This window comes from Amphiprion ocellaris, chromosome 21, assembly GCF_022539595.1.
Source record: "Amphiprion ocellaris isolate individual 3 ecotype Okinawa chromosome 21, ASM2253959v1, whole genome shotgun sequence".
Classification (NCBI taxonomy): domain Eukaryota; kingdom Metazoa; phylum Chordata; class Actinopteri; family Pomacentridae; genus Amphiprion; species Amphiprion ocellaris.
This window is the reverse complement of record NC_072786.1, coordinates 5,851,499-6,138,082: the sequence shown is the minus strand read 5'-3', so window position 1 is coordinate 6,138,082 and position 286,584 is coordinate 5,851,499. Positions and strand designations below refer to the sequence as shown.

At 40.2% G+C, this 286,584-nt stretch overlaps 15 protein-coding genes, 1 long non-coding RNA gene and 1 other non-coding gene across 27 annotated transcripts; 7 read left to right on the top strand and 10 right to left on the bottom strand.

Moving 5' to 3' along the window:
- The first annotated feature begins 21,972 nt into the window (after positions 1-21,972).
- Positions 21,973-28,654, top strand: LOC111584042 (fibroblast growth factor 6-like). Its single transcript, XM_023293294.3, has 3 exons — positions 21,973-22,754; positions 23,247-23,350; positions 25,172-28,654. Exons 1-3 carry the CDS (start codon positions 22,412-22,414, stop codon positions 25,346-25,348), a joined length of 624 nt encoding a protein of 207 aa, XP_023149062.2. The 5' UTR covers positions 21,973-22,411; the 3' UTR covers positions 25,349-28,654.
- A 1,333-nt stretch (positions 28,655-29,987) lies between these two features.
- Positions 29,988-33,938, top strand: fgf23 (fibroblast growth factor 23). Of its 2 annotated transcripts, XM_023293299.3 has the most exons (4): positions 29,988-31,371; positions 31,466-31,569; positions 32,359-32,836; positions 33,337-33,938. In XM_023293299.3, exons 1-3 carry the CDS (start codon positions 31,137-31,139, stop codon positions 32,803-32,805), a joined length of 786 nt encoding a protein of 261 aa, XP_023149067.2. In that variant the 5' UTR covers positions 29,988-31,136; the 3' UTR covers positions 32,806-32,836; positions 33,337-33,938. The 2 variants fall into 2 exon arrangements, with proteins under 2 accessions (XP_023149067.2, XP_023149066.2); XM_023293298.3 differs by having other exon boundaries at positions 29,991-31,371; positions 32,359-33,938.
- A 1,767-nt stretch (positions 33,939-35,705) lies between these two features.
- tigarb (TP53 induced glycolysis regulatory phosphatase b) lies at positions 35,706-41,793 on the bottom strand. Its single transcript, XM_023293288.2, has 6 exons — positions 41,692-41,793; positions 41,372-41,409; positions 40,436-40,557; positions 38,224-38,301; positions 38,007-38,117; positions 35,706-36,623 (listed from the first exon to the last, which is right to left on the bottom strand). Exons 1-6 carry the CDS (start codon positions 41,721-41,723, stop codon positions 36,213-36,215), a joined length of 792 nt encoding a protein of 263 aa, XP_023149056.1. The 5' UTR covers positions 41,724-41,793; the 3' UTR covers positions 35,706-36,212.
- A 2,205-nt stretch (positions 41,794-43,998) lies between these two features.
- On the bottom strand, positions 43,999-56,898 carry LOC111584035 (G1/S-specific cyclin-D2). Its single transcript, XM_023293287.3, has 5 exons — positions 56,476-56,898; positions 55,389-55,604; positions 51,307-51,466; positions 49,177-49,325; positions 43,999-46,845 (listed from the first exon to the last, which is right to left on the bottom strand). The coding sequence occupies exons 1-5, from the start codon at positions 56,668-56,670 to the stop codon at positions 46,681-46,683; spliced, it is 885 nt and encodes a 294-aa protein (XP_023149055.1). The 5' UTR covers positions 56,671-56,898; the 3' UTR covers positions 43,999-46,680.
- A 27,033-nt stretch (positions 56,899-83,931) lies between these two features.
- On the bottom strand, positions 83,932-95,151 carry usp18 (ubiquitin specific peptidase 18). The gene is made up of 10 exons (XM_023293300.3): positions 95,009-95,151; positions 89,314-89,410; positions 88,945-89,087; positions 88,778-88,857; positions 88,025-88,159; positions 87,534-87,629; positions 87,299-87,460; positions 87,096-87,227; positions 86,741-86,784; positions 83,932-85,029 (listed from the first exon to the last, which is right to left on the bottom strand). Exons 1-10 carry the CDS (start codon positions 95,043-95,045, stop codon positions 84,957-84,959), a joined length of 999 nt encoding a protein of 332 aa, XP_023149068.2. The 5' UTR covers positions 95,046-95,151; the 3' UTR covers positions 83,932-84,956.
- On the bottom strand, positions 94,773-99,792 carry pex26 (peroxisomal biogenesis factor 26). The gene is made up of 5 exons (XM_023293289.3): positions 99,434-99,792; positions 99,209-99,349; positions 97,520-97,836; positions 97,301-97,441; positions 94,773-97,196 (listed from the first exon to the last, which is right to left on the bottom strand). Exons 1-5 carry the CDS (start codon positions 99,619-99,621, stop codon positions 97,084-97,086), a joined length of 900 nt encoding a protein of 299 aa, XP_023149057.2. The 5' UTR covers positions 99,622-99,792; the 3' UTR covers positions 94,773-97,083.
- Positions 99,793-99,847: 55 nt separating this feature from the next.
- Positions 99,848-103,001, top strand: llph (LLP homolog, long-term synaptic facilitation factor). The gene is made up of 3 exons (XM_023293290.3): positions 99,848-99,988; positions 102,109-102,337; positions 102,471-103,001. Exons 2-3 carry the CDS (start codon positions 102,121-102,123, stop codon positions 102,632-102,634), a joined length of 381 nt encoding a protein of 126 aa, XP_023149058.1. The 5' UTR covers positions 99,848-99,988; positions 102,109-102,120; the 3' UTR covers positions 102,635-103,001.
- Positions 103,002-103,649: 648 nt separating this feature from the next.
- On the bottom strand, positions 103,650-115,698 carry hcls1 (hematopoietic cell-specific Lyn substrate 1). 2 transcript variants are annotated; one of them, XM_023293285.3, is made up of 16 exons: positions 115,558-115,698; positions 114,824-114,907; positions 114,657-114,730; positions 112,019-112,142; positions 111,782-111,892; positions 110,866-110,920; positions 110,493-110,603; positions 109,773-109,883; positions 108,419-108,529; positions 108,287-108,342; positions 107,180-107,249; positions 106,883-107,031; positions 106,112-106,249; positions 104,594-104,741; positions 104,443-104,511; positions 103,650-104,173 (listed from the first exon to the last, which is right to left on the bottom strand). In XM_023293285.3, exons 2-16 carry the CDS (start codon positions 114,905-114,907, stop codon positions 104,040-104,042), a joined length of 1,545 nt encoding a protein of 514 aa, XP_023149053.2. In that variant the 5' UTR covers positions 115,558-115,698; the 3' UTR covers positions 103,650-104,039. The 2 variants fall into 2 exon arrangements, with proteins under 2 accessions (XP_023149053.2, XP_035814527.2); XM_035958634.2 differs by lacking the exons at positions 114,657-114,730; positions 114,824-114,907; positions 115,558-115,698 and adding an exon at positions 112,812-112,931.
- A 945-nt stretch (positions 115,699-116,643) lies between these two features.
- Positions 116,644-150,802, bottom strand: golgb1 (golgin B1). 6 transcript variants are annotated; one of them, XM_055006275.1, is made up of 22 exons: positions 150,660-150,802; positions 143,257-143,295; positions 140,171-140,363; positions 137,522-137,600; positions 136,398-136,589; positions 136,162-136,275; positions 135,846-136,007; positions 135,628-135,750; positions 134,830-134,943; positions 133,896-134,601; positions 133,737-133,813; positions 132,179-132,236; positions 126,500-131,567; positions 125,993-126,404; positions 125,002-125,235; positions 124,078-124,920; positions 123,784-123,977; positions 123,513-123,672; positions 122,621-122,724; positions 122,464-122,535; positions 119,499-119,589; positions 116,644-119,399 (listed from the first exon to the last, which is right to left on the bottom strand). In XM_055006275.1, the coding sequence occupies exons 4-22, from the start codon at positions 137,588-137,590 to the stop codon at positions 119,262-119,264; spliced, it is 8,931 nt and encodes a 2,976-aa protein (XP_054862250.1). In that variant the 5' UTR covers positions 137,591-137,600; positions 140,171-140,363; positions 143,257-143,295; positions 150,660-150,802; the 3' UTR covers positions 116,644-119,261. The 6 variants fall into 6 exon arrangements, with proteins under 6 accessions (XP_054862250.1, XP_023149051.2, XP_023149050.2 ...); XM_023293283.3 differs by having other exon boundaries at positions 122,621-122,721; XM_023293282.3 differs by having other exon boundaries at positions 135,846-136,004.
- On the top strand, positions 144,330-144,402 carry trnaf-gaa (transfer RNA phenylalanine (anticodon GAA)). The gene has a single exon. It is a non-coding gene; the product is annotated as a tRNA-Phe (tRNA).
- On the top strand, positions 145,979-151,641 carry guca1a (guanylate cyclase activator 1A). Its single transcript, XM_023293293.3, has 4 exons — positions 145,979-146,345; positions 148,407-148,556; positions 148,643-148,736; positions 150,678-151,641. Exons 1-4 carry the CDS (start codon positions 146,148-146,150, stop codon positions 150,803-150,805), a joined length of 570 nt encoding a protein of 189 aa, XP_023149061.1. The 5' UTR covers positions 145,979-146,147; the 3' UTR covers positions 150,806-151,641.
- Positions 151,642-153,159: 1,518 nt separating this feature from the next.
- orc5 (origin recognition complex, subunit 5) lies at positions 153,160-162,319 on the bottom strand. The gene is made up of 15 exons (XM_023293291.3): positions 162,191-162,319; positions 161,860-162,020; positions 161,016-161,108; positions 160,059-160,244; positions 159,623-159,697; positions 157,359-157,470; positions 156,903-157,033; positions 156,761-156,809; positions 155,678-155,768; positions 155,522-155,577; positions 155,222-155,334; positions 155,076-155,123; positions 154,879-154,989; positions 153,575-153,687; positions 153,160-153,451 (listed from the first exon to the last, which is right to left on the bottom strand). The coding sequence occupies exons 2-15, from the start codon at positions 161,971-161,973 to the stop codon at positions 153,406-153,408; spliced, it is 1,338 nt and encodes a 445-aa protein (XP_023149059.2). The 5' UTR covers positions 161,974-162,020; positions 162,191-162,319; the 3' UTR covers positions 153,160-153,405.
- A 6,746-nt stretch (positions 162,320-169,065) lies between these two features.
- Positions 169,066-217,269, bottom strand: LOC118470341 (uncharacterized). Its single transcript, XR_008600245.1, has 8 exons — positions 217,134-217,269; positions 210,956-211,083; positions 204,489-205,618; positions 201,919-201,999; positions 197,521-197,690; positions 188,656-188,744; positions 170,723-174,696; positions 169,066-169,790 (listed from the first exon to the last, which is right to left on the bottom strand). It is a non-coding gene; the product is annotated as an uncharacterized LOC118470341 (long non-coding RNA).
- On the top strand, positions 174,198-225,648 carry lhfpl3 (LHFPL tetraspan subfamily member 3). Its single transcript, XM_023271017.3, has 4 exons — positions 174,198-174,630; positions 217,159-217,389; positions 220,128-220,183; positions 223,005-225,648. Exons 1-3 carry the CDS (start codon positions 174,198-174,200, stop codon positions 220,148-220,150), a joined length of 687 nt encoding a protein of 228 aa, XP_023126785.1. The 3' UTR covers positions 220,151-220,183; positions 223,005-225,648.
- A 1,929-nt stretch (positions 225,649-227,577) lies between these two features.
- Positions 227,578-256,135, bottom strand: kmt2e (lysine (K)-specific methyltransferase 2E). Of its 4 annotated transcripts, XM_023271012.3 has the most exons (25): positions 255,808-256,135; positions 246,628-246,812; positions 242,844-242,955; positions 241,534-241,763; positions 241,181-241,320; positions 240,465-240,646; positions 240,336-240,374; positions 240,034-240,234; positions 239,727-239,857; positions 239,398-239,515; positions 239,184-239,293; positions 238,809-239,061; positions 237,676-237,774; positions 235,346-235,417; positions 234,591-234,776; positions 234,128-234,454; positions 233,702-234,001; positions 232,955-233,105; positions 232,417-232,643; positions 232,268-232,324; positions 231,304-231,849; positions 230,459-230,745; positions 230,233-230,312; positions 230,064-230,143; positions 227,578-229,788 (listed from the first exon to the last, which is right to left on the bottom strand). In XM_023271012.3, the coding sequence occupies exons 2-25, from the start codon at positions 246,696-246,698 to the stop codon at positions 228,742-228,744; spliced, it is 5,046 nt and encodes a 1,681-aa protein (XP_023126780.2). In that variant the 5' UTR covers positions 246,699-246,812; positions 255,808-256,135; the 3' UTR covers positions 227,578-228,741. The 4 variants fall into 4 exon arrangements, with proteins under 4 accessions (XP_023126780.2, XP_023126781.2, XP_023126782.2 ...); XM_023271013.3 differs by lacking the exon at positions 235,346-235,417; XM_023271014.3 differs by lacking the exon at positions 237,676-237,774.
- Positions 256,136-260,542: 4,407 nt separating this feature from the next.
- Positions 260,543-263,261, top strand: ndufb2 (NADH:ubiquinone oxidoreductase subunit B2). The gene is made up of 4 exons (XM_023271020.3): positions 260,543-260,741; positions 260,920-261,064; positions 261,773-261,848; positions 263,158-263,261. Exons 1-3 carry the CDS (start codon positions 260,656-260,658, stop codon positions 261,845-261,847), a joined length of 306 nt encoding a protein of 101 aa, XP_023126788.1. The 5' UTR covers positions 260,543-260,655; the 3' UTR covers position 261,848; positions 263,158-263,261.
- Positions 263,262-263,397: 136 nt separating this feature from the next.
- Positions 263,398-286,118, bottom strand: kdm7aa (lysine (K)-specific demethylase 7Aa). Its single transcript, XM_023271016.3, has 18 exons — positions 285,964-286,118; positions 278,961-279,046; positions 278,365-278,482; positions 277,271-277,431; positions 274,325-274,466; positions 273,654-273,840; positions 273,083-273,245; positions 271,277-271,364; positions 271,051-271,157; positions 270,775-270,866; positions 270,501-270,587; positions 269,539-269,784; positions 269,225-269,352; positions 268,618-268,772; positions 268,421-268,515; positions 267,700-267,869; positions 267,253-267,602; positions 263,398-266,081 (listed from the first exon to the last, which is right to left on the bottom strand). The coding sequence occupies exons 1-18, from the start codon at positions 286,059-286,061 to the stop codon at positions 265,993-265,995; spliced, it is 2,562 nt and encodes an 853-aa protein (XP_023126784.2). The 5' UTR covers positions 286,062-286,118; the 3' UTR covers positions 263,398-265,992.
- Between the last annotated feature and the right edge of the window lie 466 nt (positions 286,119-286,584).

Here is a 286,584-nt window from a genome sequence, read left to right as displayed (position 1 = left end):
ACCGTCGACACCCACCTCAGGGAGATGCTGCCTAAGATCTCAAGGCTGCTTGGTCGTGGTCTTTCTGGCACGTACTCTTCCAAGATGAGCCGGGAAGTTAAACACTGATGGAATGACACCAGGTGTAAACCGACAAACTTCCACTTCCTCCTCAACCCATAGTCTCTGGGAAACCTACATGGAGTAAGAAAAGTAGACAGAGAAGTATTTAAGTCTGTACACAACATATTAAAAAGGAAATCATGCTAATAAATTAAGTACAAAGAACCGAATTCGCCAATATGCTGGAGACCAGAGCTATTTAATTTGATAAGTATAACCTTGTTTAGTAACATTTCAATTATTTGAGAGTAGTCCTAAAGAACTGCCTGTAATCCCAATCATAAAATGGGTTTGGTGGAAGAACATAGATGGTAATCTGGATATACATGAGTTAGGCTTTATAACTACTATTGGTGGTATTGGTGGTAGTAATAGCAATGTGACTACTACTAGTACTAGTGGTAGGACACTACTGCTGCTGATACTGGGACTGCTATTACAACTTGTAATACTATTACAAATGCTGATACTACTTCTACGACTCTAACAGCTGTTTATACTACTACTGCTGCTTGTACATTTAGTATTACTACTACTGCTTGTACAACTATACTACAGCTACTATTAATCGTCTGGTATTTGGTTGTCAAGCTGCTAGCTCGCCTTAGCGTTTTGCTAGTGGCTAACTAGTTAGCTCTCATAGACTGGAAGCTCTCAACAAGATTTCATCATGAAAAAAGAGCCAAAAACTATTCTTACCTATGAAAAGTCATTCCAAGTTTCCTTGTCTCAATCGTACGACGTAGTGTGTAATTGTATGCAGCACAGTGAGCCGGTGTTCCAGTTTAACTGGTGATCAGGTTAACTGTCGATAATTTCCGTCTCCAGATGTTTCGTCTGCAGATTCGTCACGATCAGACCTGGATTTACGTGAACTAAAGATGCCAGATAAAGAAGACCTCGCCGCAAAACGCCGGCATCACTACTTAATAAAGTCTATATCCATGTAAATATCATCTACAGACAGTAAAAAGAAATGTGCGGGCCGAAATAAAAAACACGTATTTTTCAAGCAGGTGAGAAGATTCGAAACCACGTAATCCAGCGATAAAATTACGAGACCACTGTTTTACTCATTGTGCTACCGATCAGCTCCACAAGCATTCTGCTTCATCTACATAGAGCACTGTCATCCTGTCAGGTGTTTAACACCTGGTGATTGTTCAGGAAACACGTCCATGTCACCTGGGGATAATCACAACTTAACACAGGCTGCCTGGTTAAGAACGAGTCAGAAAACTATTTATTGTCTCACCAAGAAAACCCACAACATGAAAGCAGGTCCACTGCTGTGTTGTGTGTTAGTTTGTGTGTTCAGTGGAACAGATCCAGAGCAGAACTTCAGGTTTAACTCGGGTTTGTTCTCAGAAACACTCAGACCCTCAGCAGCCTCCCATCAGAACAACACGCAGCACAACATTCGCTTTATTTGCTAAAATACATCGGAACAAACTGAGACCACGTTGTCAAAACTAGTCACTCAGAAAACAATAAAAACTCGTTCAGTCATCCACGTCCTAACCGTCATTTCAGAGCACTTTAACCGCTGACAATATTGTTTAAAAAAGGAAGTAAAGGGATTCGATCTGGTCAAACCAAACAATGGTTTATTCGTTCTACACAGTGAGCCATAAGCACCTATTGGAGGTATTGAAGTAGACTACAGTCACATTTGAACGTTACAGCTACAGATATTCCTGTTGGACACTGACGATATTGTGCTGCCATATTTGTATATTTAGCCTACATGTACTCTAAGGTGGATTAGGAACATGTCATTAAATCAAATACTGTCAAACACCACAATTCACTCTCGTCTTCCTCTGCGACATCTTTAAAAGTATCTTCTGCCATTTCTAAACCAGCCAGGGTGTTTGGGAAGACACAAATCACACAAATATATTGTTTGTTTTGACCAGGTCAGATCCCTTCCTTTAAAAATATATATATATTGTCAGCGGTTAACGAGCTTTGAAAGGATGGTTAGGACGTGGATGACTGAACGAGTTTTTATTGTTTTCTGAGTGACTAGTTTTGACAACGTGGTCTCAGTTTGTTCCGATGTATTTTAGCAAATCAAGCTGATGTTTTGCTGCGTGTTGTTCTGATGGGAGGCTGCTGAGGGTCTGAGTGTTTCTGAGAACAAACCCGAGTTAAACCTGAAGTTCTGCTCTGGATCTGTTCCACTGAACTCACAAACTAACTCACAACACAGCAGTGGACGTGCTTCTATGTTGTGGGTTTTCTTGGTGAGACAATAAATAGTTTTGTGACTCGTTGTTAACCAGGCAGCCTGTGTTAAGTTGTGATTATCTCCAGTTGACATGGACGTGTTTCCTGAACGATCACCAGGTGTTAAACACCTGACAGGATGACAGTGATCTGTATGGATGAAGCAGAATCATTGCAGAGCTGATCAGTAGCACAATGAGTAAAACGGTGGTCTCGTAATTTTATCGCTGGATTACGTGGTTTCGAATCCTCTCACCTAATTGAAAAATATGTGTTTTTTTATTTCGGCCCGCACGTTTCTTTTTACTGTCTGTAGATGGTATTTACATGGATATAGACTTTATTAAGTAGTGATGCCGACGTTTTTCGGTGAGGTCTTCTTTATCTGGTATCTTTATTTCACGTAAATCCAGTCTGACCGTGACGAATCTGCGGACGAAGCATCTGGAGACGGAAACTATCACCAGTTAACCTGATCACCAGTTAAACTGGAACACCGGCATACTTCTTGTTTCCGTTTTCACGCCGTCTACATCCACGGAATGCACTGAAACTTTTCCCCCACTAGCTTAGCCTCGCTGTAGCACGCAGCTCAAAGGGGCGTGTCCTATCTACTCATTCATATCTATGAGAACAACGGTGGCTGCACATAAGGACGCCTGACGTTGATTAGCTGCGTAAATACCATTATATACAGTCTATGGTAAATACGTATGTGAATCGCATCATTGGCTGCAGCAGCCAGTCACCGGTCACTCACTGACTCACATTGAAAAATAGCACAGAATGAATTGTTACGTGTTTATTATATTTACAATTTAGGTTGGATTTTTTTTTGTGTGCGCGCAGATTTTCTGTGCGCGGAGACCGTGTCAGCAGTGCGCAATTGCGCACACGCGCAGCTTAGAGGGAACAGTGCTTGTAACATGTAAGGCTGCAACTGAAATCTTTTCAAATTTTTTGTTACTATGATATTCTAAATATTATAGATTTTCTTTGAATGGTTTTTGCTTAATTTTATGCCTGCAATTTGAAAAGCACATTGTAATAGCTGATTTTATTATAATTGCAGTATATAAATAAACTGTTATCTCAGTAATCTACTCAACATTTTGTTGATGAAGTTGTATAATTTAATCAGTAAAATGTAAGAAGTGGTATAAGACAAACTAGAGCATGAAATCTTCATTTTTGAGTGGAACCAGGATATTTGCCGGAATATACATAGTTATATGTTTATCAGTGACTTCTCTGTCGGTTAGGCCTTACTTTGGGGTAAAATTTAAGCAAAGTATGTGTAAATACAGTCATTTCAGTTACTCAGTGGCATATTCTGAGTTTTTACTTGGTTATAAGTTACTCTGTACTAGTCTGACCAGTAAACTCACCAGCTTTCACAAAGATTTATCAGTATGAACAGATATGACACATAAGGTGCCATAGAGAAATGCTAAAGATATGAGTGAGGTCATTTGAAAATAGTGTCTACAATGAGGAAAGAGCCTTGAGAAGATGGTACTGGCCATGTGTTGGACATACTTTTTTTCAGTAACCAAATTTTAGGAGATAAAAATGATAGTGATTTTGCATTTACAGAAAACACACGTAATGTTTGCTGAGAGTTTGGGTCAGTAAAGTCCATCACCGGTTGGGTTTACATACATGATTAGCTTTGATTACACATATTAAAATCACACCATTTGAGTCTACAGCATTTATTTCAGTAAACACTCATGATGAGGAGAACATATGCTACCTGCCACCTGGTGTCTTTGTGCTTCCTCTTCTTCAGAGTAAACCTCAGCTTCCTCTTGCCAATAAAAAAGGGACATTTTGAGACAGTGCATGCCAAAGAGAGTCTAAAGCAGTTATTCATCCTCACACCTACAGTATCGTGCTGCCAAACCCAAGTTTGCATGGGCTCACATGTACAGTAGGTGTGTGTGGGAAGGAACCAGACTGAAAAAATAAACATCACTTAGTTAAAAATACATTTGGAGGTGTCTTTAACAAATGCAAAATACATTTTTATTTTGTTCAACCCGTGTTTTAAGGTCTCAGAAGACTATTATATTCAGGATGTAAGTGTCACTATGACAGGCTGTCCAACTCTCACAGTTTTTGCAGATTAATTATTGGATTGTATATCAAATTTTACCACTTTTCATTAATATGTACTGGCTTTAACCCTTGTGTCGTCCTGCAGGTCAAAATTGACCCGTTTTAAAGTTTGAAAATGTGGGGAAAAAATATATTCTCACAGTGAAACTTCTGATATCCACATTTTCAACATTTTTGGGAAATCTTTGAACATTTTTTGGTGGAAAAAAAGAAATGTTTCTTAAGAACATTCACAAAAAATCCAGAACGCGAATTTCACTGGATTTTGGTTGATTTTTATGTGAATGTTCTTAAAGAAAATATTAGAAGTTTTACTGATATATATGGAATCACTTTAGATATTTTTAGGATTTTCTGGAAGATTTTTACTCATTTTTTGAAAATTTTTACAAGAATTTTCTTGCCAAATTATTGGAATTTTCTTCGTGAAGGTTTTGCAAATTTTCTGAAGTTTGGGGAAACAATATTTTTTGGTGCCCGTAAATGAGGACAACAGGAGGGTTAAGGTTTTATTTTTGCTTCTCCTTCTGCAGGTCATGAGTGAGTTCTACCCACAGCAGCAGTTCAATCAAAGCAATCAATCAAAGTTTATGTCTATAGCCCTTTAGAACAGCCCAAACGGTAACCAAAGTGCTTCACAGTAAAAGAACAAGAAGTACAGTAACTTAAAACAGGACAAACAATCACACCTACAGGCAAATTCAGAATAATCAATTAACCTTAGCATATTTTTGGACTGTGGGAGGAAACCCATGCATGCACAGGAAGAATATGCAAACTTCATGCAGAAGGCCAGGACTTGAACCTGGGATCTTCTAGCTGCAAGGCGAGAAGCGCCACTGTGCAGCCCTTGAAATATACAATGAAGCAATAAAATAAACAGCAATGAAACAGCACTAAAATATAACTAAATCTAAAAGTAATAAAAGTAATAAAATGTCACCACGCCGCTAGGTATGAAAAGCCATTTTAAACAGGAAGGCTTTGAGTTGTGATTTAAAAAGACCCAGGTCAGTGATGGTCCAGCAGATGGCAGCATGATCCTGATGCCTCAGCACTTCAGATCACAGAGGTACAGAGCCTGACCGGCTGATTGACATGAATCTGACATATTCTCTGCCATCCAGTCGCCCACGTTCAGGGCGGAAGCAATCACGGTTCACTCTGAAGTGCACTGAAAGGGAAATCACCCCATTTTTTTTTTTTTTTACTTCACTTCTAAGCGAGCAGCGGCCGGACCCAGGGTTGTCATTTTCCCTTTTGTGAGTGGGAGGCTGTCGGCTGCGGTTTGTCACACAGTGGACCTGGAGGAGAAGTTCAGGGATGGGATGGTCCGTGTCTTCGGACCCAGACATGGAAGGAAGACGTGCAGCCGTGGGGCCAAAAGGTCCTGTGGTCACACATTCCTAAACTCCTCCAGTGCTGCCTACATCCCCGACTAAAATATCAGATCCAGTCATGCAAACACTGCGGTCAAAACATCACGCTTCCATTCACACATATAGATGTTTATATTGTATTTGTGCCAGTGTTGCAACAGCTGCGGTGACGATAGGTGGCTTGTTTACCGCCTGATTAATCATCATTTTTAGGTAATGACGAGATGACAGTGCTGCCTATGTGGCTCTTCTCCATATATACATCACGTCTGTTTTTAACCACAGGAAATCATTTAGATTTTATGTTGCAGAAATGAAAATCGCCACGCCTCCACTCCCACACTATATGTTCCCAAACACAGTCCCGTGAACGCTGGTAGGGAACAGAATGTGATATTTCAATTCTTCACAAAACTAAAAGTAGAAATACCCTCTCAGATTATGACTCAAGTAAATGTTGTGTACTGAAATCTGTCCCGAGTTAAAAATATTTAGCTATGTGACACTGTTAAAAAAAAAGTGATTTCTACAGAGTTTCTCCTTTTGATTTTACAGATATTGTGTATTTTTGAAATGCATAAAAATAGAAATGACATTGCAAACTAGACTGTGATCTTACATGGTTAATGTAAAATAACAGTGATGTGAATACTGTGTAAACAGCCACAAAATTTTCATATTTGTACGTAAAATTTAAATGTTTTGATAAATTTATTTCCCAAATATATCGTTTTTATTCAGTCGGTGAGATTTTTAAATTAAATTTTAATATTGTGAATATATTTCTAAAATTAGATGTAATTAGTGACAAGTAACCAAAAAGAGTATTGGTTTTGTAATTTTACAGAGATTTGTTTGTTTTTATGTTTATTACATATTATGTGTAATTTCATTGTTTTCATTATGCATTTAAAAGCCAAAAAATGCACGTAATGTCATGTAAAATGAAGGCTAGAAACTGTATTTTTATATTTTCTATTTTAAGCAAAGACTGTCAGGTTTGTAGTGAATCTGTGAAATCTCTCCCTAAATCGCCTGACATTAACTGATGTTCTGACTTAAAATTGACTTCATTATCTATTTATTTCTTCTCTTTTGTTACTCGAAATAGTTTTATCCTTTCATTTTGACTCAGTAATGTAGCTAGTTTTTATACATGCATTAGCTACAACAGTGACTGAAATATCCCAACAATAATTACATGGGCTGTCTTTCAGTTCATTACATGCATATATGCCCTGGTCAGGATAAAATGAAGATTTCAATCGAGCTTTTTCTCTCTTTTTTTTCGATCCAACTGCAAAAATAAAGATATTCACACTTTGCTTTTAGTTGCAATAATCAAATGTTAGCAGGCTAAAACAGTAAAGTACAATGACAAACAAGGTAAACATGATATCTTCTAGATATTATCATTGATAGTGGTAGTTTGACAATGTTAGCTGATCATATACTTGCGTATAAATCCTCACAGAGCTGCCAGAATGGCTGTAGACTCTTGTTAATAATCACCTAACCAGAATAGCTTGTTAGAAATTAAGTGTAGCCCTTCAACAAGAAGAAAAAGATACGGAAATGTATTTCCTTCTCATTGGACATCTCTAGAAGCCTTGACCCTTGATTAAACTCTGCTGTAGCTGAAATGTCTTTTCTTACTTTAACCCTCATGTGGTCTTAAGATCCTGAACGCTGACAATGACCCGCCTCCACTGAGCCTCTAAAATAAAGCAGCTTAACTGAATTTTCAACCCAAAATCTATTTTACATGAAGAACCAACCTGTTGTGCATCACAAACTTTGTGAATGTCTGGGATTTTCCCTCTTCAGAAGGCAGAAAGACAGTATTTAATCAGCAGACACCACTTGTTTCTATTATATCTTAGATATTATAATTCTTTTCTTTACTAAAGTAGAGGTTTATTATCACTTTTATTGCTGCTAAAGTTACTGTATAGGTGGAAGCATTGTTTGTTTAGCAAGAGATAGTACTTGTATATCCTAAGAAAGTACCAGAAATGTGCAGAAAGTAGCTTTAAATGCATTTTTTGAAGGGTGATAACAGGGCACATGAAAGTTTTAGTCCACTGGTGATGTACAGCTTGGATGAAAACATAAATAAAAACAATGTTTCACTTCTTCTGATGTTGGGATCACTTTGGGAAAAGAATTTCAAGTTGAAAAGGGGTCATTTAGGGGTTTTTATCTGCTATTAAACATAGTGCCTGGGTCATTTTTGACCCTAACGTAAGGGTTAAAAAATCCCCATTTGAATATATTTTGCAAGCACAAGTCCTCTATCATTCTGTTTTATTTTTGCACTGATAACACATGATTAAAAGTAATAGAGCCTACTAGCAGTTGATGTACATTTGTTAGTATCATTCATGAAAACTGCAAGCAACTTTAACGATTAAAAAGGCTGAGAAAGCAGTGGACCAGGCTATTCTTTCTATAACTTCCTTCTTCTAAATTTTCATTTAGCCTTGTTAGATGTAATCGCTAAATTCTCTTGTAACTTCTAACAGGTTGTGATATTTTACAAACCCGTAACATGTTTGCCCGTCTGGCTCCAGTCTGCAGTATCACCAGCCTATTTTGAAAGGAGACGTGCAGCTGGATTTACTAGCCTAGTTGGCAGTCGTGAGGTCATCAGCGTCTTAATTTGAGCTTGTTAGTTGGAAGTGGTCAGGACGCAGCTTTCCCCCTCAACCACTGATGTGAATGCCATCATTATGTACCGTATAGCATCTCAGACTGGTAGTTTGTGTGGGTCTCTGTCAGTCCAGCCCTGATGTCCCTGTATGGCTGTTCCGCAGGCGGAGACTGTAATGTTGTTATTTACATTCCATGCAGGGCCGAGAAAAATAGACCTCTTCTTCACTATTGAGATATTTCAGTGAAGATGCAAAAGATTGTCATATTTTGCATGAATAGCATTGAAGATGTATAAAAGTGCTCCTTGAGAGGGGATCAGTTCCTACCATCTGCTCATAAACTGTTATTACACTGCAAGCTGGGTGTATTTTTAGTTCTGCATGAAGACAAAGTGCTCTGTCAAAGACGACATTCATTGGAAGGGGGCAGCAGTTATTTACAAGCCTTAAACTAAATATGCCTTGATGAGCTTTTAGTGTTTCGGATATCCGGCGATGCAGTTGTGTCAGCGTGGAGTTGTTATTGTAACCTAGAAATGGCCTTGCGTCAGATGTCTTCAGGCATGGAGCGGCGGCGACCGCAGCACGGCCGCAGCAGCCACGGCTTCGGCCAGCGAACCAGAGTGGGCAGACAGATCTGTCAATCAGCGGCTTCCGGAGTTTGTTGTCTTTTTTGGAGCGCACACGCGGCAGCCACGGAGCTAATTGCAAGGGAGATGAGAGACCGCAAGGGGAACAATCATGAAGAGAGTCGAGGAAGTGTGGGCTTGTGACTGCACAAACTGGAGTCGATTGTGTAGAAGGCATGGCATCACCCACAGCAATGCAACACGGATTCAACTGTTTGTTTTTGCACGATTGATTGTGATAGTTGGAGACAACATTGCTGATCTGGTCATGGGTTTATCCTGCGTTCACGTCACGCAGGATGAATGGCAGAAAAGGAAAACATTCCTGTGTCAGTGACTTAATGTTGAATTCAATGATTTTACAGATGTCTCAACACAGTTTCCAGCAATTTTAGGTTCAGTTGCAATGTGTAGAATTTGCTTTTTAGGCCTTTCTGTGTCCCAATGTGGACTAAAAATGTCTAGTTTTAGTAATAAATTGGATATCGATTGGAATACTGTTCACAGGCTACAAACATGTAATCACAGCAGGTTCAATATGACATGAACGCACATACAGTCACGGAAAAATTATGCTTGTTTTGTTGTTTATTTTGTTCATTTTAATGTCTGGTACAACTAAAGGTGCATTTATTTGGACAAATATAATGACAACAGCAAAAACAGCTCATGAGAGTTTCATTTAAGAGCTGATATCGGGACATTTTCCATGGTTTTCTTGATAATAACCAAAATCACTTAAGTTCTTCTATCAATAGCTATGTCATTGTACTGCCAAAAACAGCTTTTAGGCATTCCATGTTTTCTTTTTTGTCTGTTTTAGTCCCACAATACAAACAGGAGTTACTACTTGATTGCATAATCATTGTTTTTGATGACAAGGGTGGTTTAATCATTTTTGCCATGACTGTAATGTGGCCCTGGTATATTTGTCTGATTTTGACTGAGTTATAGAGTTCTAAAATAGTGAAATAATTCAGTATTTTACAGAAGAAAAAATCTCAGAAAAAATATATAAGTAAAGAAACACTATATTGTTTTCCATTCTATTCCCTCTCAGCTAAAACACCATTAGTTTTACTTACCAAAGTGTGTTTACAAGAGTCAGCATCATTTTTCAACCTTAAGGCACCAGGTTTGACAAGGACAAATAATGTGTTAAATACAAAAGACAATGATAAAATCTAATAGTTGAATGCATAAATGCAACATTGCTGATATTCCCTAGGATGCCATTGGAGTCTCCCTGAGATTTATCTATGGACCCACTTTGGCTCCTAACCCCAGTTTGAAAACCGCTCTGCTAACACAAAACAAGAGCAGCACAGCAGAAGAGCAAAAGCTGAATAAAAGAAAAAGATGTTTCCATGCTGAATCATCATGACAACCCGTTGCTGCTGCCTGTGCTTTTGGGCTGCGTTAGCCCCAATATCAGGTCCTGGATGGGGAATGTCAGCATGATTATACGTGTTGACAGGTCAGTGGGGATATAAACAGCATCAAAGGGCCGGCAATAATTCAACACTGCCAGTTTTACACCGTGACACCGTTCAAAATAGCATCCGTAACGCAGCATTGTCTCCTGCAGGCCAGTGTGGCACATGAAGGGCACTGAGGGAGTCCCATTAGGGCGACCTTTCAACGGGCAGGTCAGGGGCAAAAGGATACAAGCACATGAGATGTTTCTGATTTGTGTCTCGTCATGCCAGGGATGCAGAGCTCTCACTGCCGCCTCATTTGTTGATAGATCAGCTATCTGAGATTCTCCGCTGTGCATTTCCCACAAAGCTCACCGCTCCCTTGTGCCGCACAAAACACACGGCCATCTTTAATAGCCAATAAGTGTCCACATACTTCTGACTGCAGCAGCCTCTCAGTGCACTTAGCATTTAAAGTGATTCTAGTTGCCCCACGAGGAATAATAGTGCTCAGTAAACATGCAACCTTATGTCAAGTAGAGAAAATTATTCACAATTTTTCACTGTTATATTCTTAACCCTCGTGTCGTCCTGCAGGTCAAATTGACCCGTTTTAAAGTTTGAAAATGTGGGAAAAAATATATTTTCACAGTGACAATTCTGATGTCCACATTTTCAACATTTTTGGGAAATTTGTGAAATTTTTTTGTGGAAAAAAAGAAATGTTAAGAAAAAATGTTTCTTAAGAAACCAAAATCCAGCGAATTTCGCTGGATTTTGGTTGATTTTTTTGTGAATGTTCTTAAAGAAAATATAAGCAGTTTTACTGATATATATGGAATCACTTTAGATATTTTTAGGATTTTTTTGGAAGATTTTTACTCATTTTTTGAAAATATTTACAAGAATTTTCTTGCCAAATTATTGGAATTTTAAATAAAATTTTTAAGGGAAATGTTTAAGGAATTATTGGAATTTTCTTCCTGAAGGTTTTGCAAATTTTCAGAAATTTGGGGAATTTTTTTGCTGAATTTTTGGATTTTTTTCAGACAAGGAAATAATATTGTTTGGTGCCCGTAAATGAACACAACAGGAGGGTTAACATGATCAGTCGGTGGCCTAAAGCAAGTGAAGAAACTCACTGTAATCTGTAGCTGATGCACTGAGAATCCACGTTATTTTAATATTCCACTGAGATACACTACCTGCAATGCAGAGGGTGACACAGTTTAGTCTGTTCAGCCGAGCACCTGAACAGCACATTGTGCATCTAATGAGGCCAGTATGTTTCTGTAAACAATCACTGCGTCAAGATTTTTGCATTTATCTGATGCATAGACTCAATATCCCAAGAGTTTCATTCAAAGTAGTGTCATTGATCTTGTTCAAACTACTTGCTGGTGTCCAATGCTGCAATGCAGTGAGGTATCATTTCTGATAGAGACAGACTGTCCTGACTTGTGTTTGACACCAGAGGGCGACGTCCACATGTGAGAGGAACAGGTAGAGGAGCAGCAGGAGCATATTTAAGGAGGTTTCACAACTCACCTCCAGTAAACCACACTTTATGTTTATTTATCTTTGGTTATCTTACCAGCATCATTCTGATGTGTGAAGTTGTTCCTTTTATTACTGACATACAGTGACTAACAGTAGTTGGGAACTTATCTACTGAAATATTTTGATATAGAACTGAAATATAAATAACTACAAAGACACAACATGCAATAGTACAGTCATTTTACATCCAGGGCCTCTTCCATTCTCCTCCATTGCATTTGTTCTCCATTGCTCTTGTTATTCCACACCTGTCCACCAGTCGTCACTACTGCTTACACAGCTGCTCCGTTTTTTTCTCAGTCAGCAAATCGGCCACTTTCTGCCAAGTCATCTGGAGCACAGTGTTGCTTCAGTGTCTCTGCCTCTACCCTGTTCTGTTGTGTTGCTTAGCATTCAGATGTCTTTTTACTGGCTGTAAGCTCTGTAAAGGTGGTAACAGAATTAATCCAGAAAAAATGTGGGCCTCCTGTCAAAGCTGATGACAGACTTCAGTCGGTTCCATCATTTAGCCATTTCTAGTTCATTAGTTGGAAAAAAAAAACAACTGAAACAAAGACGTCACTTCTTGTTTTCTAGTCAAAACGCCCTTTAGTGTAGGAAAACTACAACTTTGCCTTTTATTTGCTAGTAAGCGACTTTATCTAAACCAGCAGTGTGGAACTTTTGTTTGTGTACTCCTTGCTGTCAAGTTTTTTTTTCAGACTGCAATACTTCCGTTGAACACCGGGCTTCTCTTTCAGAAAGACCTTGATTCTACCTAGGTTTCTCCAACAATACGTCTCGTTAGTACAGGAGTCTCTTAAGTTGCTCCATTCTTCAGCTCTGGCAAACCAATCAGTGCTGGCTGAGGTAAAAACACATTGCTACTGGTGGGCCTATTTTTCGAAGAACAGACAGATTAACCTGGTGCTGATAGGGTTAAACAGCATGGTGTGAACTTATTTATATGCAAAAGTCCGGTACTCTAGCTTTAAAAAAGAAAAGTGGTCAGGGCGACCCGATAGCCGAGCGGTTAGGGCACATACCACATGGGCGCTAATGGCCTGAGCAGCCTTCCGTTCAGTCGGGCCATTTGCTGCACGTCACTCCCCCGTTCGTCCTTCTTCTTCTCTCCCTATCAATAAAGACCCAAAACATGTTTGTTTCTTTTAAAGAAAGATGATCTGGATGAAACAGAGTCGCCGCTGATTCTTCTGGATCTTTCTTGAATGTCATTTGTTGGTAGCTGCTCTCCAGGACAGGCAGCAGGCCAGAACCTTTGATCAACTCCTTATGGGTTTAGATTTCATCCAGCGGGGGCCGTGACAAAAATAAATGATCTGATCTTTGTTGTGCTGGCCGAATGACAGCAGCTCCGTCCAGGATGACTCACTCTCTCAGCAGTGTGCCATTCCTGACGCTCTCCTCCACCCATCAGCCAAATTGCCTTGATCCTCCGCTCATTGCCGCCTCTCGCCCACCCTCGCCACCGCTCGCCATGGAGCAAGGTGGTCGCATCCTCGGGGCCGGCGGCGACGTTTTCATCCCACGGGGGTGAGAACGTGCAAAGCAGTGAGCAAATGTGCTGAGAGAATTCCTCGCATTCTCCTGCTCGGTCCTGGTGGCCTGGTTTGGTGTTGGGTTCCTGGGAGAGAGGGAAGAGGAGCCAGGGGAATCGGCAGCCGACTCAGCAGCTGACACCTCCTCTGATCTCTATCTCTTCCTACAGCCATAAACCAAACTGTCTGACTTTTCAGCATGGCGGCCACATAAACAGAGCTTTTCCTCTGTGGCCTCCAGAAAGTCTGCAGCTTTTACCTCGACGGAGAAGATGGTTAAAGATGTGGCAACGTCCGAACTCAATGATCCCATTTTTTTTTAGTATTTGGTAAAGAAAAAAACAAGACACATTGGCGTTTTTAGATAGATTGCCCCCCTAATGAAACTAATAACTAATCACATTAATAAATGTCTCTTTTTGCTCACTTAAATTTACATTACATAATAGGTTTTTTGGCAGGCGTTATTCCATTAATCCTCTTCGCGGACGGTGGAGCGATAAACCGGAAGTCCAGTTCTCAGCATCGAGTGACAGATAAACAGATAGGTGCAATATTAACTGCTCTGTAAAACTTAGAACCTGGCAGTTCTCTGATGCTGGTTCTCGCTATCTCACGCTAAAGGTTTCATGAATCAACTGCCCTGCTGAGCTCACACTCTTCAGCTCCAATGTAAAGGCTGCAAAACGGTTTGATCGCAGCTTGTTGAACAGACTGTTACAAATCTTTCAGCTCTCTTGGGATCAGAGCTGGATCTCTGAGCTTAAAGGAAGATCAATGGTCATGATGTTAGGCTTTGAACTCTATGTTATTCACACTGGACAAGCTTTTTTTTCAGAAATCATAAGTATGCATAGATGTGATCACTTTGTTGTCTATCTAGTCCTTACAACTCATGTTTGACAAAATATTACAATTAAAACTTTACCTGTCCCAAAAGGTTAATGTCAGACAACAGTTCTTTTAACCCTCCTGTTGTCCTCATTTACAGGCACCAAAAAATATTGTTTCCTTGTCTGAAAAAAATCCAAAAGTTAAATTAAAAATTCCCCAAATTTATGAAAATTTGCAAAATCTTCAGGAAGAAAACTCCAATAATTCCTTAAAAGTTTCCCTTAAAAGATTTATTTTTTAAAAAATCCCCCAAATTTGGCAAGAAAATTCTTGTAAATATTTTCAAAAACTGAGTAAAAATCTTCCAAAAAAATCCTAAAAATATCTAGAGTGATTACATATATATCAGTAAAATTTCAAACATTTTTAACATTTCTTTTTTTCCACCAAAAATTTTTCAAAGATTTCCCAAAAATGTGGACATCAGAAGTTTCACTGTAAAAATCTACTTTAAAACGGGTCAATTTTGACCTGCAGGACAACACAAGGGTTAAGAATATATTCACAAATACATAGTTTGTACAATGATGTGATTGTGATTTTTGGCCAAGGTGGTGTTTACAGAAGTGCAGTAACTATTTTGTCTCTCCATCTGCTGCTAAACGCCTTCTAATAAGTCATCCAAACAATCCAATGACAGGTTCTTCTCCTTTTTTGGTTTTGGAATACTGTAAATCAAACTGACATGAGCTTAAAAGATTGCTGTGTCATTGGTTGGGATTTGTAACCAGCTGAAAAGTCACCTCTGCCTCGCTGCTTTTCCCCTTAGTCACTCTACGCCCAATTTAGCAGCACACACATCTTTCACTGCAAGGTGCACAAGCTGTACCCTTGAAAAGATATTTTTACTGGGAACTCTCCCTCTGACGGGCTGCTCTTTGTCTTTCCAGTGCAGCTCGGAGCTCCACAAAATAATCATGAAAGATTTCTCATACAGTTCAGCTATCACTTTACTAGAAGTGAATGTCATGCTAGTGAGGCTCCCCCCAGGATTAGCTGCTCCTCTCTGTGTCACGCTTTTACAAAGCAGCAAAGGAAGAGAGCAGAACTCAGTGCAGTTTTTGGCTGTTGAATTATACATAAGCTGGTTCAGCAAAAATCTGAACCCCAAGCTCCTTTCAGGGTGGTACCATTACGGTTTTACAAGCCTCTGGATCGATCACTAGATTGCTGTTCCGTCTACTTGATAAGTTTTTTTTTTTTACTAGAGCAAAGGAACTCAACTTTATAATGGTTTAAAGTTGTAGATAAATGGAAAATTCCATCTTTTAGCAAAATATAGTGTCAGTGTCGCCACACATGGCCATAGACAGATTGTCATAGTACTATGATATTTTTTAGCAGTGCTGGGAACTGTCACTTGGTTTACCATGAAAGTTGTGATCCTAAAGAGGTACTGCACACTTAAAGGTGCTTTTTGAGCTGTAAACTAAATAATATGATGCTAATGTGATGAAAAAATATCAGTGATGGTGTTCAGATCTCTCTCTGGTATGTGATTAAACCCTAAAAACTCATCTCTTTATCAAAGTCATATAAATATAGTCATATAGTATGCCACATTTGCACTACTATGTTACTAAGTTGTGTTTTTTTCTTTTTTCTTTCTTTTTTCAATTCAATTTTTCAATAAAATTGAATTGAATTTTAATGGCCCCTGGTCACAAATAAAGTTTTCTGAATCTAAATAGAAGCTTTGCACAATGAAAATAATCCCTACCTGCCTGAAGATGGCTTAGATGTAGCTTGAACACTCCAGCTCAAATACTGTAAAACCACTCCACCCTTCACAATAGAACGATGTAATATTGGAGTAATAAAGCCAAACATGTTCAAACCAGAAACCAGTTCTGAAGGAGAAGAAGGATACAGAAAGCTGCAGTGCACAAGGTGACAGGGTGGTTCTTTAGGTTTGCTATGAATCAAACTTTTGAAGTCAAAATCCATGTTTTGGAGATAGTCATTGGTGCACTGCAGTTTCAACACAAAGCCATAGCAATAACTGTGTATTTTGCTAATAACGTGTCTTCCAGTATATATTATACAGTATACATTCTTGCCTTTCAGAACCTCATTCTACGCTCCTTCTAACTAGCGTTATGTTACCACTCAGAGCCTCATCCTCTCTTGAACTTGCAATGCCTTGAATCCGAGAGCTGTGGATTTGGGCCGGAGCCAGGGACTCGAATTGATACCGCTCGGGGCCAACATGATGCACCAGCAGCACACTGATGTCCACTTCAGGGAATTCAGGAGGGAAAAGTCACCTCAAAAGAGCCTCGTGAGAACCAAACACACGAGTCCCTTGCTTATGTTTTTAGCATAATAAGCAAAATAACAACATCTACTGGATGGTTGAGCACAAAATCCTTCACCAACATTGTCCTCGTAGAATGTCCTAATGACTCAGGTGAGCCTTTGACTTTTCCTCGAGCGCCATATTGAGGTTTTCTGCAAAATATCTCCACATTTAATAAATGAATTGCCATGATATTAGATAGATGACCAAATACCTGTAAAGCTAATCACATTAAGTGGCATTAACTGCTGTGACTGTGAGATAATAATCCTGTGTCTTTATGTGCGGCTTCGTCAGTTGCACTGAGTATTATTGCCCGTCTATGCCAGTGATTCTGATGTCATGCCAGAGAAATCCTCTCTCCATCTGTGGGTTTCCCCAGCTGTTGTTTCAATATCATCTTTTAAAGCCCACGTTAATAAAACAGTGATTGAAAGAGCTTTGCATCCTCCTGTATCCGGTTACTTACACCTTGGTAATATGCACAAAAGCTGTTTGTATAGCTATTTCCTTGGTCTGCTTTTCTGATTGATGTGTGTGGCGTGCGTGAGTGTGTGTGTGCACTAAATAGATCCTATAATTGCAAAAAAAGACAGCTGACGTGACAATGGTGAACTGCAGACACTTTTCTCTTGCTTGAGGCTCTAGTTTGTGTGTCGTCTACTTCAGCTCTAATATATTCAGTCAAAGCGAGTCCATAGGAGCAATTAATTTGCTGTGTTATGTGGGCAAGTTTCCATCTACCTCCCTCTGCACTCCAGTTGCACTGTGACTCAGATGCAGTTGTTGAGTTTAGTCGGTTTATTGTTTGGATCTCTGGCTCAGAGATCTAACGGATTAGTTAACGAATCAATCCTTAACTAACATAACAATAATTTATTCTTTTTTCTTGCAAAAATAGTAAAATAATTGTAAAAAAAAAAACAAAAACAAAATAAAACCCAAAAAACTTGATGATGCCATAGTGATATCATCAGGGTTGTTTTTTTTGTCTTGGACTTGAGATTATGGGAAATGTAGTCTTACACATTCTTCATTATTTTCCTTCTTTAATTGAATAAACCATTAATCAACAGTCAAAATAGATGCAATATTTCATCATAGTGTTGTGCAGTTCTGTCAGAAAAGCATTCGCCTCTGATTTATTGAATATTAAAAAGGTGTCATGACTAAAGAGCAGCCTCAGCGTCATGCCTCTATAACACAATTAGCCGAATTAATCTCAGGAGCTCAGCAGCATCTCATTAACAGAGCCCACTCTCGATTGATTTAAGTTCCACTCTGTCAATAACCCGGTACTTTTGTCTATTCAGGCGATTGGTTGCCGTGGTTTGCATAGCCATGTGCTTACGCAGCAAATCAAGATCCTGTCTCATTAAATTGCGATTCAGCGTGGTCTCGTCTGTCTGCCCCGTTGGGACTAAAAAGATCTGGTTTTCTCCTGCACTTCATTCTATTGAGTTAAAGACCTCTGAATTGCTACCCAAATGAAGTGAAACATGACGGCATCATTTCATTTTATCATAAAAGTATGATGCTATTGTTACTTTCTGGCTAATTTATGCTGCCCAATATTGTTATTTCAAAAAAATTTGAATAAAAATGATTAAAATTAGTTATTAAAGGCCAAAAATAAAGGGAGATTTCAGATCTTCTACTTAAAATTAATCCTTTGATGCGCAACATGGGTCAAAAGTGACCCAAATCCAATAGAAAATGAGTATCTCCTGAACCACACTGAGCATCAAAGGGGTACGCAAAATCATAAATAGAGTTTTTCCAGTCAAAGTCTCACTTTAAGGAGTTTCAAAGGTTCTGCCTGTGAGAATCACAACAACTGGATATCAAGAGAGCATCAGCATCTATGACTAAAACAAACAGGCACGCTGGCTGCACATCTTCCCTCCGTTCACATTTCATTTACAACCAGAAAGGTTGTCTACACCATGACAACAAAAATAATCAACACAAAAATTAGCGCATGTTAGCTTTGTATAAAAAAAAAAACATTGAATGGTTGTAATGAGTTAAGTCAGCTAGAATAACATTATCTCCACTACACTTGCATCTACTCCACTCTGTGTGTGTCTGTTTCTACAGACTGTTGGACCAAATCAAGGGCCAGAGTCTAAGACTTGATCGTGTTCACGTGTAAAGTATCTTCAAAAAATCTCCGGCATTCAAGGACAGAAGGATTTATTGTTGACAAAACACCCAGGAGTAGTTCTTAGCGGTAAATAACACCCAAGAAAAACTAGAGATACTGAGCTGTGCATCGTGTTTTATGCTGTGAGAGTTGGTCATTTTTCCACACCTACAGGGTGTATAATAAGAGGGACAATTTTGACACCATCATATTTCACTAAATCTATTGGTCAGATAGATGGATGGATGGATGGAAGGACAGACGGACAGACAGATAGATAACACATTGTGCCTGTGTCCAAGAAATCACTTTCAACTAAGTTCCTCATTACAAAAACACCTCTCAAGGAAGTGTGTTAATTCCAGATCACATGACCTGCTCCACATGATGTCATTTCCTCCTGAAGAAAAGACTGGCAAGACTCCAAGGCTTTCTGAGTTATTTAATATAAAGTAGTGTGTGAGTCAAGTGTGGATTTATGACATGTCAACATGTTAACTACAATATCTTAATAAATAACTTTCAATTTCTGTTTTACTCAGTTGTATGTAAAATATTCAGAAGAATCTTTCTCTGTAAAAATGCCATGTGGTGTTTGGTTATAGGTGGCCATCTTGATTTTAGGCCTGAAAACAGCAAAAATGTCAACTATGATACAAAAAGTCCCGCAATGACCCTACTACTAGTGCATCCACGTCTAAGTACATTTTCTATTTATAACAGGTTAACATTTTAACTTTATTTAGACTATTTGCAAGTATTAATCTATAATCATGTATTAATAGTGAAAAAAATATTCTTCAATATTTGCTATTTTTAGATTATATACATTTTCTATGTAGTAACTTCATATATTTTCATGCAGTTATGCTATTTAAAACAGGTTTTTCATGCCTCTCAACATACACATCAATATACACGACAGGATTCTTCACAATTTAGGATATAAATATGTAAAATTGTTTTGTTTGTTTGTTGTTTTTCCGTCATGGCTTTCCTTGCTGCTGCTGTTTATCAGTAACCGGGCCTCTCCGGTTGCTAAGGTGGGCCTGAGGCTCCCTGGCAGCAGAAAGCACCTCGGGGCCTCAGAGCTCGGTGCTCTGTGACGTCCCAGGAATTCCCCCAAGGATTCATCTCCCACCAGCAGCAGCAGCAGCAGGACGGGATGCAAACAGGGATGTAAAGGGGGTCGGAACCCAGTGCACTCAGCTTATTTTTAATTTCACAGTGTTTTATGCATATTTTAGAGTGACACCAAAACACTTCAACCCTTAAAGAAGTTCAGAACGCTGAACAATATTATATTTTATATCTTAATACTACAAGGAATTGTTCAAAAATTCATTACATCTGGTTACAACTGCAGTATGTTATAAACCATTTGTTGAAAATTCAGACTGTGTTGCTTATGAATGTAGAATAAGAGGTCCTAAAGCCAGTTTATTATAAAATAAGACACAATAATTTGATAATATAGGGTCTTTTTAGGGAGGGTTGAAGCAAAATTTGGTATATGTTCCACAATAAATGCTACTTTTTTCTTAATTATGATCACCAACACCACAGATCTCTGCTCATATATCTTTTAGCACTTTATTTCTGGACCTGCTCTTAGTGGGTTACACAAAACAATGTCACGTATTTGATTCACGCAGGTTATATTTTTATGTTAGTTGCAGGGTGTGTTACTTACAATAATAACGCGCAATCTGACCAGGCAGAATATTTGGTTGTGTAAACTTCCTGGACAAACAGCTAAGGAAGTGTCAGACAGGATTGCCATTTGCTCTCCTGTGACTGGCTGTGACTGTTTTTACACCTTCCTTCTAAATAAGGCAGCAGGCTGCCAGGACATATGACCACCGTCCCGATTTGGGCTCTGGACACTGTATCCATCCATCCATCCCATGATTGCTCAACGCCAATGAAAGGCACACACACACACACACACACACGCACGCACGCACGCACGCACACGCACGCGCACACACGCACACACACCCTATCACAGGTCTCCCATGTGAGGAAGAGCCGGGTCAAGCCGTCCCAGTTAGGAAGAGGAAGACTGAGAAACTAGGTTAGCTTGCCTTCAAAATAATATCACGTACTAGCAGAGCAAGGGTGACTTTGAGGCCTACATTATTTTCTGGCTTTAATACATGGACTAAAATCAACCTTGTACATGCATTTTGTGATATATGAAATGAGGAAAACAGGAACTGTTTGTAGTTATTATCTATCTTTTACTCAATAAAGTGTTTATATTTTGCAGTGATAAACAGTTAAAAAAATATAATATTTTATGACAGCTTCTGTTTTTTTGACTCATGTTTTTTCTTTAAGGTCTTAAGTGTGATTTTTATTTTGTTTTTAAATGTGATGCTGCCTAATTGGTAATCACTAACATATCCCATTGTGTGGAAAATAATTCACTCTTGGTGCTTTTTGTTGTTTTTTATTTATTTATTTTTTTAAATCAACGAAATCAAAATGACTTTCAAAGCATTAAATTCCTGTAGATTAATGCATATTTTGTAGTTATATTTTACTCTGATGCTGCATATAAAATATTAATGCATTAGAATAAGCATTGTTTATTATTTAGTATTTATTATTTACTATTTATTGACATGTCCTGGACAGTGGAAATAAAAAAACATGCAAACAAACTTATATTTAAAAGGTTAAATTCCAATAAAATTAATGAATATTGGTGATCAGGACTGAACAAAAATAATCTAACTCAGTTAAGTGGAAAATAATAATAATATAAAATAGTTTCATGGCGTTTTTGTCCTTAATGTCCTCTGTGTAGCTTTGTAAATTCTAGGCCTCAGGGTTGAGCCCAAATCTGATCGTTCTGGTCGATCAGCTGATTCAGGGGCTCACTGGAGTGTTGGAACTGCAACACCTCCGAGGAGGTTTTTATGCTGAAATGCGCCACAGGACGCGCTTCTCCTCGCCCTGTCTGGCTTGTTTGGCGCTGTTTGAAGGCGCAGCAGCCCCCATCACTCCCACCAGAACTGCTGCTGCTGCTGGGCTCCTGTAACTCTCTTCCTCCTCCTCCTCCTCCCATCTCCCACTTTTGATGGGGGGGTTGCCGCGGTGAAGTCACAGTGATGTCATTTTAGGATGTGAGAGTCGGGGTAGCAAGGTGAGCTGGTTTTTGCGGGTGAGTGGTAGTCCCCCCTCCAAGGCCAGCGTTGCCTGAACAGAGGCTCGGAGCGGCGAAAGATGATCATCGCCACCGACACCAATTCAAGCTCCGACGCGCTCTGTCCCTCTCCTCCTCCTCCTGCTCAGATCTCGGGCTATGGGGCCTTGATCTGCCTTGATCCCAAACTAAGCCTTCACCACCACCATGCCAAAGGACAGAAAACAAGAAGAGTTGCGTTTCTAGGGCAGGTAACTTTGACCACGTGCCCCAAAGGTAACCTGGATGGCCTCTGCGCAAAGGTGCCACTACAGCATGTCCAGCGGGGCCAGGACGCACTGGACGCTGCCAGCAGTGATTGTACTGTGGACTTTTCTGTGGGGAATCGCTTCGTCTTACCCGATTCCGAGCAGGACTAATGCGACTTTGTTGGAAAAGAAGTGGGAGACCCTCTTCTCCCGCTCCTATCTGGGTATAAGTGGGGGGAAATCGGAGCTGAACTGGGAGAGTGACTATTTGCAGGGCATCAAAAGAGTGCGACGGCTGTACTGCAACGTGGGCATTGGGTTTCACCTGCAGGTGCTCCCGGACGGCAGGATAAACGGTGCACACAATGAGAACCAATACAGTGAGTTGCATCCTGGCCAGAAAAAAAAAAAGAGTGTAACCCTATACGCAGGCTGTGTAAAAGTTTAGAGCCGCCTCGCTTGTCTTTGCATGATATTTAATCAGACGTGTCGGCATGGTTGAAAGTTTCCGAAAGCAAAAACAGTGTACTGAGCCTCGCTTGCATCCGTGCAGTGCGAAATATCCTCCCAAGCCAAAAACATGACATGAATGCTTGAGCCGGTTTAGACGCTAACTTATTTTTACCCCCTGCGTCCCCCTCCTTTGCAGCAGGACACGTCCTCAGCGCGCAGTGGAGCTTTAATGTCTGACATGCAAAAGTGTCACGGCGCTAATTGAGCGCACAGAGCATCATCCAGTCGCAGTGCACCTGCAAGGTTACACCCATCACTGCTGCAGAGGCCAGTTTTACTCGACTTTGTCCCCCTCTCAGTCGCAGCGTGACTCCCGTGTTTGCTTCCACCCCCACATCTTAACACTGTGTTTCGTCCAGGTCTGATAGAGATCTCCACCGTGGACCGAGGGGTGATCAGCCTGTTCGGAGTGAGGAGTGAGCTGTTTGTCGCAATGAACAGCAGGGGAAGGTTATACGGAACGGTACGTCTGTGCGCAACTGCTCTCCCTCTCTCTCTGTGTGTGTGTGTGTGTGTGTCACACATCAGTGTAAGACGAGTTCATGTTGCTGCTGCATCCACGAGTTTATGAGCGCTGTTGTGTTATTAATATGCCCCGATGATAGGGGGCTTCACAGCAGGGTCCAAGGAGCCCCATAGGAGAGAGCTGGGTCACAATCTAGTAGTCCGATCCTTTACTCCACTAAAAGAAGCAATATTGCAGTGTCAAAGTACTCCAGTGCAAGCAAAATGGGATTTAATTGCTCATTTTTGCAGCAGCTGCCAATACACATTCTGCAAAGTCACCAAGGTTCTGAAAAAACTAGAAAAAGATGCAATATTTCCACCAGGAGGAAATATAAAGTAGCATCAGTATCTGAGTAAATCTTCCACCACTTAAATCTGCATATTTTTCTTATTTCCCATGAAGCTGCTCATAACAATCACACAGTAAAACTAGTGACACTACAAACAGACTGGGTCTATAAAAGTAGGTCACTTCTGACATGCTGTTTAAAGCCTCAGATGCAAAATCAAAGGCAAGTGTCTCTGTGAAAATCATGTATTTTTAGGGACCAACGGCATCAAATAATGCAGTGGGGGTTTTATACAAAGAAACATGGTTTACAGCATTGTTCTCAGTCATATTTATATTATAGAAAATCTGGAAAAATGGGAACATTATTAAGTCAAATCTGATTCTAGGCAAAGTTTAAATCAATCTCGGGTGTGTGTTTAATATTACATTTAGTATTTAATAAATGTCCTGTTACTTAGTGATAAACCTGTTAGTTGACATTATATAATAAGTAAATTTAGATTTTAATTTTACAATGAAGGATCCAACAGCTTTGTGTTCCGCGTTGAATATCCGACTCTAAGGTTCAGATTCATGCTTGTTTCTTATTCTTTGAAAGGGCAGGTTCTGATTTAAGTCATAACTTGGTTCTCAGGTTTTCAGAAAGAGTTCAACACACCAGAAGCTCTTAAATTAAGAAAAGTTGTTACAAAAGCATATTTAAAAGGTTTAAAGTGAGTAAAATATTGCTACATCTATTACATTTTATAAGCAAATGTACTTGCATCTCCACATTTAGTCACTTCTGGCTTTGTTGATTTAGATTTTCAGTCAAAAATATAACAAATTTATTAGTTTAATATCAGCAGTATACAGCTATGATTAGCCTCACTTTCACCATCTGCAACATTAAATAATGTTTAGAGTGTAATCGAATGATATGCTGAGCCACTCTGCATGATAAATACTTTTACTTCTGGTACTGTGAGTATATTTTATGGTTATAAATATGCAGGACTTTAACTTGTAACAAAGTGTTTCTACACGGTGCTAGAACTTTCTGGTACCTCTCACAAATGATCATTTATTACAAAGCAAACCTGACTCTACATTGTTGTGTAAATGTGGCATTTTATGGATTTTTTTGGAGTACAATGTATACTTTGATTCAACCACAATGTGTTTCTGTTCTGTTTAAAATTTGGTCGTAGCTCTTTCAGTTGCTCTTCTCTTCGGGATTCGTGTTAATGTGGTCACTCAGTCAGTCAGCACACCTGAGATTTATTTTATGAGTTCAGCACTAAAAGCAGGAGGCTGCCGTCTGCGTTTGAAAAGGCTATTTCTTTTGCAACAACATGCCACCTCCTCCTGTTTCCCTCAAAGCATGCTGGCTAGGCAGGCTGCTCGCCAGAGTAAAGGTCACGTGGAAACCATGCATATGTTGTGATGTCCGTCCAGCGTGATTGACTGACTGCTGTCTTTCTCTCTTTCCTTGGCCTTTTCCAGAGAGTCTTCAGGGACGAGTGCAAGTTCAAGGAGACTTTGCTGCCCAACAACTACAACGCCTATGAGTCTTTTGTTTACAAGGGCTTCTACATCGCCCTCAGCAAGCATGGCCGCGTAAAGAGAGGCAACAAGGCCACCACCGCCATGACTGTCACACATTTCCTCCCGCGACTATGAGAGAAACTGGCAATAACTGAGTAATTTGCACATGTGGATGTTCTTCCAGGTAATATAGAAATGCATAGTCATGATATACACACCCATGGACTGCGAAAGAAAACACAAATATTTATTCTGTTATATATATGTATATTTGGATAGCTATCTTTGTATATGTATGCCATACTGTGCTGCTTATTGTTTTTATGGACGGGGGAGTCGAAGCCTTTGCCTGTCTCACTTTACCTTGGTGCTTGCTGTAACCGAACTACGTGTCACTTCCTTTTTTTGAGATGGAGGATGAGCTATATTCTGTGCTTTTAAAGAGTGAAATTAATACTTTTTATTACCTCAAAGAACCACTTTACTAGATTAAGGGATGCATGGACTTCTGCTCAAATATCTGCTAAGTTTATCATTACTTTTGAAGCCTTTGAGCGCTTGATGGTTCCCTGCTCGATTATCGATGTCCGGCAGTGGGGGAAACTTAAATGCACTACCTTTGCTGCACGATTTAAAGGTGCCTTGGTGTTCCCACTTGTGGCCCCCTTAAACTTGCATGTAAGAGACACCCACTGGAGTCAGAAATAGGGCTGACGCTCCGGAGAGGGCCTCAGAAGGGGAGGGGAGGGGAGGGGAAGGGGGGGCTGACTATCTCTGGTTTATTTTCTTTTCTGTAATTAGATCGATTAAGTAATAAACAATCTGTGGTTGAGACCAGAGAGCGGTCAGCCATAGAGCCTGGCACACGGCCATGAGTTTGACTGTGTGGCATCGCCAGCAAATAAACAGGGTGGAAAACTTATCTATCCCAGCATGGAGAACATTTTTGTTTGGACCTGGCTTGCACAAGAATCGACTGAGCGGATAGAGCGCACAGCAGAAATGTTCCTGCACATTGTCTTGGACAGAGCTCCTACAGTAAAGTGGGCTGCTGTTTTTTGCAAAGCTTTAGCTGCTGTTGAAAATGATGTCTACTGTCCATTAAAACCAATGGAAACCAATGTAAATAGCTGCAAATGTACAAGAAGAATTCAGGAGCTTTTTGACGCTGCTTTGTCGCAGTTGCCTGAAGGAGGCAAAAATAGTTCAGGCTGCACAGTGAACCATCGATGATGGTGCCTAAATGTTTTGGTGAGAGCCGTTCTCCATACGTTTGTTTCTTCGGTTCATCTTTGTGTCGGTGTGTTTGGTGGAGGATTATGTGCCCTGTGTGTTCTGCAGCAGCACTGCAGTGGCAGCGAGGTGTTGGGAGCTGAAGTCGAATGGTCTTAAACGCAATTAGGGATGAGTCAGTCAAGTGTTTCGAAGGACTAAAGGACAAAGCAGTTGGTGGATTAGATACACGCTGTAAGATTTCTGTTAGGTTTCAGCTTAATTTCATAATTTGAATGGTAAAACATTGGCACAGAAGGTCAGAAAGTTCGCAAATTCTACCTTCAGTTGAGATATTTATAGCAGCAATTTCTTCGCAAAGCCTGAAAGCGTGCCGCGCTTTGCAGACTCACGGTTAGTCGGCGCAAATATCTCGTTACATATTCCAAAGATGTTTTTCTTGCCTCATTCTGAGAATTCCTGGGAGTCTTACAGAGTGCATCTAGCCATGTAATCTCTGCAGCTGTTAACTTAAAAAAACCTGCAGCTCGCTTCACCGTCAGCCTCCATCCGCTCTTGTGTGAGAGGAAGCAGGACTATTTAAATCCAGGAAAGACGTATGCGAGGGAGCAGGCCCACTGTCTTTGTTGTTCGTCAAACCCCCTGCAGGAATGTGGATCTGCCAGGATGACAGGCAGCTTCCCACATACCTGAGCTCTACGGCCCCCCCGCTACCCACCTCTGCCCGTCCCTTTACCCCCCTTCCACAGCTCACCCAGTAGGCAGGGACCTTGGGATTCCAGCTGTAACCCCGGAGCTTCCTCCTCTCCTTTCAGCCTTTTTTAGTTCAAGGTCAGAGTCACTGACCAGCCTTGGCCCTAACCCCAGTGGCTGCGGTGCTCCGGTGTAATATGGATTTAAAGTGTCTTTCTGATGCAGCAAACATTTTATGTAATGATTACATTTATTCAATTCAGTGAACTGATGACCCTTTAACTGACAGGTACAGAATCGTAGCTCCTATGGCTCCCTGTCTGTGACGTTTTTGATACATCCCTCTCTTTAAAGGAGCTCCACCTCTTTAAAATGCAGCTCCACACCACGCTGTCCACTCCCCTTTCCAAGTACTCGTGTTGGGATATTTCTAGGGAGGGGACATCTGCAGAGTTAATGCAGTGTGTGAGGAGCAGAGTCAAGCAGAGCCACTCCTGCTGCACTCCGGTCCTGCAGTACGTCTCCACAGCCTCCTCAGGACGAACCATCCCGACCCCAAAACCCACCAAATCACCACTCCGACACAGTATCACCTGCTGCTCAACAGATCCACTCACACCAGTATTCTACTCACACCGAAATCTCTTTTTGTTCTGAGGATATATTTTTTTTGTGCGAGTGCCGAGGCTACACCGCAAAGCAGAAGTTTCAAAAGATGATAAAGACTTGTTGCTGTCGTAGATGAGGCTGCATGTAGTACCACTGATGTACATTTATTCTCGGGAGTAAACGGTCATCCTTTTTTAAAAAAAATCTTTTTGGCTGAAACGGCAAACACAATCTACATTTTTAGCAGTTTCATCTGAGGAAGGCTTGGAAGTGAACTTTGTGCATGCACAGCAACGAGCACTTCTCTTACCCACCACGCAATCAAGATGTCCAACGTCTCTAGTAGCACCTTATTAAGGACATCTTGATTATAAACTAGCGTAAAGAAGAGATTTTCAGTCCAGAAATAGAGCTGAATGCCTAAAAGAGGAAAAGTTTGTGTCTAAAAAGGAAATTCTCACCTTTCAGCTTTGACCAAAAAAATTATTCAGATTTATCTGTTGTCTCTTTTTTTCTTTCCACAGCTTATCATAGGTCAAATTTAATTAAGTCAAGGTGAGGAATATCTTTTTTTATAATGTTTAATGGACTATTAGCATGCCTGAGCCCTGAGCTTGATGAAGGGTGTGTGCTTCATGTGTTTTTTTTAACTCCTACTCTGACAGGAGTGAGCCTCCATTCGATTCCTCTCCTCTGTTCTCATATACCTCACCTTCTGCCTTAGTTTTGGTTTTGCTGATGACTGTAAATTAAGAAGAAACAAACTTCAGCTATTCGTTTCTGAAAACAGACAATGCTAAGTAAGGATATTAAAGTTTTTTCCTTTTATTTTTGTACGTATGTGCTGTGCACAGCAGTCTACTGTATTCCTGAGATACCAATAAAAGTTTGTTTTGTTTTTTTTAACTGGTTGATGTTTTTTTTTCTGTACTTTATTCAAGTAAAAGGATCCACTAGGTTACAATGAATGTTCTCTGTACATACGGTATGATTTGGCTGTTTTTAGAGCAGCAACACTGCACCAAAGCGAGGCCACAGATGACTCTGTGATCAGAAGTGTCACCTCAATCCTGACAACAGGAAGAGACTGGACTGCCAAGACCGCAGGCAATATCTGCTCTCCACTGTGGAGACATGGTGGGCCGAGTCCAGCAAGGAAGAGGAGGATAAGGCTCGGTGAAAGACGACCTCATTGGAGCCAGGCATCCTCACTGGAGCGGTGGAAGTTGGTCGAGCCTGAAATCCCCAGCAGGAGGAGTCAATAAGGTTTGCCAAGGCGGTGATGGAAGCCAAACATGGCCCTTGGGTGAAACGGGAGAGTGTGGAAAACCAGAATATCACCCGGAAGGATTTGTGGGAGATGGAGGCAGCAGAGTAAGTCCTTCCTAATCCTCAAAATCACAACCAAGTGGCAAGGCGGAGATCCAGTATGCATCCTGCGTTCATCACCAGTGACAACAAAACCCAACTTTAGTGGGTACAAAGTGAGCCTCTCCCAGAGATGGTACATGTGGAGACTCAACCGAGTGCAGTGGAATATAAGACCAAGAAGCATCAGATGCAGTCATCGCCAACATGAAGCCAGACCTGCTGCTGTTATCCAGCTCTCTGCACATGTGGAGCCCACAGTGTCTGAGGAGGATTCTAAGCATTAAAGCTTGGAAAGGAAGAAGCAGAGACGGACTGACTCGCCGATATTGAGGAACCTGAGGGTTAAGCCATACGCCGGACCACCACAACAATATCAGCTGTGGTAGAGTGACCAGTTAGAGGCTAGAAGGACTCTCAGCTGGTCACCAAAGAGAGGGGCCCAGGCTGTTACACCTGATCAACAAGGGCCTATAGCACACAAAACAAAACAAAACTAACATTCTAGCAGCTGGGCACCAAAAATACTATAAAATAAATTAAAAATACATTTCAAAACAATTTTTAGCCTTAATTTTGCATGAAATCATATGTCATTTTTGGTTTTTAAATGTTTTCTGGAAGTATATTTATATGTAAAAACTAACAAACAATGGCATGCCTATAAACCAGGTTAAATAATGCAATAATACAAATAATGAGGCTTATTACTGCAGTGAACTGAACTGTAATCATACAAAATATCTCACTGAAGAAACAGAAGTAATAAAAACACTTGTTTTTCAGTTTTTTGCATCTAATTTTAGAAATATATTTAGAATATTAAATATCAGATATAAAGCTAAAGCTATTTGTGAAATTACGACAAAAGTTTACACGTTATTTTTATATGAAAAAAGTCTTTTAATGTTATTTTACATTAGATGTGTAAGCTCAGTCTATTTCTATAGTTTTTTGATACTTTCATGTATTTTAGTAGTTTAATTTTCAGACAATTCACTCTGTGTTGGAAATCAAACAACCCATGGACATTACTGTCTTCGTAAAAGGTCACAGAGAAGAAAAGGTTCTGGTTTAATCTTGAACAATGTGTATAATGTTTCCTAAGGTTACCATAAGCTTCTTTGTTATGCAAACTATTCTACAAATTAAAGGTTGTAAAATAAAACATTTAAGAAGCATAAATGGAAATAGTCAACTTAAGTAGGTCCAAATTATACTTTAACACAGCAATATTAGTGATTTAAACAGTAGATTTATATGCACTAATTTTCTGACTTCCTCAAACAGGAAGTCAGTTTTAAGTTTAATTTTCAAGAAAAACATTTTGTTTTAAGGGCAAGCTGCTGAACGGTTTTTACAGACTTACATCCAGTGTAATGCCTCCTTTGCTCAAACTCCAGCATCTTAGAGTAGACTTTTGCCATTCAACTCAAACGTCAGTCTCCCAGTAGAACTGATAAACACGTGGCAGTGTCTCCTTCTGCTGGTGAAACTGTGCAAATGCTGAGTTGTGCAGGTGCGTAAAGACAGCAAACTGATTTATAAGTACATGTCCTGTGTGGCTAAACTTATGTTAGATACATAGGAGGTTGGACTTGCTTTACATTATGCACGTTTTGATCAAAATCAGTTAAAATCTCAGAAAATATATTCCTAATTGGATTTGAAAATACATCCTGCTTATTATTTATATTGCCCAATACGACTTTCTATTTGGAGACACTCCTAGTTTAAAATGGATGAGTCAAGACGTGTACCCAAAAATAAGAGTCCTGTTGTCTGACCCACAGCATGGGGATAAACAGACAGAGGTGGAAGTGGCCCTTCCGCTGCAGCAAACCCGCACATCTGCTTTGGGGGCGAGTTTCTGGTTGTTGTTTTTTTTTTTTTACGCAAAGGATGTGAGCAGGAGTGGCACTCGGGGGGCTTTAAATAGGAACTGTCTCCAAAGTTTGGGACAACAGAGCATCTGAAAACTTCCAGCAGCTCGCAGTGGAAACCGCCAGATTGATCCAGGATGGACGTCAACAGAAGACTGGGGATGAGAGACACCGTGCTGGCGCTTTTGCTCACTGTCCTGCAGGGATTTCCTCTCGGGGAAGCGGCCCCGAACCCGTCACCGCTGGTTGGATCCAACTGGGGCAACCCGAGGAGATACGTTCACCTGCAGACATCCACAGACCTCAACAACTTCTACTTGGAGATCAAATTAGATGGCACCGTGCGCAAAACTACAGCCAGGACTTCATATAGTAAGACACGGTTACCTTTTTTTTTTTTTCCAAATGTGTCGACATAAAGTTCTGTCTTTAACTCTGTGCGCTCTTCGCTCTTTCTAATCTGCAGGTGTGATTTTACTGAAAGCTGAAACAAGGGAGCGCATCGCCATCCTCGGCGTCAAAAGCAGCCGATACCTGTGCATGGATCTGGAGGGAAATCCGTTCAGCTCTGTAAGCAAATAAGTACTTAAAATTCGCCTAATTGTTACTTCGGACTAAATCGATCCCCCGCACAAAACTGAATTTCTATGTGTTGTTCATTTGGCACTCAGTGAGATTTTACGCACCGTTTTTATCATCACTTCTACCCACAAACGCACTGCACTTTGTCTTGAGAATAATTTATTTTCCTTATTTTTTTCTAGACACATTGTCACAGTGACATTGTCACTATTAACTAAATCGACAAAGCTTTTTGATAAAGATATACATTTTTTCCAACAATGCGGGAGTTCCAACCGCTTTCCTTGGTTTTACGCACAAAATTTTCTGAATTTTTTCTCAGTTTCCTTGATATCAAGTCAAGAAACTGAACGTTCTTGTAATTATTCTTTTTAAGAGGTTTTCTACTGTTGATTCAAGACAAAAAAAAAGAGAAATTAATCAAACGAGAATGTAGGTAGAAAGAGAATAAGGAAAATCAAAATCGAGAAAAGCGATTTGCGTTAGAAATTTTGAGAAATATTCGACTCGGATAAGTATTTGTCCACTTTAAAACTGATTATTCTTGTGCATTTAAGCATTTTTGCCAAACTTTTTCTTTTTAAAATTTGTTTTAGTGCATTTCTCTTACAACTGGAAAAATAAGGTTCGTTCCTTACATCTGAAAAAGAACTAACGTCTCTGATGAAATTTCACAAATACAACCGATGTTTGAGGTTTTGGATCTACAAAAAAAACCCAAAAACGGTTATTTGCGTAAAGCTCGTCTAACCGTGTCCTTCTGCTTCTCTTTTTCAGCCCATCTGCCTCAAAGACGACTGTCTGTTCAACCACAGGCTTCTGGAAAACAACCGGGACGTGTACTACTCCATCCGGACCGGCATCCTCTTCAACCTGGAGGGCTCCCGGCAGGTGTTCTCAGCGGGCCAGAACCTGCCGCAGACCGCCCTCTTCCTGCCCAAGAAGAACACGGTGCCGCTGGAGCGCCTCCTGCTGCACCGGGAGAAGAGGAACCGGGTGGTGGATCCCGCGGACCCTCACAACGTCTACCTGGGCCAGACGGAGGAGGGATCGGATTCTCGGGCCGTGCAGGAGGACGACGCCGACCTGGAGGTGGAGGTGGAGACCGGGGACGAAGGGCGCAACGTGTCCCGGGAGACCCCACTAGCTCCGTCCATCCACGACCCCTGGAACGTGCACTCGTCCAACCCGTCCAGCCCCCGGAGCTCCGGGATCATGGGCTGACTTCCAAGTTTTTACCCTTCACTTGCTCTGCGTGAGTCCAGTTTAACATTATAGATTATATAAGAAAAAGACCAGACCTTGTTAGAAAAGACTGAGGAGTTCATTGAAGTTGCTTCTTCTTTTCACACTGACTTCATAATTTATAAGAACACATTTTCAGTCATCAATCAGTCAGAAAAGCAGTGTGTTTCTACACTGAATGTATTAGACTTGACTTGCAACCCCTTTTGCACAAATCACCAATGCCTGTAACTTTCCCGTTTCTGTCAGCTTAGTCAGAAATGTTGTAATTTTAGGAGTTTAAATCAACATATGATGCGTCTTTAAGCCTATATTTAATACTTTATAGGAGAATATTAGTGGCTTAAATAGCAACATGAATGATTCAAATGAATTTCCCCTCCATGGTCGACATCCTCTCACTTTAAGAAATAGTTAAATTATTCATGAATATGGTTTAGTTTCTCAAAGATCAATTATCCCAAATCATTTGTACTTTTTTTGGATCTCTTTTCATTGAGGTTTTTACAGCTGGTCTGGGAAACCCGCATTTCAAAGTGACAGAAGCCTAACTTAGCCTACCTCTGGAGGACTGAAGGCCCTGTCTACTGGTGTGAAACTACGCAGGCATGACGAGAAATGAACATATCTACACAAATATACCAAAGAGTTGCATTTAGTAGAGTTAAGGTTACATTTTATACTTAGTGATTTTAATGTTTGAATTTTGTTACTTGCTAGTTGTTAAACAGAAATTTCACTGCGTCACTTACAGTATCTGATGTGGACATATATATCTGTATTTATGTTTTTCCGCCAGTGATACAGTCTAATTCATGACTTGAAGGAATAGAACTACAGGGTAAACAGAGCAGAAATCTAGATATTGAATCTGAACCCTTGCTATGAGACTTTTACAGGTGCTGGGCACCACCAGCAGACACGAGAAGACTAGTCCCAAAGAGTATTTATTTATTTAAATCCATTCCTTTGTTGTTATTTATGGTATTTATAAGGATGCAGTTAAAGTGTACATAAACAAAAAATAAACATGGTTTGTCTTTGAATGTATGAGCTGGAGTTGTAAACGGAGTGTTGCTTGAATCTGGGACAAAATAAACTAATAAAGTAAAGGCGCTCGGTGTCGGTGTGTTATTTAACCTGAGCTCATGCCGGGCTATTATTTACAAAAGTGTTCTATGTGAAAGGAAGTCGTGGACATGTGAGCAGGTTTAACGGTGACCCAGTTCCTCTCATTAGTGAATCTCCTGCACTTTTCTTCCATCTAATTAGCAAACAGACACACGCTCTACAGCTGAATCACGTCAAACTAAAAACACATCTCAGTTAGCAGCTTTACTTTAACTTGCAGTAAACTGGTCAAAGTCGTACATTAACTTTTGACCTCTTGATGGAGCGTTGGGGGAAATGCGCCGGGATGTTGGGCAACAAGAAAGGATTTCCAGGAATTTAAAGTTGCAAACCACAAAGTAGTGCGACGACAAATAAAACATTATTTTGAGACTTCATTTTCTTACTAAATAAGCACAAAATATGCAATGTGTAGGTTGTAGAGATGCTTTGAGAACAACTTCATTAGCCTTAGATGGAAACATATGAGTGTTGTATCCATATCTAATGCTTTAAGGCTATTGGTTAACATTAACCAATGAGGATAGGGCACAATAACTTATTTAACGTTCATAATAATATAATAACATTCTGAGATACTAGTAGAAAAACACTGAAGTGAGATAACTGTTAAAAGTTTGCACATTTCAGTGGTGATATCAGTGGATAATGTTTTTTAACTGATTGTTGTCAGTAGTGGAAGAACTAATAACACCATATTTTAATACTATTGCAACCAAAAGTTCTATTTTCAAAACCTTTCTGAAGTAATAAAGTTGTTAGAAAAAGTACTGACTATGCAGCACAACATTAAGACTCAAATTATTATTGATGCATTAACATTAAGTTCCAGTTTCCTGTAGAGGGATTAAGTTCTAGTTCTAGAACAAATCACATCAAGACTTACTGAAATGGCTTGCTCAGACATGGATTAAAATATTCTCAGACTTGTCCTAGTCTTGAGTTAAATACTCTCCTTTCTTGAAGCGAGGCTAGACTTAATCCAGGTGTAAATCAAGACTTAACCTCTTGATGCCTGAATTTATTTACAATTAAATTTAAAACAAACTTTTGCGTGTTTTTTTGCTTCTGGACGGCAGACCTACCAACCGAATATTGCAATGAAGTTAAATAACACCTTAGAAAGCAACTGGATTAGTGTGGATTCATTTAAACCAGATTAGTTTAGTCCTGGCTTACATTTAAGCCCTGAACGCGAAACTGGGCCTAAAAGTCTATTTACTGTTAGGGGGTTTAATATTGGATTCTTCTTGTTTTTATATGTAATCACAGGTTGTGTTTGTAAAATCATCATCAGTAAAATAACTTTGAAATTCAGTGGAGCAAAAAGTGCTAAAAGTGGAGTTGAAAGTAGTAGACGGTTAACACACGACAGTGAAATATATCAAAACTGTTACCATGTGGAGTTTTTTTTAGTAAATGTGCTTAGATTGATTAAAAAACTATATTTTATAGCGTCAGCGAGCATAATATGTGCTACATCTGTGCAGTCACTAATCATGAATTGCACAAAAAACTTCCTCTGAAAGTATAAATGACAAAAACGGGCCTTTGTATTTATACTTTAAGTATTAGAATACCTCAGTACAATGGGAGGATGTAAGTTTATAGATTTAATATTGAGGTTATGACGGGCTGCAGGTCTCAGTAATTCCATGAAGAAGAAAAAGCCTTAAAAAGCTCTGACTAAGTAGTGTTATGCAGCAAGCAACTACATCCACAGGTGTCACATATGAAGTTTCACAGCGTTCTGTATGTGAAATGACTTATATTTTATTATTTCTGCGAGTGAGAAAACATTTTTTTTTGCTAAACAGAAACTCAACAACGAGCCAGTGCTTTCATGTTGTATTGCACAAGTCAAATGAGCAGCACCACAACTGCAACACATCATGCTGGAAACGTAAAACCTACTGAAACAAAAAACCTCAGGAATACATTAAATAATTTAGACTTTGGTATAACATGATAAAAAAGGCAATTACATTACCAGTTTAAAAAATGACACGAGTCCTTGCTGGCCTACAGTTGGAAGGTCATGGTTTCATAATACTACAGTACTGCACAATGATTTAGAAGACTGATCCACAGTAAACATGATTATGGAGAAAACATCATTTACCCTGTGCATTGTTGCATTCAGCTACCTGTGGTAACTTTGATGTTTTTTTCCCTTTAGTGTTGATGATAGTCCTACCATCCTTTAGATGCTGTGTACTTATGCACACAAACATAAAACACTTATTCCCTTCACACTACTCTGCAGGTGAGAGATTTTCTAGGTGGTTCTTTCGGTTGGAAAAAACGCAGCGAGCAGCAGTGAGCACCGGCCTGGACTCGGACCGGCTCAGAGTGAGAATGAAGCGGCTGATGCCTGTGTTAGGACAGGGGGAGAACAGATGAGACATCTTCACCCATGTGGGGATAGCACACTCCAAGTCCTCCACAAGGTGCCGTACAGCGATACGAATGAAAGCGCCGTGGCTCACCACCAGAGCGTGGACCGACACCCCCTGGAGACCGTCGTCGGCCGAGCCGTCTGGAGGGACGTCTGAGGCCGCAGCATCTCCAGCCGCCCCTGAAGGCGCCTCTGGTCCCGACAAGCCGTGCTCATCCAGCATTCGCTTGAAAAGGATTTTGAGGAATTTTTTGAATCGCAGCTTCACCTGAAAGCGAGGTGACAGTGAAGCTGAGAGATCGAACTGATTCCTGACTTCCAGCAGGTCTGAAAGTGCCAGCAGGCAACAAAAACTCAGCAGTCTGTTTGCTTCATGTTAGTTGTGTATTCCTGTCTTTGTACAAATTGTATACAAAGAATTAGAAGCTTGTATAATTAGCAACAACTTTTAAAACTCGCTGTTTGGTTTTGTGGTGTTTCTCCTCCTTATTTCACAAAACTATGCCCAGACTGTGGCTTATATCTAAATCATGGTATAGCTTTAGTGAGAAGTCTATATTTATATCTTGATGATTTTAAGTAGAACTAATTTGCAATGATGTGAAACTAAAAGACAACTATGGTCACTCCAGCAGACTTAATCATAACTAATTATTTTACTGAGAAAATTTTGCAAAAACTGTACCAATACAATACAAAAAAAGAAAAGAAAAAAGAACTACAGACAATTAAAAAGAAATAAATTCAAAAAGATGATTGCACATTGCTCATTTCTCCAGAATATTTTTAGTAAATTCATGTCTTCTCCCTTTTTGTCAGCAGGTGTCACTGACTGTCACCATGGAAATACACATCTCACTTGATGGTCAGAGTGTAAAAAACAGTAGAAAATAATGTTTTTATGACATTTTTTCAGAAAAAAAATATTATTAGAGAACATATTTGGCAGTTTAATTAACAATGAAATACATTTAGTTGCAGCTTTGGGGGAAAAGAAGGAACCAATAAATTCTGCAGAAGAAAGCTATTAACCATTAATGTCCAGGAGATTGCCTTCATATTTGGTGACTAAAAACAGAAATCATTGTTTGACAAAATTCTCCTCAAGCTAACAAAATAAAAAAAAACACCGTACACACAGAAAAAATATGAAATGAGGAAGTAAATGTCATCCCCATCTCTTTCCACTCCAAAAATAATGATTTACAAGAAGAGTAAAACGGCATCAGAGTGGAAAGAAGCAAATTTGTGCAACGGCAGATGTGGCTAAAATAATGCCAGATGCAAACCTTTGCTAATAGGACTTTTAGCTGTCAGAATCCATTCACATATTATTCCTCCCTATCTCAATGAACCACTGTTAGAACCGGTAGTAAGTCCTTCCCAGGCTTCAAACTGGCCGTGGGTTGGGGTTCTGGTTTTGCGTTTCCATATGGAAAAGGTATTTTAAAACAATTCATGTGTGGATGGAGCAAAAGAATCACCTTTTTAGTCTCAAAAAGTCTAAGAAATCTCCTCACACATTAGTACACTGCAGTTTCCTTCAATGAACACTAGACGGAGCTGTTGTACAAGCAATACTTTCCTAATCTTGCATTAGAAAGGGTCTGTTTTCCATTTCTTAAAGGTGCAGTGACTCCGTGTGACTCACCTGGTCTGTAGTCTCTCCTCCTGGCGGTGTGTAGTCTCGAGCTGCCTGACCAGCAGCGTTAGCCATGTTCTTCAGATCCTCTTTGGGACGTCCCTCAGCGACACCGAAACTCTGCATCGGCAACAAAACCGCAATTTAGAGCTCAGGCGCCAAAATGCTGTAACGACACATGTAGAGCTTTATTATTTGGCAGCAGAGTAAAACAAACAGGTCTTACTTTTTCTCTGAGTAACGGCTCCAGAACCATCTCGGTGCCAGAACAGTGAGTGTTGTTCCTCAGAATTATTTCAGCTGTCTGATGAACGAAAAACACACTGGAAATTACTGACTCAATACATTAGAAACTGCCAAAAGAGTCTGTCATGGACAAAAAAATTAAAAGCCATTAGTGAGTCAAAGACCACAGACACATGAATGCTCACAGAACTATTTTATAATCTGGAAGTCATTCACATGCATCCTGTTTCCTCCATTTCCTTCATGATCAGGTGACATTTTACCAGTTGAACAGAATTCCTTGTGCATGAGACAGATAAGAGTATCTCAACAGATTTCCATAGATAGGTGTTTATCCACACATAGAGGGCCAAAGACACCAATCACATTGATATTTTGTGTCTTCTGATGAAAACTATCAATTTGCCGAATGCAAGCAGATGTAAATAACAGCTTAATTCTGTTTACTACAAGCACCTTCTAATATATTCAATCCCACTGGCAGCCTGTGGGCTTAAAACACTGTAGAGGAAGTTCATTTAATTGTGTCTAAATCTGCAAATTCTCAGTGGAATTAATGTTAAGATACAAAAAGTTAATAAAAACTGGAATACGAGAAGCCACACCATGGAAAAACTACTCCTTTTAATTGTTTCACTGCTTACTAGTAAGTTTCAACCAACCACTGAACCGCTCTGGGTTGTATAAGTACAAATGCTAGAAAAAAAATAACCTGTACATAATTGTGACATAATTAGTTCCACTTATCCACTTGTTCCACTTTAATTACATTTAGTATTCTATAGATTTTAAAATTAGAAGTGCGTTAAACGGTTCTTAACCTGATTTTAGTAGTTTCAGAAATCTCCTTAGTTGTTTTCTTTGCTTGATGCAGGCCAATAATTTGACCCTTCTGAGACACATTAAGATCCTTTCCATGACCCCAGGATATGTCTTCCAACATGGTTGTATAAGAAATGGGAAGCTCCTCACTGATTCAGCTGGGGTTAAATAAGTTGAAACATATTCGTCACTACAGTAATCATCCAATGGAATTCTCTGACCTATTTGCTTAGTTAAATCCAAGTGGTTTTTTGGCCAGGCAGTGTATGTACAAAAGTCATCTAAATTATACCTGAATGTCTAATCATAGTAATGACTGTTAATTTCCTTGAAACAATGGTATCTTGACACGTGTAAGTAGTTTAAAAATAGCTGTAGATTTCAGATGCTTCTACAGAGAAGGAGTGATTTTGATTCTTCAGAAAAGAGAAATGTGTGAGGTTACATCTGGAATCACTTTACTAGAAAAGGTCACTGTCTGATGTAGGTTGTTGCACAACTGTAGTCTTATTTTGAGGAAATTTCATCAGTCCACAGGAAAAGTTCCCCCAGCAACAACATGCCAAAAATCACTAAAATTCATGGATAAGATCATGGGTTTGTCACTGTGCATAAAAAGCTGATAAATTCACTCAGTAAGCATTAAATTGTTTTATCTGCACAGTTAAGCTCAAAGCAACCGTTAATTTAAATCTGACATGACTTTACAAACATTTTCTCAACTTCAACATGCAACCTTTAAACAGAAGAGATAAAAAACCTCCATAAAAAAAATCTCAAAACAAGTTTTTCAACATAAAGTCTGGCATGATTCTATTTATTTTTTATTGCCAACAAATTAAATGAAAAGATTAAAAGATAAGAATGCGTTAGTCACTGACTTCCATTCACTACCAATAACGATCTTCTAATTCAATTTTAATACTCGACTGCAGTTTTTAACAAAACAGGAGCAAATAGTGTGTTTGCTGGGGGCTATTTTGAGCTGAGGATTAATGCACGCTGGGTGCTTTAGTGAGTGTTTTTGCCAGCACGATGGTGTGTGTGGGATTGACTAAAAGTGAACTGCAGGGCCCACACTCATCATAATGAAAAAAACATGCAATGCTCTGCAACTGATTGGCTCATCAATATGTTTTAATGTATTTACTGAATCGTATCTGGACGTGGGCACAAAGAAGAAAGTTGGAAAAGGGATCATGAATTGTTACTTTTAACTGGATTTGTTAGAACCAAGAACATTATAGAATATCTCCAGGCTTTCTCCAAATATGTTAAGTTAAATATGTGTAATCTGACTGTCTTAAATCAACATTAAACATCTATTTAGGCACAACACAGGTGACAAGAGACCTGCATAGGCCGCTTACCTGCATAGCCCGCTGTAGGTTACTGACAAACACATTGCTGAACGGGATCTCTTTGAGGTATTGTCCAGCGGCTTCACCCTGCCGCACACCCGTCTCTGACAGAGGATTGTCCACGCCTTGACCTGGTAACACAAAGTACCAACAGGGTTTGGCAAGAATTAGTCATTACACTGAGTGACAGAATTACAGCCCAGCGCAACATGTAAGAACATGTACTGAAGAGTATTGAGTACATGCTGTGACAAGAAATATGATTCTATTATATCACTTAACCATTTCATCTATATTATCTTGTCTTATTTGTGAGTATTTCACCTGTTTGTCTTTGTATTTACATAGTGGCCTGATTTCAGTTGACTACTGCTTTCCTTAACCCTCCTGCTGTCCTCATTTACGGGCACCAAAAAATATTGTTTCCTTGTCTGAAAAAAATTCATTTCAGAAAATTTGCAAAACCTTCAGGAAGAAAATTCCAGTAATTCCTTAAAAGTTTCCCTTAAAAGTTGTATAAAAAAAACTAATTTGGCAAGACAATTCTTGTAAATATTTTTTAAAAATGAGTAAGAATCTTCAAAAAAAACCTAAAAATATCTAAAGGGATTACATATATATCAGTAAAACTGCTAATATTTTCTTTAAGAACATTCACAAAAAAATCAACCAGAATCCAGCAAAATTCACTGGATTTTGGTTGGTTTTCTGTGAATGTTCTTAAAGAGACAGTTTTTCAAACATTTTTTTCCACCAAAAAAAAAAAAAAATCCCAAAAATGTTAAAAATGTGGACCTCAGAAGTTTCACCGTGTCAATATATATTTTTCCACATTTTCAAACTTTAAAACGGGTCAATTTGACCCGCAGGACGACACGAGGGTTAAGTAAATACTTTTGTAACTGTGTTCTGAATTGTTTGATAAATCAAGCGTATCACTATTACCTTGCAGCAGCTTGTCCTTGTTGGACTGAGTTTCCCCACTGTGTGAAAACAGAGCAATGTCACTGAATTAGTTGAACTCTAACCAGATATTTAGCAGGCGGTAACTTGGTCTGCTAGTGAACAGTTAGTTAAGAAACAGTAAACCAAAGTGAAGATGTTGGTTAAGCTACTGTTGATAAGTTAGCCGCTCAGCCGACACGTTCAATACAAACTGACAGGACACATAGGCTCTCCAGAAAACACCAACATTATTAAATGAGTTCCCTTCAAGTTGCTTTGTAAATATAAAAGGGAATTTTAATCGTTAAATAATCACTTACTGTCGTACGAGTGTCAAACTGAACGTTAACATTTTCAGCTGCAGCTCCCGTTTTACTTCCTGGATGGTTCATCTGCGTTTGTGTGACGTAGCGACGTCCTGCGTCATGACGCATTGCAGTGCCGCAGCGAAAAAATCTTCTGTCATTAAACAAAATTATTTATCAGCGTCCTTGATTGTGTTATAACCGAAACACATTTTAATGCAAATTATTACATAAGAAACAAATTATTTTCTTTTTTAACTTACTTTTTTATACCCCTTTTATACTGTTTGGGTTAACTTTGACCCGTTTTGACATTTGACAACAGTAAAAAAAATACCCTAAACGTCATTCTTTTAGACTGAAATTTGATTATTTTTCCGAAAGTGACCCAAAATACACAAAAATGAAAACATTTTTAAAAAATTATACTTTTGGACAGATGCTACAAACTGTTGTACTTTCAAGGAGAAAATGAGAGTGATGAAAACTATGAGACTGAGAGCGAGGACGAGAGCAGTGTGGGTGAAAGTGTAACGACAGGTATTACCAGTGTAAAATGCATTGATAGTTAATTCATTCTTGCATTTTTTTTTGTTATTTGCATAGCATGCTTTGGACATTTGTTTGTTTTTAAGTTCTTCAACATGCACCAGAAAGGCCCAAGAGACTAGAGTGGAAAAATTGCAAGCCCATTCCTCCAGTCCCACAATGCAAAGGCAGTCTCCCAAAGTCACAGAAATGAAGTCTCCAAATAAATGCTTCAGGGACTACTTGCTAACAATAACCTGAATTGAGAACATGGTGGACCAGAAAAACCTCTATGCTGTCCACTGTGATCCAGGAAAGCCACTGAATGTGACCTGCTATGAAGTAGAGCAGTTCAGTTGCATTTGTATGTATTGGAGCTCAAACACAAGGGTTGACTGTGTGGCCGATACCATGACGATGCATCGTTGGGTGGCTATAAAACACAACGTCCATTTTGCAGACAACACACAGCTAATTCCTCGTGGACAGCCTGGCCATGACCAGCTTCACAAGGTGCATCCTCTTCTGACATCACTCCTTGAAAGCGTGTAAGAAATTCCAACGGATGAGAGGCTCTGTGTTGATGGGCAAATCATGCCATTTAAGGGGAAAAGTGGCCTGAAGCGGTACAACCCCCAAAAAACAAATATATGTCAGCAATGGGATCGTCTACAAGTTTGAAGTGCACACAGGCCCAGTTGCTCCAATGGGTGGCATGCCAGATATTGGGGCAAGTGGCAACATCGTTCTGCGACTTGCGAGCATCATGCCAGACAACCAACCCCACAAGCTGTCCTTTGATAATCAGTGTGGGTCTCCAGACCATTCTCCAAAAGAGAAAGAGCGGCAGAATCGACTGGCACGGTACAGCTGCACCCATGAAGAAGACATGAAGAGGAAAGAAAGGGGAGCCTTTGAAAAGAAAGTCACAAGCCATGATGGAGTCCAACTCAGGGCAGGGAAATAGCATGACAGTCTCAACCTTTGCCTCAGCCAACCCAATGACCTCCATGCATACAATGAGAGTGTGGGAGGAGTGGATCTTCGAGACTCGCTGATTGCTCTCTACAGGACAAAGGTCAGGTCGAGAAAGTGCTATCCCAAGAGTGTGTTCCACATGAAGGATTACACTCTAGTGAATTAGTGGCTCTTGTACTGGAGGGACTGCAAGGACTTTGGTGTCCCGAAGAAAGATGTATACAACTTACTGAAATTCAAAGCTGAAGCTGCAACGAGAGGGAAGTTTTGAAGAAGAAGGGGAAAACGTCAGAGAATGTTGAGGGATACCTGGCTGAGAAGAAGCGCAGAGGTCCTGCCTCATCAGTGCCATCAACACCTGTGCATCAGGACAACACTGATCATTGTCTTGGGTGGATGGAGAAAAAAGGGGTTGCTACTAGCCTGGCTGTAAGGGTATAGCAAAAGTGCAGTGTTCAAAGTGTACCTATGCTTCACTGCTGAGAACAACTGCTTCATGAATTTACATAAGCAGTGAGTCTGTTTATAGGCATATTAATTCCAATAGGTTGTTCCACAATGGTACAATGTTGCCTTCAATGTATATTTTGAATTTTTTTTTTTTTTGTTTTTAGATTGTGTCTGTCTATTCTTTGACCAGAAAACACTCCAAGCATTTTTTCCCAACTGACATTACAATGTGTACCAGAGGGTGAAGAAATGTCTTATATGGTGCAGTTTCTAGTGATATATTCGCCCTCTGGTGGCAGAAGAGGTGTAAGAGCTCACAAAATTAACGGAGCCTACACAGAAGAAGACAAAAATAAAGCAGCCACGTGATTTTAGCCAATTTATTGAAGACAAATTGTTGAGGTACACTATGTGGTTGCACACGAGGACAGTGGGAGAGGAGTTTGGATTAACAACCACACTTAACAATGATAAAACATTCTCAAGGTTTAAACTTTAAATGGGTACCTCAAAACCCCTTTATTTTAATGAACTAATCAAAATTTATCAATGAACCTCCAAGTAGGAAAAAAACTTTTTTTTTGTCTTTCCGATACATGTATGACATACAGTATATGCTGTTTTTGACTTAGCACCAGATGCATGAAATTTAAAGTAGGTTCTTAGAACTGCTCGGTGGAATCTGGTGTCTGACATTTCTTGTTTTGAAGAGTAGAAGTACCACACTTCTTCTCATCCAGACAGAAACCGTGAAACCCGTCCAAAAAATAATTAAGAGTGAAGTCAATGTGTGTGTGTGATGTCAAGTGTGATGAGGTAATGATGAGATGGGCTCTCGCTCTATCCGTCCAAATTAACCTGAGGTACACAAACATTACAAAGAAGCAGCAAGAATATGAAAGAATATAAAGATACAAATGAAACAATAAAAGAATAAAACATGCTAATCAAAGAGATCGGCAAACACGAGTACTTCCAGTCCCGCACCAAAACTGTGTTACGTTCCCTCCGGTACATATACAACAGAAAAGCCATGTTACATATACAAAATTTCATAATATAGCAGCACACAAGTGAATGACAATAAGGCATCTTTGTGTAAGACTAGAAAAGAAAAGCTTCATAGCAGCAAGAGAATGACGTATATAATCTATCTTACTTTGGAATTATCTCTTTCAAATTATAAACAAAACCTGTAATTGCATAAACATTTTTCTGCTTAAAGCATTTTTTTTTGGAGAAAAAAATATTTGGCTTTTTGCACAGTCGAACATGCATGAATACAGTTTAGAAACTACATTTCAGTTCTAAAGTGTAATGAGGAATTCAAGCACTTCTGCTCAACAAGAAATTGGTTATATACACGTGTAAAACACACAAATGGCAGTTTTAAAACCTCAGAGAGCGGTGTACATAAAAAGAACACAAAATGAACAACAATATGCAGGACACAGTATGTAACTTTTTGAAAGAACTATTGGGATGGGTGGCTATGAATCGAAAAAAAAATTCAAGTTCAAGGTTAAATAATCGCACTGAAGTCTACACGTGACTTGGCTTTTCTTAGTTTATATACTATTATACTACAACACCGATTATCCTATGTCTACTCACCTGTAGGGGCGTAGCTTTCAAGACAACGTGCGTTACCCCCATGGGAATCCAGCCCAGAAAAAAATCAAATAACTTAAAGAAAAACTAAAAAAAAAAAAAAAAAAAAGACCCCCAAAACCTACTGAACTCTCCTCAACCACCATCCCCTTACCAATCTTAAGGAGTGTGTTTTAAAAGTGCATCGATATTGTTCTAAGTCGCCCTCTCTGTAAAAAGCTAAATGGTAAAATTGATAACAGGAGAAACTGCAGCACACATGAACCGGACGTCACCTCGGATCATTTCTCCTCCTGCGTGTCACTCAAGTATCGTGCAACTGCAGAAACATCATAAAGCTAAAAATGAACTTCCCCCACTGTTTCGTTATCATTCATCAATCCAGCCTTCTTACATTTTCCAACCACTTTGCACATTCCTTCTCATTTTTTTCCCAAAATCCTCTCTGGAAGCCCTTCAACCTGCTTACGTTTCCTCTCAAACTTGGTAAAAACTTTCCAAATCTCCATTTTCTCTGGTAACGTGACATCAGCTAGCTGAGGCTGAAATATCCTCCAAACCAACTACTGAACACTCTTAAACTGCTCTCTAACATGTATGAGCTACACCACAAACAGAACAACGTGGCCTCACTGAATTCAAATACATGTACGTACAGTCCTGTTAACACTCGGGTCTGTGGAGTCTGCAGTGGAATCGAGCAGTTTTCAGGCAGAAGTCACTGCTCCAGACCTCTAACCATCTTCATGCCCTTGCTCTGTGAGCAGGCCCAGCCCACTCCTAGCCAGAACTTCTCTGCATAAATAGTAAGCAGTGCTACAGGTGCACAGTATGATAGACAGAGCGGCTAGCAGCAGTAGCGCTCCTCTGGCTGGATATCAGCTTAGTATAATTGACATGTACTGTATTATCAGCATTTCAATCACTGCTATACGGACTTTCAAACGAGGAAAATCCCATTAAAACTGTAAATTGATAACTGTTTGGTAAAGATGGTTAAAGAGTAACATAACTATATGCTCGCTAAATATACATTATTTATCATATTTATTTTTGCTAGGTTGTATCAAAAAAAAGTATATTTCATATAATTATGCTTTTTTTTCAAGTATGAAAAATATATTCAGGTTTCCGCTCTAGGAACCTAAGGCACTATCAAGTTTTCAAGAATTTACCTTTTTTTTTTTTTTTTTTTAAATAGCTTGTTTGATTACATGTGGCCCGTACAAAAGTTGAAAGTACACCCAGCCAGGTGTGAATGGGGCAAAAAGGAAAAAAAACTAGAAATTTCTTAATATCTAAAAGTTCATAGATTGTCACACCATCACTCGAGGGGCGACCTGATGTAGATTCTGGCAGCTCAGGGCGCCTCACTCCCGTCAGTTCATTGGTAGGCGGCAGGCACGAGTGCTGTGTGAGTCAGGTGGCAATGGGAGTTCATAAGTTGACATCACGCACATCTGTGGGTGTGCTGGACTGGTCTTGCTGCTCCCTCGCCTTGTTGCCGGCTCTGATGCCGGTCTCCTGCCGGTACTGCTGCCCCTGCTGCAGGCTGGTGGCCAGCACACGCTCTATTTGCTCCTGGCAAGCCCTCAAACAGTCCTGGAACAAAAAGGATCAGCAGTGGTTAAACATACACACCTCCATCGGGTCTGAGACACATAACCCTCTCAAAGCCAGAATAGTTTTTGCATGCAGTGAGTTGCACCATTCAAGGTATCATGGAGCCACATTTTTCATTTTAACAAAGTAGAAAGCTGCTAGGGAGTCAAAGTAGAAGAATAATCTAACGTGTGTCCATAAAGTTTGACAAATCTTTACAAAGCAGCACACAAAATATCATCACAAAAGTTTTTAAAGGTATTAAAAAATAACATTTTACTATTTCTACACACAAACAAAACACTGAAGAAATAAAACCACAATACAGTCTGACATTTAAGTGACTGTACTGTGCCTTTTACACTGGAATTTAAAGTATGTAATTGTAAATCACTGATAATATTAAACAGTCAGGGATTCAAAGAATTTAAATGGCCTAAAGACATAAATAAAACACTGCATGAACGACACTTTCAAATGATTTCTCAGCAACGTTCAATAGCTAGAAATAAAACTGCGCAATCTTTTCACAGACAAATATACAGACAGCAGAGGCTTGAATCAATACACCTGTATGCAAACACTAGCGTGCAAAATGCTGACATTTCTGGTGCATTCAACATGCAAGTTGTTTAACAGCTTTGGTCACATGCATGGCATACCAGCAGGGACTTATGTGTGTTGAGGTAGGTGGTCCTGTCTGCATCATGACCAGAACAATGGGTACCAGCAGACTCCACTAAACACAAAACCAAGCAGCGAGCTGCACGGTGGGCACAGGAATCCTCTGACACGAGACGTGTGCATGTCTGAGCTATGACCGAATCAGGGAGGGAGGGAGTCCGGGGGGCCCTGGAAGACCTCTGGGGTCTATCGGGGAGTAGATAAGCAGATCTGAAACTCTGGACTCCCTTCCTCCACCTCCCCCCTCGTGGGTTTACAGCACGGTCAATCCCATGTGGAGGTCTAGAGGAAATAGCTTTGACCTACTGCACTCTGACCTCCTGAGTTTGGGTGTAAAACAGAATATAGGACAGTAGGACCGGATGTTTTTGGACAACTTTTCTTATGAAAGGGGATCCTCTTTCTGTCTCCGTCCCCCCTGCAGGTCTGTGTGGAAGATGTGGGAGGTCTGCCTCCCTGAGCCGGCTGCAGGACTCTTAAAGAATGAGCCGCAGCTCGCAAAGAGGCCAACATTCCTTTAAAATGTACGAATAATTGGAACCCGATGGGCTGCAGTCGGAGCGCCTGTTGTGACGGCTGGGTCGCGGGGCCCACATCACCATGGCAACGCAACCACAAGCTAAGAGGCAACAGTGTTGGTTCTGTGGCTTTTCTGGATTTCTGCACTGAACTGTTGCTGTGTATCACAAAATATTCTGACAATGAATGTATACATATGGTATATGTAGTGTTTATTTAATTAGCGTGATGTAATTCTTTGTAGTTATGATGCCTTTTCTGATTGATAACAGTTGAACTTTCAGATGTAAATATTTAAATGCACTTCACAGACATCACTCTATATCTTTCCCAGTGTATGCATAGAGTAAAACGGAACTGATCAACTATACACTCTGAATTTTTAGTTAATGAATTTGTCCAGAGGTCCATTCACTCTCTCTATATTTACAACACACCATGTGCATAAAGTCTCAAATTACTGCTTTCTTGACACTGATGAACTATAAAAATATCATTATAATGGCATGTCCAGTTTATGACAAAGACCCATATGCTCCCATTGTAATCATTTCCATTATGTGTATATACAGTACAAATCTCAAAATGCTATTATTGCATATAGTACATAAGCTTTAAATGAGTTCATTGTGAGTGTGAAGCCGTATTGCTTCATGCTGCAGTATTTTAAAGCTCAGTAGAAGCTGGTTTGTCTGCAGGTACGATGACAGTTTGGATAAGTTAATGCTTCTTTACTGGAAAAGATCTTCTCGTCTTCATCACAAACGTATTCCTCCACCAGGAGGGGCACACAGCTAAAGTGGGAGCCATGCAAAGAAATTGCATGTGTCCTACCACAAGAATGTGGGCTCTGAGTTTTAAGAAGACATTCCCTCTGCCGCTGCTCTTTATAGCAGCAGTCTGGCTCCCCAGCCAAGAGCCAAAAGCTCCCTCTCCCTCTCTCCATGAAAGTAAATAGCTTCAGTCTGCCACTACTGAAGTCATCGCTGTTGTTTACTAAAGAGCCTTTTATGCTGCTGTCGTGAGATGTTGCAATGATTGCTATGAACAATGCATTGCTATGTAGCACTTAAGCTATTGAGTAAATTACTTCTGGCATGTATAAATTTCCTCCGCTATGGTACTCACCACCTCGGTGTTGGTGATCTTGGCCAGCAGGTCTGTCAGGTTGTCTCGACTCAGCCTCTGGTCATTGTGGTCCAGCTGCAGGCCACAGACAGCAGCTCCCATGCTGCCAGTGGCAATCATGGAAGGAGGGTTCATGGCGAGGCGGTCATCTGGTGAAGGAAGAGTATTAATGTGTGATTATGCAAGCAGCAGCTTTAGGCCACAGCGTCAGAAATCACATTTTTACTGTGACATAAAGAGAAACATCACTGAAATCAGCCCAGAGGAAGGATGAGAGATGCATGAGTGGTGAAAACATCTGAATCATCTCCAATACGCATGCTCCACAGCTGAACCCGATTTTCCCACAGTCTGGATTTCAGCAGACGTAGCAGCACGGTGGAACCTGTGTGGTTTCTTTCATAGAAACGTCAGCTCTGATTAGAAAAGCAGAGCAGGAATCCTCCTACTCGCCGGGCAATGAGTTCCAGGCATGACTCCCTTCGGTCCGTTTCCAAGTCCAAAAGACTTAAGCGACAACAGGCCTGGATGGAGGAGGCGGAAGAGGAGGTGGCCGTGGAGAGGATTGCAAGGAAAGCCAGCACCGAGTACTGAGACTGAATTAATCCTTTTTAAGCGATTTCAGTTTCACCTGTGCAGTTATCTAATGTGATCACTAGAAGTCCTCCAAAGTGGTGTTAAAGCTGCTAGTATGCTTTTCAGACATGCTTGTCGGATGGAACACCTCCGCCTAATATTTCTAATGTCGGATTAGAAGGAGATTGTGTCCACTTTGGTAGCTTTCTGAAACCAACAATTTGACATTCATGCCGGCATCATATTGTGATCTGCCAGATCCTAACAAACCTCCTCAGTGTCTCCATACATGTACATGGCAGGGAACTGGCATACGATGGCTAAGAGCTAACCGGGTCCAATCCACTTTGCCAATCCAGCCCAGTTCAGGCCAGTCCTGGTGGCCTGATAGCTCTGATTAAACCCGAGAGAGGAGCCTGCTTCGCTACACCCATCTTCTCCTCCAGGGAGCAGCTGTCCATAGGAGGAGCTCCTCCAATATAAGAATAACATCTCAACTCCATATAAAACTCCAAACATTTACATTACTGCATGACCACAGCAGGCCTCCTTTTTTTTCCACTGTGGCTGCTTTGTGCTTGGATATAAGCAGCTGCTTATGAATAGCAGAAGCAACCACTGAAACACACCCAAATATATATATATATATATATAAAAGAAGTGTGACACTAAAACTGTGCTTAACAGGGCATGAAACTCATTGAAGGAGCCAATGGTTCCAATAACTAGCTCTAGTAAACAAGAGCTTATAGGCCAGATCTGACCACACTGATGTTTGTGAGGAATTTCATTGCACCCAAGTGACCTCCTTTGTTCTATTTCCTTCATTGAATTAGCTAAAAGGAGGAAGGAGATGAAAGGCAGCCTTGTGACACAGCAGTCCTGGAAATTATGTGTATTAGGTGATGCTACAGTAGTATTTCTGTCCAGGATATGAAAATATTAGAGGGATTCCTCGTAGAGGCAAAGGAATGCCATGAAAATTCACCTAGGGAGAGGCCTGAGGGGACATCTGAGTTTGTTCCAGAGTCTCCAGAGTTTATTTTGGACATGAGGCCGGGATGGGAGGAGGAAGGAAGATCACTGGATCAGTGCCCTGACTTTTTAAACCTGGAAGCTTCCTTGTCAACAAACAACGCCGGTGGAGTAGCGCAGGAGTTCAGCTGCACCTGAGTCACTCAGCACAATGCCTGGATGTTGCAGTAAAAGTTCTAGCATGATACAATCGCGATCATTACCAGCGTGTGTGGCTAATCTAAACACAGCGCTGATAGGAGTTTTCCCAGGCTCTCGGCAGAGAAACGTGCATGACCACTTTAAGCAGCTTTTAGCAGCTGTGAAGAGAAAAAACCCACTTACAGGCTGTGGAAAGACTAGAAAGTGGATAAGGCAGCCAGTAGAGAAGAAAGAGGTCACAGATGACTCACGATGGGAGAATGTTTGTGTGTGTGGGAATATTCTGGTGGATGTAGGAATAACAGGGCAGCAAACAGAGCATGTGAGTGAGCAGATGAATCGGAAAAAGGCACATGAAGTGATACGAAGCTGTGTTACCTGTGGCACAAAGGGCGATGAACGTCTGCGTGTGTTTGCGCACCATCACCAGCTTGTCTTTGGGAAGGGGCAGCCTGCGAATGATGTGCTCTATAAAATCATTGGGGATAACCGAGGCCATGTTCCACTTCAACTTCCCCAGTACAACCAGTTCCCAGTCCTAAAGCAGAGAGAAGATGTGTCAGTCACTTCCAGTTCTGTTTCTTAGCTAAATCTAGTCAGTCAGGGGGTTAAATGGCTCGCTGCCATGCCTCCATTGACCGTGACAAAGATCACAGTCCGTCCCTTTCCCCCAGAGGAAATGGCTCTGTAAGAAGAGCAACATTTCTTCACTTTATCTCTCCTCGCTGTATCTTATTATCTGCGTGCCTTTTTCATTGCTCGCATCCTTTGTGTTCATATCGCCGGCATGTGACAAGCTTTGCCCCGCTTAGAGGCCCTGCCAATGAGACAGCTAGCCCCTTCCTTCCTGTCACAAGCCTCAAACAGCCACAGTGAGTTTGCACTGCACAGGCAGCAGCACCGAGATGACTCCTAATACACTGAGTGTTTGCAGCAGCATTTAATTTCCTGTTTGTGTTAATTCTTAGTATTCAGAACCAATCACCTTACTAATGTTTCACTGAGTGTCTCCAAAAAGTGTTCAGAAACACTAACAGCTGATGAAGCTTTTCCAAACTCTCAATCAACCAATCAAAGTGCTGGAAGGTTTCATTAAGTTTTGCTTAGCCAGTTTAATGACAATACTTTCACATGTCAAGACAGAGAATATTAATACGGACCTGTGAGTTAACATTATGATGTGTCACTACATGCTGTACTTTAAATTTGTTTGTGAATGGAAAACAGTGCATTCACAAATGACCATTTGAACATGTCCTGTTATATCTATAAACTGGAGTTTTGATATTTTTTTCATCAACCTGGTAAATAACTGTAAGTCCTACTATCATAAAGCATCAGCATAAACTCTTACACATTTTATGATGGTTCAACTTTAAAACCTAGGTTTCCCCTGATGCATTAAAAACGAGTTAACTGAAGATAAAGAATTCACAAACTTATCTCATGAGCTGTGAAATTGTCAACTTAAATCAACTTTTACTTTACATAAAGTGCTCCTGCGAGACACACTTTACCAGAGTTCATTATTCTATGTTAATTGTATGTTAAAGATGCAGCGAAGTTTCCATATTGTCTGTTTCTGAGCTAAAATCAATTGCAATTTTATTTGAAATTCAAACGTGTCACTTCAAAATCAATATGTATTTAGAAAGAAAAAATCATGGACATATTCTAACATTTTTCTACCATTTTGGAAGTTACAGTCAGCTATATAATCTTCAAGCAGAAGTGCTAACTATCTCCGCAATGTTTGCATGGGCCCATGAATACTAGCAGCATGTATTTAACTATTGGTAACAAATTAGAGTCTTACTTCACTCCAAGTACACCCAAAAGTGCTGCACAAGCAGCATCGCAATGCACAAAAGACAGGTGAGACCAAGACCAAGACTGTTGACGACACTCAACAACTTCGAACACAAAACCTTAAAGCTGCACGATGACACCTCGCAGCACAAACTCCTGCATTGTCTAAAAAACAGATTCCTGTTCACACAAGTTCTGGTCATTAGGAGAGCGCAAGCCTGTTAACCACATTTAACAAGGCAGGTCAAAAGAGGAGATGCCTTTTATTATTTCAAATCATAAATTCTTGTCTGGAAGAAAAACAGGCAACTAAGAAAGCACTATTATGTATTTCAATTTAGCCCTTGTTTCCTCTGTATTCCTGACCATCTGTCTTTGATCAGAGTTTTACACTTTATTCCACATGAAACACCGCCACACTTTATCTTGTGTAAATATCTGTCTCTTAATTTCATTTTACAATAATAATATAATAACAATACTGTGGTCGTATCCGATGGTAAAGGCATTTGAAACATTTCTAGGACAACACACATTCCTTTTTTTGATGTTTGCGGAAGTGGTGCCACCAAATCTGGTTGTGGTGTTACGATGTGACAGACACGGTGGCACTGGTGTAAAACTTCAGTCTGGAGTCTTGTGTTTTCTTCAGATTACCAAAAAAGGGGCTTAAGTCTAAAATACTGCATGCTTGAAAGTCTCCTAATATGTTGGTGTCGGGGAATTTGATGTTCACAAGTTGAGCTGAGCTTAAATCAATAAAATGCAAATACTAAGATTATGTGATTTCACTAAATTCCTGTATCGTGTTTTACACTGTAGGTGAGTAAGGGCTTCAAAGTTGAAGATGAGCCCGGATTCACTCTGTGTAATTTGACTATGCTCATATATGGGGAGGAAAAAGAAGATAGAAGGTTGATTCCAGTGCATGAGGCCCAGAGAGCAGACATGTTGATACAGAAACCTCACGTTAATCAACTACAAAAAAACTAAAGTGAACTAAAACTATTCTGCATAGTGATTAATAAACACACAGATTTCAGCTTTTCACCTCCCACTATGTCGAGGTGTCACCAAAAAGCAAACGTAGTAAACAGCAAAACCCCAACGCTTGTCAGGGACAGTCCCCTCCGTCACGAAACGCTTATCTACCATCTGAAATGTCACCCATCATTCACATTTGCGTGGGTTTCCTGAACATAACCTGCGATATACAGACCTCTCTTCGCCCTATTTTAGCCCGAGTGCAATTGTGAGATTGTGAGACGAATGAGGCGGAGGTTTGCTGTCGTACGCTCACTTCCTGGACAGCTGCCTGACTAAACCTCACCCCTTTAAACTTCTCTCCTCCAGCTGAAGCAGCAGCAGCAGCGAGTTCATTACAAGGAAAAGATGCTACATCTTTCACAAGCTCCTGCTGCCTGCTCTGGTGCATCCTGGGAGGATATCCAGGAATCTGGAGTCGTACGACAATCTGGAGCATCAAACGGGACTCGACAGCTGCAGGCAAAGCAGGAGGATGTATAGAGATCACATGGAGCAGTTTAACCGAAATAAAAAACATGTTTAACCTCAACATGTGCACTGGTCCAGAACTGATATAATGAGCTGATTTATGGTTGACCTACTAACAATTAGTCATTTAAGTTTTTTTTTTTAATTTCTTAGCAGGGAAGATCTATTGTTTTACTTTACGGGCGCAAGTAACAATTATTTTGTCAATAAAATGTCAGAAAACATTGAAAAAAACACTTTTAAATGTTGTTTTTGATGCCTGACGATGGTCATAAACAAAAAGACATTCAATGTACCAAGACAGAAAAGCAGCAAATCGTGACGATGGGGAGATCTTTTGCATCTTTACTTGACTAATTCTGTATTTGCTCTTAAACAGAGAGCTGAATATCTCAGGATCATGAATCATCAACTGCAGTTTGACTTCATAGAAAACCTATTTGGCTGGTGAGGACCATGTGTTATCATCAGAAGGTCAAGAACAAGCTTGTATGTGGACTTAATCTGCGGATGTTTGGTTAATGAATCATCGGTTTTGGGCACACTCGGACAAAAACATTTAAAGACATCATCTTAGGCTCTAGCTGACTGCTTTTTGTTACTTTTTTTTTTTTTTTTGAACAGTTTTCTTACATGAGCAAATAAATGAAGAAGAAAACTAACTAATAAAACTTTCAAAAGCAGCTTTTCCATTTCCTGGTCAACAACTCACATTCTCGTCTTAAAGTTTGGCTAATAAGCCGCATGTTAGGAAGAAAGAATTTAAAGTAGTCTAGTGAATGTCGTTAAGTTCCGTTTGTTTAAGAACCACACAAACACAGGGAGCTTTTGAGCTTTTAACAGCATAATATTTTCTATATGTGACTGAAATACAGAGTGCTGCATGGTGTCCATATTCCTATGCTGCATAACTGGCACTAGATGGCATCACACCCCTCCTCAGCCCACATGGATCCCAAGAAAGATGTGGCTGTATTGTGTAGGGCTCCACTTATAAGGAAAATGGATACTTCCTGTGAAACCAATTCAGCTATTAGCGTTATAAAATCATCCAAAAATGTGACAGCATTTTTTTCTTCCCCCCATGAATGAATGAACGAATGAATGAATGGGACTTTTGAAATCCCATTTCTTACCAGCAGCTCCCGTGGTGTGATGGAGTTGTCTGTGTACATGCAAAGTTTCTCTGCTGATAGTGGCCTGCAGTCCTTTAGCTTGGAGGCCAGAAACATGCACACAGCTCCCAGAAGCTGCAAATAACTCTTTCTCGTGGGCATCACTGCTAAAAATCTGTCCAAATAATTAATGGCTAAAGGAAAGACGTCTTCATTACTCTTCTCCTCTTCACAAACCTGGAAAAAGAGAGAAATTCAACAAGAAAAGTGTTAGATTATGTGTAAAAATAACACAAATAGACAGACAAAACTGCACTGTTTACTTCAAAGCTTAGTTTAACATGAGTGGGATTTTTGCATACAGGTCTGTACTGTTAAATGAATCATTTTTTCACGTTTCTTTAGTGTGTGAAAAGCTGCCAAGTCAGGGCAAAGCAGAAACAAATTAGTTCAATAGGAAGTCTTTCAGCAAAAAACCCCCACCACCCCCCTTCCCCATTCAACTCCTCTTCCTTGTTGGGGCTTGCCTCATTTCAAAAAATATGTTTAAAAAATCAGGATAATCATATAGAAGCTTTACAAAGTGTGCAAAATGTCCACACGTTTTGCTAACACACTTTCCGACGGTTTTAAGCAGGTATAGTTTGCAAACAGTGGGTGATTTTCATGTTTAAAAATGAAAGTGTCTCTGCACTCATGGTGGCTGCCCTGCCTCGAGCATGAGTCACTTTTAAAAATTAATAATAATTATTCTGAGCGGAAAACATCGGGTTTTCGATCATGTAAATTAAGATTAGCTCGTCCTCTATCGCCTGGGCTAGCTCATTAGCAGAAAACACCGAGTTTGCAGCTGTTAACCAATGTAAATATCTAGCTAGGCTGTTTCTTTGAAGCTGAATTTTCTTCGTGGTGGAATTTCCGACTCTCCCACGCCTTTGTGAGTCATTCTCATTCAATTGTCAAACAGGTTAACTCTCCGTGGGCTAAAAACACTCAGTGCAGGAGGCGAAAGTAGCCTTTAAAAAAAAAAAAAAAAAAAGTGGCATTAAAAGTGGCGTTAGCTTAAAGCGATGAGGTTAGCACATCAATGCACAAAATGCCCACCAACCTCGTGCATCCAGCCCGCCACCATTCGTCTCATGTAGGGCTGAATATCCTTCTGGACCCGCTGGAAGTACGAGCACTGCGGTAAAAACCTGTCCTCGATAGTTAATAAACTTTGCAGCACTCTGTCATCATAGAGGATGTTTGGGTCCGGCTGGGCTCTCACGGCTGCGTCCGACTCCAGGCAGTAGAGCTCCATGACTCGGCCCCCCTGCTGCCCGCTTTTGTTCTTATGTTTGTCACTGAATTGTATATGTAAATATATATATATATACTTTTTAAATTTTTTTTTTTTAAAAAGAGAAATAAATAGTGTCACAATGTCTTCGACACCGGGCAGGAGGAGGAGAAGCGCCCAGGACGAAGCATGTGGCTGAAACTGCCGTGTTTGCTGCAGTCCTGCTGCCTCTCGGAGCTTCTTCCTCTGAGCTGCTGTTAATCCGCCGCAGTCACAGCTAAAGTTCCGGTAGTGCCTTTCACAATAAAAGTATCGACATCCGCCTGACTTCCTAGGTATTTTCCACAAAGCGAGTTTAGCAAATAAACCAGGCTTATTTCAATTAGTCTGACCTAATTTCAGGTTGTTTCGATTTCAGAAAGCAAATTCAACATACACTGTAGAAAAGCTACATTTTTAACAGCTTTTAATTTTTGCAAACTGTTTATTAACAGATTTTCCATGTTTCGTTACTTATAGATAACTATCGACATTCCAAAATAAAAAGGTATTCATATACACGTTAACTGTAAATAAGCCGGTCAAAATTGTGCATCATGACACCACTAACTCAAAAATCTGTATTTTTATGAATGGTAATATAACATTCAAACAATGATTTTTACTGTATTTAAATCAGCCAACAAAAAGAAAAAGAATTTATCTACGTTAACGTTTGAAAATGCGTCAAACGGTTCACAATGTCCACATCAAAAATGTATATTTTTATGAATAGTAACATAACAGTCAAACAACTATTCTTATTGTCTTTAAACCAACCAAGAATAGAAAAAAATGATTTATTTATATGTTAACGTTTAAATTGTGCCAAACGGTTCACAATGTCCACATCAAAAATCTGTATTATAATAAATAAAATTTTTTTCTCGTACAATGAGTAAACTAAAATTACACAGTTAGAAAAATATACTTTTAAATCTAAAATCACAGAAAAAAATCTTAATTTACATGCTAGCTGTAAAACCAACAAACAAAAAACTGTACACAATGTCCACATTAGAAATACATATTTTCAAAATATTAATTCACAGTTGTACAATGTGTGAGCGTACAGTTACTTAAATCAGATTAAAGTATCATTATTTTACATCACCTGTACAATTTGAGTTCAGAATCAAATGTGACTGTGTGTGATGTCAACTTATTTCCTCATTAAATGAATTCTTCATAATTACAGATGCATAAGAGTTAGTTTTGGATTATGTCACGTTATATACTTGTTGAAAAGATATTCATCATCAAGTTTTTTTCTTCACAATAAACAGGCCTTGGCTGTATCATGTGACTCTGCTTCTGCACAAAATGGGGCAATCACATGCCGCCTACTTCAGTGAAAACGGAACAGGTTGCTATAATACAGAGCTATGAGGAATATAAACATTTATTATAGTGCAAAGTACAGTTACTGTAAATGATGGAAGAGGAGAGTGCTGGTAGAAAATTGCTAATTGTGTAAATTAATACATTAATTTTGCAACTCAGTGCACTTTTAATGCTGCTGTTTACTTCTAACATGGCGTCTCAAAGTGAAATTACTTTCACTGAATATTCTCTATGATAAATGCATAAACAGACTTATTGATTTTCTATTCTGTGTTCTATGAGCTGCAGTTCCTGCAACGTAAAACAAATCAGGACCAAGCATGAAAACACATTTATGTATTTTCTGCATCACGCATGTGTTTTCTACTTAAACCTTTAACGAATTAGCCTTATTGGATGAACTTCAGCTGACCTTTGTGGAACCGTTTCAGCTCCAACTGAGTTGTTGAGTTCATTCAAGTCAAGTGTTGGACTTTAATCCCTGCTTTTCTTAACATGTTTTATGGAACAGGCCTACAGTGTTGCTACTCAGCCTCTTCACTTCCTTTGAATCATTAGTAATGATAATAATAATAATAATAATGATAATAATAATAATAATAATAATAATAATAATAATAATAATAATAATAATAATAATAATAATAATAATAATAATAATAATAATAATAATAATAATATAACAATAATAACAATAATAACAAAACAAAGATAATCCAAATTAGATTCAGAACATTAAGAACAAAGTGCCGCGGCATTAATAAGAACAAATGGCAAAATAAAGAACACAAAAACAATGGGCAGAAAAGTATTTTCAAACAGTGATGTATATAATTAAATAAATATGGCATGTGAAAGATAATATCTTCAAATACAAATGCTAGAAATATAAACAACACACAAGTAGAAATAATTGTGATATTAGTTATAATTTATGTCAAAATCTTTTAGCATCATTTGTAAACGAGTTGCAAGAAAACAGAACCCGAATCTCACAACTTCAAAATAAAATAGATATTATTTTAAATGGGCCTTATCTAAAATATAGTTAGTCAGGTCTTTAAAAATACACCAAGGACAGGAAATGTAACTGTTTTCATGGAGTTAAATGATTGCATTCATCTGCAACTGAAATGGCAAAACTATGTTATAAGATACAGTTGGGACAAAAAGAACATTCTGAGGGCAGCAATGAAGTGAATAACAAGATTTCTACTGCAGAAGAAAATGGGACAGTGCTGCATGTCTAGAGTACAAATCATAGGCCGTTTACATTAATATATGCAGTTTATGGTATAAATCAGCACTTTAGGCCTGAAGATCTCCACCCAGCTGGTCCAAAATATTTGAGGTCCCTGCAATAAATCAAGGGACTAGCTTTAAAAAACGACCTCTTTATGAAAACTCTCCCTCAAACAAGTCGTGGCTGACAGCACAGTGAGGCATCAAGAGAGAAAATCAGAAAAGTTTAGTGGTTTATATTTCAACATTAGTACACAGATTTAACAATCATTATGTTCTCTGCTGCTACATTACAGGCTACCATCTACATTAATGTAGATCATTTTATGAGGATCTTGTTTCTAAAAGGGAAAAAACTTGCTCATAACACTGACTTTCTTGTAATTTCTTTACAGCTGCAATTTTACAGTAAATCTTACTGTTATTTAGCCGATAACAGCAGGACGATTAACTCACAATACAGACAAAATGAAATAACTGTCAGATTGCAAGACAGTTATCAGTAAACGGATAAAGATACGTGACAATGTGTGAGCTACCTGCGAAGTTCACTGGATAAGTAGCTTCCAGTAGCTGAAATAGTTGAGTAGAAAACCAACTTTTCTGTTCAGGAATGCAAGTAAATAACTGTAATTTGGCTTCTCAATAGAAAAATAATAATGTGCTTTACTTTTTTGTTTTGTTGAAAGAAAAAAACAGAAAACCATGACAGAAGCATAAAAAAGTATTTTGGTAATCAGCAATACTCTAAATTTAGGACAAATGCCTTACACTGGGTGGTGGGCTAATACATTTGCTAACCACTGTAAATAACAGTCAGGTGGTTGGTTGGTCCTTTAATACAGTCCAGACTGAAATATCTGAACAATTACTGGATGGATTAATGTTAAAGGTAACATCTTGTGCTCCTTTTAGTAAATCATGTGCAACACACCCAAATATGCCAAGCTTGAAGAAAGATCAGGTTATGGTGGAGGTTTCTATGGAAGAGAGAACGCAGACTATATTGAAAGGAAGGAATCAGACGGTGAATATGACGAGTTTGGTAGGGGAAAAAAAGTACCGCAGGAAGAGCAACAGCACGTCTTCCTCTAAAGACAGCAAAAAGAAAGAAGTGGTAAAAGATCAGGAGAAGTAAGAGGATGATGAGGAGGATGATGAAGACACCGACCTGTCGAAGTATGACTTGAATGTGCCTTTCAAAATTTCAGCTCAATATGCTACAAAACCGGTTAATTCCACCATCAAACTCCTGCTTTCAGTGCTGTCCTTAACACGCTGTTTCAGTCTCTGTAGCTTTAAATACTGCTGTCCACACCTCCTTCAGGAAGAAGACTCTCTCTGTGCCTGTGATTGACAGTGCCAAAATAAAATAGTTGACTGCAACTGGCACAGACATGAATCACTTTTTATGGCTTTTTATGGCCTCCAACTCTCACTCTGAGCAATCACTGCATTCAGACAATTAATCTTTATGACTTCAATGACATATCTTTCAGTGCAATCCTGAGGTTGATATTTGTGTCTCAACAAATGTTAGATGGATTGTGATGAGAGTAGTAGGCTCCACTTTAATGATCAGGTCAGAATTTTAACTTTCACGCTTTCATCGGTTTCAGCTGAAGCCTGTCCTAAGATAAATAAATTAGCATAAAAGCATTGCAAGCATCGTGAGCACAGATTGGCTGTGGATTCTTAGCCTTGTATCTGTAGCTTGATTTTCCATATTCTAAGTGTGACCATGAGTTTATTATGTAATATTGTATGATAGGCCTCACTTAAAGTCAGAATGTAGCTTCTCTGAAACCAATGGTGCTTTTAATCTGGTCACAGTCCTTCCAGCTGTAGTCCACAGTGTGATGTTGCTGACATCCTTATGGCAAAGGGTGTGGACGGCATGTTGATCGCTTTCCAGGGAAAAGTTTTCCGTAAAGGAAGTCCTTTGGCATGGTGGCATGCCTGAGGATGAAAGTATGAGGATGGACATGCAAATCTTGAGAGAGTACTTGCGGTTTCTCCAGGATGTCTAAAAGTGTTTGTTGTTTTGTCCTTCCAAGAGAGGATCTAATCTGTAAAACAAGAGGACTTTAATAGAAGAGGATGTCATGAGGTTGCCAGCTTCCTATCACTTTTGCTATCTGAAGGCCACTCCAGTTCTAAGTGCTGAAAAACATCAGAACATTAACAAAAACATCTTTTCATGCCTCCAAATGTGCTGCTTCCGGTCATGTGTGAGTTTATTTGCAGTTAAAGCAAATTTGAGTCTTATTAAATGACAGAGGCTGAACTGAGTCACTACTAAACTGGAACGACTTCACAAACTTCCTCCTCTCACAGTCGCCACCAAATAGCTGAATGAGATATGGAGTTTCATTGAGAAAAAAAAACTGGAGCACTGTGGAGCTATTATGAGAGCAGACTGTGAAGTGAGAGTGGGAACTGTCTCTGAGGGAATGTCAAGGTTAGAAAGATTAGTTCTACTTCAAAGGAGGGAGTGTTTGTTTGAGAGGATTCATCTTAGAATTGAGATTTCATGTTCGAGGGTCATCCTTTTTGTCCGTGCACGGAGAAGCTGACAAATCCCCCAGCTGATGTTTTTGTCTAAAGGGGGTCTCTTCTCCGCGAGAGGCCAAAGAAGCCTACCATTCCAGACAGTCAAAGCACTGACACTTGAGAGAAACAGAGGTGTTAGGCAGATAAAGCAGCCTTACCCTGTTGCTGCTGTTTGTGCATGTGTCCTATGATAACACATGTCAGCCGCTATCACACGCTGCGGGCGGCACAGAGGTAACAGAGAGCGCTCAAAGCCCTGGGAAAACGTGGAGGAGCGTGAAATCACCTTGATCCAAAGATTCCTGCTGCATACCAGTCCACTGAACCCACCAGAGCACAGGGGCCCGGAGATGGGCAGGCTGCCACAGATCAAGAGAAAGAGACAAAGAAAGAGAGAAGAGGTGGAGGGCGATAGTCAAGGTCTTTAATCCCGGAGCTCGGTTTGAAGCTTAACATCATCTTATGTGTTTCCTGTGCGAGATCAAGTAAGTCGCTCCATGAGGGAGGCCTCGCTCTCGGATATAAACACAGGATTTACTTTTACATGCCAGTTTCAGGGCCGAGCTTGATTACAGGTTGCCCATGTGCCTCTGAGTCAAGCTGGCTGTTTGGGTTTACTGAGAGTAGAGAAGAGGATGCTATGGCTGGAATGCTGTGGTGTGAACAGTGGTGAACACTCCTCCCAGCGCTGACTGATAGCTGGTGGAGCTCAGCTCAGCGGAGGAGATAAAGTGGCTTCTGTTTGTCACATGGTTGCATACTATATGCTTTCACATCAACTGATTACACCGCGCTGGAAGTGGGTTAAACACCCAAACATGAAACGTATGTGCGGCGTAAATGTTCAGTTGCATGTTCTCGCTCTTTCACATGCTATTCTGGTCATGCTATCGGCAGCGTGGAACATGTCTGTATCGCAAGTGTCACACACGCAAGCCGTCCTGTCACTGCCACTCACTGCAGAGTGGCTTCAAAGAAGGTGCTTTCCAGGAGAACTCCAGCGAAATCAGGCAGGAGAAATAACTGGAGCTGCTCCCAACTATTGCTCTGGTTTTCTCTACACAGCATCTCATAATTATGTTTTTTTTTTTTTTGATGTATAAATCCCACTTCCTTAATGCCAGAGTAACTCCCACCATCAATCCTTCAGATGTGATTGGAAACCCTGTGGTGCAACCAGATAATTTGCACTCAACTACGCAGTGAGATTAGAAAACAAATGGAGTGTCGTCAAATCAGCGCAGGAAAAAGAGGGTGTTTCCCCCGCTGCGTCTTAGGAATGTTTTGGCTAAACTGAAAGCCATCATTCAAACTCGAATGCCAACATTTGAGGAGACAATGACGGGACAGATAGCAACATCCGGGCCTGGTTTGGGTCGTGAACACAAGAGGGTTTCTTTTCTATGGTTTGGGCCTCAGTTGCTGCTGAATCTCCCCCTCTTCCATTATGTCTGTGTACGAGTCTGACGTCCGGCAGCTTGCATCCCTCACTCCTACCAGAGCCTCTGAGAACATTGCCCTATTCTCTACCATGAAGTCAGGAGTAATAGCAGAGAGAGGAGGGGAGAGGAAGAGGGTACACTTTAAACAAAAGAGGTTCTATAAGGTGCCTGAACAAGACATGGAGACTCCAACTGCAAAATGTGCAACTCTGGTGTAAGGAATCCTGTAAAGGGGAAGTTATGATTATTATGCTTATTTTTTAGCTGCAGCAGACTCTAAGATCACTGTTTGATAAGTTGCAAGCTATTTAAAAAGAACTATTCATGGTTTTATGGGCTGCTGCTTGGGAAAAGGCTCCATTAGTTAATTAACCAGCTTTGGAGGTACTTTTAGGCAGATTTTATTAACCTCAGGCTTGGCTAGCTGGCTCTAGTTTTGTAAAACTAAACTCAGAAGACAGACACTGAGTTACCAACTTTAAATTTGATGTGACTTGCTAACAAACAGCTTATTTACATGTCCAATAATCTAACAATATCATTCTTATGGAGTCGTGTTTGATGCCATTGAGTCCAATATTCACACTCTTTAACCCTCCTGTTGTCCTCATTTACAGGCAACAAGAAATATTATTTCCGTGTCTGAAAAAAATCCCAAAAGTCAGCAAAAAAATTCCCCAAATTTCTGAAAATTTGCAAAACCTTCAGGAAGAAAATTCCAATAATTCCTAAAAAGTTTCCCTTAAAAGTTTTATTCAAAAACAATCCCCCAAATGTGGCAAGAAAATTCTTGTAAATATTTTCAAAAAATGAGTAAAAATCTTCCAAAAAAATCCTAAAAATATTTAAAATGATTACATATATATCAGTAAAACTTCTAATATTTTCTTTAAGAACATTCACAAAAAAAATCAACCAAAATCCAGCGAAATTCACTGGGTTTTGGTTGAGTTTTTGTGAATGTTCTTAAGAAATAATTTTAACATTTTTTTTCCACCAAAAAATGTTCGAAAATTTCCCAAAAATGTTGAAAATGTGGACATCAGAAGTTTCACTGTGAAAATATATATATTTTTCCACATTTTCAAAGTTTACGACCCGTAGGACAACACGAGGGTTAAGCTCTGTTTTTGGTTTCCACTAACTCCTGAGGGAAAAACCCGGCTCTTAAACTGCAAAATGCTAAAGGATGCAATGTATGGTAAAGTTTTGCGGTTCAGCGACAAAAGGTAAAGGTGAGGGTCAGGCAGAAAAACAATCGTCTGATGATGATTTTCTGACAAATATGGCAGTGGCACTGAACTTGTCATCAAACTCTCCTGCAAAAAACTTTTGTTTTTTCTATAAGAAGTGCTGAAGTTGTAATATTAGGAAAAAGTCCTCGAAGAACGCTATTTTTTAAAAATAATGTGGGGTGAGGAGGGACACTGAACACGAACGGGAAGCCTGGATTAAGTCATGAGCGGCGAGCGGCATAGGTTGGATTTTAAGTGGGTGAGGTCACATCCTCTATAATTCACAGTGAACAAACTTCATGCTGAGTGGGAATCACTCACATATCTGGACAAGATGATATTTGCATCTGTCTCGTCTCTTCCTGCATGCCAGACTGTAAAACGGCACGTAAAATATCATCCATGTTCACGGCATGCATCTGCAAAAGAGAGAGCGATGTTCTTCCTGTGAGCAAACAGCTCGATTTCTGCTATACAACTCTGCCGTGGGGGTCCCCTTGTTCTGTTCCAGCAGTCGACTCTGAAGTTCCCCCAGCTTTGCTGCTCATTTGCCTCACAACACACAGATGTCTCAGGGCGGTGCAGAAGACCAGGGGGAGGACTGGGCCACGGCCAAGAGGCAGCGGCTGCCTGTCACAAGTGAACAAGTGTGTGTGGTCAGAGATTAGGGAAGGAAGGACACAAACAAAAATTCCAGCAGAGGAGCTCCTGTGGCAGCTGTGGCTTTCCGAGTGCGAAGGATGCCGGACAACTGGAGCGACCCCATTGGCCGGCGAGGGCGAGTGGGCGTGCCCTGGCAGCGACCGGCTTCCTCTGTGTGATCTTGAATGAGAAGAGTGACAATTCATCAGAGACAGGATGTCCAATAGGAAGACAGATCCCAGGGGTAGATAGAGGGCCTTGCAGCTGGCCACTCAATGACCTTGGATCAAACAAAAGTTAGTCTTTCTCTCTCTCCTGCTCTCAAACACTCTCTGTGCCCACAGAAAAATGAGGCATTAATCAGCTGCAGAGCGCTGAGCAGTTTCCAGTAAGTCATTTTGTGTAAGTTTATTTTAAGCCTATGGGCCTCACAGTTCCACAAATAACATTGCTTTCTTCGTTCGTTCACTTCCCTTCGACTCTGCAACATTTCCACTCCTGCACACTTACATTTCCCTCCTGAGAGAGAGGAGGAAATGGGGGGCCTCGCACTGTGAACCAAAGCTCTTTGAAAGTGGCTCTAGTGAGGCGATATGCTCCTTATAAACGGTGAGCAGGGAGGGATTCAGGGGCGGACTGCTGTGGCCTGCACTGTCTGGGAGCTGCCTGCCGTTTTCCTGTGTGTGATGCATGCTAACCCTGGGCCCCCTCGACTTGGGCAGCGGCATAAAGAGGCCTCTGTATGGCTGACTCAGCTCCAGTCTTAATTCACCTCATTGGTCTCATTGCTTGATTAAGTTCAGCAGGGATGTCTCATGCATTCAAACAGAAGGATGGAAATCAACCTGTTATCAGCATGGAAGGTGAAGGTTGCCACAACAATGATCCTGCACACAGAGAAACAGGCCACAAACTGGAGCCAGACTAAACACATCAATGCACACTGATAAGTACTGTCAGTTTAATAGATCGAAGAGGGGGTGGAAAATATTGTTTCTGTGAGGTAACTTTTCTTGTAATGGCTTTGTCTTAAAATTGAAACATTCTGGCAGTCTTGGCCGACCATGGCCCTGCAGAACAAACTGTATTTATTCAATTATGTGCAGAAGACAAAGGAAGAGTGTGTGAAATGCAGGAAGCAGAGCCTGTATAGCATGATATGGTTTTGAAACGACCACTTCACTTCAACCACAAAGCAATTTTTTTGGTCAATCTCAGGCCTGCATTGAGTTTGCCACCACAGTTAGCAATGCAAACACAACAAATAAACACTTTGGGTGATGGAGAAATCCAATATTTCCTCTTGCATATTGTGTAATTTGGCATTCCAGAGAGCCCAAGAATAAAAGAAGCAAGACAAACAGGGGCATACCAGGCCTATCTGCAGGAAATGCCATGATACGAGCTGGAATGGTGATGGTGTGGTCAGGGGTGGATGACAACATCGTAGTCCTCCGGTCCCCTGACACCCAGCGTGGCTTTGATCCTGCATTGGGTGGGGGGTCCAGTGGAGGTCCAGAGGAGCAGAGGAGCCAACCTGCCTGACGGTGCCCAGCCCATTAGCTGGGATCAGCATCCACCAGGGCGTTCCTGTCTCTGATCACGCCAAGAGATTTCACATACTGGGCAGCATTACAGAAATCTCCAACTCAAGTGCAAGAATAGAGACAAAACGCAGTAATTGGACAATCTTCTGATACGAAGATTGAAACTGCATTCATACCAAGCCTCTTCCTACAAATTACACAGTTAAAGGACAGAATCCGACCTTTTGGAAAATATGCTTTTTGCTGCCCTGTACAATATGAAGCAGCGGTGGTTGAAACTAGCTTAGCATAAATCTGGCCCCTGTATAAAGGTAAAATCCTACTAAAACCAACACATTTATAGCTCACTATTTAACTCACTAGTTTCTTGATTACAAAGCCTGGACTGAGCATAGAAAGTTACTGCTTCCATTAACCCTCCTGTCGTCCTCATTTATGGGCACCAAAAAATATTGTTCCCTCGTCTGAAAAAAATCCAAAAATTCTGCAAAAAATTCACCAAATTTATTAAAAAAATTGCAAAATCTTCAGGAAGAAAATTCTAAAAATTCCTTAAAAGTTTCCCTGAACATTTTATTTATTTATTTTTTTTAAAAACTCCCCAAATAAGAGCTGTGGACGTGTTTTTTCTGTTCAGCACGAGAGCAGACAGCTAGCAGAATGGGAGGAGTTCTACACAGAGTGCATGCAATGTGAAAATGTATTGCACTAGAACTGTGATCTTCACCTTTGATTGTCATTTTATGATTGTTGTTTCAGCATTTTCTCATGCCTCCCCCACTCTCACGTACTTCGGGTGCAGACCTTTTCAGGTCACAGAGCTCAAAATCCAGTTGAACAGGCTGAGCGTCAATTTAGACACAGAAAGAGAGCAAAAAGTACTTCCACCCCAGACAAAACCAGTTGAAAGCAAAACCTGGAGATTAGTCTTAATCAAATAACAAGCTTACAGAACCAGATACCGGGCCTTTGTTGCCACACTAAGAGCCCCCCAAGCTATGAGAGGTGGATCAGACTGATCATGATACAACATGCTACACACACAGAATCATTTCACACTGCTGGAAACAGGACATTTGATCCAACTAAACATTCCCAAGGACTGCCTTGTTTACCCGTCTATCAGGCTTGTTAATAATAGTTACCGCCCAAGAGAAAACCTTTTCCTCCTTGCCTCCAGCCAATGAAGAGAAACTCATCAATTCTTCCCACCAAAAGTCTGGGAGACAGAGCTAATCCTAGTGGTTGTTCATATGTCGGCCGACAGCCCACGCTGGGAAAGGAGGAGTTCCCAGTGCTGCTTCGGCCTGAAGCTGCGATGGTCTGCTTGATCCTGGGCCACTGCTTCCCAGGACCGAGGCCTCGTCCCTGGGGAGTGCTGCTTAAGTTCCGGCTTTATCAATCTGTGTCCTCAGTACTGTCCATAAATCCCACTGCGGTGACCTTCAGACTGCATTCAAACAAAAATATGTGCACAAGTCTTCACATTACACAGTAATACCTCAGATACCTGTACCTGTGACTGCTTGTCTGTTGGATGGATTGGAAAAAAAAACTTGGTACATTCATTCAACATGCATTGTTCCGAGGTGATGTGTCCTCAGAGGTGATCCCCTGACTTTTCCTTCAGTGACACTATCAGGTCAACATTTTCAGTTGGTAAAGACGTATTTTACAGCAGATGTTTTGGCAGGAAAAGCACAGGTTTAACGGAAAAAAATGAAAACGCTATGTAGGTGAGCTAGTTTCAGGGTAGTGGTAATGTGTATGCTGGCTCACAAATAGGACGCTGAATGAAATAGAGCTATCAATACACACAAAAAAATCAGTTTCACCTGTGTTTGTCGAGCTTTAACAAGTCAAAATGTCTGTTGCAGACAAGGTCTACAATGAGTGAAATTTTCATGTCTCACTCGAGTGATTTTCTGACTTTCCCTGCCCGTGACACTGTAACAGCAATATTCCCATCAGCCTCTGCTGCATTATATTTTTAGGGCATATCATTGCCTGTGTATAAAGATGGACAAACTGTGTGTAACCTCACCAATTGTTTCCTGAGGGGAGTTTTGAAGCTCAGTGTGGTGACTATGGCCATTGCCATCTTTGCAGGACCTGACTTCTAGTAACTTCCACTTCATCCAAAAACCAAAGAGCAACGAGATGGAGCATGACTGGAGCTAAGAAAGGCCTGGCACTTTCCTATGACAACACTGACATGTCACTCAAAGCTGTCACTTCCTTAATTTTGCTTAACTCTAGGTCCTCATGCAATTTTAGTGGGTAACTTGTAGAAAAATCCACACTTGTACAGTTGCAATGAGCAGGGAAATTATCTACAGAGACTAAAACCATCATTGTTTTTGCACCAGGCTGGAGATGTGTTTAGTTCTGCTGTAACTTTGGACATTTTAACATGGGGGTCTATGAGAACTGACTGGTTGTTGGAGCCAGTCTCAAGTGGACATTAGAGGAACTGCAGTTTTCCAAGTTGGCTTCATTTTTCAGCTCCGAATGTTGCTGTTTGCAGCTAATACGCCAATGTTAGCATGCTTGACAGGCTAGACTAAGATGTGCCACTTTAAATAGCTACCTAACAAGCAAAACTTTACATTAATTAGTCAAATTATTATACACACTGAAAAGCGTTTCATTGGTGGTTCGCCACCAGAGAAGAGCCTCTGTGTCCTGCTCTGTCCCTAACAAATAACTTAATATTAGATTGAAGTTAACATTGCTGTCTTCAGACATTAGCTTAGCAGGTTTAGACCACACGTTATGTCTTGGTAGTTGGCCGAAATGTCTCTAACATTATGCATTTGCTACAGCAGGAAATAGCTTTGTCATAATTGTAAACTGGGAAGACTTTCTTAGAAAAAACACAAGTTGTACTTGCGGTTCTTCTTCGCTAACACCTATGCAGAAGTGTTGCTGTCTACTTGTTTCGAACATGTGTTGCATCGTCGAACACAGTAGGTGAGTTAGACTGGTCTGATTTATACAGAATTTTTTTTGTAATTAGTACAACATCCAATAATTTTTGGCGAACTGCAGATTTTTCTTGTTTTTTTGCAGACTACATGTTACATGTGTGGCTGTTTGGTCAAATCAGTACATACTACTATATAGTCATCAGTTTCTAACACAGCAATAATGAATATTGCGCTCGCTGAACAACAGAATGTTAACGTAGTTGCTTGAAAGCATGTTAGCACACTGACATTAGCATTTAGCTAATAGCACTGCTGAGTAAACTACAGCCACACAGAACTTTTAGCATGGTGAGACTTTGGTCTCGTTTCAAACAAGGATGTATCCTTCAGTAACATCTTTCAATAGAGTCAGATAACTCCACCCATCCGACTATAAAACTCGCATTTATTCCATTCTCATGGAAATCAACGAAGGGTTGGCTGCTTCCCTGACAACCTAGGATGTCTTTGTTTCCGAACCTTATATAATCATTGATAACAGGAAGTAGTGAGGCATATGTTATGATTGGAACCACGGCCAGAGCTCAAGCCCTTGGTCAGGATTCCCACTGTCACTGAGGAAATGAAAGCACAGGGAGGCTATCTTTATGGTTAGCCCATGAAGACATAAATACTCACTGGGAGAAGCAAGACTTTCAATCGGACTGCAGAAAAAACTGATGACTGGGCAAAGAACAAATTGCACAAGATGAAACCGTCTTATAGAACGATCTCCAAAAGCAGCACAAAGCCACTGAGGCACACACAATGCAGCTTTGGATTCATTCTCTTGACCTGGTAAAGAAAAAAAAAAGCAAACATTCTTGAGGAATGTGTGAAATGTGCAGCGTGGGAGGAGAAGTTTGACACATGTGGCTGTTTGCTAGACATGAAAAGTTGCCAGGCCTTTCAAGGTGCGCCTCCCCCTTTCCACGCTTTGCAGTCGTGGCTGTCAAATTGATATGTGTTCTCAGATGTGAAGGGAACTGTATATGTTTGTATTGTGTCGGGTTTCCTGAGTTCAGACTGTGGCTAATACAAATACAATCATGGTGGACATGATTCCCACATCACACCTTACATTCAACACCATGGATCCGCTCTCCAGAGCCAAACGCAGAACCTATTAGATCAAAACTTAGTGACTTTTTTTGGACTTCTTACTTCACTATGTAAACATCATTACCCCACAGAAATGCGCTGTGTCCAAAACTGTCCATAAATCAACCCCTCTATCTAAATGATGTTATGAAAAGTATGCAACAATAATTTCTCAATTTGCACTGTTTCTCTAGCTTTCAACCCCTGCAGCGTATCTGTGCTACTTTGCAGACATTTCTGACATGAACATGTCTTCGGCTGATGATCTGAAATCACCTAGTCAGGTCCGAGGGCAACATAGCTGTGACAAAGAATGAGGTGTGAATTTTTGAGGCAAACAGACAGAATATGAAAGTGAACTAACAGACTGGTGAAGAGGCAGCAGCTGAGGGCCACGACAGCAGACTATTGCGGTTCAGCAGAGAGGAACAACAAAGGTATCAATGGCCAACAACAGCTGGGTCTGCTTCCTCCAGAGAGCAGCGTTTGATGGATGGGGAACACGATATAGACTTTTCCACTGTGCAGCCACACAACAGCCTACATGACATTTGATATCTCGGCGCACATGTCCAGTCAGAACTAATCGTCTTGACATGACACACGGAAGTGTCCATATCAAAAAAAAATAAAAAATGCACAAGACACACAAGCTGAACTCATCCAACTTGTGAAATGTGCTTGTTTCTCATCTTACAGATAAGAAACACAAATATATGACATTCAGCTGGTTGAGGGAGAATACACAAGAAGGAGAAAATGATAACACATTCCCTTATGCTATAATCATTTCCTCCCTCAGGCACAGTTTCTGCCTCGACAGCGAGCTCACCAGCTGAGAGGATGTACTGGGAAATGTGCATCAGTAGCAATGAAACATGAAAACGAGGCTACATGGGGGCTTTTTCCTCTTAAGCTTTGACCAACTCTGAGCAGAGTTCGAGTGGAGTTTAGCCAGACACCTGACCATTTTAAATGAGCTCTCTGTCCTCAGCAGGCTCATGATAGGAAGTAAAAAAGCTCAGTCATTATTATCACGGTAAATGGTTTCAGTAGAGGCCAATAGTCATGCACAGTCTTGCAATACGCACCCATTTTTGAGCAATCCAATCAAATCTGACCAGTTTTATTCAACATATTCCATTTCACTCAGACACACGCCACATTAGAGCTGCACTAATCAATGTTTTTATGTCAACAATGGATCAGATGACTGTAAGTAACGTTGCAGAGAGAGAAAATCTCACATTTCTCCAGTTCGCCTCAGCTTTATGAAGTGCATTAGCATCTTTCGGTGTATTGTTTTGATTTATAGCCTGCAAATTAGTGATTTGCTACAACTACTGCTAGCCACAGGAGCCACATTGACGCTGCATTAATCAACATTTTTAGACGAACAATGGATCCGATGAGGACATTTAACATAAAAGAGGCACTCATAGTGATCACCCCATAGAGAATTATCGTACAATTCTCCAGTTCCTTGGTACTTTACTGAGCCCTTTAGCATCTTTTAGTGCATTGTTTCGGTTTTGCGGCCCACAAATGAGTTACTAGTCACTAGTGCTACCACTACAAGCCACAGGAGCTGGTGGAAACCACACCAGAGCTAAAAGGGAAGTCAAAGCTCGATTTAGATTTACCAGGTGGCAGGGAACAGTGATATAAAGTGATGCTAATGTTGCTGCTGGATGTGTACACAGACACCTGTTTGCTAGTATGTTCACCCCAACAACTGCAGACGATCATAACACATTGATTTTGGGTTTGATTCTTGTTGTGTTGAATGATGCAGCTGAAAAATAATTCAGTGCTGCCTGAAGCTAAAGACGCTCTAACTGCTGTTTCATTGGGACTTCAAGCATGACTTCATTTTTTTCTATCTAAAAATAAATGAGAAGTTGCTTTGAGATTGCAGTAAAATCAGCATGACTTTAGTTGCAAGCATCACCAGTCTGTATCTTATCTGTCTTTCAGGCCACAAGATATTCCACAGCAACCCACAAAGCGTGAAACAGATTTCATCATGGCAACAACACCTATACTGTGCTACTGCAGCGCACAACTTCACAGCTCGGTGCGGGACCTGACAGAGCACTGAGAGCGAAAGCATTCAAAGACTCATTCCAGAGAGAGCAGTGCAGCTCGTCAGACAGATTTCGCTCAGTCAGTTGTTTTTGCCCACAGACGCTGAGTTGCATCTCGGCCCTGACAGGAACTCTGATGTTTTCACCACCTACGAGCTCAATGTGACCTTCTGTTCACGACTGACACCCATTTATCTGTCACTGGTGTGAGGAAACAACAATAGGCAACAGACAGGCGGACGGGCACGTGCCAACATGCTGAGCACTGCACCCTCTTTTGACACTGCAAGAACACATGTTTTCCCACACAGGCTTTAGACGGCAAACATGTCCTCACAACTGTTCTTATAGATGATAACAGGGAGGTTTATGTAATCCTCCATGTAATCAGAAGATCAGCACACCTCTGTTTTTGTGTTCCACCACCACATAGCAGGAGACATATAGGGAGGTATGACTGAGCAACCTCCATAAAAGAGAACCACTCTGCTTTATTAGAACAGAGGTATCCAACAGCTCTGCCCAGCCCATATGCTGAGTGTGAGACTGGCCACAGGGTAGACGCAGGTCTCATTCACACATCCACTGCAACCAATTACGCTTTACTCATGTTGCCACATCAAACAGCTGCTTAAAAACCTAATGGGATTAGTTGTTTTTGCATGTTATCGTCCTGCTGATGGGATTTTCATCTACAAGATGCACATCTGAACCTGCAGAGGTTTAATCTTCTTTCCAGATGTTTCATCCTCTGGCCATTATTCACATGTGCTGGGAATTTCAGAGTAATGCCTTGTGGAACTTTACATCATCTATCTTCAGTAATACATCCGCATTGCGATGCATGCGAGTGTCCACAGAATGGAGAAATAGTGCACTGATTTTAATATTACAAACAGTCGCTGGCTGTGGCTCCTCTGCAGCCCAGAGGTGTAGCCGTTTAGTTTCACTGTAATGGAACATTGTGTGGGCTGGGAGCTCACTGAAGTTGGCTCTTGCAGAGCTTCCACATGAAAATGCTTTTGCAATGTCATATCATGGAGAATAGGCGCAGTTATCCAGACGACTTGAGCGGAGGATTGTTCAGCAGATCAAACAGGCTGGCCTGTGGCGCATTATATCAGATTTCATTTTGAGCTGAGGCCCTTCATTCATTTCTGACATTTACAGTTGGATTGCTGCACCCCTTTTTCGAGGCCTCTTGGCTCTCAGTCTGCGCTGAGGCCCCACCAGCCACTCTGGAAAAACCCAGTGCATCTGACTTGCATTGCCTGGCTCCACTTGTGTGTTCTGTTTGGCCCGTGCCGCTGGAGGAGGAGAGCGAGCCAATTACCAGCCGCCGCTCCGAGACCAATATGATGTCATCCTCCCGCTCCGCCATAACAGGCTGCAGATGAGAGGGGCCGGGCCGCTCGGCAGCCTTATTCACTTAACAAAAAGCAGGAAGGCATTAAAAAAAAATTCAAATGGTATTAAATAACCATGAACATTAACATTTTTCTTCATCTAAACTCACTTACTATCCATTAAAGTGGTCCCTAAAGCAGCACAGGCTGTTTGTAGAGCACCAGACTGGAGATGGCGAAGATAATAGTTCACTGTTTACCTCATGAGCCAGTACCTTGTTTGAATAAGACCGATAACAGCTCATGAGAAAACAGTGTCATTGTGTTTTAAGGCCTGTACGTTTCACAGCTGCAAGGCGGAAGTAAAATTTCCGAGGTAGAACTTCTGCTATCAGCACGCTGCACCCGTCAGAAAAATCACCTGTGTGACACGGTTTGGCCTTTGGTTTGCCGCGACACTCCCTCATTCCTCAGAAAGCTGCAGTCAGCCAACTGCATCCCCACACATTAAAGGAGAGAGTTTAACACTAATGCTGAGAGCCGCAGAAAGAACACAGAGATACACTTAGATACAGGCTCGTGGACTCATTCATACTCCCAACACATGCTCACAAAACTCTGGAGACTACTTAAGTGCTATCCCAGGAGGCCATGCGTTTCCTAGGAAGTCTTGAAGCCACATCAGAGAGTGAAGGGGGCCTGTGGGCTGCAACAGATCTCCTCTCATTTCCCAACAAACTCCGTCTCCAACGCCCCGCGACCGCACGCTGCATATAGACTGGGGATGTATAGGTTGAGCTGATAGCAGGCCGCAGCTCCGAGTATAAGCATGTGGCCGCTTTAATTGTTTAGGTTCGATTTTATCTCCATGTGAAAAAAGAATCCAGTCAAACAAAACCTTTCAGGGGGAAAAAAAAATGTTTATCAACAACCGCCAGTGTTCACTGGTGTGTAGAGATAGGCTTTGTTTACAGGTAAAACACGTTCCAAGTTATGTGTGAAATGTGGAAACTGCAGGATTATTCAATGATGCTTTTCTTGCTAACCCTCACCAGCAAGAAATTAGTTCTTGAGGCAAAGCGCGGTTGAGACTGATAGGAACCCCATCACTTTTGCTGGTATTTGGTCATAAACCCAAAGTATGAAAGAAACCAGTTTGGTTCACCAAAGTCATTACACTTCATCCTCTGGGCTTCATGAATATCTGTGCACAATATCACAACAACCCATCAAATAGCTGTCGAGATATTTCTTTCTGGGCCAAAGTGTCGGACGGATGCTGTCGTCCTTAGAGCCATGCCTGGAGCCAGCGTCAGGCCTTGATCACTCAGCCCAACTAAAACATGAAAGGTGCAGCTCGCAAAAGGCTCAACCGTCATTTCACAGCACCTTAAATTACACTCATCTCACCGCCTTTCCCATAGCTGAAGATGCACTATCAGGAATATCTGTTGGTATTTGCTGTGGGAGAGTGAAAAAGCTTTGACAGTAAATTCCTCTCGAAATCTTCACAAGCCGCGGTTCAGATACAGCTCAGAGGAGGGGGGTGAGAGCGAGATCAGGCACGTAACCTCAGCATGTGGCGGTATAGGAATGAACTTCATACCTTTATAAGTGGAAAAATTATTGGTGTAACAATTTTTGATTAATGATAACAGAAAGTCAGTGCTGATATTAAAAAGTAGATGAAGGGGGATCCTGGTGACTTGTGATAAGAAAATGCATGTACTGGTCATACATGTATAGCTTAGTTTGTCCAGATATTGTCTTTCTTTTTATTGTTGTAAAAGACTACACGCCTCCGTTGGAAACCAAAAAATACATTAAATTTAGTGATTGTTCATATAAAGTGTGTAAACAGCTAGTCTCTGTACGTAAGTAACAATCCTCACTAACCTAATGCACATAAAAAACCCTGTAAAAACTCAGCATTTTATGCAGAATTACGTACTGCACATTTTCTTGCCTGTGATCCATTTATCGTATTTAAACATGGACAAACTCTCCTTGACATCAGCCATAGATTTACTGAAAAGCGACACTGAAACCCAGTATGGTGGCTCCAAACCTGACTGCTCCTAATTCATTGTAAATCCAAAAATGAGCAAAGGGGTGGAGTGGGAGTGGAGGTAGACTGTACCCTCCTTAATGATGTATAACTTTAAGCCTTCATACAATTTAAATGGGTGAGTTATATAAAAATTCACCCCATGTGCAGCGGTCATGAACGGGGAAATTCGCTATAGAAACCAAAAATGTTTTTGTATGATACTTTAAACATGTTGATTTCTGCTGTAAAGTTAAACATTTTAACATGAGGGTTTATGAGGACTGACTCGCTTTTGGTCCAGCCTCAAGTGGACATTTGAGGAACTGCAGTTTTGCCACATTAGCTTCATTTAGAGCTCCAGATGTTCCACCATGCAGGAAGTTAGTGGGGGTTGCAATAAATTACCGTCAACAAATAGTCAGAAACAGAAAGTTGAGTTCCTCTTTCTGCATTGACATATTTATACAAATCAAACAAGATATAGTATGCTTAAGAAGTGAGCTTAAGAGGTTAAAGGCGTTTTAAGTCTTTGCACCAAGAACAGCTAACTGTTGCAGGCTGTAGCTTCATATTCAAAAGGCAGATTTAATATGATGCAGTATCAGTCTTCTATTTGTTGAGGATCTTCAAGCTATAACGGTTGGGAAGAACTGCTTGATTCATGTCATTTCCTCTTCACTAATCCTATTCAATATTATTATTAGCATTTAATAATAGCAAAAAGGTGCAGTTGAAACTGTCCTGTTTGGATAAAAGTTTACACCCAGACATTCAAACGACAGCGCCTCATCGTGTTTGCTGAATGGATGACACAACTCCCATTTGTAAACACGATAGAGGAAGGATACGCTGCAGTCATCCTGAGTCACACCATCCTCTTTCATGTCTACTGACTCCTCCATGTAAGAAGACCTCCACCTTGTCAATGTGTCTTTGGGTCTGTGTCATAGAGACTGTGTGAGCTATGCCCCGCTTCGCATTCCTCTGCCATCCAACCTCTGTCCAGCCTGGACTTTCCCACAGAACCCTAAACCCTGTGAATGAGAGTAGGCCTTTGTTTCAGGCATTTTTCATCCTGATCCCAGCAACTTCCCCATGGTGGAATGCAACAGGAATGCCAGCGCCAGCTACCTGGCATTAGAGAGTCTTTGTGCGGAAATAGGAGAGGCTGAAGGAGAGAGCAGGTCAAAGAGGTTTGACAATGGATAGCTGACTTCTCAAGGTGCCCAGCCCATGCAACAGAGCGAGTCAACAGCAGGACGTGGGTCAAGCCTCTCAAACATGGCAAGGTGCACCAAGGAGAAGTGAAAAAACGGCACTGTTTGCATCGAGGCCGGTTTCGCTATGACTTCTGTCACAGGTTTTTCTCTGACTGTACAAATGATTAACTGGGGCACTGATGTAGCAACTGATTGGCATGCATACACAAGCTGAAATGTGCAGCAGTTAACAGGCTGTTGTGAGCTTATCACTGGCTGGGAGCTGGAATGGTGAGGCAGCAGTTAGCCTCAAGGTGCAATTCCATTCATTCCTGTGCACTGACAGACAGACGAAGGAGGATTTTAATTTGAGGGATGCCAAGTGAAGCTGAGAATTTATTATGGTACCGTCGGATATCGGATGCAACAAGTGACAGCAGGGGGTCGTAGTAGTAGTTTGCTTAGAGGAGGGACACTTACAGACCGACAGACAGACGGTTACCTGGACCCGTCAGTAAAACCATTTCAGCTGTAATCTGAGCAGCCCGGCTTCTCAGACGACGGCTGATCTTCCTTGGATCCTGACTCTGATGATAAGGAGACGAGATAAGGCGCTAGCAGAAGGGTAACGACAGACTCGTGAAGACAAGGGTGGGGCATCAGGTCATATATCCCCACATGTCATGACCACAATTACCAAAGGGGCCTCCGGTCACCTCCTGTGAGAACCAACATCTGCAACCTGCTGCCAGCTCCTCTCAGCTGGACATCCACTTCATAACAAATAGAAATAACCCGAGAAATAACTCAGACTGAATACGTATCATTAACCACTAAATAACAGTGCTACTTTCCATTTTGACTCAAATCAAAGCAAATCAACCTCAAACCCGGTTCTGCTCCAAACCAAATCTGAACCGCACTTCTTCTCTACTGTTCACTTATAGCACTCAGCCTATTTGACAGCCTCTTTCCTAGAAAACTCAGCAGATGTTCTATTTATTACGCTCAGATTGCCAAGAATCTCGGGGAGGACAACTGAACACGGGAAGAGAGAGGAAAACGTTGTGTTGACCAGACTCCCCTTTTCCCCCCTGAGAGGACATTTTATGAACTCGCAGGGGAAAGATAAGATTTTTCTCTTGACGTGACCGTAATACTGAAGAAATCAATGCAATACATTCAGACATGAGCTTGTAGGTTAAAAATAACTCTGGGGTTTACTTTAAGTTAGTTAATTTTAATTATGCAGGATTCTCTTTTCAGTTTGGTCGTCTATCTGCTTTATCTGATTGACAAATTTCTTTTTTTTTATATGTGAGAGGAAAAATCTAAGTCATGCAGCAGACATTTGCCTTCAGTTCTTGTTTGCTATTTACAAAACCAGACTTCACCATGGTCACCAGGCCTGCATGTTGAACACAAAGACAGCGAAAAAGAATCATTTCCTATTTGAAACCTCATTATATAACCAAAAGAATGGCTGTGTGAGCCGGACTGCCACCCCTGAAGCATCCAGAGATTTGCTGTTAGATAGGTTTTATAGAATGGAAGCAGTCAGGACGGGGCTTGTTAGAGGGGTCTCTGTTTTGACATTATGGGGGAAACGTCTTCGTATCAAAGAGGAGCGTTGCTGCAAATTTAACAGGCAAGACCAATCACTATTCACTATCTGATGCAGGCAGAGAAAAGAGAACTGTGAAGAGACAGTGTGCAAATTAGTTCCTTTTTAAAGATGTATAAATATAACTAGAAGATGAAGCATGTAAATTCTGAATGAAACAGGCAGTTCCAACACAGCTACAAGGCCAAATGGAGGAAATGTGTGATGGACACTTTCTAAAACTAACTTTAGTAGCCTCTTAGCTGTTATCTCTAACTGAAAAATACTATTTTGGTGAATTGATATTGTGGTAAAAGTTTCACATAATTAAAGAAAGCAGTTGCAAAATGCTCCAAGGCAGTGGAAAAGAAGTAACTGTGACTGGGTTAGTAAAGCAGCAACAGTCATTGTTTCCTTAGCTGGAATTACAGGCCTAATGTGGTGAAAATCCATTATTTGGAGGTGTAAAATAAAAGCTACATGAAGATGAAAACACATACTATTGGCATTCCTCCTTCCTGTCAAATTACGATCAGAGTTAAACATATGTCAAAAGGTCAGAACTCTGTGGAAACTGCAGAAGTGAAGAATATTTGGAAATCGTAGAAACTTCAAGACTTTTGGGTTTCTGCGTTTTCGTGTCACCTAAACTCAACCACTTTTTACATCTGCATTCACTTACACATAGTATGGCTGAATTCCCACTAAATCTGCTTCTGTTGTCAGACAGCATAACTAACATGAAATGGTGACTGAACGCAGCCCATTAAGACGACACGGGAAGCAACAGCCACATCCGAATAACTTCCAAGCTGCTGCTCTGCACCATTAAAATACTGATTTTATAACCTCAGTGTACTTACCGTACAAATGCATACATAAAGTTAGAAGTGATAGAAAGTCCTGGTCTCTCACATTCATTCACATCTTGGTAAACTGCCGTACAGTTGACTGTTTCACTCCATGCTGTCAATCACAGATGCAGAGAGAGTCTTCTTCCTGAAGGCGGCATAGGCAGCTGCATTTAAAGCAAAAGAAACAAGAAAAACAGCATCAGAACAGAACTGGGCTAAAACATTGGATGACACAGGCACAGTGAAAGGAACCATCGTGATGTTGAGCTGAAACATTGAGAGATACTTTATGGGGACATGTGAGACTCATCTATCTATCTGTCTGTCTGTCTGTCTGTCTGTCTGTCTGTCTGTCTATCTATCTATCACATCCTTCTTTCTTTCTTTCAAATCATAAATCCATTCTGGGTTTTCTTTCTTTTACTGTGTTTCATTTTTCTTTCCATTCACTCAGACTTCCTCTCCATCTATCCATCCATCTAGATTGACTTTCTTTCCATTTTCTTCTCAATTTTTACTGTCACTCTCTCATCCATCTTTGCTTTTTTCAGAGTCTCTCTAATGATTTATATTCTTTCCATCCATCCATTCATCCTTTTTTCTATTTTTTTGTTATACAGACCACTTATCCTTCCTTCCTTCATCTCTACAGTCACTCTAACTTAGTCTTTCCTTCCTTGTTTGCTTCCTTCCTTCCTTCCATTAACATGGTTATCATGGTTAAAAGGTTAAGCTACTGTTAAACCATGTTTACATCACAAATGTTAAACTGTAAAGTAAGTTATTTTATGGATTTGAAAATACAAACAAGCAGGCACCTAAACCATGTAAAACAAACAAACAAACATGTATTTAAAACAGACAGCTAAAAAATGTCAGTTCCTTGAGCTAAATGCTAATGTGAGGATGCTAACATGACAAAGTAGTGACAGACAATGCTCTGTTAGCATTCTAGCATTAGCTAATTAGCTCCAGATTCAAAAGATGCCACAAATCAAACAATTGTATAAAGACTGTATTTTAAGAAAAGCATTCATAAATTCAAAATCCAGACTGCTACATGCAAAAAATGTAGCTGGGTGGGGGTGTACATATTTGACCTGCAAGAATTATGTGGGCAGCACATGTCAAAGTAACGTTCACATGAATGCATAATTGTTTTTGGAATTATTTGTCAGGATTACTTACTACAAAAATCTGGTTGGAAATCAGTACTAGACATACTAAAATTTGGCTTGATAGTGGCACAGAGTGGAAAAAGGAGCGCACAAAAGTTGCAAATCATTGTTGACGATGTGAATTTTTGTACATAATGTTATGGCATCACACTGTTGAAATATTTTAGTCAGGACCAACTTATTTTACAGACAGACACTTCCGTGAATCAACGCTGCTAATGTGGTTAAATAGACATAAAAGAAGGGCAGTGTAACCTTTGTGCCTGTTAGAATTCGCCCACCAGTTCACAGTTCAACATCACTGCTTTCACTTCTCTGCTATTCCACAGCAGAAGAACCTGAGCGCTGATCATCTTTAAACAGACAAAGAGCTGGAATATTTGTTAGCTGGTGCATGTGAGACAGAGGCGTTTATCTAAGCCAGTGAAATCCTCCACACGCAAAAAAGGAAAAATTTAAGAGTGGTTCTCAAACAGCCAAATTCCACGCATCTCAGTGGTGTGCTCACCTAGTAACTGGTAAACACACATCAACAATGACTAAAAAGCATTAATGAACTCCGATATATTGTCCAAAGGAAACAGTTTCTTAGGAATATCATGCCCGCTGCTATAGCCTACGTGCCTACAGAGACTGTGTCCGCGCCATATATCTGCTTCAGTTGAGCTTTTATGGATTTATTGTGTCAATCACTTTCACTGCTGTAGAAACGACACAACAAAACAACACAACATGAGGCGTCCTTGGCCGACTGAATGTTAACACCTGACCAAGATAAAGAGCTACAGCTTAATTGTGGAGATTATGATCTGCTATAAAGTGTCTAAGTAACTTCATCCAGGGGTCGGAGCTCAGCTAAACAATGGAGACAAAGACTTTGTGCGTTTGTGACACGTGGTTGCAAAGAAAGTAAGACGTCCAGACATTCAGTCAGACTTTATATGCGCCGCCTCGGGGCATCCTGCCTGTGTCATACAACTGTTACAGCATCTGTGATGTGGTCAGTGTCAGGGCGCTGCTGGACAGGTGCTCATCCAACACCTTCTCCAGACATGATAGAGCAACATGCATAATTAATTAAAACCTACAAAGGGAAGAATCGCTTCTTTGGAAAGTCAGTATTGTGTTCTTTATCTCATAATTCTTTGTGAAATTTCAGCTGAACTTCTTCATAATTACAACCATCTTTGTGATGGAGATGCATCTGCCAGGTGACTTTTACAAAAGAGGAGCAACATAAAGCATCTGAAAGTAATAAAGTAATTTAACCCTGTAAAATCCACTGTTAAAGAAATACATCAGTTTTAGTTTTTTCTATTATATTATATATATACATGTATATATACATATATGTATATATATAATTTTTGTTCAGTTTTCTCTATATTTGTTATATATAGTTTTTGTTTTTTGCTCATTTTCTTCTGTACTATTAGTATTTATTATTGTTATGTTATTATTATATATTATTATTATTTTAGGCAATTTTATATACAAATATATATATATATAATTTTGCTTACATTATTTTTTCTATATTTGTTTGTATATATATGTTTTTGAATTTTTGTGCATTTTGGGTTTACATATTATTATTATTATCATTATTTATATTTAGTAGTTTTATTTGGGTTTGCATATATATATATAAAAAACATATATATGTATATATAAAACATATATATGTGTATATATATATATATATATATATATATATATATATATATATATATATATATATATATATGTGCTCGTTTATTTGTTTGGGGTTTTTTTTGCTCTTTTTTTCTAGATTTGGGTCTTCCTGGGTTAAGCACAATACAGAGGTACTTTTACTTTATACTTGAACTCCACTACATTTCAGACAGACATATTGTAGTTTTTACTTCACTACGAGTTACTGACAGCTCAAGTCAATAGTTAGTTTGCAAGTTTCGATAGCCAATAAATAGGATGTCAATTCACAAAATACACAGAATAGTATATAAAATTGCTTAATTAGTGCTACCTTGATCAGTAAAAACATTAAAATGCTGGTTTAAATTTTTTAAAAATGACGGTTCTAAACATGCAGACTGGTCTATTGCTAAGTATTATATTATTAAATTGTGCATATTACACATCAATAGAAGTATAATTAGTGATGCATTGAATTCTGATCAGTATTTCATTGTTCTAGCTGGTGGAGGTGAAGCTGTCAGGAATGTGTAGTGAAGTAATAAGTAAGTTTCTCTCTGACGTATGGTGAAGTCAATGAACGTCACGCAGCGTTTCTATGATTATAGTGGCTTTAAATACGTGACCTGGGCACTTACTGCAACACATCAAAATAACGTATGATATTGACTGCAAATCCAAACACTGCATGTTTTCAGCATATGTCAACGCTCTGTGCTTGTCAGAGAACGATGCAACACGGCGGAGCGCATCTGTGACGCAAATCAAAACACACATATCTGTCCCCGGTGCGTCTCTGAATGAGAGCTGCAGATACCTCCTCATACAGAAAGCCATGCTGTGCTACACGGCATCGAGATGACTAAGCATGAGGCCCGCTGCCTCTGGCACTGTGCAGACATGTTCCATTCTGTCAGAGCCGTGCAGCACATAGGCACCATCTCACACCATCTCACACCATCTCACACCATCTCACACCGTTTCACACAGTTTCACACGGTCCCCCAACTCCTGGCCAGGCGAGTGGGAACTTCAGCGGCTCTGCTGAGAGGCAGTTTTCACGCACCGTGGCTGAAACTGCAGAGTTTTAATTGCAACATGGTGCCCTCAGTGTATTCTACAAATACATGAATGAGTGTATACAGTTGGTGGTGTTCATCAAATGCACAAAACGTTAAAGTCATCAGTTTTTTTTATAGTAAAAAAGGCCCACAAGCAGTAGGAAAATATCCTTCACACAATCAAAGTTGATGTTTTTGTCAGTCCACGTGTGAAAAAAATCACCTCATTGTTCTTCATGAGTGAGTGGAAAGTGAACGCTGAGTCCTGCTGCAAGTATTTCCCCCAAACAGCGAGTATCTAAGCTATGCATTCTCTGGAAACCAACCCCCCAGTACCACCGAGTGGGTTCGCAGTGTGTGTGGTCCCAGCTGAAAACACTTCCATGATTTGGATCTTCACCGCCACCTACTGGTCCCCAGCACAAATTACTCAGCTGGTTTGTGTTTATGACGAGCTCTATGAAACAGTATTAACAATAAAACCTTTCACTGTGTGCAAAAAAAATCTGAAATTACAATAATTAATTCAGGAAAATAAATGTTTCCATATTCCTATGTTGCATCGTGTTCCCTGATTAACCCTCGTGTCGTCCTGCGGGTCAAAATTGACCCATTTTAAAGTTTGAAAATGTGGCAAAAAATATATATTTTCACCATGAAACTTCTGCTGTCCACATTTTCAACATTTTTGGGGAATCTTTGAACATTTTTTGGTGGAAAAAAGAAATGTTAAAAATGTTTCTTAACAACTTTCACAAAAAAATCAACCAACATCCAGCAAAAATCGCTGGATTTTGGTTGATTTTTATGTGAAAGTTGTTAAAGAAAATATTAGAAGTTTTACTGATATATATGGAATCACTTTAGATATTTTCAGGATTTTTTTGGAAGATTTTTACTCATTTTTTGAAAATATTTACAAGAATTTTCTTGCCAAATTTGTAATTTTTTTTAAATAAAACTTTTAAGGGAAACTTTTAAGGAATTATTGGAATTTTCTTCCTGAAGCTTTTGCAAATTTTCAGAAATTTGGGGAATTTTTTTTTACTGAATTTTTGGATTTTTTCAGACAAGGAAACAATATTTTTTTGGTGCCTGTAAATGAGGACAACAGGAGGGTTAATTCACATCAGTCCACTCAGCCAGAAAATTCAGGTTGTCGTCCTTCTTCTTTGAAATCTCTTCTGTACATCAACATGTACGCTGTTTCTCTGTAAAAAGCACAAATAAATACTTTACAGAGCCACGTTCAAGATAAAGTTGCACATAAAGAAGATTTAAACACAATCAACAGGAATATAATGTAAAAAGACAAATAGCAGGCGTTAGCCAAAAATCAGTCCAACGTTCAAAGACAAGACAACATGACACACGAGACGGATTTCCTCTATTTAGGAGTTCAAAAGTCTGAGAGCCTCGTGGCAGAAATGCGTTCACCTTCAGTCTTTAATCTCGGCCGTGGAACAGACAATAAGGCTTTGTTTAAAGATCTAAAGCTGTTTCTCCAAGTAGGAACTTAAAAGCTCCATGATGTCAGCCGAGGTCAGGCATTTAGGGCTTTAAATGTTATTAATACAATCTTAAATTTAACTCTAAAAGCAACTGGAAGCCACTTTAAGGAGGATAAAATTGGAGTCACATGTTTTTTGTTACTTCTTCCTGAAGGCACGGTCCTTGTATTCCAAATTTTTTGAAGGTGAGAGATGATTTTATGGATGAGGCTGAGCAAAGAGAATTTGACTTGTTAATTTGAGAACAAATAAAGTTTAGACTGCGCTCCTTATTCAGCTCAGAATTGGTTTCATTTGAGAATGTGTCTTTCTCCACCTTTCTCTAGAGATTAAAGGGACATTTAGACACATCAGAAACAGTGATTTGCTCTTTTGCCAAAAGTCTGACACCACTTTGGTTTCAGGAGGTAGTTAGCTTAGCTTAGCATAACAGCTGGAAACAGCTACTTTGTAACTTTTTTGTCTCTGATTTTGTTTTGTGTCATTTGTCCAATTTTTGTCATTTTGTGTGTCATTTTTGTAATATTTCATCTTGTTTGTGTTGTTTTTTTTGTTTTTTTGATCATAAAGTAAAATATCATTTTATTCAGTTCCAGATACCTGTGACTAGAAGTTTTGTGTCTTTGTAGATAAACTGTGATCTTTAAGTTGTAATGTGTAAATGATAAACTGAGGCATAATGTTGTTGTCAAGTAAAGCAAAACACAAAATGACAAATATAAGACAAAAAACACAAGCGAGACAAAACGGAAACATAAAACGGCAGAAACATGAGACAATCAACAAGTCAGACAAAAAAACAACAAAAACTAGACAAAATATTACAAACATGAGACACAAAAGAACAATGAACAATCTAATATTTTATTTTATGATCAAAACAACTTGTCATGGTCTAGAAATTATTTTAAATTTATAGTTTTACTAATTTACATTTTGCAGTTAATGTCTTCTCTGTCATTTTTACACTTTACAAAGTCGTACTGGGGGCCGGATTGGACCCTCTGGAGGGCCGGTTTTGGCCCGCAGGCCACATGTTTGACACCCCTGATATAAACTGTTAATTTTACTTTAGAGCAAATAACCAACTGTTCAAATTAGAAGTGATGGAATTACTTTAATATGAATCAATTTTGAATCATTTGATATTTAAGTGATACTGCAGCCACTTTTGTTTGATTGTTTCTGTTAATTAGAGGCCTTTAATAAGCAGATTTTCTTGCCTTTGGACAGAACCCAGATCCCAGTATTTATGCTAAGCTGGTAGTAGCTGCATATGTAGTACAGGAATGTAAGAGCAGTATCAATCTTTTTATCTCTCAGCAAGAAAGCAAGCTTACACATATCCTAAAAATGCTGCTTTAGGTTGACCTCAACCTTCTACACCACACAGAACAGAAATTAAATTTACCTGCAATGTCCTCCATATGTTGTCTTCACTTCTTCCCAGGAGGTCTGTGAGTTTTAGGGAAAATCAGACAACTAATGAATCACAAATTTGCATAATAATGCATTATAGTAACACAAAATCCTTCTTGAACAAGTGGAAAGTAAAAGCTGTATTTTCAACATTTCATAAATCAAATTTCACTTCCTGTTTTTGTGACTTATTCATCAAAATATCTTTAAGATTTTAATTCTACCTATGCATTGTGATTACCAATGAAATGTTCAATGCATAAACATGTTTAAAAAAGACTGTTCAGCAAGTAGAAGACCAGAAATATCCTTTATTCAAATGAGAGGTATTGTCACATTGGACGTACCTGCTGTACATGACTGTCATCTGCATAGTACCAGTGCTTGTTCACTCTGTGACGGACGTAGGCGGTGTAGTGTCCACACGCTGCATAACCAGAGTGTACTATCACTGCATACAAAGTGTACTTTGTATCTTTCTGGAAGAACAAATACATTTTCAGATGACGAAAGACACTAGATCCAGACACGAGATAGAAAATAGAGGTACCTGCTCAAAGCCTGTGGAGAACGCATCTTGAAGAATCTCCAAAAAGTCAAAGGTTTCTGGAAAAGTAACTCTGCAGTCAAGTTTTAGTGTTGAACTGTGCATATTTCGGAATCGTTTCAGGTGCACACACAAGATACGAGGCAGGGACAGGAGTTTGACACCCTGAAAAAAGACAAAGACATGTCGATGACTATCTTGCAGAAGACTTCTGGGTAGCTTTTTAACCGAGTGTTACCTGTTTGGACGTCCTCTTCATTCCACATTGTGCACAAAAGCAGCGATTTATGCCTCTTAGCTCCTGATGCTCAAAGAAGGAAGTCATGCAGCTCTCCTGAAAAGAATCAGAATTTAGAGTTGCTGTTTTTGAACACGTGAGATTGATTGAATACAAGATTGCGACTACTCTCACTGCTGTATGAGAATGGAGAAGCATATAGCTAGCTTAGCTTAGCATAAAGACTGAAACAGGAAAACATAAAATCACCACCTAGCATCTTTAAACCTCGCTTTTCAAGAGGTTCATGGGTGTAATCAGTACAAAAACAAATGGTAAAAGTTATGTTTTTATGGATTTTTTTTACTCTGTTCATGCTAAGTTGCAGCTTTACATTGAGCATACAGACATTAGAGTGTTGTCTGATCTTATCATATAAATTCTGGCAAGAAAGCAAATGAATGTATTCCCCTAATACTGTTAAATTCATCTGAAAGAACCCATTTCAGCACCAGAGAATTGGTATCTTCCTTTATGTGCAGAGGCAGGCTGAGCATGTAGCTGCTTCGAGTCTGGATGGAGCTGCACTCCAAACACTGCAGGTGAGTCTCCACTGAAATCTTGTACAGATTCTGGATTTCGAGAGCCTAGTAAAGAGAGGAAATGCAAGTAAATGCAGTATAAATAATGCTGAGAGATTATTTTAAAAATGTATTTGTGATTAACCCTCGTGTCGCCCTGCGGATCAAAATAGACCCGTTTTAAAGGTTGAAAATGTGGAGAAAAAAATATATTTTCACAGTGAAACTTCTGATGTCCACATTTTCAACATTTTTAGGGAAATTTTTGAACATTTTTTTGTGGGAAAAAAGAAATGTTAGAAATGTTTCTTAAGAACATTCACAAAAAAATCAACCAAAATCCAGCGAAATTCGCTGGATTTTGGTTGATTTTTTTGTGAATGTTCTTAAAGAAAATATTAGAAGTTTTACTGATATATATGTAATCACTTTAGATATTTTTAGGATTTTTTTGGAAGATTTTTACTCATTTTTTGAAAATATTCACAAGAATTTTCTTGCCAAATTTGGGGGATTTTTTAAAATAAAACTTTTAAGGAATTATTGGAATTTTCTTCCTGAAGCTTTTGCAAATTTTCAGAAATTTAGGGAATTTTTTTTGTTGAATTTTGGGATTTTTTCAGACAAGGAAACAATATTTTTTGGTGCCCGTAAATGAAGACAACAGGAGGGTTAAAGTCCAACCAGAGCTCTGTCATCCATCTGCTGCTGCATCAAGTTCAGAATGGAGAGGAAGACCTCGTCGGCGTCGTGCTGCATACCGACTGCAAAACAACATTCTCATTGTTAGAAGCTGTGCAGCAAAACCGCATCGACACGAGACGTTTGTTGCGCAAGTTTTCGGGTCTTACGTCGGATGCAGTTTCTGTCCAGACAGTGGAGGAAGTCACGATGTGGGGCCGGCTGAGGAAGGTCTCCTCGCATGGCTGAAAGAACTCTCTTCAGCTCCTGGGGGACATTACGACTATCCCGTCTCCCACGAGCTGCTTCCCACCTTGTGATATTCATAAACCCTCATTAATCCTTATTATGTAGCTCCCAGGAAACACAGCCTTGTTGCCAGATGGATATTAGTGCATTTTTCAAATATCTGAAAAGGTTTCATGAGGCCAAAAGGCCACAGAACAGAATAAATGTGAACTACCAAAAGCATTAGTTTCATGATGTTAGGTTTTTACTGCTTTAGAAGTCATGATGAATAGAGTCCGTCATTTGCCTACTTTTCTAGCAGGTCTAGTATTTCCCAGGTGGCGGAGAGGGTCTGCAGCAAAGTGTTCACACAGCAGGATAGATGGTAGTTGGTGAGGCCTCTCATTCCTGTGACACACCATTGAAAGCAAAATAACACAGTTTGTGACACCTTGAATCAAGCATGGCACCCATGAGCAGGTCCACCGTTCCATACCTGGAATGCCAGATGGCAAAACGAAATAAAAAAGGAACTAGTGTGGATTCAAATGTCCATATAGATGTGCAGAACGCCCACCTGATGTGTATGTTCTAAGAAAATAACAAATCGATTGTTTTATAGACGGTTTGGTTTATTGGTTTAAGATCCCAAGCAGAGAAAATATCTAGTAAGTTTATTTCACACACATCCAAAGTCTGTATTTTGATTTCTGTGTCACTGAAACACACCTGAAAGGTTTATTAGTTATGAAGAGGGAAAAAAATGTCATATGCAATAACACTAAAACCCTGTTTATGAATAGGACGAAAAATCTCCGTCTAAACTGTTACAGGTTTTGGTCGGGGCCTGAGGAGATCTTAATTGAGACATAATGCTGTAACAGTTGCATCAGGTGACAAACCTCCAGATGTGTGTGATTCCTCTAGACCAGGGTTGTCAAACATATGGCCCAAGGACCAAAACCTGCCCAACAGAGCATTCAGTACGGCCTGCGTGATGACCTTGCACAGGGTAAAAACTACAGAGAAGATAAAAAAAAAAGTAAAATAATTTCAAGACCTTAACAAGTCATTTTGATCACAAAGTAAAACACTGAAAAAAAAAAAGTTTTGTTCCTTTATAGACACACTGTGATCTGGAAGTTTTAATGTGTAAATGATAAACTGAGGCATAATATTGTTGAAATTGCACTTATTTTTCTTTTAAAAATTCAGGTTGTTCATAATGTCTTGTAAGAACATACCTCATTAAATGGAAACGTTTTCATAACTGTTTTTTTTGCACTAAAACAAAGGGAAAAATCTGGAGCTGTCATCATTTCTAGGTTATTATGCTGTGATTTTACTGGTCACTTGAGATCAAATTGGGCTGAATGTGGCCCCTGAACTAAGATGAGTTTGACATCCTGCTCTAGACTTTTAAGGAGCTGTACTGGGCTCCTGACAGATTCCCCTAAAAACATTAGGCAGTAAAATAAAGAATTGTACTGATATTTGAATCTGCAAAGGTTTATGAAATAATTTTAATCTCTGGAGCTGGAGTCTATCCCAGCTGATTTAGGGTGAAGGCAGGAGACACCTACAGACAATTCAGCGTTACCAATTAACCTCCACTGCTGTCAATCACAGACACAGAGAGTCTTCTTCCTGAAGGGGGCAGCAGCTCGGCTGTATTTGAATCTACAGACACTGAAACAGACTATTTGGAGCAGGAATTATACGGTCACGGTGAAATGAAGTATAATGAGCTAAAAAAAAAAAAACATGTGAGACTTTCATCAAATTGCTGATAGAGTCACAATGTGGGACCTTTAAAGTATATTTTACACATTTAGCAAGATGGCGCCGTGCCAGCGGCAGCTAGTTACAGCAGCTCCGGTTAACTTTAGGTCTGTTTAGTTATTTTGTAGTTTTCTTCTCTTTTTAAGTTTTTCTTTTCAGCAAGTAGGGTGACGCTTTTGTACGGGACAGACATGGATGTGCAAATAGCGTTTTCCCTACTTTGTTTACTACTGTTTTCGGAACTTTTTAAATCCGCATCTGGTGACCCGTTCAGCCATGGCTCCATTGTTTACAGTCGGGAACAGCTGTTGGCGCTGAGCCAGGCCAGGCCGCCGTCGTGGGAGAGACCAGACATCCCAGCTGAGCTCCGCAGAAGGAGGAGAGGATGCCGGGCAGGACTGAAGCGTCGGGAGAAGAGGAGACGCTACAAGCCGTCCGTTCCATCTGTGATTATGGGGAATGTGAGGTCTCTCCCGAATAAGATGGAAGAACTGACGGCGCTGACCAGGCTGCAGTGGGAGTATAGGGAGAGCAGCCTCATGATGTTCACGGAGTCATGGCTGAACAAACTCACTCCGGACTCACTTTTAACTCTGGACGGATTCCATCTGGTCAGAGCGGACCGGAACGTGAGGGAGAGTGGTAAGAGAAAGGGTGGGGGCCTCGCGATGTATGTGAATGAGAGATGGTGTAATGCTGGACACATTAGCGTTAAAGAGCAGCTCTGCACTAAGGATGTAGAATTACTGGCGGTCAGTCTGCGTCCGTTCTATCTGCCCCGGGAGTATTCACATGTAATAGCCATTACTGTGTACATCCATCCCTCGGCTGATGCGGCTGCAGCCTGTGAACTCATCCACAGTGAAGTGTCCCAGCTGCAAACATCTCACCCTCAGTCTCTTATTATCATCTCAGGAGACTTTAATCATGCATCGCTCTCTGCCACTCTCCCCACGTTCACCCAGTACGTGACCTGCCATACCAGAGACAATAAAACCCTGGACCTGCTGTATGCAAACATCAAGGATGCATACAGCTCCTCACCCCTCCCCCCACTGGGCCACTCAGATCACAACCTGGTGAGACTGCAGCCCATTTACATACCTATGGTGAAGAAACAACCCCCCACCACCAGGTATGTGAAGAAGTGGTCTGACGAGGCCACTGAGGCGCTGCAGGACTGCTTTGAGACCACAGACTGGGATGTGCTGTGTGGTCCACACGGGGAGGACATTGATGCACTGACAGACACTGTTACGGACTATATCAACTTCTGTGCAGAGAACATCGTACCGACCAGGAAAGTACGGTGTTTCTCTAACAGCAAACCCTGGGTGTCCCTGGAACTGAAGGCCCTGCTGAAGGAGAAGAGGAGGGTCTTTGGATCTGGGGACAAAGAGGAGCTGAGGAGGGTGCAGAAGGAGATAAAGAAGAAGATCAAGGCGGACAAGGCCAGCTACAGGACCAAGATGGAATCTCACCTGCAGGACAATAACACAAGGGAGGTCTGGAGAGACCTGAGATCCATCTCTGGTTACAGCAGAGGCCATGAGAGGGGAGCTGCAGCAGGAGGCCAGGAGTGGGCCAATGAGCTGAATCTGTTCTTTAACAGATTCGACTCTGCTCCCACTCCTCCCCCCTCTCATCAAAGCACCGACCAGCCAGCTCCTTCTTCACACCTCAGCTCTCTACCACCACCACCACCAACAGCACCCCTCCTCCCATCCCCGTCTTCTACCACCTCCGGACTCCGCATACAGCCCCATCACCCCTCCTCGTCTCACCCCCCACCACCACCATCACCCCTCCTCCTGCCACCCTCCCCCTGCCTCTCCATAACAGCTGATCAGGTGAGAAGTGAACTTAAAAAGATCAAGACCAGGAAAGCTGCAGGTCCTGATGGAATCAGCTCCAGACTCCTTAGAGACTGTGCAGACCAGCTCTGTCAGGTGCTGCTGCACATCTTTAACCTGAGCCTGAGTCTGGAAAGGGTTCCTCTGTTATGGAAGACTTCCTGCCTGGTTCCTGTCTCTAAGACCAGGAACCCCAGGGAGCCTAACCACTTCAGACCTGTGGCCCTCACTTCTCACCTGATGAAGACCATGGAGAGGATCGTCCTCAAGAACCTCCGTCCCCAGGTGAGCCAGTATCTGGATCCACTGCAGTTCGCCTACCAACCGAACATTGGAGTGGATGATGCAGTGGTCTACCTGCTGCACAGATCACTGACTCACCTGGAGAAACCCAGCAGCACTGTGAGGGTCATGTTCTTTGACTTCTCCAGTGCTTTCAACACCATCCAGCCTTCTCTGCTTAGGGTGAAGCTTGAAGGAGCGGGAGTAGACTGTCACCTGGCTGCTTGGACCATCGACTACCTCACCAATAGACCACAGTACGTGAGGCTTCAGGACTGTGTGTCTGATGTGGTAGTCAGCAGCATGGGGGCCCCACAGGGGACAGTGCTCTCCCCCTTTCTCTTCACCCTGTACACATCGGACTTCCACTACAACTCTGGGAGCTGTCACCTCCAGAAGTTCTCCGATGATACAGCCATTGTTGGGTGCGTATCTGAAGGGGACGAGCGGGAGTACAGGATGGTCATCTCTGACTTTGTGGACTGGTGTGAGCGAAACCATCTGCAGCTCAACGCCAGTAAGACGAAGGAGATGATCGTGGACTTCCGCAGGAGGAGGACACCCCGGACTGCACCGGTGAACATCCAGGGTTTGGACATTGACATGGTGGACACATACAAATACCTGGGTGTTCACCTCAACAACAAACTGGACTGGACACACAATACAGAGGTCCTGTACAAGAAGGGCCAAAGTCGTCTCCACCTGCTGAGGAGACTGAGGTCCTTTGGAGTGTGCAGGACTCTGCTCAGGACATTTTATGACTCTGTGGTAGCGTCTGCTATTTTCTATGCAGTGGTCTGCTGGGGAGCAGGGAGCACTGAAAGGGACAGAAAGAGACTAAACAGACTGGTCAGGAGGGCTGGTTCTGTCCTGGACTGTTCCCTGGACTCCATAGAGGAGGTGGGTGAGAGGAGGATGTTGTCAAAGCTCACATCCATCATGGACAATCCCTCTCACCCACTGCATGACACTGTGGGGTCTTTAAGCAGCTCCTTCAGCAGCAGACTGAGACATCCACCCTGCAAGAAAGAGCGCTATCGCAGGTCCTTCATCCCATCTGCTATAAGACTTTACAACATCAGCATCACTGGCTGATGTTAACATAAACTGGACTATATCATTACCACCCCAAACCATAAAATTTGCACAGACATTCTTGCACTGCACATCTTTGCACTTTTAAACTTTATTTTTTCTGTTAAAAATTTTGCCACCCTTGTATATATTGTAAATAAAACTGCTGTAACAATGTAAATTTCCCCTGGAGTGGGGAGAAATAAAGAACTTTATCTTATCTTTATCTTATCTTATCTTTATGGTTGGACAGCAGCAGCATATTGTAATACTGTTCTCTTTACAGCTCTGCAAGCACAATAACATAATGTCACACTGTTTTCAGAGCCACATAATGTAGCACTGCTAGTATGTAGAACTTTTAAGTACACAACGCAGTTATTTATCATGTCCATTTGTTTTTGTTCCATATATTCATACTTAACTTGGCAAAAAGGTTTTTGTTTATTCTGTACCTTTTGCATAGAATATGTTGCAGAAAGACTGGAAATTACCTGAGTTAATCTCAATGAAAGCTTTTAAATCTAAACTGAGTTCTTGAGGCCGATTCCACAACATGCATTTGTTTTTTTACAACTTGCTTGTAAATTTTATTTTTTGTTTATTTGTTCGTATTTTAATTATGTTTTAACTGTGTAATTTTATAACTGTGTTTTGTATTTGCTGCTGCCTATTTTTGCCAGGACTTCCTTGCAAAAGGGGTTCTTAATCTCAACGGGATTTCTCCTGGTTAAATAAAAAATATTTAAAAAAAAAAAAAAAAAAAAAAGTCCATATCTGTACATTACATTGACTTTATTGCATTTTTACCTTTATTGTACTTGTCTTGTTTCTTACTATGCATCATTTTATCTAGCTGCTGTGTGAATCATATCTGAATCTCACAAAAACCTATAGAAGACAGCAGTGCATGTACCTGTATACATGTTACATTCTGGCACTGCTTGTATTATTGCATTACACTGACAGAAGACATGAAAACTTCCCATCAGACTGACTGTGTTCTACTCACCGAAATGGAGATGTCTGGTAGTAAACAGTGAGAACATCCTACAGATCCCAGCAGACTTCTTCTTCTTCTTCTTTACAGTTCACTTTAACTACCTGACTAGTCCCACACAAGATGGACAAGTCTGCTAAACTGTATGATATCCGCCTGTTGCAGTACAATCAGCTGTGAACAGTAAACGCCTCCCTCACAGCCGCAGCTTTACTTTCGTTTTACACTTTTCTGTTCGCTTTGCTGGAATCGAAACTTACCAGCAGCCAGGAGTCTAAAAAACAAACAAGGAAAAGACTATCATTTCCAACCTATTGTGACATTTACATCATTTATCTCCATAGTTTAGAGCTGTAAACGTAAACTGAAACTGCTGTAAGCGAACATAACTTACAGCACTGAGCGACTGATTCTCCGTTTTTTTTTTTTCACATTTTAATGCAGATTTTTTTTTTAAAACCTTTATTCCATTTGTCAGAGTGAAAAAACGTCTTTACTTACATGTAGTCCAGACAAATAAAAAGGGTTTTACAAATCTGAAACAATTTAATGAATATTTGTATTTATTTTAGATTTGGTCGAATCTAAAGTAAATGCAAAAAAACTGTACATTTTTTATTTTTTGCATTTTCCTAAATATAATAAATATTTGACAAATGAGAGACTGTATTTTGATGTTATTTTTTGCTTCTGCCTATGAAAAGTATTCACCCCAACTTGGAAATTTTGAATTTCAATCAGAGAATTTAACAAGAAACAGATTTCTACAACGTAATGTCAAAGAATTAAAAATATAACACGGAAAATAAGTAATTGCATAAATGTTCACCTCCTTTGAAGTGACTCACCTAATTCAACACCAGTGCAGCCAGTTGGTTCTAGAAGTCAAACAATTAGTGAAAAAGCATTCAGTTTTGAAATTCAAAGCTTTCCTCCTTTCTTTTACTCCCTTTTCATTAAACATACAGGGTCAATATATAGTTGGACTTTTGAGGTCCATGGGATATATCTTGCATACATTATTATTATTATTATTATTATTATTATTATTATTATTATTATTATTATTATTATTATTATTATTATTATTATTATTATTATTAAAAGTAAAAAAATAATGTTTTTTTAATGTTCATTCCGATCATGTCTTTACAAATTCCATAATTCTCTATTATGGAAACAATCGTTTATTAATAAAAATGACTGAATATCACTAAAATGTCAACTAAATAACTGTCCAAATTTAATAACAACCACCTTGTAATTAGCTAAGCAATAATAAAATGAGCTCATTCAAAAATAGTTTTGTGTTCTTTTTATTAAGTTGAGACAATTTTTGAAATATATCAGCAGATATTTTAATTGTCTTTCTTTTAGGTCTTTTTGTCCATCCAGCACCTTTTATTTCTTAGTATTTGCAGGTAAAGTATGAAGAATTGAGTTTTTGTGGTTTACAGTTACACATCAGACATGATTTGGTGATACGATAACCAGAATCATGGTCCATACATCAGTCGCTGTTCTAGACAATGGCCAATGTTGATTTTAGGCCTGAAAACAGCAACAGCGTCAACTATAATACCTCTCAACTATGTTACAAAAAGTCCCACAATTATACATTGACCCTACAATTAAGCTGACATGTTCATATATTGTATCTATTTTGTCGCTCATACTTTTAGCTCCTATGTTTGTGGACTAATGCCATCATGATCAGGATGCAGAGATCCTGAATAAATAAAAGTATCATGATGAGGCGCATGACGCTTCAGGCTGAACAATCTGGATCTTTAACCTAAACGATGCATCAATGATGACCTGACAAGAATGTATTTACACTTCACAGGTTCACAGAACCAGGTGATAAAATCAAGCTCTCACAGTCGGTGGGGCATTTTAAAAGCATCAAAACTGTACTTTGACTAACAGCAAATACTCCTGGAATGTCTTTGGGTGTGGAGGAAGTTGCTTTTGTGACTGCGGTTTTACAGATATGATAACAAAAGAATGAGGGACTACGTCATGCTCGTTTACAAAACACAGCTGAGTCAAAATGTTTCAATAAACACAGTGTGATATTCAGTCTTTCACAGTTCTTTGCTCTGAGCGAGAGCCTGATAATATGGTGCAAACATGGTGGTCCACATTTGTCTGAGAAGCTGATAAAGTTTGGAAATCCACATGAATGAAGAGGGGAGAGCTGTCGGGGAAAAAAAACAAGTTAGAAATACACCAGTTTATTCCCCAAATAGATTCTTTTTGAAAAGGAAATTATACAAATACGCCAAAAACTTCAAACCAAACCTGGATCCAGTCGGAAAAAAAGCATGTAGATGAGAAGAGCAGCCAGAAAGAGTCTCCGGAGGGGAAATGAACCAGAGTGGCACATCATGACTTTCCTGTATAAAAACCTGAGCATGGCTGCAAGTTTGTGAATTACACCACCTGGAAAACACAATCAGAAAGACCAGTTATGTATTGCACTTATGGTGACTGAACATACAACACGTCATGAGGACTGACCTTGAGGATGAGCTGTGATCTCTGAGCTCGGACTAACGTTGGGATTACAAGGTGCTTCTTGATCCCGTCGCTCTTTTTCTTCCACGACATCCAGCGCCGTCTGTCTCTGGTCTTCTGTGAACGCAGCGCTACCCACCTCACCTGCGATCAGCTCCCGAGCCTCCTCTCCGTGTCCGAGAGGCACAAGGATGTGCAGCAGGTACAGCTCTGCCACCGTCCTGAACCCGGACACTCCGCTGTTCAACGGCCAGAGCAACCAAACTCTGGCTGCTTCCTGCATCACGGCAGGCTCCCCGACTTTGGAGTAAAGAAGTACGCTGCCGAAATGAAAGAGAAAATCTGCTCAGTTGGTATTTTGTCACAATTTACGAGTTAAAAAAATGCCAAAAATTCACTCATTTAACATAAAATTTGCCTCTTACTTGTAATATACAATCCAAATCTGACTATCAAGGGTTACAGACACAACGATGAATCAAGTTGTTACAAAAATAATGAAGAGACTATTTGATAATGAAAACAATTCACAGTTGCTGCTCTGAAATCTTTTAAAATTGGTTCTCTCTTTTTTTTTTAGTTACTTTATCATTCAGTTTTATTGTAATTCAACATAAAAATGAGACAGGAAATTCACTTTAAATTAAATTTCAGCAGCCACTTCATGACGTGCTCATGCAAATAGTCACAATGCACAAAGCATAATGTGAATGGGGCAAATCAACACATCATATTACATCACTATACATTTTTTTGTTGGCAATGATTTTCAACAAAAAGAAAACTTGTATTACTGTCATTTTTAATGACTAATCTACAACTTTAGTGTGTCTGATTGATGGTTATTGGATAAACTGAGTGTTATCTAATTTTATTTACGGGACACAGTCTATTTACATGCAGCCTTCACGTGTGCACAGCAAAATGACTGAAGAACAGGAAAGAAACAATAAAAAGGAAGAAGGAAATATTTTGGCTACAGAAAGGATGAGGTTAACCAAGAACAGCTCAATAATGTCCAGCAATTGTTGCTACCTTTCGATTGTCAATATTATAGAGCTATTCAAGTCATTAAGTAATAATTCATGTATTTTTATACTACACAAAAACCAAACATCATTATGTCTGTTTTTTTCCAGTATCATGCAGCCTTAATCTAAATAATCCAAATATATTCTGTAAATGTATGTTGTTGGCCTTAGAGCTGCAGCTAACTATTATTTTATAGTTGATTCTTTGTTTTATTGTTATTTAATTCATTAGGTAAATGACAGTGCAAAAGGGCAGTTTTCTGACATTATGCGAGCAACAGCCCACAATCTCTAAATATTCAATTTACATTTAAAAATCGTCATCTTTACAAAACTGGAATGCAGTGACTTGATGTTGGATAACTTACTTGAAATTCAAACGTTTATCAGGCTCTGTGAGCGTGGCAGCCAGTTACAGCAGCTCTAGTAATACTGCATTTATTCATTTTTCATTCTTGTATATATTGTACATATTATTGTTATTACCGTATAATAATTATCATTACTGTACATACGGTTAGTGCTGCTTTGAAAGATGTTTGCTGCTGTAACACTGGAAATTTCCCCAGACGTCGGGAGTAATAAAGGATTATCTTATCTTAAATTATTTTTGATGAAAATAGCTGATAAAAAAAACTCTCACAGTCTGAGATCTTCTCACCACATCTGCATTATTCTAGCTGGGATGTTCTCCTGGTGCTCGTACTGCTGCAGGACCCAGGAGAGGACGTCCTGCCACTGATTCAGCTCAGCCAGAGCCTGGATCCCTAAGATGCAGAAACCCGCCCTGAACTCCTCACATCTGCAAAATAAAACACAGAATCACAGTTAGAGCAACATCCAGGCCGCAGGGAGCACTGATGAGGGTCAAGTTTCAGACTCTCACCTGTTGTCCTCTGGCTCCATGCCGTCCAGACTCTTCAGACCTCTGTCACACGTGTCAAAAGCCGCCTGGAAATCTTTGTTGACCATCATTTGCTCTGCAGCTGTGTCCAACATGCTGGTGATGGGCGCTAATGCAGCAGAAAGCGGAGGGCTGCGAGCAGGAGGCTGACCGGCTGAACAGCAGCTCATGACTCCCGGACAAATTAAACACCGCAAAAGAAGGAAAATCCACCCTTTCTACAATGTTAGGAGTTGCTGCTTCACTGTTAGTCGGTTAGGTTACAGCTGGATGCCGAATAAGGCCGTGAGAAAGCGTAGTTTGCTCATTACCTTCTCCACAACATTTTGTTTACACTTCACGATCCTTTGAACTTCCGGGTTTGAGCTCGCTCGCTGGCCAATCAGACGTCACCTTCTTCAGAGCGTCCAAAGCAGCCAATCAGGTTGCAGCTTCTTCTAATCGCTTTTTTTCTCCACTCGTAAACACGTGTACGGAGCGGTGTGTGTTCCTGTCGCAACACAGAGAATTTAAACAGATAATACTCTTCAGTCTTATGTAAGTAAACGTGTCTTTTATATTGAGGATCAGGACTCACAGCTGTATTTATTTATGTTGCTAATATGCAGCATTTAGCATCTTTAAGGACTCTAAAACACGAGAAAATGTGTAGCTAGCAAGTTAGCAAACAGTTTACTTAGCTGTAGACCTGCTGTACAGGGTTTAACAACGTGTTAGTGACAATATCTAGCTATTATTTCCTGGTGTAAATGTGTTATAGACATGATTTTGAGTAATTTAAATACCGAACAGGCTTAATAAATCCGTAGAAAGATTTTTGGAGGCCCGTTTTGTTGAGCTGTAACAGTTGGTTGAATGTGATGTTTAGTACCATGTAACACTGCTGGTTAAGGCGTAACATTTCCTTGGGGATTCTTACCTAAAACTGACCCTGAAACATAAGCGACTGGGTTTAAATCTGTTACTAAATGTTTTTTCAGGAATCTGCTGATGAAAATGTGCCTTTTTCTGGTATTTTTATGACTTACAGAACAATTTAAAAAACCACCTGTCTACTGTTCTGGTTGGAAAAAGGTTAAAATTGGCCAACTGTGAACAAAGAATTTTAAACTGTTCAGATGGTGACGTTATTGACCATTGAGTTAATCCACAGCCTAGTCAGATTTGGCTTTAAAGGATAGCAAATCAGATAGTTTAACCAGTGACTTTAAAAATCTAACTTAAAATGCAGCAGAGAATGGGCTGTTACCAGGCTGGATGCTGTCATATCAGGGCTGTAAACATTCACTTGAACGTCCACAACTCTACAATTTGTCATCTAATGCCACATGATGGTCTGAATGACCATTTCAGACGTTGTGATCCTGTCTCCCAAAAATGTTCAGCAATTTCAACAGACCCTCCAGGTACAGCAGCTGTATGTGTCACAGATGTGTCCTTAGTTGTTTCAGGACGTTCATTCTGTTGTAAGGATGCTGCATGTTGGAACAACAAATACTTCTTTCCCTATGTTGAAAACAATGGATAGAATTAATGAAAATAATACATGTTGCGTTTATATTTTTGGTCCAGCAGGTTCCTCTTTTCTCCTTTTCTTTCATGTTTCTCCTTGGAGTATTAAGGAGAGTCCTCTTGGTTTTAGCACCTAATGTATCTCATCGGAACTTTACTTATTTGTAATAATTACAAAATATATTACAGTGAGGCACTATATGGGTGCTTTCTGTCTACAGAAAGTATTGAAAAAGAATTCACTTGGTGTTCTTAATGCAAAACCTACTTTGATCAACAACAGTCTCACAAACAAACAGACCAAACATTAACCCTCCTGTTGTCTTCACTTATGGGCACCCAAAAAATATTGTTTCTTTGTCTGAAAAAAATTCAAAAATTCAGCAAAAAATTCCACAAATTTCTGAAAATTTGCAAAACCTTCAGGAAGAAAATTCCAACAATTCCTTAAAAATTTCCCTTAAAAGTTTTATTTAAAAAAAATCCCTCAAATTTGGCAAGAAAATTCTTGTAAATATTTTCAAAAAATTCGTAAAAATCTTCCAAAAAAATTCCTAAAAATATCTAAAGTGATTACATATATATATATCAGTAAATCTTCTAATATGTTCTTAAGAAACATTTTTAACATTTCTTTTTTCCACCAAAAAATGTTCAGAGATTTCCCAAAAATGTTGAAAATGTGGACATCAGAAGTTTCACTGTGAAAATATATATTTTTTCACATATTTAAACTTTCAACCAGGTCAGTTTTGACCCGCAAGACAACACAAGGGTAAATGATCTGTATGAACAAAACAAAGCTAAACAAGGGAGTCATTCTATCCAATGTTAATATACAATGGATCAGATTCACAACAAAACTTCATGCTTTGTGTTCATAACCAATCTTCAGTCTGGTTTGTTTGTTCATCTCCAACCCTGTGCTCCACACATGCGTCTCCACATGTAAAATACATTCCATTTTACATTATTTTATTTTAGTTTGCATGTTTGGTGACACTGTGTCCCTGCCATTAGTCCTCATCTTTGTTGTTTTTGATGCTATGTGGTGAAACAAACAACCAAAAAATCCCCCAACATGGACAGATTCCTTAGAAACATTGAAATCAAATAGTTTCACTGGAATTTGTTTGTCCTTTCAGAACATCCTCAAAATGGCAAAAAGCCTCCGGAGTAAATGGAAGCGAAAAATGCGGGCAGAGAAGAGGAAGAAAAATGCGCCCAAGGAGTTGGCTCGACTGAAACAAGCTCTGAATCTGGATAAGAAAGGAGAAGCTGTCATGACCGACATGCAGGAGATCGCCACAGTGGTGCCGGCTGACAAGATAAAGAAGGAGGGAGATGTTGAAATGGCAGAACTCGAGGGAGACGGTAAGTGAGACAGTAAGCAGACAGTGGGCTTTTATAGTTTTTCATCAGCCTGAATCCTGTAGATTTTAGGTGAATACATAGTAATGTTTTATTTTTTTCTCAGTGAGCGAATCTCTGCTTTTCTGTGTTCTAGATGGGAAGATGGACCTGGACAGGAAGCGCAACAAGAAAACTCTTTTGGATGAAAACGGACAGTATCCCGCATGGATGGGCCAAAGGCAGGCCAAGAAACTGAAAGGCAAACGGATGGCACAGAAAAGCGGCAAAGGCAAGAAGAAGAAGGGCATCGCTTGGTAGAATGGAGGAAACCAGAAGACTGTTGCTTTTGCCTTACAGACTTTGGATGCAGAAACACAGCATCATCATTTCATGTGTTCTTATAAACATGAGAAGTGCTAACTTTCTGCTGTTAAATCTTTCTCTGCTCAGTGAATTCTAAGATTCTCGGCTGCATCACAGAGCCTGAAATTGTAGAAAAGTTCGCTGCAGAAAGTTGCTGTCATGGAACAGCTGCTCCGCTTTGATTTCAGAACAATTCCTAAGAACAGAAGATTTGTGTTGACTTCACAGTGCTTTAGTGTGTTTTAGAAATAGAGATGATACACGTGTATTCTCTGCTACATGTTCAAACTTTCTGTACTCTGATAAAACATAATTTCCTGTACTTTGGCGTATTTTATTTACCGTATTGTAGGTTTTAGTTTTATACCACTTAGGGCTGAATGACAATGTTTTCCTGCACAAATGAAGTGGTACATATCATACATATCACCGACAGAATCATGTAGAAAAATGCCAGAGTTTTGTTCTAATCATTCACTGTGTAGACGTAGATCAGGTAAAGAAGATTAACCCTCCTGTTGTCTTCATTTATGGGCACCAAAAAATATTGTTTCCTTGTCTGAAAAAAAATCCAAAAATTCAGCAAAAAAAATCCCCAAATTTCTGAAAATTTGTAAAACTTTCAGGAAGAAAATTCCAATAATTCCTTAAAAGTTTCCCTTTAAAGTTTTATTTCAAAAAAATCCCCCAAACTTGACAAGAAAATTCTTGTAAATATTTTCAAAAAATAAGCAAAAATCTTCAAAAAAATCCTAAAAATATCCAAAGTGATTACATATGTATCAGTAAAACTTCTAATATTTTCTTTCAGAACATTCACATAAAAATCAACCAAAATCCAGTAAACTTCACTGGATTTTGGTTGATTTTTTTTTTTGTGAATGTTCTTAAACATTTTTAACATTTCTTTTTTTCTACCAAAAAATGTTCAAAGATTTCCCAAAAATGTTGAAAAAGTGGACATCAGAAGTTTCACTGTGAAAATATATATTTTTTTCCACATTTTCAAACTTTAAAACGGGTCAATTTTGACCCGCAGGACGACATGAGGGTTAAAAAGCTTAACTCTATTGTTAATTGACACTGATAAGAAATGATCTCTTTAAAATAAATGGTGTACAAACAGAACTTTTCCTTTAAATATATTTTATTATCTCTAATCTGTTCATCGTAGCTAAAATTCTCATCATTAATACGAGTTTTTTCCTCTCACTACCTTTAGATACTTTATACATCAATCCTGACATCCTAAAATGACTGAAATCAGCTGATCAAAAAACTTGCTAAGATTCATCCTATAAATACAGAAATCAATTCATTTGTTCTGCTGAAACCTGAGTTTAAGTGGAGCTCGTGTTCGCTACATCAGCTCGACGTAAGCGGCCGGAAACAGACCGATGCATCCGTGACACTGTCCCTTCCACCAGCCCTCGTCAATCATCTCTATGTTGGTGATGACGTCGTCCGGATTGAAGGAGATCTCGTCATCCGCCTCTGTGTGAAAAACAGACCAAAGGACGTGTCCTCAGAAATGTAGAGACACGGTTACACTTTAAAACAAGAAGCACCTGGGTGGCATCGTGATGAAACAACACATGCTCACGGTGCTAGAAGTTTGTTAACAGAAGTCAGAAAAATCACCATTATTGTGCAGATTTATGCCACACAAACATGTAATCAGATCACCTATTAAATGTGGAGTACTTATGGGTGGACATTTGATGTTTGGTGCATGAAAATAAAGAGCTGAAGAAGTGTTGTACCTCCCTGGTAGTCATAAATGGCTCTAGCCTTCAGGCCACACGTCAGGTCTTCATAGTCGTTGTCCCCATCTGGAGAAGAAAACAGTGAGATTCGTGCATTTGAAATGTTAAAGGATTCCGTTTTAAGCGATTGTTTTGCTCAGAGACAGACCTGTCGGCACGGGAGGAGGCGGTTCGGCCAGTTCCTCGTAATCTCCGTCGTCCTCCTCCACTTCTGCTGACCTCACAGGAAGAGGCGGAGCGTCAAAATCATCTGAGCGTGGAGGCAACGCTGGGGGCTCGTCGTATTCTGGTTCCTCCTGGAAACACGACATGGGAAATAATTCCTGGAGAAATTTCAAGTGATTGCAGAAAGCTGCTGCGGTTGTTTGCTAGAGGTTGTTCAGTGCAGTAGATGTTCAGGAGGAACTCGGTGTCAAAGCTTTGGTTTCAACACATATACCTTGTTGTTGGAAGGTTTAGGCACTCAGAGACACATGAATTCAACAGAGGGAGTGACACAAAATCAAACCAAGCAAACATGATGTACTGAAAGACAGAAAGCGTATCAGTTTTTGTACCATTGTTGGTATTTAGTAGAAACTCAACTTTTAAAAGTGTTGTTCAAGCAGCACTTTCATCGGTGTCTGGAAATTAAGCCTGAGACACCATGATATTTAATGACAACTTCCCATTTTGTTTAAAGAATAAGTGTGTTTCCTTTAGAATAAAGCTGTGATTTTGGTATTGTTAAAAAGACCTGCAGTTGTTGAGCATGACGATATATCAATTAAGGCCGACATCACAAATACTAAAGCTCATTTGAGTTACATACTAATTTTGTAATAAAGAAAACTAATTTTAATGCCAATTATGTGCTTTTGGAGACAAATCTGTGCATTTCAGAGCAGGTTAGAATTCTTTTCTGGTCTCCATGACATGACACTAATAAAGTTTCCAAAAAGCTGCAAAACCCTCAATTTAGGAGCAAACTTGTCTGAAACTGAACATTCTAAGACAAATGAAAAGACATAAATAAAAAGATTATAGTCTTGGAAGTATCTTAACTCTTGAACAGAGTCTGTAGTTACACATAGATTTTAGTTTTTTAGGCAAAAGGATGGTTCCTCAGTGAACCTAAACAGTTATCCACAGCATTCTGCAGCACCATGCAGAACCCTCTGGTATGTTCCTAGTTGATCAAGGGACCAGTAGTGTATATCAGAGTAGTCAACTTTTAAAGTAGAGTAGGTTCAAGATAAGTTGAGTCTGTTCTCCAGTACGGCTCCAATCATTTTAAAACTCATAGAAACAGTGATATAAAATCAATCATTACTCGTGTCAGCACTAAAAGTCATAGCAAGCATTGCACTAGTATGCTTAACGCTTTAGTTTGTGTTTTTTTTACTAAGTGATTCCCTTCAGCAGTCACACTAATCAATGATTTCAAAACCAGAGATAAGTAGATTTCAGTGTCTCTCGTATTAATATTACAATAAAGTCACAGAGCACCTGGATGGAGACTAAAACAGGTTAATGATAACTGTGTACCACATAGTTATTCACTAAAAATATGTTCACATCTTAACATTTATGTCCTCCGTCAGAAGCTTAGAGTTGAAACAAAAAGTATTGAGAGGCTGTATAAATGAATAATGCTGTTAGTGAAGCTGATGTCTGATGTTCTCACCTCTGGCTCTGGTTCTGGTTCTGGAGTTTCTTGTATCTCTGGCATGTGTTGGTGGATTTCTGGTGGAGGCATGTCGTACTCTGGAGCCACATCTGGAACAGGTGGAGGCCGATTCTCCTCCTCTCTGCTGATCTGCTCCTAAAGGAAACAACCAGCATCACTTCTATGTGCTGAAAAATAACTTCCACCTGTTTACATGTTTATTTAACCCTCCTGTTGTCCTCATTTATGGCCACCAAAAAATATTGTTTCCTTGTCTGAAAAAAATCCAAAAATTCAGCAAAAAAATTCCATAAATTTCTGAAAATTTGAAAAATCTTCAGAAAAATTCCAATAATTCCATAAAAGTTTCCCTTAAATGTTTGATTTTTTTTTTTTTTTAAATCCCCCAAATTTGGCAAGAAAATTATTGTAAATAGTTTCAAAAAATAAGTAAAAATCTTCCAAAAAATCCTAAAAATATCTAAAGTGATTCCATATATATCAGTAAAACTTCTAATATTTTCTTTAAGAACATTCACAAAAAATCTACCAAAATCCAGCAAAATTCACTGGATTTTGGTTGATTTTTTTTGTGAATGTTCTTAAGAAACATTTTTAACATGTCTTTTTTGTCACCAAAAAATGTTCAAAGATTTCCCCAAAATGTTGAAAATGTGGACATCAGAAGTTTCACTGTGAAAATATTTTTTTTCCCACATTTTCAAACTTTAAAACGGGTCAATTTTGACCCGCAGGACGACACGAGGGTTAAACGCGACGGTTTGTTACCTGCTGTCTGCGTCTGGCCTCCTCTCTCTCTCTGCTCTCTCTGGCTTGTCTTCTCGCTCTTTCTTCTTCTGCCTTCTTCCTGTTCTCCTCATCCGAAGCCTTGGCCATGTTCTCAAAACGGGCCTTCAGTTTCCCTGCTCCTGCACTGGCTGCACAACACAAAGAGAAAGAAATACGAATCCGATGCATCAGCAGTGACCTCTGTTGTGTTTCTGCTTGCTCCAACATGGAAACAGTTGAACAGCTATGGATTCACTTATCCTTTTATAAAAAGATGAGGTACATAAATGAACTTACAGGCCTCTATTGGCTGCGTCTTTTCATAAGCAGAGCTGGGAGAGTCAATGTCTGAGAATCCTGCTGCACTCTGGAATAATAGTACAAGATGTATTTTTGTTTTTCTGAAAGGCCACACAAAATGAACTCTTTCACAGAAAATATTACTCAGTTATTTGATTAATTGAATGGCAGAAAATGCATCTAAATTTAAAACTAAAAGCTGGCACAATGGGAATCTTGTGTCTGGTTGCCAGAGTAGGATGATGTATGGACCACGATTCTGGTTATCGTATACTTTGCCTGCAAACACTAGGAAATAAAAGGTGCTGGATGCATAAAAAAGACCTAAAAGAAAGACAATTAAAATATCTGCACACCTCCCCCGACCTTTTCATTGTTAAAAAAAAAAAAGACTAAAACAAAAAGCACTAATGCCAATATCTTATTTTTACTTAATTACCATTATTCCACTACAGTAGGATGGAAAGTTTCTGGGTCAATATATAATTGCAGGACTCTTTTAATCATAGTTGACATTTTTGCTGTTTTCAGGCCTAAAATCAACATGGCTGCCGATAACCAAACACCACAGAAAGGCTTGGAGTCTGGCCAGTCTTTTCTTCAGGAGGAAATGACATCATATGGAGCAGGTCATGTGATCTGGAATTAACACACTTCCTTGAGAGGTGTTTTTGTAATGGGGAACTTAGTGGAAAGTGATTTATCAGACACAGATACAATTTGTTATTTTCCATCTAAAATTTGATATACTGCCAAAAAAGAAATATCTGTCATGATTATCTCAACTTGAATAATCTCATTTTATTATTGTTTAGCTAATTAGAGGGTGGTTGTTATTAAATTTGGACGGTTATTTAGTTGACATTTTAGTGATATCCAGTCATTTTTTATTAATAAGTGATTGTTTCCATAATAAATAATTGTGGAATTTGTAAAGGCATGATTATAGTGAACATATAAACATTATTTTTTAAAATTTTTAATAATAATAATGTATGCAAGATATATCCCATAGACTTCAAAAGTCCCTCAATTATAGACTGACCCTTCTATCATTTCAGTGCAGATTAAACAATTAATCAAAGTTTCTTCCTTGACACTGACCTTGTCCATACGGTCTGCCTGGACTCCATAACGACCACCGAAGCCTGCAGAATAATCTAAACAGGTACATTTGATCAGTCTGATGAAGTCCTTTGATATTTAAAATTACACATATATGACTTTTCTCTTTACCTTTTTGCGACTGATGTTTCTCCGTCTCACTTTTATAATCGTAGCCCAGAGCAGCTTTATCTACCTTCTCCTTCTCAACGCCAAACTTTCCTCCAAAACCCTTTGAGTAATCTGAATGTGAAATATGTAAGAGAACCGAGAATAAAGCGAGAAGATGTCAGGAAAAAAGAAGTGTCACAGCTGGATCATTCAAACCATCACATTTTTAGAACAATTTCTGCTCAAACGTTGGAAGAGGAGGAAATATGGAAACATGTAAAGATATCTGAAGTTACATTTGAACAACAAAATCTCAGGAGCCATTAAAAAAACATCAGAAATGTTCACTGTTTTTGTGGTAAAACTTGTCATAGCTGCTCAATCAGTTATGAAAGTTCAATGAAAATTACTTTTTTCATTTTTGTAAACAAGTGAAACATAAACAAACAACAATAGTCCTCATGAAAAGTCTCATCTTTTGCTCACATTAACAAAATAATTGATAATTCAGACATTAACTGGTGATATTTCGTAAACCATATGTAGCTGTATGTGACAATAATACAAAACCAAACATCGAGAATACTTTTAATTATGAAATCCTTGGTAATAAAAGTGAATGAAAAGTCATTTTTACATTGAATTTTCAAAACAGATTGAGCAGGCATGGCAAGTTGTACACAAAACAAAAATATTAGATAATCTGATCAAAGTAGAACAGAATAGAACAGAATAGAATAGAACAGAACAGAACAGAACAGAACAGAACAGAACAGAACAGAACAGAACAGAACAGAACAGAACAGAATAGAATAGAATGTGCTTTATTATCATTATACAGTATACAACGAGATTGGAGAGCTTCTCCTTTTCAGTGCAAACATAGCAGAAGGTGCAAGATAAAAGTCTTAAAAAATCTTTAAGGTAGTGCAAATAGTCACATTTTACAAATATACAATATAAATGTCACAAACGATAAATATCTTAAAAAATTTATGAGAATTGTGAACAAAAATAACGTATTGCACTATAAAAACGTGTGTTGCACACTTTGGTATGATTGTCTTGCACGGGGTGAGTGGATATGAGGTATTATATATGAAGTATTGTCTTCAAGTACCATATTGCAGATTCTGAATCAATGACATGATGTGAAGTAAGTGAAATTTTCAGACTTTCATCTTTAATAACTCCAGAGATATTGTCGTTCAAACAGAGCCTCGAGTTTCAATGTGCGAAAAACATTCTAAAAGCTAAAATTTCATCGATAGAATTTTAAATATCTATAGTTTACGATAAAAAACAGTTCAGAGATGTTTGACCTTAAGGCCCCTGATGATCTAAGGTGGACTAACCCACTTCATCCTTCACTAACCTCTCTGTGACTGATGCTTCTCTGTTTCTCCTTTATAATCGTAGCCCAGAGCTGCTTTGTCCACCTTCTCCGTCTCCACTCCATACTTCCCTCCAAACCCCTTTGCGTAGTCTGATGAAAATGCAAAAGCAGAATTAATAAAAAAAAAAAAAAAAAACTAGCAATTTAACCCTCCTGTTGGCCTCATTTACGGGCATCAAAAAATATTGTTTCCTTGTCTGAAAAAATCCAAAAAAATCAGCAAAAAAAATTCCCCAAATGTCTGAAAATTTGCAAAACCTTCAGGAAGAAAATTCCATTAATTCCTTAAAAGTTTCCCCTAAGTTTTATTTTTAAAAAATCCCCCAAATTTGGCAAGAAAATTCTTGTAAATATTTTCAAAAAATGAGTAAAAATCTTCAAAAAAATCCAAAAAATATCTAAAGTGATTACATATATATCAGTACAACTTCTAATATTTTCTTTAAGAACATTCACATAAAAATCAACCAAAATACAGCAAAATTCAATTTTGGTTGATTTTTTTGTGAATATTCTTAAGAAACATATTTAACTTTTTTTTTCTACCAAAAAATGTTCACAGATTTCCCAAAAATGTTGAAAATGTGGACATCAGAAGTTTCACGGTAAAAATACACATTTTTTCCCACATTTTCAAACTTTAAAACAGGTCAATTTTGACTCACAGGACGACACAAGGATTAAAGAACTTGAACTCACCTTTTTGGGACTGATGCTTCTCTGTCTCGCCTTTATAATCGTAGCCCAGAGCTGCTTTGTCCACTTTCTCCTTCTCGACGCCGTACTTCCCTCCAAATCCCTTTGAGTAGTCTAAAAATGTAAAGAAAGTCTTGAATGAGATCTTCTGCTAAGTAGCAACTACTTCTTTTTTTTTTTTTTTTACTTTTTAGCTTTATTGGACAGGATAGCAGAGAGGAGTGTGGGAGAAACACTTGCAGCAAATAGCCATGGGCCGGATTCGAACCCACGGCCACTGTGTTGGGGTTTATGTGTCGTCCACTCAACCAGATGACCTACCTGCCAAGTAGCAACTTCTAAAAGCAGAAAATTGTAAATGAGATGAAGAACCTACCTTTCTGGGATCCATGTTGCTCCACTTCCCCTTTGTATTCAAAGCCCATAGCAGACTGTACAGAGAACAGAGACTGTATTCAGTAATAATGATAGATAATACGAAACATTATCCGATGATGACACCTTTAAAAGTGACTTTAAAGTTTAAATTCTTTAAAGTAATTTACAGAAGCTGCACATATTAAGAAAAAGGCTGCCTGTCTATACTTTAGTGTTTTCACTCTACATTTAACCCTCGTTGTCGTCCTGCGGGTCAAATTTGACACGTTTTTAAGTTTGAAAATGTGGAGAAACTTCTGATGTCCACATTTTCAACATTTTTGGGAAATCTTTCAGCATTTTTTTTGTGGAAAAAAAAAAGAAATGTTAAAAATGATTCTTAAGAACATTCACAAAAAAATCAAACAAAATCCAGCAATTTTTTTGTGAACGTTCTTCAAGAAAATATTAGAAGTTTTACTGATATATATGGAATCACTTTAAATATTTTCAGGATTTTTTTGGAAGATTTTTACTCAATTTTAAAAAATATTTACAAGAATTTTCTTGCCAAATTTCGGGGATTTTTTAAAAAAAATAAAACTTTTAAGGGAAACTTAAGGAATTATTGGAATTCTCTTCCTGAAGGTTTTGCAAATTTTCAGGAATTTGGGGAATTTTTTGGTTGAATTTTTGCATTTTTTACAGACAAGGAAACAATATTTTTTGGTGCCCATAAATGAAGACAGCAGGAGGGTTAATTAGGGTTAGTGCTTGAAGACATAAAGCGAAAGTATGAAGGTGGTCAACAATCACAGCGTTATAAGCTAGTAATATTTGTAATCAGATAGAAAACATGTCTAAAAAGATGCTAAAATGGGTGCTCTCTTTGATGCACCCATTTATTCTTGTCAAATCTTTGCGTGTCTCCTCACCTTATCAACTCGGTCTTTCTGAACACCGTACTTCCCTCCGAATCCTTTTGTTGCATCTTTCTGGGAGGAGTGCTGCTCAACCTGAGCCACGTAGTCGTGACCAAGAGCAACCTGGACAGCAGATACATCCATGAACGAGCAGCACGAGGACAAAATACAGAAAGGTGACAATCTGGCAGCATGTAAGACAAAGATTCCACTATGTTTTTTTAACTACTAAAAGAGCCGTCTGTTAACCTTGTCCATCCGGTCCTTCTCCACTCCGAACTTCCCTCCATATCCGTACGACGCTTTGGGAACGTGCTCCTTCTGCTTCACCTGCTCATGTTCCACAGCCACTTTGTTTCTGAGCTCTGCAACGCTGCGGAGATCAAACGGTGAAAAGGCTGCGCTCAATTTGTACAACTCACAATAACATATCCTGTTAGAGATGTGGGCCTTTCATTAGGAATGCCTCATTAAGTCATATTTAAGCTATAAAAGGAGTCAAAAACAAACTTTAAAATGTTGAATTAAAGAAAGTAGCAACAGCAACACAACTTTCAAGGCAAGGACTAACATGAAAAATGAAAATAAAGACACAAAACTAAATAAAAGCGATAATCAACACTGAAAGGCAGCAGAAAATACCAACTGATTCATGTTTTTGGTTTTGGTATTTAAAAATGCCATTAACAAACAGGTTAAAAATCAGACTATGAAATTATTTCAAGTACATGTCAAAGTGAAAACAGATTTCTACAAGATAAAGTCATTTAATAAAACATCTCAAATTTAAAATAAGTGCTTTCTTTTTTGTAATGTTGAAAAGTAATAGAAACCAACACTTTTTATTGGAACTGTATTCAAAATTAAATTCTATGAAACTGAGTAAAGCAGCAAATTGTCACATTGAGAAACTTAAGCAAAGAAATGTTCTATATTTTACCCTCGAAACTTCAGTTACTTGCCAACATTGTCATCTCATAAAATAACAGCACCGTTCTGTCCTTCTTTTTCAGGGTATAATGTAGCATAGCAGGTACACTACCAGTCAAAAGTTTGGACTCATCTTCTCATTTGATGGTTTTTCTTTATTTTCATGACTATTTACATTGTTACGACTGCGGTCGTTATTGTAGTTTCCTGTGCTGCGTGTGTCCTTTTTATGTCCCTATCATGTATGCAAATAGGGCTGCGCCGCACCACGGCCACGGTTGGTCGCCAGGATGACGGCTCAGCACTGGATTGGTTGGCTGTACCAGGAAGACCGCGATATAAAGGCGGAACCGTGACGTCGTCTCCGGGTCAGAGGGTCCGAGGGCGTGGCTACATCCTACCCTGCTTCCAAGCTACACTCAGCACACTTGGGTTCCAGTGATCAGCTGTGATTTAGGGATTTAATATTGAGTGATCGCAGTGAGCAGCCACCTTTTGTTTAACCGTTTTTTTCTCATGTTTGTTAGGATAGGGAGGTTAGACTTTGTTGTTCTTTTTACCTTTTTGTTTTTGGCAGATCAGTTTTGGGTTAATAGCTTAGTGGCGTTTTGTTTGTTGTTTTGGTTTTGCTCACTGTCGCTTTCAGTTACCAGTCCCCCATTGTTTCAGTTCTTAAAATTTGTTGAGAAATAAATACTTAAATTTTATGCGAAAACGTTTGTTGGAAATGCTTGGGACCAGGGGAAGGATGCCTCTTCGTGTTACGCACAGTGACCCCTAGGCTGGGCGTAACACATAGCAGGTACACTACCAGTCAAAAGTTTGGACACATCTTCACATTTAATGGTTTTTCTTTATTTTCATGACTATTTACATTGTAGATTCTCACTGCAGGCATCACAACTATGAATGAACACATATGGAATTACGTAGGAAACAAAAAAATTAGTAAAAATATGTTTTATATTTTACATTTTCTGGATGAGCTTCATGAGGTCGTCACCTGAAATGGTTTTCACTTCACAGGTGTGCCATGTCAAGGTTCATTTATGGAATTTCTTGCCTTCTTAATGGGGTTGGGACCCTCAGATGTGTTGTGCAGAAATCAAGGTGTGTCCAAACATTTGACTGGTAGCACACAGGACTTTTTCAATTTGCACATACCTATTTTTGTGTGTTTTATTTCAGCATGTGTACATGGATGGTACACCATTTGTCCAAACTAAATCTTTGTGTTTGCTTTAATATATATTTATTTTAGAATATTCTGTACGCTGAGAATCTTTGGTGCAAAACTTAGCTGAATAACTGATTCAGGACTATTTTAAAAACGTCATCTTTGTTAGTTGTTTGACATTTTAATTCAAAACACCTGTAAACCTGAATGCACAGTGTCACTTCTAATGGTTCTAATGATTCTTATTTTAATGATTTGCTTATTTTAAGACACCTAAGCTTGACAATCCTGGTAAAATATGGCTTAAAATAAGTTTTCCCAGCTAATTTTAATATTTCAATATTCTAAATATCATATCTCATTTCAAGAAATCTTACCAAGCAATTTTTCACTTGTTCTATTGGCAAATTGTTTCACTTATTTCAAAGTAAAAGTTCCTTGAAATAAGTGTTTTTTTTGTTTTGAGAGGGGCATTTTTTCCAGTGTAAACATTTTATAATTCATACACCCTTTATAAAGAATGACTTATTAAAAAATAGCATCAAAATCTCAGATTAATCCCTAGTCGTATTCTTGCTGACTTTCTGCTGTGACTAGTGGTTTAAATCTCTCTGTCTAAGTGTCATCATTGTGTATTTTCCATATTAGGAGCGACTTGCAGTCTGACAGCCTCCTCTGTTCTCACTTCCTCTTCCCGTTGCCACACTTCGCCCACTGTGACCTGCATTTCCCTGCAGCCTCTAAACACCCTGAAGTTCCTCTCTTCATCTTTCTGTTCACCTGATGTGTTCTTTACGTCCCGAGCCCTCGATGGTTTTGGCCCCCCACCTCTGCTCCTGCTCTGACACGTCATTCTGAAGAACAAAAACCAGACAATCAGTTAATTAAACAACACCTCCCCTGCCCTTTTCTTGGCATTAATGCACAATCCAGGAAGTATACGGTACCTCAAAGTCAGGGTCTGTCTCCCAGTCGTCCCCCTCTGCAGCCACCTTCATGCTCACATTGTGGCCCACGACTGACTTCCACATCTGGGGAAATAAGAACACAGTGAGCAGCTAGAATCAAGACAATCATCAGTCAGTGTGCATTAAAGTGCTGCTATTAAAGTGCATTTGATGACTGAAATAAACTTGTGCACACCCACAAGCTCTGACCATTGTGTGCTGAAGTCTCAAAAAGGAAGTTATTTTTAACATGAAGCTTCATTTCCTCATAGAGAAACACTTCAGGGCCTGTAAAATATGACACTGAAACACCTAAAAAGCATCATTATTGAAGGGAATTAAGCACTAATCACCTTCTAATTGTCTTCAATTAACTAAAATGTTTTTTTCTTGAAGGGAAAATAGAACCTTTAGACAGTTGTTTTATCTTCTCTCATTTAAGCAGATTTCTGTAGTCATTAGTGCTGTAAGTTTGCTACTACAACAGCAGCAGTATTGTAAATACTCCACATGAAGCACAAGTTAGAACTGCTTCAAAACGTTAAATCTCTCACTTTTTAAGTCATCCACATGTAAAATTATGGAGTGACATTTGCAGTAACGGTTCCCTGCTGAGCACCATTTAAAACTGCGTCTGACTGGATCTACTTCCTTAATTAAACAGAAGCAATACTGAAGTAAAAAACACACGCAGTTCTATTAAAAGTTAGTTTGGAAGTAAAAATCAACTTTACCTTTCAGTAGTTGTGCAGTAAATCCGTGTAAATGTGGATTTCACCACAACAAAGTTCTGATGAAGGTGTGAACAAGTTGAGACAGTTTGATGGACGACGAGTGAACGCGCATCCCGCACACGTGAACGCGCGTCAATGTAAATAAAAGCGCAATCGATGATTTCAGCAGCAACTCCGCTAGTGGTCCGATGTTTTTTTATGTAGCATTACATATATTTAGATGCATTTTATTTTTCAACGTAATCTCGAAATGTTGCATTCAAGCACCCTGGGAAAATCCAACGCTGACGACCAGACAAAATGGTGATAAATGTTTAGGACACAGAACAATGTTCCAGATGTGTAAACCGTATATTTATTATTTTCTATCATTTATATATATGTGTGTGTGTGTGTATATATATATATATATATATATATATATATATATATATATATATATATATATATATATATATATATATATATATATATATATACATATATATACACACACAAATAAACCCAAATACAAAACAATATAAAATTAAACCAAAATAATTATATATAGTTTTTTGCTTATTTTTTCTAATAAGCAAAAAAGAAAAAAAAAACTGCCCAACTAGTTAATTACAGTGATCATTATGAATTACTTTTAATGATGTTTATGAGCACAACCAGGATGCACAAAAGGCTGTGATTTAGCCCGTTGTGTTGTGGTTACAACACTTGGGGGCAGACTCACACAGCTGAAACACAACTGGGACCTTTTATAAGCAGTGAGGCTGAGAGGCTGCAACATTTAAACAATTAAATCAGCCTCATAAATGCAGTTTTTTGTACATTTTGATCTGTTTTGCAGGTGGTTTTCTGCAAATAACATGGTTCAAACATGTCAATTTAAGATACATATGAGACTTTATACTATCAAGGCACATTTCTAAATCTAAAATTCAAACATCCTGCATGAATGTTTTTCTTTACTTTTAATCCAATGATTCATGTCCTATTTAACCCATTGATAACTTTCTTGTATCACCAACATGACTTTAGTTTTTAACTGTCTTAAAATAATAAAGTCCCAAGACAAACAGTTTTCACTCAGACTTTAGTTACACTTGAAAATATCATTTATTAAAGGCTAGAATATGTAGTGATCTGTGTCAGCAGTAAGTGCGTTTGTGTAATTCCTTCTCCCACAAATCCTTTCAGACCACCGTTTAAATGTTACAGTAACTCGTAATCTCTCGGTTTGTTGGAACCTGAGCTTCATTTTTACTTTCAGAAGAACAACCCTCAGCATCACAAGCACGACAGTGGTCAGGTCGACAGGTTTTCCAAAAATAATACGCTGATTTTTCTCAATAATTTCACAAAAACAAAGGAGACAGTGTGTTAATTTTCTGAACTATAATTAACCAAGCTCAAGGAAAGTGTAAACAAAAACATCCCGATGTCTGTGATTCCCCTATAAACACCCTAACAAGGAAATAATTAATGCTCGACAAGACTGGTCCCTCACCTAAACCACCAAGGCTTTAATTACATTTTATTATTCTATACAGCCCTTTAAACAGTTATTTACAGTGTGAGTGGGTGTGAGATGTGAAGAATAAAGAGAGAAGATGACTACACAACACAGCAATTAAACAGAGAATGATGTCGATACACGTGTAGGTGGTGGACAATTTAACAGTGTCTTATGAATAATAAATTATGCTACATCGCAGTAGTCTGCAATGGGATGGATATCATTAGAAAACACAGCAATCTTCCTCCTCTGGAAAGAATGCAAACTGTGGTAATATTGCACCTGAAGGCAGCTTCATCTGCCATAAAAACTACAAATTGTGATATTTAAATCTGACGGGGAACCTAACCTGACATACATAATACATGTACATATGTACAAATATCAATAGAAGGGTCCTCGGTTATAGAAAGTGATTTATATTAAAGGAAAGTGAAGGAAAGCACAATATAGGAATGTGTACGAACAGAAAATTGCACTGTGCTCTGCTTTTTGTGCACAAAATAAGCAGCTGAGGAAGAGACTGGACTATATGAGCACTGCCTAAACCTCAAGCCATCTTAAAAAGTTAAAAGTTGTGGGAAACAGGTTTACTAGCTGTCTGGTGGAGAGTTGGTGACTGGAAATCTAAATGTCTAAACGTTGCAGCTAGCAGCCTTTTTCCTAGGCGTATTTTATGTGTTAGCCGGTACTAGGAGCTTGAGTTTCCCCAGCGTCAAAAAAAAACAAAAAATTGGCATTTTACACTTTATATTTTAAACTAATCAGATGTAAAGTGTTAAATATTAAGAGGAATTTTTGAGGTGTTTTAACCACAAAGACCAAGCATTCCTTAGCCTGTCTTTGTAGCAAGCTAAGCTACGCTAACTAAGCTAGCTTTTTATACAACAGACAGATCTGAGTGTCATCAAACTAATCCCATCTTTTAAAAAAAATTGTGGGAAACAGATTTACTAGCCGTCTGGTGGAGTGTTGGTGACTGGAAATCAAAATGTCCTTTAATGTTGCAACTAGCAGCCTGTTAGCTTAGGCGTATTTTATGTGCTAGCCAGTAGCAATAGCTTTTCAGAGTCTCCCCTGCATCAAAAAAAAACATCTAATTGGGATTTTACACTTTGTATTTTAAACTAATCAGATGTCAAGCGTTCATTTTTAATAATAAGAGGATTTTTTGGGGTGTTTTTAACCAAAGCCCAAGCATTCCTTAGCCTGTCTTTGTAGCAAGCTAAGCTAATTAAGCTAGCTTTTATACAACAAACAGATTTGTGTGTCATCCCACCTTTAAAAAAAGTTGTGGGAAACAGGTTTACTAGCCGTGTGGTGGAGAGCTGGTGACTGGAAATCGAAATGTCTTTTAACGTCGTATATAGCAGCCTGTTAGCTTAGGACAAAAAAGGAACACTAAACCTGCCCACAGTTAGCTAAATGTAAACAGACAAACACATTTCATCTAGCTTTATGTATTCTACAACACCTGCCACATTAAAGTGGAATTTTGCTCTTTTCTTGGGCATTACGAGGATTTTTTTTGGGTGTTTTTAACCACACAGACCAAGTATTCCTAAGCTTAGGCTGTCTTTTTAGCAAGCTAAGCTAATTAAGCTAGCTTTTTATGCAATGGACAGATTTGAGTGTCATCAAACTAATCTCATCCTAACTGGGGGATTACATTTGATTCAAAACTAAACAAAATCTTCCAAAATCCTAACAAACAAATTGGATTTTAAAAGACTACACACACAGTCTCTGCCTGAGCGCTAATAAGCATATTTCCCAAAATGTAGAACATTAGCTTTACCTTAAGCAATCCCTTTAGGTTATATCCAAAGCTAAAGGCACAAGAAAAACACCATCTGCCACAACACTTGATTATTAATCTACATTTTCCGCTAAACATTTTAGTTAGTCCCTTTACTGTATGGATTTTGAAAGAATATTATACACACTCAGAGTGATCCAAGACCAAATGGGTAAAATCAAAGTAAACGGCCCCCAATATAAATCTACATACTTTGGCTGAAAGATTAGGTCTTGTAAAGTGCAACGTCTGCATGTAGAACATCCCTCCTACCCTTCTTTAACTATCACATGTAACATTAGAAATGATATTGATGGCTCGGGTTAGGTTTTCTTTGCCCTCCTCTCTCTCGCTCTCTCTCTCTTATCTGTCAGGTGTGTTAAAGGTGAGCTGGTTTCAGAGGTATCCACCCAAACACAGCAGCAGCAGGACGTGCACGGTGAGCAGATAGAGGCTCAGCAGCAGAGGGGTGCGCTGACGGGAGCAGAAGGCCACTCGGAGCATCCGCATCAAACCCGGACCGCCTCTCCGAGTCTGCCAGAGTAGAAGCACAAGGTTACAGGAAGCATTTGGCTTTTATTGCCGTTATTAAGATGACAGATGAGGCAGCGCGGGACATTAGCCAAGCCTTACTCGAGTGACAGCTCCTTCCGGCGGCTCGATAAAAACAGCAGTCTCTGAGTGATCGCCGTCCTTTGCCGAGTGCCACGTAGCCTGGCTGTGACTAATAATAATAATAAAAATAATAAAAACAGATGTTAGCCGTCATAGTCTGTTGATTGAACAAATCTGTCACAGCTGTAAAAGGGACGAGAAAGAATCATTCAGGTGCAGAAAAACTTGCAGAATTTGTAAGTTTATCAAGGCCAGTCTCAATAGAAATACATTTTTACACTCTAACACACAGGGTGTCAAACATGCGGCCCACAGGCCAAAATCGGCCCCCCAGAGGGTCCAATGTTATGTTTGTTGTCTCGCTTGTGTTGTTTGTCCATTTATTTGTTGCTTTGTAATTTTTTGTCTCTTTTGTTGTTTTGTTTCGTGTCGTTAGTCTCATTTTGTCATTTTGTTTCTCGTTTTTGGCATTTTGTGTCTCATTTTTGTAATATTTTGTCTTGTTTTTGTTGCTTTTTGTCTTTTTTTTTGTCGTTTTGATCAAGAATACTGTATCATTCAGTTCCAGATACCTGTCACTAAATGTTTTGTTCTTTTGTAGAAACACTGTGATCTGGAAGTTGTAATGTGTACATGATAAACTGAGGCATAACATTGCTGAAATTGAATTTAGAGTAAAAATTAAAGAAAGAAAGAGTAAGAATTTTCAGTTGTTCATAATGTTTAGAATATTTTCAGAATGTACTTTCTTGCACTAAAACAAAGGAAAAATTTGAAGTTGTGGTTATTTATAGGTTATTATGCTGTGATTTACTGGTCCGGCCCACTTAAGCTCAAATTGGGCTGAATTTGGCCCCTGAACTAAAATGAGTTTGACACTCCTGCTCAAACATTAAGATAGGGAAAAGCAATGTGGAATATAAATTGTATATTGTATGCTTCGTGCAGGTCATGTTAGACACTCAAATGAAATTAGTATTATACCATTTGCTTGAAACTGTAAAGAAAACACTGATGTCTCAAATTTTAAATAGATATTTGTTAATTTGTAAGCAAACAGAAGCCTAATTACATATCCACTTCCATTAAGCTGTTTTTTTAAATCTCTCTACCAACTCTTGAGTGAAGTGCTTTCCTCTGTAGCTGCTGCTGGTCTTCCTGCTGTATGTTCATCAGCTGGTCATTTGTCATTTTACGTGCCGCTTGGTGATGGGCGGGTAGCCAAATGACACTAAGGAGAGCACTTAGACTGAGCCAGAAGTTGGCAACAAAACCAAACAATCAGCTGAAAGACACTAATCAGCTTGTTAAGATGTGACGTCTTGACCTCCTAATAAGACTGTTTCCATGACCAAGTTCCAGGTACTGCGTTGGCTGAGCCTCTTGTTGTTTCAACATGCCACAGAGCTGCGTGTCTCGTTTCAACAGATCCGAGTCTAAAATAAGAATTCAGTCGTCATTCCACCACTTTTCTTGCAAAAAAAGTAGTTTTTTCGCATCCAAATCAACAAGGCTGCCACATGAATGCACTCGTCTGTTTTGATATAAATCACTGACTGACCCTCAACGTACATCTTTACTGAAAATAATTTAGGATTTACCTGATTACTCCTCAAACACACTGCCAGTGCTGTTGATATTATTATATTAGCTGAATCATACTTCAGTGGTGAGCCAGGGGGTGTCAGATCACCATATGTTAAATACCTTGTCTAACCTGGCTGCTGCATACTTGGTTTGTCATATCCGTACACAACAAACATTATAGCAGTCTCATATGTTTTGTTTAGAAGTATGTGAACCACAACATGGCATATCAAGTGTAGATGTCTGCTATCTAACTAGCTTACTGCTAACTTGTGACTCATCACAACCTGGTCAATCCTCTTCTTCATGGATTCCTGGAATCAACTATTGATCTAAACAAATTGGCAGAACACTAGTCATGCTTTTTAACCTTCAGTGGTTCCTCCCTTAAGAAAAGTGTTCATTAAAAGGTTCGCAGATTCTGTTTGCTTTTGGGATCTGAAGCAGGAAGCCTAAAAAGTCTGTTACGTCACATGTGGTAACTAATACTGGAAAAAAGAGGCAGTTTTACATACTATAGATATTTTATTACTTAGATTTTTAAAGTGTTTTCAAACATCTCTTTTATCTGATCTGTGTGAACACAGCATACAGTGAAAAGTCTCTGAAATTCAATCATGAGAATACCGGCTGAGTCACTAATTACTCCCTGGTTCCTGAGGAGCACAGAGTTTTTTTTTTTGTTTTTTTTACAGAATCCGGTTAGAGCAAACCAGTGATTTTAGCAAATTTTTGACAGACGTGTAAAATAGAGTGATTTTGAAAACATCCACTGATTTTAAACTTAATTGGTGGCACTGACAAACAGTGGAATTTTGGCATTTTTTTAAAAAAGACAACATGTCTTATTAAACTGCTGTTTAATATGGTTTAAAATGGCTTTTAATACCTAGCGGCGTGATGACCTTTTATTACTTTCATTTTTTATAGATGTATATTTTAGTGCCGTTGTATTGCTGTTTATTTTATTGTCTTATTGTACATTTTATGGGCTGCACAGTGGCGTGGTGGTTAGCAGTGTAGCCTTTCAGCTACAAGATCCCTGGTTCACGTCCCGGCCTTCCCGACATCTTTCTGCATGGAGTTCGCATGTTCTCTCTGTGCTGAGGTTAATTAACTATTCTAAATTTGCCCATAGGTGTGAGTGTGATTGTCCTGTTTTAGGTTACTGTAGTGTTTTAAAGTTATTTTCTTGTTTTTTTACTGTGAAGCACCTCTGGACTGTCGTAAAGGCCTAGAGAAATAAACTTTGACTGATTGATTGCTGGCAGATTCTGGGGTTCAGAGGGTTATCGATTCATCACTGTGAGCAACCGTTTTAATAGTCATTTAATCCACTGTTAATACAATTTTTGTTCTTCCATCAACTTTAATAATCTTGTATGACAGCTCTTACCGTGTGAGTCGATCTCTTGTGGCCATCAGCTGCTCCTCAACAGCCAGTCGCTGCTGCGTCTCTTCATCTAGTCTGAGCATAGAAGTTAGAAATGAGCACCTGTGTGTCTTAACATGTCACTTCCACATTTCTGTTCAGGTGTGATCCCTTCGGTTACCTTCGCTGTAGCTCTTTGACCTCAGCTATGTAGGCGTGGCTGTCCAGCAGGCTGCTTCGTTCCTGTGGGGCTCCAGGAGCGCTGTCCACCTCCTCTGTGCCCTGCTGGAAAACAATGACTAACTTAAATCTGTAGTCTGTGACTTCCTGAGTCTAAAGTTTGTATTACAGTTGCTGTGGGCAACATTTTAACCACTTTTTTCTGAAGTATTTATACCCTGCATGCTACATGAATGATCAACGTACACAGTCTATACTAGGGGGGTCAAACTCTTTTTAGTTCAGGGGCCACATTCAGCCCAATTTCATCTCAAGTGACCAGTAAAATCACAGCATAATAACCTATAAATAATCACAACACCAAATCTTTCCTTTGTTTTTGTGCAAAAAAGTACATTCTGTAAATGTTCACATTTCAGGAATTATGTTTTTACAAAACATTGTGAACAAACTGAAATTTTTTCAGTTCAACTTCAGTAATATTATACTTCAGTTTATCATTTACACATTACAACTTACAGATCACAGAGTGTCTACAATCATTGTTACACTTTGAGGGCTGGATTGGACCCTCTGGCAGGCTGGTTTTGGCCCATGGGACACATGTTTGACACCCCTGGTTTAGATGTATTCTCTTAAATGTCCTCAGATTAATAGTATGAGAAGGAAATCAAAAAATCTGTTCCATAAAATTTCCTATATATTTTTTTCTCCAATGTTTGGTTTGTTTCCAAAAAAATTAAGCATATTTGGCATCTTCAGGTCTCCTAAACAGTAATAAGTGAAAAAGACTGCAAATCACTGAAGTATCTGAAGTTAGCAAAGCCACCATCAACAAAATCTACAGTTTTCCTTTGTAGTCTGAAGTCCAAACAGATGTTTAGACCCCCTACCTCTCTCTGGTAGTGTTCCTGCTGCAGTTTGGGTTTATGAGCCCGGGCTTCCTCCAGCATGGAGGTGAGCTGCCGCAGTTGTTGGTCCCTTTCTGAGAGCGTGGTGAGAGTCTGCTGCTTCAGCTGCTCTGCTTGAGCCATCCAATCAATTCGTTCGAGCCTAAAAAAAAAAAAATAAAAAAAATAAAAAAAGCACAAAGTCGCACACAATAAATCCATTTTGCATTAAAAACAAACTATGAAAAAAGCTAGTTTTGCAGCGTAGCGTCACCTGAGAGTCTCGATTTCGTGCTTTCCCATCGTCGCCACATTTTCTAGCTGTGCTATGACACCCAGCATGTCTTCACTCCTCTTCTTCTCTTCAAACAGCTCCTGACTGACTTTAATCAGCTCTCCAGCTCCCAGTCGCGCCAGCTCTGACTTCTGCTTCTCCAGCTCAGACGTCTGTGTTTTAAGTTGCTCCAGCTGCACATAAAAAGGATGGAGGAAATATGTGTGGAAATCCTGGAAATGTCAATAAGAACTTATCAAAGGTACAACCAAGAGGAGCTCACAAGTCACTCACCAGCCTCTCCCTGTCGTTCTGCAGGGCTTGCAGTGCGTTCTTCAGCCCCCACACTTCTCCAGTGGAGCCTCCAGGGCTGCTGGGAGCTGTGGGGCCTCCTGCTTTGCTGATCTCCTCCAGTCTCAGGCTCAGTTCCTGGGCCTTGTTCACTGCCTGGTCCCTGCTGTCCTGGATGGAGGCCATGGCTTTAGCAAATGACTGGTTCTCTGCTCTCAGCTGGTTTGTGGCCTCTTTCTCTTCCAGCAGCTTCTGTTCAACAGCCAGCAGGTCTCTGGCCAGCTCTGCCACCCTCTCCTGAGCGCTTTCTGACTCTGTTCGCATCACGCCTCCCTCCCATCGAAGCTCGGCTAGCTCTTTGCTCTTGCTGTCCTGCTCCTGCCTCTCCCTCTGTAGAGTCTCCTCCAGAGCCTCCACTTGTTCTCTAGATGCCTGCAGCTGCTCTCTCAGCTTCTCCACTTCTGCACCAGGAGCATCAATCACCTGTGATGCTGGTCTGCTGTCAGCAGCCTGACTCAGAGTCTCACTCTCCACTCTGTGTACCGCTGCTTCTACTTGCGTCTCTCTGGCTCTGCTGAGGTTCTTTAACTGATTTTCCAGCTCCTCACGTTCCATTTCTAAAGCTGCAATACGTCCTCTTTGGGCGGCCAGAAGCTGTTTGTGTTGAGACTCCTTCATACTCAGGACTTGGTTAAGTTCTTCACGATAGCCATGAAGCTGAGCAGACAGTTTGGCCTTTTCAGCGTACAGATCGTCTCTCTGGACCAGCAGAGAGCGCAACTCTTCCTTCAGGCTGTTATTCTCTCCTGCCGCCTCTTGGATCAAACCGTCCTTCTCCACCATTACCTGAGACACAGCAAAGATATTATAACGGACAATAAAACAAAGTCCATGTATGTGATACCATGTCGTTTTTTTGTACACTACCTGCAAGTGTTTCTCTTCCAGCTGCTTGTACATGTTGAGGACTCTGTCTCTGTCGTCCTGCAGGGAGCCCATGGCCTTCATAAAAGAGTCCAGCCTGGTTTTTCTGTTGTTGCTCTCTTCTTCCGTCTTTCGCAGTTTTTCTTCCAGATCCCGAACTTCTCCTCTTCTCTGCTCCAGGTCCTCCTCAGCTTCTTGTGCCCTGCTGTCAGCCTCCTTTCTGGCCTCCTCCGCAGCCTAGAAAACAAACGACACCGATGAGAAATTAGTCAAGAATACTGCTGGGAATAATATTTCAGTAATAGTTGTAATGCTATAAATATTGGTTGTTGCATGTGAAATTAAGTATGTGATGAACGAATATAAGTGGCTGCATAACAGAAGCTGAATAACTGAGTGTTTAACCGCTACTAATGCACAACAGCTACAAATTAACAGACAGAACATTATAAAGGTTAGAGCTTCTGCTTCCCTGCGAGGCTCCACAACAACCTTGACAGGAAAAACAGAGAACACGCTGCACATGAACAAAACACCACATCCACCTCACTTCTGCGTTATCAGGAACTCACATACACACCACATTCAGTCCTCACAACACAGTAGAAACATCTCTACATTCACACATTGTCCTTCAGGGTGAAGATGGTACGGATTGGCTGAAGACGGAAGATGTTTTGGGGGGTTCAAGTTTAAACCCCAACTATAGACCAATCAGATAGAAGCACATTCTCATACAAAACTCTGTGTAATGTTAAGTTAGGCATCCTTTTTGGGGAAGTTGGCTACAGCAACTCTCTTGTGTATTAATCACAGAGTACTGTGGTTTTCCAAACCAAAAAGGTCCATGTACATGCTTCAATTCTCCAATGCATATTAAATATTCTTAAAGGACAACTGAGACTCAGGATTCCTCATTATAGCAAGTAAACAAATGCACTGACAATATCTAATATCTGCCCCATGAATTCTCAGTAAATGAAAACATGTTTACCTGAGCCACAGCTTGCTCCTTCTCCCCCAGCATCTCTACTTCCCTCCTTTCCTTCTCATGTAACTCAGTCTGCAAGCTCTCCGTCAAGGCCTTAGAGGATCGCAGGTCCGTCTCCAGCTGTTCCATGTTCAGACAGAGACGTCTCTCTTCGGCTTCCCGCTCCCTCAGCTCAGTCCTGGCCTGGTCTGCTTCACCCTGCAGCCTTCCGACAGCCTCCTCCAGAGCCCGAGTTCTCTGCACTGAACTCTCCATCTCAGTTTTCAGGGCCTGGCCTTCATTCTGTGCAGACTCCAACTCAGCTGTAGTTTGCTGAAGCTTCCCTTTCTCCTCCTCGAGGGCAGCTCGGCTCTCTGAGACTTTCTTTTCTTCTTCTTCCAACCTCAGCTGCCACTCTTTGTCTGCTTTCTCTAATCTGAAATGGAGAAAAAACACGATTTTTGAGTTAAAAAACAAAACATAATAAATGGTTGACATAGGAAAAAAGATAACTTCAGAGGGGATTTTTACCTGTCAACTGAAAGTTTCAGTTCCTCTTTCAGTGCAGTTTCTTTCTGAAGCTGTTCTGCAAGTTCCTTGGCTCGTGTTTCAGCCTCACGGACTTCAGCCTCTTTACCCTGCAGAGCACCATGAAAGCGAGTCTCCCACTGCCGGGCCTCGTCCAAAACTCTGTCCCGGTCGTCTTGCAGGGACGACATGCAGCGTGAGAAGGCAGCTAACCTGGCCAGAGACTCATCCAGACGGGCTTGCATCTCTTGTGCTCGTCGCTCAGCTCCTTCTGCCATCTCTCTGGCCTCCAGAGTAGCGTCCTCTTCCTTCTCCCTCTCTCTGTAGGCCTCCTCTAGTCTCAGCTCCATCTCCTTCAGCTCAGCTCCCAGCCTGAATCTCACAGAGTCCAGGGTTTGCTCTGCCTCAGCTTTCAGCATGGCCTCTCTCTCCTGGATACTCTGTTCGATGGTCGCTTTTGCTGCTAAGGCCTCACTTGCCTGTTTCTGTGACTGTTCTAGTTGGGATTTGCAACTATCCAACTCTGTTTCAGTCTTTTTCAGGTCCTCTAGAGTTTTGGACGTCTCCAGCTGAGACTGTTCTAGCTTGCTGCTGAGCTCATTGTGGCCTAGCTGCAGAGCCTTAGCTTCTCTACCCAGTTCGCTGATCCTCTCCTGGTACTGGATGCAGTCCTTCTGCAGCTGACGGACTTCCAGCTGCTTCTCCCTCAGCAGCTCTTCCAGCTGACGTGCTCTGGTCTGGCTGCCTTCTTTGACCCTCTGAGCAGACCTCAGCTGCTGCTCCAGCTCCCTCTGCTTTCCAGACTCTGCTTCAGCCTCAGCTCTTTCTCGCTGGGCTTGTCTCATGTCCTCTTCCAGCCTGGCAGCTCGGTCCTTCTCGCTCTGAGCCTCGGCCTCCAGCTCCGCTCGCTCCCTCTCTAACCTTTCCACCTCCCGCTGCAGTTCAGTGAGGTGTTCCCGGTTGTCTGCTGCCTCTTGCTGGTAGCCAGCGATGCTCCCGTTCAGCTGAGCTAACTGATTCATCAGACGCTCCTCCAGGTTGTCTTTTTCAGTTTCAAGGCTTCTGAGGAGTTCTTTGAACTGGGTTTCCCTTTTTGAAGCCTCTTCTATTAGGCTCTTTTCTCTCTCTTTGCTCTCTTGAAGGCACTTCTCTAAAGAGGCTATAAGGCTTTCCTTCTCTTTACTCTCCTGAAGATCTCGTTCAAGAGAGGCCAGTTCAGCTTTGAGTTCAGCCTCCCGTTCCTGCCACAGTTCTCTCTCTGTGTTAACAGCCGCCTCAATCTCCCTCATTTTATTTTCTAATAACGTTTGAGCACTTTCAGTCATTTCTGCTTTTTCTTTTTCTTCAGTTGGCTGCAAATGTGTTTTTGTCACAGACACCGCAGCTATTTGTTCATCCTGAGCTTCTTCTAGGGTGAAAGGTTTTTCTTTGTCTTCATATTGACTCTCAACAGGTTTTGTTGCAGTCATGATGGTGTCTGACTGTTGGACAGTCACAACCTCTTCTACAACAGCTGCAGAGCTCAGCGGAATAACTGAAATCTCACCGTCTTTTTCTCTCATTTGGGCAACTTGTCCCTTCAGCTCTTCAATCTGCTGCCCTAAAGAGTCTCTTTCTGATGCTGTAGTCTCCAACTCAGCTTTCACAGCTTCCAGTTCTTCCTGAAGCTGTTCAACTTCAGCTTTGAGAGCCCTGTCCTCTCGTTTTATTACAGGCTTTTCCTGCATCTCTCTGAGTCTCTCATTCTCCTCCTCCAACTCTAATATTTTTTGCTGCTTTGTTTTGGCAAACTTTCTCATTTTGTCTTTCACTGAATCCACGTCCTTCTGTGCTTCCTCTGCTTGTCTTTCAGCTTCCTGTCTTGCAGCCTCATGACTTCTCACCTTGGCAGCCAGCTCCTGTCTCTCCTGCCTGGCGGCTTCCAGGACTCGTCTCACTCGCTCTGCCTCATCGCTCACGTTTTCATAAGACTTGAGCAGAGTCTCGTACTCGTCCTTCATGCCTTGGACCTTTTCCTCCCATTCTCTGCATGTTCTAGTTGCCTCTTCCTTTGCCAACTCCACTTCTCTCTTACAGGCATCTTTCTCGCTGAGAATTCCTTCCATTGCCAGCTTGAGGCTCTCACAAGAAGATCCTAAACTTTGGTTTTCCAGTAAAGTTCGGTCAACTTCATCAATCAGTCTGACTCTTTCTGCTCTCAGCTTCTCCAGCTCATCTTCTGCTGAGCTTATTTTCTGCTGCAGCTCAGCTATGACCTTCTCAGTTGATGCCAGCTGCTCTTTCTGGGTTTTGTTTTCTTTTAGGGCCTCTTTGCGGGAGATCAGAGCAGCCTGAAGCTTTCGCTGAAGCTGCTGGATCTTTGCCTCACTGTCTTCCTCTTGCTTCTGTGGAACATCAGTCTCTAACCTCTGTGTTTTTTCTTGTTCAGTCTTTAGTTCTTCCTGTAAAGACGTGATGAGTTGGTCCTTCTGAGACACTGTGTCCTGCATGGAGTGTATGAGTGAGCTCTGTTCACTGAGCTGCTGACTGAGCTCCATTATTTCATGGTTCTTATTATCAAGAAACTGCTTGAAGTCTTCCACTTCAGCCTGAAGAGTTGTAATTGAAGATGTAGCAGTTGCAGATGCTGCACTGGCTGCAGCTTCCATCTCTACCTTTAGGCTTTCAGCGTTAGACTCAGCTTGTTGATACTTTACTTGGAGATCATTAATTTCCTCAGAGAGTCCATCAATTTGCTTTTCCTTTTCTCTCAGTGCTTGTAGGTCTTTTCCCAGTTCCAGTAGCTCAGCCTCCTTCAGTGACAGACTGTCCTGTGTTTCCTGCAGCTTCTTCTCAAGCTCTGTGTTTGCCTCCCGCACAGCCTGGATCTCCTCTCTGAGAGCTTTTAGAGATTCCTCCATTTGTGCAGAGATGACGTCAGACGGCTCTGCAGGATGCTGAGCTGGATCACTGGATTGTGGCTGTGATGAATCGGTCTCTGATGTAGCAAAATCCACCCAGTCCTCCTGGACCCAGTCATTTGATGCAGGCTTCTCCACATTTTCACTCATGTGTTTGGGCTCTTGATCAGGCAGAGCTTCTTTTTCACTGGTCAGTTTCTCTTCTAGTTCTCTGAGTTTAGTAAGAAGAACTTCTCGTTCGTCATTCTGGACCTCAAAGCGTTCCATCAGCTCACTGTATTCTTCTTTCTGCTGCTTCAGTTGTTCACGGTGGTGTCTGTCTTTTTCTTTTGCTTTGCGGATGGTTTCTTTGCGAGATTCTTGGGCCTCCTGAACCCTCTTCTGAAGCGTTTCACACTCTGCTTCAAGAGAAGCCAATTGCGACTGTAACGCAGTTGTTTCAGAAGAAATGTCAGCCTGCTGTGAGTTTTCAGCTTCTTCACTTAGCTTTCTGTTCAGAGAGAGTGTCTCAGCAAGAGCTTGATCCTGTTGGCTAATTTTCTGCTCAAGAGTCTCAACTGCCTCTTCTTTGGATTTCAAAGCTTGCTCGAGCTCCAAGAGTTTAGCTTCCATCTCTAGAACCTCATGTCCTTTAGGTTTTTCTACCTCTGGGATATTTTCAGAAACTCCTTCTACTGCCTTTTCGTCTTTCTCTTTCCATTTCTTCGCTTCTATCTCAAAGTCACTAACCTTCTTCATGAGCTCTTTGCGCTGCACAAGTGCCACCTGCAACTTCTTCTTTGCATTTGTCAGCTGGGTTTCCAGTGCTCCTTTCTCCTTTCGTAAACTAGCAAGTTCACCATCTTCATGAACAGCTGAGTCTTCACCAGTTGCATCCTGTTTTTCATCTCTGACTTTTTCAAGTACGAATATCTGCTCCTTCAGTTTACTAACTTCACTGTCTATCTGAAACTTCTCTTCTTCTGCCTGCAGGAGTTTAGCAGACATACTGTCATTGAGCTCCACTATCTCTTTCTCTTTCTGGCTGAGAAGAATCTGTAGCTCACTGATCTCTGAGTCCTTCTTTGACAAAGACTCATTATTGAGATCTGACGTCTGAGAGTATTCCAGTATGCTGCTCTCCATATCTTGAAGCTTCCTTTCTAACTCAGAGGAGAGAAGTTCTCTGTCCTCCAGCTGTGCACTGAGCATCCGGGCCTGACCCTCCTGCTCAGAGAGAGCCTGGTGAGCCATTTCCAGATCGGTCAGCAAAGCCTGGATTCTCTGCTCCTTGGATTTATTTTCAGTGTTTAAAATGTCTATCTGTTCTTCTAGAAGCTGCATTTCGACGCCGTGCTTCTCTACTGCAGAGCTGCTTTGCTGGGAGTGGTTATCCAACTCCTCTCTGGCTGACTTTAGCTCCTCTGAAAAATTAGTGGCTTTGGACTCGGCCTCTTCTTTGGCAGCAGTGAGAGACTCTGTTTCTTCTTCCAGACTCTTAATTTTCTCCTGCGACTCTGCAGCTGCATCTTTGAGCCTCTGCAGCTCAGCCAACAGTTCGCTGTACCTCTTCTGGAGCTCCTCAGCTAAAGCCTGAGCAAAGACCTGGCCGGAGAGCGTGTTAGCTTCTGTCGAGGATGAATCCTGCTGACTTACATGAACCTGAACTGTCTCTCTGATGATGACAGATGAAGATTCAACTTGAACTGAGGAGGACTCCTGCTCCATGCTTGTTGCCACCCATGACTGATTAAAGTCCTGCAGGAGGGAGGGCCACTCCTGACCTCCATCTTGATTCACAGCTTCCAGGAGGGTCCAGCTGCTGTGGGCCACCTCTGAGTCACTACTGGCCACCATTTCGTCTGAGGAGGTACCTTTGGATTCTTCTGGGGACTCAGACTGGTGTCCAATTAGCTCTGGGCTGCTTTCATTGCCAGCAGAAATGGAGAGCATTGAGGTGTCTTCAGCAACTAAGGTGGTCTCTTCTTCTTGTGTATCTTCCATGAAGTCAGGGAGGGTGGCAGAACTATCCAGGGGAGCTGCACTGACATCCTGATCTGGGCTCTGATCATAGCGTTCACCTGATGGAGCCTCACCGGAGCTGTGCTTCGTAGCCACTATGAGGGATTCTCGAAGGGCAACCAGCTCATTGTCTTTTTCTACCAGCTGCTGCTCCAGTGCCACAATGTGTGCTGCGAAAATCAACAAACATAAACAAAAGAATGTCACATTTTATGTCATAATAGAAAGCACATGTTGTTTTAACATTCATTTTACATAATCTGTGAATCAAGCGCAGATATTCAGTCTGAGAACAAACACTGTAATAGAGGGTGTGGGCTGCTACAACACAATACTGTTCAAAGTTCACACAGCTTTGTTGTTTTTAATATCTTGGTCTAATCTCAGACTATTGTGCATTTACAGGCTGCACATCATAAAAAAAAAAAACGGGTACAGAAGGATCAGCAAATAACCTTTCCTCTAACAGTTAAAAATAATCGATCAAACACATGGGAACCTTTACATATCCTAGATTGATTTTTGGTATATAGAGGTAAAACTTCCATCTTAAAGTATTAGAGTTAAAACAAAAACACATTCTTATTTGACGTTTATTACTTGTTTAAGTTATTCCAACAATAATTTACTAGAAACTTTAGATTTTTTTATGTTATGGGCTCTAAGTTTATGCCCCATTTCCACACATAATAACCTAATAAATACAAACAAATGTAGAGCTACTAAGCTGACTACACTGATTTGGTCATTGTGATTTTATTTATGGAGTCCAGCTTTGTACCTTTTTCAGCTTCAGATGAATCCTGTGACAGTTCCGAGACATCATTCGTGTCTGACATCTGAAAGAAAAAAGAAAAACACAAACCAAAAAAATGAAACTGCAGCTAGGCTGGAAACTTAATAATTTGATGTCTTATCATACGATGCAGAGAAATATTTCCCTGTAAGAATAAAAACTTTACAGTATTCAACTTAACTTATACAGCAATCAAGACAAAACAACTCAGCTTTGTAATTAAAGTATAGATACAAAACAAACAAAAAAGAAAAAAATAAAACAGATAAAGCATCTTAAAGAGAAAAATGTACGAATAAAAGAAATAAAAGGCATTTTTAAAAAGACACATAAATATTAGAAAGGCTCTGCGACTGCTCTTTCAGTTTAAATCAGCAGCGCTCTGCATCAGGCTGCATAGCGAGGTGAAGGTCGGTTCAGTGGATCAGTGCAGCAGGGATTACGTCCTCACTCTCTGTCTGCTGTATGACCCTGATTCTGTCTGTCTGAGAAGCATGGAAGTCACCTGTCCAGACTGAAGCGGTGTCTCTGGACTGGGTGTAGAGGATCAGACCTGTCCGACTGCCCTGCTCCTGTAATAAAGGGTGACTTTGCGAATTGTGTTTTAACAGATGGGGGAGGGAAGAGTGCAAATGAGAAGGTTGTCTGACTTTGTAGGATGCTAAGACGTACTTGTTATACTTCAGCTGATACCGAGTTTCCAGCTCCATTTCAACACCTTTTATACTTGTTTGAAGAGAGACAGGATAACAGAAACTCAGTACAAATGCACGAGAAACTTTGAGGTTCGAGTTTTGGACAGATTATGAAGCTTGCAGGTCATCAAAGACTGCTTTTTGAAGTTTATATCTTAGGTGAAACAGGCTGCTCACATTTGTGTGAGGCAGGTTATCATTTTCAAAACTCACTTCTGTGTGTTTAATTCACTTTATTGTTGGGATCCACTTCAGCTAAATGTATCTGAATATTATACCTGGATAAGCAAAAATACTCGCTAATGCCAAGAGCAAATAAAAGAAGATCAGATTAAAACACAAGAAAAAAAACATCCAATAATCGGTCATAGGTCTCTTCTGGCTTGCTTAACCCTGTAAAACCCACTGTTGCAGAAATAAAACATCAGTTTTATTTTTAAAAAAAATACTATTTTCTCTATTTTTATGTTTTTGTTTATTTTCTTTATTTTTTTGCAAATTTGCTCTTCTATCTTTGGGTCTTACAGGGTTAAGCGAACCTTTCAAAAGCTACAAGTAGTAGCACTAGCTGGAAGTCTTGCTTTGTAAAAGTGTAAAACATCCACCACTGCTTAGCTTCCTGTGACCAGTCATGTGATATTTGTTGTTGACTGACCAACTAATTTGCATAGTGAGATCTGTTTACAGTGCAGGTATGAAGGTGATGCTCAATAATACTAGGAAAAAATGCAAAGGGTGTGTTTATGATGCTGATTCGTTCCATTTTGCACCATAAGAGCAATAAACCCGCATAAAGGAGCACAGAGATAATCCCTGTAATGTAGGCAGATGCAGATGTTAGTACTGACCATAACAATTTGCTGCTCCAGCTGCTGTATCTTTGCAGATGCTTCCTCCTGCTCTGTAGTTTTTCTGTCTAGTTGTTCTGAAAATCAGATGTTCATATGGGTCAGTAAAAAGCTCAAGGTTTGCCATCAAAACACTGAATCCCTGATAGAGGCTCATACCCTGGAGGGTTTCCGTGGTGTTGGTGAGCTGGGCGCAGCGTTCCTCACTTTCTCTGCATTCGTCTTTCAGCCTCGTCAGCTGCGTCTCAACGGACTGTACGGTGTCCAGGAGCAGCGACAGGTCAGCAGGGACAGGGATTTCCTCGGGCACATTCTCCACAGCCAGAAGACGTAGATGTCTCCAGATTTCAGCCAAAATCTCGCCTCTGTTCTGCGTATCTTCCTGCTCTGCCCTGAGGGTTGGCAGTTCTTTCTCTAGTTTGTCGACCTCAGACTTGTCGCTTTCTGAGGCGTCCTGCCTGAGAGGGACAGCTGCAGACTCCGACTCTCTCATTGATGCAAGTTCACTTTTGAGTCGAGCAATTTCCGCCCTGTCTCTCTCTGAGGCCTCGCTGCTTGCTTGAAGGGCTGCGAGCTCAGCCTCTTTCATCAGACTCAGTTGTGTCTCCAATCTGGCAACTTCCATCTTCTCCTTCTGCAGAGCCTCTTGACTAACAAGCTCTGCCTCCCTGAAAGAGGCCAGCTCGCTTTCTTGCCTTGCCACCTCCATCCTCTCGCTTTCCAAGGCCTCCAGGCTGCCTCGAAGTGCTGCGAGGTCGGCATCGGCCCTGCTGGCCTGCGCGGCCCACTGCTGCCTGTCCTCCTCCCTCAGCTTCACGGCCTCGGCCAGCTCCTGCTCCATCTGCCGGAACTGAGCAGTCAAGATCTGAGCAGGAAGAGAAGAAGACAGAGAGAGGAAGAAGATGTGTGGGGGCGATTTGGTGTTTTGTCAGCCAAACAATACATCAGAATGACGTGACATGTGGATGGAGGGTGTGTCGTGTTTGAACATTTTTCTTTTCACTGAAGGCATCTGACAATACGTAGAACGATGTGAAAATCAAAACAATAAAAGTAGCTGCATCACTGGCATCTAGTCCAACAGGATCTGTACCTGCTTCTGCTGATCAGCACTGCTCACTTCCTGCTGCAGCATTTCCAACACTTGGGAGCGAGAGTTTAAGGCTTCTTCGAGCTCTTCACACCGCCGCTGAGCTGCATGCAGCGCCTGGGAAAGATGAAATAACAAACACAGCATAGTCAGTGCAAATTTCAAAAATATTTGTTATCTAACAAACATTAATTAAAGTCTTTCTCCTTCATTTCTCTCATTAGGCAAAATCATTTTGAAAATAAAGCGTTCAGCTATTGTTCCTAATAGATAAAAGGTTTCTTTTTTTTGGCTTTTTGGTCAAATCGAGGGTCTCAAGATGGAAGGCAAGTAGCCCACTTGGTCCTACTTTTGATTTTTGGTTTTGTCCATAAAACTGGATCCAAGAAAGACGAGCAACTACGTCAGATGACAATAAACACTAAACAATACTGGGGATGTCTGTATTGCTTCAAATCATCGACTAGAACTGAAACAATGATCCAAAAAAAAAGAATCTGCAACAATTCTGATAACTGATTTATCAAAAAAAAGAACAAAACCTGCGTCTATATCATTAGGATTTTGACTTTGACTGTTTAAAAAAAACTTAAATGTGTTTTCTTCCACTCTTTAAATACAGCAATAGTAACCAGACTGATTGATAATGACAAAAAACCAGTTAGATCTTGAAAGATGAGTAAGATTAGAGGTTTTGAGATGAACAATGAAACACCCACAAAAGACTAAAGGTCGATTCAGTCAACTATAAAGAAGCCTAATAAGTCAATACAAACAGCTTTAGTAAATAGTGTCTTGTACCTGCTGAAGCTCGCCATCATTCTGAGACTGTGTTGTGACTCTCAGCAGCTCCTCTTCGTGTTTCTGAATCTGTTCCTGGAAACGTACATCCTTCTCACAGACCACAGCCTGCAGTTTCATCAGCTGAAATGAAAACCCAACCGAGAAAAACTCATTTTGATGCTCTTTCTTTGCTAACGAATGAGGACTTTGTGTATCTGTAGACAGAGTAAGGTCACCTGCTCAGCGTGGGCAGATTCCTTCTCTTGAAGAAGCTGTTCAGTGGCCTGGAGTCGCTCTTTAAGCTCCTTGCTGGTGGCTTCCTCCTCGCTCAGCTTGTTCTTCACTTCTTGGAGCTCCTCCTCGACTGCAGCTCCTGTGAAAGAGCTGTCTGGACTCTGCTGTGGACAAAACAGATGTTCAGGTCAGAAAAACTGAACAGCTTGAGCTTTACTGGTTAGTTGCGGTAAACATATTTTACTCTACAAGTAAATAAATGAATGATAATAAGGTAAACAGCCAAAAAGCCAAGCGTGCAAAAGAGACAGAACTCACTGTTGCTCCTCCTTGTCCTTTTAAATCAGTTATTTGTTTGTTGAGTGACGCCATCTTGGCTTTGGCCTGCAGTTTGAGCTTGGTGAAGCGGGCCTCAGCTTCGTCTCTCTCATTCTGTCCAAAAGAAGGAAAAAAAACACTCAAGATGTGTCAGTTTTACAAGATTCTGGCTGTAGTAAACTGACAGTTGCAGCAAAGACTAGACAGCAGGCTAAATCCCTTCTCTTTTTTTTTACCTTGAGTTGTGCATCCTTGCTGGTCAGCTCGGTGTCCTTCTGGATGAGCAGCGTGTCTTTGTCTCGGATGAGCTCCTTCAGCTGGACCACCAGTTGCTCCAGGTGGGCCAGCCTCTCCATGGCCTCCTCAGGTACCTCAGACTCTGCTGGGGCCTGGCCCTCACCGGCAGGGAGCTGAGGCACCAGCATGCCCTGCACAAGGACACTACAGTTAGAATACAACCCTGAAAATTCTAATAAGGTTCATCAAATTGAAGGCTGTGCAAAACTGAGTAAAAGTCATGATTTTTCTGCTTCTGCTGCTTCAATTGTGACCGTTGATTTTCTTGAACTTTGCAGAAATGACACACTAAACCAGGGTCAGGGTCAGATGTCATGGTTGTTCTCAAACACATTTGGAGCGCATTGGTGAGTCTGGAACCATATTTAGTTTGGATTATGTTCATAGTTGAGAAAACTGCCTCACAGCTGTGTGTTGAGTCAAACATACTCAACATGTGGAGGGTTGTTTTCCTCTCTGTTGCTTCATTTATTTTTCTTTTTTGTCTGTCCTCCTCTCATCTGTCCCTCACCTCTCAACTGTTTTCTGAATGCAGAGCTGTGATATTTAGTGGCTGCAATGCAGAGACTTCATTGGCTGAGTAGCATCACATGGGATGGCTGAATTCGTACGTAATTGGTCTGTGTGTTCCTGAGCTGATAGCCAAACACTGGAAAAGTTGCACCGTTAAATTAGAAGCAACCCGTCAAATTTAAAATCCCGTTACAATTCACTGATTACAGGTCTGGCAGTTAGTGACCCCTGCACTAAACCATGGTGCAACCCCAAGAAATACAGGAGAGAAAGCGGTTTTGTTTAATATTAAAACAATCTAGAGCCACTGTGATGTTTCGAATCAGTGGCATTTCTTTAGTATCTTGCATATCAAACTGTAAAAGGCTGTACAGATAGGAAGCCTGCATTAACTATTCCTATTTTCACTTCAAAAGATCAAAAACATGCAATGTTTCCTTTCACTAGATGGATTTTTCTTAATATAGAATGTACACATTTAACTTGAAGGCTGGGGACAGTTGGAAATACTCTTCATTATAAGTTGTTGTAATTTCTGTGTTTTTCTCACCTGTGGGTCTCCATCTGGACCCTCCTCTCCAGAAAGCTCCTGGAGGACTGTGGCCAGACGGCTTAACATAAAGACGGCACTGTGAGGGGAAAAAAATCACGAGTTTAAGGTCTCAGTGTGGACTAACATTAATAACGTCTGACGCATAAAATCTTCCCTTGCTGCACCTGTGCAAGCGCTTCCCTGTTCTCTACAGATTAAAGGATGTAAATGTAATGTATTTGTCAAAATCTTTGTGTAGTTGACTATTTTTTCCAGTGTGTTCCATCAGCTTCAGTATAATTTAAGCAGCAGAGACTCATTTTAATTTTCTCTGTGACATGAAAACCTGTGTAATGTTTGTAATTCAGAGTAGGAAATGTAAACAGTGTAGGATGTGTTTGACTAAATACAGCTCCAAGATGTCGATGCTGAATGGCATGTCCTCTGAAGGTGTGAATATAAACACAACAAGTCCAAAGCATATTTATTCCTACATTGTATGTGCATGCAGGCAGTGGAAAGAGGAGGGAGGGTTTTATACATTTGAGATTAAAGTCCAATCCAGGCCTTGAAAACAGCAGCTAACAAATCAATCCCACTATAAAGAGACAGAGTTTTCCCTGTTGTCATTAAACTGCAGCAGGTATTGACATATTAAAACGTCAATTGAGACTAGATTGAGAATAAGAATAAGCTTTCAGTCTCAACTTCTGAGCAAATATTGCCGAGAAGGTTATAAAAAATATTTTAAATTCTACGAAAACTCAATAATCATCCAAAAGCTTTGCAGAAGCTACTAAAATGACCTTCCCTGCCATAAGATTGAGTTGCCAGTTTCACTGTTTATCTGTCAAGCAAAAATATAAGTAAAAATCCAATTAATTGAGCTTCTCAACTGTGAGAAAATCTGCAGGTTTTTCTGCGTTTGTTGGGAAAAATAAGCAATCTGATATCATCCGATGGACTGTTGGGGAACTGTAATTGCTGTTTACATAAATGTAATCTGCAGAATAATTATTAATAACAAAAATAACAAGCTATCAAAAATTAATAATAAAAAGTCCATCACAGCCAATTGTGATACCTTTAGAGTCCAAAACCCAAAGATATTCAGCTTACTGTGACAGGACAACAGGGAAAAACTAAAATAACTTTATGTTTTTCGACTGAAATGGTATGTTTTGTAAAGCTATTTTTTCTTGAAAAATTATTTAATGATTAGTTACTTATTTTTGATCTAACGCCCATCTTGGGTTTACACAATGTCAGAAAATACTCAAATCTGTCACAATTTTCCAGTGTATAAAGTAAGATTTTAAAAATGTTTTCTGCCTGAATAATAATTAAAAACATTACGAGATTAAGCAAACCTACTTCATCAGATGTGGATGACATTTTAGATTTCAGAACCCCGCAGTAATCTGATTTAGATTTTCAAGCACATAAAATCAATCAGAAGAGTTCCAACATGATGTGAAATAGACAAAACCTTAGTAGAAAATATTGTTTTCATGTAGAACAGCAATTATAATCAATGAAAAAGCTCTAAATAGTCAATTAACACATACAAATTACACTCTGACATCCCTAAAAGACCTCCAGTCCATTTTAGTTGCATATATTTACTCTATTATGGCAAAATATAATAATAGCAAATAGTTAAAAATAGTATAAAAGACATTTTGAGGCCAAAGTTACGGAGTGAAAGCTTAATAACACAGAAGGCATCATTTGATGATGTAATGGGAGTGGGATAATTTTAAAGGGATTAAATGGGGGCATTTATTTCTTTGAGGTCATGGGTGTAACTTTTTGTGTACTCAGTGTATTACAGATGCATCATGGGAATTAAGGCTGAAATTTCAAAATTGGTAATTGCCTAATTGTTGCTGCTCAAGAAGCATATTAGTTTTGTATTTGCACCTGCAGAATATAGCCACAGATATTAAATGGCATAAAAAGAAAATGTTTAAAGTCTTGCAAATTATGGATTTTAAACAGTCTGTGTCAATACAGAATTTTATTTTTTAAAATATGGAAGCTAATAATTTTAGAGTATGTGTATGGATTTCTGACATTTGGAGTTCAGAACGAAAACAAATTCCACAACAGTGTTTATTTTATTAACTTGTGCAAGAGTAGCTTGTGTGATAGAAGTTACACGACTTAATTCGACCTTTCTCTCAAAAAACAAACAGCGCCTTCACCAAAGAGCAAAGGCAACACATTGGCAGACGATCCCAGCGCGTTTTCTCCGAGCCGGGCCGAACGGAGCCGAGTGTTTCCGAACCTGCCGGAGTCCTCACTGCGGCTGCGTCACTCTTTATGTGAACAGCAAAGATTATAGCTAGCTAACGCGAAAATGGAAGGCAAACTTCCAGAGCTGCTGGACAGCGACGTCTTCAAAAAGCAGTAGCCATGAGTCAAGATGAAGGGTCGGTGGTGTGAACGGGATGCTCCGTGAAAACATCCGCCGTGTGCCGTGACTGTAGTTTCCACGATACAGTAAGTTAGCTCGGGCTACTTAGCGAGCTGACGCTGGAAACAGGTAAATAAGGACAGCGTCTTTAAAAGCTGCTTCGCTCAGTGTTTGTCCTCCGTGCGTGACATGCACGTAACGCAGCCCCGTCTGTGGCGTGTTTTTAAAAGGAATAACCTTTGACTCACCTGTGCGAGTGCTCCCCAGGTGAATGTGTCTGGATTTTATTTGATATATTTCCTCGGATGGATTTCGGAGCAGAGCCACATCACCAAACATTCCCGGAAACAAAGCTTCCTCTGCTCTGATTGGACGGCCGGGACCTCAAGGGACCGTCTGCCAGTTCACAGCCGTCCACTCCTTCTGTAGTGTAGGGAGCATCTGCAAAAATATACACATCTTAAAAAACGAAAAATCAGCCCTCGAGCCAAAAATACACACTGGTCGACCCTTCTACATCTGGAAACAAGACAGCATGATGATGGCAGGAAAAGACCAGAGAGTCAACCTGATCATTAACCAGGGCAGGCAGCTGGGGAGGAGCCTGCTGCTGCTGGCCCACTACACCACAGTGTTTGTGGCCTTCGTGGGGCGTTCGGTTCAGTGGATGGTGGATGCAGTGAAGTGGACCAGCCTGTTTGCGCGCTACACCGTGTCAGTTTTTGACTCCATCTACAGACATCTGCACTGGGGGAAGAGGAAAAGTGTCGCCAGTGGGGGCAGAGAGATCTGCTCGAGCCCTGACACAGAGCCACAGTGACTTGAGTTTATTATATCCATGTCTAACTGTGTCATATTGGCAAAGAAGCCACAACAAAACTGCAACAAAGTGAAGCTGATGAGACACTGAAGAAAGAAAACGAGGCCTTAAAATGAAGTTAGAACAAAGCTTTTTACCCTTTTTAAGCTCCTAAAGCGTAGCTATTTGTTACGTCGTCCCGTTTAGTGATATATTTGTATGTATGGTTGGATAATGTGAATATTCCATGTTCAGGGAAGGAGAAGCTTTTCCAAACAATACATCAGGCTGTGGTAAAAACATGCTGCTGACAGAAATGCATCACACCTGCTCATATGACTGTTATGGAAGTGTGTCACAGGGTAATGCAAGCTAAAATAAGTTGGAAGCATAGATACTGTATGCCTTTTCCACTTTACATTATTGCACTACAGCAGAAGTAGGTTTTCGTTGAATGCTAGACGAAAACTTCCCCATGACATCAGCAGCTAAATACAATTTTGACATCTGTGCCGTATTTTTTTGAGTGTTATTTTTGGTAAATGCAGGCCTGTGGAGATGGTCGTCCTTGTGAGTTTTCCTGTGTACATTAATCACAAACACTCCTGCTGAATGTAACCCAGAGGCAACTAATATCTCGGTTTAATTCCTGGAATGTTGTTTTAAAATGAAGTCGACAAATGACGTTTTTTTTAAAATTTGCATTACCACGTGTATTTTAATTGTTAGCACATTTAGAACACAGCTTAAATGTAAACACGTGCACTATGAGTTATTTTTATGACATTAGCGAGTTGTAAGATCATGCTGGTAAACTTATTAAGACACTCACAGCTATGCTTTGCAAAAACACTACATTTAATTCCATACTAAAGCACTTAGACATGAATGTCAGATTATTCAGTATTTTTTTTTGTTTTTTACATTGAAATCAAACAGCTTTCTGCAGTGTTTTGATATTAATTTCACTAACTCAAACTGTAATGCCTTCATGGCTTTAATCTGTGGTATCCAAATAAACTTCTCTATCAAACTGTCTTCAGCAATCCTGTTTATTTGCAGAATTAAACATGTGTAAAGCGTCAAATACCCCGACTGATACTCAGATTTTTCTTAATTAATCACACCTAAAATACACTTAGTTGACTGTAGCTCCTTTCAGATGTGCACATAAGCCAATGTTGACTTTTACATGAAAGATGCAACAGCAGTTCTTCTATGTCAGACCTCGTCACGTTTACGCATCATTTTTAACTCAGCACAAACATGAACAGCATGCAGTCACAACTGACAGCCAAGACTACAACACACAGACGTAGGTCGCCGTTATGTCGCTTGATTTAGACCTCCAGTTCAGTCTTGCATGCATGGAAAATATCATGCAAGATATGAAGACTTTCAAAGGCAACAGAGGCATTTTAACCCTGGTTTACACCTCACTCACTGAATCCATCCTCACATTCACCATTTCATCCGGGTACAGCTCCCTCTCCACTAAACACAAAACAAAACTCTCCCGTGTTATTAATCAGGCCAGCAAAATCTTTGGTTCACCACAAACTCATGTCTCTGAACAAAATAAAACAAGACACTGAACACTACATATATATTTATTTTTAATCGGCTGTTGTTTCTTTTTAACATTTCTTTTAGATGTCTACTTTGTGAGCTTGTGTTTTAAGTGTGTTTTTATTTTTGGAGCCTTGTCAAAGAAGAATTCCTGTCATCTGTTTCTGTCTATCTCTATCTCTGTATCTATATCTGTCTATCCTTCTATCTATCCATCAGTCTATATCTATATCAGTCTATCTATTTCTATCTCTGTATCTATATCCATTCCATCCATCCATCCATCCATCCATGACATGTGGCTCTGTGTGAGGACATTAATGTAAAATTGTCCTAAATGACAGAGAAACACTCATCACAAAAGACAACAAAATCAACAGATAAGTACACTTTAGATGCTGATATTGACACACGTTTGTTATTTTTGATGGAACAAACTGAGCAAAGCTGCTTCCTCACGTTTTCTCAAACTGTACTGACAGTGACCAATCAAACCACCGGCAGTAGTGAGATTTTGATGCACAGGTTCCTTAAATTTGATTGGTGCATGATAATAGACAATTTCAGCCACGCCTACTTAAAGTCCCTCTCTGGTCATTCATTAAGCACCTAAAAAACACCTCTCAAGATACATATTTAGAAGTATTTCTTTCCATTAAAATAATTTTTCCTACTTTAAAATGGCTAAAGTGTAACTGTACAGCGCCTAACACTCCTGATTGGCTGCAGCTCGGGCACACCAGCTCGCCTCTAAAACTACCCAACGCTAAACAAAGGCAAGTTGTTGCATTGGAGTAATTCTGCCACACACGTTCAAAGCCGGAAACAGATTATAAAGAAGAACAATGGTACAGAAAGCTCCACAGGATTGGTTCCTAATTTGTTACACATGAAACCAATATGAAGAAGTCTCAATCTGTGCCTTTGAGACTGTGATCCGTACGCTACATTTTGACGCAGACATACCTAGCAATGGTGGACTGGTTCTTGCTCTCATACGCCCATCTAAAAAAACAAGTAGAAGGTTTGATAGGGTTAATGACAATTTGCTTTCTGTCATGAAAGCACACAACAAAAGCACTAAAAGTTCTCTTGCATGAAGAAACCCCAAGTGAACTTCCTCTCTGGCTCATAACAGCTGATCATATCCCCTGATAATGGAGCTGCTTTGGCCTCCATTGCTTCCCCCACGACTTTCATGTGGTGCTCCGAAGACATCCTAGTCCACAACTGCCTTGGTCTCTTGGTGGGTGGCATTGTGAGACAAGCTTTGTGGTCTAAAAACACCTATGATTTTGGGTCCACTACCACCTAAGTTAGGGGTGTCAAACTCATTTTACTTCAGGGGCCACATTCAGCCCAATTTGATCTCAAGTGGGCTGAATGTGTAAAAAATACAAAATATAAGACAAAATATTACAAAAACGAGACACAAAACGACATAAGCGAGAAACAAAACAACTAAACATGAGACAAACAACACGAAACAAAACAAAAAAGAGACAGAAAATTAGACCAAAAAGTTAAAGTGCCAAAAAAATGGACAAACGACATAAGCAGACAAAATAAAAACACAAAAAAACAAAAACACTCCACAAAACAGCGACTAAAGCAAAACACTGACAAAAATAACATAACACAAGCGAGACCAAAAGGAAACACGACAAAAATGAGAAAATGACAAAAAGTGACAAACGACGTCAGACAAAAATGACAAAAAAAACCCAACAAAAACAAGACAAAATATTACAAAAATGAGACACAAAATGACAAAAGAACAATCTAGTATTTTACTTTATGATGAAAATAACTTGTCATGGTCTAGAAATTATTTTAAATTTATAGTTTTACAAATGTACAATTTGCAGGTAATGTCTTTTCTGTAATTTTTACATTCTACAAAATCATCCCACGGGCTGGACTGGACCCTCTGGAGGGCCGGTTTTGGCCCGCGGGCTGCATGTTTGGCACCCCTGACCTAAGTGATGGGCTCCAAGGCCTGACGGACATGATGACCGCCATATGAGAGAGTTAAACAGGCCGAAATAGCTCAGTTGGGAGAGCGTTAGACTGAAGATCTAAAGGTCCCTGGTTCGATCCCGGGTTTCGGCAGAGTGGTGTGATTTTAGGGTTGTCGTGGTTCAGTGATTAACGCTTTGAACTGATTAGAAGTCTATGACCCTTAACCTCTATCTGCTACTATGGTAAAGCTGACCCTGCATTCGACTACAGCTTCCTAACTGGACTGCGTTTCATTGAACCCTGTGCGATGATAACAAAGTTGAACTTCAGCAGACATGAGATGAAACTTTCCGTGAAGGACCACAAAAAATCAATCACAGTATGAAGCTGACTGAGAAAGCTGCAAGAATTGAAAAAAAATCATTTGGCTTTGCTTTGACTTTGTGGGGAACTTGGTGCTTGTTTCCATTCTGAATCAGTTCCTGGGTGTCTGGAGTACACAGGAGATTTACCATTTAAACCAGAGGTGTCAAACATGCAGCCCGCGGGCCAAATCCGACCTGCCGGAGGGTCCAATCTGGCCCGTGGGACGACTTTGCAAAGTGTAAAAATTATAGAGAAGACATTAACTGAAGATTGTAAATTTGTAAAACTATAAATTTAAAATAATTTCTAGACCATGACACAAGTTGTTTAGATCATAAAGTAAAATACTAGATTGCTCATTGCTGTTTTGTCATAATTTTTGTAATGTTTTGTCTTGTTTTTGTCTTTTTTTGTCTGACTTTTGTTGTTTGTCTCACATTTTGGTCATTTTGTTCCTTTTTTCTCGCTTGTGTTTTTTGTCTTATTTTTGTCATTTTGTGTTTTGCTTTATTCACTGTTTTGTCTGTCATTTTGTTTTTTTGTCTTGCTTGTGTTGTCAATTTTTTTGTTGCTTTGAAACTTTGTCTAATTTTTTTGGCTCTTTTTGTTTCGTTTCACGTCGTTTCTCTCATTTTTTGCCATTTTGTTTCTCGTTTTTGTCATTTTGTGTTTCCTTATTGTAATATTTTGTCTTATTTTTGTTGTTTTTTGTCTTTTTTGTTGTTTTGATCATAAAGTAAAATACTATATCAATCAGTTCAAGATATGAATTTATGTTTCTTAAGTATGGTTGTTCACAATGTTGTGTAAATAGATAAGTCCATAAATGTGAACATTTTCAGAATGTACTTTTTTTGCACTAAAACAAAGGAAACAGTTGCAGTTGTGGTTATTTATCAGTCATTATGCTCTGATTTTACTGGTCTGGCCCACTTCAGATCAAACTGGGCTGAATGTGGCCCCTGAACTAAAACGAGTTTGACATCCCTGGTTTAAATAAACCCACGTTAGCGGACATTGATTGGCCTAAACGCTGTGCAACAGGAAGAATATGTACAGCGCTGGTGGGATTAACAGGTTTACAGTGGCTTGTTTTGTATACTTCACCAAGAGCATTAAAGCTGCACCACTCATACTCGAGTCCACATGCTGAGCAACATGTACCCCATCGGTTCAGATGCATGACAGTGTTGTGTCCACGTGACGGATGAAACCTCGATTGTGTTTGTCAGCACATCTCAGAGTAAAAGCGGAACAGTCAACCTGCCCTTTTAATGGGATGATTAAGCTGATCATCTGCCTGTTTCCCTGGATTACATGCGGTGATTAGACAAAAGGAGAGCACAGCGGGGCGGGGATCGCCTCCACCCCAAACACAGCGAGCTACAAAAGGCTCCTGCCAGCTGCCACTCTCGCCCTAAAAGTCCTGCTGTTGTGTGACTGTGAAGAGGGAGAGAGCCTCCACTTCACAGTAGACCACTCTGGGCTGTGAGGTTTTGTGCAGCAGCGAACGGCTCTGCTCGGGCGAGATGGGAAACTCATCAGGCAGCACCGTGGACGACCTGCAGGCCGTGGAGATGCACCTCTGGTACAAGAAGTTCATGACTGAGTGCCCCTCGGGTCAGCTCACCCTGCACGAGTTCAAGCAGTTCTTCGGGCTGAGAGGTCTGGACCCTGAGGCCAACGCCTACATCGAGCAGATGTTCCGCACGTTCGACATGAACAAGGTAAGAACTTAAGCACGAAATGAAATTACAGAGGACTAAACCTGTCAGGGTGCTTTGGTTCTTAACGGATGTCTCTTAAATTAAATACTTTTTAAGCATAAAATAACTTATGTAAGAGAGTATATATGACCAAGGTCTGGGCTAAAGGATGAAACAAATAATCCATTTAGTTTAATTTAGTATCTGTAAACACTGTATTACCTACTCAGAGACCTATTACAATGTGTCATGTTTAAAGGTTAAAGAGATAATTGTAAGATTTTGTTCCTTGGTTGTTTTCTTTGAAAATAGTGCACTTAAATCTCTAGATTGCTTAGAAAACTAAAACGTTTAATTACTTATTTCAGCTGCTTATATTGTGCTTTTGTCCTTTATCTAATTATAAAAGTATTATAAACTTTTTTTCATTAAGGTCAGCCATGATTAATAATCTCCAAAAGTCAAGTTGTATTTTGTGGAAATAACTATTTAGTTACATTTTAAGTCAATTTACAAATTTGTTTTCTTTCACAATTAAAGTTGCAGCTAATCAGTTATTCAAATATTTTAATAATTTCTGAATCCATAGCGGAAAACGTCCCCACGACATAGAAAACAGTGACAAAAAAGCAATGGCATCTTCAAAGTGTCTATTTTGCTGTTTATAATCCAAAGATGTTGAATTCACAATTATAAAATATGGAAAATAGCATCAAATTCTTACATACATTTGCCACATTTTCTGTCCTTTACTTTCTGACTACTCCGACTAACTGTTTCAGCTGTATTTATGCCTTCAGAGTTTTTCGTCTTATCTTATATAACTGAACTAGCAGCCATTTAAGATCAGATATTTTGGTTAAAAAACATCAGCATTGCAGGTGACAATTATCTTCACAGCACATTCTTTTTTCTGATAAGTGATGGATCGTCTATTGTATTAGAGTCCATCACAGTACAAGCTGTTAATCAACAACTGAACATCTTGCAGGATGTTTTTCAATCACTGCAGCTTTTACTGTTAAAATTAAAGCTGGTGCTAATTTCGAATATTTTTGAATATATTCAATCACTTCTTGAAAACACCGAGGCACAATATTTGAGCTTTTAATGTGCAAATTGATAATTATTGAAAGTCTTTTCTGTTTTAATTTGAAGGCAGAAAGAAAATATGCAGTTTTTTCAGCGCTAGATGTCGGCGATGTGATTCACATTCATGCAACTTCAGCTCTACTTTAAAAAATAAGTGCATGCTACATATGATGATGACTCACACAATCATTGCTGCATTTTATATGAAACTTTAGGATAGTCCCTTGTATATCAGAAGAGAAAAATACATTGTTCTTCTATCTAGCGGTGTATATCTTGTACTTTTTATCCTTCATAGCACTAGACAGGCTTTTTGACTCCTTCTAAAAGTTGTTTAAAATGGTTTCTCTTCCTATCAACTCTGAGCGGAAAACTATTTTTCCCTTTGAAGCCTTTAAATATCTTTGAAATGTCTTTTACAAAGTGTATTGAAGGAGACATGTTGCTGCAAGAATAGATCTGGTATCTCAATAGGTGTATAAATGCTTTCATAGATTCCAGATTTGTGGAAAAATGAGTCAGTTCAGTGAAAAATTGCTTCAACTGATAAAAACATCTGCTGTAAGGTTGACGTCTTCTACGCGTTGACGTGTTTTAGGTAAAGCCAAGAGTGGAAAATTTCTTGCGGTCCAGATTGGAGAACTTCTGGATCATTGAGGGATTTCCTCGAACACTCAGGTCACCCCCTTCTGGGACAATCTGACCCTTTTTGACCCTTAGATCACATTCAATTGAGAGCATCTCCGTGCGACGTACAGGGTCACGACAGGATGTTTGTCTGAGATGCTATATTTAGCCTCCATCTCGGCACACAAAAGGCTTCGGTAATCTGTGTGCACGATTTAAACAGTGAGATTATCCTTGAGACAATGGGTAGATGTTAAGATTAAGACACAGACAATCCCTGCAGATAATCCTCCGACCTGGCACGCTTCATTTCCCCTCCGAGTGGCCTTTTCGGTGACATTATAACCTTGCTTGTCTCTGCAGGACGGCTACATAGACTTCATGGAGTATGTGGCTGCTCTGAGTCTGGTGATGCGCGGAAAGATGGAGCACAAGCTGCGCTGGTATTTCAAACTTTACGACGTGGACGGAAACGGCTGCATCGACCGGCACGAACTCCTCAACATCATTAAGGTACAGATGAGCCTAAACGTGCACCCGCCACCCTGTACTTTGAACAATTCTAGCGAGGCATACTGATTCTTATTCTCCTCCTCCAGGCCATCCGAGCAATCAATGGGAACGAGGGTCAGGACACAACTGCGGAGGATTTCACCAACCGCGTGTTCGACAGGATTGATATAAACGGAGACGGTGAGTGTGTGCGCTGGCAGTGTATAGAGACGAGAGGTTTAGGAGGAAATCGATGGTGGGTGGACAGTGAGACATTTATCTCCAGTCTGAAAATGCAGGAATAGAGAGAAGACACGCATTATAGCTGCTGAACAATAGCTACAAGGAAAGGATTCAACTTTTGCCCTTCACTTTAATATAATTTCATAACAGAAAAAGAGCTAATCATGACTAACAGCTGCCTGATTCAACTGTTTATCTATGCAATGAAAAGAAGTTTACGTTGCCATGCAGTCTGGATTTCATTTTAAACTAAAAATATGATTGAATTTTCTTTGACATACAGTGGTGGGAAAAAGTTTTCAGACACCCTTAAAATTTTACACAATCTCAAATATCATCATAAATACAAATACAAATTATCTGTTTTTTTGATTGTTTACAAGAAAAACTAACAAAACTAAATTCTACCAAAATGACCCAATATTCAAATTTTCTTATTCTTACAGAACCAATTAATTTCAACTGTTTAATGGCTTTTTTTTTTAGGATTTGTTTCGTATTATGGCAGTGACTGTACTAAAATAAATTGAATTTGAAGACCTAAGAGTGATTCATAATGCAAATATACATGCAAATGTATTTCCACCATTGTATATACAGATATTTCCACCAACAACTGATGCAGAAAAGACATTAACTGATAAAAAAAAATTCACCAGAATACAGGAAATAAATATTAAAATGAAAACCTGCATCCAATCAATATAATGAATACAATGAGGTAACAGTGTGACCTGCAAATATTAATGTAAATTGGAGACGCTCTCTTTTTCTTAGCACTTAGTTTTTTGGTGTGTTTTGGAAAAACAAAGTTGCCGAATTATCTAATAACAGTTAATTTAAGCACAATGACAACTGTCAGGAATTACTTTAATAACAATGAAATCTTAAAAACGTGATGGATTGCTATTCTTGCCCCAGCTATTTATTGTATATTATCTCATAATAAATGCTTTAGTGTATCATAATTATGATACACATTTGTTTAATGCATGCGCTTGATTGGAGTAACTTAGTTAGGATAGAGCGAAAAAAGTTATAGAAAGATTTTTCTTCCTACTAGCACAACACATTTGAATCCCCAGTTGCATTGTGGGTAATGTAAGGGTCTATTTGTTAAAAGCAAGAAGAAGAAATGTACTAATAAAATATATAATGATATCTCTACTTTGGCTGCATTGATTTGGATACTTTTTTAACTTATAAAAAGCTGTCCAACATGAGTTTGAGACTCTCATTAAAACAATTTGAGTTTGGGTTTGAAAGAGGATTATCATTTCCAAATTGTTTGTATCTTGTGAACTTTGCTGTGGTGTGCGTTTTCTAATATTTTATATAATTTATTTAATTGTTGAGTTATATATATCAAAAGCCGATCCAGGGACATGTTAAAAATGTAGAGGATTTAGGAGAAGCTTAGTAGTGTAAAATAAACATGAGATTAGTGTAAGGAGAAGGGGATAAATCATTAAACATTACCAGTAATAAAAACTGAAATAAAACAAATTGACAACATGAATATTAGCACTGGTGATCAGCGTCTGTAGGCACTTCTATGACGTTTATTAAATTGGTTTTAATGTGATATTATGAGACTATCTTGAAGCTGAAATAAACAAAATAAGTACATGAAAAAATGTGAAAAATCTATTCTATTTGGCTGCTCATCAAGCCATATAAAAATTATAGGCATCTTTCAGAGGGTCTCGACTGCTCTAAAATCCTGGCTATGGCCCAGAAAAAGGAGGAAAAAGTGTTGAAAAGATTTGGCAGAGTTTAAAAACTACACAAAATATCTCACCATCAGCATGCCTAACTATCATGAATGTATTTTTGTTATAGAAGTACTCCAATAAATCTGACCATTATGTCTGAAAATACCTGTTTCTCTTCTCACAGGTGAGCTGTCCCTGGAGGAGTTCGTGGCCGGAGCTCGTAGCGACGAAGACTTCATGGAGGTGATGATGAAAAGTCTGGACCTCTCCCACATTGTGGCGATGATCCACAACAGGAGGCGCAGCGTTTAGGGTCTGCTCAGTCCGACTACCTCGTCACCTTCACGATTTGACCCGAGTGCTTCAGTACATCACCTCTGGCCATTCAGAGATTCCTATTAAGATTGAATCCACTTTAATATGATGCCAGTGCGTTTTGAACGCCAACATATCTGATGTTTAATCTCTAAAAGAGTGACACGTGCACTTTAAAAAGGACGACTCAGTCAGCCCTCGCAGACTGGTCATTGTCCTCGTTTAATGCTGGTGAGCTCTTCCAAGGCCACCTTGGCATGAGGGATGATCTCAGACCGTCCACTTACCCTCGGATACCCGGCGGGATAAAAGAGGGACACAGTGGAGTAGAGTGGCAATTACATGCACTCCACTACGCTTCCCAAATCTTTTCTGTTTTCTGGGTCGCAGTCCCTCTGCATCAAATTATTCAAATCTGTTTACCCGCTCCTGCCTGTGGGGTTTACAGGAGGAAGCAGCGAGTTTAACATCCATGCTAATTTGATTAAGCCAGTGGCTGTAAAACAGGAACAGGTGAAAGTCTCTGGAGACATTCAGTGTGCAGATCCAATTCTGAAAATGTTTACCTTTTATATGTTCTTAATTTTTTTTTAATGTCTTAAAATAATTGAAGCAGTAAAATACAGACTTGTGGTTCTGTAGCATTTCTGTGTGTGGGTGTTTCTTTGGCTGAATGATTTGCCTCCTACTCAACAGTAAAAACAGATCTAGATTACCACAGTTATTTGTTTGTTAGCTACACTCATCTGGTGCCTTCTGTTAGAAGACTACAGAATGTGTTTGATTTCAGCTTTTGCTTATCTGTACATGAAAATAAAAACATTATAAGAAAACAGGGATGTTTAATTTCTCAAAGGTAGTGGGTGCTACATATGCCAAGTGTCACATTTTGCATAAAAACATGTAAAATGTGAATTATACAGGGTACAAAGAGAGTGTAAATGACCTCATCCAATTAATTTCGAACCTACAAGAAATCGTTGAACATCCCCAAAACCTATTTTGTCAGTGACTGTCTTCCTATGAGCAATAAATGACTTATTTCATATATAAATAAATATAATAGGATTTACCTGAGATGCTCACCTGACCAACAGGGATCAGTGTCTTTTGCCCAGGAACATCTGGAGGACCTGGAGATTTGAGCCACCAACTCTTATCCACAGCTGCCTTGGTGGTGGGCTGTTCTGTGAACTGATCAAGCTCAAACAATTCTGATAAAGCAGATCTGTTTTTGACTGTTAAAACTGATATATTCAGATGAACTCAATATTAATCGCTGGAGATGAACACTTTTTCTATTTCATATCATGACAAAGATTTGCGACTTTCAACCCTGTAAAACAACGTCAAGTCAACTCAAGACCCCAATTTAAATGTTAACTATTTCCATGAGGTGTTGTTTAATTTGTTTGAAAATGTAAATCTATCAAGTACAAATGCAGTAAGTTTAAAAAAAACATGCAAAATAAATACAGTTTTATGGAGAAAAAGACTTTTCTTCTTTCCTAACTTGATTATCACTTCTAACCACTCAGACATGTCCTGTAACCACTGATTACCATCACCCAAAGGCCACTATGTATTTCACATACATAATGTGTCACATCATACTGACCACTCTGGTCAAACTGACTGTGCCATTAAGGTAGAAACAAGAGCAAAGATGGTTTTAGTTCAGCTGTTCTCAGCATGAGAAAATTAAGACAGGAGAGAGGAAAATAAACACATTTCTGCTGCAATAAATTAGTTCATTATTTGCAAAATTTCTACTCATCTTTGCTTTATTACTGGACATTTTAATATTATAATATTAGTTCATCTTACCACTTGTCAACACATGCAAGTGACTACAGGTAGTCATAAATAGACTAAAATTGAAGTGTTCATGAGCTCGAATTGTCAGGAACTACTACTATTCAAACTGAAGCTCAACGAGTAGAACAGACAAGTTATTTTTAGACAGAGTTTTGCATAAAAGCTTGTGAACGTACCCCATGGTAGCAGCAGCAGTACTCTTTGACTTCAGTGCCCTTTTAAAACAACATGAAAACACATTAGAAATAAAAATCCTACCTCTGAGCAAGGACAATGATTCACCTGCATGGTGTCAGGATCGCTCTGTGTCAGGAAAAACCGCTGTGGCTGCAGCACTGTTACCTGCTTCTTTTTTGCATTATTTAAAACATAAACTGTCCAAATCTTTCCATCTGCTATATCACAGTTTATCCTGGAAGTACCTGGAATAATAGAAATACATATATCTCAAGTATCGCAAGGTTCTCATTGGATAATTCTATAAATATAATGAGAATTTAAGATTCTTTTAACACAACTAAACCAAGATAATGTCAAGTTGCCATTGTGGCATTTATTTTGTACAAATGCAAATATTTAACATGGTGCTACAAGAGAAAACAATGAGCTCAGTCATCACCACAAGGGGGCAGCGGCGTGATTAGATGAATTTCCATCCATGTACCGGTAACAGCAGTCCAGAGCTCCTTGTTCTGCCAAATGTTTAGCCCCATGTGTGTTCTTATGGAAATAAATCTCCCTTTGTCTTACACGTCATCTGTCCTTTATGCACTGCAGGTTCAGAGGAAGTCGTACAGATACTTCACAATATCAAAGTTCACCGTCCTGGAAGATAAATCACACCAAACACATTCTCAGTGAAAAAAAAAAAGTAAAAGGTCATTTCTCTGGAATACGGTAATTCAGTTTCTGTCAGGGAAGTGGGTTAAGAGATAAACCCTCACAAACCTGGATATGGCACAGATGAAGTCCAAAGAAACGGCACATTTGTACTTGGGTGCATCGAGCTGGTCGTCATGGCTGACCTGAGTCAACAGCTGTAAGGTCACCAGAGAGGAAATCTAAATGGGGACAGAGAGAAACCAACATGACTCTCTGTTCCACTTCTTTAAACACAGCTTCCCCACTCCGATGCCAAGGCAATAAATGATGAAAGCTAGTTGCTCAGATATGGGTCGAGCCTAATTTCCTAAAACCATTTCATGCTCGGGGCCATAAATAGATCTGTATTTGGCCTCAGATCCCAAAACTCATGACCACATGGGTAGAAAACTCTCTCATCTGAGACACTGTGTTTATTAGGCTTGATTTAACACAAAACAGTACTGCACTTGAACCTCGAAACATAAAGAATATCCTTTAACATCCTCTGATTACTGTAGTGTAAATTCTTTTTCATTTGCTTATCTGGCAAATGGGGGAAAAGTGTGAAATTATTTTCCATATTCTGCGGTTTCCTGAGGCTTCAGCTAACTTTGGGACTCGCAGTCAGAGAGAGAGAGAGATTACACTGCAGGACTAAATGAGGGGCAACATTAGACCACTGCAGAGCACAAGGAGAGCAAAATGGTGGCATTTAAGAGGGCAATCACAGGTACAGACACAAAGAAAATTAATTAAACCACTAATTGTTTTGGAGCACACAAATCCTCACAGATATCAAAGACAATCCTCACTTTCTCAGCAGATAAAGGCCACATCCTGAGGTAGAATGATAATAAAAAATGTGAAAGAGCTCTTGATATAAGTGCAATCATGAGGCTCTTGTGCAAAATTTGACAAAACTACATGTTTTGATCATAGGACCATTGTTGCAACTAAAGAATTTCTTCCTAATTTATTGTCAGTGTGTGGGTGCTTTTTGTACAGAGTTTGTCCATAAGGCTGTTTTCCTATTATCCTGCTCAAGGTATGCATAAATGTGGCTTTGCAGCTTAACTGAAAAAAATCTGTAATTCTCCAGTGCACATATTAGAGTCGGCTTTTCAGAGATGTAGGAACTATCTTATAAATAAAAGGATAAAACATTCACACATTAATAGATTCTGTCTTTTTCAATAACGTAATTCTACGTTTTTCATGTAAAACCCAAAGCAGACATAAATTATTATTCAAAGAAGAAACATTTGAATGTCTTTAACCTCGTCTCAAGGAGGACTAGCCGTGCAGCGTATTCTGATAGCTGAGTAAATTATGGTACAAAGGCAAACAATTAATTGTGTCTTGGCGGTAGCAGCCGGATGGACAATGACCTGAGAGAAGATGCTGGCAGTCGGTGCGACTCTGCTGTCGACCACACTGTAAAAAATGGCGAGCAAGCGGTCCAGAGGGAAGGGCTTCGGCCCCAGGAGGTGGTTACTCGTCTAGAGGAGATGGATTATTGCATAAACATTATGTGAGCAAGTTAAATCAAAAATGTATGTATGATTGGTTAGTTTGGGGTAATTACCTTCTCATTTTTCTTCAGGAAGTTTGTTTTTCTTATTTTACCGTGGTGCTGTTGGCAGAAACAAGAGGATCATATTAATTAATTCACACAAGTCAAAACAATTTGTTAATATCTTTAATTATTATAACTAAAAATGATAAAACAACCTTTAGGAAGAAGCGTTTATCTGTGCGGGCAGGGTTATACGATGCCAGATAGGCAGCAATCAAAAGGAACTTGGAGTAAAAAGGCAGTTCAACATGAGTGTGAGCTGATAAACCTTTGAAAGAAGGGAGCAAATGCAATACATCAGCATCTTTGTAAACTTGTATGCACTAATATTCTGTTTAGTGCACAGGAAAAACTGTCACAATTTCAGCCTGAATGCACAGAGCGACGGGAGCGTTCTATGGTTGAACATCTGCTCTGTCATCATCAAGTGCAGCACAGCTCAGTGTGTGTTTTACCTCTCAACGCTCCGGCTTCCTTCTCCTCCATTAGCTGCATCTGCTCCCACTGAAGACTGGAAAAAGAACAAGAAGACACCCAGAACAATCAGAGGAAACATCGTCATCAGTAATCACAGTATATTTCATGAGTGTATTTATGTAAAGAGCTCAGACCTGGACACCTCTCGAAGGTAAACCGTCTGCATGGCTTTTTTTAAATGTGGTTCGATGTTCCTCCACAGCTTGTGTGTGTCAGTCTCTTTCACTAAACGCAGAAAATAAAGCAAGAAGTGACACCATGTGAGGATTATATTTTCCATAGAAACGCAAAGAAAAACGGCAGGAAAACTATCAAACTGAAGCTGTACTGATCAATATTTCTTACAACTAGTTTCCTTATATTCTATGGAGCATTTGGCGAATTTCATTGTGTATTTACAGCCTGTAAACCCTAATTTCTGGCCACAGCAGGCAGCTGTTAAGCAAAAAAGTTTAATTAGCTGGTGGTTGAAGAACAAAGTCGAACACCAGGCGGCCGTAGTCCTGATGTTTTTTTCTTACTAGACCAAGAGGAGCCCAAAACAGTGCCAAGAAAACAAAGATTTCTGGACTTCAGAATGAGCAACATGTAAATAACACAACGGGGAAGCAGCAGCTATGAGACACCATGTGGAGAAAGAACTGTGACAGGCCAGCTCTGACGTTTTGTTTTCTCCTTTACGTTTCTAGAAGAGTGTGTTCACTTCACAGAGCTTTTGGGTCCTGCACACCTCTAAATACTTTATTTCTGTCAGGATTATAAACCATTTCTTTCTGTGCACTTGGCATTTTAGTCTTTGATTGGCAAAAGGCATCAGCTGTGTGTACTATTTTGCCTTTTCTTGCTCGCTTGTCAACAACATCCTGTTAGATGCTTGTTACCATCCTTGCAGACTTTCCAGCTTGAAAAACACAATCAGGTTCCTACAGTCATTTGCAGTAACAGCTCAGACTCTATAATGGTAATATCTACGCTGTCTAGAAATCTGGCTTTACAGTCCTCAAGTGAACATCTAGAACTGAAGGATAATGATGCTCTGTGTCTGTGAAACAGACTAATGTCACCATGACAACTTCACGTGATGAACATTTTGTTTTCAGCTTGTTTCTCTGCTACGGTGCGAACCACAGAGTCAGTGTGCAGCCCGCTTCAAAATACAGATACAGGTAAATTTAAATCAGTTATCTGTTAAATGAAAATACCCCTTCATGCTTTACCTTTCCCTTCTTCCAAAGGCTCGCAGAACTTTGAAAAGTTGAGGGCGGCCTGTTGAACACAGAAAAAGAAGAGTAATCAGAGGGAAAGAAAGTCAAAGCAATAAAAAATCTTCACTGACTTCAGAGCAAGTTGTTTTCTGACCAGGTGTCGCAGCTCTCTGAGGTCTCGACACACCGAGTAAAAGACTCCCAGCAGGATGTTGATGTAGGAGGAGTAAAACTCAGCTGAGTATGAAGGATGTCTGTCCTGGGACAAAATCTGCTGCAGCTCACCTACCAAACAGATAAAAGAGATTCAGTCTCATTTGGCTATGAAATAAAGGCTGGAAAAAAATCCCAAAATAAAACCTGTAAAAAGAAAGTATTGCCTCTCGAAAAGCAGTAACATATTCTCACATATTAGCCACAATGATTCACTCCCACAAAGAGCTGATTTCATACTTTATAATGCAATATTCCTCCACAGTGGCTGCCTGAAGTGTTAAAGCAACATCACAGGTACAAATCTCACATCTCACGCTGCATAGGCATACGTGTGTGTCATCACCATGCAGTGTGGTGGAACTGATTCATGCAGCATGCGTGATAATGATAATACCTTTACTGTAGTCTGGGAAATGGAGCAGAAGCGGCTCAAAACAGCCGGTGTTTGGTCTGAACTTGTCCCACACAATTTCACTGAGCAGGATGACGGTAACGTTGTCTTCAACCTGAGGAACAGATGTATGAATTTACAAATATCTGATACGATGGTTGTTTGGTCTAACAACTGGGTTCAACACTACAGTTTGGTGTGAGGATGTCTCCATGGTTACAGCTAGCTTGAATTTAAGTGTTTGTAACTCATGATTTGTGTATAATATTTAGTGTCGAACTGATGAGTCGATCCCAACAAAATGACAGCAGTAATTCTAATCCAGCAAAATGTGCCAGTCAGTTTCTAGCTTTAGCGCTTTCCTTTTTCAATTAATTTTTAATTGAACATCACATTTTGCTCAGAAGTATCTTTGTCTGCATTTTATAAACATTTGATGAGCAATAACTGATCTGTTTCAATCTTTCAGTAAATAAATCACATTAAAATTAAAGACTAAATAATACATGAGTGTGTTAAAACAGCTACAAAATAAAAAGCAAATGACAGATGATAATGAAAAAATAAAGTCAGAGCTTATTATGCCAACAAATAGTACTTAAAAAGGTAGTTATGCATAATATTTATTGCCTGGAAACAAGATACTGTCCATCCAACCACTACAGTGGAAACACTGGAAGTAACAACACTACACAACTGCACTGGAAATGTCCCATTTGTCTGGAGTGAGCAATGCCAGAAATGCCAATTACTGTTCATAGGTGACAGCTTAGACCTGCAGTGCAGAACTTCAGCCTCCCCCTTCTGGCAGTGAGAATATTTACTCAGGCGCTGTCAGTGGGTTTTGACTTGTGTCATCGCCGTCGATTATTACCTTTTTTATACTTTAAGAGGGCTGAACAATTTAGTTCAGCACTCTTAAAGATTAGATTTAGTTATCTAATAGCAATTATTCTGGCAGATACTGCAAAAACCACTGGATTCTTCTCCTCACATTCCCTGTCTCTCTCTCCACTGTCGTATATAATAAAGAGTTAAAAAAAAGGACCAAAAAATAACTTTGAAAAATTGTAGCCTTGGTGTTTGTATCTGGAGCATTAGGAACCTTTTCTAGTATGTTTTCAACTTTGTACCACAGGCTGCATTATGTTCTGAGGTGCTGTAGCTTACTCCATTTCTACAGTTGCTCAACTCTTAAGCTCTGACTAACCAATCTTTCTCGGTTAAGGTGAAATGCAAAGCTACCAGTGCACCACCATATTGAGAACTGATGCCAGATTCAAAACTCCAGTCCACTGAGAAACACAAAGGGATTTATCTTGTGCTGACAAGTCTAATCAGCAGTGTGTGAACTCGTTTGGCTCCAATGCAAAACACATTTATTGATAAAAGTCTCACACTCCATAAGTCTTGCTTTGTGTCATTAACAGTTAAAAACCGCCAAATATATTCAGTTTATAATGATACAACACAGAGAAAGACCTCAGAAATTAATCAAACAATTCATCACTTGAAATCTTGCAGATGATTAATTTTCGGAGGCAGTTTTAAGTGCCGCTAAAGTGCCTTAAATTGAAAAAAATTATCTGAATGAGCTCCACACAGTGAGGAAGAAGAATGTGCAGATCGATACTCAGTTTGGCAAATACATAAAACTGAGAATCAGTGCACAACAACACATCTAAGCTATCACTGGGTTGGCACTGACATTAAAACTATCTGATAAAATGTTAAGCTGGGTGGTTTTACAACACTTACGTTCAATCGCTCTGGGTTTTTTTTTAACTCAGCAAGATCTGAAAAGTTAATCAGTTTAATCTGTGCATGTCATGCCTCTCCTTCAAGTCAACCTTAGGAGAAATTCTAATAAGCATCAGGGACACAACAACTCTTCATTATCCTGTCTCCCTTCACATGTATGTAAATCTCCTTTCTAATTATCACTTCATAATCCCGTGTGGCAGTACCGAAGCAGCGTGACATTAAAAAGACAGATTCACTCACGAGCTACCTTTGAACATTTAGCTCTCACTGGAATAAAACAGAAATGATCACATAAGTCTCTTTACTCTTGATGTCTTTAATTAAAATGCTATGAGTGGTAGCCATCCTTCCTTCCTAGTAGCATTATGAAAGAGCTCCACACACTCAGCTCAAGGTCATTCGCTACAGATGAAGCTCATCCAGTCCCCCTTCATCATCCTCACAGCGCAGCGACAACAACAAAGTGGCTCACTTGATAGATAACACAAAGAGCACTTTCTCACCAATTCCTGAAGACGCAGGAGAGCAGGGAGGAGATTGGCATCGCTGTCTCTCAGAAGCTCGGCTTTTTCCATTACCTGAAAAATATATATGTACAATTCATGGCATTTATATACCTACACTGAGTAAAGTACAGGCTGTGAATGGGTGTTTGTGTTTTAAATTGCGCAAAAAAAAGAAAAAAAAGATGAAGCCAAAACACTAGATTAAACCTCCTCCTATGCTGGCTGCAAATCACACTTATTTTCTTCTGCCTAATGCATCTGGAGCTTGTCTAGTATCTATCTACATATGTTATGACTACTAATCATATCATCATACAAACATGTAGGTGGCATGGGCAAAGAATAAATAATTTGACATGCTGTGGATGAGGATCACTTGGTGTGCCAAGCGAGCAGTGATTTTCTGGCAGAGCATAAAGTGCACGGCACTCACAAGGTATCGTGTCTGTTTGGCGGGAGACTGCGAGCGCTGCTGCCTGTAGATGCGTACGAAGTCAGACAGGGAGGGACTGCGGGGGAGCAGCGAGGCGGCATCGCAGCCAAAGAAGGACAGCAGCACTTGTTCAAACAGCAACGCTACAGAGACGCATTCGACACAGCTGACGGTGGCGTGATGCAGCTGCAGAGAGAGGGAATGATGAAAGAGGGTCAGTTTGATGTCTGTGGAGGTAACGCACACCTTCACATCAATCTTCTGCCTTTGCTGCACGCTGAGCACGACAATCTGCACGGAATGGAACGACAAATAAAGTGTCACAGATCTCCTCTGCTGCAGTTTGGTGTCATTTAATAAAAATAATGTGAAGCAAAATAATCAGCAAACATAAGTTAGTTAAGCAAATCATTTTGAAAACTGATCATTTCAGCCCTTTTTTTAAAAAACAAAATAATAAATACTTTCTGGTTCCTGCTTCTTTTTGTCTTTTATGTTTAAGCTGAATAAGATGTCACTTTGAAGGGTGTTTTTTTCACAATTTTTTGACATTTATAGGCCAAAGTGCTGTCACAATTTTGTACTTTCAATAGAAGGTAGTATTTCTAAGGACAAAGCACTTCCCCAGTGGTCCAATGAAAAAACTCTGCAGGCCCTAAATGCTTTAAATGTTTCAGGTTGATGTAAAGTCAAATGCGTCAGTGAGTCAAACTCTATAATGTGAAGGTCATGTCTAAGATTTTACATGTTGGCTGCCTTGTGTGACTGTCACCCTTGTGTGGTAATTCTACATCATGTTTAATTCTGCTACCTCGAGTGCATAATGAACAGAAACTTGTCTTAAAAAGATGATACTGAAAATCAAAACAGAAAATCTGAGAGCAAAAAATGCAATTAGATATACTTTAACAGATCATTCAGCCCTTTTGGTCACCTGACAGCAAATATGTCTCTCACCTCCAGTTCCTTCAGTAAAACGTGCAGCACGTGACTCTTCCCTGAGGCCCGATGACCGTAGATGAAGATTGAAGGGTAGCTGTACTGCTGCGGCTGGAGGAACAAAATCCATTACCTTTATTCCCAACTTCATTTAACCATTTAATCACGATCGATAACAAATTAAACAAACAAGTTCTCCCTCTATTGGCTTTTATAACCACACTGCAAACTAATGTGAGCTATATTCTTTCTTCATCTAATTAAATCCAGAGTGGTTGTCAGTTATCCTGCTAATAGTCACTCAATTTTCTTAACAAATTGATTTAATTGAAAAGCTTCCACTATGCTGTTCTAACACCAGAGATCTAATCACGAATGATTAAATTTCCTACAAACAAAATAAGCCTATTTAAAGGTCCCAGACAGTCAAATGTGTCTTTAAATGTTTGAGAATGACACAAATCAATCAGCCACAACATTCAAACTACCTGTACATCCTTGTAAAACAGGCAACTTACACTAGATATGTTGAAAAACTGAAGTCTGTATTGCACATCTAGTAGTAAAACGTTTTAAATGAAATACATAGATGCATATTTATACTTTCCAGGTTTTTCCAATGACAAAGGAGGCCCAGGTGCAATTTTAGACTTACTAACCAAGTCATTGAACTTTTGAATGTAAAACACTATTTCAGGCATAAATTATTAATCAACGTGGACTATGTTTGTACATGTCTGAACAAGAGGATCATTCATGTTGCACATTTTGGAGCTTGTCTAGCTTAATAGTCTTGGGACACATCCACCTTGTCCTGATACTACAGCTAAACTCATGTACCTGACAGGACCAGCCTTCATACCTCTCCCATGAGCGACAGCAGCAGTCCAGCCTGGACCTCTCTGCAGGGCAGCTGCTCTGCGACCCTCCGCAGCTTCTCCTCGTCGTATCCCGGGTGCTGTAACAGCGCCGTCATCCCGCTCTTCTTACTACAAACGCCGTTTAAAGCTGCGCAGGGCTCAGCTAAAAACAACACAGTCAACGTTAGCTTAGCTTTCAGTTACAGACCGTTCAACTTAACGAGGCTGCGGGCGACAAAAGTCCGTCGTTCAGTCAAAAAAAACATGTCAGTCGAGAAATAACGTCGTACTACTAACTGCGAGTACGATGAGCTACTGTAGAAACACCCATACCTGAAAATAAAGCCTTTAACAACCTTAAAATGTACTTTAACGTCCGTTTAGAAACACACCGGAGTTTCGCGCGCGCCTTCAGATTACGTCTACTCCGTCATTACGTACCAGCCAATCACAAGTGAGCCATGAATTATGGGTAACGTAGTTTTAAACCCAAAACGCACAAACTAGTAACAGATTGTATATATAAATTTTTTTAAAAATGTTGTGGATTTTAAGAGAAATATAATTATACAGTCGGTTATATGTGCAATAAGCTTTTCTTCCTGAATGCTGCATGTTGATATTATATGTTTTTACACACTTCCAAGCATACATTTTACTTTATGAGGAATATCAAGTGTGGACTAGGACAAAAAAAAGACACCATGCAGTTCCGGTCTATACGGTCCCCACACCCTAATTTTAAACAGCAATACTATACAAGATAGTACAGGGTTCCCACTCGTTCCCTGAAATTATTTTCCAGGACTTTTCCAGGACATTTTTAGTCGGTACAGACACACGTTATCACATCATACACTAATACATTCCCGTCCCCCTGATTCTTTGGAAGTGTTCTTTACTACAGTTGTAACTTGCATTTACCCAGATTGTTTCTATATTTATTACTCAGACATTTGATGTGCAGTCTGTGGGTATAATTTATCTATGAAAAATAATTATGACAAATGTATCATAGAATAATGCAAACACACCCACAAATTACAGCGTAGCACTTCACTAGCATGACAAACTGGAGTTACAGTGTTCAATTGGGTAATTCCCAACTCAACTTTTTGTTAGGTAGAATATACCATCAGATCAGGATGGTATTTTCTTCCAAACCAACTTCTCAGGTCCACATTCGAGGTGTAATATTCCTCCATACTAACTTTTTTGGTCTACATTGAAGGATTTTTTCTAAACCACCCCTTTGGGTCTATATTTGAGGTTTTAGGTGGAATATTCCTTTTAACCAACCTAAATTTCATGTTTTGATCATTATAAAGTGAGAAACCTCAATCCAGAATCCTCATAATGATGTTTGAGATTTATGCTGCTGTTATTTGTTTAGTCCAGACTAAATGACAGCAATCCACAACTGTAATTTTATTTCAGGAATCAGTTATTAAATGTCAAAACAATCCATGTGACTCTAAAAACTCAACAGCTTTACAAACTCTAAGATTAAACTCTCCACAATGATCCAAAATAAGTTGGACTTTTACATGAGACCTTTAATTATTCTTCATCTACTTCCTGAAAAGTTTGGTCAATAAAAAAGACAAAAACTAATATTTTCAGCTGAACTAAAGACAGACTTTGTGATTTTTCTGCTCACATGTTGTGTTGTTGTAAACTTACTCTTTCAAATAAATACCCTGCTAACCCCCTGGAAACCAGCATTTGTCCTGTTTTTGTGTTGCTCCTTGGTGACCCTAGACAACCAGGTTGTAATGTTTTTTGAGCAACACACCATACTATGACGTTTTTACAATGATGGTTCTACTATGGAACCAGTTTGACATGTTCAGGTGTTCTTTGTGTGAAAACTCAGCGATTTCATGCATCAGAAGGTGGTTTTCAACTTTCTTTGTTTTTTTTTTTTTAAAGTTATTTTTTTGGCCTTTTATCGGCTTTATTGGATAGGTGCAGTGTGAGAGAGACAGGAAACAGGAGAAGAGTCAGGGGAAGACATGCAGCAAAGGGCCGCGAGCGGGAATCGAACCCGGGCCAGCTGCGTCGGGGACCAGCCCCTGTACATGGGTCGCCTGCTCAACGCGTTGAGCTATACGGGCGCCCTCAACTTTCTTCGTTAACTTTCTGCTTCAACTTTAAACTAAATTTCCTTCACTAACCCAGCACTCTGGACTTCCAGTAAGCTGTGTTCCTATTGGCTGTCCAGGTGGCTGCTTGGTATTATCAGGAACACCTGAGCAGCTTGGTGTTATCAGGAACACCTGAGCAGCTCAGTGTCTTCCTGCTTTATTTAGCTGCAGACAAACATTTCCTCTGCTTCTCCACCACTGAACTGGGTTTGGCTCCATTGCTTTAGTTTGTTCTTTAGGTGTTGGCTTGCAGCTTCCAGCAGTAAAATCATCTTTAATGTGTTTCTTGGTGTGTTTGAGGGCTTTGTACTGGATAGTTGTCTTGGTAAATGTGGTTCTTTAGCCACAGTTAGCACATGGTGCTAATGTGTGCAGTGATTAGTGGATTTGTTGCAGCTGAGTTGTGTCTTTATCTTGGCTGCAGTGAGTCTTTAGAGGTTTTTGGTCAGACACATTCTGTATTCTTGTTTGAGAACCAACGTTGGTTGTCCAGAAGGTAAGAGTTCCTGTACTGATTCTCTGTTCTCAGAGGTTCTCTGGTAGGCTGCAGGAGACTTTAGCGTTTGGGTTGTGTTAGTTTGGTTTTTGTACAGTTTCATTTGGACGACTATCTTGAGGCTCCTCCATGTGGTTTAGTGAGGTTTTCTGGAACAGTTCTACAAAGCAACCTGCAGCAGAAGAGACTTTGAGAGTTTTTAGGAAGTTCTGGAGACCAGACTTTAGAGCAGCAGAAACATTTGTCAGCAGTTTGAGCAGGAGAAGGTGAGCTTCAGAGTAGAAATGAGACGGAAACCTTCTTGACCTGTGTGGTGAGGTCCTGTACCAAGAGTTTGAGCAGGTTGTGAAGAGTCTGTAGTTCTTTGGTCTGAAAGCACAAGAAGAGTCGACTCATTAAAGGAGAAAACAGGAGATATTGTTGGTTCTTCTGTCGCTCTGCAGTTTCCTTAGACTGAATATCGAGTTTATATTTTAAATGATTTACCATGTGAGCCCAAGAAGACTTGAATAAACTCCCTCCATCCCCTGGACACAACACATTTTATTACCATGTTAAATCTTTTTTTAAAAATGTTTTTGAGCTTTAATCAGAGTTTTAGCATAGTTTTTTTTCTCTTTGCTTGTTTAGTTTTGTCATCTGTGTGAAAGGTGCTAAACAAATAAAGTTGAATTGATAAACTGAATAATTGACTAACTCATGATTGTGACAACAGAAGTATTTTCATTGTGATTTAAGGGTTTGTTTCATTTTTAAGGTTGGGGTTAAAATCTTGACAGAAAAAAAAGATTAAATAAATAAACTACAGTAAAAAAGCAATTAAATTAAAGGAAAAAAACATTTAATGTAATAAAAATTTAAAAAGAAAATTAAACATTAAATTACAATTACATACAATTAAATTATATTTAACAGACAAAATATTTAATTAATTAAATAGAAGATACAAAACATGTAATTATGAAATTAAACAAATTTTTAAACAAAAATATTAAACATTAAAGATGAAATGTTTTAGATAATCAAACATGTAAAAAATACAATTAAATGAGAAGAATATTAAACATATAAAAAGTTACAAACCATTTAAACAGATTATTAAACCTTTAAAAAGACAAAACATTGAATTAAAAATTTAAATGTTTTACTAGAAAATTAAATCTTGACAATAAAACTTTAAATAGGAATTAAACAGAAAATACAATGAGGCATTTAAAAAGAAAATTAAACATTAAAAGGTGGTAAAACATTTTAAAAGAAAAACCTGAACAAATATTTAATCGAAAAACTTAAACATTGGAAAAGAAAAGGAAATTTTTTAAACAAGCCGATAAAACATTTGAAAAAACAACAATTAAACATTAAACAGACAAAACATTTCGAAGTCAAATCGGACATTAGAAAAGTATAAACGCTGAGAAAAGAGCAAAACTAAACATTTAAGAAGAATCAAACTAAAGACAAAACCACCAATTAAACTTTAGAACATCAAATTAAACAGAAGAGACAATAAAATGATCAAAAAGAGCAAAAACAGATAAAGGTCTAAAAGTGTTTTCTAGTCTGAAATGAAAACATCAAGTTGTTTCTTCAAACATTTCCTCTTTCTATGTTCTTGGTTTGATTGTGGACAGATTTACTAAGAACTCATTTCAGAAAACTGATTTCCAGATAAAGTCTACTAGTAGTTGAAGGCATTTATCAAACTAATGTTACCTTCTGATCTCCACAAACTTTACTGTTCAGTGAAGAGAATCAAAGTTTGTTGAGGATTTCTAAAAAACCCACAGGTGAAGGTCTGAAAAGAACTCAGATGGATGGTCTAAATGTGAAATCAAGACTCATGGTCACAAGTTTTAAGGTTTCTGTTAACCAGAAAGTTCAAACTAACAGAGAAGTACTGAGAAACTTTTAAAATTTCAGTCCTGAGACTGTCAAAAGGTTCAAACTAACAGAGAACTACTCAAGAACTTCAAGGTTTTCAGTCCTCAGACTGTCTAAAAGCTCAAACTCACAGAGAACTACTCAAGAACTTTTAAGATTTCAGTCCTCAGACTGTGGAAAGGTTCAAACTAACAGAGAACTACTGAGGAGCTTCGAAGATATCAGTCCTTGGACTGTCTCAAAGTTAAATCTAACAGAGAACTACTGTGGGACTTAGAAAATTTCAGTCCTCAGACTGTCTGAAGGTTCAAACTAACAGAGAACTACTGTGGGACTTAGAAAATTTCAGCCCTCAGACTGTGTGAAAGCTCAGGTCCTGAGGACTCGGGAGGTGGGGAGGCTTTGGAAAGTCTTGGAACTGAGGGTTCAACCCTCCAGCACAAAGGCTGAAGTCCAACCTCCTGAGAAAAAACGGTCGAGTCTAGACCTGAAAAAAAAAAAACTCGAAAACGACAAAAAATAGATGATAAATGCGCAAAAAAAAGAAGAATTAGTATCTGAGCGAATAGCTCAGGGGGATAAGAGGAGAGACTACAGAGTGGAAGGTCGCAGGATCGAGACCCGCCAGTGGCAATTTTCTTTCTTTGTCTTTGTCAGGATTTTCAAAAAATTTGAGAAGGGTCTGGTCTTGAACCAGCGACCTGCAGCTCCATAGGCAAATCCTTAACTCACTGAGCTACAGATCAGATGAAAAGACATAAATTCGTCGTCCCTTTGGCATCGTAGTTCCTGAAGTGACCACATGGGTGGAGCCAAGGCGGAGCCTGGGTGGAGTCAGGGCGGAGAGTAGGCGGGGATGTGGGTGGGGGAGTAGAGGGGGAGGCCGCCACCCACCTCCCCGCCTACTCTCCGCCCTGACTCCCCCCACCGCCCACCACACCTTCCCCCGCCCGGCGAGTTTTTCGAGTCTCCACGAGTTCTTCGAGTCTCCACGAGTTCTTCGAGTCTCCACAGGTTTTCCCGAGTTTCTGGAGTTTCCACCAGGTCGGAGGCAGAACAACTTGTCATGAAGAGGTGTTGAAGTCGGCCAGGATGGACTGACTTTTTACAGCGACTAGAAGGACGACGACGAGAAGAGCAGGTCTTTAACCACCATCCATAAAATCCATGGAGTCGCTCCAGAGAAATGAAGGGAGGTCAACTTTTATCAACCTCCATCCAGATGTTCAACTTCATATCTTTACTTGGACATTTTTAGCACCACAAACCTTTAGTATCACACTTTATTATCATTTATTAGGACTTTAATGGAATCCACCAGCAGATTTAGTTTTTGTTGACAAACTTTATTCTTGTCATCGTGGGACTGCAGCATTTAAAACTGTTCCTTCTATTTGACCTCATGTTTATTAGTTTTAGTGGAAAAAGTTATTTTAATTGTCGATTAATCTCTTAAAAACCAAATAATAACTTTGGTTAGTCAAGAGCTTTAAATTTCTTACTCTGTCAAAATTATAAAAATAAAGCGTCTTGAGACAATTTGACCTGTAACTGGAGTTATATAAATAAAATTGAATTAAAATTGTATGTATCTTGTAATGTTGGAGTAATTCAGCCATATATGTTGGAAAACACATTTTCTTTGTCCATTAATCTGTCGTTTTCTCCAGTAATTCATTTCTTGTTTTGGTATATAAAATGTCAAACCCAAATATATTCAGTTTACCGTCATCAAAACCAAAAAGATTTACATTCATGATGCAGGAATCAGGCAGTTTTTCACTTTTTATCTTAGTTTAGTCAGAAAGATAGTTGATAATGTGTGAATTGTTGCAGCTTGTCAGCCGTAGAAGGTTTTAATCTTTGGGGCCGAGTGTCAGAAAACATTTAGAAACCAACATCAACAAAACACTCAACAAAGATTTGAACATTAAAGGGAAATCCAACTTTTGCATGACAATGTCTAATTAAAGGACATTAATTTCCAATGTAAATGTGTGATATTCATCCTCTGGAGCTTTCTCTTCACATCGTCTTCCACCTGGACTGGTTTGGTTGGGAGCATGTGCAACAAACATTTGAAAAACTGAACTTTAACATCAATGAATGACAGTGAAGTTTAATCTCTACATAAATGAGACTGAGTCTGGATGTGCTGCTCTGTCATTAATTCCTAAGTTTAGGGAAAGTTAAAACAAAAGAGGACAGTTCAGATAAGACTTGAGAATGAACTGATTCTGAACAAACATCTCAGACTTTCTCAGCTTCAGCACCTACAGCAAGATATTTTACCAACAAGCAACTCAAGAGATCCAGAAGTTGGAGAAAGTTAGCTTTAGCTGAGCCAAAGAACATGTGCGATGCTAACCTAGCAAACATTTCAGACTTTTCTCTGTGAATTCTGAGAAATAATTTCCTATTTTATGACAGAGCTACACATCTTAACTCAGTCTCATTAAAACAGACTCTAATTCAGTGTCATCCATCCATATTAAAGTGCAGTTACCCAAAATGTTTGTTGCATGAGCTCCAACAAAACCTGTCCAGGTAGAAGGCCACTTTGACAAACAGGAAGTGGAAGATTCCAAGCAGATTTATTGAAGGCGGAACTGGACTGTACTAAGTGTGGTCGAGTATAAAGGGGTGTTTTGTGGGTTTTTAAGGCTGATAATGATTATTTGTGAGACATCTGGAGTATATTCATTTGGATATTCACTTGTAGTAAATGAAAGTATTTAAAATCTTGGAGTTAAACTTACAAGAACACAAACTCTAACAGAAAACTTTGTTGATACGTTTTTGTTTTGTTTACAGATGTTAAGTTAAAGGAGTTTTATTCATGACGTATAACCAATCAAATCACTCCAGAAGACAGAGCAACCACAGGTAGATTAAGGTTCACAGCCAAAGTAGCACCATTTTTAAATGTATTTATTACCGTAAATCAGTAAAAAATAAAATACTGATAATCAGTAAATCAGTCAGCCCACAATTACTACAATTCTACAATGAATGTCTCTTTCCTTTGACTTGTTATTTGTACAAGCTACAATGTATATTATGGTGTTTTTTCATACCAAAGGCTATACTATGATGTTTTCTAAGAGACATACTCTGTTCTGGCTCTGGGTCGCTGCACTCCTCCTCTGTTGTTTTCTGGATTGTACTCAGCTTCATGCCTTCGTCCACCAGGCCTCCGTTGACTCGTCCCGCCTGCCGTCTCTGGAGCTGAAGCTGGATTGGAACAGACCAAAGTACAGTCCAATCACGATGCCAGCTGCCTCTCAAAAGGCTCCTTCATCTGGCAGGTGGCAGCACTTCTTCTGAGGGGAAGCTGAGCTGGCCCGGCAGAACTTTGGAGATGTGTTCCAGTGGTTGGTGGATGTGTGGGGAGATAGAGAGGGACCTTTGAATTGTTCAGAAAGGAAAACAGGGAACCCATTGGTAGTTTTAGTTTAGGGTGCTACTGCGGTGTGTTTTTGGGTTTTAAGAGGTGAACAGGAAGAGTTTTTTTCGTACTGATTATCTTTTACTTTGTTCCTGCTTAGAATGCCCATCAATGTCAACATGAAGTTCACTTTTAGTTCTGTTGATTTATTTTTATTTTACTAACACCCATTTGTTTTTAACCCCCTCACATGTTGTGTTGTTGTAAACTTACTCTTTCAAATAAATACTTGTCTAACCCTCTGGAAACCAGCGTTTGGACTGTTTTTGTGTTGCTCCTCACCTACTGACAGCTGTGGACTAAAGGCTATACTGTGATGTTTTTAGAGCGACATGCTATACAATGATGTTTGTTGGGCGACACGCTATACTATAGGCTTTTTTAATTGACATATTACTGTGACTTTTTTTGTTTACTTTGTTTTTGTTGTTTTTAGCAACATATTATAAGCATTTGAACAGTTTTAAAAATTACTATACTTTTACTTGCGCAATGAAATATTATTCTATGGCATTTTTTAGATGACATATTATACTCTGATGTTTTCTTGAATTACATACTATTTTGACAATATATTGCACTATGACATTTTTTGAACCACATATCATACATGACAATTTTAGGCAACATCCTATCATTTTGCGTTTTTGAACCACATAGTAATCTATGGGTTTTTTTTGCCGACATGCTGTACTATGAACTACAGGCCATATTATGTTATTCTTGAGTAAAGTATACTATACTTTGACATTTTCTGAACTACATCCTATACTATGGTGTTATACACAGAGTGCTTTGGTTACATGTTGATTTATAATCTAGATTTTTTTTCTGTTTTGTTTTTTGACAGGATTACCACAGACCTGACTGTGAACACCGTTGACACCCACCTCAGGGAGATGCTGCCTAAGATCTCAAGGCTGCTTGGTCGTGGTCTTTCTGGCACGTACTCTTCCAAGATGAGCCGGGAAGTTAAACACTCATGGAATGACACCAGGTCTAAGCCGACAAACCTGCCCAGCCCTGTCAAACTCATCAGGTTTAAAATGACTACTGCAGAGCACCCACTCATCATTTGCAGCAAACCCCTCTCTCCTCAGAGCTGCTTCCAATTCCTCCTCAACACAAAGTCTCTGGGAAACCTACATGGAGAAAGAAAAGCAGACAGAGAAGTAATTAAGTCTGTACACAACATATTTAAAAAGAAATCATGCTAATAAATTAAGTACAAAGAACCAAATTAGCCAATACACTGGAGACCAAAGTTATTTAATTTGATTAGTATAACCTTGTTTAGTAACATTTCAATTATTTGAGAGCAGTCCTAAAGAACTGCCTGTAATCCCAATCATAAAATGGGTTTGGTGGAAGAACATAGATGGTAATCTGGATATACATGAGTTAGGATTTATAACTACTATTGGTAGTATTGGTGGTAGTAATAAAAATGTGACTACTACTAGTAGTAGTGGTAGTTCACTAACTACTGCTGCTGATACTGACACTGCTACTACAACTTGTAATACTATTACAAATGCTGATACTACTTCTACGACTCTAACAGCTGTTTATACTACTACTGCTGCTTGGACTTTTAGTATTACTACTACTGCTTGTACAACTATACTACAGCTACTATTAATCGTCTGGTATTTGGTTGTCAAGCTGCTAGCTCGCATTAGTGTCTTGCTGGTGGCTAACTAGTTAGCTCTCATAGACTGGAAGCTCTCAACAAGATTTAATAATGAAAAAAGAGCCAAAAACTATTCTTACCTATGAAAAATTATTCTAAGTTTCCTTGTCTCAATCGTACGACGCAGTGTGCAATTGTATGCAGCACAGTGAGCCGGCATACTTCTTGTTTCCGTTTTCACGCTGTCTACATCAACAGAATGCACTGAAACTTTGCCCCCACTAGCTTAGCCTCGCCGTAGCATGCAGATCAAACTACGTATTCATATCTATGAGCGCTATTATATATATATTATATATTTATTATATGCCTTAATGTTGCCCAGAAGTTAAGGTGACAACAGACATGCATGCGCATAACTTTTGCATTGACAGGGGGAGGATAAATATTTTTCCAGGATAAGTTAATCGTTTCCAGGACATTTGACCTTTTTTTCTCATTTTCCATATGTTTTCCATGACTGGAAAATTGGTCAATCCTTTTCCAGATTTTACAGGTTTTCCAGGACGCGTGGGAACCCTGTAGTAGAGTTGTAAAACAATATCACAACTATTAATTATGTCAATCTGATACTGTGTTCTTTCTTTCTTTGTGTTTAACAGCACTCACTCAGAGATACCTGCAGTAAGATCCCCATCCAGAACTATATGATCACTGTGATTGATAATATTTTTGTCATAATAATGCTTACAAAAATCTCAGTATGCAACCATTTTCCTCACTGGGTTACATCACACTGAACATGAAGCAGAAGAAACACATCTGCACACCCTGTACTCCATACCTCACAGGTCAAGAAACTGAATCTGTGTTGTTCAAGGAAAGGACGAAGGGCTCAAGTAAGGCATGCAGAGATAGATAGATAGATAGATAGATAGATAGATAGATAGATAGATAGATAGATAGATAGATAGATAGATAGATAGATAGATAGATAGATAGATAGATAGATAGATAGATAGATAGATAGATAGATAGATAGATAGATAGATAGATAGATAGATAGATAGATAGATAGATAGATAGATAGATAGATAGATAGATAGATAGATAGATCCTAACTTGTGCAGCTCATGTTTCATGCTCTCTATATACATGTTGGAACAGCGCCACCAGCCCATTGACTCTGTGATGTGGCTGAAAGTGGTACTGCACGATGCCTGTCGCCTTGACAACCGACTCTTACGCGTTTCAATCTACCTGATCAGAGGTGATATTAAATCATAACATTACAGCATTCTACACAGCAGAACTTCCTGTTACCCACAACCCAATCGGGCTCCTTCAGCCGATTCAAGTAGTCTAGCATGAAAAGTAAAGCAAAGAAAACGATGAAAACTGGACTTCGGAAGGACTTCACATTATGCACACAATGTTTCATGACTCTTTGTTTTCAACATATCTGTGTGAAAATCACTATCTGGTGTCGCTCAATTTCCCAATCGTTACTTCAAATTTATTAAACGAGGCCTGTTTTAAATTGTCACTCTGTTAGACCTATTGTCTGTCTCTCTGCTTAAACAGTTAAAATGGTGCATTTTCGCTTTCCATAGGGGTAGATGGGTAATTTATCAGTCAGACCTGAATCAGGAATCTATCAGCAGCCTCAATTTAGCGTTAACATGCTAACGTCACCTAATCACAGCCTCACTTTCAAACATTTCTTTCGTTATATCCGGTAAGCGAGCGGTTAATGACTCGCGCTTATAAGACAGAGATCGAAAGATCGAAACCCGTTAAGACAAATAAAACAAATTTGACTCGTTACTTTCGCTTTGATCGCAATCTATCTGCAGATATCTGCTTGAGTGTTGTTGAGAAAAAATAAGAGTGGTGATCCACCTACAGATTGCAGAAATAACATAATGTATACGTAAACAAACCTACATATAATGTCTACATTCTTCTCAAGCACTTTCAGATTTGTGTGTCTGAAAACCAGTGGCCTGACTAAACAGTGAACTACGACAGAGACTAAATTATTTTATTAATTTCTAACAATTAAAACAGTATTTTGACTGTTTTCATATATAAAAGTCCACAGTCTAGATATTAAAACAAAATGAAGCTGAAACCTTTCCTTTTGTGAATTTCAAGGAGGAGCTTAATTTAGTGCATCTGTCTGCAATCATACAGAGAATCAGAGGGAATTCGTTTCTCTATTTTATTCTTTTAAATGAATGTGTCGGTTTAAGGTTTCGCGCGTTCCTGGGATAATACGTCAGCCTGGGATTAAGGGATGTGGGCTGGCCCTGTAATATCCGAGGCGATCCTCCAACTCTAATTCAATCGGAGCTCAGCTGCGGTTGTTGCTCCGTCGGTGTCGAGAAACCCACGGACCGCTTCTCATCCACAGACACTCGGGACAACGGAGGAGGCTCATTTTTACATAAACGTGAGGACAGATGCAGCTTCAGTCTTCTGAACGGACGGTTTGTGGAGGTTGATTTTTCCGGAGCGCACGTTTCGTTTCTGCAGACTAATGAATGGGAAATCAGAAGACCTTGCCACGGATGCGAGAGCGCAGCGATGCTCTGTGTCCAACTGACTGAATAAGAAGAAGAAGACATCGAGCCAGCAGGAGAAGTTGAGCAAAGAATACAGCGTTCAGATGAGGCAGATGTGAGTTTGCTGAGGTGTACAGATCCAGATCCCCCCTCACAGACCGGAGGATGGTCCCCGGGGCCCCCAACACCACCACCATGCTGCCCGCGTCCGAAGCCGCCAAGATCTACCAGACCAACTACGTGCGCAACTCCCGCGCCATCGGCGTCCTGTGGGCCATCTTCACCATCCTGTTCGCCATCGTCAACGTGGTGTGCTTCATCCAGCCCTACTGGATCGGGGACGGCGTGGACACCCCTCAGGCGGGCTACTTCGGTCTGTTCCACTACTGCATCGGGAACGGGCTGTCCCGGGACTTGACCTGTCAGGGCAGCTTCACCGAGTTCAGCAGCATCCCGTCCGGCGCGTTCAAGGCTGCCTCCTTCTTCATCGGCATGTCCATGGTGCTGGTCCTCACCTGCATCGGCTGCTTCGCGCTCTTCTTCTTCTGCAGCACCGGGACCGTGTACAAGATCTGCGGCTGGATGCAGCTGGCGGCAGGTAGGAGACTCGGACCACAGGTGGAAGTCCAGGAAACAGGTTCTGGTCTGTCTGGGAGGTCCAGGGCTGAGATCATAGTGTTCATGTCATTATCATATCTGTGATTCTCATCTTTATATATATATTTTTATATATATATATATATATATATATATATATATATATATATATATATATATATATATATATATATATATATATATATATATATATATATATATATATATAAAAAGAAGCATTTGCATATTTCCAATGTAAGTTGAAATGCAAGCACAAAGCTATATAATATATATATATATATATATATATAAATATATATATATATATATATATATATATATATAAAAACATCTGGATTTTTAGCCATAAATTGCAGATGTTGCTTTTTTTTATATGCATCATTTTCCACTTTCTTGGAATTTTCTTCAAATTCACAGAAATTACTTGAAATTCTCAAAAATTGCTGCTTATATCCTCATTTCCTTACATCTCAATTATTGTCAAGTTTGGTGCAAAAACACAAGAAAATGGCCTAAAAATCCAGATGTTTCGCTCTTTTTTTCAGCTCATATTTTATGATCACTCTTCTTAACATTGCGCATGTCTCAGGTGGAAGTTGAGAAAACAGTTTCTGGGGAGGTCCAGGGCTGAGATCACTCAAGAGTTCATATCAGTGAAGCATCATATATTCATAGCTAAAAATCCAGATGTTGCTTTTTTATACACATTTTTCTCCACTTTCTTGCAATTTTCTTGAAATTCACAGAAATTTACTTGAAATTCTCAATAATTGCAGCTTATGTCATCATTTCCTTACACAGAACCACGACTGTTGTCAGCTCTGCTTTCGTACAAATTATTAATTTATAATTCTCAGTATATGAAAATTGGACAGTCAAAATGCAGTCTGGAACTAAAAATCCAAATGTTCCCCTCCTTTTTCAGCTCATAAATTCCAGTAAATACTCATCTCAACATCACAAATCTGTAGGGGTTTGTCTCTGCTTCACATAATTTATGGAAAATTCTCAAAAATTGCAGCTTACTGTATATCCTCATTTCCTTACACCAAACCACGACTGTTGTCAAGTTTGGTGTAAAAACACCAGAAAATGGTCTAAAAATCCCAATGTTTCGCTCTTTTTCTAGCTCATATTTCATAAATACTCTCCATGACATTACACATGTATAAGGATTTATCTCCACTTTTATGTAATTTACTTGGAATTCATGAAAAACCACGTGGTTTCAACCTCATTTTATGATAAACGTCCAGATTGTGAACATTTATAATGGCCAGTATAGAGTCAAAGTGCAGCCTGGAACTAAAAATCCAGATGTTTCTCGGCTTTTTCGCTTCACACATTCCAGTAAATACTCTGCATTACAAATCTGCGAGAGCGTATCTCCACTTGGACAAAAATCACAACTGTTCATGCTCATTTCTTCACTCAGAACTTCAGCTATTGTCAAATTTAGCACAAAAACACCCGAAGAGGGTCAAAAAGCATAAACTGTGTCCAAAAATCCAGGTGTTTTCCAATCCTGCACTCCAACGCACACTCACATGACCACGTGACCCAGTTTTAGCGGATTTCGTCTTATAAAAACCTATTTCTGAGCAAATCTGTGGTAACTAAAGTCCTTAAAAACATTATGTAACTGTCTGTAGTGTAGGTGGACTGGAAACTGCCTTGAGGAGACTGAAACCTCAGATCCAAACTAATTCTAAAAAGGTAAATAATGAAGGTAGTTTCATTTTCCTTGTGAACACGTCACTGTCAGAATGTAATATTACTGACCGATACAAAAAAATCAACTACAAAAATATAGATCCATCATTTTTATGCCACATTTTGCTAAATTTTAGAAGCTATCAGCCAGAAAACTAATAAACTCCCCACTTCTAAGCGGGTAAGTCCTCCATCTTTTAGTGGTTTGCTTTGTGCTTGCATTTCAACTTACATTGGAAATATGCAAATGCTTCTTTTCCTCAGTGAGACAAGAAAGGCCTTCTCTAGCATCTTTAAACTCAGCCTGCACTTTAAAAACATGTCAAGAAGATTAGAAACAAAAATCTAAGCAGTAGAGGCGTGTAGTGCTGACTGAACTCATTCCTTCTGCCTTTAATTATTCTTTAGTTCCTCTCTGACGCAGACAAACTGCACAGATCTTGATCAACATCCACAGCTCTGCTTCGTATCTCTGCCAACTATTTTAGTGCATATGTGAGAGCAAATTTATGCACTTAATAGTTTCTTTTTTTAAACTCTCCTGAATATGTATTTTAGGCAGCTGCAAAGCAAAGATTTTACAAACTACACTGTAAAAAAAAAAAATTGCAAATTTTTACTCTTTACTCCAAACATGGACTTCATGTTTATCTGTGTTTTTCTACTTGACTTACAACTAGTTCATTATGCTACTAGCAGCTGGTAGCCTGGAGCAGAGATGAGGAGCAGCTGTAGAAGTCGAGTAAACACACTTTCTGACTCGACACACCTTGTTTTTTTCTTTTCACATTTTCAAACTTTCAAACTTGTCTTCAGTCTTTAATTCATCCAATTTCATGCAGCTCCCTCTGGAGCCGTGAAAGACTTGATACAACTTTCATAAAGCTGCAGTGCTCCCAAACACCGGTCAGCACACTTTGATGTGTAAAATTGATCAAATTCCCCTTTAAAGCCTTTTGATTTTTGTGTTCATGAACTTGTGAATCTGCTTTGCTGTGATTGTCGTGCATACATACATGCATACATGCAGCTGAATAAGCTAAAAGTCACGGGAGTTCATCTGTGTTTTTTATAAGCAATGATGCAACTTCTTAAAATGAACAAATGGAAGAAAACAGTTGCAGTTTGTAATTAACCCTGTAATACCCAAACAATAAAAAAAAATAAAGCCAATATTTTTTTCTATATTTCAAAAATAGAAAAAATGGAGCAAAAAAAAATATAAACTTTATATATCAAAAAAATGAATAATAATAATATATAAAGTCAAAAATAAACAAATTAGAATATATATAAGTAATTAGATATAATTTTTATATATATATAATTAGTTTTATTTTATTTTTCATTTTATTTTATATAATTATAATACATATATATTTTATATACATATAAAATAATCATATATATACATACATATGAGCACAAAATATAGAAATAAAATTTATATATATATATATATATATATATATATATATATATATATATATAAATAAAATAGAAAATAATAATAAAAAAATAAAACTGATGTAACAGTGGGTTTTACAGGGTTAAATGACTGTAACTCTGCATTGATTGCTCATAGTGATGGAAAAAAGAAACGCAGTTAACAGAAACAACCAAACAACTATGGAAATGAAGGAGCTTTAATTTACGCCACAAATAAGATCTAATTCCATTTACTATTTACACCCTCGCAAGAGAAACATGACAAATAATAACTGATCAAGATAAAGATTTGGAGCACAATGTCTGCCTCAGAATAATTTGTGTGTATAAATAATCTCTCAGCATCGTATCGTGCACCTTCACAGATGCCTGCAGCAAAAACACTGGTTGTTCTCGAATGGGAATTAAATGTCAAAACCAATAACGATCACATCGGTTCAGAGAGCTCACTTCTGCTTCTGCCCACAGAAGCTCACGCACATGTCTCCTAAGAGTCTGTTGACCACCAGGCTGGACAGTAAATAAATAATAGCCACTGCTTAGAGTTGGAGTTTAGCGGCACCACTGGCCAGCTGTTGGCCTCATCTAAACCCTCCGCTCTCATCTCATCTAACAAACAACTTCTGTCATGTCCAACGCGTCTGGAGCCTCAGCAGCTGTGAGTCGGATCGTGTTCGTGAGAAAAACACAATGATGAGCTCCAGCACAAGCTCGTCCTAATGAGCAGCAGTTTGTATTTTTGCAGTATTTTAGTCACCGATAAAAGCTACTTCTTACTCCTCCGAATTTAGTGGACATTTTAGTGATATCCAGTCATTTTTGTATTAATAAGTGATTGTTTCCATAATAAACAATGACGGAATTTGTAAAGATATGATCATAATGAACATAAAATAAAAATGTATGCAAGTTATATCCCATGGACTTCAAAAGTCCCTCAATTATACATTGACCCTAACTGTCTGACCGTAAGCCCAAACGACAAAAACATTTAGCTACATGTCACTGACCAACACCAAGGAAATCCTGCAGTAAATTCTCATGTGTTTGTCTTCACTTTCTATGCAAATTAATATGCATGGGATCAGCTTAAAACATGTGCTTTACGAGCACTTTGGCTTGTTAGTTTGGACAAAAAACTTACTTCTTCTTCACTACACCACTAATCTTAAAACACTGGACTGAAATCCACAAAGACATTCTCTTGTCATTGATTGAACCCATGAAAACTTATCTGTGTGGATCAAGGTTACATATTTAGATTTATTTTCCTCACGGAAATAACTCTACACCGTTGCTTAATTTAAAATGTGCAGATCTATGAAGTCGCCACCTCTCTCTCAATTCAAACCTCAGCACACCAGCTCACCTACAACTCTGCTCAAACACTGCAAAACTACTTTACACAACACAAATGGCAACATGTCATACTGGAGCAAATCCGCCATACATATTTGAACCGGAATGTGAAGAAAAATAATGATACAGAAAGTCCAACGCTGCAAGCTGACAGGACTGGTTCCTTACGTTTGTTACGCATGAAACCCCGGTAGTCTGAATCTGTATTTTTGAGACTGTCACTGGTCCACTGCAGTTTTTAAAGTGGAAATGCTCAACCATGATACTGATGTCTTCTTGCATATAAGACATCGTAACAAAGCAAAAAAATAGATTTAACCCTGTAAATCCCACTGGTGCAAAAATACAACATCAGCTTTTTTTTTTTTTTTTTTTTTTTTTAACTACTTTCTATTTTATATATATAAACAAACCCAAATATAGAAAAAAATTGCAAAAAAAAAAAAAAAAAAAAAAAAAAAAAAAATATATATATATATATATATATATATATATATACAGACACACTATATACTTACATATACATATATACATACATACATATACATACACACACACACACACACACACACACACACACACAGACGTACGTAATTTTCAGTTTATGTGTTTTATATATATATATATATATATATATATATATATATATATATATATATATATATACATACACACACATTATTCTTATTTCTTTTTTAAGTTGCATTTATTTTTTTGCTTATTTTTTTTCTCTATATTTCAGTCTTACAGGGTTAATGCATGTTAAGCAGCTGAGAATAGGAACGTATCAATATGTTCTTCGGAAAGAAGAACACATATCAACAAACATGGCCTAAATCTGCAGCGTGACTCCGTTTCAAAGAGCTTTATAGCATTGTTCAGGTGTGTGATTCTTTTTTTTTTCCCCTCATGCTCACTGTTGTCGTAGAGTAATTTTCGGCCACAGCAGGAAGTTGTTTTCTGAAAACCCACAATGCTCTACCTGCTGAACAACAAACAGCAGACATGCACAGTTAGTTAGCAGCTGAACATGGAGGAGCAGCTTTACAGCCAGACAAAGATTGTTTCTTCACAAGATTATTCTTTCTCAAAATGTGATGATCCCTTTTACATGGTTGTGTCGGTGCTTTTCTGCACGGCTGGTAGCTTGTGGGCTTCTGAAAGGAGTGAATGAATGCTAGCGGTGACAGCAGTGGAGCTTGTCGTCCACTATTGATCATCAGAGTGCTGCTTTCAGCTGCCTTCTCATTCACTATCGCTCATATCGCCTCTGCTTGTCGAAGCCATGTGTGAAATCAGCCATTAAAAGATCTATAGGCAACTTAAATAGTCAATATGGATGCGCTTTCTCTGTCCAAGCAGACCGAAATCCTGCCGTGATTGTACAGAGATCCTCCCTGTCAGATGTCATTTCAGGTGGTGCGGAGCTGCTGTGATGTTCTATCAAAGGCAGCACACGCAGCTCAGAGGCTCCTCTTCTCCCAACCATGAATGTTTGATGAGCACTCGCTTCTGGTGCGTACCAGATTTTAGAGAAACGGCTAAGAATATAATGATGATCCGTAATGATATATCCTTTTCTTTGCCTCTGCAGAAAAAGAAAAACACAGTCTGGCCTTTTTTATACTTTGCACGAGTCTTTTGGTTTGCTTTGCTCAGTAGTTGGCAGGCATACATCAGAAATGAGCTGGCATCCCGCCCAAAACTCAGATCAAACTTTTATATTTCTCGCTTCTAGCAGAAAATCCCCCTCTGAACCTTTCGCTACTACAATAGAATAATGGTGTGAAAGAGGTCAAAGATAAAGGGGCTTAGATGTTGAGGTACCACTTTGATAAAGGTGAAATTTATAGAGGATTTATATCGAATCATTCATTGATGTTTATCAGTAGTAAGCAAATCACAATCTGGTACAAACCTCTATACTAGGGGTGTCAAACATGCGGCCCCTGGGCCAAAACCGGCCCTCCAGAGGGTCCAGTCCGGCCCGACTTTGTAAAGTGTAAAAATTACAGAGAAGACATTAACTGCAAATTATAAATTTGTAAAACCATAATTTTAAAATGATTTCTAGACCATGACAAGTTGTTTCTATCATAAAGTAAAATACTAGATTGATCATTGTTCTTTTGTCATTTTGTGTCTCGTTTTTTGTAATATTTTGTCTAATTTTTTTAAATTCTTTTGTTGGACTTTTGTCGTTTGTCTCATGTTTTTGTCATCTTGTTTCTTGTTTTTGTTGTTTTGTGCTTCCTTTTTGTCTCGCTTCTGGTTTTTTGTTGTTTTGTTCAATTTTCAATTCAATTTTATTTATATAGCACCAGTTACAATTCAAATTGTCTGAAGACGCTTTACAGAACCCATGTGTTACTTTTTTTGTCATCGTTTGTCTCAGGTGTGTCCAATTTTTTGTCGCTTTCCAGCTTTTTTGCCAAATTTTTTGCTTCTTTTTTGTCTTGCTTGTGGCATTTGTCTCAATTTTGTAATACTTTGTCTTGTTTTTGTTATTTTTTTTGGTCTTTTTTGTCTGACTTTTATCGTTTTAATCATAAAGTAAAATACTATATTGCTCATTGTTCTTTTGTCATTTTGTGTCTCCTTTTTTTGCAATTTTTTTGTCTTGTATTTATTTTTTGTCTTTTTTGTCTAACTTTTGTCATTTGTCTCATGTTTTTGTCTCATGTTTTTGTCTTTTTGTTTCTTGTTTTTGTCATTTTGTGTTTTCTTTTTGTCTCGCTTGTGGGGTTTTTTTTTGTCATTTTGTTCAATTTCCAATTCAATTTTAATTTTATATAGCACCAGTTACAATTCAGATTGTCTCAAGACGCTTTACAGAACCCATATGTTCCTTTTTTTGGGTCATTTTTAGTCTCATTTGTGTCCAATTTTTTGTTGCTTTGTAATTTTTTTGGCAAATTTTTTCTCTCTTTTTTTGTCTCATTTGTGTCGTTTGTCGCATTTTTGTAATATTTTGTCTTGTTGCTGTTATTTTTGTCTTTTTTTTGTCTGACTTTTATTATTTGGATCATAAAGTATATCATTCAGGTCCAGTTACCTGTGACTAAATGTTTTGTTTCTTTTTGGACACTCTGTGATCTGTAAGCTGTAATGTGTTAATGATAAACTGAGGCATAATATTGTTGAAATTGAACTTATTTTTCTGGTTTCAGGTTGTTCATATGTTATGTAAAAACATATTGCCTCTCAGATGATCAAACAATCTGGAAACCATTTTAAGATATTACTCAAGCTGGAGTAGCCTGTGTTAGATGACTTGTACATGTTGTTCTGTATCTATTTTCATGACAGTGACGTGACGTTTTGCCACTAAAATGATCACTATCTTGTCTTTCTATCTCTATCACATAATCTCCTACATCATATGAGCTTGCTGAGATGATGCTAAATAAACTCTTCTCCCATTTCTAACAATTCCCTGAATTATTTATTCCCTGACAAGCTTGCCCTTTAACTCTGTAAAATTTGAAAAACTCTGTGGTGGTTAATAATAAAGTCATCACAGGCTGGGAGGCTCAATAAAAAACAGAACTTGCTTTAATTCAGCATGAAGGCAGCTCCCTTCACTGAACAGCCCCTGGCCTGTTGTTTCTGATTTACTAACATTAATGACCGCGGAGTTAATTGCTTGTCAGAAAGTGAACAAGTCATTAACACAGTGATAGAGGTGGATGACAATTTAAAGCGAAAACCTAAAGAAAAAAATGAGTGCCAAACCACACAGAGCACGATTCAGTGATTCATTGCCTTTTCAACTGGACCTCAAGTAAACAAACTCACGACGTCGCACACAGCAGCATCACTTCCACTTGGAAAAAGCCATTTTTGCACTTTCTCCAGGCTCGACTGCTGTAACTCCCCACTTATCTGGCACAAACCAAAAGTCATTTTCTCGCCTCCAAATAGTTCATAATGCAGCAGCTCGGCTTCTTCTGGTTTTAGCAATCCTGGCTTCTCTCCATTGACTCCTGTTTCTTTTAGAATTGATTCCAAAACTGAACTGATGACTTTGAAAGCTACACAGCAGAAACGATGACACCATATAAGGTTCAAAGTGGAGACTTAAATCTAAAAGTGGGTTTACCACATCAGCTTTGGAGCAACCTGCCTGAGAGGACAAGGGTGCAGAATCACTGATTTCTTCTAAATCACTTCTTAAAACCCATTTTTTTTAAACACTATGCATGCATATATGTATTGTGTATTAGGGTTTTTGTTGCTTTTCCATTTTTTTTTCTGAGCTATTGCACTTTGTTTTAACTAGATCTTAATTTCCCCCGTTTTGTTATTACTTCCAAGCTTACTAGTTAGTTATTTTGCCTTCTGGGTATTCTGCATTTGCTTCGTCTGACAAAACACATTGTAAGTCACTGTTTCTACAAGTGTTATATGGATTAAAGTTGATATTATTACCACTGAGATAAAAAAACAATTAGTTAAAGTGGTGATTTAGATTACAGGGGGTCCTCGGTTTACAACATCCTCAACCTACAGCGTTGGACGAATACGTCGTCACGTGGCGCTATAAGACGACTTTGTTCACATTTGCCGGTTGTACGCCACCTTGGATTGTGCTACATTTGCTAATTTTCTGTCCTTCATTAAGTCAGACTCTTCTGATGGCATCTCCATGGAAGTGAAATTAGATATAACAAAAAGCTCATAACAGGAATAAAAACCGACGAACATCGTCAAGTTGTAAAAACAGGTCAACACACTGTAGCGACCCTCTGTGATGAATGAGTGAGACTTTATCTAGTTCTCTGGTCATTTATTGAACCTTCACTCAGGCTACTGTGGGCCGTAGCCAATGCCAGAATAACTAGAAAAACCCCATAACTTAGCTCCAGAATTAGCCACCGTTCCCAGCTCTCTCTACTGCTGACTCTCAGCCAATCAGAGGTGAGCTAACTAAACATGGCACGTTCACTGACATTAGGTAAATCTGCAACTGAACAATAAACACTGAAACCTCAATACCAATATCAGTCCCTTACAATATTCTGTTATCTTCTTGTAAAATGATTCATACATGCATGAAATTCATTGGAATTCATGACTTTTCTAAAGAACTGATCAATATCGTGATGCACGTAATGGCTTTGTTTACATTTTCACCAGAGTTCTGACTTACAGCGAAAATCAACTTATATCGATCCGTAGGAATGGAACTCTGACTTAAGTCGAGGACCCCCTGTACGGGAATAGACTCCGGTTCAATATTGCAATCAATTTTTTTCTGATTTTGCACATTTTGCAAAATCAATGCATTTCACTGCGCATTATACTACGTATAATTGTGTTTCTGGCAAACGTCTTGAATAAATGTCTTGAATTTTCAGTATTGCCCTAAATTAAAGTGTTGCAACTTTTGATAAGTTTTTGCAGAATCTCTTTATCATCTATGACCAGAAGTAACCGGCCACTGCTACTTCTATAAAAAGCCAACTACAACTACTTCTGAAACTTTGGAAACATTCAACTCTGTGTTTGCTGGTCCACAAGGGATGAAACCTCATTTTTCTGCGCGCTGCCTCTTCATTGTTTCAATACAGATCTAACAATGCGCTATCGCCAGCGAACTTAACAGAGCACAAGAATGTCTCATGGTAGATTTTCTTCCGCCATCATCAAAAAAGAGGCACCATCTTTTGTAAGAACTGTCTTTCATCCCTCCAGAGACTTGTGGAATCAATGCCACTGTGTATTGAAGCTGTTCTGGAGGCTCGTGATGTCCCAACATGCCACCAACAGACTTTATGTTGTCACCCATCTGTAGGTTTTTCACTGTACACTTCTGCTGTTCTTTGGAGGACTTAAAGCGCGTGTAAATAGGCCTTCTGGAGGAGGTTATATAGCAGACTAATGGATTTTTCACAACCTAATGACTTATAAGGATATTAACGTCTTAATATTTATATATACAGCAATGCTTGTCATTAATTAATCCATTAGTTACAACCTATAAACCTTTTTAAAAGCACGTCTCACTAGAAAGTGGCACTGATACTGAAAACAGGATGAGGTGAGCGCGCTCAGTGTAGAGCAGCAGGCAGAAAGCTCTGATGTGAGGCTGTACGTCGGTGCTCGATAACCTGGTCGGCCTCCAGAGCTCCGATGGCCATCTGGACCTCGCAGACCCACAAACACACGAAGAACCGCCTCGGCATGAACAGCTGCTTGTTTTTTCTGCAGCTATGAATCCATAAAAATGCACAGAAGCAGAGGTGGGTCACTCAAAGTGCTGCTGAAGCGTTTCCAACACACCATCCATTTCCTGGTTGTCTGACCAGCAGCACCCTGTGCAGTAAGTGGCTTTCCTCACGGCGCTCTCTGCCTACTAAGTGGTCCTCCAGAGAGGGAAGCTGGCATTCAGAGCCAACAATAAAAGGTCCATTTGGTAGCTGGAGGTTTATTGATCCAAATGTTGCTTTCCAGAAAGAGAGGAAACGGCGCTGTAACAGGGGACAGCTGCCACTGTGTGTGTGGCCTTTTTGATGGCATGAACTGTTCAGTGATGTGTTGAGCTGTGAGTGACAGAGAGACGCAGTGTGTTTCACAGAAGCTCCGGCTGCCTTATGTTTGATGCATGAAAACACACTTTGATACGGCGCCTGACTGACTGATATCATTATACGAACGCTCGGTGTGCTGTGTGCTATTCAAATTTACACCTCTTCAGAAAGATGTCAAGTGGAAGTGGGCCGTGCTGCTTATCACGTCACGTTGCGTCTCAGAAAGGAGAGGCGAAGACAGGCAGAGAAACCATCATGCTGCAGAGGAGAGCAGTAGATAATGAGGACTGATATGGGGAATGTCTCGAAGATCAAATCTTCATATTGAAATGCTGCTTGTGTTTTTTTAATGTGCATATAATACTACAGTAATAGTCGTTTCTTTTATAGTCTGAACCCTTAATTAGTTTGCTTCCTTCTGACAAGAGAAGACTAAAACCTGCAAATTAAATGTTTGTTTTTTTGCTTTTGTTGATTCATTATTTGAACCTGTATTTAGATTTTTAAGAGAACACACTGAGGAACACGAGCACTCTTTTGCGAGGGTTTATTGTAATAATGCAACAACTCAAACTAAAGTTGGTGCAGCTACTAAAGGGAGGTAAACAAATGGTGGGTGTGTAGAGATGTATGCATGTATGTATGGGTGTGTGTGTATGTGTGTGTGTATTCTAAGTTTTTTTTATATTATTTTAACTTATTTATTATATCTCATCTATCTTATGTGTTTTTAGTACTATGTGTTTTGTTTTATATGTTGCTGTGCAGCTGTTTTTACCTTTGTCTATAACAAATTTCACCCACGGGAGATAAAGTAAACCTTGAAACCTAAAGAAGCCTAAAAGAGGCAAAGGATATATTAGGTGATAAAATAAGACAGTAGAAGTATAAATTATTAATGAAGCATGTATTAATTTCTAAGTAAAATAAATCAAGAAGTTCCCCACTCAATTTTGTTAATGATATTAAATTTCTAGAAATCCTGTGTTCATCTGCACAAAACTTGACAAAATAAAGAATATTATTTTGATGGAATCGCTCATATTTCTCATACTAGTCCTAACCGCACTACTAACATACATTTTATGTTTCTACTTGTGAAATATTACATGATAAATAGCCTGCAAATACATAATTTTATATGTGAAAAGTATAAATGTAGACATGAATTGTCTTACAAATGAAAGGTAAGACATCAACATGTAAGATCCCCTGTGAGGCACATTTTATTTGTAAGGTTAAAAATTCAATCTTGTCATTAGAAAACTCAGTAGACAAAAGTCCAATCAGTGTCTGCTGTGGAGCTTTTGATCATCTTGCATGATCTTCCTCATTACATGGAGTTTGCCACTTGTGCCATGTACTCTACTGACACTGAATGGAAACCTACGATTGTACCTGTAGACTACAAACACATCCCATATGACAACATCACCTGCTGTCAGTAGGTGGCAGTTATATTTAAAAGAATCACAACTTTAAGGGAGAAAATCAAATACGCAAAAGCGGCAATGCCCATAAATTGGATATGACAAATAAATAAATAAAGGAAGCAAGTTAAACAGTGTTGTGCTCGCTGTTATTCAGTATTGCCTATGAGTCACGTGTTTCTTAGTCCAACAGTCATGGTTTTGCATAATGTAGATGTTCTGATTTCCATTTTTTTCAGAACACTTTAAGGACTTCTCATCTTTTCCTCAGTGAATCTTACATATTTGCATATTCACATTTGATTGTGTGGAACACTTGGTTCTACAGTTTGCTTTACAACTCAGACAAAGGGACATTTACATTTTTATATAGTGGGAAAACAGCACAAACACTTTTATTATTTCAGTCATTTTTGCCTTTGATTTACAAAAAAAACAGTTCATAGTCTGTGCTGTCTAAGCGGGTGACAAATGTAAAATGTTTGAACCCATGTTGACCTAAATAGATGAACTTAAATATCTGGTTTTGATCTTGGAAGCAGAGGAAAAAACTATCTGAATACCAAAAAAGAGAAGTCCTCAAAGTGCAAAATGGAGACTGAAGCATTTACAGATTTCACGATAACCAGACAAACTTCACCTGCTGTTGAAGATCAAGTGGTCAGACTGATTTCTTAGCCGTTTATAATGAAGAATGAATATTTGTCCTCACTGATGATTTGACATAATAAAATATTGCTGCCACATGCAATACCTTAGATTTGATATGTGAATTATTTCAGAATCTTATGTGCCTTTATCGAATAAATTTAGCACCTATAATTAGGCCAAACCGCGTGTGGCCAAATGCAAAATTTTACATGTGAAATTTGTTACATTTACAGTTTTCTTTTCTTTTCTTAATTATATTTTTCAATGTTTTGAAAACACATTATAGGGTTAAGTCTAAAAATGTCTCCCTGTATAAATTCTGTTAAAAGCAAACATCAAATAAATAAGCTATTTGCTGGCAATACTTGATGCCTGATTAAAGCATCTCTAAATTTTTTTTTAAAAAAGCTACATTAATGTGAGTTCTGTGCCTTTGCAGTGCAGCTGAGATGCCACTGAAGTAAAGCCGAGTGCTAATGACATCAGCCCAATCTTTATCCTCTCACACATATAATGAATTACTGGCAAAGTCTGAGAGGCTTTACAGTGATGTAACATGACCACACACGGGACTAAGACGCAGACGAGAACACACACACACACACACACACACACACACACACACACACACACACACACACACACACACACACACACACACACACACACACACACACACACACACACACACACACACACACACACACACACACACACACACACACACACACACACACACACACACACACACACACACACACACACACACACACACACACACACACACACACACACACACACACACAGAGAGAGAGAGAGTGAAGAGGCCATTAGCAGAGAAAAGAAAAGCTCAGTGAGTGAGGTGTTCACCTGAAGCCGTTTGGATGAAACTCTCTCCTCCTTTATTCACTCTCTCCATTCAGTAAAGTGCTCAGCTGCTCCTGCCCTATAGGTGCTGCCTGGAAAGAAAAAAAAAATTTCTTTTTTTAAGCTCAGAGAGGTCACAGTGGTTGGACGGTGGTTTTACACGGGGCAAAGAAACGCTACAGAAGCAGCAAGTTGACAGAGAAAGAGTGCCGCAGTGTGAATCAGCCAAATTAAAAGCCGGCCAAGTCAGCTGGAAACCACAGAGACGTAGAATCTCAACTACAGACTCAATCTGAGCCTGTGGATTAAGAAAGTGGATCACCTCCTACAGCTGATGAGGATTTTAAAGAGACAGTAACCGATCTGGAAGCTCTGTTTATTCACAGCAACAGCACAGATGTGTTTACAAAGAAGCCATGTTTTAAAACGGGAGAAATACAAACACAATCCGAATGAAATAAGGAGGAATAGCTTAAAGAAGCTCATTAGTATCAGAAAATGTATGGTATTTGTTTAGTATTTCTCATTCAGACAATGTTTAAACAGTAATAATAAAATATATTTGGTCTTAAAAATGTTACCTTACAGTGCAGCAGTGCATTAGATATACATAAATAAATGTGGAGGGAGTTCATTGAAGGCCAGTTGGTACAAGTATGCTTCTACTTGGCTTTTAAAAGTGCTCACTGAGGTTGTTAACGTCTCTAGTGTCAGCTGGGAAAGTGTTTCAGATTTTGGTTGCATAATGTGAGAAGGCTGCGTCCCCGGTGTTTTTATGGGTGGGGTATTGGAGGATGGAGCTGGGACAAGAGGCTTCAGCAGCTCTACAGCAGACTGTAGGTTAGAGCTAATTTAACGCTGAGGCCAGTGTAGAGTGGCCAAAATCACTCTTTCTGGTTCTACTTAACCCCTGAAGCCCTAGGATTGTATTATTAGGAATGTGGTGGAGTTATGTGAAGATCGGCGTATGTGATTCCTTCCTTCCTTCCTTCCTTCCTTCCTTCCTTCCTTCTCTTAGCAACATTACTCAACGGATTTCTATTAAATTTTCAGGAAAGGTCAGAAATGACACAAGGACCAAGTGATTAGATTTTGGCAGCTTAAAGTCTGGATCCACAGATTTGTTAAAGATTTATGAATCATTGCCAGATAGCGCCATGGCATCACTGTAACCATGACAACAAGTGAACGCTACGTCAGCTGCCTGCTGACGATCACATGATTGCGATCCTTTGTTCCCCACATTTTCAAACTTTAAAACGGGTCAATTTTGACCCGCAGGACAAGACGGGTTAACTCTGCGCAACATCGTTATTTTGGAAATTTTCCAACATCTGAATTTCTACACATGGAAATATCTGTAAAATATCAATAGCACTCAAGTATATATCTTCTTAATTTAGATTTTTTCACTGATGTTCCTACATGAAAATATTTTCAGTAATAGTTCCACAATTGTAGGGCCTAAATTTGATGCAGAAACAACAAAATACAACCAAACCTAAATATATTTTACAGGGTAGTCAGGATGGTACCAAACGCTGCACTAGTAAAGAAAGCCCCATCATTCAGGCTTGCAGGATTGGTTTCTCACATTTGCTACATATGAAACAATGGAAGTGTGAATCTGTGTTTTCGAGACCGTCGTCAGTATGCTGCAGTTTTAACGTGGAAATGTTCCACCACTGTGTTGACTTATTATTTTGCTCACAAAGTGCCTTCTAGCATATACAAAAAAGCACTATACGAACGTGTTAACAAGCTAAATAACTTGATTTTCACCTGAGGGGGTCTTTCAGCCCTCAGCTATTAAAAAAAAAAAAAAAAAAACTCCACTGAAAAAAACATCCTCAAATTCAGTCTGTAATAACTACACAACTGTGAAACCAAAATGAACAGCAATGGGCTCTGGTGCATAGGAAACACCAATTAGAGAATTTTAAAATACAGTCAATCCCCATCACAGTTTTTACTTTTGTCTAATCAAAGCTGTAAATTAAAGACTAGACAAAGCTTCTAAGCATCAGAGTCAATCAACTGCAGCTGTACTGAACAGAACTGAAGCGGGACAAATGCTACATTTCTTGTCATATCTGTTCCACTGAATGGACCACGCTTGGCAAACTTCTAAAAATGGTGGCTGGTTGTGGTTTAGTAACAGAAACAATCCAGTTCTCGTAAAGAGGAGCTCCAGGGAGGAAAATGTTATGAGCCTAGTAGTTAAATTCTGGATGAGTTGTAATTTCTCCTCAGAGTTTTTGGAACGGCTTGATAAAGAAAAAAAAGAAGCACTACAATGAGCAGTACGACAACAGATGAAGGCGTGAATGTGTTTTTCTGCAAATCTTTTTGGTGAAAATGACCAAACTCTGGCAATATTTCTGAAGAGAAACATGAAAAAACAAATAAATACAAGATTTTGTGATGGCAGATGGTAACTTTTGATTTGACAGCCCAATATTTCAAAGCTGTTTCTTCTTTGTGCTTCTTTTGACTGCTTGAAAACCGGTGAAGTAACTGGTGGCGGTTTGGTTTTGAAATGAAAACAGTCGATATTCTCAGCAGCTCGCAAATGTTCTGTTGAGTCGCTGGTTCTGGTCGATAACTCTGACAAATTCCAGTCTTGTGTCAGATACTTTAACATGCAGCAAGGTATCCTTTTTCCAACTATATATATAATTGAGAGCTGAGTTACTGTCCACACTTTACATAAGAAAAGCTCCATTTTTAGTGTCTTTTTGGGGGAATATTTTTTACAAGATGGAGTTTTCCCAGTTGTGAAGAAATTTCATTTATTGTTTATCGTTTATTGGTTAAAAAAAATAAAAAGAACTTTCAATCTTAAGCTTAAAAAGAATAAAAAACGAAAATCAAAAATAGATAACTTGCATTTAATTGTGTTTGTGAAAGAACTGTTTGATGAGGTGTAATCAAAACAATATAAAAAGCAAAAATTAATCACAGACTGCCACAAATCTTTTTTCAGAAATAGACCGAGGGAGTAATGTTAAGTCAATATTTTAGATGTAGATTTGTAAAAGACAAATCTAAAAAACAAAACACAGTTGCCAAATCTAACCCACTAAACCAAAAAGCTTGAAGCGAGTCCTTTAATGTCTGCTACCCAGACGATGCCCTTAAAAGAGCCGTCAGCCTGTGAATAAATCTAAACACAGCGATGTAAAAGCGTCACAGAGGGCGAGCTGTTTTACGGGCTGTGTGGTCCGGAGGGGCGATCAGACTGAACATCGTGTCCGAGATGCTGCAATCCCAGCCAACCGGGAGGTCGTCATATCTGCCTGTCAGCTGCTCACAAACCTGCTGCAGCCGGCGGCGGAAACTGACTTTAATGTGCACTAACAATTTCATAGGTGACAGTGTGGTCGGTGCTACAAGGTGCAGCAGCAGAGTGCTTACTCGAGCGAGGATTATGACGGTTACGGTTTAACTGAAGTGCTGATATGGGCTATATTTGACTCAGAAAAAATAAGCTTTCTAATATTATTTGACTTGTTATTTTTATGTGCTTTACTGATAAATAAAAACACAATAATGATGAATATGCAGTTAACAGTGATTGCTGAGTGTGGCACATTCACTGAAGAGGCGGCTTGGTATTACTACGACTAAAATAGATGCAGCATTTTCTGTGCTTCATTTCTGTTGCATCATATTCGGTTGAGTTGCAGTTGAGAATTTTTGAGCAGCTTTAATAACATCAGTGTCACCGACTGTTGTAAAGACTTCATCCTCTAATTTACAGCAGAAGCAAGAGTCAGTATTTATCTCTGCAACTCCCAGTCGTGCCGCAGTAAACAGCAACACGGACTTGGAGTAAATTGCTACGTTTCAGAGACTTGTGTGTTTTTTGCAACAGAGGACGATTTTTCAGTGTACTACTGTGGAAATTCAGAAACAGAAGTAGACTATGATGTGGGGGTGTTTCACCAGCATAGTTCATGTCCAGTTACAGAGTACAGAGCTGATCTGAGTGATCTTTTTTATTCTTTGATGATCACTGAATGGTTTGATTAGGATGAAAATGATGTGAATCAAAAAGCTTTGGAAATAATTATGAGACTAACTGCTGTTTTCCACACACCAGTCTTTCAACATTTAAAATTCTGTCAGGATTTTCTCATATTGGTTAAATATTTCATTAAATCCTAAATTATGTTTAAAAAAAAAACTGGATGTACTCAAAGTGTAAAAATATCCAAAAATTCATACTGAATCCTCACATCATCCTGGTGCTAAACAAAGAGAGATACAGTGAGATAACTGCTTGGATTCAGCAAAACAGTGTCCTTTACAACCTTTAGAAAAAAGCACAATATGGCTTCACCAAGAACTGCAAAGCAAGAGGCAGAAAATGATAGTAATAGTAGTCTGATAAACTTTTCCAAAACTGTATGCTAAGGCCTTTGCAGTCACCAGGTCTTGAGCTAAATGAACTCCTATGGGAGTTTTGGATGCACATGTTAGTGCACCGCCACCAACAAAACACCAAATGGAAAAATGGCGTTGGAACTTGGAAAATCAATGCCAAGGAGCACCGAAGACGTTCTGGTAACACATACCTTACTAAGATGTTTTATATCGGCTTTTCCTTTAATTTGTCCCGTCTACACATAACAAAAAGGCTGCACATAAGTTAGCATGGAATGGCAATGGAATGTCAATATTTTTGGACGCATGCGGTCATAAAACAAAGAATCAAGTTAGATTCTGATCTTGATGAAACCAAAGTCTGAAGGATTCATCACTTAGGGAAGATACTGTGCTAGTTACTAAGCTGAAATACTTGACTAGATATGTGGAAAACTAATCTGCTTGCTGGTGCAACAGATAAGGTCAAGAGTTCACCGAAGTGAGCAGGATTTATCCTCCATTCAATAGTTGCTAAGATATTTCAGACCAGCTGACCAGAGAACAAACCAACACTCAGTACTGACACAGAGCCAAGACTGACAATGAGGTAACACTTGCTAATATAAACAAAAACAGAAAAAAATACGACACTGTGAAGGTCACATTATTTCGAGCCCTTCATTGCTGCTTGTTGATGAGTAACTTGTCATCCCGAGGTGATGATGAGTTTGTCTTTAAAAATTAGCCGGAGCGTGATGGACAGACGGGGCTGCGGTTGCAGCTGGAGCCCGTTGGAGGTAAAGAAGCCAGAGTGGTGTGTCTGATTGAGGTATTTAGAGCCTTAAGTGTGACTGACAGTTTTGATTGCAGAGTAGTTAGGACGCGGAATGAGCAGAGAGATGGAGATTATGTGAGACGGGGAGAAGTAGAAGAGACTGTCAGGGCTGTCAACCAGATGAAAATGACATCCAAAGACCCCCTTCTTCAAAAGGCTCTGGGACTGTAATTATGCTCCACAAAATGGATGCTCCTCTGTTCAGGTTAAATTGCAAAGAAATGAATAGCGATGATAGCGGTGTTTATTTACTTGGGAAAACAGGCAAACAAAACATAATATAATAGCTCAAGGCTGCTTTGATTTAAGCATGAAAACATTGCCTAATGTTCCTAGACTGAGCTGTGGGGATTTGATGGGGTGCTTAGTGTAATTTGTTTAAAGATCTCAAAGATGTTTTTACAAATTTTAATGATTACTGGTGTTAAAGTGGGCCGCAGATCAATGAAAAAGTATTTAGTTATTACCACAGATAATGCCATCATATACTCGCTAACAAAACATTTTGGTCCACTTTAAAGCTTACATTTATAAGTCGTTAATTTCAAAGTAAATTCCAAAAAGAAAAAGTGTTCAGTTGGTCATTTAGCTCCCTTACAGTGGATTAGCTGCACATGTAATTATGTTAAATTTGTCTCCAGTCAAGCTAGAATTTAGCATGCAGCTTTAAACCCAGTGTTTTTCTCATAATTAGCACCAAATTACACACTAATACTCCAAATTATTAGGACATTATGGCTTAAAAAACAATTACCCGTTTTGGCTCATACACTAAATCAGTGATGACAATTTTCTGACTTTTTGTCGTTCCTCCTACACATTTCACTCAGTTTTCACCAAAGTTTGCAAGTTAAATGTTTGGATAAGCCTAGGAAAAAAAAGAGATTTTTTTTTTGTCATGACATATCATTTTCCAATAATTGGCTGCCAAACGTCGGTGGCATATTTGACATAAACTGCTCTAACTCTCGAACAAATTGTGAAAATTGTGGCAGCATACATTCTTCTACTTCACATAACTTGGTGATAAATTTCAACAGGCATAGGTCATTTACCATGACTTAGATTACAATAAATTTGGCAAACTTCACCCTTTTACAGAGCTTTAATATTCCAGCCAACTATTAGACTTTTTGAATATGTAGATTCTCATCCAGATGCAGATTGCAGTTGTTTTGAACACCTCACTTAAAGTTGCACTTTTACCACAGTTCTGGGCAGTTTCTTCATCATGAATCTCCTTTATCTTTATCATTAAACCAACTATAAGAATTCTGATTCATGCTCATATTGTACACGACTGCTGCAGACATTTCTTTAGTATTGCTGTGATTAGAAACCGTCAAACCGCTAATTAAACCCACAATTTGTTTGCACTAAGCAACATATTTTCTAAATGTGCTTCTCTTTCTGAAGTAGGCTGTAGCCTTGATTTCTGCAATGTTTGCCAAAAGGAGGCTTTATACATGTTTCATGAGCTCTGCCTGGTTTTTATGTTTTGCTGAGGCGGGAGAAAGAAGCTCCGACGCTTTGGAAGTCTGTTGGCATTTTTCAGAGCTGCAGTGCCCTTTAAATTGGTGGGAGGATGATGGGATAGTGTCCAGTTGCCAGACAGGGAGAGTGGGTAGCGGAGCTGATGTGGAGATAACGAGGTCTTTCCAGGAGTCTCTGCAGGATGTGGATGTGTTGAAGTTATAGGGCTTAATAACACTCCTAATCAGGTGCTAGTTATGGAGCAGCAGGAGAGCCAACAGCAGGGGCTTTGGAAGGAAATGAGAACGGCAGGAGGAGAGGAAGCGGAGTGATTGGCAGAGCAAGTTTGACATTCCTGGTGTGTTGTCGAACAGTGTGGCGTGACAGAGTGCATTCGAGTGCAAGTGTGTTTGTGACCGGCTGAGTAGGAGTACCACTGATGCGAGCAGCAGCCATCAGTGTTGTGTTATTTTCCTCTCCACTAAAGAAAATGTTCCCAATCTGCTGTTGTATTATCCTTTTGTATTATGTATCCCTGAGGGAGCGTCACTAAATAGCTTGCCTGCTGCCCACTGCACGAGGGATCAGTGACAAATCCCCCAGAAGGGGAAAGTGATAATCTGGAGGAGCATAAGCCCGTCCCAGAGGAGAAGAAAATATCCTGCCTCTCTGTTTTTCCTGCTGCCTTTTAAGTCTCATGGAAAGCTCCAGACTAACACTAATCAACTTCTTCTTCGGAGTTGTGGACGTAAGTCTGCTCTACATTTTAAAGGCGATCATGATAAGTGGATTTCACTGTTGTGAGATGGTCCGTGTTTATAAAAAGACCACGTCCTCAAACTTAAATCATCCTCCACACGTGGCATGTGTTTCATTAGCACAATGCATTTGATTGAGTGGATGAATCCAAAATTGTTTTCCCTAAAATCCATCCATCCTGCCACCCTGGCATTTCTGCACCGGCTCCAATCAATCAATCACAGCTGGACTTGGTCTTGATTGATTCTCCTTATTAAGTAATTGAAAAATCCTTTCCAGTCAGACCAGTTTGCAGAATTTGAAGCCTCCTTTTCTTCCAGCTTCTATAACAGCTGCCAAAACACCACATTGAAATGGAAATAGCACTGAATGTCTGGCTGCACTATTGTGGTGAATTAATGCAGCTCTGTGTGTCTTCTCCCAGTAAATCTCAGACAGCATTAAAAGGAAGAATGTTTAAATGTTTAAAATGCACCAAACACGTCACCTCGATCATGTCATCCTGAATAACAGATGTGGTGTGAAATAGGGTTTTCAGACTGTAGTATATGCAAATCCTACAGTGTTCTGGTAATCAGCGAAGGTTCAGCACCTCTGTTGGTAGAAAGCGTCATGTCAAGCACAGCGCTGAAGTCTTCCATGCCTCATTAAGATTTGATTATCCTGTGTCCCCAGGAGTAATGTAATTAGTGTAACTGGGATGGTGGAGGAGGGGTGGAGTAGGAAAGGATGTTTGCAGCCCTGCCCTGCTGCCCTGGCCTGTACCGCTCATCTCCTACAAGCTTAGAGACCTACATACCGTGTCACCGCTTTAATCCTCAGTCAGTCGCCACCTTTTTACCGCCGACCAGCGGCTCATCGTAACCTCACAAGACCGGAAACTTGGGCAAAAAGTTTCTCATCGGTGCTAAAAACAAGACTGAGCTTTGAGGCTCGCCTTGGTGTGATGGGATGTGACAGGCCGAACACGAAGGAACAGGACCCCAAATCAACAGTATGCCAAATCTACTGTCGGATGACTTTGTTGCTTCTTGATCCCTCGGGCCTTAGAGTCGGCGCTCACAGTTCACAGCTGAGATATTCTGGACATCGCAGCCAAATCCAACGACCTTGCAGATTAAACGCTGCTGTTGTTGTTGTCATTGTATCTCTCCAACAGCCACTTGAGTCATTTCAGCATGAATTATGCATGCAAACATAACCGCTGGTTTGTGAATAAATCATTACAGTCTTAGACGTGAATGAAAGCCTCCGAGTGCCTCTCTTGTGGTGCAGTTTTTTGTTTTTTTTAGACATTCAGTCACATCAGTCTTACACAGTAAATATCCTCATTTAATCTGCAGATGGCAGCATTAACTGTTCTAATTGTCAGTGGCTCAAATATGTAGATGAATCTGGGGCTTTTCTGGATTCACATAATGAACACAAACCTGAAAAACTGCAGTGGAAACATCCAGCTCCTGGTCAGCCTCGATAGTTCTCCCTGTCTTCTCCCAAATCCTCAGTCTGTTTGTGCTTATCGTTGGCCCAACAACGAGCTCTTCTCTCCCCAGCTTCATAATAACCAGATAAAACACGTTGAATTCCTCTTAATTACGACCTGAGGGCAAAGAGAGAGCAAGTAATGACACAAGATTAATCCAAGACCCCCAAGGCGACGAGAGGCTATCGTGTTTTAAGAAAAAATAAATAAAAGTGGCAGATGTGGTGCATTTGCAACAAGACATCCCATTTGCATGAATGTATTTACTATGGTGGGAAAAAATGCATAACACTGTGTGTTAGGAAGCTGAAGGTTATAAAACCAAAGCTACAGAATAAGCAAGCCTTCTCGCACTGATTTATTGATTTAATGCACTGTTGTTATAAAAATATCAAAAAGAACTAGCCTACTATAAATGTGATTTACTTCCTCATCTGGCACAGCTGCTATTTGTCAGCTGTTCTTGTTTATTTCTTGACACCTTGAAGCTGCTTCTTCTGTCTTTTTCTGAGTGACTGCAGTCATATTTCATGAAAACCACCTGATTATTGATGTCTAGGTCCCTCTCATGTTGCCAAAACAACTCTGACCCGTCGATTTCTATCATATCCGGCATTAAGGTTTCCCTGCAGTAGCTCTTCTGTTCATTTGCTGCCTGATAATTCCCACCTGCCTCGTAATAGGAGAATCAATATTATTCACTTCATCTGTCTGTGGTTTGAAAATGTGTCTTATTCCTGTCCTCAATTTAAACTCACGAGTGTTTTCATTTTCACAGAAAGCTGTAAAAATGCAAACAAAAACAAGCTATTTATAAGAGTTTACAAAAGCTTATTTGTGTCAAGACGCTGAACAGTTGATTTGTCTGTATAGTGTCTCATCAGATAATCCAGTTAATCCATCAAATGAGACGGTCATGCACGAGTGCACTTGGTAAATACATATCCCTTTCAAATTATTTAGATTTTGTTGACTGTGTCTGAATTCACCAGCATGTCTGTGGGCTGCTCTCGGCTATTTCCATGTTGGCAGGAAAAATAGTTTGCAAAACTCAAATTTTGAAAGCCGACGTGCGTGATATTTCCAAGATGAAAGCTTTTAGTCTGTCACCATCTGAAATATCTGAGGGAAAAAGTTCAGATGGAGTTTGAATAACAGCATCAAATATGGACATGTAAATATACACTGAATGTCAAGACTGTCTGTCTACAGTTTGTGGGAGAAAAACAACAATTACCGGCTACTGGAGAAAGGTCAACTAGTGTCATTCTTCTGCTTCTTGTTTTTTCTTTTGTGTATTATTAAGTAAGCAAGAATGGCTGTGACGCTCCTAATGGCAAAAAGAAATGCACTTTTCTCCTTCTCTTCTTCTGAAACTGGATCCTTTTAATCTTTCTGTAAATGAATGATCAGCAGATAGCGGCTTTATCAAGCTCCCGTTTGATCCATTAGACTTTATAGCTGTCGCCGTGTCCTCTACAGCACTCCAACTGTTGTCCACATGTCTCTTCCCTTTGCTGTTAGCTTTCACATGTCTGCGAACCTCAAGGAGGGGCAGACTTTATGGATTTCCCATCGGGGGTTTATCTTCTTGATCACTGGGCCGGGATGGAGAAGACAGCCGCTTTGATTTATTCTCCTCCTCCTGAGTGAGGCAGCAGGACAAGGACACGATGACCCGTCTGAGACTCTGCCTCGGATAAGGCTGCATGCGTCCGCCTGTGCGTGTGCATTTGAGTGATGTTCGTTTCAGTGCGTGAGTGTCTGAGCTAATGAATGATGCTGGTGTCGAGGAGACTGATACCCCGGCTCAGGTCTTCCTCATACCTCAAACTCTCACAGAGGCCTGTTTTGACACTTGGCTGTCATTGTTTGAAGCTGAGTGATGCTCAGATGTCCCCTGATTTATAGCAAAAACACTTCTGTGAAGGCTCTGCTGCATAAAGCAAACTTAAAGTTGAAAAACAACTGTAAACTCTTTTTCTTTTTCTCATCTTATCAGACAGCAGGATCTAAAATCTGTTCACTCTTGTTCTACTGGCATGTTGACTCAAGCCGCTGCATTTCACCGGCTTATGATACTGATGTAGTCAAGTGTCACTTCCACTTTCATATGCCACTTCGCACTGCCATTTGCTGATTATGATATGCAGATGCTTGTATTAAACAGCTTATCACTCATGTTTCATTGGTCTACCAGCGTATCGCAAGTGCCACTCCAGTTTTGGAGTCATACGTCAACATGACTACTGCAACGACAGCATGCCACTCATGTTTCAGTGCTGCCTTCTTTGCTGTCTGCTTCTTTTTTTCTTTACCATTTTTGCCTCCATTGGATAGTTTAAAGCAGGGGTGTCAAAGTCATTTTAGTTCTCAGTTCAATTCAGTTCAATTTGATTTCAAGTGGGCCGGACCAGTAAAATCACAGCTTTGTTTTACTGCAAAAAAGTATGTTCTGAGAAAGTTCACATTTAATGAGCTTTTTTTTTTTTTTTTTTTTAAAAACATAATGAACAACCTAAAATTCCTTAACAGAAATAAATTTAATTTCAGCAACATTATGTCTCAGGTTATCATTTACACATTACAATTTACAGATCACAGTTTGTCTACAAAGGAACAAAACATTTAGTAACATGTATCTGGAACTGAATAATATAGTGTTTTACTTAATTATCAAAAAAATAAAAAACAACAAAAACAAGACAAAATATTACAAAAATGAGACACAAAATGACAAAAACGAGACAAACACCCTGAAACAAAACAAAGAGACAAAAAAATTACACAAAAAAGAACAAAATGCCAAAAAAACTGACAAAAAACACAAGTGGGACAAAAAGGAAACAGAATGACAAAAGTGAGAAACAAAACAACAAAAGTCAGACAAAAAAACAACAAAAACAAAATATTACAAAAATGAGTAACAAAATGACAAAAATGAGACAACTGAAACAAAACAGACAAAAAAGCTACAAAGCGACAAAAAATGGACACAAATGAGAAAAAATAACAAAAATAAGACAAAAAACAAGTGAGACAACACAAAACACAAAACCAAGAGAGAAACGACAAAAACCAGACCAAAAAAAAAACAATTAAAACAGGACAAAATATTACATAAATGAGACACAAAATGACAAATGTATTTGCACTAGTACGTTACTAAGTTGTTTTTTGTCTTTTTTTATTTTTACTCTTATATTACTGCTCTACATTTCTATATATATATATATTTATCCCTATTTCTTTTTTTATGTTAATTATCTCTAATTTTTTGTTTATTCAATTTTTATGTCATTGCTGCACTGCCTGTTCTACGTGCCTTTTATAATTGCCCCCTGGGGACAAATAAAGTTTTCTAAATCTGAAAAGAACAATGATCAATCTAGTATTTTACTTTATGATAGAAACAACTTGTCATGGTCTAGAAATCATTTTAAAATTATGGTTTTACAAATTTACAACTTGCAGTTAATGTCTTCTCTGTAAATTTTACACTTTACAAAGTCAGGCTGGATTGGACCCTCTGGAGGGCTGCTTTTGGCCCGCTGGCCGCATGTTTGACATCCCTGGTTTAGAGTAAAGAGGCAGATGGGGTATATGGGGTGAGATGAGGGGCATTCATGCAACACAGGTCCCTCTCACTACTGAAAGTGAACCACAGTCTTTGCAGTTATCAGTTTCTGAGAGGCTCCATGAGCCACTTTTCACTTTGTCAAATCCTTAAGTAACGCCACAGAATTATACTGGCTTCTCTCTGTCACTGAAGGGGTCTCTGTGGAGGACTGTAACGCGCCTTTTTATAAAGTGCTCATTTGGACAGATGTCTTTTTCTGGTCAGGGGAGCAATATGGGAAAGTCTTCATCCACAGAACATTAGAGGGGTAACTGAAGTAATTTAAAACTCAAGCTGAAACTGTTTTTAACGGCGATCTGTCTTGTGCTCCTTAATGATTTTGTTTCTCCTATTTAAATTCATTTTATCAGTGAATACACATTGTGTTTTGTGGGTGTTTGTAGTTTGTTGATCGAGTATTTTAAAGGCACATTTAAGACCATGATACTGTCACTGGTGGAGTAACGTTATGGCCAACAGATGACACAGAGACCAAAACATGACACAAAGTTTGACACATAATGCTAGCTCTAAAACAACAGACATGATATCTAACTTTCATTCTTATTTGTTGACTGATGTAACAGGAAAAGTGGTATAAGTCATTGGAAAAGCCATGACATATTGTATTCTTGTGCCATGTGCTGTTCACTCGGCAGCAGCATTAACTGCTTTATTTCCCCGTGGCTCAAGAATGTAAATGAATCTGTGACAAAATAAACTTACCACGACTCCAGGTCCTGCTCAGACTCACAAGCTCTCTTCTCCCTCGTCCTCCTCGTCAAAGCGACACACCGGCACATGACGCTGAAACAAGAGTCACACAGTGTGCCAGGATAAGGTGTTGAATGCTATCTGTTTGTGGATCTGGGGTGAGAAGCTGTTTAGTTGTTTGCAGCAGGATTAAATCATACTAAATAAAGAGTGGCATGTATCAATAGGAGACATATCTGCCACTTTTCCATCTTTGTGCTGCAGGATATTCCTCTACTTTCCACCAACACTTAAAATTTCCACTTGAGCTAACAGGCTTCCTCAGCTGTTCATTTAGCCCAATCTTCAGTTTCCATCAACTATTATCTCTGTGTTTTCTCCACATTTCCAATATCTTTTTTGCTGAGATATCCCATGTTTAGGTAATCGTTGCAGGCCTTAGTGCTGCCACATTTCCTCTCCAAAGAACTACAAGAAAACTCCATTAAATCTACTTCAACACAGTAAGATTTTTCATCAGAACATTTCACTACCACAATCCCATCCTCTCATCAGTCAAGACTTTCATACAGAATGAAGTAGACGCCTTTCAGCGATGATACAGACATGACATCCAGAATATATTCCCCTTCTGGCCCGTCTGTGGCCTCTGTGGAAGATTTAAGTGCTGCATTGGCTTCAGTGAAGGGAAACATGACAGCTGTTACCGAGTAATAAACGTCTCCCTGATGTTTTCCTGACATTCACCTGCTGAAAGTTCCTTTTATGCAGAAAGACCAAACCGGACAAACTGAGCCAAAATCCATTCAAGAATCAGTTTACAAAGTCATAAGGCGTCTCCTCCCGCTGGTTTCCCTCCAAAGTAGACGTCTAATTACACTGATCATCCATCGGCAATTATAACAGTTGTATTGAGCTGCAAATGAAGGAGGGGGGGCGACATGCTGTGTGGAAAACATGACTAACAATGTTAACATTGGAAAACATGTTGGTGGGGGGACTGAATCAAAGAAAGCTTAGTGAAAACTGGGGGCATAAGAAGAATACAAATGAGGCTTGAGCTTGAGAGGACATCAAAAGGCTCTGGAGCTCGTGCAGCAGCGCAAGAAGTGTGAGCTGTGGGAGTGTTTGTGTCCCAGTGGACCTATTTATAAATACACACGGGAAACAGCAGAGGAGCAGTACCCCTTCATTGCTCACAGACCTAGAAAAGGAGGGTCTTTTAGGTCAGGTGTTATCTGGTGTGTGTTCGTGGGTTAACAGTTCTGCTTGACGGCGTGTTTGTTTATAATCGCCATTTTCCGAAGGTCATGGATCAGGATGAGCGTGTGTGGAAGAGGCTGGCGGACAAAGAAAGAGGCAGAGGGGGACGTGTGTTGTTTCGGCGATGTTCGCAGTCACCTCAGCCACCCATTAGCGCTCTTCCTCCCTCTGAGCTTGCTGGTTACCATGGAAACGGCTCTCCGTGCTGCTGCTTCTGCTGGCAGCATCCTATCATTCGCGCCGTCCTCTGCAAAAGATCGCCAAGACGGAGCTGCTCGGGATCAGCGGGGTCCTTTGGGGAGCTGCAAACGGAGGAGATGCACTCGGGGAGTTGATGCAAGTTTAAGGTGTCTCCATGGCAACATGCGCAGATTCAAGGCCTGATTCGGTCAATCCCGAACGCCAACCACTTGCCTTGGGTGACAACTGGCAGTTAAGGAGAGCATCCCTGGAGTGGTGATGCATCACAGCGGGATGGCAAATGACTGGAAGAGCATTTTTCCTCTTCAAACACAAGTATGACAACATTTCAGGCAGCTTCGTACCATCCAGTTTTATCCTCAAACGTCCTGCCAAAATAGTTAAAATAACTATTTTTGTTTGCATTACGTAGCTAAAGAGCCAGATATTTCTCTTTAGAGGCTGGTAGAGACCAAAAACAGCTAAAACTAAGTAAACATGCTTCAAATATTTGCTGGATATGTAAATAATGAGTCAACCGTGCCAACTTTAAAGGTCACGATATGTCATTGGTGTTTACAGCTTGTTTTTGTTGTCCCCAAGTGACCAAAACATTAGTTGCTGCAGGTTTAAGTTGATTCAACATTTAAAAAACACTTCTTCTGCAATGTCTGACTGATGTATTTTTTCTCTAACAGCTGGTTCCAATGCATAACGTTATTATGTTGCACTACTGAGGAAAATTGGGAGCGATTTTAGTGACTGACAGTGATTGATTTTTTTAGGACTTTTCCAAGTCATCTGATAGAAATATTCTGGATGTCTTGTGCATCATTTTATGCAAATTTCCCCAAATCTTTCTTAGAAAACTTTAAAGTTCAGTAATGTTGAATAAGATTGAACAGCCAGTGAAACTATTATTTGTACACTGTGGGGTCAGCTAGGGTTCCCAAAGTCATAAAGCACTTTCAAACTCATTCTTAAAGCCAATGTGGAAGAAAAGTCCTCACAGTGTCTCAGCAACATCATTGCAAACCTTGTGGTGAGACCGTTTGGTCAATAAAGGCATGTACTGACTGACACCTTGTCAGGACAAGGCTGTTAAGTTCTTCACATACCTCCACCGAGTCTATTCTTACCGGGTTTCTCAGTTTATGCCAGGTGGATTTTCCTCAGTGAGCTGGTTTCCTGGATTTTTTTCCCTCCCTTAACATCATCAGTGCTCAGCACTGCAGAAGGAGAGAGAGACAGAGAGGGTGGGGTGCTTGAAAGAAAGAAAAAGGAGGAGAACATGTACTCTCTGCCATCTCCACAGATCAGAGACACATTAGAAGATACTGAAATGGAGTGGAGCAATCCCCTCGGTCCAACTTCAAAGGCAGACGGTTTTGGAGAGAAAATAAGGACAACCGTTAAAGATTCAGAAGAACTGCCAGAGCTGTCTGCCACTTCAAGAACACTGTCGCCACGTCTGAGGGAGCAAAGAGGAGAGAGATGAAGCAGCAGTTGATCAAACATGCAACATACCTGGGCTGATTAGGAATGAAACATTCATCGGATGGATGTTGGATGAATGTTGAAGTAAAATCTGATCATCTGGGCTCTTCCTTGCCCTCTAAAATAAATCGTGTTCTTGTTATTTCACTCCTTGGTCTCACCTCACATGCCCACTGCTGAGCCAGAACAATACTGAGCTTCACAAACACTTCCGCTGTAGGGAGGATTTTACCTTCGCCAACAGCAAACGTATAAGGCTTAACACATGTTTTTCTTCTTACTGGGATGTAGTGTGGATCCTGGTCTGCAGATTTACACCCCAGGTTCGCCAATGGGAGCTGCTAATTAATATGAAACACTTGTCACGCACACACAGACAGGCCTGATTAGAAAATCAGGGTCCTGCTGTACTCGCACACAACAAAAGCTGCTTCGGATTATGGTCATGTGTGAGGATATGTTGCTCATAAAAGCGTACCGACTGCTCCAGAGGGTTGAGACATATGGCAGGGCTTTAGTCATCAGCGGAGATGAAGGAGGAAGAAGGTGGAGGGAGAAAACAAGAAAAGCTTTTTGTGTCATATTCACACCGCAGCACTGAGGTGCTGATGCAGTCCTGACACTCGTACTCATCCATACAAATCCACATATCAGCCGGAGCCGCGACAGCAGGCAGCCCGTCTCCATGGCGATGCAGCATCTCCCTCATCCAAGTGCCGACCAGATCCTCAATGCAGGGAGCGCCCTCTCACTCCTGAACATGTTCTGTGCTCTGAAAGAATCAGAGGAGGCTTTGATTACAGCTCGTTTGAAAACTCAGAAGACGACTGTTCCAACTAGGACTGACTTCAAACAAGACAGGCAACAAAATCTGAGACAGAATTAGTGTTTGGATGCAACTTCTGAAATTGTCTCCTGCGTGCTGTAAGACAGCGGGGGCCTCATGCATGAGAACAGGGATCTGAAAAAGGAAAACAATGCCTCCGCCCTGGAGGATTATCATAATAACTTTTATGCAGATTACCACTAAAAGAAGCAACAACTTTCTTTCTGCAGCGCTGCCTTGCCGAAGGTTTTAAAAAGAGCCAATTAAGGTATCTTAAAATAATCCAAATTTGCTTGCACACTTGTGAACATCAGCCTTTGTTCTCACATCATTTGTCTTTAGAGGCTTTGAGCAATTTACATGAAATTAATCTACATTATTTAATATTTTCTTCGATGGAGTAGGACCAGTGATTGCTCTTCCCTCAAACAGCAACGGTCCCGTCATACCTTAGTAACTGCAGTAAGAGATAATGTGCATTTAAAGGTTCTGTGTGCATTTAAAAGTTAGAACCAGTGGATTTTGCATCTCAGACTAAAACAAACAGGCACATTGAGGACACATGCCTCTTCCTTCACATTTAATTTACAACCACAAATGTTGTGTACAAAAGAGCCAACAAAAAAAATAATCCAGCCGCCATCATCCACCCATGCTAGCATTGTGAAATACAATGAATTAGTGTAGTGAGTTGAGACTGAAGCAGACACACAAAAACCTGGTGCTGAAAAGACACAAGCAGAGAAGGAGAGTCCCAGACAGCAGTATTAGTGTGGGAGGTCTGTTTCTAAGCATGGGGAGAGCCAACAGTTTCAAAGGGAGGGACTCACATGCACTAACCAGCTGCCAAAACATAGAAGAGATGAGCTCACACAACACACAGAGAGAGAATATGACTGTCTCTGCTTACCAGTACATCACTATAGCTTTACAAAGCAGATTGTTGTTTGCTGCTACATTTGTACTATATTTATACTTAAAATCTTGCATATCGCACTGTTAAGGCGCTTTTCCACCAGCGCCTACTCGGCTCAACTCGGATTGACTCTACTCGACTTGGTTTAGGTCGTTTTCCACTATAATTGAGTAGTGGGCTTGGTTTTTGTGAAGGGGTCGCTCTCGTGTGCCGTCACTCCCTGTCCAATCAGTGGCCTGCACTCTATAGATGTCACATTATTGGCTCGACTCAGCTCGCTTGGAACCCCGGCCGAGTAGGTACTAAAATAGTACCTGGTACCAAGTACTACGTCCAAATGGAAAACCTCACAAATCGAGCCGAGTCGAGCCGAGTAGGTGCTAGTGGAAAAGCGCCATTACAGTTTCTTTGAACATCAGCTTGTTATTGTCTGCAGCTCTCTACACTCCAACAACCCCAGCTCTCTCAATTCTGTACTTGAGACGTTCATTCATGATAGTAAACCAGTCACATTAGTGAGTCCTCATCTTACTCCTCCGTTATGTAAAGTTAAAAACAACAACAAGATCACATGCTACAATGAAATAAATAAGACTGTATGCTTTTCTTCACATTAGGACTGACTAGCTCTTAACTGCAATACAAGCAAACTGTTGTGACTTTTCAAGTCTTCCACTTGGAACATGAACTTATTTGAACATTTTACTCCAACATGCTCTCTAAAGCCATCAAAGTAACAAGTGGGACTATTTTATAGGTATATTTCAAAATAAGGCGGATGGAAAAATTTTAAAAATCAGCTGGAAACTTTAAAGAGAACCAATGTTTGCCCAATTGTCTAGTTTAGTCACTTCAACCTGCAATACCAGAAATGAGACCCTGCCGTCGTGTACGTATTTCTTCAATCAGCACTTAGAGTTTCACTTGAGAACTCTGTACTGCTGTTAAAGAACATAAAGCTTGACACATGTAACAACATTAGCTTACCAAGCGGTCCAGCCTCTGTCAAGATTAAATAAAGGTGTGTATAACCTTGAGGCAACATCGGCTATTTTTCCTTTGATGAATGATTAAGCACTAATAACATAATAACTTAGATTTCTGTTTGGCCTGCACTCAAGCCAGACCTGAGCTGCTTGTGCCTCTCATGGCTCAGAGATGATTAGATTGTAAATTTGATCCTCAATCAATTTTATGGCGCACTCCTTTCAAAGAGACCATCCCCAAACTGCCTTCTCTTTGACAAACAGTAAAATTTTATTTTGCTTTTCGATAAATTGAACGAGGACAGCCTTGATGGCCGAGGTCACGCTATAGCCGGTAAAATAAAGAGTGGATTAGCTAAGTTTTTTTTTCCCCATGACTTTACTGGAGTCTGTCTTTGAAGTGTGGATTCTCTGTTTCCATGCCATTGCCTGATGGAGGAGTGATGCTTGTCTGCTGCTGCATTTTTAAGCAGCTACTCTCATTCCCTTCATGTCTCAAAGGTGCATTGGGATTCCAATCTTGTAACCCTCTTTTGTGCCGTATCCCTGCCGTCTTCACCTCCTCCTCGCTCCGCCTTGTCATTTCAGTCCACACCTGAACATGACATGTATACAAACACATCCTGTACTAATATCTGACTTTCAGATTCTGTCCTGATATCTAATGAACCGAACAATCTCATCCTGTTTGCCCATCGCTTTCCTGCCATTCCGATCTGTCTGTCAACCACTTTTTGTTTCTATTTCTTCACTCCTTCTCTCCACTTGCATTTCTTTCCATTTTTGCTTTTTCTTCATTCCTCTCCTCCCCCTTCATCATCTGACAGTGACAACAGCGACATGGTGTTGGTGGTTGTAGGAGATGGAGAAGGAAATAACGGCGGTACGCAAACGGTCCTCTGTTTTGGTGTGTGTGCTGGCGTGCATACAGATCTGCTCAGAGTGACCTCAGTCAGTGTCTAAATCACAGAGAATAGCTGAGCCTGTGTAGCACATAACGTAGCAGTTGAAAACAGCTAAAAACAGCAATTACACCCCTCCTGGTTGAGATTTCAGCACCACAATGACTGGACAGCTCCCTGTAAGGGCTGCACTGCGAGGTTTAGCTTCTCTTAGCTTTGAATTATTGGTTACATCAGTGTTGATTGTGTTTGTGGTGTTTTTCTGATCTTCTGTGTTGTGTATCTTTGTTATCAGCGTTGGTAGTAAATTCAATATTGGGATACAGATAAATAAAAGAGCGATCTGAGGATCCAATAGTATTTGACTTCATGTATAGTAATAATTCATTTATCTTTCAAAATGTTGCCTCTCTTTAAATAATTTAGGCCTTGTCCCCACTAATATGGTATTTTTGCAAAACGGACATTTTCTTCTATGTTTAGGTCTCTCATCGACAAGCAAACAGTGTTTAGGTCACTTAAACTGACATGTTTTTTTCGAACACCATCGAACGTGCAGAATTTTTAAAAATTCTACTTTGTGTACATCTGTGTGCAGCATTTGGGAAACAATTTTATCAGTCCTCAATTCACGCATGTTCATTGTTGCTAGTTCTGCAAAGAGCAAGTGTCTGAAACAACGACCGCTGTGGTTTTATAAACGATATATATACACCACTGTTCAAAAATTTGTGGTCACCCACACAATTTCATGTTTACCCTGGAAACTCACACTTTTATCCATGTGCTAACATAACTGCACAAGGGTTTTCTAATCATCAGTTAGCCTTTCAACACCATTAGCTAACACAATATAGCATTAGAACACAGGAGTGATGGTTGCTGGTAATGTTCCTCTGTACCTCTATGGAGACATTCCATTAAAAATCAGCCGTTTCCAGCTACAATAGTCATTTACCACATTAACAATGTCTAGACTGTATTTCTGATTCATTTAATGTTATCTTCATTGAAAAAAAAGCTTTTCTTTCAAAAATAAGGACATTTCTAAGTGACCCCAAACTTTTGAACGGTGGTGTACATAAATGTTTCTTTATATTGGTTACCACTAGCAGTTACTCAGACTACAACAAAGATATCCATCTGGAAAAATCGAAAAAAAACATTTGTAGTCTGTATCATTTTTTAAAGCATTCTATGCATTAAATATGAAAAATATTTATCTTTAACAATATTTTTTTTAAGTTTCTTTTTTACGTGTTTATTGGTGTGTGAACTCATATAGGGCTGCTTTAAGCCTTTGGCTCTTTGTGTATCTATTCATGATCTGCATGAAGTGCTGAGCAAAGCTTGTTGCTCGTGCCCATATTCATAAAAGATCCATGATCATATAGATTTTAATAGGCTGAGTGTGCAGCCTCTAACTCAACTGACTTTCATTGTACATGAGGTACATTCTGCCTGCGAATCACCTTCTTCACTGCTGTGTTGGAGCATGTAATTATCCTCATATACACTGTTTCAGGTTAGTTGCCCCTATGTTAAAAAAAAAAAAGGATTAGAAAACAATGTGCCCCAGTTTTTGATACTAATTTCCCTATAATCTATAGTCTAATGTATCGTGCAATATGTGACGCTGTGAGGTGTAAAACCTGGAAGCACGGCGACTTAGAGCAGCCCATTAATCTGTGTTGTCAGCAGTCGATAGCACAGACAAACCATGTGAATCACAGGACCTAATACAGGAGGTGTTAATGAGGATGGGGCTATGTTGCAAATCATGCTCCCTCTCCTCGGCCTTATCTCTCAGCTCTCCTTCTCACACACACACTCAGCCCTCTGGAGAGTGGAAGGGATCAGGGCAAGAGGGGGGTTGCAGGGAAAGGAGGACGGGTTTTGTCCTCATACCTTCTTGCATCTGCCAGTTTCTGCCCCAATTAACTCCCATTAATATAATTTCCCATGCTCCACCTTGAAGCCGACGCACACAGCATACGGTATGAGCGCCACACAAAAACACACACCTGCACATCTAGTCACACTCCCCTCAAATAACCGTGATGTGTAAAGAAACATGAATGTCACCAAGTAGACGGCTACAGCTGGGCCTGCGAGAGGCACCATAATGAGTGGCTTGACGTACGTGTGTGTGTGTGTGTGTGTGTGTGTGTGTGGCGATTGTACACAGAGGTCCAGATTATGACACCTCCTCCTCTGATTGTCCTGGTGTCGCTGCCGACAGCTGTCAGCTGGGAAGCCTTCGAGGAGAGAGGAAGTGTGTTGAGCACATGTGTGTTAAAGAGAAAAGAATCAAGGACGTTGGCTGTCATTCGGGGGGTGTTTGGGAAACTTTTCGGCTGCAAACTTCTTGTGCGCAACCTTTGACCTCAATGCAAGAACACGATTTCCTACCGAGTGCCGATACGTGTTCAAAGTGTTTACCATCTTGAGACATCATGTTGTGAGTTGAACTACATACCAGCCTCAGCTCCGCCAGAGATGTGTAGAGTCTGAAGCACCATCATGAGCGAGCACCCAAGGGAGACGAGAAATCTGCAGTCCTTTTTGATCCCCTTTGCAGCTTACAACTCCCAAGCCTCCACCGATCTGACAGCAGAAACACACACACACACACACACGCATGGAAACTTAAACAGACGAGTATGCATACGTGCAACAAGGCAGGATGTCCCACAGCAGTATCTTAAGTTAGGAACATCAAATTTATCGGCATAGCAGCTCTCGAATACACATGCATGTCTGAGCTTCAAGCTGTTTTGAGCACTTTAGTCACATTTTTTCCTCAGTGAGTTAATTTCATAAAGGGATGCACCTCTATGGCAAGAGCCAACCATGGCTAGAAGAAGAAATTTGAAAGTACTGGACATACGGCAGCTCTACATACTAAAGATGTTTAACTACTAAGATTTTCAATCTGTTTACATACTCATCTCCCCTCTAAAAATAACAGTTGTCTGCAGTTTAGCCGAAAAGTCACTCAATTTTTGTCACATGAATGAAATATAACGATTTATGCACACATCTGAATTTACATTTTAAGTTTTCTGACAGAACTGCTTGTCATATGAATAGTTCAAGGATGGCTGAAAAGTTGAAAATCTGCCTTTTTTTCTGTTTTCACATTTTCTGGCTCTGATAAATGATGTAAATTTGGGTTCTTTAGTTCAGACATACGGTGAAAACATCGATGTTCATTTTTACCTTGACAGTTTTGGCGAGTGTCGAGGTAAAAATCAACATCTATGTTTTCACCTAATGCCTGAACAAAAGAACTCAAAACTATTGCATTAATAAGAAGACATGATGAACGTTTTCCAGCGATGTAATTTTGGCTTTTTAAAAAATTACAACATTTAATTATGAACCTGTCGACGTGTTTTGGAGGTCAGAGGATTAAGGGCGAGAAAAAAGAAGAAAATAAAGTGAGAACAGGGATAGAAAGTAAATAAAATAGACAATGAAAACTTAATTTAGTCCAGCAAAATTTAATAAAAGAAACAATAGTTATGGTGATCCACTAACTGTTTCAACACTTTTTTCGCCCCTTAATTCAACTTTACTTCATCTGCCCAGTAGAACATAAATAATTCATTAAACATATAAATGCAACATCAAATAATTCCATTACTGTGAAGAAATCCAAACTCTTTTCCACTCATAAATTCTGATTGACCGAATAGAAAAAGCACCAGACTGGAGTTACCAGACGGAGATGAGACAATGAGATGTGTGGCTGTAACTCAGTAACTGACCTCCTCTTCTCTCTGGGTTGTTCTCTGGAGTGCAGAGTGAAATTTAGCTCATTACTACTCATCTCCTGCAGTGTTAGAGTACTGAGAATAATGAACGGTGCCTTCACTCAAGAAGTCTGCTGCTGAACAGTCAGCGTTCACCGTTTTTCAGTCAGCCTCAATCATCTGAAGCGTTACAAAGTCAGATCATTCAGCTGTTTTCTGCCAATATAAATGTTACCTTGAGCTTTTACGCTGTGTGATTTGAAAACATCACTCATTTGAAGACTCAGAATGAGTTGACGTGAGTCCTTGTCTGAGGATTTCATCATATTTTTCATTATTTATGACAGGGATTGTGTGCAGGCAGCTGCTTTTTCTCTGTGGCGTAGCAGCCTGCAGGGATGGTGAGATGAGGCAAATCTATCTGCCATGAGATGAAGAGGCTGACCCTGCTGGCTTACCCTGTTGAGACTGCATGTTCTACTGGAGCTGCATGCCATTTGTAGGCTTGTATGTAGCTGCAAAACCTTTCTGTGCAAGCGTAAAAACAAAACAATTTCACTACAGATGAAAGATCACCCTCAGCTTGCTGTAGAGACAGTTGTGGGGATAGAAACTATTTTAGTTTGATCTTTTTCAGCTCTGCTGATAAGAGCAAAAAAGAAAAAAGAAATTACACATCTACTGAAGTGAAAGATTAGATTCAGCACATATTTAAAAACAGGAAGAAAAGGTATTGTTGCAAGAATCGTTTAGTATTGAAGATAGCAGCTAAAAGGATAATGATGAGATGAGTCGGAGTAAGGAACTGGGATTTACATTACATTCCTTTTGTACTTTTATGCAAAGAGTGAACTGGCTTTGGTTAGACATACATTGGCTTTTGTGACATCAAACCTGCAGCAACTGGAAGCTGAAGCCTGAACCACAACAGCACATCTTTAGGCATTCAGATGAGAACCAGGAAGACAAAACCGGTGTCTCTTTGATCTCCTGCATTTCCCTTCAACTCAAACTCTGTGGGAGATTTGAGATTTGCCGTTGAGACGGCGTGCAGTTCAACTCATTCTATTAATATTACAGCTGAAAGCCTGCAGGGGCAGGTTGTTTACACAGGAGAAAAGTGTGTGCACTGTACCAAATCCTCTAATATGAATAAAAGGAAGTAAACAGTAACATACTGTGGAAGACATGGGAAAATTTTAGTGTTCTGTGAACATGAATAAACATTTCCTGAAGATGAAAATGTAATATTTTAATCTTGAGAACACTTTGCATTATAAAAAGCATGATTATATCTGTGTATTTGTGTATTTGCTGGAACTTTACAAGCCACTAAAACATGATAATAGAAGTACCAAGCAGTTCTGAGAATGCACAAAAATAGACACAGAAGTCTTACTGACAATGTTTTTTCACTGTCAACAGAAAAACACCAAATGTTTTCTTGTGAATTTCACAGATTAGATCTTTAGTTGCCGTCTTTCAATATTTGTTTTGATGATGTACTGAAAATATGCACTTGAAATCTCTGCTAACATGATCATATGGTGAATCTAAGTGGACCTGGGGATGACAACGCACAACGTAAGCACCCTCTCAGCTCTGCGCCTGCAAGAATAATGCAGCAATGTGTGAGAAAATACACGTGTACCAGGGAACAGGTCATGTGTCTAATAAAAATAATATTAAAAATATATATTTACACACAACACAATGCTGCTTTTAACAGTTGTTTCCCTGACTATGAGAAAATTGATCTCCAAACTCAAGAAGGCAGCAAGAAAGTCAACAGACTCACAGCCTCTTGGGAAATGTAGGCGTAGGATATGGATTAGAGCGCTTTCACATCAATAGTTATTATTATTACAGTAGCTTGTTGGTGCTGTTATTGGTACAGCGGTGAGAGGGACGGCTGGCTATACTTTAACTCAAGACTGATAGACATAAAGAACACAGGCATGACAGGACGAAGTCTGAGCCATCCATACACCTGTGTCGTCTCTGTCCATCATGGACTGCTTGTAAAGGTTTCGTTCTCACTCCTCCACCTCTCTCATCATGGTGGCTGCATACAGAGCAGGAGGGAGGAGGAGGTGAGATAAGGAAGGGAAGTAAGGGGAGGGAAGAAGGGAGGGATGTGAATCTCTGACGTTTCCGGAGATTACCGATCTGCTTAATCCACTGGCAGTTCAGGTTAGCATCCTAACCTGATAGATACACCCACACTCGTTTGTTCTTCTACACTTGTAAGGACCCCGTCATAAATCTCATGTCTTAAATGATGAAACTACATACAAAGTACATTGGAAATAACATATAGTAGTGTATTTTTGAGTAAAGAAAATGCTCAGATTACAGTATTATCCTTCTTCGTAATCTCTATGATCACTTTTCAATTCCATCTAAAATAAACATTTGCATCAATAATTGCACACCGTGGCAAACAGCACATCGGCAAAACAGCGTGGAAGGAAGCAACAAAAATGCAATCTGTAAAAATCGCTAGACAACATCTGGAAATGTTCTGGTCACAGTGAAACAGAGAATTTGACTTAGATTGTTTTTGGAAAGTGAGCATATTTTCATGACTGTTCAGTGCTACTATCAGGTTTTTTTGGGCTGCCATAAAAGTTTTGGCAAAAACATGGTGCACATGTACATTTCATTATGTATTTAGTTTTTTTTTTCTTATAGACATATAGTATTAATTGACGCTATAAGGAACTGTGTTGATTCTCCACAAATTTAAATTCTGTCATTTTATGTATAAAATAATCACAAAGTTGCATTAGTTTAAATTGCAGATGGAAATTAGCTTAAAGCTAACTCTGGTGCAATACATCAAATGGAAACAATTATGCTTAATATTGTGCATGGTCCCTTTTTAAATAAACTGATAATAATAATTTAATAAACAAAGCACATCAAGAAAAAAGACACAAATTCAGTAATAATATGAAGCTGTCTTGCTCATTCATTTGCAACCTTTAACACACAGGTCTTTTTAGCTTAAAGGTATGAATAATTATGCCATTTTAGAGTATGTTCTGTATCTTCCTGTCTCATTTCTTCATTTGAAGCTTCACAATGTTAAATGTTTTTTAATCCAAGGCTCCGTGTTTTTATGGCTTTACCGTCCAAACAAATAAAAAATATTCCACGTCTTGTGCATCATTTTAAACATATTTCTACTTCATTTATGTACTTCATTTAATTAGAGCCTTGTTGAAATGAATTTAAAATGGCCTAATGTGTGTTTCTGAGGAATGTTTAGCTACGCGGGATGAGTTAACGAGTTAAATGGATTGCTTAATTAGTTTAAAAATATTTGCAATGTCGCAAATTTCTTTCAGCATATAACCATAAATGTGTACAAGCTTCAGGAATTTTTGGAAATGTGTGAGACACAGATTAAAGAATAAACAGTCAAAATTATTCCTTAGTCCCTTCTATGGTTAAATTTACCAAATCATACATCCTACGATTTCCATTAATCCTGCCTGGCTGCTCCTTTCTATTAAAAAAATGTAGTAATGATGAAGTTATTTAATCCACAACTGCCTCCCTCTAAAGCCCTTTAATCATGTGTAAAATCAGTGGAGTGCCCAGTTAACCTTTGCCTAACCTCACGCAAGTCCTAACATCCAATGTGCCCTTCCTCTCCAAAACCTTATTACCTAAAACTCAAATTGGCTCGCTAAAGGCACAAATTAACTAAAGCGCACACGCAGAAACCCTCTGACATTCTGACATAGCTTTTGGCAGCACTGTCATAAATAAATACAGACCTCACAGGCCCACGGATGACTTGATTACCTCGATTGACTGCGAGTGAGCGTGTATGCATGCGTGTTATTGTGAAAACAGCTCCCAGGTGACATCCAAAGTGTTGTTAGTTGACTGTGCTCTCTAACAGCTCGGTCCGTCACTGTCAGCCGTGCAGCAGACGGCTAATGAAGGCGGCTCGACTCGCCACATGGTGCCGTGACACGTGCAAACGTCGCTCTGCTCCTTCTGCGCCTCTATGTCCCGTCTCTGCACTGCTTTCTACACTAATTATCTGTATTTTTCCTCTTGTAGCCCACCGTTTGTTCTTCATTCTCTTAGCAATATAAGTACTATTTTTACCCATTTTTTCCAAGAGTTCACCTGCTTAAAACTCAACATTTATGTCCCACCCTCTATCAATTTGTACTTGATATTATGTTTTACCTATACTTTGAGCTTTAAATGCAAATAAAACCACTCACATTGGTTTTACACTTAATACTGTACACTTTCTACTTTGTGCATTTTCATAAGCACTGGCATGATTTAACCCTCGTGTTGTCCTGCGGGTCAAAATTGACCCATTTTAAAGTTTGAAAATGTGGGAAAAAATACATATTTTCACAGTGAAACTTCTGATGTCCACATTTTCAACATTTTTGGGAAATCTCTGAACATTTTTTGGTGGAAAAAAGAAATGTTAAAAATGTTTCTGAAGAACACTCACCAAAAAATCAACCAAAATCCAGTGAATTTTCTGGATTTTGGTTGATTTTTATGTGAAAATATTACAAGTTTTATTGATATATATGTAATCACTTTAGATATTTTTAGGATTTTTTTAAAAAAAGATTTTTACTAATTTTTTGAAATATTTACAAGGATTTTCTTGCCAAATTTGGGGAATTTTTTAAAAATAAAACTTTTTAGGGAAACTTTTAAGGAATTATTGGAATTTTCTTCCTGAAGGTTTTGCAAATTTTCAGAAATTTGGGGAATTTTTTTTGCTGAATTTTTGGATTTTTTTTCAGAGAAAGAAACAATATTTTTTGGTGTCCATAAATGAGGACAACAGGAGGGTTGATCTTCACACCGTCTTCCACCCTTGGTTAGTTAATTACGGCCACTCACCCATGTCTCCCTCCTCCTGATCCAGGTACGTGTCTGATCCTGGGCTGCATGATCTACCCAGACGGCTGGGACAGCGACGAGGTGAAGAGGATGTGTGGCGAAAAGACGGACAAGTACACGCTGGGCGCCTGCTCGGTGCGCTGGGCCTACATCCTGGCCATCATGGGCATCATGGACGCTCTCATCCTCTCCTTCCTGGCCTTCGTACTCGGAAACCGCCAGGACAGCCTCATGTCCGAGGAGCTGCTGGGAGATAGTAAGAAGAAACGTCTTTAATACTCTTGTCTATTTTTAGTGTTATTTTTCTTGGGTTAAGCTGCTGGCTTAATATTACAGAAACATCATATACCTTGATTATGAACTGGAACTATTTTGGAACGAGATGTTTTAATCTACGGCTGCAACTAATATTTATTTTGATTGCCTGTTGATATTTCTCAATTAATTGACTAGTTGTTTGGCCAATATATTGTGAGAAAATGGTGGAAAATGTCGATCAGTGTTTCCCAAAGCACAAGATATCGTCCTCAAATGTCTTGTTTTGTCCACAACCCAAAGATATTCAGTTTATTGTCATTAATGAGCAAACAATCAGGAACTTCGTAACTCACTTTCAATCTCTAAATTATTCATCTGATGATTTGATATTTGTTTAGAAATTAACACATCAGAAAAACTGTGACGGAAATTGCATTGCAAGCTACCAGAGAATCTTCGTAATGCTTCATTTTTGTCTTAGCAACTTCCCAAAGAAGAGATGATAAATTACATAACTCATGGGGATTGGGATGCCCAGTGGGCTGCTGGGTCAATCTGAGGGGTGGCAGGAAATATGGGGTAAAAAAAACAACAAAAAAACACAACTGCTAAGCAAATATTGCTTGCTTTCTCTGTTTTTTTTTTTTTTTAAATGTAACTTCTGGGATATACTGAAGAGTTTACCTCTTCAACCATCAATGAAGCCACCGGTTAACTGCTCGCTACTCAGACACATGAAGCCTATCGAGAATTAATGGAGTGCAAGCCAAAAAGACTGGGACTCAATAGACTAATCCAGGGCTGTCAAACATAAGGCCCACCACAGGGTCCAATGCAGCCCGCAGAATGACTTTCCAAAGTGTAAAATATACAGAGATGACATTAATTGCAACTATTTGGCTTTTTTTATGTAGAATTGTACATTTTTAAAAGCCAGAGGGATAACTTAACCTTCTTCCTTAATAGTTCCCATTTAGTTTGTTTGGTGGATCCACTCAGGTGGCCAGGATTACTACACAGAAGGGGAAATGAATGTGAATTATTTAAAATAATTTCTCAATCTTGACAAGTTGCTTTGATCATAAAGTAAAATACTAGATTGTTCAGTTCCAGATACCTGTGACTAAATGTTTTGTGCCTTTGTAGACACTCTGATCTGTAAATTGTAATGTGTAAATGATAAACTGAGGCATAATATTACTGGAATTGCACTTATTTTTCTTCAGAAATTTCAGGTTGTTCATAATGTTTTGCAAATGGATAGTTCATTAAATGTGTACATCTTCAGAATGTACATTTTTTGCACTAAAACAAAGAGAAAAAATTGGGAGTTATTTATCGGTTATTATGCTGTGATTTTACTGGTCGGGCTCACTTGGGATAAAATTGGGCTGTATGTGGCCCCTGAACTAAAATGAGTTTGACATCCTTGGAATAATCAATTAATCAGCTCTAACATGAAATCCTCAAAAGTGTCATAGTGAGTAAACACGTGTATTACTTTTCCAAACCTATTGTAGAATAATGAAGACAGTTTGATACACAACAACAAAATAAAAGCTGTAGCGCAATTATACCTGAAATGAGATCCAGGCTATTTTCAAAGCAAAACAACAGAAGTGTCACTGAACTTATTAAGGACGGCAGGTCTCGCCAAGACTTTGTTCCACTTCTGGTTTAGGAACCATATTCTAAGCATTCAAAGCCATGAGGCTCAAGTCCAAGTAAAGTCAAAGTGAGTCTTTTCGTTTTGTTTTGTCGAGCCTGAGGACATGCAATTTGTGACTCGACTCCACACCTCTGGTACGTTTTTATGCTAAATTGGCCTTTCTCAATACAATCATGAGACGCCGCACATCAAAGACATCATGCTATTCCTGCTGCCGCGCTGCACATCCCACCAGCAGCTTCAAATTAAAAATGTCTCTTTTTTCCCCACATAATTTCACATACCAAAGTTCTTAATTTGCATACATTAGATGGATGTTATACACCACCTGCTTGGCTGGCTTTGTTTGCTTCTGTTACCAACGACATTTTTCTTTTTTGGATTGGGTGAAATGACAACTGCACTGGGACCCAAAGAGAATAATTTAAAAGAGTGAGAAGGCACGAGGCGGAGGAGAATGCAGATGAAGGAGGACGGAGATGAAAAGCAATCTGCGACGAGGGAGAAGGATGGGTGACTGAGAGGAAGAATGCACCAATAGCAAGGGTTAATTGAAGCCTGGGGATGCTGGACAGAGTCATGAATTACTAATGGCTGTTTACACAGCTTGCTGCCAGCCTGTCTAAATGAATCACAGCCACCCTATCAGCCGGGACACAGTTGCCTGTTAGCTCGCATGAGCAAAGTGACTGCGAGGAAGAAGCCATTATCAACCGAGAGACCGGAGAGGGATGACAAGACGGAGGGCAAGAGAGAGAAGGATAATGAGCCGAGGAGGGGGATGAGAGAGAGGCAGATGTATGTGAAATATGAGGCCAAAAGTGAAAATAGAGGATTCATCAAACAGCAGATGAAGTTTAAATTGGATGTTTTTCTTATCTCATCGTCTCAGGAGGATGAATAGTGACACCTGTCCAAGTTAGAAACCTTAAACATCACAGGGGAGATGTGATTCTAAAGCATCTGCCAGAGAGGAACTTTATCTAACACTGCCACCTGCTGGCTGTGAAAGTCATAGCTGTTTAACGCTACATACTGAACTGGTCATTTCTTTATTTCCCCCACAGAGAGCGGTAATAATGCCATATAATTTCTGGCAGTGGTAAAGCAGTCACACACACAGGTAAGTAAGTTATTCAAAAGTTAAATAACAAATGTGAGATTTCATTTACACCACGCATTAAGTAGCTGCTAAACTTGCTGTACCATCTGAAAGATCATGGATTTTACAGTTACAACCCACTTAATCCCTTTAGCAGCCAGTTGACCCCTTTTTTGTTAATGTTTCCTCAAAACTTTATTTCTTTTTTAAAATTAACTTCTTTAAAATTTACGTTTTAGACGTCTACTGTGTGAGCTTGCGTTTTAAGTGTATTTTTATGTATTGTATTTTTATTGCTGGAGCCTTATCAAAGAAGAATTTCTGTCACCATTTGGGACAGACAATGAAGTTTATCTATCTATCTATCTATCTATCTAAAAAAGTTCTCTGGGCTTTTAATGTGAGACTATCCACCTTTCAAAAAGAGCGATCACATTCCTCGTCTTTTAAATAAATACCCAAACTCATAATCAATAAAATGCCCACTTGCCAAATCAGTACCCTCAGGGGTTTTGGCATTATAGCCTTGTTTGATTATTACCCTGTGCTTGCTAATGTTAGCGTACTGTAGCTCCAGATAGACTGATTGTTATATTACCAGTGAGTTTATTTTTTATAAATGTGGTCCAATTTCATTTATTGTGCAGTCAGTTCACCTAATGATTCTGTCTTTAAAGCAACTGACTGTGGAGAATCCAGGAAAACAGAAATCTTCTAAGTGCCAATAGTGGCAGTAGTTAAAAAGTACCACAGTCCTACTTTTGATTTTCAGTTTTAATACCACCAATACATTATGATTATGATCATGCAATTTATTTCATTTCATGGTTCTTCTTCCCATTATAACCCACGAATGTCCAGTTTTTCAGTTTTATTTCCCCAAAAAGCTAGAGTATGCCATTCTAATCCAATATTCTCTTTTAAATTTAGTGAATATCTCTTCATGGCCTGCCAGCTGTCTGTTCTGTACGTGCACTGAAAAAAACACTTAGGTGTTTATACGCAGCCCTGTCTCCGTACATGGAAAACAAAGGAAGTGGTTCCATAGAACACTGTTCCGGTTCAGTACGCATTTGTGCACAGGGCAGAGGGGAAAGGGAAAAGAAAGGGGAGAGTTAAAGCGAAGCAAAAGTAAATCTGAAACATGCATTCTAAATATAAACATCAACAATCTTTCTCCAGAGTTGCAGACTTCTTCTTTAAGTAACTTAACAAGCCAATTTACCAATTATACCTATTAGTTTGTTCTAATCAGGTCAACAGATAACATTTTAAAAACATTCAGGTCAGGAGTCAAAAATAAACCCCCTTTAAAATGTTTTGACTTGTCAACAAAACCTGATTTTTTTTTTTCAGGTTTAGGCAATTATTTTCCATAAATTTTATTTTTCTGCACAGTGTGTTCTTCACACTCATAGAATTGTGAATTAGGTGGAGACATAAGTAGTCACTCTCCTATGTATTTGAAATTTTGTCAATGTTGTCTTTACAAGAAAAAGTAAAATACAAAGATGCAGACTCAAAATAAATACATCACAATACGCTCCTAAAACCCCATCATGAAAAGGAAAAGCATTCGGAGAATGCAGTACTCCGCCAAGGCTGCTCAGTCGCATCATTTCTGATGGATGAAATCTTGAAAAAAATCGTGGCAGAAATTACGGGACTATAGAATGAGGCCATTTAATATAGATGTACCCACAAACAAAATGACCTTGTGCCGAGCACAGGCATGTGTTATGCATGTGTACGTTATGTACAGATACCGAATCGTGTGACCTAAATATGTAGGAGACGACAGGAATTGATGGGACTCAGAAACACCCCCACAATTTAATCAATTTAATCAATCTATCATTTCTGATGGATAAGTCCTGATAAGTCCACAGTGGTGGATTTGTAGTAGGATCACAATCATGTGATCATCAGCAGGCAGCTGACGTAGCGTTCACTTGTTGTCATAGTTACAGTGACACCGTGCCACTATCTCGCAATGATACAGAAATCTTTAACAAATCCGTGGATCCAAACTACAATCTGCATCACTGCAAAAATCTAATCTCTTGGTCCTTGTGTCATTTCTGACCTTTCCTGAAAACTTCATCCAAATCTGTTAGTCCGTTTTTGAGAGATGTTGCTAACAGACGGACAGACAGACAAACGCATGTTGATCGTCGCATAACTCTGCCATTCCTTGGCAGAGTAATAATTTGCAATCTCTGTGTCCTTTGTGAAAGATACAGCCCTGGTCCAAATCTTTCCTTGGAGCTTAATTATGCTTACAGTGAAAGATTCAAACATTTTCAACAACTCATATTATGGCTCTACCACACCATCAAAAATAAATATCCCACATCTTTTTGGTCGGTTTATTCACTTGTAAAGCTAGTGGAATTAGTAAATATAATTTGTTCTACATCTGCAAATATCTTCTGTATGTTTGCATCATATTGCTAAATATACTTCAGTTAATTTAGCTGATGCTGTATAAATGAATGTCAATTAATTCATTCTTTCACTGATTAGGACAGCAAGTCAATATTTTCTGCACAATTCTTTGCTGTTTAAAGCAAGAGCATGCTCTTATTTTTAAAAGCATGAGTTGTTTTGGAAAACAAACAGATCATATGGGAACACTCCATCTAGTCTTAAATTTATAGAGGGATTTTTAAATTTAAAAGCACACTAAGAAAACACTGATAGCCAGGTGGTTTAGAGCAACTTACAAAGCTAGATCAACCACAAGTAGATGAAAAAAAATAACTGACCCATATTTATTTTCCGCTATTCTTAATTATACAAATGTCTGCAGATTTCACATAAGTTTTCTTGATGTCTACAGGTCTTACTGCCTAGTCGTGATGTTACATCAGGATCCAGCTTCCCTCTCCTGGTCCAACCTGTGGCTAGGATGCAGAGCTGATGTTGTGGGGAATCAACAGGTCAGACAAGAAGAAGAGGAGGTCTGGAAGAGGCCACACGACCTTATGTTAAAGACCAGGACGCCTCTTGCCCTCTCTGAAAACTCCCTCTGTAAAATAGTCTTCATATTCATCCCAAACTGCTAATTTTTGCAGGATGAATTCTCCAAAAGACTGTCAGAGTTCGCCTGTGTTGATACGTCACTGCATCATCTTACCCAAGCTGTTCAAACTGAAATGTTCTGCGAGAGGAAGTGAGAAAGGAGGCCAGTGTCATCCGAAAACAACATAAGACAAACGTGTGGTAAATCAGCTCCAGGACACTGATCGGACGAACATCACAGAGTGGCAGCCGCTCAAATCGAATTAAATCAAAATACATTAACCACACTTTTACCGACACAAATAGGGACTTAACAGGCTTGAGGTCAAAGCTGTCAGATATTCTTTCTTATCAAGTCAACAAACTCCCTCCAAAGGAGTTTGGCTCCGACACTGTTTGACCTTTGATTTAAAGAGGAGTGGTGTCAGCAAGGATGTGAGGACTCCAGAAGATTATAGGCTGGATAACAGAACATAAAGAACAGCACTGTTTTGTTATAATTAAATGTTTGATGTGATAGAACCAAATGGTAGTAATTAGAAGTTTTGCTGGGGAGGACTGTGCAAAAACAGAGTAAAATAAAAGTGCATTCAATAGGAGAAAATTGTATCAAGTCTCTGTATAGCTACATGTTGATTACGTCCCTGTACTTTGTCTTGACTTTGAAATGTACACTTGAAATGTCAAGCTATTGGTCCATTATTAGTATGTGCCATAGAGTATCTTGTAACCTGACAGTATTGTGAAGAACTAAAAGGACGTAAGGAAAGCTGTACTGGACATGAACTGTGGATATGTTTGACTCTTGTATTGGTGTACCTTTTTGTTTACTGTCATTTTTCACCATCTCACAGCCAAAAAAATAGTAATAACAAAACACACAAGAAATGGAAACAGACTTACATTAAAACCGTTGATGCTTGACGAAGCAGACGAGATAATGTTACGCATTTTGGGAAATATACTTATTAGCTTTCTGGTGGTTAGCAAGAAGTCGGTTAGCTTAGCTTAAGCTAGCACGAACATTTGAAACACGGGGAAACAGCTAGCCTAGCCTAGCCCCTAACATTTTAATAACTTTAAAAGATCGACATATTTTATTTCGTCGAAACTGTTCAACAATTTAAAAGAAAAAAAGACAACTAACTGCGTAAAAACTACATTTAGCCGTTAAACCAAACGCACTACTTCCGGCAGGTCAAACAAACGGTCGTAACCTTCAATAAAACGTCGTTTTCACAAGTCGGGGTTTCTACGGTAAAAGAAACGATATTTCACCTGTTTATATGAGGTATCTCGAGGTCCTGATAGGTGAGTTTTGTTACCTTTGCTTTGAGCCAGAAGCGAGCCTCGGTGTTTCCGGACTTTGAGCTAATCTAAGCTAACAGGTGCTGCGCTCATTTTGGTGACACGTCAGATTGTGTGACCTGAGCGTATTACCGCCCCTCAGTATTTACGAACCGATCGCGAACATTTTGATAGATTTTCTGACTTTGGAACACCAACATTTTTTAATGAAACGTCATTTCTATGTAATGCTATCAAAATTTCAACTAATTGCCAGCAATTTACAGTGTTATTTGTATGACTCAGGTACCATTAAAATACACACCACGTGAGACGAGACTGAGCAACACTGAGTTTGTGTAATGAGTTAAAATAATAATTATACGTTTCCTCATTAAACACTGGATATATTTGATTCACCGAAGTCTATTTTTTTAATTTTTATTAGCAGCTCTACAATAGTTATAAATAAAGTTATATAGAAGGCATAATCCGATAAACTACCCCTCTTTTGTGTTGTATTTCCTGATACACACACCAATAGTGTTCCCAACTCAATTTAGTTTCCTAATACTCGAATCTGTAGGTTCTAGTATCAACCAAAATACTCAGGTTTAAGTTTTCTTCCACAGAACCTACATTTAGGCAATTAAATATTTTCTTCGTACCTGATTCAGGCAGTGAATTTGCACTGTAAATTGCTGTATTATGAAATTTTACCTAATTTGTGTCATAATAAACTTAACAAGCTGTTGCCTCCCATCAGAAAGCTAATAAGAAGAGTTCTTGAAATGTCAAACTGTTTCAAACTACACCTTTTTGCACATGGTAGGATAGTCCCGGCTGTCACTCAGCAACTTGTAAATGTGCCTCCTTTAATATGATCTCTGTTAATTTAGTGTCACTGTGTCAGAACAAAGGAATCCAAAGTGTTTTTTCGCACCAAGCAACGACACACTCAGAAAGTAACACAAGCCAAGGACTCACTCTTTCTACCCAAAGGTGTGGGTAGTATTTTTGCCCCTAGTTCATAACTGAAAACAACAGAAATGTTACCTGTACGATCTCTCCAGCTGAGCCATTATTCATTTGGAATCACAGATATGTGTAAATTTGACACTGCAGTAGATTATGTGATAATAAAAATGGCAAACACCAGATTTTTTTTAAAACCACGAATGTGTCTATTTGCTTGTGTTAAAATGACTGACAATGTATTGAAATTATTTACAATCCTGCTTGGCTTGTATTTTGGAGGGAGAAGGGGTCTGCAGCTGTTTGTTCATGGTTTGCACTCAACTTCTTGGAGAAATCTTCAAGTCACAAGCTGAAATATAAGCAACATGGTAAGTGTTGGTTGTGATTCTCATTTTTGAAACATGACAAACAGCCACAGTGGCATCATCATCATCATTAAGGCCTCAGTGGATCCACTGTTGTTGGCCAAAATGGAAATATCATCTCTGACATGCACGCACAGACTCCCCTGATCAAAGGAAAACGTGCGAGGCCATCTGTTCACACAACTTCTAACAGCCTGCAGCGGGCTAAAGAGAAGATTACAGTGTCGTCTCTTTTGTTAGATGAAGCCGTGAGTCATTATTAGCAATTTTCTCCAAACAAGAGACCGCAGCCTCGGCGCTGTAGCGACCAAACGAGGCGGTTATGGTCATTATGCACCAACACAAAAACTGGATGGGTGAACACAGATGACGCTGCTATTTTTAGAACCACTAGCAGGACAGAAAAGTTTGGGCTGAGAGAAAGGCCGTGTTGGTTCCTGAATCTGAAGTGGATCGCCTCTACGGTGGCTATTTCAGGACGCTCAGCTCCCTGTAGCCACGCTACGGTCAGCTTTAATCATTCTTTTCTGAACTTTTAGCTAAGCAAACATTATTTGGGACCTATTGACCACCACACTTATGCCATAGATGCAATTCAAATGATTTATCACAATTTGTAGTAGTATAAAATTAGAAAAATCAGGCAAAAACCAATGTCTAAATATTCTGTTTTAGCCTTATTATTGTTATTTGAACCCCTGCCCTTCACCATGTTACGTAAAGTGTTGGAGGACTTTACACATTTCTAACCTTGTGCTACTCTTACACCTCTGCTCTTGTTTACATTCATTTTAATTCATTTAACCCCCCTGTTGTCTTCATTTACAGGCACCAAAAAATACTGTTTGCTTGTCTGAAAAAAATCCAAATAATCAGCAACAAAATACCCCATATTTCAGAAAATTTGCAAAACTTTAAGGAAGAAAATTCCAATAATTCCTTAAAAATTTCCCTTAAAAGTTTTATTTTAAAAAATCCCCCAAATTTGGCAAGAAAATTCTTGTAAATATTTTCAAAAAATGAGTAAAAATCTTCCAAAAAAATCCTAAAAATATGTAAAGTCATTCCATATGTATCAGTAAAACTTTTAATACTTTCTTTAAAAACATTCACAAAAAAAATCAACCAAAATCCAGCGAAATTCGCTAGATTTTGGTTGATTTTGTGAATGTTCTTAAGAAAAATTTTTAACATTTCTTTTTTTCCACCCAAAAATGTTCAAAATTTCCCAAAAATGTTGAAAATGTGGACATCAGAAATTTCACTGTGAAAATGTTTTTTTTTCTCCACATTTTCAAACTTTAAAACGGGTGAATTTTGACCCGCAGGACGACACGAGGGTTAAATTGCGAAGTGATTTTTTTTATAACTTAAGTGATATTTTAGAGGTATCTGCACACTGTTAACACACTTCCATTTTTGCTTGTTTCTTAAATGGATGTAATGTTTTGAAGAAACGTGGCCTTCCTTGATCAATAACAAGAGCAATGAGATAGTAGTGTACCAGCATTTTACAAATTTATGGATGTCCACGTCCCTCCTGATGCTTGCCTTAGAAGTTCAAGATATTACACCAGAGTGGTTTGGGTATCAGCTACAGCCCTCCTCTCGCAGGTGTATGTCAGCAGCATTTTTTCCCCCCTGTCCTTGAACGTCTTCTCTCTCCTGAAGGCAAAGATCTGAGCGGATATTTGTCAAAGAAGCCGGCAGCGGAGACGGCGATACAAATTTTCCCAGAGACAAATGTCACGACAAGTGGTATAAAACTGTCATTACAGTGATTTATTATAATGAACCATGAAAATAGCCAACCAGTGCAGTGTCTGTGAGTCTCTCCGCTCCACACAAACATACACTCACACACACAAATAATAAAAAAAAGACAAAGTTGAAGAGTCAAGAGGGAAAAAAAATAAAATAAAAATAATGCTACAGTCACAGAAACATTCAGCTTTGCCAAGAAGAGCGTTCATATTTACAACCATATTTCAAAATGGGATGGGAGCGAATTGTACAAGCATAGAAAAGAAAAGAAGCAACTATTTACAAACTGTTCCTGGTGAAAGCTGGAGTAACCACCTATACATTAAATTACACTTTCTACAAATAACCATTGATATTCAAAAATAAACCGCTAACGTCCTACCTGTGGGCGAGACCACTCTGCCTACCTCAGAAGACCACGAGCACTCGTTACACAAAATCTCACGCACACTTTGCAGCCATTCACACTGTAACACGCACGCACACGAGTGCAGCCTCCTTCGGCAGCAAGGCAGGCTCCCAGAAATGGGTCTTTTCTGAATCTGCAGCGGTGAACAGATATTTGTTGTTAGACAGAGGAATAAAAAAAATAATTGTGTTTTTTTTCTCTATACAAAAAGCTTTCTCTTTGCTATAATGAGCCACTAGATTAAAACAAATAAATGGTGTAGAGAGCCGACAAGAGACAAGAGAGAAGAGGAAGTAAAAGGAATAACTGACAAAGGAGGAAGAGGAGGAGGAAGGAGGGCAGGGGAGGGTATAGGCTGGAATGTCCATTGATAAACAAAGTGCGGGGCCTCACAACAGGAGTCCAAACAAGACACAGAACAGAGAACTTTCCTCTCCATCACAGGAAGGATAATATAAAAACAAATGGAGGCCAGAGTAGGGCTATGAGCACCGGGGTGGAGGAGGGGAGGAGGTCGTCCATCTTCATATTTATACAGTTTTTCTTGAAGATTTTTTCATTGTCCTTTTTTCTAAAATTTTGTCCTTGTTTTTTTTTTGTTTTTTTAAAAAGTAGCCTTTTCTCCCACAATCAGCTGTTTTTCCACTGGCCATGTGTTCATGTATATAGAAAACGTATCTACAGCTTATAGTACAGGCCCCTCTCAGGCTGAGTTCTTAGGGGCTGCTGGGTGGCGACAGCAGAAAGGGCGGTCAGTGCCACCCTGTGCTCAGGTACCCCGAGCTGTGGAAGGGGGTCGAGGACGCAGGAGCTCCACGAGTCCCAGAAGGCATCTGGGAGGCAGTGGCCTGAGCCTGGCCTTGCTGAGTCTGTTGGGGAGGAGGAGGGGGAGGAGGAGGCAGTCCGGTCTGCTGGAGGGGTGGAGGGTACGTGGATGGGGGTACTGACGGGTTCGCGGCGGCGCCAGGGTGCAACAACCCCGGCTGAAACCCCCCTAAGTTCTGATAGTGGTGGGGCTGCATTGGGGTGTTGGTAGAGGGGGCGGGGGGAGGCGGAGGAGGAGGAGGCGGCGGAGGGGTGAGCGACAGAAGGGTGCCGCCGGAGGGAGGCGGCTGCTGCTGTTGGGAGGTCTGACCCTGTGGGGGAGGAGGTGGAGGAGGGGCCGTGGTCAGCATGAGCTGGTGCTGCTGGATGGGAGGAGGCTGCAGGTTGACGTGCAGCAGGGTGGGGCCGGGTATCGGGTGTGGGGGCGGAGGAGGAGGCGGCGGTGGAGCAGCTGAGCTCTGATAGTGCACACTGAGTGGAAGAGTCTGCATCAGGGACTGAGAACCTGGAGGATACGGCTGCGTGACGGCAGGTTTGAACCCGGGAAAAGGTCCAGCAGGTGAGGGGCTCTGGCTGGGAAAATAGGCTGTGGAGACCGGCGGTGCTGGTGGTGGAGGAGGAGGCGGTGGTGGGGTGCTCTGGTTGTTGTACTGGGGGAAAGCAGCAGGTCCAGTCTGAGCCTGGGGCTGTGGTTGGTTTTGAGGCTGGGCAGAGAACAGCGCCCTCTGGCTGCGGTACGGTGAGCCCTGAGGCTGAGGCTTAGGAGAATGGAGGAGGGAGGATCCAGGGTAGTGGACAGGAGAGGAGGGCAACGGGGTGGGGTGCAGCTTCGTCGGGGTCAGAGGGGCCGGCTTGGGTCCTGCAGGCTTGTTTGGTGGCTGACTGGTCGGATTTGGCGTTCGAGGCTGACCATCAGCATCTTCCTCCTTCGCTGGCCGACTGGAAGGCTGGGCAAGAGGGCCAGGAGAGCAGGGCTGTACGGGAAGACAGAGTCACATTATGATCATTTCAATCAGTCAGTCTTTAAATACACAGAAAACGTCAAAAAGGTTAGCGCCCCTCAAACTGCATTACAGATAACTGAGCACTGACAGCAAATATTGGCAAAAAAAAGCAAGAAAGTTAATGAGTTTCAGTCCTAAAATTGCCAATATTTGACATTTTATGCTGTGCTCCAGTTGTAGATGCATTAAAAATAAATAAAACCAAATAAATGGCTATAAAACACTCTGGGCTAATGATGACTTACTGTGTGGGTTGGGGTCTTCTGAAGGCTTGGAGACGCACACTCTCTCAGCACAGGTGTATCTCCACCTTCTGTCTCACCGTCTAAAACAAAACAATATTGAAAAAGGTTAGATGACCAGTATGTGAAAATGAACCTCCATGAAAACGACAGATATAGCCTTTATTCTCACCTGTGTCTTTATCTTTGCTGAGCAGCAGAGCTCTGTGGTAGCTGCGTTCTCTGGCCTGCTCCACAGAAGTCGACGAGGTCCTGAAGAGAAAAATCAGTCAGAACGTATGAAGTAATCTGTGTACTACTAAATAAACTAGATAAGTCTGCATGAAGATGTTGCACCTTTCAAAATATTTTATGTCAACATAGCAACTTAAAAAATCAACAGCTTTAATAGAACATACCACTGTCCCTCTCCTCCTTCCTTCTCTCCTTTGTCTCCAGCAGCCTCTGCCTCCTCACTAGTCTGGGGCTCTTTTACAGTGGGAGTGGGGGTGGTGGGGGTGGTGGTGGTGGCGTTGCAGACAGCGGTGGGAGCAGGAGGGACAGGAGACTCGCTGGAGGTTTCTAGAGCGACGGGGAAGGCGTCCACAGTCAGAGGTGGCACGGTGGAAACGGGAGAGCTGCACTCGGTCTTGGAGCCGCTGCGACGAGCTTCGCGCTGACGTTTCCGATACTCTAGCAGGGAAACCTGGAGGACGCAGAGCCACAGTGTGCTTTAGACACAAAATGCAAGTCTCATGTTGGACCAGAAGAGGGCAGCATTTGGACAGCTACCTGAAGAGAGGATGGCCTGAGTCAATGCCTCAGCTATTACCATTTAATCCACATTGTTTGGAGTTTCTGACAAAAAATACAGACCTATGTAACATGATTTCAGAGTCATTGACTACACATAAGTTTATGCTTTGTTGCACTGTAATTTCACACATCCCAATATCAAATGACATACTGTAGAACCTCTTAAACATTTAATTTTCTTTGCACTACTACTGGGAACAATAATTACCTAACAAATTGCCTGATACAACCTCCTCAAGCTCTGCATAATGTTCACATTATATTCAGTTTATTATGTTAATCTTCACAATTTAGCAGCTGGAAGTTTTAATATACTGGTGTGTTTACTTTAGAATTATCAAAACAGTTTCCTTTTTAAAAATGTGTCTTATATTTAGTATATATACGGTTCTCCAAGTAAGCAGCTAAACAAGTTGGTAAACTATTATTAGCACTAGTGCAACCTCACCTTTTTCTTCTGTGGGGGGTTCTGTGCTGACCCTCCTCCATCGCCGGAGCCATCCCCATTCAACGAGCGTGAGAAGCCAAGTGAACTTCCCTCCTCAGAGCAGGGGTAAAAGAGCTGCCCCTGGCCTTCACTGAACGGAGGCTGAGAGCCAACCAATGCCCCTGTACCTGCCGCTGGCCCTGCTGCAGCTCCAGCTGCAGCCTCGGGCCTGAATGGAGCTGCCAGAGGCTCCAGGGTGTGAGAAGGGGTGAGGTCCCTTAAGTTTGAGTTGACTGGAGAGAAGTTCAGGCCAGCTGGTCCAGTCGGGCCTCTCTCTGGGCTTTTTATCCAACCAGGATAAGAGGAAGTACATGTTTCTGCAGATGAGGAAGCCTCACTAGTGCCTTCTACAGCACCACCGTCAGCCCTGTCCTCTCCACAGTCCGTTGACTCGGCAGGTGGAGGTTGTGGACTCTCAGGAACTGAAACTTTGACTTCTGTAGGGGGTCCATCTGAACTGGGAGCCCTGACACAAGGGGAGGAGACCAACGAAGGAGGACGATCGGCCTGGGAAACAAGAGAAGGATCAACATGAGAAGAAATGTACACGGATGAACCGAAACATTAGGACCACCTATTTCTAATATGTTGTTGGTCCTTCACATGATGGTAAAACAGCTCCGACTCGCTGAGGTTTGGAATTCACATTACATCTGAGTGTGCCCCATATACGATACAAAGATACTAGCAGCAGATCCTGTCATCAGTGCATGTATAACATTAGCACTCCTTCAGAATTAGGCCAGAAGGGAGGTATATATGTCTCCTAATTATCATGCATTCTATTCTGATAAGATTGGATTTAATGTGCAAGGTTAAAAAAACCTTCCACATAAGTTAAAGTTGAAAACCAAGATATGGTTGAATGGACGGATTGCTGTCAAAATGAATGGATTGTTATTAATATATCCTGCGATTAGCTCACCTCGTGCACACAGGGTTTCCGGCTGACCTCTGGTGAGCTCTCCGCTGAAGATTCACTCTGTGTAACCAAAAACAAAGTTAATCATTTATTTTCCTCATACAAACAAACCTATAACTTTCATGTGTGTTCCTCCACATAGACAGCCTCACCTCCTGAGGAGCGTTAAGTATCTGTGTTGGGGTACTAGGCGCAGGCTCTGTACTGGGCTCCTCTGTTCGGGGACGTGGCGGGGTGGCCAGTAAGACGGGCGTTGCAGGCGTCTCTAATTGGTCTGTCCGGGTGGGTGTGGCACAAGGAGAACCGTAGGGTGTCGAGCTCTCTGACATACAGGCATCTAACGGACTCAACCGACGCTTCTTCAAAGGAGTGGGCAACTCTGGAAGAAGCAAAATAGAATTCGTTATAGGGTGCTGTTGTTTCTTGCAAAGTGATTTGTGACTTTTCTATAAACTGTGATATATAAGATTTAATATAGATATGTTTCTTCAAATACTTTTTTACTCTCATTCAGCAAATACACAAGATTATAGACTGCACTATTTTACCTCCAGGCTTTGCATTTCTGACTTGAATGCAATTAAGTCACACAGACATTGGAAGCATAAACTAACAGGAATTTTAAATATTGTCTCAAACATCTCATTTTCACATAAGGCAACAGATTTAAAAGCCCTCACAAAGACCTACCTGGTAGCGAGCAGGTGCCGTTATAAGGTAGGGGGCTGTCTGAGTCACCGTTAATGGAGGGGCTGAGAGGCCCCTCGCCGGTCATAAGAAGGCTTGGTCGTCTGGCAGGGCTGGTGGAGCCCTCCTCCTCCAGAGCCTGCTTCAACCATCGCTGTAGGAGAGAATACAAATTCATTAACTTTGTAAAGGAAGCTGCTAAATAAAGCAGTTGATGCTGACAGGCTTGTCTCTTGATACTACTAAATTTCTTTCATTATTCCAGGGGGCTTCACAGTGGATGAATTTAGTTCAACACATTGGAAAACTTTGGATATATTCACAGAGACAAAGCTAAGATAAGATAAAATAATCCTTTATTACTCCCTACGTCAGGGGAAATTTCCAGTGTTACAGCAGCAAACATCTTTCAGAGCAGTACTAACCATATATTGAGTAATGATAATAATTATAATAACAATAATATGTACAATATATACAAGAATGAAGAATGAAAAATGAATAAATACAATATTACTACACTATAAGTGGCATGAGCGTTAACTGGCTTGTGGAATAAATGCAACTGGAAAAAGGCAAAAAATGCCTAAAAAGCTAATAATGGATTAGGATATTTGAAGGCCAATCCATCTCGAGAAAAATTCATGATTTCTGATCTAAACTGATTCTAAATACTTTTCAAATCTAGCGGCAATAGAATGTTTTAACCCCAAGACCAAATGGGAATATTTCCAAAGTAGAACTCTGTACCTTCTTGCAGGAGCCAGTGGTTGGCGGCGTTTCTGGCAGTTCTCGGGAACGCCGTCTCCCTGTGGGAACTCCCGGAGTGGTAGGGCTGCGGTTTGCCAGGAATGGGGACGAGAAGCGGACGTAGTGTTTGGGCGTGCTGTAGACCTGTGGAGAGCAGGCCATGCCTGGTAGGGCGTTTAACTGTGTGGCAAGTACTTCAGGGTCGCTGCTTATTCTCAGCGGCCTCTCTGGGGCTGGTTCAGGTGTTCGTACTGCACAACGGTCCTGCTGTTTCTCTCCCACCCACTCACTCACAAAGTGCTGTTAAAAAGAGTATGAGAAAATTTACGTTAACAGTTTTCAATGTAAACTTAAAAAAAAACACAATAACTGCTTAGTACTGGTTGTGCCAATGATGGCAATACAGAAGAAGAAATGTGCCTGAACCTTTTTAGTTTTGAAGCTCTTGCTCCCTGTGCGGTTCCTGTCAGGTGCAGGTGAGCTGCTGTGTGGAGGGCTGGTGTCCGGTGCTTGTGAAGAGATGGCCTCCGGCTCTGGCACAGTGGGTGTCTCTCCTTCAGGGGCTTCGTTGGTCAGAGGCTCCACAGACTCAGGTGGAGAGCCAGGGGGCAAATCGGAGCAGGTGCTGATGGTGCGAGCTCGCCGCCGCTGTTGGCCGATGTGTGTGCGGTTCCTTGAGAAACTTTTTCTGTTCCTCGAGCCTTTGACCTTGGCTGGCTTTAGTCCAGGCTCCTCTTTTACCTCCAGAAGTGGCTATGTGAAAAGGCAGGCGAGAGTTGAAACTGCTGGTATGTAACTCCTCAGTGTTTTTGTTTTGTTTTTTGATACACTGTTGTAAAATAGCAAAGCACAAGCTAGTTTGACAGGTTATGTGAATCTGTGTTCTCACCTGCATGACAGCTGGGGAATCTGCCATCTCTGGCGTGGCTGGAGGTTCCTCCTTTATGTCACTGCGGCCCCCAACCTCTGACTTTATGCTACCGATTCTCTCCAGGGCTTGTTCCCGTCGTTTTTCTCTCTTCTCCATTCGGGCAAAGGCCTGCAGAATGGCCTCCATCTTCCTCTCCTCTCGTGTCTGCAGAGGGTTAGATGTGGGTGTGGGAGGAGGGGTGATGGAGAGGAAGTGAGAGCATTAGTCCATGGAGTACTACTCCTCCATAGAGCCCCAGAGGTAACGGGTTAATGTGTGCTACACAGCGAAAGCCATTCTAACAGAGTGCAGAGTGGCAAATGCAGACACAAGTGGAAAAAGTGACCTCTCGCTTTCACCATAGGAGCAACAGAAAGGGGAGACAGGAGCGACAGGAAAATGTTGTGTCAAAAGTGACTGGGACACCAACAGGATTATAATTTGACCTAATGTGTTCCTGTATGCATATCTGTACCACAAATTTTCCCCAGCTCCTTGCATGAAAATAATGGCTACCTCCACCAAAAACAAAGGGCTCAACCATCAGTCAGAACACCGCTTTGGAAATAGATTCATACCACAAAACATACAACACATGTATTTCTGCATAGGTCAGGCTGAAGATTTGTGTCTGTAAAGACAGGGCAGTTAGTACGCTTATAAGTCAGTCACCACTAGGAGATTTGGCAGTGGGTAGGCTGGTAGGTGGGTGGCTATGTATGGGTCAAGTTTACCTCCTTGAGTTTCAGTCCCCTCCAGCTTGAAGCCGCCCCGACAGGGAGATGGGACTGCTCCGCTGGGTTGGCCTGAATGTTCAATAAAGAGACAGCCCAGTTTAGAAGAGACAAGTCCCCACTAAACACGGCTTCACAAACACTGGACGGGTCTGGACTAAAGACTCTCTAACCTTCTGGTGGTGAAAAATACTATGTCAGGCACTGTACGTATTGACAGTGTGGACTGTAAAATCCTACTATACAGGACATTTCAACTATACACCATCAACACGAATGCACGAATGACACCTGAGTGATACAAAAAAAACTTCCCAATACTAAGAGCAACTGATTTGTATGTCGTCTAGAAGGCCACTTTACACGGTGGCTGCCTGAGACAAATTGTCAGAGAAATGTGATAAAAAAGCTGATCTTGGATCACACTGTTTGGCTACCACAACCTGATAATGTCCAAAAAATTAGTAACAAATTCTCACAATGTGACTGCTGCTGCGACCCATGTCTATGATACAGCTAATTATAAAATGACAGAAAATCATAAAGAATACATTGCCTGCACACCATTTCCAAAGTGCAATTTGTGAATACAGTTTAGAAAACAATAAAACACGTGCGTGCACACACATAAAAACTAAAACAATGGAATGAAGAAGTTTTGTGGAACTCTGGCAGAGAAAAGTGGCCGAATATTATATTTCTAAAATAAAAGCAGCGCCACGGAAGCATGATGAGCTGAAGACTTGTCTCTGCTCCAATATACCTTTTTGTACGACGCAGCAGGCATTCATCACACAGCCTAAGGTGTGATATTGTACAGTCTGACACAAATTGTCACAAATATTTTACCAGTTGTATCTCAGATAATGTAATAAAATCACTTGCACAGTTTGAAGGCACCTCTAGTTACAGGAGTTCCGATGCATTTTCAAAAAAGTTTGTCTTCTTGGGCCTTTTCATTTCTTACAAACCGCTTCTAGAGGTTGCCATTCATAAGATAACCCCTTTATGTTTGTATATCACAATACAAGCTGTCTGACCTCACCTATCCAACTTCAATGTCCCCAACGGGAAGTTTGTGTTGCAGCCAGGAAAAACACAGCACACAAACATGATGCACTACCAAGCACAAAATGCCACAAGTAAACTAAAATCTAGACAACACTGCCAAACATTCAGTTAGGAGGTCATAACACAATGGAGTCACAATGCCTTTTCAACTAATAGGAGCTTAAGTAAGTGCTTAAGTAGGCAAGATGTAGTGCCAACACACACCAATGTTATCTCCCCCGCACCTTGTTGCGGCATGGATTTACAACATCCACACACGTCTACGCTTGTGATCGTCGATGTGTGAATGCATGCTTCTTTGCTCCAGCACCGGAGCTCTCTCCAGAACCACATTCCATAGAAAGCAGCCTATTGGATCTCCCAAAGTCAATATGGCCCTGGCAACAAGGCTCTACCCTCTGCAGCCTGCTCTCTCTCTCTGCCTCCCCCTCCCGCTCTCCAACTATCTATCTATCTCTCTGGCCGATTAGCAGAACTGTATGTTGGCCAACGATGAGTCAGCACTTTGCACCTTGGGTCTACCGTGTGAAATGAAGCTGACTGCAGGGTAATTTCCAGAGAGAGAGTGTGTGTGTGTGTGTTACTGTGTAGTGTACCATGCTCGTCTGTGTGTATGTGTGTTTGATCCCCATCTCTCAGGGACATAAGGCTGTTTGGCAGCGGGAGAGGAGAGTGGTTGAACCCATAACAGGCCATTTCAAACTCATGGCCGCAATGAAGGTGAGAGGAGAGTTACACGCCAACTGTAAAGCACACTAGGGGATAGTTTCACCTTGAATAACTACACGATATACTGGTTTCTTTCCCACTGAGAGGAGGCGGTGGTGTTAACAGGAATGTGGCACGTAGGCCTAATCATTTTCTCATATGGTGAAGAAAAAAGGCAACACATGAGGAAAATAAATGTCACTGCATAATGACAGACAAGCACAAAGCCTTGATACTGCGAGAGAAGAGGGAAGTCAAAGCTGAAGGAAGGGAAACAAAAAAAAAAGTAGGACTGAGCAAAACAGCAACAGGGGCATTGACAGTGGTGGGAGTACTAGCAGCAGATGAATGATGAAGAGGAGGCTCATTTTATGGAAGAGGTAGAGGACAGCTGCTCCTATCCAAGCCCTTATCAGACAAATAGTTAAGTCCGCACCCAGAGCAACAGGGGACAGTTTGATTTATATTTTTGCTCATTGTGCTGGGTGGCTGCATGGCAAAAAAAAAAAAAAAAAAAAAAAAAGCTGTAGCCCCTAGCTTGGCAAACTTACCATCTTCCTCCTCCTCTCTGCAATCTGCTCCTCTGACTCCATCTCTACTTCATTGCTAACGGAGGTTTTGTCTTCTAGATCCTCAAATAACTCAGGATCCTGTAAGAGGAGGGGAGAGCGGGGTATGGCGCTTTATCATGGCTGATCATTCAGTCTGGCTACAGACCAGAGGGAGACAGGTAAGAGTGGAGGAGAGGGGAGGTCAGGGAGGGAGGGAGAGGCTGGGGGAAAATTATTTAAAGATATGAGGGGGGGAGTAACTTGTTCTTCAGTGGTCAGTCTGTGCACAAAACACACCCTTCAGAACTTGTGTTTGGTCACACACAGCGGCCTGTTTAAAAAAAGTATGGTTTAAAATAGAACCCTCTTACCGAATGAACGTCGTAGCAGTTGACACATTGTGCCCTCCGCTGGGTTGTAATAATAATGTCTTTAATGTATTTAAGCTCTTATGTTGGGACAACTCATCTCACCTTTCTTCCTCACAGCTGTGACACACTTCCTGGATGTCTAAACCAGTCTGTCCTTAGGCTATGTGACACACTGGACAGATTTCTACATGACAAGCCCCAAGTTCTACACAAAAAAAAAAAAAAAAAAAAAAAGATTTCTCTGGTTTCAAAGTGCTGAATGAACCCTATTCATTATAATGTGACTTGATCATGGCAAGTTAAAACTGCCTTTCTGAGACTGCCAGATGACACTTGTGTTGTGATTAACACATTCAAGAGAGATGCCATTCTCTCATTGTGTTAAACATGTACGCCTGCACAAAAAGTTACACACTAAAACACATCTCTGTCAGACAAGTGGCACAAAACTGTATGTGCGATAGAGTCTAAGCTATGTCATAAAAAATATTAGTTCGGAGGGACAAACATGAATGCATAAAGGGATGATGGGAAAAAGTGGGGAACTAAACAGGATGTGTTTTAACAAAGAGTGACTAACAATGAAAAATACATGCACAGAACATTTAATCAAGATCAAACAAAATTGCATGCATGGACCATGTGGGTGAATGTGTTATAACAGAAAGCAAAGTCTAACCACGCAATATATAAGCGCTAAAGTGTTATAGAAGGGTGAAACTGGGTGCATTTTGTGTGATGTGCATAGAAATGTAATCTTGCCTGGTTGTTTGAGATGGACAGACGGAGAGGAGAGAGTTTCCTCTGTTTGCTGTCGCCTATGCTCTTGCTCTTCCCCTCGCCGTCCAAACCCATGTTCTGGTTCTGACCCTGGTCGTCCCGGGACAGCTCCTTGTCCTTGCGACTCCCTCTGCGTCTTCCTCCGGAACCCAGGTTCTCTGTGGGCTCTAGGTTGTGCTTGAGCACTGGGCACTCCTGGTTCCCCTTCACACAGGCACAGTCAACCTTGTATTTACTAACAAAAGGGAAAAAAAAGGAAATATTCAAAGAAGAGGAAAAAACACAAACATTTAAATTACCTTGCCTTGTTTATATGATTTTGCATTCTATTTTGCAAGTCTACTCCTTATAACTCACCAGCTGCCATAGTCAAAATCAAAACCGATCGTGATCTCTGTGCCCTTGGTGATAGGCCTCAGTGAGTAGATGTATAAATGCAGCATGCCATCCTCAATGACATGTCGTACCTGAAGGAGGTTTAGCAAAGCATTAGTGCAAATAATCGTTTGTAAATGTAAATGAGGGCTACATTCAGGTGAATGAAAAAATATACTTGGGTACATTTACATACTTCAGAATTAGGGGTACAAGAACGGCGGATGAAACGTGCTTCGTTACCAAAGCTGCGAGCATCTACACACATCTCCAGTCCGTCAAATTTTGAATAAAATAACACAAAAGGGTATGGCCTGAAAAGAAAAACAAGTAAGGTCAATGCATGAGTAAGAACAAGTCACATAAAATATCACAATGTAATAGCCTACATAGCCTGCCAACACAAGCTACTAGAGGACTTAATTTATTTTGACCTGTGTACAAAAAAGGCAATGGTACTGAAGTGATATTTTTAGGAAACAAATCCAAGGAGAAATCCTTTTGGCTAGTGACTAGCACTCTGACCTCTTGAAGAAGTATCCGTTGGCCTCAAACTGCTGTCTAAGCATGAACTTTCCCCTGTACTCAATGATGAGGGAGTCTGGGGCCAAGTCTCGCACCGCCTTAAGGATCTTCTTGTTCTTCTGAACTTGACTCTGAAAGAAAGAAACAGCCTGCCATAAGCGAACACCACGGACAGACTAAATTAAATCTAAATCCCAAAAGGAGTGCTAGTGTTGTCAACCAGTGGCAGAAGATAAAACACTAAAGGATGAGTCTGGATTTGTGATATTTGAACGGGATTACAGTTGAGATGCACATAAGTCAGTACCTCCACGGGAGGTTTGAAGGAGGCTGGGTGCGTGTTGTATGCCAGGCTCTTGCCGTCGCCTTGCTCTTTAACTCGTAACAGGACCTGGACATCCTCACTGTACTGATTGCTGCTAGCCTCCTCGTAACGCTCCATCCACGTCTTGATCTTGTTCTCCCACAGAGACGGGTGCTCGGCTGGCTCCTGCTCTGGAGCTGCACCCTGAGAAAAACAGTGCAGTTGTTAATTACGGCACAAGATTTGACAGCAAACCACTAAAGGATTCTTTGGACAGTGGCTGTATGTTGCTATTGTGAGTTTACCTTTACTCTTGAGGATTTTCTGGACCCTTCTCTAAAGGCCTGCCAGAGAAGTGAAGAAATTGAATGTTAATAGAGGTTCAGGGATGTGATGTAAATAATGTGGTTTTCTTATAAATAAATATAGGTGACCTTCTTAGCTCTGGCAGAGGTTGCTGGAGGATCTTTTTCACCACTCTTTTTGCGCTTTTTATCAGCCTGCTTATTGCCAAGGCGCCCAGTAGTCAGGGTGATGGTGGTAGGCGTGTGTTGGAAGGTAGAGTAGAGCTCTAGTGGAACCTCATCTCCACTCTCTGTAGCACTAGTGTCCCCATCTGAATAAGCAAGTAAGTTATTAGAAGGGAGCGCTGAACAAAGAAACTGACGTACAAAGCTATAAAAAGCTACAGCTGCTGCAGGCAAAACAAAAGCTAGCCAAGTTATGATAATGGAAGATAAGGCATGTTTGAGCACAAATGAGACAAATACAGTTTGCTACTCGTCCAGCAGGTGTCAGTATGTCCCAGGCTCAGGCTGCACAAAACCTGTCTGGCCTGCAGGGGGAGGAGGCTGCGCCCTGACACAGCCTATAACCTGCTATGTTCACTAACAAGCTGGCCATTTACTGCAGCAAGGAAGCCAGTAAAAGCAGAACTGAAACATCTATCTGTTGACTCTCAAAGAAAACTCGTAGCACCATATAACTCATGCTAAGGAATGCAGCTCTCGACATAACCTAGTCTCTGTATTTTGTTCAACTTTCATTCAATATACTGTATGTTCGTGAGGATTTTTAAAGATAAATTGGGATCTAAAGCAACCCTGATAAAGACTAGAGTCTATGAATGAATCAGTGAAGTCTTGCTTACCAGATAAACACTCTCTTTTCCTTGTCTGCAGCAGGATCGCCCTCTCCCTGTCCAGGTGTCGTGGTTGGCAGCGTTCACACAGGTAGGTCTCAGGAATGTTCTGCCGATCGATGCCCATGCAGTCTATATGCTGCCAGGCACTAAGAGAATCGTAGAAAAAACATCTTAGATTAACTTTTAATTCACTGTTTGAAGTTGTTGCCACAGAAGTAACAGTAGTCTGAGTCATCAATTATTTGCATTATACAAAAATATGTGAAACCATGAAGGCAAATACCAAAACAACTAGATGAAAAAGGCCAGAGTCAACACTAGACAAGACTTGTGACTACTTGTGTGAACCTGAATCTTACCTGCACTTGTCACAACAGATCATGTAGCCATCATCATGGGTGAAGCCACAGATACAACGGGTGATGTCAGCCCCGTAGCTGCCATCCTCTGAGGTGCTGAGCGTGGTGCCCCTGGATGCTTCGTCCTGCCCCCCAGGAACAAACAGCCCCCCCTCTCCTTGTCGGATCAACATGGAGGGGGGAGGGGAGGCTGGCGGTGTAGGTGGGGGCCGTGCCCCATAGTTATGATCCTGTTGGAAGATGTGCAGGTCATGTAGTGCATGTAAACGTTTCACAGCGTAGTGTCAAGTTTACAAAACAGACACAGCAATGCATCGATCAACTGAAAATTAACTGTAAAACCAACCTCTTCAAAAATTAATCACTACGTAGTGCATGAATAACTTTTTAGTCACCTTTAACAAAAACGCCAAAATGTGTCGGCTACAGCTTCTCAAATGTGGATTTTTTGTCATACAGGATAACAACTTGCATATGTTCTGGACAAGCAGGGTTGTGGACTACAGGTCATACAAACCAAAAGATCTGAAGGCATCAACTTCTGACATACTATAGATAAACCAATAATTGAAAGAGGAATTTTACTGATTAATTGATAATAGAAACATGTATTAGTTGTAGCCGGAGTATAAAGCAATACAGACAACTTTGGTATCAGTTCAGAACAAGTCAGTATTGAACTGCAGATTAAACAGGAGCTGGTAATGCTGAACTCAGTTATTAAAAGAGAGAGACAGTTCAAGACCAGTGTATGTGAAAAACTTGCATTTCTTGATATAAAATGTCAATGTCATCTCCTGGGATCCTTCCACTGGTGCTTTATCTTCTCATATAAATGACTGTGGATAGTGAGGCAGCTCAAGTTGGGTGCATTTTAGCTGCAATTTTAGAAATGAGATGGGAAGTAGCATTGTAATCTCAAAGAGATGCATGCTGCTCTCATTCCAGCAAATGCTTTAGTCTGTGGTGCTGCAACAGCTGCCACTTCTAATTTGAACAGCGATTTTGCAAACTTGACACAGGATGGTTTATGGAACAATTTCCATATCACTCAAGTAAAAATGACGACTTCTTGTCGGTGTGATTTTGTTGTTGTCATCTGCTACTGCTATTATTCAAGTACATGCACACAGCAACTACAGCTCACATTACCGCCACAACTCCAGAGAGAACCGTTTCTCACTGTAACACTAGTGTTGTTTGAGAAACAGCAAAGGAAGCACATATCTCAATTTTGCAATTCAGGCATTTTTCACATTGGGCTGAAACAAAAACTTTAACAAAGTATATAAAGGAGTGTGTATACTCACAGCGTAAGGCAGGCCAATGTAACTGTGGGAATGGTGAGAACTGCTGCTGTAAATCTGATGCGGGTAGCTGGACTTCTCCACCACCACAGGGCTGGCCTCCACCGATTCTGGTCTGTTGGACAGAAAACACAAACAAAGAATAAACACTACTATACACTGAAAACCACTGATAACAAGGTTACAAAGTGGAACTCGGGCATTGTTTCTGTACAACAGTGTGAGAATGGATGCGGTGCAGACTGGTAGTCTAACTGAGGTATCAAGGCCAGAAAAGGAGTAAAGATGCTTTCTATGGCTGTGACATTCATACTGTCAGAGGGACAAGAGCAGTCAAGAGCCACTACAAACCCAGAAACACACTGATTTCTGTCATGCCACCTTAACTAAATGGCTCAAGCTTGAGAGCCAGGTATGTAATCAAAATGTCAAACACTTGCCCTTTTTTTTGTTTTAATTATTGTTCTTGTACCCAGATTTACAAGGCAGACAATCATCAGAAACACATGCTCCTTCTCACTCACACAAAACAACAAACGCACAATAATTTTTTCAAGCTTATTCATTACCAAACCAGTAGATCCACTTTCCCCTGGATCATAGAACAGTTGTAGAGTGAGCCTGTTTGACCGTTTCAGACCAATCCACCCTTATTATGATATGATTAATTCTATTGCTGAGGAAGGCTTTTACGAGAATAGGGCAGTGGAACTGGCAAAATGAATGAAATGAGGCAAGGCAGTCAGGAATGAAGAGGGAAGAAAAAGAAAAGAGGGAAAATGAGCAACTGACAATATAGGATAAACAAGACACATCGAGAGTCTTTAAGGTATGGTGTGGTAGCTATTCGAGTATGAGTAAGATACCGACATTCGCACATGTGGTTCAATCATGGGAAAACACACTTGATTCTACACTTTTCACAGAGTTCCAATCCAAGGTCAGAGTCGTACAAGAACTATCAAGGAGAATGCCAGCAGGTTTCTTCAAACAAGGCAAATACACAGAAAAAGAGCTCACTAAGCATATTAGACTGCCTCTCGTAAGTTCAGTAAGTAGTAAGATCGGTACCAAACACAATGAGCACTTTGATCAGGCCACACATGCCACTGTGACTCCATAACAGACATACCGTTAAGCTCACACTTAGGAAAGAAGTAGAATGTAAAGCTACAACCCCATTAGGAGAAATACAAAATAATTGTCAGCTGGAACAAGTCATAATGACAAAAGAGAAATTTTAAATAGCAAATTAAAAAACACATTTCACCCCATGTCCTTCCTTCTCATTCTTTCCTTCCCCTACTACACTGAACCTTTAATAAATGAATCTCAAGGTAAGTTGGGGATACAGTACCTGCGTGAGCCCTTCTTAGCCCTAGTGCTCTTCTTGCATGCCAAAAGAGCACTGTGCAGCACTTCCTGTGTGTGTTACCGCTCAACTACTCACTGTCAAAAGTGAAAACGTAAGTGCATGCATGAAGTCCGGAGGCGGATCCAGGGTAAGGTGTGTGTGTGTGGGCAGATTAACTGCCACACAGATTAATTTGTCTTAATGTTTAAGTGTGCAGTGAGTTCAAAGAAAGAGGCAGAATATAAAATCTGAGTGTACTCACTCATTTTCTCCCATTAATGATTAACCAGACCAAAGCCTACAATTTATAATAAAAGCAGAGTGATTTAAGATCTGGTCAAAGCTTGTATCATTCAGTGGATTTTGGAGGAAGTGTTTTTTATAGGTTGAACAGAACTATTCAAATGGGACCTTTGCACTCTTCCAGCCTGACCAAAGTTTAAATCAGGGTGAGAGACAGAAAGGACACACAACACTTAGACACTGAGAGTCAAAGACAGACAGAAGTGACCTGGCCTGTTCAGTGGAAAGGAAGTAAGCTTGTTTGAATATTTTTGTGCATAGCTTCAGAGTCTATCATTCATGTCTCCACTCCTATGAAGTGGAAAGGAGGGACTACAGAGTCAGAGTACACATAAGTGGGAGGGCTGCAGACATGCAGTCAGTCGTGATCATCTCCAACAAAAATGAATACGGCCTGCATTGTGCATATGAAAAGCGAGTGAGCGTGAGAAAGACAGCGGAATGGAGACAGAATCTTTGGGACTTGGAGTTTAATTTAAGTTGGCAGTTAGGTATGTTCCATTTATAGCTCATTAATGCCATGAGTATTTAAAAAGGGACAGATGTCATTTAGACAGCAAACACCTCCTTAGAGATAGTGACAAGGCAGAGTGGACAAGCATGAAGAATGGAGAGATCAACAGCAGGAGAGAAAAAGAGCAGCCCTGAACAGCCAGAGGCAACGCCTTCACTCCTGAAGAGCTCCCACTTGCTGCCATGGCAACCCTACGTATTCTGTCAGCGTGTGCGCGCACGCTGGGCTCTGTGTGTCACTGTGGACACACACACTGCATTAGCCAACAGCTGGTCACGCTGCTGCAGACTTCAGGGGGACGTGGAAAGGACGTGACGCTTTTTCTCTGGTGAGTAGCCAGCCCGCTGTTCCAGACTCAGCTGGCACAATGACAATTCTCCACAGAGCTGTGTGTATGTGCGTGTCCAGCGACGCTCTGGTCCCTCCGTTCTGGATGGGACCTGCGTAACAGCAGGTGGAAGCCCCTTTCAAGCTTGTTATCTGATTTTGAATAAATCTGCAGCAGGCAATCGGACACAGAGCGCAGACGGACAAAGAACAAGTGAGAGAGTCAAGGCAAGGGGCTTACTCCTACCCCCGGTGGCAGCAGAGCTCTGTGGAGAAAGGGAGGGGGTAGGGGGACGCAGTGGGACTGTTTAAGACGCCATACTATGTGAGGACCACCTGTCACTCAGGACAGTGACCATGGCAACAGGCCCTGCAGAGGAGGGAGGGGAGTGAGGGGCAGATACCATGGCAACACAAGCTGTCACGGCAACAGCTCTGATGAAGGCAGAGGGGAGGGCTCTCCCTCTTTTAAAGAGACAGGAACCCTCCATAAGTAGATGACGTGTGTTATTCTTTAGTCATACGCGAACCTCTTGCTTCATTTATTTGACCAGAAAAATCCACGGCAATGTCCTTGACAAGAATATAGGAAAGAGAGAGGAGGGGCAACAGGAAGCTTGTTGCCATGGCTCCATGCACCATTTCTGCTTCAGTGACTGAATGCAGTGTACACATGTGCAAACATCAAGCTACAGCATTAGACAAGGATCAAGGAAAATCGTGTTTGGTACTTCACGCAGTGTTAGAAACACAGTCTGCACACATCCATCTACATTCTGGGCTTACGGCCAGTTTCACATGGGTAGATGTAGTTAATAGAACATTGTGAATGTCTACATCTCGGGCAAAAGTTGAGTGCAATCAATGGCAAGACTGAACTGTCCATTAGAGCAGACACTAGAGGGGCCCCGCTTCCTGCAAATTCCTTTCCCATTAACAGTAACTCTGTAAACATATGAGAAGAAATCTGTCTGGAAAGAGAACTGACTAATGACATGACAGAGCCGCTGTGGACATTACAGAGGGCATGTTGAGGCATATACCGAGGAGAGAGGGACCGGAAAATCACTGTACATCAAATAAGAGTGTGTAGTGCTTGTGAATGACACCAGAGGGGTGAGTGATGAGAACAGAGGCAGTCAGAAGGTCAAAGGCGGGGGGGAGTGAAACTGAAAATGAAGTTTTGGTAATGACAAACACCAAAGACGGTAGTGAAAAATGAATTAGGCGGAAATGAGGAAGTGAGGGGGCATCAAAGGTGTGAACCGTGAACGCCTGGTGTTACTCACTCTGAGCCCGCAGCCATGTCCAGGTATGAGGTGTCTGCTGTGTCCACCCCTACTGGGATGACTATGCTCATGACGTTCTCTGCTGATCAGTTCTTGTCCTACTGAGTCCAGAGAAAGGGAGTCCAAAACACTGAGGCATGCCAGCCACAGCAGTCATTGCAGACATCTAAGTGCATCCACAAGGCCTGAATACACAGACAAGAGAGGGAATAAGAAAAAAAATCTGTTAGTATCCTGTAGTAGCACAATTTCTACCATAAATTGATGTCCACTTAAACAGTTTTATTTCTGTCATTCCATAAACAAAGAACAAAGCACGGTACAGCATCCTGAAAACCTGAAACTACAAGTCATAGTGAAAATGGGGTATTTCCAGCACACGCAAACGCATGATTCATACTTTCAGATCAAGAAAAGTCTTTGACAGTGAAGGGGTTGCCAGGAATTCCCCCCTCCCCGACAAAGCTACTAAGCTGAGGTTATTGACTGATGAAAAGCGGGACGATAAGCTATTGTAAGGTGAAGTCTGAGCTGCTGCTGTGAACTGCGCTAAAGCGACCTCTACACACTCTCTGTCAGGAATGCATAAGGCTGCACTGTAAGAAAACTCCCACAAAGGGGAGCAAGAGAACACAGCAGCCAGCCGCCATGAAAGGAGGAAAATGCAACACAGAAGCCATTTTTCCCCCCTTCGACTATGGAAGACTACTCTATTCTAAGCACTCACAAACACATTCAATAAAAGACAAACAAACACAACTGCCCTGTATTTGCGCATTCACACGTCTTATTGTTAGGAAAGCTTGTGTTTTTATTATTGCTATTATTCTTGCATGGAATAAGGCAGCTGTACATTCAAGTCATTAATAATTGACTACTTCAGGTGTCAGGCAATGCATATCATGTCCCTTTGGTCCCCAAAAAGGAGTCTGGCTGGCCTAAAAAATTATATGCTGGAAATACTATGGATGGGAATATTATGCCGTGTATTTGCATCTGATGTGAATCCAGACGGGAGCATATGTGTCAGTGTGGCTGCCCCTGATACAGAGAGCTCTGTTGATAAGCGGGATTAGTGGGAGGGACAGATGCTGAGACAAAATAGGCTGGAGGTCACACCTCCGCCTGCTCATGCACACTGGGGCCAAACAAAGGCTCAGATCACGGCTCAGGGTGTAAATCGGAGAAGGGTTACAAAGCAGGGGTATGCCATGGATTGAGTAGGGGCATACTTCACACACTTAGCAAGCAATAACACATTCTCACAACAAAACCTGTCTCTGCATGCCTATGAAGTTCTGTGTGGCAAGAATGTGTCTAAGCATGCCCTCTACAGCACTCACACAATTGTATGTCTACACACATGTAGTGTCTCTCTCCAGGAAAGCTGTATTTCATGACCAAGCTAGACTGCACAGCTTCTGTCAGGGAAACTCTCATGGTTAACAGTGAGAAACACAAACAACAGGAGACTTTGTAAACAGGCTCAACTGTCGCAAGATTATTTTCAGGTACTAATTCACCAAAATACAATATTTGAGCCAGCAGGACTGGTGAGAGCCTCACAGACATGACAGCTGTCAGCTCCAGGCCTAATTAATAGGAGGAAGGAGACCCCTGTGAGTCTGTGTGTCAGCCAAGGCAACTGATGGGATCAATTTTCAAATTCTCTTCTGAATGTGTGCAGTGACTGGGTTAGATAGCATGGCTACATCACAGGCTGGGGAATTTCATGGTGGAAGCTATTGTAACCAGAACAATTTCTTTCAACAAGGATAGGGCAGTTTGCCAAAAACGCTGACATGAGACCCCGCCTTTCGTTGTTTTATCACAGAGGCCCAGCATATTTCAGCACTAAGATAGCTTCCCTCCGAAGCAGCCAGTGTGTTTCGTCGTCCACTATGTTTGTCTCCACTTCGTCCTGTGAACCCTGCCGTCACTAGTAAGGAATGCACTCACAAGCTCACGTTCACAAGTGTAACCCCCCTCCACTCACACAAACAGACAGATAACCCCTCGCCCTGTCCTTTCAAACATTCCTCTTTGAGGAGGCTCTCAGGGCAGTGGGCTAACATATGTGTACTATGCTGCAGCCAGACTCAAGCAAGACTGACAAAAGTCGAGTGGAAAAAAAAAAAAGTACAGTACAGCAACATTCCTGACTAAATCTGAGCTCTGCTGTGACTGCCTCTGCCTGCTCCTCCTACTTCCTCTAGAAGGGCTGTCCATCACCCTGGAGAAACGCAGCCAAAGAAAGGGGGGGAAGAAAAAAAAAAACACCTTCCTGTGCCCAGTCACCCCGCCCAGGCGGATTTCTCCCTCCTCTGTGCACTTCCTAAATAAACCTGAGACAGTAACGCAGAGCCGAGGGGAAGGGGAGTGTTGCAGACACAGTTCCTAATTACAAGAGGGCCGGGAGAGACCATTTAAAGCCACCTTTGGTTAAATCCACTGCTGGTATGGAAACACATGAGGAGCACGGGGTGGGGAAAACAGGGGAACATGCACAGAGTAGGGTGAGTAGAATAAGGACAAAAACGTAGTAAAAAAAATATACCAAAACCAGATATTAGTAAAACAAGCCACATTGTGGAAGTGGTTTACATTTTCTGGGTGTCTCATTTCTCTAAAGCTGTTCACCTTCCAGTTGCTCACTGAATAAATTTCCTTGCGCTATAGGAGGCTTTAGAAATCACCACAGCCCCTCCATTTGAGAGGGCAGAAGGGTGGGGGAGGTGTACATGGGGACTGACAGTGATGCTACACAGCCCAGACCTGGGTGGACTCTGGGTGGCAGAGTGGAGCACACAGCATAACCCAGTCTCTCCATTCTCCTCCTTCTCTCCCTCAGCGAGGGGACACAGTCACGTCATTGTGTAGGGAATAGCTATCCTTTTAAGACAGAACTGCACTGAAGTCGGTGAGGGAAAACCCATACCATCATATTCAAATTATTCCGCTACAGACAACAGCTTCCCTCTCTCCTCAGCTTATTACCGCTGCTCTATGTGTAATAGTGTTTTCCTTCTTGCTTTCACAGCCAAGTCTCAGCAGATTATGTTTTTCGATAAGTGGGAGGAGCAAAACAAAATGAGGGATTCCAACTGAATCCCACAGCCCCCACTGCCAAGCTGATGTGACTTCACACCATCCTCATAGCTAGCTGCAGTGACTCAGCTAAGAAACTGATAAAACAAACTCATACAAATACAGTCATCTACACAGGAAGCATGACCCAGATGGAATGCAGGCCTGGCCCTCTTTTTCACAGTACGTACCGTGGGACACATTGCATCTGCCTTGTCCTTCATAAATCAGTGTGCCCATGGCTGCCAGCGCTCCCTCTGCACTCGAGCGCTGAAGGTGAAGTCATACATCAATACAGCAGGGGATATGGATGTGAACATCCACACAAGCAATTTTTGTTGCCACAAAAGGAAGTGTGCAAAACAATACCTCATCAGATTATAAGGATCCAGTCTGCTTAAATGTCAGACAATTATGGGACACTAATGCTGCTGTGTTCAAGTCTCCTAACTAGCAACTAGTACGCAATAAAGGCTAAGGGACAGCAGTGAAGCACACTGATGGAAAGGGAAAGCAGCTGTCATTAATAAGTGACTTGCAGTCTTGTACCTGCCACCTGTTTAGCTGCTTTAAGAATTTTTAAAGAACCATGATGCTAGAAAATTATGTGATGATAAGATGCAAGACAAATAATTACACAAAAAAGTCCCGAGTATCAAATCAAAACAATGTCCTCTGAGTTCAGTTCAAACAGCCAGGGAGTAAGCGAGTTAAAGGGGTCTGGCAGCAAAGCTGGGGCAGCCCTCCTGTTGTCTGAGTAATGCCTGTTCAGGAGAACCCCTAGGGCGCAATCTCTCCATCTCCCTCTCACTGCTGCTTACAGAGTCACAGTCAGACTGCATATGGTCAAGGGTGAGTTTCCTTCAAACATTTGAAATTAAATTGGTGTATATTATATCAAACCCATTCACTTGCTGCATCTTTATCTGAGTGATTGTGTTTATGAAGTCCGGTATGGTTGTATTCTGGACTTAGAAAGCAGTCGTGATTAGAGACTGACAAGCAGGCACATATGCAGCTGGTACTTGATTACAGCATTTGGAGAATGCGCTGCACAGCTAACTAAAATGAGAGCTATGTGTCCATATGTGTAGCAAATATGGGGAGAGGCCACTCAGCATCTACAGGGCAAGAGAACAGTAAGAGCCACTCAGGTCTCACTAAAACAGTGTTTGATGATCAATTTCATGCCTGGACCGCAGTGTTGTTACATCACCAACATCGATGACACATCCCCTCTTTATTCAGCCCATCCTGCCTTATGCTACAACCCATAAATGCTACTGTAACATAGGTGCAGCAACAGGAAGGTTATAGAGGTGTAGTAGGGCTGCAGCCTCAGCAGCTCCAGTCCTAAAGCCACCTGTCAGGGAGGCAGCTTGCTAGTTTAAAGAAGGATCTTTTACGGCCCAGCTAGCAGCACAAAAACAGGTCACCTGAGCCCTGGCTTCTCCTCCCAGCTGGGATGCCATGTGACTACACCGGCCTCCTGAGCCAGGCAGCTTTGTTTCTGGGTCTCTGAGGGCCTGGGCACCACACATGCAAGATCACCAGAGACCATGCAACAGCTACACAGCTTAGCCCCACATGGTAAGGTGTGTATCTACACAGACACATGCTTCGTCTAAACAAAGGCATGACTGTTTCAGGATAGGAGGGTATTGTCTGGAGAGGAGGGAGGGCACAAAATCAAGAGGAGGTCTTCCAAGTAAAGGAAGAGAGTCAAAAGAGAACGCTGGTGAGTCTGTGGCCTTCATCTGCCCTATCAATATGTCAATATACCAATAGACATCCTGTGCACTTGTCTACCTTCTTTATCATCTCTCGCTGCTGAAAAATGAAACAGTTAGCACTCAGCTTGTGGCTATTTGATCGTATGTGTGTCTCAGAGTCTGCCTAGGGGTGAGGGTGAGAGGAAAGGTGTGTCATTTGAGACTGCCATGCCTCTATGCTGCCTGCCAGAGTGCTCTGTCCCTATGGCAGAGGGGGAGTGGCACCTTCCCTCTCCTCTCCATCTCTGTTAAAAGAGCAAACAAACACACACTTTCCTGCACAGGGCCACTAATATACATACAACCAATCAGGTATCTAACGCTGCTATTCTGTTATCCTGTAGACAGAGAAAAAGAAACAAGTAATGAACTGAGGACCCTGCTCCTTTACAGGGATGAACAAGCTGGCTTGAGATTCTGTGTATTATGCAGCAGAGACTAATTAAGTACAGGAGGGTTTTCTCACTCATTTGACAGAAATCAGCCCTCCAGAGAAGACACTGCCACTTATTATTATTATTGTTGCTGTCATTATAATTGGTCAACTGGAATTCATCACAGCAGTGACCTTGGTAAAGGGAAAAGGCTAGAAATACTATTCAAAAACTTAGTGATACATATAAGAATATTAATATGGTTACATTACACTGACCCTGTCTCGTCTGCTTACTTCACATTGTGTGATTGCAGGGGTTTTGGAGGCTTGTGTCATGCATTATTCCTGCTTCTGCTTTAGTGAAACAAACCCATCTGTATGATGCATGTCTTTCAGTCTGTACTAAGGTTGACAACAATACTAACTCTGCACAAAACAGGTACACAACTGCTTACAGTCATGCAAACTACATACATATTGTTGATAGCTTGAATCACAATGCAAGCTTAATAGGAATGACTCTATATGATTTTAGTGTGCTATACCTCTATGTGCCTCTGCAACTTGGAAAATGCTCTACTTTCCACATCTACTAACATCACAATTATCAGGTGTAAAGAATAAAAAAAAAAATGCCTCTTGGCAAGAATCATGAACAGGCATCTGAGCCAAACAAAATGCCAAAGTTTGTCCCACGGGGTAAAGTAGAGAAAAGCACAGCTGTGCCATAGGCATAAAAGTGGCTCCTCTGAGCTAGCTTTAATTTGCTTCCCTCCACATTTTCATTTTTAACATGAGATAATTTTATGGTTAATTAACAATCTCATTGAAAAGTCAAAAATTACCCAACTACCTAATCAGTGTTTGTAAAAAAAAAAGTCTACATGTACCACATTAGCAGGCTACAGCACTAAATTTTATTCAAAACATATCGTGCCATATGAGATTGTACTGAGAAAGTCTATAAAGCTAGTATCAAATGCAATCCAGACTGTGTTATTTTTACTACTACACACTTGAGAGTATGTGCGGTGCAACTGTTCGCTATTGTGTTATCTGAGGAAACACAGATATCGGATCAAAACAAAGACTAGGACATACCTAGCATTTTATGGCATCTCATAAAAGATTTGCCCTTTATATAAATCACAAGTGCTGGGTTCTTTCTTGTTACTTGAATCTTATTTTTTAAAATGTTCAGCTGGTTTCTGTGTTTGAATCTCTGCAAAGACTCACTATGAACATCAAACAATCCCTCTTGATTTTTAAAATCATGTCACTCCCCATCAAAAATAACCTACATACATTATCCAGTATTCAAATTTTAAAAAACTGTGTGCATTTTTTAGAAACTGAAAACACTACTGAGGAAATACAAGCCATGTGAGTGGTGACAAACTACATACTGTTTATGGTTAATTGTTAAAGATGATTCCTAGCAGGTGACATGCAGCAAAGGAGCAGGTCTTCTCTAAATTGATTTTAACGAATAACTACGTTTGTGTACGGTAATTAAACTTTATTAATGTAATCTAAAAAGTACAGCAACGTGTTATTGTGCCAATTAAAAGCACGTACTTCTAATTTTCTGTGACACGAATACTCGTTCACTAACATAAAACACAAGCAATAGCATAAGCCGTGACGCATGTTACAGGGTTACTATGTAATTCGTTTTGGGAATATACAGCTGCACCAGTGCTTCTTGCTGTAACAAGCTAAAAACCGCTGTGTTGCCGAGGATTTATCTCGATTGTTTGACGTTATTATAACCACAACTTAAATAAAAAATTATGTGTTGTGTAGTTGCCTCTCGGTGAGTATGTCGGCGCTGCAGTCAGTCCTGCCGATAGGGGTGTGGAGGGTACAACGTTGCTATTATGTTACCACAACACCCTGGTGCTGCTGTCGCCATTTTCATAGCGCTTTTCTCAGGACGGCGAGACAATCGTGTAGCCAGGGGAGCCTCGCCATGGGAAGAAAATCCCCAAGAATGCATTCAATCGCCTCTTTCACACACTCTACCTTAAGTATCACTCTGTCGGTACAGTTTCTGTGTTGTTACCATTAGAGGTTTTGCGAATTCGTCGAAAGCAGGGCCAGTGAGCTAAACGGCTAGCAATTATGGCCAGCATTAGCCTTTCGAAACGTAATGTTAGCAGGCTACATGCAATGGCATTCGGAGCGGTGAGACAATCGAAGCACGCACCGTCTTTAATCTGACCTTTTAAATAGTTAAGCAGAAAGAGGAAACAACCAAATGTAGCAGAGCGATACTGAGAAACTCTAAATTTTGGGGCCGTGAATAAAAGGCCAAAAATAACCTCGGAATGCAACGACCGAGCGAGCGGTAACCAACGGAAGCTAACGACATAATGCGTAGAAGGTTACAGTTAGCACAGCAAGCTAGCACCGACACGAAACAAGTGGATTAATGCTTGGCTTGTCACAGACAGGAAAGAGCGACAACATCGGCGTTGAGAGTTAACTGTTCGGGGCAAAGCAAAGTCGATTGCACATTCATACGGTAATTTGTTGCACGTCAGGTAAAACAACCAATTGCGACGGTATAGTTCGGCATGGCCAGGACTGCCAATCTAGATGGAGTTACAAATTGTATGAGTGGGGCGAGATGCCCAAATGGAACATCCCCTCCCCCACGCTTGCAGCATTTGAACCCAATACACCCTGAATCTAAATTAAGTGATCGCGAAATATACTTTTAGGTCAAGATGCAAGAAAAGAGCAGTGGTGGGTTTCTCGTTTGACATTGGACATATTCTCGAGTTCATCTTGTCGTAACTGCGAATCTATAAAAGCTCAGGATCCTATGAGATTACGGTATCTAGGCATTTAAGCTATTTTAACAACTGCCTTTGCTTCCACTTTTCTCGGACATGCTCGACTAGACGTCTTCGTATGTTTACATGCATGTAAAAGCTCATTGTTCGCTGACTTTGAACAGTGGTTATTGTATGAAATTCTGCTGAACGGAAATAATGTCCCGTGCTCTAAATGAGCAGAACGTGAGCCACTACGATATATTCAAGTTTGTAAATAATGCTAAATTGATTGTTTTCGTGCTGTGTTAATGCTGCAAACGCTGTATTCAAGTAACAAGAAATCCAAAACAAAACTGGCGCGTTTGCTTACAACCACTGTTCCAAGGACTTAAGCTAATGTACAGTAATTGAGCTGGGTTGAAATAAAGCGGGTAGCGATTTATTAGGAGGTCACATCGTTTACACAAAACGGATGAAACTGTGCGCAATATGGCCCGCAGCGTCACTGTGTCAAACTAAACATCCAGTGACTCCCCCTCTAGCTCTACTTATGGCAGAACAACGTGCGAATATCTCTTTATGTCGTATTTTTGAGAAGTTCACTATTGGAAATGTTGTTGACTATGTGTGTACGAAGACGTTATGCTATGGTCACATTCATGTAACTGCAGCGTTTTTGTATTACGTTGCCGATATCGTTAATGTGTAATTAGTTTAAGGCTTTTTTAAAACCATGTGGCAAACAAACCTATTGATCATTAGCTATCGGGTAAATAATATTTTGACATGTGGTGTATTGCCACACTATCAACGAAAAGTCAGAACCCTGCTCGGTCTGTGTCAAGCTAATTTGAGCTAGTAGCATGCGCTAGCTAGCAAGTGGTCTGTTGGCTTGCCAACATGATACTTGCACTGGAAACGTACCTCATGTAGGTAGCTGTTTTCAGGTTTTTGCGAGGATAAATATACATAGAAAAGGGCTTGGAAGCTACACACCTTAATTTAACGGTGCTGATGAGGCAGCTAGCAAACTCAGCTGATACTACAACTACGTTAGCCAGTATCAGCATGATGTGCCTAGCCAGCTAACTAAAGCCAACAATACCCTTCCCGGTCGGATTTGTGCTCACTCAGTAACTAACACTTAATGCAGTTTACTTACCGTTTTATGTCCACTCTGGAGGATCTGAATAGCGAATAAGAGGACCTGGGTAAGACCCCCGTCGCTTTCCACACAGCTTCCACAACCAAAACAATACTTCTGTCCACACACTGCGGATCCCTAGCAAAGGTTTAAAATGTTTGTATTTTAACGTCTCCGCTAAAGAGTGCTATCCTGTGAAAAATCCCTTGCCTGTTGTCTTACGCGGGGACCCAAATATGGCTAGAAATCAATTCGAAACCGTTAAAACTGTGCCCTAGTCAACGGCGAGTTTTAGAAATTAGATCCCCTCAAACCAGTCTCTTTTCCCTTTGCAAAAATGGCGGCCCTGCCAGGACTGCCGAGACTCCGCCTCCCCCACGAGCCCCCCTCCCTCGCCATCAGTAAACCCGGGCTCCGCCCCCACACACTGCGGGGTTACACTCCCGGCTTCACAGGGGCGACGGGACCGCGCTCCTTGCGCGGCTCCGCTCGTGGTTCTTCAACAAGTCTGCTATTTCTGTCGTGGGTAACGCTCTGGATTTAACCTGTGCTGCGCTATTTAGACACTGCTCGTCAAATGAACAGTTAGTAGACAAAATGCACCGTAGTATGTTAAATAACTGTGCTATTTAAACTTGTTGAATTTATGAGACAGCCGGTAATATGTTGTTTTTTTTATGTCTGTCAAAAACGTTGTGCAATACAAAGCCTTCAAAATGTGGTCTTGTGCCAAAAACTGCGGTCCGCGGGCGCAATGTTGTCTCTTCTGTCAGTGCAGCTGTTAACCTGCTCTGTGCTACAGATGATAACCAAAACAGATGTTTTTATTGGTTTAAATAGCTTAAAGGGGCCGAGTTATCTTATATGATGTAATTACTACATCAAAATGGCTTGCAGGTTATTCTTCTATAATTTAAAAAATATATATTAAAAAATAATTACAATCACACGTCATAATTGGAAAAGAAGTAATGCCTTTATTTGACATATGAAATGCATCTGTAAAATTCTAGTTAATTATAGTCTAATCAAGGAATTTAGGCATTCCAAGCACATGTAGTCTGTATACCAGGCAATATTGTATACATATTTATGTGAAATATTGCCTACAGTTGTGCTAAATGTTTTGTTATGCTATCACATTTTTTTCACAATTATTTGGTTACAAGAAAAACTCAAGTTTCACACACTTCTTCCATTAACACAGACATAAAGTTCTGTGGCCTATTGCATGTTAGAACGGTTTGATCCAGACAACAGCAGGCATCCAGACAAGCACGCTATCAATTTTACGTATCCCTTCTTGGTGCAACACCTGTTTGTTAACATTAAAGTTGTCTCCATGATCATCTTTTATAGGAGAAATGCGCTGAGGGAATGTTTTTATTATGAGGTTTTGTTTAAATGAATTGCAGTTTCCTCTCCTGTTTCACCCTTTTCCGCTCAGGGTGAATAGGAACAGGAGACAATCTCAGGAATTTTGCCTTAAAATAGCAAGTTTATATGAAATGCAATCTCTACAATACCTCAGATTTATTACACATATGTCTGTTTCCATGTATGTGTTCCATCCAGAAACACTAAAGTAACCTTTGCACACTCGAAAGGACCGAGTAGACCAGTACACATGTTTTTATTGTTACTGCCACAGGAATGCTTGGGACATTCACCTATACCAAAATCCTTTCGTTTCGCACTCTAGCATAGCTGTAAAGGAGCACCCAAATCCGCCACCCAACACAGTAGGAGGCAACTAAGCTGTTATGTAACCCCTTACACAAGAGCAGTGTTTTGTATATTGAACTGATATTAGGAAGGAGTAGCCAATGAAACACTGACCAATAAGATTAACTCATACACTAAGAATACACAAGATGCAGGACAGCATTCAGAGGTTACAATATCATTGCATTTGGAAGAAATCACGCTGTAAAGCCAAATTTTTTCGTTAAGCATTGCAATGCACTTCATAATTAAATACAGATCTGAATGTACTGGGGGAAATAAACTCAATTCACTCACATTTTTAGGCTTGCAGAAGTTTAATCAAACTCACCACAACTGTAAGCAACGAATTATTTTGTGCTGAATCTCGGTTTCCTGCCCTATAATCAATCACCTAAGTTTGCACTGTACAACCCTTTATGATTTATTTATCACTGGAGGTAAGCTGAGATGTCTTTGACAGCGACACACAAAATAATTCCCGCAATTTCCCGACAGCTTTATTATTGTGGTAAATCGGTTACTGTCACCTATCCAGAAATATGTCTGTAGAAATCCCTTTGACATCATATGTTCAGAGAGGATGTTCTCATCGTTTCCATTCATCGACCCTCCCCCACCCTAAACCGCATCCCCTCGCGCATGCGCACTGCCCCAGTAGCGCTGCAACTGCTGGTGTCCGGGCAGCCAGCTTCGTAGAAATAAACTTGGTGGAGCACGGAGGTTAAAAAAATAATAATAAAAAAAAGCTTGGGCCCGTCGAGCCTCTTTCACCCGCTTCACGATGGAAAAAACGGCTGTGGAGGATGCAACCATCAAACTGTCGGTTTTTCGGAGAGGATAATCTATGGCTGTTGTGCCCACCGTGTTTTCGGTGTGAAGATGATCTGATGTCTTCTCTGTTAAGACTGTGGCGCACAGTTGGTGGGAGATTAATAATTGGCCAACTGATGAAAAAGGTCATTTTTGAGAAATGGTTGGTTTATGATGACATCATGCAGTTAGTATTTGTGGGCGGGCTCTGAGCTGCGAGGGGAGAGGGGCGCAACCGGAGAGCAGCTACGACCAGGCGCCATTAGGTAACAATGCAAAACTACTGTGTGTGTTGTGTAAAGAAGCTTCCCGGTGGGTAAAAGGGAAATGAACGACCGTAGCACGCCGTTTTCTGTGCAAGCAAATGGACTATCTGCGTCAAGCGGCAAGCAGCGGCTTCCTGTCCTTTAATGAAATCGGTCATCGCTGTTGTCGGCTGGGAACAAGATGGCGTCGAGGATTTTTTTTTTTTCCCGTTTGTGCTCGGTTCGAGCACTTTTGGGCGGCGGCGCCGTGCGCGTTCTCGCCACCATGTTATTATTTCCTGTTTTCATATCCTGGAAAGTTCTTGTTTTATTCACAGCCGCAGCAGAAAACCGAGAGGTGACCCGTGTGTTTACGGGTTTACATTTGTGCTAGTCTCAGCTGTGCTGGCAGACTAAACCACATTTTCCACGGAAATGTGACACGAACCCTCGACAGAAACCAGTTAATTTGCGTGTTGCACAAGTTACACAAGCACTCAATGTCCCGCTGCCACTTTTTTACACCAATAAACAGCTTATGTCAGAAAGGGGATACTATTTCATGCACGAAACAAAAACAATCCAGCAGCTGAACTGGTTTGTACACTGCAGGCTTTGTTAAGCTTTTGACCCCATCTAGTGGACTATGCAGGTAAATGTCACTGTTGAGAACTCTTTAATTCCCCTTTAATTCTGCTTTTCAGTTTGTCATGTGGAAATTACATAATGAATACATTTTTTAAAAACGTACATGATTATGTTAGCCTTCATGAAATGTGTTACGAACAGCTTAAACATTTCTTTCAAGTCAAATACTAAAAGAATCCACCTTACACAGTCTAAAGATTTATTAGCCAAGTATGTTTACACATAAAGGACTCATTGACTTAAAAATACACACATTTTAACAAGCGCAACGTAAAAAAATTCTAAGCTTTAAACTATTAATTACAGTTATACATATGTGCAAAAGAGCATGTTTACAGTCGAGCTCAAGTTACAGTCAAATTAAATGCAAATTGTGCAGATACTGACCATAGAAAGGAATACAGTTATTAACAAAATTTGCATTAACAACTATGTGATATATACTGTAAAGTGGTTCAGTTGAGGATTTGAAAATTATAATCATTACCTGGATTGCAAATTAAAGCTATCGTTTTTTTTTTTCAAAAAAGTTTTTTGCACTTTTAAAATGCCCTTAAGTGTACTCAACGCAGTTTAACAATTGAAGATAATGTAAATTGATATTATTGCTTGAGTGTATTCCTCAATTTGTTTTTTATTTTATTCACTAATGTCAGTGTAAATACTTGTTTCCTATTGTGGACTTTATCCTCCTTTGTCTGCAACATCCCTCACCAGGATTGTGTTTTATTTAATGCAGTATATTCATACAAATACTGTCTTTGTGTCTCCACACCCTGTTTTTGAAATGTTTCTAGTCCACTGAAATAAAAGTCTGTTACTTTTCAAACCAACCTTAATTGCCTGGGCTTTAATTTGTTATGCCATTTTTTTGCTGTTGTTGCCGGAATTAGTCTACCGTTCTTTACATTTATGAGTGCATTTTTGCATCACTGTCCAGGTACTTGTACGTAACGAAAGACCAATATTGTGCAAATAATCATTCATTACAACACAAATGACCTTGTGGTGTATTTAGTATATTTAACCATTTTTTGCGTTGCATCTTCACATTTTCTCATTCATTAATACTACAATGAATGACAATTTATGTAATGTTTGCAAATGCTATATACAAAGAGACAAAATAGACAAGATTTTAAAAAGTCAGTTTGCATTTCAAAATTTGCAGGAGTAAAGATTACGAGAGACTGAGCATTTCATAGTTCTGTCCACAACAGAAGGGGGCGCTCTAACATATCCATGTATTTTTCTTTCAGCCAATTAGCATCGCGGACCAAAAGAGGTCGTCATTCTCTGTCCAATCACAGCTGACCTTGTTTGGAGGTCGTTTATTGACAGGCAGAGAAGGTGACTTCTCGCCTTCCGAAGTACTGTCTAGTAGAAATCTCAACTTATAACCTACCAAAAGTGGGGTTTTGCTAAATAAGCGACCATGTCTTCTTTTGGAAGGGTGTTCGGAGTCCTTCGGGCCGGAACCCAGCTGCTGAGCCGGGGTCCACGGAGGATAACGAGCAGAAAGTAAGGCCGCTAGCATCTTGGCTAATACGTTAGCTGCAGCAGTTGCTCCCCAATGAATTGGTAGATTCTAAACAATTAAGGCATTATTTCTTACAACACCGTCCTAAATCTAGTTTAATATTCTACATTATTCACCTTGATTTATTGTATGTCTTCTGAACTCTGTTTTATGCTTCAGGGCGAGCGGCGGACCACACATTGAACCACAGTACAGGCAATATCCACAACTCACCAAGAAACAGAAATTTGAGGCGGAGTTCATCAGCGGTGCCATGTGGTTTTGGATCCTTTGGCACTGCTGGCATGATCCAGATGCAGTGTTGGTGAGTAAGACGCGTTTTATACGCTACCTGCATAGCCGCTGTTCACAGCACGAGTGACTTATAAATGCAAGAGGAAGGCATTGATAGTCAGAGCTGAGAAAACACACACTGGTAAAACAGGCCAACAAACCCCTCAACCTAGTGAGTGTATATTTATACACACTCTCGGAGCACTTGATTTTAAAAGAACACCTGTGCACCTGTCTATTCATGCAATTATTCAATCAGCCAATCACGAGGCAGCATGATTGCTGGCACCAGGTGGACTGGTTTAAATATTTCTAAAACAGCTTATCTTCTAGAATTTACTCAGAATTGTGTAGAAAAAAATAACATCTTGTGAACAACAGGTCTGCACACAGAAAATTACTGGTTGATAGGAAATCTGTGGCTGCATCATTCTCATTTCCAGTATTGTGTCTACTTATTTGTTCCATGACATTCATTCTGTTGCAGACGATGTGTCCTTGAACAACAGATATTTGTTTCCCTTTGTTCAAAGGAATCAATAGAACATAATAATTATTACATGTAGCACATGTTGCATTTATATTTTTGTTCAGCATAGTTTTGTGTTCCTCATAATGCGGTCATTTAGTCTGTGGAGTTTCTATGTTTTTTCTGTTGTGCTCAGACCTGATGATAACAAAACATTGTTCATTATTTGATGGAAACTGTTGACGTTAACTGTTCGTCTGTTTTCTGTAGGGTCACTTCCCCTGGCCGGATGCCTCTGAATGGACAGATGAGGAGCTTGGTATCCCACCAGATGATGAGGAATAAGGTGATTTCTTAAGTTTCCTTTGCCTAAATGACAACTGGTACACTCGCCAATCAGGGCAACCAGTTTTACATGCACATCATGTGATCCAGATGCAAAGAAGAGTCTCATCCCACTGTCAAAAAGTCAACTCAGAATTGTCTTTCAGTCTAACGGCAGATGACAACTCCCACAACAAACATTTTAGAAGGCCTTTTTTTTCCAAGCATCAATTTGTCATCCCTTATTTTTGGAATTTAAAATAATTGTAATTATGGTGTGTGCAAAACTTTAGGCAGTAATTTTCAGGCTTTTAAACCACATTGCAACAGCTTCAGCTTGTGTTTCTTGGTGTAGTTCATGTCATTATCCATAGATGCCAAAACATTTGAATACAACTGTTGGGAAAGATTATTGTAAAAGCTGTTTGATCCGATTCTGTTTTTCTTTTTTAATTTAACAAAGAACCAGCAGTAAATTTCTAATTTAGTCCCCACTACAACATTTTTATATTAGCTCTATAGGGCCACTTAACTGGAGAAATTGACTTGTTACTGTATGAAAAAGGCAGCATCTGAGGACTGTTACTGTGTCCCTAGCTTAGCTACAAAGTGTTGGCTGAGTTTAAACCTTTTTAAATGGCACATGTTGTTTATTCTGAACCTGGTTGAAGTGTCATGTAGAAGTCATCTCCTGTAGAGGTCAGTGTTTCTTAGGTTCACCTGCTCCAGGCCAGGTTCAGCTGAGGTTTAAGTTCATCAAGTTCACTTTAAGGACACCCTTGTATACCTTGTATCATTGTATTAATTTATAAAATGTCTTTTTCTTTGCCACATGTATCCCTTCGTTATCCCTTAAAGTTGTAACACAAGAAACGGTGTCCTGGAGGTGGTTGAAAATTGGATTCTGGGTAATTGCTTCCATGTGTAAATGTTAATCTGACTGCTGCGGTCAGATCACAGGAGACACGCTCAGTTTCCAGATGCAGTCTAATCCACCGGTCCAGCTATAAATCCTCCTCATAATGTTCAGCTTTTGTCCAGACGTTTCTCCAAGGTGTTGACTGAGCTGTAGGATCGTTTGAAGGATTTAGATTGAGGTGCTGTTGGAACTGCATGATCCGGAGAAGTGTTTCTGTCGCTCAGCCACACTAAACTGAGGAATGGAGCCTCAGAATGATCAAACAGCTCAATCACCACATCCACATTTAAACACAAACTGAACATTGGGACCTCATTGAGGATTTGTCAGCATTAGTTTTAACTTAGTTGGCAACTGACTTCACTTTGTGCTTTTGTCCACTCTTGTAAATACGAATTTCTTTTGTTTGCAGATCACCAAGAGGGATTCAAGTTGCTCAGTGTGTCTCTGAAAGTCTTGAGGATATTCTGCAAGTCATTGTTGTACATAGACCAATAAAACTATCTTTAAGTTAAACTGCTGTCTTTTCATGTAAAAACATTGCAGTGTAACTACCAGGAGACCTATCATGCACTCTGGGAATTTGTTATTTGTGTTAAGAACAGGAAGCTATCACTGGGGCAAATTAGTTGAGCTTGATAGAACACCAATGTATTATTTCATTAGTTTTATTTACACGCAATTTTTGAAATGCAGAAACAAAATGCAACGCATTAACAGTGTCACAGTTAGCCAGTGTTTGTATATTTCAAATCATAAGCCATCTAAATCTGGAAAAAACCATTGCAAGAACCAACACACAACACAAATGCCAAGAGAGCTGCATTTCAAAGCAAAAGGGGACAGAACCTGGACGATGAATACTACAGCTTATAACAAACCCTGCCTGCAGGCCAGCTCCTGTTTTTCAATGACTTGACATGCCAAGAGTTCAAAGGTTAAAGTGTAGTGTAAGAAAAAAAAGAGGAAATCAGTCTGGCAATGTGATTAACACTAATTTTGTAGCTTGGTTCTTTGTGTTAGGATTATTTTAAACACCTCATCAGGGCTGAGTGATTGATCACACAGTCACTTGCGCATCATGTGCACAAGTCAACCTGAGCAAAGCTTTCAAAGTCTCACGCTGTTCAAAGAGTGGTCTTAAAGCTACTTGGCAATTCTTTGCCTTGGTGTTATTTACACAGGTGAAACAGCTTATAGTCAACTTAAGGGTTTTTCTGTGTAACACTGAGCAGGACGTGTTAGGAAGCATTAGGGACAATACCAAATCCATGTTATCAGGAGTTGTAAACGTAGCCTAAAGATACAATGACTGACTGGTAAATGCTAAAGCACAGCATATCCTTACAACTTGAAAAACCACAACCATGAAATAATTCCTTTTTGAGCTATGAAAAACAGAAACAAACAAACCTCAGCATCTCCAAAGCAGGAGGTGATTCTTAAAGTCTTGAGTGAGTGCTGAGAACATCCTGTCTGCATCCATGCTGTGGCTGGTGGTTAATCGAAGGTTATGTCCATGGCATCATTCCCTGAGAGTGAAGAACTGCGCACCCCGAACAAAACACACATCTCACATCAGCACTGGTAGTTTGTTTTTTTTAAAAAAGGACAAACCTCACTCATCCCATTGAAGTTCCTCAATCGTTGACTTCTGAATACATCAACTACTTTGGATCGACCACAGTGGCTCAGAATACTTTTTTTTGCTAAATGACAAGTGGCACTAGTTGAGAACGCTCAGGTGTAGATGTGGAAGTTGACATTTCTTAACCTAACCTAGTCTCTATTCGCACATAGCCCAACACCTCTGGCTACAGGAAGAAGAGGAAACCAGAACAGATGAGAATCAACACAGGCTCTATTCAACTGGGGAGGGAACAGATGTGTGACAATAGAAGGTAATTAAAGATCTGTAGGTAAACTGCTACTCAACAGATGATCACATGAACTCTAAAAACATCCACATTTACAAAACGTATGTGTTAAAGATAAAAAAGAGAAACCCACCGGATAAAGGAAAAAAACTCTCAGAATAGCTGAGGTTTTAGGGTCAAAATATAATAAAATCATTACCTCTTTCAATTAATAAATACATCATTCAGAATCCATAAAAATAATAACACATAAAAAAATAACATCACAGATAAAACAAGAAATAAATTAAGCAGGATATCATGTGAGTCGTTTTGAGTGAACGACTCATAATTCCTATTGAAAACAAAATTCACCGAGAGGCAGCACTTTGAGCAACTTCGTTTTAGCCAAAATTGCTCGCGAAGACCGACTCCCCTCCAACTATCAAACAACATAGTGCAGATTTGAGAGGAGATTTTGCACCGAACTGTGCGAGTCCGTAATGCATCTGTTGAGATTTCATCCTGCAAACAGAAGAATGCACTGAAGTGCTGCCTCTCACTCTCTCCTCAAAGTCATTATTGCTGGTGTGAATTGAGATAAAGGTGGGTTGGGGGGAGTCAGGGAGGGAGGTGAGGGCTGACAGGGGACAAGCATGAGTGGAGTAAAGTACAAACAAGAAGCACCATTTTGAAATTTTAGTTCACCGCCTCCTCTTTAGCACCGCGTTTTCCTCTCAGGGCCACAGGAAGAACAAAAAAAAACCGGACCCTGTTTAGAGATACATCTCAGTTCCACCTGCTCCTCCGTCCCATTCAGTTTGTCGCAGTTCGCAGTGAATCAAGTGAAGGTTGTGGGGGAGTAAAAGTGGGGGGTCGCGTTCAGCGGAGAGAGGAAATAGTAGCAAAATGTGATGCGGATGGATCTTGGCATCAGAAGCAGAAGATATCTCGCAATCTCCGTGGCAAAGCAAGCATTTTTTTTGTTGTGTGTTTTGGTAGACCTCCTACATCTCCTTTGTCCATTCGAATGCCCGCAGGAGCTTCAGTCCACCTTTCCCTGCAGCGACATGCTCGTCTTCTCCGCTTCCCGTAGCTCCTTTTTTTTCCTGTTTTGTTCTTAGTGTGCTTGTAATGAAGTCGTGCGCTTGCTTATTTCAAATCCAATACCCTGTCTCCTAAGCATGCACAGTGAGCGTGTTGTACGTGTCAAGATTCGTTCGGTTACGGTCGTCTCCAGGCAGTGTGTTCGTTTTTTTGTTGGTTTTTTTTCCTTTTACCCCCATTTTTACAGCACGAAAGTGTCTGGTAACAAATACACAAATGTTTCTTCTTTTTTTTCTTCCCTCTACACCCCAGCTCATCACTTTTACCTTGGAAGTTTGGGAGTGTTACACAAAGACGCGATTGTGTCTGTTGAGTTTCAAGATCTTCCCCAGTCTCTGCTTGGCTGTGGCCATTCCTTTTTTGGGCCTTTTGCCTGGAAGAGGGGAGAAAAAGCAAAACAAATCAGACCGCATGTTAGTGTTACTTGCGAATAAAATGTGTGAATGTTTTACCGAGCGCATCTACTGATGTTAACTTTTTATGAGAGCAGTTTGTCAATAATTTCTTCAAAATAATTAATCATATGGTCTACAACTAATATGCTTTTGCGTATTAAGGAACAGAGGAAAAATGTTAATGTAGTTTGTAATGTCTAGATACCCTCCAGACACACTTGACATACATAAGTGCTATGATAAGAGCACTAATATTAATTTGGGTCAAATAGTTTTTCTTGATGAGAAAAAAAACTAATTAAAAATTAATTATAATCCAGAACCTATAAATAAGCAAACATTTTTCATTAAAAAAGTCTGAGTGCTCCACACAAGACGCCTCATACTGTCAAGTGTATTTATTTTGTTGTTTTTTTTTTAGCTTTCCTGCATCTAAAATCATTTTCCTGCATCTATCACAGTGTTTCAAAATAATTATTTTTCATGTCAGGTGGTTTTGTTAATGTTTAATATCATCTGAAGAGGAAAACAATGAAAGAAGCAGAAACAGCAGAACAGTCATGAGTTAAACGTTTGCTTTGTCAGAACTTATTTGGAAAAGATCTCCCAATATGTGCATGAATTCCACATTATCTATGTGACTACATTTCCAAAACTCACAGCAATTACTGTTTACGTTCCAGTGATTTATACTTATTAACCGTCTTGTTGCCCTCATTTATAGGCTCCAAAAAATATTGTTTCCTTGTCTGAAAAAAATTCAGCAAAAAAATCCCCAAATTTGACAAGAAAATACTTGTAAATATTTTCAAAAAATGAGTAAAAATCTTCCAAAAAAATCCTAAAAATATCTAAAATGATTGCATATACATCAGTAAAACTTCTGATATTTCTTAAGAACATTCACAAAAAAAATCAACCAAAATCCAGTGAAATTCGCTGGATTTCGGTTGATTTTTTTGTGAATGTCCTGAAGAAACATTTCTAAAATTTCTTTTTTCCACCAAAAAATGTTCAAAGATTTCCCAAAAATGTTGAAAATGTGGACATCAGATGTTTCACTGTGAATTTTTTTTCCCCCCACATTTAAACGGGTCAATTTTGACCTGCAGGACAACACAAGGGTTAAGTGAGCAGAGACTTTCTTACCTTTTGTGGCCTGATTGCTGATAGGTGGGGGGTTCGGGGCGTGCCTCTTGGAAGGGTGTAGCGGCGGAGACAACGAGGGGTCACAGTACTGGTAGTCCGTCTCTGGGCTGGGGAGCCCCTGATTGTCCCAGGCCTCGCTGCTGCTGTTGCCCTGACTGTCCATCGGGCTCTTCTCCACCTGCAGTCGACGCTGGTGCTGCGCCAGCTCCTGCGGCGAGCGCTGGCTGGGGCTGGACCACCAGGGCTCCTGGGGCGAGGCTACCTTCTCCGGCTTGGAGGTGCACAGCAGACCAGCCATAGACAGCATCCCCTGAATGGCCTCTTCTGTGCTGGGTGAGGTAGGACGTTCTCTGCAGGTGACAGGAAGGACATGTTCACTTATTACCTCAGTACTTACACAAACATCAGACACATTTGAAAATATGCATCTTTGCGTGCTTTTCTCACCGTTTGAGTGGTTTGTGTTTGTGCCTGAGTTTCTGGCCAGACTGGTCCAGCTCTATGGTGTGTCCTGAGCCTGTCTGCTGAGATGAGCCCCTCTCTGAATCCTCCTCCTCCTCTTGGGAACTCTCTGAATCCTCGTCAGAACACGATGACGACGATGACGATGCTTTATGCTACGTTGACAGAGCAGTTTTAAAGGGATGTATCAGTAATCACAGCGTGAATAATCAGCACATAGCTCCGTAGAAGGAGGGAATGTGTTTCATTACTGCACAGCGTGGCACCAACTGCATTTATAATTCTGCAGTCCTACGCGACGCATTTAATCCATTACTCTCCAGCTGATTCTGTGTCTGGATGCATAGCAGTTACTATGCCAGGCATGCAATTTTATGCTTAGATTTTTATATCTGTGTACTGTATGCTTGTTTTAAGATTTCAACGAGCAACAATGAAACAGTCGTCTTATTTAGTGCATTATATTTTACTTCTTATATTTTTGGGGGTGATTTTGTAACATTTGTACAGTCACTACATATAAATAAATGAAAGAAAAAAATGAATAATCAATGTAAAACCCCTCCGTTAAGAAGATATTTAGCCTAAAACAACATTTTCAAAGCTGAAAATCACTGAACTGATATTTATTGTTGTTTGACATCTCCATTTTGACTAGTTTTCTACACTGGCACAAAGCATTGTATAAATCCTGCACATCATCTACCTCTGTGGGAGAGTCGCTGTCTGACTCCATGTCCGACACACTGGAGTGTCCTGAGACTTCTTCCCTGAGTTCAGTCTTCACCCTCTCCAGACCCCCTGAGACACAAAGGAGCACATGATCAGCTGAGAACAACGACACCCTGCTGCCGTTTCTCCGCTAAAATGTGGGCTTAACGATAACAGTCAGTGTGAACTTACTGAGGAGTGTGGGTTTCTCAACCGTACTGTGCTGCTCTTGACTGTCCTGTGTCCTCTCCAACTTCACATCCACACAACTCTTTGGTGGGCTGTGGCCAACCGATGACCGTTCACCCTCCGTCTTTACCGGACTGCTGCCTGGTCGCCTCAAGTCTCTGCACACACAAATACAAAGCACATGTTAAGAGAGTATTTCATCGTATTGTACACTTCAGAAAATCTTAAATGTCAAACAGGAAAAAAAACACAATAAACTGCAAAATTCTCCAAATTACTGCATCTCCTAACATTTTCTGAGGGTTTATTCATATTAAAGAATTTCCTTCATGTTTAATTATCTTCATGATGGCCCATTTTATTAATTTAGTTGATAATGTTCACTTTCAGTTACACTGTAGTTTCTGATGATCTGTTACTTCAAAGGTGAGACATCCAATTCCAGTGTACCTCGGTATTATTTCAAATCAAAAGTTTTCCTTAATCCAGTTCATTCATATATGTAGACGTTATGCAGGTAAATAAAATACATTTTCCCAAGTTAGTTTGACTGGTTTGTTCTGCCGTACATTGCTGCAAATAGATGGACATGTAGTGCTGACTGTCTCACCTGATTATTCTGCCGTTGACCAGCATTAGCCGTAGGTGGTTGTCCTCTAAAGACTCTGCAGCAGCAGCTGCTGATGCCGTTGACACTTTGTTGAGTTTCCCATGAACCTTGGCACAAAATGCAGGATCCTGGTGGTACGAGATCAGAGTCAGAATGTCCACATCCATCGGGAGCATTTCCCACATTGCTTTGTTTCAGAGGAAAAAAAGTCTGAAGCCGCACCTCTTGCTGATATTGAGTCAGTAAACTCTGACCAGACACAAACACAACACAAAGTTCATCTAAATTTAAACATATACTTGTTTGAAGCTCACCTCCTCCAGCGGTCCCACCTCCAGCCTCTTCAGCACCTCCTTGGTGTGCTGCTCCAAGATGTCCAGGTTGGAGGGCAACTTCGGAGCCTGCCGCTGCTGCTCCCTTAACCGCCTGGCGGCCCGTCTCGCCCGCCGCGCCTGGCACAGCCTCTCCAGTGTGGAGCGAGTGGCCGGACAGCCATTCGTCCCAGATGGCATTCCACATCCCTGAGATTTCACTGGCTTGCTACCACTCACTGGTTCCTCCTATAGAGCACATGTAAAACACATCGTGGCGTCAAGTGTTGATTGAAGCCAGTAGTAAATTGGAACTCAAGACAGAAATTGAACAGCAAGTTCATTAATTATTTGCAAAAAACATATATTCAAACAATCTTTTCTTGTGCTATTTTTTGACAAAAACATTTTAAAGACGCCTAATAGAGGTTAGTATGGATGTCCTGTTTATGCAAGGAAGGTCAGGCAAACAAACAAAACAAAACAAGAATAAGCTAAAAGCATAACAAATAAAGCGCAATATTATCTCAGCAAGATAAAAATGACCTGTGGCAAAAATGTTGGCTTTTTTAACCTGTTGTTTCTATAAATTTGAAAAAGTACAGATAATGTTGTCGAATGAAAAAGAAGATATAAAGCTGATATTCATTTGTGGCAATAATGTACATTTCCTTTTAAATATAGAGAGAAAAGTGGTCAAATATTGCAAGTAAAAAATGTAAACATTCAAGTAAGACCTTGATTTTTACACACACACAGCTACATAAATGTCACCTTTGGTAAAAACAAATAAATAAAAATCTTCCATAGGCTTGCATACATTGAATGTCTTAAAACAAGTTGAAGTTTACAATATTTAAAACACTCGCAAGACCTCGGTTTTTCCTACAGCTGACAGCAACACCTGCATAAAGTTTAAAAGGTCTAACGGTCTAATATTTCCTGTCCTACTCGTCCTTCTTTACCTCCAGGTAGCGGATTTCCTTGGTCAGCTCCTTAATGAGATGGTTCGGCCTGATATTGTCTGGTACCTCACTGGTGGGCTCAGTCACCTGCAAAGCCACAACAGACTACATTCAAACCAGAGAAGTGAACAGAAAGTCTGTTGTTTGCCACTGACATGCTTCCACGAGATAAGAACAAACGGTGACGTCTCCTGCTGCAGCTCAGCTGCTGTGTAACAGTAACCATGTGGACTGGAGACACCAGAAGCAGATGTACAGACCGGCTCAGTCTCACCTCTCTTTTCAACCAAGTCTTCAGTGCACTGATTAAAGCCTTTACTCCCTCCACTAGGTAGGTTGGTGATGGACAGTTATCCTCACGTAGCTCTGAGGAAATGAAAAGAATAAAAATCATCATGAAAGGTTTAAACCAGAAAATAAACTCTTAACCAGTGTTATTCTATTAGATTTCCTTTTTTAAAGCTTTATGTGTAAAACAATTCCCTTTAATCTTGCATCTAATGTTGTGGATTCTCTCTTTGGTTTGGATTTATTAGCATCAAATGCTCACCTTTTAGCATTTCCAGGAGGTTTTTGGCCACATACCAACAGATGGCCTCAAAGTATGGAAACTTAAAGAGGTCTGGGGTTTTCAGACGGCGCTCCATTTCATAACACCTACAGGATAAACAGATGCATGAAACACCACACTGGTTAGTGATAAGGTAAAAAATACACGAGCAAATAAGAAACTCTAATAATCATAATCGAGACAAAGTATTATCTAAGCAGTTTACCTGAGCTGCATGCCAATATTGAGGTTGTGAAGGAAGTTCCCTCCAAAAGCCATGCAATCCTGAGAGGTGAGAACAGCATGGATCCAGCCTGTAGAGGGCACCAGAGCACAGAAAGTTTCTCAGTTTGTCCAACGACTGACTTGCAATAGTAAAATCCTTACAGCAGGACAGCCAACTCACACCTTATGCAACGTGATGAAGGGAGTTTTAAGCCATACTAGTCTATATGAGCAGATATTGATTTAGTGAGATATTTGGTGTAGAAAAATCTCACCTCAACATGCACAAAAGACCCACGTGTGTGTACCAAAATAAACTTCTTATCCTCCCACAGTCGGACTGAGCAGGAGATAAGGTTGTCTACTAAAATAACGGGTTTCACCCCAGATAAACAGCACTCTTGATTGAACCCAAAGTGAGAGAAAGCAGGGTCTGGGGGGTTGGTGTAAGGCTGATAGACAGGCCTGATAATGCACTGGCTGACTGACCTACTGTGCTCTCTGACCCCCACTTAATTCCTACCTCTCCACACCCTTTCTGCCAATAGCTCTCTTTCACAATGCTGCTTCAGCCTGCTGAGAAAGCATGGCCAGAAGACTGATTGAGAACGTCCAGCAGTTGACTGGCTGAGCTGAGCTTTGTGTCTCTGGATGCAGGGGGGAGAGCGAAGGAACTCTATCGGCTTAAAAAAAAGTCCATTCAGAGACTGATGGATGAATAATCATATGACTGGACACATTAGTTTCACTTCAGTGAACAGAAGCATGTCATATGCAGTTAGTGACACACAAACATCTTTGTAGCTTCTTACAACTTCTAATTAACAACAATAATACTAACAGTTAAAGGAATTGCAAATTCACATGCAGACAAAAGTTGTTATCTATACCATCAATGCTTCTTCCATCACATTACATTAGAGTTCTGTTTCTCTTCAACTTTCCATTGTAATTATGACCATTAAGAGCTGTTTGGGTTGTTGCTCAGGAAGAAATTCCCTCTGTTATTTTCCCTTGGCAATGATAGGGTCCTTCAAGAAGCCTGTATTTTCCTGGCAGCAGCCATGGGAAGCATGATTATTTTAAATTTTCAATGCATGTGAAAAAACAAACAGGTCAGCAAAGTTGGTGCAAAACAGTTAGCCAGGAACCAGCTACAATGATACAACATCAGTGACACAAACAGCTGTACGTCTGAAGTTTATTGTGCTTGGAGACTATCCGAGACTCAAAAAACGCTTTCCTGCCTAACCTGTTTGGTTTTGTTCTGATGACATCTGGGTGTGTTTTTCTGGTTAGTGTAGTTTGTTTGGGTTGGTGTGAAAGTTGTCAATCTGGTGTGCTGACCAAACAACCAGTGATATCATGTGAAAAGTGAGTCTAAGGAAAATAGATGTGATCTGAAAAAGCATGAGCCCAGGTGTGATGCTTGTATCCTACTCCAAGTTAGATCATTAAGTCCAATAATCATGACAGAGTGATTCCACAATACCCATGATAATACAGCTGTGCAACACGCCTCTTTTTAGACCTGTCTCAACCTGTTTGTCATGATTCATGAGTCTATTTGCAGTCTAGTAATACTAATAACTATTTATTTGTGAGCTCACTGTGACACCAGAGAACATACAGTTTACAACAGAAGAACACCATGTTCTGTCTGTTCCAAATTACTGCAGTAGAAACCTGACTAATCTATCTTTTTTTCCCCTTGGGCTGGATCCAAGGAATCTAACTTCAGGTGTGACAGTACACTGAAAGTCTGAATAAACAGTCCTTTATGAAATGTCTCAGAGAAACCACAGACCTGTAGGGATGAGCAGGGTGGTTCCTTGGGGTACAACACACTTGTAGCACTTTTCCACTTTCTCCCCAAAGAACACTTCACTCTGATTGGGCGAGGAGCTCCATGCCTCGTATAGTGCAAGGTTGGTAGGGGTGGGCTTGATCAAGTAGAAGATCTTCTCACCCTGTAAATCAGATGAAAAGTCGTTGAGGTAACAGTTGTTGCACTTTCAGAGCGGCATCTGTGATGATGTTGACACCCACACAGCCTACCGCCAATTTGAAATTAATGTCAGCTACAGTTCATAGAAGTGGGAGGGTGAGATCATCACGATGAGCACCACAGCGCTGCCCCGAGAGCTGCTTGATGAGTAAATGTGATGTGAGAAGCAGGGTGACCTTTCAGTAAGTGCTAACCAATCGGCCACGGCAGCCTGCCCTAAATACCTCAGTGTGTAGAGAAACACTGAAAACCACTGAGCTCGATGGGAGATTGCATGGTCTTATATTAAACAACAAACAATACGGTCAGTTGTTATCAGCTCTTATGAGACTCTTCCCTGGTTTTAGCTGTTTTTAATGCACACACTTACCCAGAGAACATGATACCAGACAGAGGTGCCTCCGAAGTCTATGTGGAAATCTGTGTAGCTGTCCTTGACCCCCATAAGGCAGTACTTCTGGACAAAGGGCTTGGGAAAGAAGGAGTCATCTGGCCAGTAGTTCTCTACCCAGGACATCTTCTGAGCTACGTCAGGAACCTCCACCAACTCTGACATCCTGGAGGTTGTTAGTCGGGCAAGAAACAAAGCCATAGAAATGTCAAGAGGCTATATTACAGTTAATACTGACAGTGATGTTAGTGGAGTGTACATTTTAAAACCACCTAAAAGTTCCAGACATGTTATGTTGATGTGAATGTCAGTTTTGAAGATCAAAATGTAATGACTACAGTCCAATTTCCCTCGTATTTTCTCCACTCATTAGAAATTGACTTTTTAAATATGAATGTAACTCCGCCTGCATTTTAACGAAATTTTAAATGCACAGGGACAAGAATTTAGCTGGCATTAATATTATACAGTTGGCCTTTGAAAGAGTAAAGAAAGTAACTTATGGTCTACTTGATGCAAAAGTTTTAAAAAAGCTGACAAAGTTCAAGTCTGATTAACTTTGCCATGTGATATTTCTTCTAGCTTTATAGATCTGGGTTTGCTGAGCTCTTCCTTCAGCCAACAGAATGAAAAACAGCAGCATAGCTTACTTGGTGTCAGAGAACTCCAGGCTGATGAGGTTGAGGACCTTGGGTCGATGGGGCTTTGTGAAATACTTGATAAACTCACTGAGCTTCATCTTGCTGTCCGCCTGTCGCGCCACGTCTATCACATCGATAACTTTGTCACCACCTAGATGGGAATAAAACATTCTTTAGTTTGTGCAACATAAGATGAGGACTTCTTCAGTCATGTACTCTTGAATGAGAAATATTAAACTTTTTAATTGGCTGCAGAGTGGGCGAGGGGTTCACGGGGGTCAGCAGCCTGCTGGCATCTCCATTTGCTTTTAGAGATCAAGCCCTGAGGGAAACTGGCATCGATATGGCGGCGTGGGGAGGGGTTGTAGGGGATACAAGCGAGACAATCTGTCAATCTGTCCAGACCACCAGTCCCCTGAGGAGTGGGAGTGGGTGGAGGTGAGAGGGTTGCTGCGTCTAATGCCTATGTGTGCGTGGGAGACCTCGAGCACACATTGAAATATGTGTATAGATGTGAGAGGGAGAGAGCACAAATGCTGCATGTGTGTGTTTACGCATACGAGACGGAAAACAGATGCTAAAGCGGGAGAGAAAAAAGGAGTCGAAGCAGAGACCCGCAGAAAACAGCTAACAGTTGGGACACTACAAATCACACTCGGGTGACACATGGGGCCGGAAGTCGGTGCAGCGTGTGCAGCAAGACAGCTGGTTGTTGTATTTTCCCCACACCCCTCCCACACACCTTTTTTATTATCCCTTTGCATGTTCTCTCCCTCACATGCACGCACGCACGCACGCACGCACGCACGCACGCACGCACGCACACACACACACACACACACACACAGAGAGAAACATGCACTTGCACTCACAGACACCTCTGAAGGCCCAGCTGGCCAGCATCTGATGACAGAGAACAGCTGGAGTAAAGGCAGTCAGTCACACAGTGAGAGACCAAGCTGCCTGCAAATCCCACAACGCAAAGCTCAAACACCAGCTTCACAAACCCGACAGGAAGGAAAAAAAACTGGACAAATGTCCACAATCTACAGCCCTAAACCAGCTCAAGAGGCGCTGAGCTACCTACCATATCCTGAATGATATATTACAACACCCAATAATGTTAAAGAGCTCATTAATTAAGCTAATTGTTGGAAATATGTCTTTGTCAACACGCTTGAACCCGGAACTCTTCTCTCACTGTGTTAAATCAGTTAAGAAAATGTTTTCCTCATTAATCATCAATTTATGAAGCTAGATGTTTTAAAATTATTTATTTTATGAGTGTTCTGTGCAGATAAACCAGATTTTTTACTCCAAACAGAGCAGTGCAGGATGGATTATTCTTACTGTTAAACACAGGAATGGATAAAGGCAATAATTTACTTTTGGAATACCTTGGCTGTACAGTGTGATATAACATAACCCTGTCTGTGACCACTGCACTCCGAGGTCTGTCTTACTCCACAATTTGGTCACACAGCTTTCCGTATGTAAACTTCAGCGACAAGTCCAAGCACTATTTCTTTCAAAAGTTATCTTCACAGTCTCACAGAGGTCTGCTATCTCTCCAGGGCAAAACCAAACTTTATGTCCAGTATTTCAACAGCCAAAGTTTATTCAACATAGGTTAAGTCACTGGCAGTCTAACTGTGCAAATGTTGATTTTAAAGGTTGGTTTTGCAAGCATTTTATCATTCTGAGCAAAAAGTAGACATCTGGGGAATCACAAAAATACCTTTCAAAATAAACTGATTCCTGAAATGCAGGTAAAAAAGCTCCTGCAAATGTTTGCATAAATAATTATGAATGTGACTGAGTAAGAAATGTACACAGGTAGTGCAGATGTCACAAAGGGGGTAAATTATGTCAGCTTTTCAAATTTGGACATACCTCATTAAAGCAAGACTAGACATTATAAGATGTTGAAAAGTGAGTTAAATGTTTTAATCTTACCTTTATTTTACCTGGAAGTGCATTAAAAACATTTCAACATTTACTTATTTCATACTTAGCAGTGAAAAATGCTTGATTTAATGTGTTTTATATAGTTTTTGTGACTGTACTTTGTTCTTCAGACTCAATCAACCCATTGATAGTCCAATTCATGTACATTTAATGCAAGCTAAGGCATTTCTTGTCTTGATTTGTTGTATATTTATGAGAACACATGAATACACAGATACTAGCATGACAGCCATGTCACTATATACCTTGGTAGCAGGACAGAAAACAAAAAATTTACGCTAAAACAAAGCTGCACTGACAGACCCTCCATGCTTCACTAAGCATTCATTAACACTCCAACACTGGGACCAATCTTTGACCACACACCAAGTTGGCTTCACAACTGTTTAGAGACCCTGCTGAGCCTCATAAGACATCAGCGTTTACTCCAGTTGTCCCATTGTCTTCAAACTGTAAGAAATGCAACTCGACACTCAGTCCCTGGTCACAACACCTGTGCCTTGGCTTAATGCTCAATAAGGCATGGGAGAGAGAGATAAAGTGAGAGAGGGAGTCTGTAATCTGAACTTAATGATAAAAACACCGGTGGGCTTGGTAATGGGCTTGTAACAGGAGCTGGGAAGTGGCAGGCTGCTTCAGTAAGGAAGCATAGTGGTCATAGAGAGGGCAGTGAAAGCTTAGCCATCACTCATTTAGAACTCATTCAGCCATCGCATGATGCCTGATAAGTGGGTTAAAACCCCATGAACCTGGAAACCTGTTCATATTGACACACAGATGGCGCCTGCTCAGCAATGGCCACTTAGCTGGCTGCCGTTGGGTTGTTTCATTAGCTTTTAAGCAAACTACAGCCACGGTATACTCCAATCGCAGGGTTGACATCCTTCCCAAAGGATGAAAACTAATGTGTTGTTGTAAATTTGATACAGCTGATGGCAACTGTTATACACTGCTGAATAAAGACTGTTTATTATGATGTATCCTTACCCACATACTGCTCCACATCTTTGACGGAGAAAGTAGGTGGGGGTAGTTTCAGGCCCAGGCCCTCCATCTCAGTGACCACTATGGGGTAGTTGAAGCCATGTCTCTCCAAGTACCTGGTTGTCACCTGCTCACCCTTCATCCGGATCAGAATCTCCTCGCCACTGAAAACCACATCACAACAAGTTCAGTAAACCCAATCAACTGGCATTTCATGGATGTATTTGCAAAGGAGTCATGTGCTCTGAAATGTTTCACAACATGATTTTCAATGGATTGGCTCAGTCTTTCACAAAACATTTTCTCATAGTGGTGTTCTGACATGCAGACAGTTCAGGTTTTCTTTATTCATTTATGTAATTTGTTTGTGGGGGTACCAGTATTTTAAAAATGACTTTAAACAAGAGCTCAGCAGCTCTGTGAGGTTGCGAACACTAAGAGGATCATCCAAGTTATCGCATTTCATCCATTTAATCCTGACGGGAACCTCATGTCTGCACTAGAGGTTAAGTCAGGGGAGTCAGTCGGTACTTTTTAACTTCACTTATCATTGATGCCTGCATAAAATGTGATGACAATCCAATACACAGTTGAAATGTAATCTGGACCCATTGCCATCCTTGGAGCCACACTGTTTGCATGGATAAAAATATTCAAAAGCCACATGGTTTCTCCAGAATCAGTAGTTCTGTCACACGGCATAATACAAAACAATACAATTTTTCAGTGGAACTACTTTCTTCTGAACAAACGGTCCCTATTAAATATTGGTCGGGAGAGTCACGTTCCAGAGACAGCCATTTCTAAGCTTGTGAAAGTAACACAAAGCTATTTGCCTGGCAGGAAATAACGAGGCAAGTGAGAAAATATTTTAGTGTGATTTCAATGAACCATCCAAACCTTTGTAAGATGCAGCTTTTTCAGGACCCCTGTTTTTCAAATGATCCACTAGGTTTTAAAATCCTGCTTTGTTTGAATAGTATGAGTTTTCTGAAATCATAAAACTAACACTTTATTAGCATAACTGAAAAAAATATTTACTTGGAAAGTTGGGTTTATAGGTGAGGGAATTGTCAGGTATATGTATGGATATCTACCTGGGGAAGGTCCTAGTCTGGAGCTCCTTGACAAACACTGAGGTGCCAGCTTGCACCGGCTTCGACCCATCGTCTGGTTCTGTGTAGTCATGCCTGTGCCAGTTGTTGCGTTTTTTCACTGTAATAAAAAAAAAGAAGAGGCATTTGAGTTTGACAGTTCTAATTTCATAACGTCATTGCCCTCTGGAAGCAAATTCTCCCAACAAAATGGTAAATTATGCAGATCACAATCACTTTTTGTAAGGACATTAATTCACCGTTCAACCCCCATGCAAAGAGATGGAGATTGAAGGGTTTGTCCAATCAAAGTGGAGGGTTTACAACACCATTCAATTAGCCTGTTAATGTCTGCCCTCAGGGCGCTCTGAGGTTAATTCTCCCCTTTAAAAAAAAAAATCGGACTTGACTATCACTGCAGACAGTGGCGTTCTCCCCTGGGACCAGTCCAACATACAGAGACATGGGTGGATGAGACAATTTAAGGAAAAGAATCAGACAACAGTGTCTGATAATTGAGATATGTTTCAGACCTGAGGAAAGGAGGCAAACAGAGAAAGAAGCAAAAGAAATGCTACTCAGGAGAGCACATCACTCACTCAGGGAGGGTCCATGTACGGCATCACAGTTGGGACAGTGGTAAACATCGATATCCACAGCATGATGCTCTTCTACCTGTACACAGCTGGCGAGGGACAAGAGTTACAGAGTTAGAAACAAAAAAGACAGAGAGGCTGCTTCCAATCATAAAGAAAGACAACCAGAGGAGTTGGAACCCGTGTTTACCGTCTTTGCTGTATAATGACTTCAAAAATTTACCAATTATCGCAATAGCTGCAGATTTCTAGGATCAAACAGATTTAAATCATTGCACTGCACATCATTAACATAAATCCTGATTCAAAACATGATAACGTGAAAGTACTACTGTGTTTTTTATTTGGTCTGGAAAAGGTAACAGAGTTCACAATCGAAATACTGTCAAGCACTATGTTACCAGAGGAGATGTCAAAGGTTACAGGTCTCAGATAAACATATTGAGAGAAAGCAATGTACAGTTTAGATCTGGAAAATGACCTTTGCCCTTTTCTATTTCTTCAACAAATGATCTACAACTGCACAACAGCAGATTCAATCATTTTCAGGAGAGCTGCAAGAACACATTCAAAACCTCTGAGCAATAATAATTTACAGACTAGCATGGCTTTGTTTTTACGCTTATGCCACAATCTTATGCAATGTAGACTGTAGTCATGCAGTTACGTCAAAGTAAAATATATTATATTAACAGCAATACAATTGATGGATCAGTGTCCCTCATACCACTACCCCTGACTGTCCTGCAGCAGTCAAACCACAGGCAGCAGCACACATGCATTCCTTTGTTGCATACCAGAGCATCATTCCAGAGCAGCATGAGCTTAGCAGCAACTCAGTTTGGATTGTGGGCAACATGTCTAGAGTAATAACACAAAAAAATTTTTACCAACTCACCAGGCTGCCTGAACTATTCTGACGTCTTGCACATTTGAGGCCAATGCAATTATTTCACTTCCTTGACTTGTTCTAAATTAAGAAACATGCCACTAATAGGCCTGTCACAATTATTACATAATCGGCCGATTGCAATTATTTGAGCGGACTGGGATCCTTTTTCATGATCATTACAATAATCTCCATTCAGCTCTACAAAAACAGCTGGATGAAACTAGAGGGAATGTCATATTTCGGTCACCATTTCCACTATTTGTGCTCTCCTGCTATGGTTTAGTAGCACCAAGTATTTATCTCGAGGTAAAAATTTTTAATGTTGCATCTATTAAGCATCTACTGACATTAATGTCATGAATTCAGCTGCAAAGTCAAACACCACCAGAACTCTGTTGACACCTTTTGGTCTAAAGCCAAATGAAAACGGAGAGTCAAATAAATTGGAGGAGTAAAAATTTCTAGCCCTAGCTACTGTGTCCCTTTAATATTTCAGGAGCCAGCTCAATAATTACACAAAAAATCCAAACTGTAAGCACAGTGATTTAAAACTTGGCATTTTCCATTTCCAAAACACCAGCTTCATCCCTCAGGCTGTTGTGATTGGCTTCCTGTGAGCGGCTTGCAACAGCAAAGTGAAGAGGGGTGTAAAGAGATTTGTTGCTGATATAACCTCTGCTTTTAAAGGTTAAAGCCTGCAGGAGAGATGTAGCTGACCGCAGCCTGCTATCAGCTTTGATCTACAAGGAATTGCAGGAAACTGTAAAGGAAATAAAGCAGAGGGCCATTAACTCATCAGGAAGTGGTGAGCTTGTGTGAATGCTGGCCCCAATCACCCCGGTGCACCATCAACAGTAGCTCCCTCTCACTGGTTTACCACATACAACCGAATGCTGTTACTGGTTGCACAGCAAACATTTACTTTGTTGAAAAGGGTGCAATCTGCAACGCAGACCAGCATTAAATTGTCAAGATTTTGGCTTAAGGGCCATAACACGCATCTAGTTGCCACAATGACCTAAGGGAGTCACTAAACAAATACATTAGCAGCTGTAATCAGTAACTGATGGTATATTTGTTTTGCTATGTCAGACATATGTTTTGCATGTTACTTTTTTCCCTTCAAGAGCCATACAAAAAACGAAAATGCTTAAAAAAAAATAAAAAAGCACTCCTGCTCCTGCACGTGAGCAAGCGGATGACCAACAATAACACTGTACAGTACTTGGCTGTATTACTCGACCTCGCTCATGTATCAGGAATCTTTGTTCAAACATGTGGCTGTTCGCTGGGGGAAAGCATGAGTCACAGCTCTATGCCGCCAGGTTCGTTGAGATGTGTGAGACCGACGTGTGCTCAGCCGAGGTGACCCTCTTGTCCTCATCTCATTTGGTACTTTCCTTTATGTAATGCCACAGCAGGAAATAAGGGCACTGTGCCACACAGGCCAGCCTGAGTCAGCTTATGTGTCACCTGTAATGATCATTACTTAACAAGGCACCCAAGCTTGTGAAAGTATGTGGACTTGAGACGCAGAATGTAAAAAGGGGAGGAAACTCAGCCGAAAGAGAAAGACAGCCAAGTATTTCCTGCCTTGCTCAGGCTTGATGATGTATTGCATCACCGTGTGGCTGGTGAATGTGCAAACAGCTCCTGAACTAATGTAACCCTCTTGTGCTCAGAAAGCAATCAGTACGAGGATCAGATTGAAGAAAAATGAACATACGTCATCTTAATACTTAATGAGATAGTGTTATCGTATGTAAGAGGACAATAGAAAGCCAAAAAGAGAACAGCCGGTGTGTCCCATATAGATACAAAACAAAAACCTCGACTTATTCAGACAACAGAGTTGCTCTCTGACGGCATTGCGGCAGATTACCAAACTAAACATCCCTTCCTGAATGAGAGGAGATGTGTGTACTTGGCTAAACCCTTGCCATCAACAGCCCCTCTCCCTCTACTTCCTCTCATCAAGGGCCTCCTTCCTGTGTGACTGAGAGGGCTTATTCATTAGTCCATGCACTATGAGGGGTTCATTGTCCCCAGTGATCAGTGCAGAAACACAAAGGCTGGAGGCGGGCATCACCATTATTTTAAGCTCTAAATAACTGCTCTGCATGGGGCGGCAACACGCCTACATTAGGGAACTGGCAGATCCCTAATGGATGGGTGTTAGAGATAGAGACAGAGAGGAGATGAGGGCAGTTAAACACACCTGGCTATCTTTATCTACCCCAGAGGAGCACCTGACTCCTCCGGCCTTTTTCCTGATGCACTCAGCCAATGCTTACATAAACAGTGCTCGACTTGGACAGCAGCGAGAGACACTGAGGCCTGACAGATGGATAAGAATCTGTCATTTTGGTCTTACTGGTCAAATCATTTCAGCTAGCTAGCCACAAAAGCAACATAACATCCCTGCAGTGGTTACAGCTTGAAGGAGACAGTAGGCCTCTCTGTAGTCAGCTGGTAAACAACAAAAGAGGATCACTTTGTTGTTTATGGGGCGTCAGGGAGCCCCGGTGAGTTTTAACAACTTAATTGTTTTTGGTGCAGGTTGAGCTGCCTAAGGCTCCTAGCACTGGGGCTCTGCTTTCACACGTCTTCAACATGGTTGTCCCCCAGTGCTCCCTGTAAAACCGACAAAGTCATCAGCCTGGTACTGTCTGTGGCCAAAAAACATGAGAAAACAAATTCAGTTTGAACTCACCGACCGGCTTGTGCACACAATCCTCTTTCTATGTCTTGTCAATAAGCAATTCGTAGCAAATCATGGATTACAAAGAGAATATTGTTCTGAACATAATACAACTACCAAAGCAGACTGGAAATTTCATATCATCTGAGTGGCAGCAATTCTGAGCTGCCAATTTTATATTGTAGCCGTAGTTAACAGGCTACCACGACATGACGCTGAGTGATATGTGTAAGCCAACTTTGATCTGTATGGAAGAGCTATATTTTAAATATTGTAATTCAAACTGACTGCCAATCAATATGCAAGGTTGTTGACCCCTAATCAGCATTGATCAAGCTAAAAATAACGCAGTTTCCCTGCCCCCAAGAGACAGTCCTGCTAATAAATGTAAACATAGCTTTAACAATATCTGTAATGCCTCTCTTTACTTTGGCCAGTTAACTTATCAGACATCTAAACAGATGATCTGAAACATTGCCATCATGGACAATAGTGTTGAAAAAAGACCAATTCCTTCCTCTCATCCATCCATCCACTGAGCGTAAACACTAAAAAGGCACTCTGTAGAGGCTATCCATCTCTCTTTAGTGTGCTCACACTCTGTGCGACATTGACTGATCGTGCATTGAACTTGGCTCGCCGGAGCTCCCATCAATCATTCCCTCTGTCCCATCAAGCACCACTGGTCTATCGTCACCCCCACTGTCCATACCTCAATCAGACAATGGGCTTTCTGGAGTGCCTGACAACTACACTGTGATCTGACTTGACCTACTAAAGGTTTCCAGCATTTTAACATCCACAGAACTAATGTCAATTGGCCTTTAAGAAACTGTGGAAACAACGCATTTACAGAAGCATGCCTTGAGGTTCTAAACGGTAAATAGCAGAGCTCAAACTAACATTTGTAATCTAAACCACTGAGTCTAATAGTGGGTTTTACTGCAATCTGGAGTCCTTCAGGGCAATGCTACTGAACCTGAGAGCCAGTACATCCCCAAAGGGGCAGCAAAATAAACCAGAGGGGTCAGGAGGTGAGTAACAGGATAGCAGACACCCAAAAACGGTTCTTCTACAAACACTTACTTGTATTTTTCCTCACTTTTCTGAAGCCTCACATTTTTTCATTCAGGCCTTTAAGAAAACTTTCCAATGAGACAATTGTAGGATTCATTTAAAAAAAAAAAAAAAGTCAGGCCCTGAAAGAAACAGAATTTGTCTTCATAAAGTTGGTAATGTAATAAAAGACTATAGCAGAGAGGTAGGTTTGCACAAATAAAAGGTTCTTATCAAGACAGATACACACTTTTCTCGTTCTTCGTAACCCTCTTTTCACTAATGTGATGCTGACAAACCACACAGAGTTCTGATTGCTTCAGTCCTCATCCCATTAAAGTCCTGGGCTCCACTGTGTACTCAGACTCGAGATACAGGTGATGGAAAACAGGACACTCTCTAGAAACTGAGGCAGGAAGACAAAAGTCCCCCACACAAACACAAACTCAGCTAGCACACTGACAAACAGGCACCAGGAAGCTGAGCTCCTCTCCTTTCCACTCCATCGGCGTGCCATCATCCACAGCCAGAGAATATCCCTTTCCTTCTGGCCAGCCTCGTGGGAAAGAGGCTGGAGATGTGGCGGCTTTTGGAGCTCTGGTGTGTGTGTGTGTGTGTGTGTATCTGTGTATTAGTCATCAATGGGGGAAGCTCCAACATTTGTTCCTTTTCTTGCTGGCACATGACACACAGCTAGTCTTTTTTGGCTCTGGTACGCCACAAATTCTGGCTGCCAAGTTTTTTGGCAGCACGCTTAATGTGGTTACGCAATGGCTTCCGTCATTTCAACACGAGCAAAAACAGATTATTGTATTCATAAACAGTTGCCGTGGAGATGCGCCCACACAGGCTGATTAGAAGGACCGAAGAACAGGACATGTGCAAGATTTGTCTAGGACAGCCTGTGGATTTGGTGCCACACAGACGAAAAGAAAGATTGCGGCACAAAGGCAGGAGTTGCTAGATACCTGTGCCTGACACAAAACGTAGAATTTGACAGTAATGGTCTGCATGAAAAAAAAATCTGACTTTACAGCCCCCTGTATGCCAATATTAACTTTAGTAAACTTTATACTGTCTCTCGCAGTGGCTGAACCTGAATGTATAATTCAAAATATAGCTTGTACAATTAACTAGGTCGCTTAGTCACCCTGAAAGCCTTGACCTCAAACCAAAGCATACTGTGTTCATCACAATATCCGGGGTGGACTACTACATATATGACTAAAATCTGCCTTTTGACGCAATGCATGCAGAGACACACCAAAGAATTGCATTACACAACAATAAAATTCCCATTAAGATTTTGATATCCTCCGCCCACACACAGCATGAATCACAAAAAGGACAATCACTTATGAGGATAGGACATTAGCAAAGGAGGAAACAGAAAAAACCCCGAAGCTATTCAGGGACATGTGCCTGCATGATGCCTTTAAATAGTACTCCTGTCCACCACTAGGGGTCCCCTGCCATGTGCCTCCTCTGCCTGAAAGGGGGATTTAAATTTCTCAAGCTGTCAATCAAAAGCCCAACCATAACAAGCTCCTTGTTCTCCACCATTCACTTTCAAGAAAAGTAAAGTACTCCAAACACAACAGCATGCAAAAAATCCCAATCAAGTTACATACACAGCATCAAATGAGTATTAAACAGAAAAGAGAATAATAACTTATTAGGTATTTATAATAAGAAAAGGCAGATAGTGTCCAAACAAGATGAGATGTGTAAAAATGTAAGCTTATGTAACGAAGTTTAAAGTACAACTCCGATATTGGCTGCGGTTGCCATTACCTTGAATAACCTGACTTAGTGAGCCAGTTTGGACTCACACACTGATACTCCACGACGGGTTTAACAGGCTCTTAATCCACGAATTCACGGTAAAACCAATAATAACTGTATCTCTTAAATGACTTAAAGGAAGAACAAGCATTCAGGCTCTGTGTGTCACGATGACCCTGCCAAGCTTTTGATCACTGACACAGCTCTACTACCCTCACAAATCCGCATATTAGTAGCTACATAAAAACTACTTGCTACGGGGCTCTATTTGAGTCCATGCCGTTTATTATCAACATAATTACAAAGAGCAGTTACAAGTCGTGTGTTTTAAAGCAATTTACGAGGCAATTAACTGAATTCAAGACGATTTTTAAGAGAACGAAATCTCACTTTCGCTCGTAAAGTCGTGTCAATAGACGGTTTAAAACCCCCGTCGCCCACCGCTAGCGTTAGCAAGCTAACTTAGCTACCAGTCTACACCGCTTACAGAATCGTCGCCTTTCCTCAATAAACACTCAGTGTTTGTCGCTTCCAATGGACAACATGTGTTAAAGACGTTATAACCCACGTACCTGCCGTGAAACCAGTCTTTACAAATGTCGCACTCGATCATAAACCGGCTCACATCGTAGGGCTGCCGGCAGACACAGTACAGCGGGGCCGCCGCCATCTTCCTACTGTCCCCAAACAACGCAGGAATGAAGCGGGCGGGGATTTAACACATCGTCCGGAAATGCCCGACGTGAGAGCCGAGCGCACCCGAGAGCCGCCATTCGAGGCAATCCCACCTCTGACGTCAGTTTCCAAATTATTCATTTCCATCTGGTTGTGTAGGCACACCAACAATAGATACAAACTTTTTCCAACAAAGGAATTACATAATGGTACGGTTCTGAGCATTTTGTCAAGTTAACAGTCTGGAGACTTTCACTCAGCACAAACTCAGGATGTGTAGACTATATTCACAATTCAGTTTGCTTTATTGGCACTAATATCAAGTTAACAATATTCCCAAAACACCAATGATTCCTCCAAATAGAATTAACTAAATGGAATAAAAAATGGAATGATATGATAAAATATACTTAATAACAAAAACATTTAGCCTATTATACCTCAAAGCATGAGTTGTATATTTTATATTGTTATATTTTTAATATTCATTTCAGTCTGTATTATGTAAGTTGAGAGGG

Bases quoted from the DNA above. Each gene is read 5' to 3' on its own strand.
- ndufb2 (XM_023271020.3), top strand. From the start codon at position 260,656: ATGTCTTCTTTTGGAAGGGTGTTCGGAGTCCTTCGGGCCGGAACCCAG. The intron at 260,742-260,919 runs GTAAGGCCGCTA...TTTATGCTTCAG, and splicing joins CGGAGGATAACGAGCAGAAA to GGCGAGCGGCGGACCACACA. The intron at 261,065-261,772 runs GTGAGTAAGACG...TGTTTTCTGTAG, and splicing joins ATGATCCAGATGCAGTGTTG to GGTCACTTCCCCTGGCCGGA.
- llph (XM_023293290.3), top strand. From the start codon at position 102,121: ATGGCAAAAAGCCTCCGGAGTAAATGGAAGCGAAAAATGCGGGCAGAG. The intron at 102,338-102,470 runs GTAAGTGAGACA...TCTGTGTTCTAG, and splicing joins GGCAGAACTCGAGGGAGACG to ATGGGAAGATGGACCTGGAC.
- tigarb (XM_023293288.2), bottom strand. From the start codon at position 41,723: ATGTTAACGTTCAGTTTGACACTCGTACGACA. The intron at 38,118-38,223 runs GTAAGACCTGTT...TTGCCGATGCAG, and splicing joins AGCCGTTACTCAGAGAAAAA to AGTTTCGGTGTCGCTGAGGG. The intron at 36,624-38,006 runs GTGAGTCACACG...CCTCGCTTTCAG, and splicing joins GAGGAGAGACTACAGACCAG to GTGAAGCTGCGATTCAAAAA.
- LOC111584042 (XM_023293294.3), top strand. From the start codon at position 22,412: ATGGCCTCTGCGCAAAGGTGCCACTACAGCATGTCCAGCGGGGCCAGG. The intron at 22,755-23,246 runs GTGAGTTGCATC...TGTTTCGTCCAG, and splicing joins ACACAATGAGAACCAATACA to GTCTGATAGAGATCTCCACC. The intron at 23,351-25,171 runs GTACGTCTGTGC...GGCCTTTTCCAG, and splicing joins GGGGAAGGTTATACGGAACG to AGAGTCTTCAGGGACGAGTG.
- lhfpl3 (XM_023271017.3), top strand. From the start codon at position 174,198: ATGGTCCCCGGGGCCCCCAACACCACCACCATGCTGCCCGCGTCCGAA. The intron at 174,631-217,158 runs GTAGGAGACTCG...CTCCTGATCCAG, and splicing joins CTGGATGCAGCTGGCGGCAG to GTACGTGTCTGATCCTGGGC. The intron at 217,390-220,127 runs GTAAGAAGAAAC...TTTCCCCCACAG, and splicing joins CGAGGAGCTGCTGGGAGATA to AGAGCGGTAATAATGCCATA.
- kdm7aa (XM_023271016.3), bottom strand. From the start codon at position 286,061: ATGGCGGCGGCCCCGCTGTACTGTGTCTGCCGGCAGCCCTACGATGTG. The intron at 271,365-273,082 runs GTCTGTGGTTTC...TGCCCTCTACAG, and splicing joins CACCCTGCTCATCCCTACAG to GCTGGATCCATGCTGTTCTC. The intron at 269,353-269,538 runs GTGAGCTTCAAA...TCGTACCACCAG, and splicing joins AGGTGGGACCGCTGGAGGAG to GATCCTGCATTTTGTGCCAA.
- fgf23 (XM_023293299.3), top strand. From the start codon at position 31,137: ATGGACGTCAACAGAAGACTGGGGATGAGAGACACCGTGCTGGCGCTT. The intron at 31,372-31,465 runs GTAAGACACGGT...TCTAATCTGCAG, and splicing joins TACAGCCAGGACTTCATATA to GTGTGATTTTACTGAAAGCT. The intron at 31,570-32,358 runs GTAAGCAAATAA...TCTCTTTTTCAG, and splicing joins AGGGAAATCCGTTCAGCTCT to CCCATCTGCCTCAAAGACGA.
- guca1a (XM_023293293.3), top strand. From the start codon at position 146,148: ATGGGAAACTCATCAGGCAGCACCGTGGACGACCTGCAGGCCGTGGAG. The intron at 146,346-148,406 runs GTAAGAACTTAA...TTGTCTCTGCAG, and splicing joins GCACGTTCGACATGAACAAG to GACGGCTACATAGACTTCAT. The intron at 148,557-148,642 runs GTACAGATGAGC...CTCCTCCTCCAG, and splicing joins AACTCCTCAACATCATTAAG to GCCATCCGAGCAATCAATGG.
- kmt2e (XM_023271012.3), bottom strand. From the start codon at position 246,698: ATGAGCATAGTCATCCCAGTAGGGGTGGACACAGCAGACACCTCATAC. The intron at 237,775-238,808 runs GCAAGATTACAT...CTCCTCTTACAG, and splicing joins TGTCCATCTCAAACAACCAG to GATCCTGAGTTATTTGAGGA. The intron at 230,746-231,303 runs GTGAGGTTGCAC...TGCGTCCTCCAG, and splicing joins ACCCCCCACAGAAGAAAAAG to GTTTCCCTGCTAGAGTATCG.
- hcls1 (XM_023293285.3), bottom strand. From the start codon at position 114,907: ATGTGGAAGTCAGTCGTGGGCCACAATGTGAGCATGAAGGTGGCTGCA. The intron at 114,731-114,823 runs GTACCGTATACT...TTTGTTCTTCAG, and splicing joins AGACAGACCCTGACTTTGAG to AATGACGTGTCAGAGCAGGA. The intron at 109,884-110,492 runs GTGAGTTCAAGT...CATTTTCATCAG, and splicing joins GAAGCATCAGTCCCAAAAAG to ACTACGCAAAGGGGTTTGGA.
- orc5 (XM_023293291.3), bottom strand. From the start codon at position 161,973: ATGACGGCGCTGTTACAGCACCCGGGATACGACGAGGAGAAGCTGCGG. The intron at 157,471-159,622 runs GTGAGAAAGTGC...TCTGTTCCTCAG, and splicing joins TCCTGCGTCTTCAGGAATTG to GTTGAAGACAACGTTACCGT. The intron at 155,124-155,221 runs GTTGTTTTATCA...TTCTGCCAACAG, and splicing joins ATAAACGCTTCTTCCTAAAG to CACCACGGTAAAATAAGAAA.
- LOC111584035 (XM_023293287.3), bottom strand. From the start codon at position 56,670: ATGGAGCTCTACTGCCTGGAGTCGGACGCAGCCGTGAGAGCCCAGCCG. The intron at 55,605-56,475 runs GTTGGTGGGCAT...CTCTTTTTCCAG, and splicing joins TGGCGGGCTGGATGCACGAG to GTTTGTGAAGAGGAGAAGAG. The intron at 46,846-49,176 runs GTGAGTACCATA...TTTTTGTTCCAG, and splicing joins AGATCACCAACACCGAGGTG to GACTGTTTGAGGGCTTGCCA.
- pex26 (XM_023293289.3), bottom strand. From the start codon at position 99,621: ATGAGCTGCTGTTCAGCCGGTCAGCCTCCTGCTCGCAGCCCTCCGCTT. The intron at 97,837-99,208 runs GTGAGAAGATCT...TCATTTCGGCAG, and splicing joins GCTAGAATAATGCAGATGTG to CGTACTTCTTTACTCCAAAG. The intron at 97,442-97,519 runs GTCAGTCCTCAT...TGTGTTTTCCAG, and splicing joins GATCACAGCTCATCCTCAAG to GTGGTGTAATTCACAAACTT.
- golgb1 (XM_055006275.1), bottom strand. From the start codon at position 137,590: ATGTTAAGCCGTCTGGCCACAGTCCTCCAGGAGCTTTCTGGAGAGGAG. The intron at 135,751-135,845 runs GTGACCTTACTC...TTTTCATTTCAG, and splicing joins AATCTGCCCACGCTGAGCAG to CTGATGAAACTGCAGGCTGT. The intron at 125,236-125,992 runs GTAAACATGTTT...TTTGTTTTCTAG, and splicing joins AGGAGCAAGCTGTGGCTCAG to GCTGCGGAGGAGGCCAGAAA.
- usp18 (XM_023293300.3), bottom strand. From the start codon at position 95,045: ATGTTCTCACTGTTTACTACCAGACATCTCCATTTCG. The intron at 88,858-88,944 runs GTAAGACCCGAA...GTTGTTTTGCAG, and splicing joins GGACAGAAACTGCATCCGAC to TCGGTATGCAGCACGACGCC. The intron at 87,630-88,024 runs GTGCTGAAATGG...GATTCTTTTCAG, and splicing joins AGGAAGATACCAATTCTCTG to GAGAGCTGCATGACTTCCTT.